General features: G+C 42.4%; 1 protein-coding gene across 1 annotated transcript; it reads left to right on the plus strand.

The window, feature by feature from the left end:
- Positions 1-66,248: 66,248 nt before the first annotated feature.
- LOC122395260 (glutamate receptor ionotropic, kainate 2) lies at positions 66,249-230,460 on the plus strand. The gene is made up of 19 exons (XM_043392708.1): positions 66,249-66,340; positions 78,840-79,116; positions 159,024-159,185; positions 166,748-166,999; positions 170,300-170,475; positions 174,832-174,885; positions 180,247-180,411; positions 183,250-183,402; positions 195,798-196,001; positions 196,773-196,976; positions 201,156-201,260; positions 201,930-202,187; positions 210,927-211,124; positions 212,341-212,566; positions 215,104-215,268; positions 220,968-221,068; positions 223,319-223,526; positions 229,323-229,614; positions 230,365-230,460. Exons 2-19 carry the CDS (start codon positions 79,044-79,046, stop codon positions 230,369-230,371), a joined length of 3,003 nt encoding a protein of 1,000 aa, XP_043248643.1. The 5' UTR covers positions 66,249-66,340; positions 78,840-79,043; the 3' UTR covers positions 230,372-230,460.
- Positions 230,461-241,235: the final 10,775 nt, after the last annotated feature.

Consider the following 241,235-nt stretch of genomic DNA (forward strand, 5'->3'; position numbering starts at 1 on the left):
CTAATGTCTCGTAATTAAGAACAGAGCCCGATTTTGTCTGTATAAACTACATTGTGTGCACAAAAAGATTAAACCCTAAACGCACATGCCCGTGACATACACAGGCACGCCTAACAGATGCAGATTGTGCATGCACGTGACAGCCATTCGCAACACCCGAATGCTAGCAGCCACCGGTTTTTTACATTAGACGTTGATTTACGCGTTTCATTTCTAGATGTTTTGTACCAGAATGTAACACAGCACATCTCGCTTTGATTTTGATAGAAAACGGGGTATATAAATTTTCATAATTTTGAATAGTTTTGAATTTTATTATGTTCACGTTATTATTATTACAGTGTTATTTTCAATACACTAGTACAGGTGTCTTTTGTTCTTGACAACATAAGTAATCACGTTTCATCACTTTTATCCTACTTGATCCTCCCCCAACATGCAAAGTCTGGAAACTACTCAGACTCTTGCGCCGTAAAGAGTTGAAAGAAGTAAGATCATGTAAGACGGGTCCAAGTCAGCATTTCTGACTCCAGAAATCCTATTTAACTTGTTGAGTTACAGTTCCCAACCTCGTTGCTTCCCTCGAATCGCAGGAACTTTTTCCGCCATCTTCTTGACGAACTAGCTTTCTAGAAAACGTAAGGCTCGCCGAACGTATAGGTATAGATCCATCATAGATCGTTACCAACAGTAGTGTTTATTGGCTATTAACAGGTTGGGTGGTATCGTGCAGATATATCTGAGATATATCTCCATGTATAATTAGGAAGTGTTTCAGTCGTGTTTAGAATTTATAGATGCGCATATTATCCTAGTTATTTTGCGTTGCTGGTAAGTTGGCAGTCGGTGCGGCACAAAAACGAGAGGTGTAAGTCACTCTGTAGTCTTCCATTAGTATAATAGATGCGAGCGTCCAAACCAGTACTTCCCAGCGTGGGAATTCCTCGCAGGAGGGCAATTGGAAAATTATATTGCCCTCATTGTTTTCTTCTATTCGAAGTACACATTTACATTGCACTTTTCAAAACTTAACTATTATGCAAGTAAGGTAGGGCACAATTCAAATAAAATTTTATTTCAACTTACATGCCTCACCCACACAGGGTTATCAATGGCCCCAGTTTCCTCGGTGTTCCGAGGGCCTATTACAAGGTCAAAACGTTAGTCTCATTTTAAATATATTTAACTCCATTAACCAACAAATTTATTCCACGAGCATAAAACATGTCCCATTAAAAGAGACTGTTGAAATTCGGAAAACGATCCCGCGCACGTTTTCTCAGTATGGCGCGGACAAGCGCGCGTAACTCATAACGACCCAGTTTTCCTGATTCTATTAACGCGAGTTCTTTTCCTCGCGTCGCGGCCGCGAACGGACTTTCATGCCGCGCGCATCGTATTACCACACGCGATGCAATTAAACGGCCGTTCGGCGTTTTCCGCCGAACGTTACGAAATCATCATAGCGTTCGACGGACCTCGTCCGCTAGCGCGCGCGTTCGATGGAAAAAGTAACGGTGCGCCTTTGGTTCGCAAAGTCCTCCATGCTCCCGCGATTCCGCGATGAACTTTGATATCGAAGGCGCGTTCGCGAACGCGGTGCACAACGGAGGCCCGCAGTGCCGTTCTCATGCATCGATCGCACCAATCGGAGCGTGTCCCTTTCTCTAAGCCGCGAGCGAACCTTAAGACGGGTCCACAGCGCCGACAACCCTTGCGCTCGAACCGATCCATCAGGGTCCACGGAACGGTTCTGACCTTGGCGACCTCATCGTCCGCCCGGAAACGGATCTCAGCACGAATGGCCGATAGTTACGTTTCGAACGACACGTTCTCAGGGTACACACGATCCCCTTTATCTTAATCAGTACACCATTTTTTAACAACGAAGATTTCTGTGTTGAATGCCCCGATTTGCTCAATCATGATGCACCAGACAGAATCCTCCGAGGCTTTTTAGTTTTAATTCTAAAAATGGGGGAGTTGTCCATAGACTGTCAGTAAGAAAGAGCCAATAACCCCTTCAGAGTATAGTCTTTATTAGGGTCGGTGCGCCCAGAGCGATATGGCGTTGTTTCTGTTTCCCTTCGATCGACCTTAACTCGCTCTCGAAGAACATTACGGAGTTACCCAGGCTTCGGAGGAAAGGAGATTCCTTGGTCTACGGAGGTTCGTCTCGACCTCCGACGGGAGAAACTCCCGATAAGACGACGACGCGCGGACAACGAGGCGCGTCGCCGACGACGATGCGCGTTCGCTCCAATTTTTATGTAACATCAGGATGTGAAACCGGAGAAATTTTAGTCGCGCGCCGGGGGATCCGTGGGAATAGTGCGCCCGTTGTGTGCCGCCATTGACGATAGCGGAGGTCTACCATGGCGTAGACGTCGTCGGACACGGTGCGATTGCGTTGATATTATTATTATCATTGTTATTATTATACGTCTTTATTTTACACACGGGTACCGTACACAAAATAAATACGGGTTCTACAGAGTGTTTCGTAACGCGTGGTACTTACTTCAGTGAGAGATGGAAGACGTAAGAACAACGAACAAAGATTGTACCTCGTTTGATCTTGGTTCCGAGTTTTAGCCATTTTTGCGGTACGTAATTATTAATCGCGAACTTGTCTAGTATTGTGAGGTTCTTGGAAGAAAAATCCTGGGTGGAATGCAACATAATACAGCAACGCCACCTTCGTGACACGATTACTAAGTCAGGCGTGCAAAGTCGCCACCGTAAGTCGAACCAACGGTCGATTGTATCGAGTAATACTCCCTTTCTCCTCATGGTACCCCGTAAATTATTTCTCTTTGGAAGCATAATGCTACAACTAATTCTACCAAATTCAGTGTTTTCCAATGTTCTTAAAATAGGGACTCCATTTGTTTAAAAGCAATATTTTGGCCTCGTACAGAACTTGATAAATTTGGTCTTACAGTGAACGCATTAACGTAAATAATTATGATAGGAAGACTAGAGAAGATTATGGAACTTCATCATGCAAGAATGCCTTTAAGAGCAAGATTAGCGCCGTAAATAATAGACATACAAATAATTTACGAGCACCGTATTAATGAAGGCTTTAAAGAGAAATGCTGTAAAGCGAAATATGTATGCACAGAAAGCCGATATTTATTCAAATATTGGTTGTTGTCTTACAGTACTTTAGTACAGTACTTAGAAGCATAGAATAATAAAATATTATATTTAAATATAATTTATTACCCGTGTTGCTGTGTGTGTATTTGGCAAAAGACTGAAGATGTTATGGAATATTTTAAAACGTAAGCGTGGGAAATCGCGGAAGTAACGCTCGGTAGGGAAATGTCAACGCAATCGTTCATGTATCTATGCCCTAAGGACCTAAATTCAGCACGCGTTGCGGGCAGCTAGTGGTACGTGCAACCTTATAGCCAACAAACCGATATCACGCAGAGAAATACCTATTTAGCGGTTTGTATCCAACAACGGTATCGCTTTACAGACCACGCGGAGTTGACTTAAGTAGATCACTATATTTGTTCTACCAACTATGCACACGCGTTACCGCTATGCTTCTTGCCCGAATTGCCCTATTCGTCGAGGCCCGAGGATCTCTGCTGTGAAATGCACGTACGGGCGCGTGATCTCGGACGTTTCGACGAGATCACCCCGCCCACGATCAATATTATGGGAACTAGCGATCGAAGTTTCAACAGCCGTGTGACCTATGATGGGGCAGTATCTCGCACGAGCGTCGAAACCTGGCTATGATTAATGACGGTCAGACGGGAAATAATCCAATTTTGATGAGAAATAATCCGATTTAGATGAAAACTTAGAACGATGAGTAAAATGTAAACAATTATAACGTTCGATATTAGTAGAAGCATTACATATAAAAGCACTTAAATAGGCTAAGATGTAACATGTAAGGGTAAACCACATCCGTAATTCGTACTAATTAATGAAGCTTTATCTGTTCTTTGCTCCCAAGACCAAGTTCGCCATTCTTCTTTCGAAACTTGGTAATTTCCTACCAATTGGCATCCGATTCGGTTAATGCTACCGATTCTATCGCGGAACATTTTTTTTTACAACGACGGTTGCAAACAGATTCGCGTTTATCATCCGCGACAAGGATCGCCAAAAGTGCATAATTGCCGTTACGTGAGCGTCGGGTCGCTTTCTATCGCTTTATCATCGCAAAATCGTGCGCCGTTCTTTCCCGCGGCACGCGCGTACTTTCGCCATTCCGAAAAACTCGGCGACGTGCACTTGGCCTGCGTTCCGTCGGGGCATCCTCGACCGGAAGTGGCGCGGGAAAAGAAGTTCGAACCGGAAGAACGACTGGAGTCACGGACGATCGTGGAACGGCATCCTTTCTATACTCGACGTTCCTCGATCGTAAGCTTTGAAAATCACTTTCTTGAATTCTCGTGGATATTCAACGTGTAGGGTAGCTGTCCGAGTAATTGGACAATTGAACAAATTTGTATCGGTATGATCCATTGTATTCGAGTATTTTGATTGCAGCGACGTCGCACGAATTAGGTTGTCAAGGCCAAACGTGGGCGTAGAAACCTTGGCAGGTCACTTCGTGTGGCGATTACTATAGCAAACACTAAAGTTAAGCTAATCATGTAGATCCTACTTTACATGTGTTTATTAGTTAGAACAGTTTCTATACAAAGGCGATTATTATATCGAATCGGGTTACATCGCGACCTTTAACAGCTAATTAAGATGCTAATTATGATACGCTCGCGCTAGAAGCTATATATTTCATAGGAGAATTTCCAGAAATCAGGTCACATATTTCCAAATTTTTCATATTCATCTTTCACTTTTGGCCCGTGTACTTTGTATAAAATTTCTTTAAATTTTATGAGAAGATATAATATTTCGTTATTAAAAATGTATGAGAAACAAAAGCACGTAGTAACGAAATACTTTTTTCAAGCTTAAGCAGTTGGGAATGATTTGGAAATAAAGTCTTCTGTTATGGGGGCTCGGTGGGAGGGTTAATCGCGCTGAAAGAAGGAAAATCGAGCACAAAGGACGGCAAGACGCGCGCCTCCGCTCGCGGCGTGTCGGTTCGCTTCGGCAACTAGACTCGAAAGTATCTTACGCAATAAGCGAAGCGGGATAGTGTGGGCTACCGTCGTTCAGCGCGAGGTTGTCCATCATTTCCGTGTTCTGCTGGCCGCTCGGTCGTGAGCGCATACTCGCCACGGTCTGTGTACACACCGACGATCGGTCAGCTACGTTGTATGCGTAGCTGGTTTCTCTGTGCCGCTTCAGTTCCATCGGGCATCGCGATCCTAGTTCAGATTTCGTCGAGTTTTTCGAACTGCCTTCCAACACCAATCTCGAGCGCAAGAACTCTCGTGCTACTGTTCAAAATTTTGAAAGTCAAGTATTTCTATTCTTCACGCTGCCTTTACCGTATTTCCATGGTAAAATACAGAATGAATCACAGACAAAATACTATACGGGACACCCAGCGAGCGAGAACCATAACTTCTGCGCTTTGCATTTGTATACCTCGTTCGGATGAGACGATTCCGGTTCGTTGCAATAATAATAGGCGTTTCTGTCTTTGGCAGAAGCGCGCGCCCCCATTAAGAACGCGAATTTCTCGTTCCATTGACGCAATTCATCGCGTTTCGGTGCGATTGTTCAAAAGGAGGATGTGAGAACGTCGTTAGCGTCGCGAGGAAATATTCTCCCCGAGCTTCGTTTCGCAGTCGGTTAATGGTACTTTATATAATAATTACTTTCTTATGCTAATTTCGTACTTTCTGCGTTTCGCGTGGAGCCGGTACGCCGAGCAGCGATCCACGTCAACGATATTTAAGCCCATCGGCAACGGGCTGCGCTTACGACAGCCCCGAGACGATGTAATCCTGGCGCAGAGGACGCTATGGAAGCGAAATATAATTTCCGTGTTCCTGTAACTGGCGCACGGTCACGCGTGTTCACGCATAATCACGTTAACCGCTGTCTCTTGCTTTTGTCCCGTGCTTCGCGGTAACGCTGTTGCTTTCCAGGCTTCAGTTTGTCGAGGGAGGAGGATTCTCTACGTGGCAATATTTCTAGTCACGATCGAAGAAACATGCCTACTTATCGTTAGACTCTCAACTGTTCAAACTCAATGTTAGATTACGTGTTTTTTTTTTTAATAATTTTTGCTGCTTGAGAAATGTAGCTTTGTTGCAAAAGTAACATCGCGAAGGACACTCGTTTCCTCCAATCGCTTAAATCTTATTCACAACGATAGTTACGGTATTTTATTATCTTTATAGATCTTGCAGGGTAATTGCAAACTTTCAAAATTACGCTTCTATTTCGTATTCACTAGTACAATTCCAATTATCCGGTATACTCGGGTCTGGGGCAATACTGGATAATTGGACTGTACCTACATATGAAGTTATAAAAACGAGGAATTAAGGAGTTAAGGAACAGCTTTTCGAACATTGTTAGAATTTCTACATATTCTGCACCAAAATACGCGTTGTTTGCATTTCGAAACTTTAAAATCCTTCAATCCATTCAGAAGTTATGATGTTTTAAAGATACGCGTAAAATTTTGGAGAGACAGTTCTGGCCTAAAATTATAATTTCGGTAATGAATTTTTTTCTCGAAAATGGTTAGGATTTCAGTGGTATGTTTATCCACCAAAAATACTTATAATCGACTCCCGCGACCGAAAATAATTTTTTCAGAACGATTTGAAATATTTTTTTCGCCCAAAAATTTCAAGACCTTACACCCCTAGCGTTCACTTATCTTTCTTTTGATTTCGTTTTTGACAATCAATCGAAAGTATCTTCGAAACGACGTGCTCATATAAATAAATTTAGGGAGTGGAAAAAGTTTTATCGGTCATCCATTATTCGGATAGAATTTCGCTCAACTTTCGTAGGTTGCTCGTTATCGCGTATTCGTACCTAAATGGACCGCGGGTAAAGTGTTCAGCGGTTAAAGAAGAGAAACGAGTAAAGCGAGCAAGTAACCCGAGCACCGAGGCGCACAATTTTCCTCTCGAATGTCGCTCGACCACGCTCGAACGCGAGTAGAGACCTCTGCGACGAATTTCTTTTTAATTAAATAAAAACGTCAGATGTTCGCTCGGTCAGGAGTAACGCGCGCGGCCCTCATTAGCTGCAACATTTCGTCGTTGCGCGGACCGTGTGCAGCAGTTCCTGCGGCGGAACTTACGAGAAGGAAAAACTGCAACGCCCATGGAATTTTCTGCAACGCGCCATTTTTCCCTTTCGTCTTTCTGCTGCAATATCGCCGTCCGCTTGCGAGAACGAGTCCGCTGGACTGTAGCCGGTGCCTTTCCTCGTGACTCTCCGCGCGTCTATGGTGCCACTGAACTAGAATTACCGTGTACACGCTCGCAACAGACCCGGGACCGCGCAATAATTAACGCGCCGATAACGACGATAAGGATACGAGCGGTTTCCGATTGTTAAATCGACTATGACCACGTTCACCGCGATCGCGACCCGATCGGCCATGAAAAACTCCGCTCGAGCCATTTCTAAAAGCGCGAAACAATTATTAAAAATTCAATGCTGCCCCGTGATTGTTCCAAGTAGAAGGAAATATCGAATCCCGTCGAAACAAACGACCGCCGACTTCTCTGAAATTGATTTCACTTTGGTCGATGGACATTTAGAAAGTGGAAAAATTAGTGGACGTCGTCGGGAGAGAATTTTGTCGAATCGATCGGGGACCAGCGTGCGTCTCTGGGAGAACATTTTCAAAGGAGGCCAGAGATTACCGATCGAGAGAAAATTGGCAGCCACGAACCCAATCGATCACCGCGAATCGCCGAGCGTGGAAAGAATCCGCGACCTCTTTCGATAGAGCGGCGAGAGCCTGGCATCGATTTCCCTGAGATTGGAATTGGAGTTAGGGTTGCACCAGTCAACGCGGTATGCGTATGCTAATTGATTGTGCAACGTTCTTCCGGTCTCCGAGCACCGTGCTGGAGGGTAGGTAACGACCGACCGTCTCTTTTCCTCTTTCCCCGTCCCTGTCTCTGTTTCGTTTACCTTTCTCATGCAGTGTCTTTCCTCCTTCGTTTCCCTTATCTTTCCTCCTTTCTTCGTCTGTCTCTCGTTTCCCCGTGAGGAGCAGGACACGCCTAGCTTACGCTTTATATGTGGCGATCGGTAATGGACCGCATGTCCAAGCGCGTAGAAAATGCTCCGGTTCGCGCTTTGGAAATACCCTCGATCACATTAATCCGGTCCCCGTGTACAAAAATGAACGAGTTTCCACGCGAGCTCGTTAAACATTAGTTTTCGTCGTGCGTACGTGTGACACTGATTGGGCCGATCGGGATAAGGCCCGATACGAGCGAAATGGAGCAATCGTCTGGCTATGAAACGCCTCAGAATCCGACTATCTGCTCGCTTCTAACGTTTTGCGATCGACCGCGTTTTAGACCACGAATTTTTAAATATTTAGGAATTCGTCGATCCTTCTTTTGATATTGCAAATACTTGTCGACAATATCAGGCACGTTTACGATAGTATTAATCGCGTGCGGTTTAAATACGATACGTCGAATCGATACGGTTTGTTTTGGAAAGTGATCTAGCCTCAAACTGGCTGTGATCGGTCTTCACGAGCTCGAGAGAGTGACATACGATGAGTACCACACAATGGATAATTATTCGCGTGTTAAATTACAGAAACGATGCTTTACTAGCGAGAAGGAATTGAAGCGCTACTACAATATTTTGCCCATCGAACTGGTATAATATTTGTACCTTTCGATCGAGAGAAAGTCTTACACGAGAATATCATTCCAGATACGTATTACATTAAATTATAGAAACCAAGGTACCACCGTAAAACATACGTGGCTTATTACCACAGCAATCCCACGTGCAACTCTGCATTACTATCGTGGGTGGTGATAGCAACGAAACCCAGTCGTACGGTTTACATTTTCAAACATAGTGAAATTAATTTTTGGTTTAAAATTTAAGATATTAATCCTAATTTTTCGCTGTCAGTTCTAGCGAATGCAAATAAATATTGCATGTCGGAGATTGAGCGAAACAAAGCGAATGGAATCGCATCTCCAGGAATTAAAGTCCGCGGATAAGTCGGAATCATCAAACGACGTCCGTCGATGGTGGAAATTACGGATTCCAGTGGCTCGTTTCGAAATCCGGCGGATCCCCGCAGTGGCTTTTGTACCAAGCGACGGTTGTTATACGGTTACAGGCTGATCGATAGATTTTACAACCCGGGGGAATCGGAGTATCTTCGCAGCGATATCTAAAATTCCAATCGGTCTCGCTAATCGATACCGAGAGACGCGAACATCCACCACGCCGCTGTATACAATGGATATTTAAAATTCTAATCGAACCGTTTGGCCGATCGCTGGACCGCGGGAGAAAATCTGAATCGTCCCGATTGGACGCGACGGATGGAGCAAGTGGTCCACGATGAAAAGGAGACCGTGCATCGGTCCAAGAAAGAGAGATCGGACTCGAGCGCGAGAGAGGACGCGTACAAACGAGTATTCATTGACGCAGTAACGATGGAAAGGTCGACGATCTTAGCGAGAGAATAATTGAAAACGAAATTGCGCGGTAATCTTTAACATTACGGGGTTAATCTAGATCACAGAACGAGTATCAAACGGTTAACCGAGGAGAAAGCAATTCTAGCGGATAGCAATTTTGATTATACAATTAAGGCTCGCGAAGCGAAACAAATTGAAGAGGAGCGAACGGGCTGACGCGGACCTGGCAATCACCAGCTACCGATCAACGTTACAACGCGAACAAAAGTTGATTGACAGAGTGTTCGGCGTTACTTTCAATTACCCCGGCGCTGGGTTCGGGCACGACGAATCGCGGAACGAAGCGCCGTTTGTCCCCCCGGGAATTTTTTCACGCGACATAACAAGGCGAAGTCGAAGAGCCATTATCGCGGCAAACCGTTCGTGAACGCGATACTTGGATGGAAACTCGACCAACCGGAGCCACTTCGCGAGTTGCGATATTTTTCGATGGCTCGTTTTTCCCCCTTTGATGATCGGTTCGAGTTCGCGGGTACAATGCGGCCGTCGAGCGTCTGAAAGCAATTGGCGATGCTTCGATCGAGTTGAAATACGGGGAACGAAAATCCCTCGCGATACAAAGGGAATCGGTCCATTAAATCGATCGCGGCGTTCTATCGCCAACCCTCTCGCCTCAGCGCTTGTCCCTTGACTGCCGAACCGACTGCATGGCGCTCGTTCGATTCCTCCGAACAGTTTCTTCCTCCAGTCTCGAGACACGACGAAGATATTCATGGATTCGAAAGGACGCGCGAATGCTACGTCCACTCGACCGAGGATCAAAAATCATGCATAGACTTTTAACAGGAATAATATTTTATTCAATGTTTGAATGTAACCGGCTTTCCAACGGTGGCAATAGAACTTTGAATTTAAATAAAAACTACGAAAGATAATTTGGTATTCACTGTTCTATTTTAATGTACATTCGATGACATTAAAATAAGTACGTTAAAACTATCCAATAAAAGCTGGAACACCGATCAATGGGAAAAATTATTTGGTCAGACGAAAGGGCGAATTTCTTTTATTATATCTGTTATGTTATAATTGACGATTAATCGACGGAACGTTGCGGGCAATTGTGTAAAAATGGAGAACAGAACTGTTGTATTTGCCCCGGAAAGATACCAGAAAATATCTCGCGTGTCCGTGCAGGGCTATATCGATAATATCCACGGCTAACCAGCGACGTTCATTTTCATTGCTAACCGATGTACTAAAAGAAAGAAAAAAGAAAACGTCGATTTCGCCGCAGGGAATCGGCTCGAAAGAAGGGGGTGGAGGTCACAATGAAATTTCATTAAACGGAACTCCGTAGTGAGCTCCGCGATAACAAGAAAGTGTGGTTATCCAGTTAACACGTTGACTGCTACGCTAAATTGGTCCGCGAGTCTCGCCAGGCCACGGTTGGAAGCTGCACGCGAATACGAATGCACAATCAGATTAATTAATTAAAGGGTCGACTGCACTCCGTCATACTACCGATAATTATTATTATCGCCCCTTCTCGATTGTACCTTCGATGCTAATATAGACCTTGTTTAAAGCGATAGAAATTCAGATAATAAATCTTTTTGTTTAATAGAAGGGTTTTTAAAATTCGGACGTCGGGAGTGGATGGCAGAAGGAGAGCCGCGTTTAAATTTCACCGACTGCCGGAAACGCAAGATCTGCGCGCGCGTGTTTTAATATCGTTCGTTACGCGACCGGCGGAGATCGGTTTCTAAAGAAGCTCGCTCCCACGGAATGACACGCTCGTCATTTCACTTTCCGCCTCGAATTGCCGTGCACGGAACCGTTCACCGTGCAGCGAGCAGGACAAATTGACGTCCACCGAATTACGTCCTGCGTTTTCCGTCCGCTAACTGACTCGAGCGGCAAACGTAATCGTACGAACGACCACGGGAAGCTAGAACTCCTCGAACGTCGGGAAGCACTCTTCCTTTCGCTCGCGGGCTTAGCTGCACTCAAGTTCGAACTGCAATAGAACAGATAACACTAACAAGAGTAATAATATTAGCTCGTTCCAAATATCCACGCGGAGTCTCCAGAGAACTCGGGCAAATTGATCCTAAGTTAAAGAAAAGGATCGATGGGTATCCCGTGAGCTTTTCAAAAGAATCATCTTTACGTTTTTACTCGAACCACTGAAAATTTGTATAACAATAGAAATCAAGGATGATGAAATTACCTAGAAACTCAAGTCTCTAATTCTCGTATCTAGATATCAGATTGCTGGACCTCTGACCTAATCGATTGAGTTATTCAACGGTTGGCAGATTTTTGTCGCGCTGAAAATTCATTTCCAAACAGCCGCTGTCTACATAATTAATACTTTGCACGAACCCGGTTCCCGAGAACGCAAAACTGGATTGCAGGAGGTCTATCGATGAGGTCGCCTGCAATCTGTTCTCCGAGTTTCGATCGATTGGCAAACAGGACCCACCCGACTGACCCTGTCCTAAGTTCGGTTGCAAAATCCGGAATTGCTGCGTACTAGTTGCAATACATATTTATGGTATACTTAAATTTATCACGGGAAGAATTTTACTCCGTGTATCTTATCGACTGAATACTGAATGAGATAATAACTTTCTAAACGGTGCTACGGATAAATTGTTCTGATAAGTATATTAGCAATCTAGGAAGAAATGGATTCGACGTTTACGAAGCTGAAATTTCTTTATAGATCTATTATAGTTTCACACCGCGCGGTATATAAAACAATTTCTTCTTTATTCGTAGGAACGGTCATATCAATAAAAACGATGTTGATAGACATATCGTTAACTGCATACACTACCTAATTTTATACACAATTAAAGCGTTTTATTATCAGAAGCTATAACTCTATGGTATGTGCAATTAATCAGGATTATTACGAAGAGCTTGGATCGTTAATTCTACAAGTATTATAGCAATTTTCTAATCGCTCATCCTCCATCTCAGATATTAACTTGAACGTTACGTCTGCAAAAGAGATTTCGAGACCGGAAACCCACGAGAAGAAATGTCGATTGCATTTATTGCAAATGTTAGACTAAATCGAATCGCTCGAGTCGTCCGAGCGGCCAACCTCTAGCTTCCCGAGTAATTTCCTGGGCAAAAACTATGCATCGAATCTTATTACAAAACCCCGCGAGTCGTTGGAATGCCCTGTTCGTGACGATCCGTGGTCCCTAACTAGTAACGACGTAACCCCTTCGACTAACGAGTGCCTCTTCGGTCGCGAGTTTCGTCGCCAGTCGTCTTCGAGGCACTTTGTCGGTACATTTCCATCCAATTTCGCGCGACCCATTTCCCTTCGGGGCAAGAAATCAGAACCAGAAGTTGCTCGATCGAAAAATGCAGCGACGGATAAAAAGCGCGGTAAGTGAAAATCTGCGCGCTACGGTCGCAAGGACGAGGAACAAGGCGGAAAAGTGTGACACACAGGCCACCGTAATCGCTCCCGTTCACCATATCGATATTTTTCTACGGTTCAGCGGCTATGGCCCGACACGCTACAATTCTTTCGCATGCCTAACCGTATATTAATGCATGCCAGCACTCGGTACTCGCGGCCAGGCGAGCGTGTCGCGTAAACGTTGAATAATAACTGCATTCCGGTCGACGTGGCCTACGTTGGAGCAACTACGTTGGCAAAGTGTGCATACCCGACTCCTGGTGCACCGACAGATCGGTGTATATATTAACGGGCGCAGAAACGACGGCTGTCTATTGCCAGTTAGAGTCGCGACGTCGATAGATCGTTCTCTGACCGCGTTCAGCGTCGATCGCTGTTCTTCAGAATTCTTGGCAGGACAATTTCAGTACACTTTCGGTACGCGCGATAAGGTCGCGATGTCGACAGATTTCTTGGCTCGAAATCCACGATTCGAGCTTCTTTTTTCTAGAGCTCTCGATCTTACGTTTATGGAACGGAAGTCGGTGGGCCCTTCCAACAAATATTTTTTTTTTATATTAATAATCAAATATCCTCCGTTCGTGTTGATTCTGCGAAACGTGACACAAACTCACGTCGAAGCGGCGACGAATGCTTTTCTTGGCAGAAAATTGCTTTCCCCTGGTTCTAATTGATGTGCTTGGCAACCAGATCCGGCACTCTCACTGCGTGCCTGGCCAATTCACAAAGCAGCAAGTAACGCAGAATTGTACATTTCTCGGAGACTCCGTGGTACAGTTTGCCGTAGAATGCCAATATTGATGCTTCTGCTGTTACGCGTTCAGACATATTGCTGACGGAACTGTTCGGTATGCCGGTTGCCTTGCAGGACTTGTAACAGGATGCACCTGTTCGACGACATTGCAGATGCAAGTAGTACAACCTTTCTTCCTCTTCCATCTCCACTTTTGCTTGTCGTAAACCTTTTCAAATACTTTCGTAGTATTCGAGGTCCTTTAATTCCATCGATCAGTTTGGAAAAAGAGGTCGCGTAAACTTAACGTGATTATATTATCATATAAAACTCACGCATATCGTCAAACACAACCTTCTTAATATTAAAAAAAATTATACCAAACTTTGAACATCTCTAAAAAATTCAGTCTACACTTTCTGCAAAAGTTCAAATACGTATTCCTTATAGTTTTCGTTAAAGAAATTGCAGTGATTGCGTTTCTAATGGGAAAGTCCCCTCAAAGTTTCGGACACCTGTAGCCGAACATCCTGTATACACATTTCTCGTTGAGCTGGTAACCAATTAAATTGTCAAAGGCAGCTTTAGCCGGCAGTGCAACGGAACACCGCGCTTTTACGTAAGCGCGCGAGTCGCGAAACAAAGTTACCTCTTTAACTGACGCCGGTGACGGAAACGCGAAGATTTGTGCGCGTGCCAACCGCTCGTTAATCGCCCGAACAATGCCTCTTCCCTGGGCTCTCGCTTTTCAACAAGATCTCTTAAGGTTCCGCGAGCGTATTCGCGATTTTCGCGTCGCGGGGCAGAAAGACGGAAAGAGAAACGGAACCAAGTTCCCGTGCATCATAATAATTCGTGCCTCTATGAAATCGAGACTTCCCCTCGTCTACGCATCCGCTGCTAAACGGCACTCGCCACTAAACGGTCGCGTTCTTACCTCGCCACAATTTCACTCGCGTTTTACTCGTTAATCGACCGAAAGACTGCAATTTTACACCTTTCAGATTTTTATTACGCTCGCGCGACGACAGACGTCGTGTTAAGGGGTTAGGACACGGTGAACTTCCGAAAAAATTGAATTTTGTTCTTTCAAATGATAGTTTGCTTCGTTCTTCGATATAATTTTGCGAGACAAGAGTTATGAAACGACAAGGGGCAAAGAATCAATTTGTGGTTACTCGATATTCGAGGTACTAGGACGATGACATCGACGTCGCGGAACTAACGTTTCCAATTATTAATAAATTGCGTTCGGTTAACGTTTCTCCTTCCATGCGCGACTTTGATGTCACGACGGGGTTTAAATGCGTTATCGCGTTAATGGGGCAAGCAATATTCAACGTTAATGGTATCGTAATATTCGCGACACTGTCAATCATGGGCTCCTGGGGTCGTTGGTTTCCGGGAGGCGCATAAAAGTCGAAGAGTCGATGTCGTTGGAACACGCGAAACCTGAATTCCACGGAACTCGTAATGGCGCCTGAAGCCTTAACGTCCAAACGATTACGAGCTATAAAACTCTCGGTAAAAACGTTGCTGTTCGGCTATATTTCAGTTGCCCTTCTGCAGTCATACCGATCGTGGAATTTGCTACCCCTCGATTAATTTCTTCCTATAAAAACACTTAAAAAAAAACAAGTATATTGCATTCGTATCTTTGTGCTACAAAAAAAAAAAATTGGAAGGAAAGATGGCTCTGAAAAGTTTGGGAAAAGGGCAAGGTTAGGTCCAGCTTTTAAAATCACCCTGTACTTTGAGCAAAACAATTTTCTTCAACCTGATTTTAAATAAATTTATATTTTAATTCATTTATTTCGTTTATCGGAGATTCGAACGTCGATCCGTGTCAGCGTGGCCCCGTTTGCCGTAGTTTTCATGAAAATATTTAAGACAAAAGGCGACGCGTAGCCCGCTAAGGGTTGCCGCAAACCTCCCGCGTCAATATTGACACCAAACGCGAGAAAATTCCGTTCCATTTGCCTGATCCACGACGAAGAGCGACAGGGAAGCGGATTTCCCATTCCGCGGAATTATTCGTTGTAAACGATACACGTGAAACGTAACACTCTGCAATCGGATCGATCGAATTATTCCAATAATTCACGCGATCGCGGCAGGTGTTTCGAAAAATACAAACGCGACGCACGACGAAATATTTACGATGCGATCAGCGTTCGTAGCTGCTGATTTGACAAACGTTAAAGCACGACGGTTGAGTGCTTGAATCGACGAATGGAAAATCTTTATCGATCTTGCTATGTCCAAAATAAAGCAAATTGCTTTCTCTAAAAGTTGTCGTTATTTTTAAGTCGTGAGACCATAAAATTGCTTAAATCGTCAAGGGTACGATTTATTATCGCATTTTAATATCATTATCAGCGAAGGAAGTTAAGATTAACAGAAACATTGAAAAAATAAATATGAATCCAGTTATAAATGCAAATTGACTTTAAATATATTACCAAGTTGACAAGATACTTCGCGATATCGCTTCTTTAAATAAAGAAAACTAGTTTCGCTGCCTTTGCGACGAAGTACATGTAGAAAACATGAATCAGTACGTAAACTTCACATTCTGGGTTCGTAAAACTTGTGGAAATTTATAGACAAATATTTCCAATATAAATTTGTATACAAATTAGTACTAAATAGGAAATATAAGATGACAGTTTTTTATATAATGATATTTTAATACAAATGTCTAGTCAAAAGATAGTAATCTCGACATTACTGACACCATACGTCGTGTTATAGATCTACGTTCACACACATCATTGTATCTGAAATTATTTTGCATTTTATGGACAATGAAAGTTCTTTTGGCGCGATACTTATCATCTTTGAATGAATAGTATAACCACACAGGCAATTCCTAATAATATACAATTATTTCATCACAGCTTAACACATTGTTCTTTCTAACCTCCAATCCGCCGACGATTTCTGCTACAGAACTATCACTGCATGATGTTTTTTTACCATGAAAACGGATGTCGTTATGTTTTTCATTCCGTTTCTCCTTTCCTGTCTATTTAAATGCAAACGTACAATTAATTAAAAAACATACCCACGTTACGTATCTTGCCAGACAGTTTGCATCACATGCACTTTTACTTATATTTTATTTCGTAAATTAATTTCTAATGTTTTGACTCTAACGCTTCGATAGTTCATAATTTTATTCGTTTTACAGTTTTTCTATTTTTAATAGTCTACAAGGCTGTAAAGAAGCTGTGCATAACATGTACAGATTATTAAAAATAAAAAGTAAGAATTTTCAAATATTGATTTCGAATCGCTAAAGCTTTCTGCAATATTGGTTTTATGTCAAAACTGTTGATTAACAAGTTGAAATTTCATTTTTCTGACAACTTGATCGACCATTTCCAATTCGCAAAAATTAATGAATGGTAGTAAACTTGGGGGAAACCGCTATTGAAATATTGTGAAATGTCATTGGAAATATTCGTATCAAATTGTTAGGTAATCTGTTAAGCAATTATCGTATACAGTGTATTCAATAACAGTGTTTCGAGAGGAATGGTCAGTTTCATAACGAAACATTTGACACAATTTTAATTTTTACATTCGAAACAATATTTAAATTACAAACTTTCGATGAAAAGAATTTCGATAAAATACCTACCCATGGGAAAACTGAAACCATACAAACAGTGCAGTGGAAATAAATTGGTCATATTTACTTACACTCTACTTCAATAATTTTTTGAAACAAACTACAATATAAAAAAAAAGTGAAATCAATTCACGGAACATTTTTCCCCGGTGGTAATTGGAGACTGGTGCTTCAAACTCGCAGCATAAAAATTGTTCACAGTGAAGGATCCCTAAAACTAATATTCCTAAAATTTTAAATTACGACTCTCTTGGAATGCTATGAAATACCAGACACATCGTTGAACATTTTCATTTTTCACGTTAGAATATAAAGAAATATCGGGGGGCATCGCGAAACGTGGAAAACTGTCGCGGCAGTGGACGCGTCGAGTCGTATAATTTTAGCTACTTTTGTCCGCGAGTTTCGATCGCGATTCGCTAGGAAAAATTCGCGTCGATCGCAGCCGCGATTTTCGCCCGAGACGTGGAAGCCGATTTCCCTTTCCACGGTGTCGGTGCAGTTTCTGCGCGGTTGCCGTGCACGTATCGACCAATCCCCTCGATAGTTCGATCGGTCGAAAGCAGCTCGCTCGCTCGCCGGGCACTTTTTGCTCGGACCGAAGGCATTGTGAGTCGTTGCTTGCGCAATGATAGCGCTCGCCGGCTCGCTCCCGATAAGTTCATGCTCTAGAATCCAGGCCGAAGGCGTTTACCGCGCTTATAACCAGCTGGTGTGTCTCCAGGAGTCACCGAGGCTCGCGTTATTCCGCCAGCTCCGGAAGCTTCGTCGGTGCTCCACCGGGACTCGTTAAACACATTACCGTTCGCTCGATTTATCCAGGATGATCGACAATGGCTCACGGAGATAGCTAAATGTTCCATTATCGCGATCGGAGGATATCGAGACCGATCAGATTTATGGGATTTTTAGGATACCCGAGAAAACAGATTGTAATTGGACGGCAAGTGTCTTGGTAATTGGAAAGGGAAAATTTCTACGGATCTGGTAATTGGGGATTAAGAAAATGTTATCGATGTAAGCTGATTTTGTGTTGAAAGTATTTTACGTGATAGACACTAAAGGGGAACAGGACTCTTTGATAGATTATCGTAGGAAGCTTATACTTAAAATGTTATGACATAAAATCAAAGTTTTAATCTCGTAGAAAATTTCACTATTTTCGTCTGACAGTACTAAGACCACTCTAGTCTTGAACACGATTACCATTAGTCACGAACTAAACAGGCATTCTTCCCAAGCAATGGTACGAAGAAAAATACTTTGTCTCGAGAATGAGAGAAAACGAAACAATTTAGGAAAATTGCAGTTTTACATTTTACACTCTAATTTAAGTTTAACTTTTCCTTCCCTTTTTGCTGCTTTGATTGAACAAAGTTATACTCCACTGTAATTGCTATCAAAGAGACCTAACAAAAACGAGGACAGAAATTCAACATGCTTAAAATTAAATAACTTCTGCATAACTTTGTCCGATCCATAGCTCAATAAAAGGACTTCCAATAAAATTCGACGAAGCAATTTCACGGAATTTTTCCATGATACTATTTTCACGGAGACATTTAATAACTCTACAGGTTTGATCGATTGTTTAGTCAAAGTTTGCTTAATTCATGGTCGTGCAAATAACTTCTTTTTTGATATTTCATTCTGCAGTCGTAAATACTCCAAATAATAAATTGTCCTCGTATAAAAAAATCTTATTGTCTTAAATTCTTTTAGAATTGGAATATATATTCTTTCGTTGTTTGAAACAAATTACCGAGGGTCGATAGCTTTAACAATATTGCTAGAATGAAACTTGGCTCGTAAATGCCTTGGGAGGACCGAATTTTATGGTTCCATTTCGGACGAAACTACTCAACGACTGTTCGTATCAGTCGTTGCTGTTATTCAGAACATTTTCATAATAGTCGACGTCATCGATGAAAGGGGAAGTTCGCGATGCCTGCAAGGAACAGCTTGTGCTCGCGTTTGAACGCGCCCTTTTACGAAAAGTATGCGTTCGACTTCTACCTAGGTGGTAACCGAATTGCGCTGCGAGCACAGCCGTGTCGACAAGTTTCAATCGGTTTCGGTCTCAAAGGACCTAACTTCGACGTCGTTCAATTGCCCATTGGGTTGCGTTAATTAATGCCCGCGATCGGCTTTCGTCGTTAATTGCTCGTAAAACTTTCCCCTCCTACGGATGGCATTCCACTTGTCAAAGTCAAACGTCGCTGCCACGCGTGTTCGACGTTGGTACACGTGTAGTCGTTGCTCAGCGACATGAGATACTCTGAATTGCACAGTCCCCGTACATAAAACGGCCATGTACGTACTGTAGTGCCGAACGAAACAATCAAAATTGTTCGATCACTTTCCAAATTAACCATGACGAAATTGGACCCTGTCAAATGAATTTTTGCGTGGGTATCAAGAGCTTCAAAGTTTCAACAATCCTCAACATTTTCAGTACTCGTGAAAATCTGATCGTTAACTTTAAATCGATTTAAAATATCTATCTAAATATATCTGTTGGGGTATTGGAAATATGTCACACAATTTCTAGTGGCACATGTTCTCCTGACTTGGTACCAAGGAACTCGGGTAAACATTTACAATGTCTCATGACTGTCAATCGCATTCTTCGACCTATAATTCAAAAGAAAGGAAGTCAGGAAACTCGACGCGAAAGTTCGAGGAACTGTTTTCCGAGCAACCAGTGTTCCCGATGCGTTTTAGCAGAAAGAGTTCAGCCTGTTTTCGATGGTACCACGATCGGTAGGGCGCTCTGCTTCGTTTTGCGTCGCGTTGCGTTATCACCGCGACAATTAATTAACGCGCATGGGTTTCGTGCAGACCTGCGTCAATTTCGCCGGGACGCGCACGGGTATCCGCGACTAGTCGTGGGATTCGGAGATTTGCAGCCGTAAATCCAACGGAATCAGTGAATTACGAGTAGAGTTGGTGCGTGCAAGGTGCAACGTATATCTCGCACGATCCTGGAAATTAACGTCGCTGGCTTTCTACGGGATTGTATCGAGACGCCGTGGATCTGTCTGTCGCTGGTCTCCCGCGACCACTTCCACAGTCTCGTGCCATCCTGTTGCTTGTTGATGATAATTAAACTCATCGTTCGTAGCGCGCCCGCGCGAGTCTCTCTCGCTGCCGTGGCGTTTGTCAGCTACGAACGAGACGCACAATTACCGTCTGCGATAGCAATATTTGTTTACCCCAAAATACTCGCAGTAATTAATGTCACGGCAGCGAAAGCTTCGAACCGCGCGCGACACTACATATTGGAACTCACTTTTCATACGTGTTATTTTTCACACAAACGCGATTTTCGTACCAACAGACGCAACGACGATAGAAACATATAATTTACGAGTGACGTTTGGGGGTCGTTTTAAAAATCACTGTACCGCATAGTAGCAAGATTCGTTGAGTGTGTCATCGTTTGGTCGCGGGGTGAAGAATGCATCGAGTTCGAAAGTTCGTTGCTTGTAGCGTCCACCTTGACCCAAAAATCGCGCATCGGACGCATTCCTGGTAGATCTGATTTCCACGGGAGGATCGCGTAGTAGCAATTAACATCGCGTCGTCTACGTAACCGTACACTCGTCCCGTTCGGTCTGACCGTAATCGATAACCCGCAAACGGCATTATTCGATCTTTACCGGCTGCGGTTTCCGATCCGGCGTCGCGTTCGCGCGCGGCGTTACATAAACGAGCGGGTAGACCGCGAGCATAGAATTTGAGAAGAAGGAAACGCTGTTTAAACCCCGGTCGCCCCGGTTTCTGACCAAAACCTCCGCAGGCATTAGCGTCCAATCAGCGTGGATGGTGAATCGCGCCGGAGACCGGTCTGCCGGCGATCTAGCAACCTCTTCTCGTTATAAAACGAGACCTCGACGCCTGTAACGAGCTCGATCGGTCGCCTGATCGCGTTTGCATTGCGCAAGACACCGGCAACCGACAGCCCGCACGTTGTTTCGATCATTTCGAACAAGAATGAAACTGTTCCAGAACGATCTAATCGCGTCCTACGCTGTCTCGTCGATGCTGGAAAATTTCTCGTTCGACGTTCCTTCGCCAACGCGTGATCCGTGAAACATAAACGAGTATTGTTCGATTCGTCCTGAAATTTCCACTGTTACTTTCGTAATAACCAAAATACTAATAATTGATAATATTGTAAACTTGAACAGTTTGCATTTACTTGTTCGAGCTTTGTTATAGAGACGGTAAAACTTTCACGTTCGATGACAAACGTTCGCTGCTGTGTTCATAACAATCTGCAGTGGCACGATTCGCATAACGTTGCATCGGCTTGACGCAGCGTTGCCTAACCGTATCACAATTAAAATCAGTATAAGGTATGCTGATAGTCTGTAGATCGCACTTAACGATCTATAACACGGAGGCTCGCGCAAACCGCGCTAAAATTTCATGTTTGCGATAAATTTAGATCAGATTAGGAGCTCTCGCACCTGCACGCGGCAGGTTCATCGGTTATTATAGTATCGCGGGTCATAGGTTGCCGAGCACCGCTGTATAGAGTTTCACGTGGTCTTTGAAACGGTCAATGAAGAAAATTAATATTATTTTTATCGATGTATCGGATAAGGACCACTTAGTTGTTCAAATAAGCCTAGTTCAATATTGTTCCAAGCGCGACGAAGACGAGAGCGTGGAGCTTACTTGCTTTGACTAAACAGTCTAATTCAAGCGAGAATTCATGCGTATTATTTCAATCCTAGGTACTCTACATTTCCGCGTGAGATTAATTGACTTCTCTATTAACCTCAGAAAGGCATCTGTGATTTTAACTGTTTACCATACTTGAGCAAAGTTAATTCTTTGCAGCATTTTAAGAAAAGAAGTATTTGCATAACCAGGGGCCCATGACTCTTTTCCTCGCGGAAAAGAGCTACATGTCGTTCCAGTTTTTAGAATTACCCCCTATAAAACGTTATTACGACGCAGTGGACGCGTTTTCAGCCGAGTATTCCTCTTTATCTTTCCTCCTGCTCCCTGCAGACACGCGTACGCTGAGCCCGGAGATAATGCAACGACGGTTTAATGCTGCGCCCCGTAGAAAAAGTTTTTCGCGTCTCGACGGCCGTGGATCAACGGCCGTATCACTCCACGTTACGGGGAATTGATTTACCCTCGCCGCGTATTCGCCGCGCGCATTGACAGTTTTACGCGGGCGCATAAAACGTGCTTACGCGCACCGAGCAATGGCGCCATTCAGCGGGAGCTGCTTTGCCCTGAAATTATCCGTCAAGTTGCCTTTGTGGACCGAGTCAAAGGCTTCTCCGGGATAGAAGTAGCGCGAAACGACGACTCGAAAGGGCGTCGAGACGAAAAATTCACACTACGAGCGACACTGACAAATTACCAGCGGCCTTTCGGAGTTTAGCGAAGCGAGGATAGATCTGGGCCTTGATGGGAACGAAATTTCAACAAGATACAGTCTCAGTTATCTGTATGTGCATCCATTGCAAAAATGTGAAACTTTTGTTCCGTTCTTGCGATAGAAGTTGAAATTTTGGAGACGAGACTATGTCTAATGTCACGTTTGGATGTAACGCGGGTAAATTATCTGCAAAGTTGTCGTTATGAACCATGTGAAAAGGTTCTCTGGGACCGAAGTAATGTGAAGTAGGGACTCAAAAGGGCGTTGAACTGAAAAATTCACACTCGGTGCGACGTTGATAAATTTGCAATGGCCTTTCAGAGTTTGGAAAACTGTGCCATTATCCACGTGTTATTTTAGTATTCCTTTCGATAGTCCTATGGTTGTTCAAAAACTGAATGTTTCGAAGTACAAATGTCCAATTTTACGAACGAGTATCCAATATTGTATGTTTGAAACGGGAAAGTTATTTTACCCGGGATTTAAAATGATCAATGTTGAAAAAATTTCCTTAACCTAACACTCCCTATTAGTTTCGGATTCAGAATGCCGAGCTAACGTTTCTCTTTGCACCGTGTAAGCGCGACTAATTGGAGATTGGTAAACTATTATTGGTGTAGGTTGACCTTTTGACTAGGACACGTTAGCTAATATGTATTGCAAAGGAATGAGACCCTGACGATTCATTGTAGGAAACAAAAACAACAAAGCCAATAATTAACGTCACTTACAAAATGCCATTGCAAGAACACAGAACTCTAGCACAGATATTTTTCTTCCTTGCATTAGAATATATGGGTGCAAGAAAATAATAACTCTAGTCTTTCTCCTCGTGCCTGGGTTACTGGGTCGTTCTAGGAGTTAACATTTGAAGAATGAAATCCGATACATTAGAAAATAGCTTTGAGAATAGTACCAGCAACTAATACTATTTGCAATTTTTTTCAAATTATTAAAAGAAAACAGTGGTTTAAAATAAATATTCTTCTTCCTTGTACTAGGATTTCTGGGATGTTCTTGGAGGCAACGCTCGAAGAACAGAGTCTGAAGTATTGGAAAACGGAAACTATTAACGAAGATTGATGAAGACAAGTTGTTGGGGATCGATAAATTTAAAATTGCTTCATATTTATACAGTAGAAACTTCACTATTCGTATCAGAATACGCTTACGTTTCTGTCATTGATCTCTTCATTTCGATATCGCGATTCTATGATCAGAAAAGTTCCTTAATTAACCGGTCGAGTCTGCTTATTCATTTGTATCTATGTAACTGTTACATAATTTTATTTATTGCATTCAAGCAAATTAGAAATTATGTTATACAACCAACAAGCTATGTAGTTTATTATGACCATTTAGATCTCTCATTATTTCATTCTCCGCTTGGCAACTCTTCTTTCGAAGTAAAAACTTGAAAAAAAAGAGAAAAATAAGAAATATTTTTATAAATATTTTAATTTTAATATGTTTGAATGTTAATGAGTATTAATGATACGCATCGAATAAAATTCTACGTTGTTCCAGTATTCTCGTTAAAAGATTGCGTAACTTTAAAAGACTGTGTTTAAACCACAGTTTCCAGGAACACCTTGTCTTTTCGTTCATCTAGTACAAAACTAAGAAATACTCGCTCGTCCCACGCTCCATTTCACTCGGTCCACCAAGTGCAAATGCTGTAGGTGTGGGCCTAGCATGCACACGACCTATATTCCTTTCCCGTATCTTCTGTTTCTCGTTACCATCGATCGCAATTTTAATTACTTCGACTATTTTTTTACTTCCTCCGGCGACTTTCACGGTGCTCTATTCTCATTATGCAATCGTACCTTCATTGCTCCAGAAATGGATTTTTACAAATCCTTATTTGTTGATAAACAATAGACTCTACTATTAATCGAGCATGTTTTTATTCAACTCATAACTTTTTATCATAATTTTATAGTCTCCTTTGATAGAAGTCAATAGTCATGTCTATTTAAGAGTAATACAAATTTCTTAATAAAATGTATATTGGTGCATACAATCAACCCCTATTTACTATACATTTTCTCCTTCTTATTAAAACAGAACTCCAATAGAAATATGAATATTAATGAAAGCTGATGTAAAATAGAAACCGTATTGTCCGGAGACATGAAAGCGAGTTCAAATTAATTTGAAAAATGCCTGAGAGAAAAGATATTCTACGATCGATAACCATCTCAAATTTTTCATTGTTCCACGGTTGGGTTCTCAAGAATTCTGCAATTTCGTCATATAGTTTTCGATTCTTCGAAGGTCACTGTTCATGACACACGGGGTGTAAGTCGAAGCGTCCGTTGAAAGTTACGTTCGTTCGAAAATTGTGGAAAGAAACGTCGATGTAATTGCGGAGAGAAAGTGAAGGAAAGCAAATACAATCGTAGTCCTTCGATCGCCAAGTAATATACGGGGTGTTTCTTAACTGGTGCGACCCACTTCACTGATCTCGAAATCGTTTCTATTCCAGTGAAATATTTACTCGCCGATGCGAGAAAGCAATGCTTTTCGTAATACCGCATAACTATAACGAAGTAGTAAATATCGACTTCAACGTTAATTAAATAAAATTATTAATTGTATTTATTAATTTTTTCCTAGTTTTATTCTTCTTTTAAAAAAGTTAACTATGCAGTAGAATGCCTTATTTTCTTAATCTTTTGTTACGAAAACATTCTCTTATTTCCTTAAACTGATCTTAGATTACGAAAAACAATTTCTTGCTTCCTTGTACTCCCAGATGCTGAAAATAAGATAGGCGTTTCTCGAAGATAATCGAGAGGTTTAAATTGCTTGTTGAAATCGTTGAATGGGGTTGAATAATTTTTAGCGATTTAAACGATCGAATAAATCGAGGGTATTGCTGGATTACGGACTGGAGGAATTCTACGTTTGAGATCGTAGATTGCTCGACGAGTTACGTTTAAGACTGTTCGACTAACGAGGAGAAGAATGACTGTACTGTTTTGCGTTTAACGTCCTGAAAATTCAGATAAAATTTACACAAAGTCCGTGTGGTTTCACACCCTGTAGATGCTTTCTACTTTCTACCGGGCTTCCATAACAATCCGCCGCTCGGAGGCCGCGATCTCGCGTGCGAATATGAATTTCTGCTCTTATCGGCGCGTTACGAGAGCCGCGGGACAGCGCATAGGTCGTGCGGCCGCCACTACGTAGAATGCATACATGTATAAAACGAGCTGGCAAACACGTTCGCTTTTGCATTACGCAAGAACCACGCCTATGTCGGAGCTGGTCGGTGCACCGACCGGCCGATCGCCGCTGCAGCCGCGATCCAGAGCGATCCAGCTGCCGATCGCTCGATCATTTCGTCCCGGCAATACGAGAATTGGCCTCAACGATTAACGAGGCCTGTTACAATCATCCGACGTACGCTACTCGGATACTCGCGCGCAAACCACGTTTTAATTTTCAATCTTCCTACTTCCTAATGGATCGGGCTTAAAAACAGCTATATGTTTCCCAAACCATTTACCCTATCATCAAATTTTCCTTTTAAAATTTCTGTATTCGGGATCAGATTTAAAGATAGTTTCTATTAAAAATACCTTGTCGAATAACCATATGCTTGTTGTTTCAATTAATAAATAGATACAGACTGTGTATTACACATCCAAGAATGTTCAAGTACTCCACTTTCCGCTTAATCGTTGAATTTACGAGCATTAATATGCACCAGTGTTATAAACATTGTACACGTATCGAACTATCTGTTTTAACAGCTTCAAATCGACGATAATCGTTCACCTTGATCACATCGAGAATCCAGCTGCGTGCTAAATTGAATTATGTTCGATTTCTCGATCCTGAAAAATGCATATCGAAACGAATTATACGCATCGAATTGCGAACGGTAATTCGGGTTTTATTATGGGGATAGATTGTCTCCATTACGAAATTATATACGTGCACTCTCTGAATATGTTACGCTGATAAATGCGCTGTTAATCGAGTGGCATAAATGGAGTAGTCATTTACGGGCCATTTTGAAATTCCCTGACGACGACCACAGTCGCAATTCGTTCTGATTCTTGTTATGTACAATATTAAAGAATACATTATAATTTAATTATACGCATTGCATTGCTAAAAAACGTAACACTTATACGCGATTATAGAACTTTTTCTACAATGTTAAAAATTATATTTATCGCGTGATGATATCCGTATCTCACAGGTTTAATGATCGAAACTATAATGACATTGATTGCTCTCAGAATTGAGAGATTGTGAAACATTTTAATAGCGGAATTATCCACGAATTGTCAATTTCAAGATCAAATTGAAGTGTAAACAGAATTAGTTCTGCCTCGTCAAATATTGCCCGCTGAAACAGCTCTTTGATATAGATCCCTGATAATAGATAACGTCGAGGCGTCTATCAAAGCCTCTGCTTTGGACATTTAACGATGGAACCATTCTAAGAGAATTCATCGCGGTTCTCGGTAGTCTTCATTAAATCGAAAATTAAACGTTATTGCAGTGAACATGATTAATTTGAAAATACGCAGGGTATATAGCGCCCACGTCAGAATTAACTAAATTTATTTTCTCGTTGGTGGTTTAGGATTAAAAAAGCAATGGCTTTAGGAGTACATATTTTATATTGGGATCACGAGTACGGCTTCGAAACTCTAGCTAAAAAATTCCGAGAGCATGGCCGTGTTTCCAATACTATTACTCGATGTGTTCTATATTTCAGGACCTCGGCGAAAACGTTATAAAAACGAGTAGAAATAACTTTTCCATGAGTTTCCAAAACGTGGGATTTATTAAATGTACAACTGCCGCGGAAAATAAATTGATACTATTAAGTTGTTACTGTTTAGAAAATAGTGATACTTGTCAAAAATAAACAAGAAGTCGAAAAATAACATTTTTAAAGTTGACGCTATAATAATAATTTTTCGAAAGTAGTCTAGTCGTGCTACTTTATAGACTTTTATGATCAATCCAGCCGAAAAAGTTCTTTGCTACCCCGGAAGTTTATCGTGCAGGATAAATGATCCTTCAAACACAAGTCTCTTTACAGATGGTTCTAAGTTTTATCGAAAACTGTTGGCACGTCTTGCACAACCATCGATAATTCGTAGACATTTTCGATGGGCCGGAAATCTGAAATCTCGACGTCCCAAAAGTTACGATTTTCCACGGAACACAACCCGCGAGGAGACTTTCCCTCGCAAGAAGAAGTTCTTCCGAGGGAAGCACATTTCCAGCACGATTACGTCACGCTGCTTATGCCATTTATCGCAACGGAAGTCACGCGTACGGAATTCGCGCGGCTGAAACGCGATCGGGGTCGCTGGATGTATACAAAAATAAAAGACGCCAGATTTCACTCGCGGCCGGGCAACTTCCTAGCTTTCCCCGCGAAATGTTTACACGCTCGCGAGACCGCGAGACGAGCTTCTGCGCGCGCGCATAACAAGTACCAGCGAGATTCGATCGCGATCGTCCGCGGAGAGATCCACAGGAAACGAAGAATTCCGTTCGCGTGCGTCGTGGCGCGCGTGGTCGCGATCCATAATTTTCCTAACGAATCGCAGCAAGCTCTTGCGTTTTTCAAAACAAGATAACAACAGAAGCGTAGATCTTGCTATTTATTCGTTAATGTTTAGTTATAATTTGTACAAAATTATTTAAAATCGTCTCTTTCCTAAAATTCATTCGGAAGATCGTTCGATAATGAAACGAAAATGTTGACGCGTAACCCACGGCAACGGGAAATGAATATTCAACATTGAAATGTACGGACTCGGAAAAAAAAACGAGGGAACTTTCTGTAGGAGTCGATAGCATTTGCATGCGTGCCCGCGCGTTATGTAAACGGTCAGACGTGTGGCGATCACGGGTGAAATCAAACTAAAATGCTAAAGTGGAAATCAAGGTTCGGTAACTTCGTTATTAGCTGGCTAATACAGTTCTAACCGACGTGTCTCGAAGTCATTCCACGCGTCATCGAACGAACTTACTCCCTGGAATGTCCGTTCTTCCAACTGGACGCTCCGAGCATCCTCGATGATCGATCGATGTTTCGCGAGACAGGATCGGACTTTGACAAGTTAATCGCACTGTAGCAGGCATAATGTTCGAACATCGTCGTCATCCGCGTATTGGTGGGGTGATAAGAAGTCGTAGAATGGGTTTTGGAAGGGATAGCGAGTGGCTGGAGGGGGAAATGTCGGAGTATAAAACAGTGAGTGTGAGAAAGCTGAAAGGTTACAGAATGAACCAGTCGGAGGAGGAGTTACTAGCTGGAGAGCATAAATATGCACGTTGATTAAAAGCCAATGGTGAATTATCGACTTTCCTTCTGGTACCTTTCTTCGGGAAAATAATTCTGTGCCATTTTATTTCATACATTCTATTTAGTCTTCGTCGTTGTGAGGTTATAAATATTTAGTGACCTTTGAAAATTGAAACGTAACGTTTATAAATACGTATGTCGAGTATGATAAACCAAGATCTTTACGTGAAATGGCGTGCAATCATCTCGCGCGAAGAAGCAGAACTTTTCGCGCGAAACCGACGATTTTTCAACTTTTACTTTCCGTATCGTGTTACGGTATTTTCATTTTCACGATCGAGCGTGAATATGCGCGTCGAAATTTATGGCAGCCTGCAACACGTCGAAACCAGAGACCGTCCTAGTTCAGTTTCGCTCGATGAATCCGCGCGCGACAGAAAAGTTAATCGGATTATAGAGCAATCATTGATTTTCTCCGTTCGTGCGGCGCATTATTAGCTTAATCGAGCGCGCGACTAATTATTCAGCCGTACTGTGGCCCTTAACGCGCATCCTCCCTTGGCACCGTGTAGTCCCGTTGAAATAAATTTTTTTTAAAATATTTCTTTTATCGCGAAAACATACTGAGTAAACAATAAAACACTTGAGACGGTTAAGCGTATCGTTTATTTGCAATAAAGTTCCACTTTCGAACCAAAAACACGAGAGACTCTCAACTATACGACTACGGTCACGTCGACTACGAGCGAAAAAAAGAAACAAGGAGCGAACGCAACCCGTAACTCGCTAATCGAAAGTCAATTTTCGATCTTCCGTGTGCAGAGAAAACGCGAACAAAGGAATCGTCGAAGCACGACCATCTCCGACGTTGCAAAACTCCACGGGAGACTCGAAATCGCGCAATTCCGATTTCGATACTCTGCTACGTTGTTCGTTCAGGAAGCATTACATCTGATTACGAGGCGGTCGATACATCTGAACGCATCCGGTCGTTTTTCCACGACAGAGTTTCGACATATCCACGAGCCGCCGAGCGATTTTCAGACTGTAAATCGCGAATTTCTTGCGTCGAGTGATACGTAACATAGGAACCGTGTTCACGTGCAATTGCATTAATGCCGCGACAATTCATTACGGCCGTGGAAATTTTCGTTTCACGGTCTTTTGTTGCCCAGCGTTCCGCGCGATCGTGCAAAAACCGACGGATGGCCGCGCGAAACAATGGCGGATTAATTGACGCGGTTAGATCAGACCAGGCGTCGACTTTCCTCGTGCGAACGCTCGATTTTTGCGATCCTCGCGCCCCGTTGACAATTCGATGTTTACGCGATAGTTCAAACACCATCAAACAGCGTTGAATCCACGCTATTTTTATTTTACCCATCGATTTTTACATCTGTCCAGCCATCGCGACTACATTTATTTAGCAACGCATTGATAAGCCCAAGATGTCCGTTTCTGCGGACCAGGCGTGATCTAACGAAGCAGATCTGCCTGGAGCATCTCTCGGGCGGAGAATTCCTAGGCATAATGAGCGGCTCGTTTCCTCGACCAAGCGAGTCCCGCGTATCTGCGGCCAGCGAAGAGCCAGGGACCTCTTTCTCGACGGCAGGCGACGAAGGAAGCGCGCGACAAAAAGTAGGAAGCGGCCAGAGTGGCGAGAGGACGAGACCCGGCGAGGACAGGAAGCCGCGGCCCGAAGAAAGCCACGAGTCCTCCCTCGGCAGCCTTGCCATTGAATTAGAATTTCCGAGTCGTTAATTTCAACTGGCTTCGGCGGCGGGCCGCAAGAAAGAGACAAAGAAACGAGCGTCGCGCGACCGAGTGGGAAGAATAAAAGGGGTGGGAGGCGTCTGGGAACGCGCGAGCGCGATTTGGCCGCGTTTTTTTTCAACGTCGTTCCTCCGCTCCGGATGATTTCTTCTTCGACCAGCCTCATCCACGCTCGATTAACTCCTCTCCAGTCGAGACCTTGCGCATTCAACGGTGCATGCGATCAGCAGTTGCGAAGTAATAGGGGCCACAGGCTCGAGACTGTTCGCAAGCACCAGGGTTCAACGAAACGTCGTACGATTTTCTAACTACCACCATACTGGACTAAACAGTAGTGTTCCGATATATGACCAACAATCGGGATCTCGCCTTGTCATGTGAACTTACATTTTTCTAATTCAAACAAGACCAAACAATTTGGTCTACATTCACATATGTACTTATTTACCAAGTGCACAGTTACAACTCGTCTTTTATTTATCGAATAAATAAATTCTTTTAATTGAAAATTCCCCACCACCACCAACAATATCCAGAAGAATTGTTTCACTCATTTAATCTCGTCTGATTTTTTACAGCGCATCCGCAACCTTTTGCCTCGGCCATTTGTACGCGAGGTAAAATTGAAACTACCCTTGTGCGAGTACAATCTGATGAAAAATGTAATTACGCCTGGAAGTAAATGTTTGAACTAATGGTGTTACATTTGAACGTTTGCTGTAACAAAGTAATTTTCTAACAAGATATATTAAATATCTCCTACAATATTGCGCTTTCAGCGGCAACACTTTATTAAACACATTCTCAGCCCGAGATATATTTGTCTTCCTATGTATAATTATTCGATTTAATTGATTCTTGTTGAAATAATGATCCAATGTCGTCTCCCGATTGTTGTTTTATTTATTTAACATAGGACATTTCTCACATTAATAATACCACCGAACATAGACCACTGGCTTACAAAATAGAACTGCCGTACGGCGTGCTCCCGTAACAAAAACCCATCGTCGATTTCAACCGTCCATTGTTTATCGATTATTTCGCGCGTCGTTCGCGCGGCATCTCACACGATGACGATACACACACAAGCTAAATTTACTCTCATTTCATCAATTCTAACTAGTCATAAGATACCTAGATCAATCAGAAACGTATAATACCGTATTTTTGTGAATGTTCTCGAACATGTACAGTAATCAACTGCTCGCAATTAGCTAGCATTCGAGTAGACGCCAGTGATCATCCACCGAGCGTCTCGTCCAAAAGTTTTCTCGCATATCCTACTAATCACTTTAAAATTGTGTTCCTCGTGCACCGTTTAAGTAATCGTATCAAAAGGTCACACTTCATTTAACTGTAAAACGAGACTCGTGACACACATCAGCGATACATTCAGCAGCCTTTTCGCGCGTAACTGTGCTGCTATTCTCGGCACCGCGAGAGGACAAAAATCGACTTTCCGCGGTCGATTAAACTTGCGAGGTCGCTCGAACAAAGAAAGGAATCCGGGAAATGAAAGGAATAGCTCAGTCAACAAAGTTCCAACGAAAAGAATAAATAGAAAAGTTCTGACATTCGTCGGAGATGTTTATTGAGGCGTGCTATCGATCTCATAAAGAGCTCTACAGAATCAGAAACGTTGCTATCTCAAAAACCAGGAAAACTTGATTGTTTTTTTACAAATATCTCGTGATTCAATCAATCCTATTTCAAACGTTTTCAAACTTCCTATTTTCTCTAAATCTTTCTTGCTTGGGCAATTAGCTTTGGATTACTTGTTTTCGGATGTTTATTATAAATTTAATAGTGTTTTCACAGCGCGTGATCTCGGATATTTCTCGATTTAATCAAAGAATTAGTCTATTTCCGGGTGCAGACGTGACGTAAGCCTAACGTTCGACTAATTGTGTAATGTCACGGTTATGTATTTTCACGAGTGAAAATCAGCGAAACGTAGCAGAGGCGGTTCGATGCAATGATTTATTCGGAATGCAGTTTTCTCGCGTTGGGCGTTAATAATTGTTGTTTCGCGCCGCGGCGGGAATATTTTATACGCGCAGGGTTCCCATCGTTAATTCGCCACGCGCAAGTAATTAAAGCTTCGTCGGGTCGCGTTCGACACGCGGGAAATAGAAGAACGACGCGAACGATTAATCGGATAAACTGAATATTTTGGTACAATAGACGCCCATTGTGCCGAGTACACGGATGAGCTATATTTTTAAGACACTTTGCATCCAGTCGGAAATTACGAGACCAACGAATCGGTGCCATTGTATTCATCTCTGTTGGCTCGTCGAAATTCATGAATCCTTGCTGAATATATTTTCTTGTACATTATATTCCAGTCGATCCGTGAAACACGATTGTTGTAAATTCAAAACGCGAATGTTTTCGACTTTAATAATTGCATGCGCTTTTCTATGGGCACTGCTTTATCGATATAATTATTAACCACGTTAGTTTTGCATTTCTGATAAGGTTGCTCTATATCGTGAGTATAATTTAGCTGCACAGGCTAACCTTGGCGATTCACCTACAAATGGATAATTGCACGTTACTTAAATCGACAAAAGAAACCGTGGCGAGCAAAGCATGGCTTATGTAATGCTGGTTATTAAATAGGAAATACCAGTTCCTGCGATAAATTCTAATAAATTCGTTACAAAAGAAATCGTTCGATTGGTATACCAATTTCCTTGTCAGAAAGAAAAATTACCGCAGATCCGCGGACCCCCACGCGATAGGACGATAATGCAGCGAGAAATCGGTTGCGTAACTTTTATCTGACCGCGTGCATGCAGCGCTATAATAAAGGGAAACAACGCTGCTCGCGGATTTCTAAGGCTGTTGCGTGACCACGACGCCGCGATTATCGCGATTACAAAGACGCGCGCCGACGCCCCGGATCGAGCGTAAATTAATTAACATCTGCTTACTACCGCTAAATAACGCGGTCTAATTTCAGCGCGGGGAACGTTCAGCGCTGAAAAGATCCCCGAACCGTGAAAGGTTGCAATTAAGAAACGGGATTACGCAATCGACTATAATTGTGTGGTTTGTAACCACCGTGGCGCTCTGTTATTTTCATTATACGAATTCCTGGCGACCCGACGCGTGGTCGGATTCAAGTAGGCCGTTCGGAGCTGTATTATTAACGGATTTGATCCTAGAAACAATCGCCATTGTTCAGAACCTGTGCTCGTACGAAAGTTTTCACTTATTTTAACGATTACTGGTACTAATTTCTCCTACACCTTTTAACCACTTGTAAAATGTTTAACTCGTTCAAGTAAAAGTGACAACTTCGGTAGTAGCCATTTATCGTTTCTGTTGAACATCGAGAACTTGACTTTGGATTCGTACAAAGTTTCGTCGATTGCAATTTATGTATTATTAAGATGTAAAAAGACACTAAATTGCTATATACGTTTGTGTACAAATTCTATTGTATTCAAACTGATGTGTAACCTAAAGTGATGGAAAATGATGGAGTTTCTGTTTTCTGGGAAAACTAGTCTCTATGAATGTAAAAGGGAGATGGATGAAACTTGGATTCCATCTCTCTCTTTGGGTCTCTAGTCGCAGCAACCTCCACGTGGTGGGACCTGGTAATCGGTGTTACCCGCGACGAAAGTATTCTAAATACTTTCCTCCCGGGCAAGGCCGAGCTAATGGCTGCGAATTTAGAATAGTTTTTTAATAGAATCTATATGTATATAGGTTTTGAATGCTTAAACAAAATTAGTAGATTATTTTTGAAATTTGGCGATTGATACGTCGGTATATTTCTTTCTCAGTAACATGAACTCGTTCCTGGTCTTACTAGCTATTGTCAGAGTGAATCGTTCGAAAATTATCCACAATCTCGTGTATCAAACGCTATGCATTCATCAATTATAAATTCTAAGGCTAACAACTTCGAAATGAAAGGGTTAATAGTGAAACTGGCTAAGCCATGCATCAATTTCGATTACGTTCGTACAACTTTTAAGAACCGGTTAAGAATTGCTTGAGAAATGCTGCTCTAAAGGGTTTCTTTTTCGTTGGCGTTTGATTCACTGAAACGATGATTGATTGCCTTTTCTCGACACTGTACAAACTTGGAGTAATCATTTTAACGATTATAACGGTAATTACTACTCTAAGAATGCAGTTTTTAAGAATGAAATATACACTTATAAGCCTATTACTGTTCGTAAACGCTTCGTTCTCGACTAATGGTTTCCGACTGACTGCCTTTGGTCGTTTCGGTATGGACGTGATTATGTTTACATGCTCCTTGCTCCGTAAAGGATCCGGTACCTTCACACAGACGCATCGAGACCTATTCCATTCTTAAAAAACTCGCTTTGTGCAGCCCTTGTGGTCCGACGGAGTTTTCTTAATAATTCGCGCGGCAGTCAAAGTGTAAACCAGTTTCTTTCTTTTGTGTGTCGAGTCACAATTCATGCAAATAGGTCGTCATAAATGGCAGTCGTAACAATAGAGTCATTCTGCTGGAAAATGGATGTTCTTCTATTTATCTTCGTCCAGTATGAAAACAGACTTAATTTCTTAAAAGCATTCTCGCTATTCTTGTCGGTGCAATTGAACTACCGAACCTGCGGTAATTCATTTTCTTCGCCGACCAAGATCAACCCAATTATTCATTCAGGTATTTAAAAGGCAATTGGATATTTTAAATGAATCTTTTCTTGGTCGTTGTGACCATCTGTATCGATTTCTCGCCCTACCTAGACACCGGACTTACTTTAATTAATTTTATTCTTCGTCCTATAATAAAATTCTGCATTAATTTCTTATACCAGATAGATCAATAATACATATACAGAGTTTCCCTTCGTGATATTTTTCTACCTTCGCTCAGGGTTAATTATTAAAATTCTATTTTACAGCCGAGCTAACGGTAAAACTTCTCGTTGCGCGAAAGTTGGCAGACCAAACTTGAAACGGGCATAGAAATTTGAAATATGCAGTTTACGAAAAAAAAGCGACAGCACTTTCTACGGGAAACGATAGATTTATGTAAAGCGTGAATTAATTTGTTTCTGCTATGCCATATGTGTATTGGGTTGCGATGTAAAACGTATTTCTTGCGGTCGGATCGCGGTGAAAAAAGTTTGAAAAATGCTGGCGTGCGGCAGGCGTTTTTACCGTTCGGCTGTCATCGCGTTAGAATCGCGCGTTTCGAGCCAGGGAATTTCTCTTTCGGTCGAGCGAGCCGCGGCACGAAGAAACTTGGAGAAACGAAGGAAAGTGCGAGGCAAATGAATCCGCGTTTGTACCGGGAAACGCGTTTACGGGCCGCGACAGCGTGGATTGGCTCCACGTGTCGCGAGCTACATTCTTGCATTTCGAGACGGCCGCGGAATAGTAATGTTGCAGGAAAATTCCCGGAATTCTGCGCGACGTATCGCGGAGAAGGAAACGCGTTCGAAGAATGGCTGAGCAACCGGCCGAATTAATTGGCGATAGTTCTCCTTAATGAGCGGCGAGTGTTGCGAAAAGGGAATTGAAAACGGATGCTGGTAAAACATTTGGAAATTAGAATGGTCATTTGTATTTTTATTTCTGAGATCTCAATAATTTGAATGGAATCGATACCGCGAAGAATTACGAACAATTATTAATTTCTAATCGCTAGATATTTCGAGACCAGTTCGAGACCATCATGTTCGTGAACCGATACGTAACTGTAGTAGTGAGTATGTCATCGAATTGGTGTCGAACATTGTGCGTTAATCTCTCGGAAGGTTCAGTAACGGGGAGTAAACCCAATCGGTCGTTCGTGCGTAGTTTGACTAAATCCTCTCGGTGCGCGTATTTCCGCGCCTGATTGTAAATTTGTCGCGATAGCGCAGCTCAACCACAAAGAACCTGTATTTACATTAAGCAGTCCGGGGAAGCTTATCAGCAGAAAGAAATTGTCGACTCCGCCGAGCGCATATTAATCGATTTCCACCCCCTCGGCGACTGTCGTCATTTATTCGAGCTGAAAAAACGGGATCACCGACTGCGATTCGCGTTTTAACGACAGTCTTGCAATTTCCCATTGTTTTTCACACTCGAAATGACTAGAGAGTTAAAAATCGACGCGTCTCGGGGGAATCGAGGTTCCGTTCGCCTCGAACGTCATCCGTTACGATCGTGATCGTAAAGAAAAAAATTACTTCTAATTATTTCTTATGACACAGAAAATAAACATGAATTTCGAAAAAATAATAATTCGGTATTTATGAAAGGCATTTGGTGATTGCGTTCCTGGAAGAAGAATGCGCGAGATAAATTCGCGGAATATTTTCGTCTCTCCAACTAACGAAACGCGAGCTTCCGCATTTTTCGATATCGTTGCAATTCGTGAAATATCGACGCGTTCGTCCGATAATTCCGCGAGTCGACGACACCCCGTGGTCCAAAGGGGAGAGACGCTATGGCCGCCATGTCGTTAAGGTTTTTGCGAACAAGTGAAAGGCGACGCGAGGCAAAATCATGCGATTACGCAATCAGTTTAGAGGAAATGAAATTTGGAGGATACTGTTTTTCATCGAACGATAGATTTCCACGGTACGCGAAACTGTGGACTGATCGTAGCCTTCGGTTTCTCAAGTAATTAAACGTTTATAACCGCGATAAATGAAAACTTTTTGAACACCATTGCGCAAGACATAATCTTTCACGAAATTGTGCAACCAAAATGGTTTATAAATTACTGGAGCTAAAAACAGAGACTGTGTTTTTACTATACTTGCAACCCTCTTCGAACTTTAATCAACGAATTGTCAGGATGATGGTTCAGTGATAGATTTTACACCCGTTAAATTAATTTCGGGATATACATACATGAATTATACATTTGGAGGAATTACAATATTCTGTACCACGCAATATTTCATCCCCGCTGTTTGGTACGTTCTGCCAAAGTATGACACCCCAATCGTTTCAAGTAATTTCATTTCCCTTTTAATAAATTACAGCATAAATCGATGAATTTTTAATTTTCTGTTGCTCAAGGTACAATCGAAAATTAAATTAAATTGAAGAATTTTATGGTTTTGCATAAATTTTTAGCTAGTCAGTATCTGCTCGGATAATCAAACGGAGTTAAACGTCCTCTTCGTTCCTTTCGTAAATTAATAGTATAAATCATTCCGAGTCCGATTACGGGAAACAGAATCGACACTACCGTTTTACCCATCGGAGGTGCTACGATCTTCCTCCTCCTCCATTCTGGATTGTTCAGGGCAATTAACGATAGAATACGGGAACGTGGCAACGACATTAGCGGGCTCGATTTTTGCGCCGTGGGACATTAAAGTTAAGGGCGAAGTTACGGTCAGGCGACAGAGTCGAAGTAATTGCCAGGGGTCTCTCCGTTGTAGTAGAAAAGTATATTCGACCCGTTGACGGACCGGAATTAGTTTCGAATATACTTTCGCTGACTTTACGGTTTCCTCGTAATCGACGAATAAACGGCGAAACGAACTCCGAGGAGCTCGCGGAAGTCCCCGTTAAAACCATGAAAAACCACTACCGGGTGCTGCTGAGGAAGAATCTTTCGTTGCACAACTTTTCGAAACCGAAAGTGTTCGCGTCGAAAGGGGAAACACCATTGCGTAACGATTATTGGAATTCCATTACGTCCGAATTTCCAGGCTCGATTCAGACATTCGCGATCATTTGTGCGCGCCGGCTCTGAATTTGTTATTATAATCCTCGCCTTGCGCGCCGAGTCGTGCGTACCGGGGAATTGAAATCCAATATTACGTAACGATTAATTCAATTCCGTTGCGATCCAAGGGGAAGGACCATTTTCGATATTTTTCCAAAAGCTGTACCATGACGTAAAAATATAGAGATTTCGACAAAAATGATATTTACTCGATACGACTGGAGACTGCAATTTTCGAGAATCGTTTTAAATTTAATAAATAACGTTATTGCGTCGAGCCAACGTCTATATTTGCGGATTCCTTTCGGAGCACTCGTTTCGCGGTTAAAATTGTTAGAAGTCGTCCGGAACCATAAGAATCGACGACAGCCTATTATGCAACGGTTATCAAACTTTTACGAACACGTTTTTTACGTGTTCGTTTTAGAAAGCGTGCCCGCCGGGACTGAATTCGCAATTCGAATCGTTGCGCTGCACTTGAACACGCGCTGGCATCCAGATTAATAACCCAAAGCGAAAGAATGCGCGCAGAACGGCTCGAGGGGCGTGCAAATTGCTCGTAAAATGGAAATCATCTACCGTCGTAACGATTGCGACAATTTTGCTATTCATTTTGTAAATTTACCCACGCGTGCAACATGCGAACGCGAGACGTTTTGCAATTACCGAGCGTGGGCGTTGCGCCGATTCGAAAGGTCGATAAGGATACGAGGAATATAGTTGCAAATTAGGGTAAGCGTAGTTGGATAAAAGCTATAGTTACGTAAACCCGATTTTGCGCTGCAAGATAGAGAATTCAATTCCCAGTAGTGTTGTTGAAATAGACTAGCTTAGAGTCGCGAGGTCTCTGAGCTTTTACTACGCTTCAGGCTGCACACGCCAGCGATTAGGTTCAAATCTCGAGCAGTATACACTGACGAGAATTCAAATTTTCTACTCTAGAAATTATTGCCACGTACATAATAGCGACTAACAGAAAAATAGTATTCCACAGGCAGCTCGTGCGTTTCGAAGCATTTAAAAGTCCAACGAGAATATTTTTCTAACCGAGAAACTAAAAGAAACGACAGAAGAGCTCTCGGTGTACGAATTGCATTACCGCACTCGTCCGGAGTGGTATTGATTCAATTAAGTGATATTGGTATGAAAAGTTTCTAAATTAAATACTCGATCTTCCCCAAATGAATCAGTTGCAAATTTTTTGTTCCCACGTCGAAAAGTTCATTTTCGATGGGAACGTTGCACGAATTTAAAATCCTTTCAGTTAAGATTCGTTCAATTAGAGTCGGTCCTGAAAGGAGGCTCTTTCGCAATTCAAACGAATGCCTGTAAAAGCTCTGCTCATGCGAGGGGTATTCGGTTAATTGACAAATAAAACTGAAGCAGAATTTACTTTCAAAAATTACTTCGCTCGAGAAGGTAAGAACTCATCTCTTGATTATCGATTCGTACCAAAAACCATATTAGCAAAATGTAAAAGAGAATTATTTGCAGTTAGAAGTATATACTCATTGCATCTCAATTGCATGTCGTAAATATTCTTTACAAAATATATACCTTCTATCATCGAACAACAGTTTAAAGTTCGCCTGTAAAGATTATTAAAGTGTCTAGTTTGAATATAAAGAAAATTTATTTTTTCACTTTTACATTTTCTTTAAGCATCGGATCCTAAGAACATTATGGTGAACGGTTTACGGCAGAATTAAAAAGTTACAATGTTATAGGACTTTAAAATGAGCCCCCGTTTTACTTACACTGTGCGCCAAACTCTAAAAGCGTCTTCTACGAAATGACATTTTTTTATATTCATTGACACGATATCAGGATCGATAAGTCACTCAAACTCTTTTTTAATTAAAATTTGCCTTTATATTACACGGACAGATATTTTGATTAACACAATTGTAAAGAAAAAAATATTATGCTGGTGTGGGAATTATTGGATCTCCCCTCTCCGAATGTTCACAGTTAATGCGATCCGCGCGTCTCTTCAATTTGCATAAGCGTCTGAAGTGATCCTCCGCGCCATTGTTGGGCGCCTCGTAAAAATGTATGATCAACAAATGCGGACGCGAGGAACGACGAAAAAAATCCCCAGCAGCGGGGGAGGGGTCGTAAATAGAGAAGTTCGTTATTTAAAGTTCGTTACTTGAAACTCGTTCGTCGACACGCTCGCAGAGGCGCGGAAAAAATGCATTAAATATGGATACGCTTCCAGGGTAGCTGACTAGTAAGTAAATCTGTTGCATGCCCGTTTCCGGGCGATGCTCGTGTATTCCGAGCGATTAAATGATTTATTAACCAAATACAAGAGCACACTTTTCTGAATACTATGCGCCAGCGGACCTGATTTACTTGTTAACGACCCCGTCGCTTGGAATCGCAAACGAGGATGTAAAGCACCTTACGAACGTGTTCTAAAATTATTTGACGAGGACCGTGCGCTGACGGTAAACGACTCGCGGTAACGATGTATTCCTTCGTGTACAACTTTAAGCGTTACCGAGGAATTTGCTTTAACGTGCCACTTAAATTAAGTAACTAACCACTTTACCGCTGAGGCTTTTTCACTAGACGGTATAAAACTGTAACAGTTCCTTATTTCGATTTGCGGACGTTTAGTGGCGGTTACGGAGGCACAAAAGTTTCTTATCCAAATTTTATTCTTCGTTATTTCAGTCGCTGCGACCACGGTTTTGCTCGTTCGATGATTATGGTGTTCGAATTTACCCGGGCATGACATTAACGATCATTTTATGGAACGAGTTACGTAGACGCGGGCACAAAAACAAGAAAAAAACATTATGGTAACGTCGTATCTAATTACCGAATAGTAGCATGTTCGTACGTTTTGAAAATTATTTTGAGTTTCTCGAGAAACGAGGAACGTCGAAGAGTAATTCAACCCCTGTGAATCGAAAGGCAAACTTGGAACGAAGGTTTGAAGGTTTCATCGAAGATCAGAAATCGTCAAAGCGATACGGAATATTCCGAGAACTGTCCAACTTCGTGGGACTGGAATTGTGAAGAGGATACTGAAATCGGAGGGATGTTTAGAGCCGCGTATGGGGGATCAACGACGAACCATTCGAGGATTTCCTTTCGACGTGTTACCGAAGATGACGAGATGGACGCGTTTGGTCATCCGTGAAATTTTCGCGCCGGACCACGGCGAGATCCAGCGACGCAAACTTGTTGGAACCGCTGGTTTGCCTGGTGTAACAACCCGAAGACGGGACCAAAGGAGGACCACCCTTTACCGACCGGCAAATTGGTCTCCTGTGCTTGTTAGGGCGGAATCGCGTGGCTGCTCGAGCAAAAAGGAGGTCGCGACGCGGTCGAAATTTTTAAGACGACCCATCAGCCGTGGTACCGCGAAGAATTTAGTTAATTTCGCTCTGGAAACATTATTACAACCGGATCGTCAAAGTAATACGACCTAAATGAAAAATGAGAGCAATGTTCGTGGATGTTTCTACATCGAGAGTCGCTGGAATTTTAAAAAAATTTGACATATTAAAGAAACTGTGAAACTGTGTGTCTTCGTTAAATATTAGTAAATATCGGTTTTCAGAGTGTGTGAAAGGTAACACTGATCGTTGGTAAGTGCAACAACTAACGAGGGTGCAGTCGATACCTTAACAGCGAGAGACGAACGCCATAATGCCCGGAAAATGGTGCTTAGTCAAAGTTTCATTCGTTCACAATTAACAGGATGCTTAATTGCCGGAAGTGTTGCATCCTCTGCCTCGAGAGTAACAAATTTACGCGTTGCTAGGAGTTTAAATATTCGCCTCTGGGAAACTGTTATGGGAATAGGGTCGAATAAAATAAATAACATGCAAATTGTGTTGAATCATTACTAGCTTGAATGCGAAGCAACAGATACCGCGGACATTCGTTTCCGTCGAAAATATTTCTGCACTGCATTAATATTATTCAGTAAAAATTTATGGGAATAAGGTAACATAGGTATTATAGTATAATTTTGTGATTTCTTTACATTTTGATAAAATACTTTACCGTGGGTCGCAAAGAACTGTCCACTGAATAATTTTTGTAAAAGCTCCTTGAGTGGTATTTCGATGCATTTTCTATTGCAACAGTTTCTGTCACCACTCGCATTCGAAGAAAAAGTATACTGACGCTAGTAAAAGTGGTGGAGGATTTCGAGATGCGAGTAGCCCCGTCGTTTGGACAGATTTGCCTTTAAAGGGAAAAAGAAAATGGGTCAAGCAGGCAAATAGTTCACAGAGGAATATTCGATGGAACTTTTACGTCCCCGCTGATAATACGATGCTTCCCATTTTCCCCGTTTTATTATCTCGATTTTCATTCGTTTTTCAGCGAGTTTATATTCGCTCAACGAGGTTGGAGTACGCGTACACCTGCGCACCGCCGTGTTTTTATTGTCGTTACGCAAACAGGTAGCACTACACTCGTAAACGCAAATAGATACATCTCCGATCATAAAGCAATACCGCGATCGTAATGTTTTCCGGTTGAGTTTTCGCGACGATAGCGTAAAGACTGGATATTAAAAAAGTCATCGACGATCGTGATTCGATATAAAATCGTTTATATCGTCGATTATTCTGACAAGCACACTCCAGAAATCTTATATCATTTGTTTAAGTATACAATACGTATATGTATCGTAGATCTTTGGATTCAACCCTTTCGCGATGAAATTAAATAGTGAAAAATGATTTCAATTCATCTAATAGTTTCATACTATTCTTTAACTATGTAATACGATTGCTTTCTAATAATACTGATTACTTCGTCGTAATACCGTGAAATATTAAGACACACTGTTCCATATTTACAATTCTAATGCATCTTTCTACGGTCGTGTAACAAAGACCGTCCCTCGAGCATTAACAAGCGTGGACTCCATTCTCCCACGTCGAATCGAACTCCATTCGTTAGTTTACTATTATGACATCCGGTCGAGCAACAAACGCGCGCAACTCTGAATTTAAAATTCCGAAGACTCGTTGCATGTTCCGTAACAGGAAAAGAGGACCGCGGTGGGAAAATATTAATTAACGAAACATCCGTTTTCGACCGTCGATCGCGGTGCTGGAATTAACATCGCGGTTGAAAAGGTTCGATTCAGGATCCCCTTGCACATATTGCTGGTAGTGGTAATAAAACCCGCGAGGAAAATGGCCGCGGAAACGCAAGAAGTTTTACGGCGTTTCAATATCCAACGACATTATGCGCCCTCGTATTATTCCGCGAACGTCCCCCGAGAGACTTTCTTCCTGGCTGGTCGGCAACGGGGGATTCACATTCCATCTCGAGGCTCATTTCAAGTCCTAATGGGATTCTGCTCGTCTCTAAGAAAATGTATATACGCGGCACTGTTCCCTAACGCGCCTCGAATCCGGAACCGCCGCAGCTTCCTCGAGGTTTCATTCAGAAACGTGGAAAATGAATGGGTTCGGTCGACTCGACCCTTTTTTCCCTTTTACTCGACCGCGGGGATCCTGAGAGAATTTGTTGGATGAAAACTGTCCCCGCAAATGAACCATATTCGCCACCCTCGGTATACGAATTCGAAATATTTTTCTGGTAATTCGCGAACTTGCTACGAAAATATATTACCCTGATTTGGCACTTTAAAGGAAGTTACGAAGTTATCGTTCAACGTCCGTATTAATGATAATTATTAAATGTAACGATCTCGTTTCATCCAACCGAGACGGTTCGTTGGTTTCTTTGTGAACTTGATCGCCGGAGAACCGCACCGTCCTTGCGTTCGTTTCTCGATGAGCCGTAACGAAGCGCCCTGTCCCTGCCAGATCGACAAGAACGGTTTCCTCCGATCGGCGACAAAAAGGAAACTATTCCGGGTGAGGCGAAAGTAAACTCTAGGCCGGCGATCGGTATCCGTAATCGGATTATCGCGAGTCTAAATTGATTTCCACATCGGCGTATAAAACAGTGGATTTTTTGCCGCGACAATAAGTTTCTATACGGTCGAATTACGCAACCCGAATGGACGTTACGCTAGATCCGTATCGTGAAAAACGCAGCCGGAATAATTATTACAGCGTCTGTGTTTTACTGTTTCCGTTATTGTATCTCAAAGTGATCGTTATATGAGGATAAAAACGTACCTCCTAAATAGAAGTAAAAGAATTTATTTCTTATCTGCATTTCGCTTTACGCGGTCCATAAAATTCACGGCCCACGTATTCTTGTAACCGGAATAAAGAATTGAATTAATTATGCAGGTTTTTTAACCAAGATAACGTGTAAATTTGATATCAAATTAAGTACAATGCATCTATGTTGTTATGCGAATAGACCCATTATGAATCTGAGGAGTAGTTGGTGAAAATGATTTTGATCAATGGCACTAATTCCAGGTTCGTTGTTAACAGTCTAATATCACGATGTCCAGAGGGCCTTTCAACTGTATTAGCTAGTTGGCTCAGTATTATTACTTTGTCATCGCAGAAACGGTGGCAGAGGCCTCGTAATTCAATTTGTTCGGCCCCGAAATTGCTTTTCTACGTCCCTCTATAATATACCGATTCGGCATGGACATCACCAACCCCTAACCTTTGTTCCCTGATCACTATGCTCGCGACCCTTCAGAACGCAAGGAACCGGCGTATCGAAGCCCGATATCCAATATAAGTATGGCCTCCGTTTTGATATCAACAAATGTCATGTTAGAGGAGTCTATCTAATTCTGCTTGGACCAATCGAGTTACTCGAAATCTCAAAATATTCAGCTACAACGACGTACTTTTCCTGTTACAGAAATCAAAAATAGTCTGTACATTCGTCAAAGATTGTCAGATCCACGAGACTTTGATAATAATTTTTTAATTTTGAACCAAGTAGCTAATACTATGGTGAATACCAGGGACAAGACCAAAGCTAGAATTATCGATAGTTCCCCCAACAACGGTTGAACAAATAAATTTCATCGAGTGTACGAAAGTTCGAGACGATAATCTCGTCATCCTCGTCTTGGAGTCCTTGGCCATACATCGTCGGTCCAGCGATCGATTCGAATCGTTCCATTTTCTCGCGTCGATTCCCGTCTACTCGCGGGTCAACGAGGTCGACGGTAGCGTCGAAAATAGTCAGAAGAGAGAAATCACCAAGCCCGTAACGCCAGAAATCCGCCACAATTCGAGGAAGCTTGCAAGAGGATAAGTCGAGCCAAGCTTCCTCAAAAGATGATTCCGAGATACGCTCGCCAAGAAGGAAGAATACAAGGGGGAGCTGAACGTCCGTGGAGTAAGACGAAGATGGCACAGAAATACAAAGGAAATCGCGAATCCCGTGGACGGGGCAGTCACAAAGGCGCGGCCGCTTAAATTGTTAAAATCCGGGAGGCAATCTAGCAAGTTAATCCGTGATGTTGGCCCAACGAATTTCCTTCTTCTTCCTCGAACCAATTACTTATCGTGCTTCTCTTTTAGCGGCGCTTCCTCCACCTAGAGCGGATAGAGTGGATTTCCAGGTGAGCCGTTCGAGCTCCTCGGGGAGAACCGATGTTTAACGTGTCGTCCTTGTTCCTCAGGAGCTACAAGGACGCCGCCGACGAGACGGTGCCACTCGAGACTACTTCCCAGGAGTTAGACGTTCTGCGCGACGTACACGCTATCGTCCGTAAGTCTGGCGCCGTTTGGTACTTATAATAATTCGAGCTAAGGTCATCGGGAGAAGATTCCCCCATCGAAACGTACGTAACCCATTTCTAACTATCCTGCATCTCTGCACCAGGAAACTCTTCGTTAGGACTCGCCTGAAACGTTCTACGAACAAATGTCCCACGTGCTATTAGCAACTAGACCAAATGGAACTGTTTCTCTTTACTTTTTATGGATTTTATTTTTCATAGGTACTGTTAGTACGCGAGAAGTTGGCAAACGAAAGGAATGCGGGTTTGATTGGTGCCTGGAACAACGAAAGTGGGGATGGGCGGAGCAAGGTTTGGCACTCCCACTAGCCAACTTCTCGCGAACGTACACTAGCGCTACCAAAACCAATCGCATTACGAAATATTGATAAGAATTTTGGCCGTGCACGATGCCAACTCTTTCGTGGAGGGTTAAAACAAGCACCGATGGTCAAGAAAGCTCGTATTCGGTTTCGTTATTTAAGCAACGGGTCGAATTCGACGAAAACAATTGCATAAATTGGTCGAATTTCCTTTTCGAACGCTGCTCAATGCGCGAAAAGACGTTGCGTCACGCTCGTTTCGGGAACTTGACGCGAATCAGCGTCGTTTCTATTCCGTGTCGCTAGCGTGGCCCTCCACGCGCGATAATTCGCGCGGAATTTTTACGACGCGATGCAATTTTCGCTCCGACTAGTTCGCTACTTATTTTTTTACCCCCCGTCCCCGTCCCGCGCGTTCCCGGTCGCCGACAGTTTAATGGATTTCCATCGCTCGTTAGTCCATGCTTGTTCTCATTTCGCGGGCGTGCTTACCAGGTAAGCTTCGGCCCACAAGTGCGTCGTAACGAGATGCGCCACGGGCTTCGAAAACCCCCGGCAATAAGCTACAGCTGCCTCCATGCCGTATCTGCCATCCGAATAATTCGCAATGTTATAATTCTCCAGACTGGCTCAGCGTCGCGCTTCTTTCGCGGTTTTCATTTTTCTCGAGCACCTCTCCGCCCGGCTAAATAACCCGCGCGCACCTGTGAAGGAGTTAAAAGGGGAACGAGAGGCGAGGGTGGGCCGCGGGTGGATGCACGAGCCGCCTGCATTCCCTCGGTTCTGCCATTTCGTCGACGCGTCTACCAGAACAAATGCGACTGTCGCGCGAATTCAAGAGGCGAGCGCCAACAATTTGCAGGGGTGAGTTGCCTTAGGCCAAGGGGGTCGGTGAATATTTGGCACTGGGAGACCGGTCGTCGCGACACGGACCAACCAAAATGCATACGTTGTGCAATATTAATTCCGTGAGAATGTTTTTATCGTTTAATCGTCGACGAGAAGTATTCTGTTTCGTCTAAACAAGGGATATTCGATGCCTGTTTTGATGTTTTCGTTGTTACGAATTGATGTTACAAAACATATCAAATTGTTTCCACTTTCGTAGCACGATCACCGAATGGCGAGCTAATATATCGTCCGGATTGTTGCGTGTTTGTTATGCTTTGTTGCCGGTCGCTTTAACCGTTTAATTGGTACTAATTCGTTTATCTCAATTTTACAAACGATAAACTTGTTAGAATGTCGATTTTCATGCCGGCGATCTACAGTAACATAAATAATTGGACACTCTGGGGGAATCTATCGATTCAAAAAACCCAATCGTTTGATAGAAATAAACGACACGTCTCGTTGCTTTTAATTTAATTTTCACGGAGATAGAATCCAGCTACGGTCTTCGAACGTTCGTACCATAGTCTTATGCATTCACAGTAATAGGTGTCCAAATAAGTAATTCCTGTAATGCAGTGTATCCGACGCGATATATTTTCAATTTCAAATATTACGTAGTTCTTGGAATTTCGTGGAAACTCCGTCTCTCCTCTGCGCGACAGCGTGTTCGCTGAGGCAAAATGGAGCAATTCACAGAATAATCGAGACACGAGAGTTTCTGTATCGAATGATAATCACGTGGCGCGTGCATGCGGTCGCTACGTGCGTCCTGTAGGCCACATTGTACGTTCATGTGTGTACGTGTGCACAGGAGTTGGCCAGCGCGCGTTTTGCGCCAAGTTCCCGTAATAAAACCGGACCTCGCGTTTACGCCTTTTCCCGTATTGCGACCGCCGCTCGATCCTTGTAAGAAACGCTGCTTGAAAATTATGAGGTTGAGCAATGAGTTCGCTCGAATTTCGATGGATCTCGAAAACAGCTCACGGAAGGGCTCAGAAAGATGGAGGGCCGAGAATAAATCGCGAAATAAATTGTTGAGACTCGGTTGTTCAAATTCTGATTTTTCATCGTCGATTACTGCCCGGTGGATGTGGATTGGTCGTAATGCTCGTGCAGATCGCTCGCCTAGCCCGTAGAGGTGCAACTGTGTTGCGTTTGTGGTGGTGTCATTACTCCCGTCATGCTCCACAGGAACACTTTCACTGCCTTTTAGTTTAAAGTACGTCTGACACTGTCGAAATCCTTCTCCAGCGACACGGAGAGATCAGCGTCTCGCGCGGAAACGTCCTTACTCCTTTTCCCCACGGTGGACCTTCCGGTTCGCGCGTTTTCGCCGCTGGGATCCTTCGAGTCGAGGAAACGGACGATCGCGAAGATGGACTTTGGTTTTCTGTCGCGCGAAACACCGGCTGGTCGCGAACGACGCAGAAACGCGATGGAAGGAAGGGAAAATTGCGCAGCGGCGATTCCGATTAAAATATGGAGGTCCTTGGCGGCTGCGATATTACATCACGAAGGAGCTTTGGAGCGACAGGAAGCACGGCGAAACGTCTGATGTTTAACGAGCGATCCCGTAACGAGGAATGCGAGACCGATCTTGGAAGTAGACGTCGGCTGATTAATTCCACGGTGGATTCTTCGCACAGCCGAGACAATTAATCAGCGACTGTGCAATGAGACGGTGGAATTCGCTGGGAAAAAATTTTAATGCTTTATGAAATCACTTGGCCGCTAATTGAAGCAAATCCGTGCACCTTTAACCCGACGAAGCCTGTAACCCGGACCAGATTCTTTGCTTCTGCCTCAACAGTTTCGTTCGCGAATTGTTTATTAGATGATGAATTAATTTTTACGAATATACAACGAGAAGCAAGACTGAGTATACAACGACTCAAGTTTGAACGATTACGAGCCAATTCTTTTTGATTTGAGATTTGAGACTATTTTATCGAATAAAAAATGTAGCCGTATACGGCTACCAGCTACAGTGGGAATGAAATGTTAAAGCGTTTCCAAACGAACCGTCCGCATGATATAATACGCTCCTGTGAAAACAATCATGATTCTGCAATTCTTTACGAGAGCGTACTCTTTGCTATCCCGTAAAGTTTATAGGTGTGTTTATAATCGAGGTTAAGAAGTTTCTCTCGGTTCACCGATCGCGTGGGAATAAATCAATTGCACGTATGAAGACGATTCTTTTATTCCAGCCAGGTGCTTCGACCATGAACGCAAATAATTAAATTACGAAAGACGAAGGGGAATGTGTGCAAACTATTGGACGTTTCGGTTGCGCAATTTCTAGCGTAAGATATAGTCCTATAGTTATAATGTAATATGAAATATCTCATTTTTTTGATTCCGTTAAATCGTCGAGGGTGAGTTTCACTCCATAGAACGTGTCAGTTTTTTGAGTGCAACGATACTTAACCTTTACATTCCACAAGTTTCGCGAACCACGAAAGTTTAATCGCGCCGTCCAAGCTTCAAGACTGATTAGATACGCCCACAAGCGTGCTCGCGTTGAGTTATGTAACGACAAAACGGATTGTTTCCGTAGTGTGACAAGAAACGGGTTTCTCTGGTAACCAAAGTGTAGATTTTGGGCTCGACGGGCTCCAACTTCCGCGAGCTAAACGAGGCTGAAAATGTCGGGATCGCGAACCACCGGGTGACCGTTGGACGATCGTTCGTGGCGGTGATTTCACCGTTGTCGTGGGCGATATCAGTTTAGAAAATTAACGGAAGGCGGTCGAACGTGGCCCGCGGGCGCTTTCGCTGAATCGTCGTAACTGTCTCTGCCTCTGGTAGGCTCACCTGCAAAATTCCCGTTTCAGCGGAACAATGGCTCGTCAAAGTGAAAATGGCGTCGCAGTTTCTCGCGCAACAAGAAACACGGTTTTCCATCCGACGAGACCCCCGGTACGAAGGTCGAATATTTTTCGAAAAATCCTTCGAGGGTGAAAATAGATTCATCCGGTAGGAGAAATTCTTCTAAATTCTGTTTCTCTCAGCCTCGTAAACGCTGGGAATGCCGAAGTTGTCCGGATCGGTGTACGATTTCATGGTTGGACGAAATCGTGGTTTGTCTTCCGTGAAACTTGATCTTGGACTTGCGTTGGTATCGCTCGCTGCATCGATTTCCATCCGGCGATATCTCATACAAATTAGTGCTAATTGGTCTCAGGAATGGGGAACTTTCACTTTCCTTTTACCGAACTGGGGCCAAAGAGACGACACGATCAAGGACGTTCGAACGCTACTCCGAAGCTCATACTTATTAGAAAACATTTAAAGGCTAATTTGATATTAGTAATTAATCGAATCACCAGCAGAAAATGGTCTAATCCCAATACAAATTTAAAATGCTTTAAAATTGACTCCATGTATCCTCTATATAAATCCAAGATGGCCACTCATTTGACTATCAGCCGGTCATCCGGAGGATTGAAGGATCTCCGTTCGAATTTCCTCGACTTTGAAATAATTCCTGTCCGAGATCCTCCATCGTGGAGCCAGTTTTTCCTCGATCACCTTGATTACGCTCTAAATACGTCGTCCGCGCGGTCCGTTGACTTCGTCTATCGGAGCAGCTTCGTCCACCGATCACGGAGTCTCTGTCGCGTCGTCGCGATTTCACGGCCCGTCGAAATTCAAGTTGACTTCCGCGAAACTCGACACCCGGTCCCGGAATATCGTTTTCCACCCACGAGTTTTCTAGTTTGCAGAACTGGCCTATTGTCGGGTAACCTTGCAACGGAGGCGTAGCCGTCGACACGCCCGAATGATTCCCACAACCGTCCGTCATTGCGGTGAGAACCGCAACGCGTACCGGTCGCGGCCGTATTTAAAAGCGGCACGAATTTATTTGCGTAATCGACCGCGTCCTGGGGTGTTCGCGTTTTATCGAACATTCAATGTAATCGATCGGCCGCGGTCGCAGCATTCCCCCGTTTCGCCTCGATCGTAGTCACGCCAAAGTATTACAGGGAAAATGCTGTATCCAGTTGACTCTTTCGTTACTAAATTCAGCCTAAAAAGCTATTAAAAAATGATGGCGCCTTCTTGCATTCGAACAGTTTTAATTTTGTTCCATTTTTAACTCTCTCAGAAACCCCGATATACCGTTTAAAAGTTCTCGTGGATGGTTTAAAAGTACGTGCAGAGCTTGTAAACTTACAACCGTTAGTAGTTCAAATTTACTTTGAATGGGCTTCCGTATTTATCCTAGACAAACCTTCTCTAAATCGCTAGATAGAACATTAGTCTAAAGTAGGTTATGGTACATTAAAGCACATATCCCCAATATTGACAGGTTCAATAATTTCGTGGGTTAATCGATAATGGTTGCGATGGGGATTCAAACAGTAGAACGTGGAGCTATGGTACTCCAACGTGCAAGATTGCTTAGCTTGCTAGAAAGGAATCCAAAGTTAGACCTGTTTACTGGACAATTGCTGCGCGAATTGAGCAGACCTCAGCATCGTAGGAATTATTTTATCGAACGTAGTAAGTCTGTATTTAACGCAAAGAACGAAATTAAACTGTTCCACCCTAATGATGCATCCATACATCCGTGTCTGTAAACTCCATTTACGAATGGCAAATTGAAATTTTAGACAGAGATTATAGTTAAATTTACGTACAATTTTAATTCGATGAAAATCAAAATAGAGTAAGGTTGCAGCGTGGTTAGCGGTTAGAACGGAAACAAATAACGTCGCGCAACATTTTATCTTCTATCCTCTCAGTCTCGGAAAGTACTCTAAGAACGCGGACCATTTTCATGATCACATAGACGGGACTTCACAGTTGGAGCGTGGAATACTTTAGCAAATTGCTAGAGGACATGAAATTGGGAACATTCTGCATGTGACAGCTTCTGTAGCACTTGACTAACATTGCTCGGCTCCTATTTGTTTTTAAACCATACTGGAATGTTTAGCGAATTATAAATGCAAAGGTTAGAAGTGCATGGTAGTTGTACTGTATTGTTCCTTCACGGTGGATGTAATTAAAGCACAAAAGTTTCGAATCGCCCAGTCACGGTCGCTTTCAAGTTTCCTTGCAAGGTGCATCGGGTTCGATGACAAGCAGAAAACACCTCTATAGAGATAAATTGTCTGAGTGGGAGCGTTGGAAGCAGTCAACAGAGCTGCAGACATTACCACGGTATCTAGGCGAAACCGTGATTCATAGAGTGAACGTTCTCGAAGCAGAATCGTCGGGCATCAGGATGAATTTTCGGCGTTATCTCGTTGCCATCCGTGTGGATGTTGCACTGTCATTTGTCGGGTTCGTGAATACGCGTTGGCTTGAATCGACCTCGTACATCATCCCCTTCAGACCTGATGTATATTACAATCTACATAGACTTTAAGATAATTCTTGAATACAAAATAATTTCTTTAAACACTAAATGAGATTTACACGTCTGTCGAAACATGAGGAAATTCAATCGATACTCGGAAATTTTGGGGCGAATTAAAGGTAAATTCAAAAATGTCAATACTCCTGTATAGAAGTTCGTTTTTAATACTTCAAAGAGTACACCAAAAATTCTAAAAATACGATTCTTTTGAATCCCTGCACGTGCGTAAATATCGCTATTGGAACTTCAAATATCATTCTCCTATGAATACGAATGCGAAAAAACATTCATACTCTTGAAACTTCAAATATCGTTCTCCTATGAATACGAATGCGAAAAAACAATTTCATCTGTTCACAAGTACCTCACAGCAGGCTATATGCTTACTAAAAATGTGTTCTTTCTCCTTTTGGAGATATTCGAAGATGAACAAACGTGCAAGCAAAATGACTGAAAAAAGACTGAATTTTATGAAGATTACTTAGAATCCTACGTCCTCTATGTTGTGTGCGTGTTTCTGTTTACAACGTTGTAACGAAAACGCAACAAGTAGACCGCGGAAAATCAATTTTCACCGCCATCTTGAGTTCAGCAACAGATTACAGAGTCTTAATACGGTTATTTTCCGCTGATCCCGGCAAATCCATGACAAACTCCGAGATTAACAAACTTTTCGAACGATTAAGCGGCCCGCAAATTGCTCGTAAACAATCTTTGAAAAGTTTCGCGGAAATTTGATGCCCGCGATCGCGCCGCGCGGCCTCGCGTCGATATCCGACGAAACTATTTCCTGTCGGGCGATATCTCTTTTTAAATTCTTCGAATCTTCGCGATGAAAAGTTTCGCAGGATAAACTTGGGGAACTCATCTGTATCGAATGCTTCCGTCTGGGGGCCCGTTTGTTCCACTTTCGATCGAAACCGCGAAAGAATCGCGAAGAACCGCCGCGAGCGTCGAGTCTCGATTTCTCAGTTCTTTCACTTTCGGATCGATCGACCGTCGCCCTTTGAGACGATATGAAAACGAGTTCTTGATGAAGCGCCACCTTCTCGGACGACTTCGTCGGGGACGGAGCTTTGAGAGAAGAATGAACTTGGTGGCCTAAGCGACGCTTAATTAATCACGTGGCGCCTTAATGACGAATTCACTAAGAAAGGCAGACGTCTCGGCCTTGAAATAAAGCCAAGAGAACGATAGACGTCGTTAGTCACTTCGTTACGATGCACCGGGGGTGGGGGTTGGCAACCCTTCGAGCGAAAAGCGTCAAAATTATTTAGAGAAATTGCAGAAACTTTGGAAACCACAAACATACAACAAACACGGGTCTTTTAGTGCTCACGTTATCAAGCAATCCATATCGAGAGGATTTTTGTTTCGTACCACCAAAGAAGTTGATTTTGTTTTTTATAGTCCTCGGAAATTATACAAATTGACAAAGTTATAGGAGTTCGATGCAGACTTGTTAGGACATAGACTAATGATCGAAAACTTTGAGATAGTTTTTCTCGAAACTGCATTTTTCAAGCTCACGGACGTGACGTCTACAAAATTAATAAAGCCCATCCGTTTACTTTCTGTCGCTTTAGAATGGCATCATTAATGACGAAACTAATTTTTAAATTTTTACTTTGAACCGTTCGAAATTCTGTTGCTCATTACGAAGTCACTGTCACGTTATACGCATTTACGTGCCCAACCTTTTTCAATAACGATGACTTATCAAGCGACAGAAGGAACAAGATTAACTTGTCGACACCTTGCTCCAACTTTGAAAATAACATAGATTCAAGCTTCCGTGTCAAACTTTAAGGTTTCATTTGATAGAACTCATAAACGAGATAGTAAGAGCGTTTTTTTAACGAATAAAATGGGTACAGACGGAAAGTAAGAACAATTAGTAGCGTAAAAGATGGAGACAATCAAGAGGAGAACACGCCGCAAGCCGTCCCATCAACTGACCTTGCACCCTCGGTCTCCGTTTCTTCAATGGCTCCGTGCTTCTCGTTTTTGCCAGCTTCAATTAACGACCTTCCTAATGACAGAATAAGAAGAGCGCGTGAACCTTTTCGCACGTATAAATTTAGTTCCCCGTAACCGCGTCGGGCCAGGTGCAACGAAATTTGAGGGTGGAAGTTGCTGAGAAAGAAGTTGCCGTTTTAAAGGGCGAAATATCGAATTTCGAGATCTAATATAAACCCGACAGCTGCGCCTTCACCCAAGATACCAGTGTGGTTCGCGATGCAATGGCCGGCGATCGTGTTGCGTGACTGCTTGAAAAGATATTCTCGAGAAGAATGTCTTCAAAATAATAATTTCTCGCGTATGCTAATTCTAGACGTGCCACGCGGATGCAGACTACGCGAAATATACTTGGGAACGCGAGAAAACGTAGAACGAAATATTTGTACTTATCGATCATTTTAATTGATTACTTGGAAGAGAGGAGGATAATAACTGGAGGATACTACGCGCCATTACTCGATCGTTTAAATGAAAAAAGGTTCTCTTTCGCCGGGGCAGTGCGCCAGCTCATTCATTCGTGATCTTAACGGCAGAATTGTTGGAATTATGCTACGAAATCGTTCCCCACCCTCCGTATTTCCTGGATTTGTCACCCTCGAGCCAGTATTTGTTTCCAGACATGAAAAAAATTGCCGCGAAAAATGTAGATCCTCGACAAAAGGAAAGAGAATCTGGATCAAAAGAACTGGGAACACCATGGTTACAAAATTTCGAATTTTCTTTAAAGGGATCGTCGAACAATTTATTTCCACGATTCGCCCCCATTTTATCGCACGCTACTCGCCAATTCTCACGTTGCATCGTAAACTGTGGAACGTAAAGTTTCCATATGTCGAACGATTTTACGGCCTGCATTACTGTCGAGGATATAAAATATAAAACTCTGCTGCCATTCGAACATATAATCCGCCATAAATCATACACCGGAAAGAAGCATTAGCTGACTTGGTTGGCGAGGGCGGCAAAGTTGAAACTCCAAACCGCTCGGCGATAAATAACACTCCGGTTTCCATTCATAATTAAGGTTCGCGCGGTGACAGATTTAAGACGGGAGCCACCCGTTTTTCCTTCGTCTTCTTATTTCATGATTTAATAAAGCATCCGATAGAAGAAGACTTCGAAGCAAGTTTCTAGGTAAGCTCCCTTTGAAACGTGTGTTTCAAGAGTCGGTGGAACATAGTTTTCTCTAATCCGGCACTATTTTACCCTTTTGGTCGTAAATCTTCCAAGGGAGGACGAGAGGGTTGGTACACTCCTGGACAAAAAGGTCATTAAGCTTTCAAGAATCCATTCAAAATTGTCTACGTTCAAGGAATGGTACATAAGCATTACCTTCTAATAATATAATATTTAATATCATAATTTATCATGGACTTTAATTTGTAATTATATAGTATATCGAGCTAATGTTTATGTTTCGTTCGTCCTGTTCTTCAATCCTTTCGAGACTATTGGGACACATGCTTCAGTCAAGTTTAATGAAATATTGCTCTTAAATATAATCACTTTTTTATATAATCTCATTTTTAAGGATATTTTTAAGTACAGTACCTATTGTATTTTCTTAAAAAAAAATTTGTCTCGAAGGGGTTGAGAACTGAACCACAGCACATACGAGCTATCTTTTTGCCAAGGAGTGTAAAATAGAGGTTACTTATTTCTTTGACTGGGTCCACGAGTACAGTGGTAGATACGATAAGGGAGGGTTCTGCGTGGAGCAGAAGGGTCGCAAGAATCGGGGATGAAGGTCGTTCCAGTGCCTGGTAGGGGGAGAAAGGAACGATTTGGCGTGGATCCAAGCCCACCGACAATCGATACGAGCACGCGAGCCTTTATGAACAACGAGCTTGAGCATCGGCGCGAATCAGCGAAGCTTCAATTCCGGTCCATCGAGTCTGAGGGTTAATTTATGCAGAGTGCGAGGGGGTGGAAACACGTGTTCTCAAGTGCAGCCTTTCTCAAAAAACATATAATTGCATAAAATTCATATTCGCTTTGAAAAATCTTCTCTTAATAATAATAATGATAATAATAATAATAATAATGAATCGTACGTTATCTGCTCTTATCACAGCCGACTTAATAAATTCTCCTAACGTTCGCGATTACTGTTTTCAGGCGGTGACATTAATCTAAATAATCGCGAGCGAAAGCGTAATGATTATCGATAACGGTGCATTATCGGGAAGATAATGCAATTCGTCACGCGATAAACTGTGAACCGTGGGGTAGGGGGGGTGCCCAGTGACTGTGTTTCACGAGGGATACTTTTATCGGGGACATAAAAACGATTTTACGAAATGAACAATTTGGAACCGCGAGCGTGACAAATAATGGTGGGCCGCGCTGCAGATAATGCTCGTATTTATGAATCCGTGATATTCGCTGGTACCAAACATTTTCTGCGAGAGTTCCTCCTTTTTTTATCGTACACGAGCCGCAAAAATCCGTGAATTGCTGCTCCAACGGTTTTTACGGGCCAAAATAATCTCGTCCGGGATATCAATTACGAGCAGCGAAAAATTTACAAGGTACAATTTATTTCTGTAGTTTTGAACAAGCCATTTGTTATTTAACGTTCCGTACGCCGTGTTCTGGAGCCGTTGTTGCATTTCGAAAAACTCAATGACCCGATATTAAAAACACGCGGGTCGGCAATGACTGTCCAATGAAAAATGCGAAGTGAGAGATTTTTTTCCTGTCGAGTACGGTCGGTGTTCCGAAACGATCAACCCCTATCGGTTCAACCAGCGTCAATCTCCGCCTCGCTTGACTCCGACGCGCTTGGAATCGACTCGCCATCGATATCGACGCCGGCAAAAAAATGGAACCAAAGAAACGAGAGCGTGTAATCGCGGAAGCATTCACGGTGAACAACGATAGACAGCTTCAGCGGCAAAAACAGCAACGAATCCTGGATATAGATTCCCCTGTCGGGCGTCACGGAAGAAAGGCAAAGCACTGTCGTCGAAACTGGAGCGGCTTGATTGCTGGGTGGGAGGGGACCGAGAAACAGGAAGCAATTCGCGACGATACGCAATGTTTTCTCTTTACTTTTTTTTTTTACTCGCGACCCGTCGACGATCCTCTTTCGTGAACGTTGCGGGAGAAAAAGCGTCGTCGCGCGAACATCCTTTCCGCGATTCGTGATTTACGCGTCTCGCGTTTCCTCAAGGAAGAAGCAATCTTCGTCACAGCGCGACGATATTGCCCGATTCGTGGGCGCGTGAAATAGAATCACCCGTTAAGGCGTCCCAACTCTGACACCATTCGCTCTAAACGAATCTTCCGCAATCGGTGCCCCTAACAATTTCGAATTTTGGCATGGACGATCATGTTTACGAATATTAAGACCAATATTCATGGGACACTATCTTTAAAAGAAAGAAGATTATGTCGAGACGCGTGACAATCCAGCAGCGCAGTTTCGAAACGACAGACAGTTTAAAACATCGTGTCACGATACAGTCGTATCGATTTCCCTTCCAGCGGATCGGGAAGTTTCGTTCTGATTTCTTTTTATCATTAGTCCGAAGTCCCGCGAGAGTTACAGAGGATTACAAGGACGAAGCATTCGACCAAGAGCAAATTGAGCGAGAGGTAGCTGAAACAAACGAATGAAATAATTATAGCTCAAAGGTTTAAATGTCTCATTGTCGTTGATCTGAAAATGCATTCCTGTGACTCGTGTAAATATTTACACCGAGCGTATCACAACTATTTACACTGTTTAATCGGATAGTAAACAATACGAACACGCGAAACGGATCGGGAGCTGATAGGATCGCGAAATAAATTTTCCGTCTAGGGTGCTCGGCGTTGTTTTCTGCGCGATCTGGATAAATGCGCGAAAACTCTTTGCCGTGCAAATATGGATCCCCGAACAATGTATTTACAGTATCGCTTGTTATTCAATCAATCGACGCTCGAACCTTCGCGATCAAATAACTGTTCGCGAGACCAGGAATTGCAAATAATAAAAATGTCGCTCCCTCACGTACAGCAAACACGGGGAATGGAATTATTCGCGGGTTATTGGAGTCTTCCTTCGTTTCGGACAAGGAAGGTTTAACGCCTGAGTGTAATTTATGCCCGTTCGGGAACACGCTGCTTTGTCCCCCGTGGAACAAGAGCAGCTACATGTTTGGTAGATGGGAATCATATAGCGCCATTGTCTTGCGGCGTTAATGAAGGGAACGCTTTGTTTTCGATACTTGTAACGCGAAGATATTGCACACGTTGCATACAAGGAACGCAGGATCGAATTATCTTTTATGGTCGGTGGAGTAAAGGATACGTGCGAATGTTGTATCTTATGTTTCCACTCATTGCTGCACAATCGCTATTCAAACGAAGCATAAACAATCTCGCTAATTAACACACGCCGAGAACGTATCAGGAAAGTGTATGAACATCGAATCTACCACGATCGGTCAAATGAGAAGAGAGAGAACAATCTTTGAACACTAACAACGCGTATTAAAACTTTAGACACGTGCAATTCCGAAACTACTAGTGTTTTATTAATAATTGAACAACTGTTAGAAACGGTAAAGCTTCCTCTTTGAAATGGCTTTTGGGTTTTGTCGATCCGACTTTTCGTTTTCGAGATATCGTAATTTATGTAAAAGGGTCATTTTTCAATTTTCACTGCCTCTCTGCGTCCGCCTTACGAAGGCCTATTAACGCGTCTTAAAAATAATAAAACTTTAGTCACGTGCAATTCCGAAACTACTAGTGTTTTAGTAATAATTGAACAACTGTTAGAAGCGGTAAAGCTTCCTCTTTGAAATGGTTTTTGGTTTTTGTCGATCCGATTTTCCGTTTTCGAGATATCGTAATTTATGTAAAGGGGTAATTTTTTTAATTCGACTATCTCTGTCTCCGTCTGACGCGTCGCGCCGGACCTCTCTTTCTCGCACGTGTCTCGTGACCGAGTTGGCCGACTGACCTAGTTTCTCCGAGTCACGTGCCGGTCAACGACCTTGACAAGGCCGTAGTAAAAATGTAAACAAACGCTTCGGACCCTTATATCTCCGAAACTAGCCACCGCATCGACTTGAAATTAAAATCGCTATATCTCCGGAACTAATAATGCTATCGACTTGTTCGAACGCTCGTTTTAAAGGGCATTTCATCCTCTATCCGATGACTATACCAACTACTATATTTTATGCTATCTTCCATGTTTATTTTGACATTTACTTTGACGCTACATACTCAACGAAGTTTCAGCAACTTCTATTGACTATACGACTGGTTTGCGATAAAACTGTATTATAAATTATTTACTTAATTGAAAAATAATTTGAACTTGTACACAGGATGTTTGCGTAATTATTAGCCAGCATTTTTTCGTAAATAATTGTTTTCTCCGGATTTAACTGCGCTATCGACTTGAAACAAAATTTGTATATTTTCTGTATGAAGTTAAAATACTAAGTGCACACATTTAGCTGTACTTGAGATGAATGTTTTCTACAAAAAAAAACAACATTGTGTAAAAAGCTATGAGAACGAAATATTATTTTTGATTTACTGATACTGAATCCCGGAAGAGCATCGAGAGCACGAGTGATGTATTGCATATTTTACAATATAAAATTTCACATCGTTAGTCAGCGTTTAAAATTATAGATTCTTGGGGAAAATATTCGTAATGGCGAAAAACGATAACGGACGATGTTTCTGATGAAATGCATTCGATAGAGGGACGAGTTGCACCGAATCGGTAACAATGATATGTACCAGGAGTAAAGTATCGGGTATGATGCGATACCTTATTTCCTCGCCTTCCGGCCATCACGCGAATTTGCCATTCCGTTAGCGGCGACGTCATGCAAACCAAGTTACATTATCCGCGGAAATGTGTCAGCAGTTTTCTTGGACCACGGCCAAGATGTTTGTCTTCGATGCAGGAGGAAGACGTCGCAAAATCGTGACGTTCGTGTAAAATCCATTGCATCTCATCTCAATAAAGCCTGAGGGGCGGGGAGAAAAAAAGATTGCGACGCGATGTAATTCGTTCGAAACATCGAAACCCCGGGGGCCACATCTCTTATCAAGGAAACCGTTCGTTAAACATTCGCGACCGCCATGACACTAAATCAATGATTAAACGCGTTGTACGCGAAGGAAGTTCCTTCCTTTCATCTGTAATTTCGGTTTTATTGGGAGACTCAACTCCGCGGGAAACAGCACGTGCTGCTAACAGACCATTTGTTAAATTAAACAACAGAAAGTAAAGCGAGTTTAAAGGGTCTATATTACGGGGAAATTCAATTCCTTGGTCGTCAACCCTAAGTACTTTCCTTTAGAATACATTTAACGTTATAAATTTTACTCTCGCGTTCGTGATCCTGAATAAAAAGATTGAAAATATTCTATCGTATAATCTATATTTTTGCTCGTTATTAATGGTTTCTAAAAAGTCAGGAACCAATGACACGGTTCCTGCAGGCGAATTCTTTAAACGGCGGAACCAGCAAAATTCATAGCAATCCAGACACACGTTAGGAAGTTCTTTTGTGCGTCCGCCCGATGGGAGAAGAAACGATATAAACTGGCCATCAGCTTTCCGTCGAGTCAGGGATTTCGATTCGATTGGAGCCTGCTGGGAAACAGCAGTACGCCTTCCGTCGTCCGTCAGAGGACAGTGGATCGTTGATCCTTGTTTCTTCGCCGAGCCACGAATTTCCTGCTACAGTGACAAATGCGCCGAGAAAGATTTGTCTCTGTCGCTATCTGTATAACAACCCGGGGAACGGGGAGCTGGGAAAATGCACCATTTTGCAATCTGTCATCGAATCAGAAAATTCCTGATACAAAAATGGGAACGCTTCGAAGCTAAACAAAGGCGCTGGTGTTAAAATAGGGAAAAAGCCATGAACAGACTGAAAAATTGCGCGACAAAGTCAAACCGGCGGATCATCCTGACGGGTGAAACATTTTAACAGCTTAGCGCTCTGAATTTTTTCGCCGTTGCGACGTGAGTCCTTTATAGCTGACACTGTTTGATGTATTAAATGTTGCACAAACTGACTGACAGCTGAATCGAATAAAAGGATTACTTTTAGGATGCGTACACTCTACGCCGCTGTTTATAAACAAAATGTTCTTCGATGGAATTTTTCTCTCGAATGAAAGATCAATTTTAAGCGAAATATTCTGTACTATTCTGTGCTATTTGCACGAGCATTCCATTGTCAGAGCGTTAACATACCCTTCCACAGGTTGTCGAGAGACATGTTTAATGCCCCCCCCCCCCAACAGTACCAAGGAAAGTCATTAATATTATAATCTGCCGCCAGAACGAAGAATTCCAGAGTCACCGAAGGAACAGTTCCACAAAGGATTTCACAGTTACAACGAGAAGCAACCCCCGAAGAGGTTGAATGGCTGTAAGGCGAACTCGAACCGACAAACCAGTCGGAGAAGCGGAGGATTCCAACAGCTCCAGTGATGGAACCCTCTTCAATTCGAGTACCATTTCCATCTTGTTTTCACCGGGAGTAGTCGGCAAAAAGGAGCCACGCTCAATTTAATTAATACTAGCCGCCATTGACGTTGCTCGATCGCGCGCAAAAGCCCGCAGGAGATTCTCCACGGAGTGGCTACGAATAAAAAGTTAACTCGGCCCACGGTGGATTCAGTCGCTTTTCGGCGCTGCCGGGAGGGAAACTTTATTCCCAGGAAAGTTACTCGTGAAAGTTCTTGGCAATAGCCGAGGAAAAATATTCTGGGACCGTCTCGACCGGTTCACACCTGACATATCAGAGCGTCCCAGAAAATCCGATCCACCAAAGGTATAATTTAATATAAATAAGAACTTCGAACAGAGAATCAGTATAATAGTTTTATTTTCCACGGTACATTTTGGATATATTAATTAGCAGAAATGTCGTGTAATTTGAACCTTTGAGGGCTACGTTACTAAAATTATTAAATCTTTTTCACTCCAAGGATTTCACCGAGTGATTGGTTGCCAACTTAACCGGTTGGAGCGATATGGGTTAAAGTTGAACAGATTCGTGCACCTTTATGAAAATGAAACGGGCGACGCTGGATGAAGGGAGAAAGAAGTAATCTCTTGGAGATTTTCATGGAGACTGATACCTTGGTCCGCGGTGTTACGTAACGGCGAAACGTTTGATAAATGCAAGTTTATTTCAATCCTCTTTGCGTAGGAAGTGGTCAGGGTCGACGTCCACTAACCCAGATAAAGCGACTTTGGCTCTATGTATGGTATCTTCGGTTCTCCAGGGGGTGTCGGAAGGAGGCGACGACTTGCACGCGTTCTCTCTGTCCTGCAGTATAGAAATCTTTTATCTCTATCTTTCTCCATCGCCCTCTCGGTTTCTTGCTCTGCTGGATGGACGCCCTACTCGTCTCTTTTGCCTGGCTTCATGGCTCGACTGCGATCGAACTCCACCGTCCCTGTATTATTCGTCGCTCTTTCATTAATTCCAGTCGTTTCTTGGACTGAAAAATGTTCTCGCACGGTAACCATGCCTTTCCGAATACAATGGGCGATCGTCGGCATGCTGGAGAACAAGTCTGGGAAATAGGGCAACAGAAAAATATTAGACTCGTGCGATTTCTAGAATTTTGTCTGTTAAGTTGCGATGAATCGTGGAAGACGTCTAAAATAAAAGAGGAGTAATACGATTTCCTTTACCCGCTTTTGAGCCAACTTTGTGAAAAGAAGGTGGAAAAGTGTTGGTAATGGATGCAAGGGAATCGTAATGTATACAACACAAATTATTCTCGACGGCTCCCTTCAAGAGGCAGCAATATATTTACAATGGAAATGAAAAGAATCTTGAGGAACTTTTTATTAAAACGGAATACATCGTACGATTGCCTGTCTATATTTCAGACAATAAATCTAAAGAACGAAGCAATAATTTAAGTGTGAATAGACACGTGTTTTCATTATAGTTTATTTCTTGAAATGAATTCTTTTCATTAGCCTCTATAAGACATTCTCAACGTAAGCAGTAGTTTAATTAGCATTTGAAAAAAATTTTCGCGTCGTGGAAATATCGTATCAGTGGCGCGGATTGAAGAAAGGATTTTCCCTAGGAAAGCGAAGAAACTTAATATCCTGGTATGTTAATACCGTGCTGCGTTGCTCTGACTAATAATGATTCCGACTCACCGTTCCTGCCTTTATAAATACTACTTTGTCCTCCTTTTGGAATTTTTCCATGGTAAACATGTTTACGTCTTCCATGAATTGTTGATAATTTCTTTAGCGCAGTGAGCAATAACAATTTTATACTCTGCTTTATTCTCTCCACGCTTGGAGTCGTATCGTGCTGTTCGCAACATTTTCCGTGAAGCACGGCTTGTAACGTCAATTATCGCAATTGTTAGTTTTTTAGTTCCGATACTTCCACGTACCAATTTAAACAAATATTTGCTACGCAGCTATTTGTTTTGATCGGTGCGCACCAAAAATCGGACGTTGTTTATTTTTAACTCTTTGCGGTTTGTTCTCTGCTGCCGGAATAGTATTCGTGGTTTTTAGATCGTATATTTTTCCGAGAATAAAACTTCGACGCAAAGTTATAGGAGTAAAATGGAATTATTAAAATTCTCTTGTACTGTGAAACCGATATTCAATCACACTGCACATTTTAATAGGCTCTCGTGTATATTGTACTATTCTCGATGTTTGGAAAATACACTTTCCTACTTCATCCAACGTTTCTGTAACGATGAATACCTGGCAACTCATGGCTCATACGTAATACCTGATATCTGACACATCTTACGTAACGTCTGTTCCTGATACTTAACACCTGACACCTAATTCCTCATAGCTCATATCTGATACGTGAAACCCGACACCTTACAAATAACATCCAACAACGGATGCTTGTCGCCTGACACCTAATACCTCATACCACGTATCTGATCCCTGAAACATGACACTAGACGCCTGATATCTGACACCTTGTACCTGATGTCGATTATCTCGTAACGAAATAAACACGGGTGGCGTAGAACGTCGATTAAGCACAAGGTTTGATAAAGAAAATCTACCGATTATCCAAAGAGACGATGTGAGCCCTGTTTTCTGCGGACATATACCTCCAATGGCGGTGATTTCTGTTGCTACAACCATTTTTATATTTTTATTGGGCATAAGGGTAGATTCTGAGGGTATTAGTTTGCATTTTTGAAAAGTAATTTCCTCTACTGTTTTCTATCGAATGTGGGAGCTGTAAAATTGAATCGTGGTCCCGAATGATCGCTTTCGAGCGTCATGGAGTCGGATTCTGGGCTGTCAAACGACATGGTATGGCGACAGGTTTAATTCGCGGCGTGGTCAGGGTCGACGGGGGGTCCAGTAACCCAGATAACGAGTCTGGTGGTTCGTTGGTGGCGTCTTCCCTAAAAAGGGAGCCGCGCTTCGTAGATCCCGTGCGTTGCGTGCGCGTTTCCGTCTCGCTTCTATCCCCACCACGTCGCGTGGTCTCTCCGTTGTCTCTCTTTCTTGCGCGGCCACCCCTTCGAAAGCCATCCAGCAACCCCCTCCAACCCCTCGGCACCGGTACGCGCACTCGTCCGGGGGTAGTAGATAGTCCTGGCGCAGCCAGTGCCCGCGCGTCTTTCGCGATCATCGGACCGCGCGTACGAAAAACGGGAAGGTGTTCTTCGTCGCGTGTCCGTCAGCCCTCGAGGACTCGTCGCGACCTTCGAGCAAATCGTTCCAACGGCGAACGTTGATCAACAACAACGATGCCTCGTTTACATTGAGGATTAACGCAGTGTGACAGAGTGTTGAAGTGTCTATAAGACGCCAGTATACGTTCCAAACACGCAATAGAGTTTCCTGCTCGTTGATACTCGTGGATCTTCGGAGCCTGGACCCTCTGCTCGTCGGAAAGTAGGATTATCAGGACAGTTAGTTATTCGTCGAACAGACGGGAGAGTGAATCGCGACCATGAGGACACTGTGAAGATCTCGGAGAGTGAACGGTTCCACGATCGAGGAGAAGTTCTCCACGTGTGATCCAGGGTCCCCGTGATCGCCGCGAGCGGCTGCTACGCTGGAACGTTAACGAAGTATCGGTGATCGTAGTCGAAAGTTTTCGATCGGGCACCGTAATGTACGGGATAACGAGAACTTGGCAGAGATAATGCGGTGTTATGGTTATCGGGATGCACATTCGCGGTGATCTTATCGGACGGGGACGATAACGAGAGTCGTTTCGAACAGGATTGACACGATTCGATGGGAACGACCGATCGATTATCCGTTGTTCCGCGAAGAGGAAGCATCTGCCTGTGATTCTTGAATCGCGATCATCTCCTTTCGGAACGATTATTGTTTTTCGAAGGAGCTACGAGGATTTCCAAGGTTTTCTGCGGAAGCATGCTACGCAGGACAAGCCTCGCGAGCGCGGTGATCGAGGTCGAATGAAACGTGAGTGTCTGGTGTTCTCGACAAGGTGGTTCTGGTGAAAAAGACGGACTCGTCGCCCCCAATAGAACTCGGTGCTGTCGTCGGAGCTGAATGTTGAACGGTGTTCACCGGATAGAGAGAAACGTGAGTAGATAGACGGAACGGGTTCAAGAGGATAACGAAAGAGCTCTTCGTGGCTCGGTTTTCAGACCAACTTTCAACCTGGTGTCGAGGATAGCGTCGACATCGAGTCGCTAATGCTATTTTTTGAGGTCGCGGCGTGTTTACGGTTTGTTATGTTCCTCGAGGGCTCGCGGGCCACTGGAAAATACCAGTTATCTTCGTCTAGAAACAGTCTAGCTTCTCTCGATTACGACCGTAGTATCGTTAGCCTATATGCAGCGACCGAAGGAATAATTTATAGCCTAGTTACCTCGAAATCGAGGACTCTTGTGCAACGTCCGCAGAGGCTACACACAGGATGCATGCATCAGGCCTGTAGGCAACGTATAAATTAGGGCAACGACCTAAATTTTGTAGTTGATATGTTCCTGTACCATCTGAGGAGCTCGATTTTTCATCTCTTCTCTTTGAACCTTGGACGATGAATTCCAGTTAGAAAATAGATAGGAAAAGAATCTACTAGCTTAGGTCAATTTTATATTAGAAACTCTTAACACCTTTAAATTTTGTTTCTTTATTTATTTCACAGAATGTCTGTGCAATCGTGGTACTACGTGGAATAAAAATTTTGTTCGCGAGGCTTCGTTTTTTAGATTAACGACATAGAAAATCTGTCACACGTGTACCAACCCTTTCGCTGTTTAGTCCATACGACGAACACTCCAGACGAACTGTGTTTACGTGGCGCTACACTCTGATGGAGTGTTTAACACAATCTATCGGTTCCTCACAGAAACGTACAATATTTTGTATTTTGTCATAATTTATTAAATATTTTTTTGATTCTCTTGTAAAAAGTTAGTTTTCTCTGATACATGATACGAAACGAACAGTCAAATCGTATTAAATAAATAAAGTCGTAGACAGTGTATTTATTAGAATAATTATTAGAAATTTATTATATGACAAAACTGGCTGTTTCAGGCAAATGAAACTAATTCTATAGTGTTTTATAAATAAACCTTGATCCCTGAACATTCTATTATTCATAGAGATGGGATTTCCGAATGCTCGAAACCTCGAATCTTTTCACGATTTTACGTAAACCCTCCACTTTGACCTCTTTTGAACCGCTACTTTGCATGCCACGGTGATTTCCCCGCGCGCAAAAGAAATTGGAGATTCCCCAGTGTCTACAAAGTAACAAACGCGTCTGATATGAGCTCTCAAGCGGGAACTTATGGTTTTAATACTTTAATACGACAACCATTCGCGAGCTCAGGAATCTGAGATAGACGTAACGAACAACGTCTTGGAACATATTCCTACGTGGTTGTTAGCCTCTCGTGCATCGGTTATTAAATTATAGTGATCGCGTCGCCTCTTCACATGTTACGTCCTTGAAAGTCCCTAATAGTTTTAGTTATTATATTAATTAATAAAATTATATAAAATCGGAATAATTAGACTCGACAATCGTCTAAATAGCAAACATTCGAAGCAAAGGATTTGTTAAATATTTCCACAGTGCCACACCATCGTCCCTTGTTGGAATTCCTTGGAGAATTAACATAATTCAGTTCAAATATTATTCGATCGAGAATAATCATTTAAAAATAGACTGTTATTGTTAGGTCTCGAGAGATATGGTCATTACTGAAATTAGTCGACGCGACCATAAATTCTAAACACCTGACCTGGTTCTACCAGTAGTTCGCTGGATCGACGGTGTTCTTTTATAGCTGATTCAGGTGTCCGGCAGTGATCTACGAGTAACGAGGTCTAAATCAATTACAACCGTCAATAGATACCGACGCGACGATTGGGTATTAGCGTTACTCGTGTGATGCAACCCGAAACACCAAGATACGCGTGAATCCCGTTTCCAATTGACCGACAATTAATAGTCATTGAAAGACACTCTGACAACATTTCGATTATTTTCCTACCTTAGGGTTTAACAAAACTTGTAAATATCATCGATAGACTTCAACGTTCGATTTTTTACTTTCCATTAGAATCATTTATTTTGGGGCTCGATCGTGGTTTATGTTACATTTTAACACGTTGCCTGCCAGACTAAACCCCTCAAATTGTCTACTAAAACGATACTCTTTTTTTGGACATTTGGAAACTAGCATATCCACAATTTGTCGTAAAACTTATTTTTACAGCCTCTTTAAAATTTAAGTATCCTATCAAGATTTATTTTCTTTAAGATCTAATCTTGAGAAATAATTTTTTCAGCTCATCAGTGTAAATTCATCCATAAAATTGTTCTGTGCTACCAACGAACTTATAATTCGTAATAAGTGTGGAATCGTAGAAATGTGAAAACAATTTGGAAAAAGAAAACCCCAACCGAAGGCAATAACGCGATTAAACGGGAGAATTCCGTTAGAAAGTTGTCCACGTGAACCGTATCGCGCGAAATACTTCATGGCGTCGAGCTACCCCAAAGCCGGTGTACAATTGGCATCCTAAATCGCGATTACAATTTACGGTTCCCCGTTGTTCTTCCATTTGCACCGTGGCAACGATTAATTCGCCGGCCACGTTTCGATTCTGCCCGCGAACCGCGCCAGGTTTTGCGTAGAGGATTAAATTGCTTCCGGGACGATCCGGTATCAAAGGCACGCTCGAAAGGCACAATTACTCGTCCAACTCCGCTCGATCGACTTTCGTCTAATTTAATTGAACGCGGGTATACTTGAACCGACGCGGCGGTTTCTATTTAACGCCCGTAAATCTCTCGAAACTTCGTTGCAAATCGCGTAATTCCGAACGTTTTCGCATATGTGGGAGAACCGAGTTCGGTAACAATCCGGAAGAAGCTGTGACTGAGCTCTTCTGCCCCCCTGGGACGGATATCTCGTTCGTGCAATTTGCGGGGGGACGAAAACCGCGAACCACCCGGCGACGATCGATTCGATTGATAGTCGTAGATGTTTCTACAGTGAAATTAAAACGAAGGTATTTTTTTCAAGTCGTCCTGAAGAAGAGAAACTAAGACTCCCTTGATTTTACTATTTAACCCATTGCACTCGAAGACTTTTCTTCGACTACTACTAATTCAAACACACTTTAGGTAGTAAACACAAATAGGTAGTAAATATCCAATGAAACATATTGTTTTTTTCTTTAAAACAAATAATGTGTCCCTCCAGAGAGGACAGCCGAGTGCAAAGGGTTAATATTTCGAGTAAATCGGGAGTTTCGTTTACTCGAAATATAATTCTGGGTCTAATTTTGTTAGGGTAGCTTGGGTCAGTCGTGCGTTACAGAATAGAATAGACGAAGGGTTTGTTTGATTAAAAACGGTGCGTGCGCAATGCTATGAAACGAAGGGTTAAATACAAGTCCTTGGTCCTTTCCAGCGCCTGGAACTATCGCGCGAAACCGCAGACGGAACCGCGGATGGAGGATTCCATTCCGCCTGATGCTTCGATTTCTATCAGGAACGGTCGCGTTTCAGCCACGCGATGGGGACGTGGTCGTACTAACGCGGTCGACTTGCTCCGCGAGCAAGCTCGTCGACGATTTCTCGGGCTTCCACACAAGCGAACCGGGTTTCGCTAGGGACGAGTCGCACCGAAGAATAACGGCGATTACTGTGCAACGATAACGACACCCGACCGACGTACCCAACTTCGCCGACGCTTTTAACGTTTCTCAGCCCTCCTCTTCGCTCGGCGTTTATTCTCAATTACGACGGATTAACCCCGAACACTGTCGTCGGCGATAATATTTTTCAAACCGCGTAAATTCTAAAATAACCACCCGTTTCCCAGCTAATTGCTCGACTAGGGTTTCAATTGCAAATGTTTGTTAAATTTAAGATTTTTACGATATTTCTCTTCCTGGGGTTTCCTTTATAATTACCTCTGATGGGATAATATTCGTGCGTTCGTTTGTTTTATTCGTGTAACATGTTACCTGAGTTCGTTGAAATAGATCAATATCTCCATATCCTAATTTGTAATGGTAATACGTTATAATTCAGTAATTAACCCACTGGCTACAGGGGTTCGATTAATTGAGCAAAATTGACTAATTGAAGAGAGCCCAATATACCGCGAATGAATTGTCGTGATTGATACGTTAGGTCATCATAGGCCACAAAAGCCACGCAATATTTATCAAACGTTACTTCCTAAATTTTCTAAATTGGTTGTATCAATAATCTGACACTGTCCTCTAACGAATCATACATAAAACACCAAGAGGAAATGTTTACAGAATTAGTCAGGTGGAATTAATTCAACCACCAACGTTTTCTATTATTCTTACGCGCAGAACAATTGCTGAAACGAGTACCACGCGTTACGAAACACACTGTATGTGCAGAAACGTGCAAAACGCGCAAAAATTTGAGTGTCTCAACTAGCTAGATGAAGGGCCATCCTCGATGATTAACGCTTCCTTCTATCCTCCTCTTGTTTCGTTCTCCCCTCGTGCATTCTTCGCCGTTGAATGAAGGCGGGGGGCGGCGAAGGGAGCCGCGAAAATATAATAGGACGAAGGACAAGTGAAAAATTATTTTTCTCAAATATTCGATCCTCGCTACGAGCTTTTCTTCGGAATCACCCTATCGTATAATGAAAGGGTTAATTAATGGCTTTGAAATATCGAGCTCGAGGAAAAGTCACCTTGGCGTACCATTTTTAACTCGGACGTGAATTATGATCCCGGCGTCATCTGTCCTCCATTCTTCCCACGCTTCGTCGAACCTGAAAAGGTTGACAATAATTGAAATTCCAGACTGGTCTGGAACGGGAAAAAGTGTTCGCGAGGTGTCAGTAGAGTCAAGAAGAGACGGTCGAGACGGGAATATAAAATCTTGGAAGAATTGGCCGCACTGACAAGCCCCGTACGTGCTGTTTCGCCAAATTCTTTACCTCGAAACGAAGTTCGTTCGTTGCTGCTAGCGTTTCAGTCTCTTCTCTAAAGAGCTTCTCGCTTTGACGCTTCGAGAAGTGGGTCATACTGAAAAATTTTATATACTGAATGTAGAAACCGAATCTTCCTATTTTTCAAACACGCTTAAACTCTGAAACTTTGTCTTTGATTTATCGATACTCTAGAAACGTAACTATTCTATATATAATTTTGTTGCAATCAAAGTCAAAATAAAAGTATTTTATCGAATAATTCAAAGTATGTAGTCAAGTGCTTATAGCTGGGACGAAATAATCGATCGCTCCGTGCATAAAGAATTCACGAAAATTTTTTCGGAAAGTCGTATCAATTCCTCGAATATTTGAGGCGGCTGAACTCTGGCGGAAATTTCAAAATTCCGTTCCGGTCCAATCGCGAGACGTAGTCGTTGCGCTATCGTGAAATAATGGTCCCTCGTTAAACGTTCGCCGATCGTTACTGATCATTATACCCGTCAGAGTAAATCCAAGCGACTCGAAAGGAAATAGTTGAAGGAAGAAAAGCGGGACGATCGAAAGGGTGGCGAAATGAACACAGAATCTGTCATTTCAAGAGACACTGAACTCTTTATTTCTTTCACCGTATAATATAAACTGAAGGGACGACAAAGACGATGTTGAGCCAAAAACAAGAAAATACCAGATCAATTTATTCGACGAGCAGAATTTTCGTTCAATGAAAATTCTGCTGGAATGAACAGCATTCGATCGAAGGATCCATCAATAATTATCTTGATACGATTACGGAATTTAAAACTTCTGAATTGCATAGCGAAATTGAACAAGAAAATAGAGTATACAATAATAATAAAATTAACGGAAGATCAGTGAAAGAGTAGAAAGTAAAATGAAAATAGAAGCAGATATAACGTAGTGAATGAACAATATAAAATCATCCTCTGAAGTCTGTTAGAGATTGGGTCTGAATCTGTTAGAGATTGAGGATCTAGGATAAGGGATCACTCGAATAGTCTACTATTGTCAACAGCAGGTGGTACCACCACAATATCAGTAGCTTTGTCCCTATCAGATCGAGCCATGCCATTTGACTTGAATGGGAAGTTTACCACTTTGCATTTGATCCCATTGACAGTCGACTACAAGTGGTTTGCAAACAGAATATACTCGGAAGCTCCTCTACGTCATCCAGAGACAGATTGAAGCACCGCGAAATCCTTACACGAGGGTACTTCTTCCAGCTGTAGTTCTAAATATCGAAAGAAGAATTATTTAGATTTCTATTTCAGCTGGTTGTGCCTCGAACGCAATTCTAATGTCGAAGGCCATGCGCTAAATAGATTATACAATAATAGTTAGAATTGTTTCATTACGCCATTTTGGGGGAAATAATTTTTACGTGAATTTTTATCATTCTTGAATTACAAATACCTGTACTTGCAGAGTGATGTTCGTTCGTAGAGGCTATTTTTCTATTTTTACGCTGGGGAGAGCCAGCTTTGAAGTCGAAACCTACGCGTAAATAAACTGGGATGTTGAATTTTGACCAGAGTGAACTCCACTAGATTCTTCGTCACTGTTTGCTCGGGGGTTGCTAAGCAAAGACCTTTAAACAAAATTAAAAACATTCCAAAATTGATTAATTTGGCTATTTAAAATTAAATAAAATTGAAAAACCTTCAGCTATTTGGAGAAGCGTTGTTTTAAAAAAATGAAGGGGTCGCGAACGTTAATATTAATCAGGTTTCTCGCATGTTTCTTGCATGTTACATGGCGAAGTTTTGAGGGCGTTGAACCCTGTCATGATTCAGCTGATTCTTAAGCTCTCGCCAGCCGATAACGCACGCTGCAATGGAATTAATTAAATGGCTAATTAAAGGGTCGTTCCTCGTGCATAAATTCAATCCTTTCCTCCAGGTTTTCTTACGGTTCGTTTCATTGTCTCGTTCGTGTCTTTCCCGCCTTTGTCGTTGTTTTCAATTTCAGGCGCCACGCGAGGCAGAAAAAGGATTAACTATTACGACGAAACGTTCGAGTTTGATGTCCGACTTTCGTTTACGACCCACGAGCCGCTTCGTAGATTTAATTCTGCTCGGCAGTAAAACCTCCCTCGAACCAGCCATTCTTCACAGTGTTGGCGAATTCACCCCTTCCTTCCCCCCTTTTATCCATCATCGCCCGAAAAAACGAATTCCATGCACGACGATGAACCATTATTACTTTCTCGAAGGGAAAACTTTCGCCCACGGATACTTCGCGGCAACTATTTTACGAATTACGATACACCCGAGAAATGCAATTTTTCTACGACTTCGCTCGTACAAATTAAAATTAATATTTCGTGGATATCTCACGCATAAATTCGTTCCTTCCTCCTCGCCTCTACGTTCTAGTCTACTTTGCGAGAATATACGATTTCACTTTTCTGGGAACCGTTTTACGCCACTGGTACAAATGCGGGTCGTTGAAACTCTTTTTCTTTGACAATGCCGGAGAAAGAATCGCAGAGACATAAAATTCCTTTAGTCGGGATTACTCTTCACGGGTCTGCTCTTTTACTTTGTGCACGGGTTTTGAAAGTTGTGGAACAAATTCTCTACTTTGTATTATATCCCCTTTACGCGGTGTTCTTTGGAGCGTATCCAGCGTTGTAAAAAGAGGACCGCGAGTATGAAAATGAAGTGTACCTCGGAGCACGTGAGGGTCTAAGAGGCGAAACGCAGGCGAAAATTCTGTCGAAACGTAGCCTCAATTACGGCCTCGAATGCGTCAGTTAAGCGTTAATTAGGAACCAGCAACAAATTAAGGAACAGGAACGATTGTACGCGTTCCATTCAGCCGTTCGCGAAAACCTTGCCGTTTCAGTGGGACCAATGCCAGCGTTATGTAACCGTGCGCGAACGCGTTTCCGTTTCGTCGAGATTCCGTGTATTCCAAATCGCGCGGAAAAGTATTCCGGGCGAGATGGAACGGCTCGAATGGCGACCCATATTCCCGCGGGTTCGAAGGAATTCAATCTCCGTTTACCCTGTTTACCCACGTTTCGTACGATTCGCTGTAATAATGCTCGAGATAGGGAAAATTTTACGAATTACGGTTCGACGATGCTCGCCGATAACGGTCGCGACGAATATTACGACGACAGCTGAAAGCCGTAAGAAAACGGAAACGGACCAGATTCCGACGAAATGGCGAAAAGGCAACGAGCAATCAATTCCTTGAATCACGTCGCCCATGAGCGGTGCGTGTTCTTCCGAATTCTGAGTTCGACGATCGCTGAAAGCTGTGGTCGGCCGAAACGCGCCATGAAAAATCGTTCGACCGAAATAAACGGGGGCTGATTAATTTCGGAGAGAACTACGAGCTTTGTTGTTTCGAACTTTTATTATTTTGGTAACGAGCACCGAAAAGATTCGTTTAAGGGGATGTCACAGTCTGATACTTTGGAACGTTCGATTTCATTTACTTAAATAAGGGTTGTTTCTTGCGAATGGAGTTGTTTTCGAAATTGGTTTCGCGGTGGTTAGATGAAAATTGGTGGGAAATTGGGGAACACGAGTCGTTGAAAGGAAACGTTCAATGGGTTGGTTTCGGAAAGGTGGGCGGAAGAAAAAGGAGGGCGATTCGGACAGCACGGACACGCCTATGTAATCAAGCTGGGCGCTTAAAGCCTGCCCGAAGAGAAACGGCAAACAAACACGGCTGGGGGCGAAGTTACCCCTCGTTAAATTGGGTTAGCTTAGATCCGTTTACGTTAACTCTAATAGCGGAAGCGTGAGTCGCATGTGGCAGCGACATCAGGCTTGAGAACCCCTTTTATGCCTGCACGTTCCTATCGATCAACTATGATCGAACGTATCTAACAGTTTCGAGACATGCATCTAACCTTTCGATCCGAAGATCGCGAATATGTTCTCGCAAATAATTTATTATAACAAATCCTTCATTTCCATTGAAGTTTCCGACCGATATTGTAGGCGCATTAATTTTCAATTTAAATTAAATTAATTTGGGAAATATACAAGAATAATAATCAGCTCGTTACGATGACAATGGACGCTACCGATAATATTTTGTTCGCGATTGTGTTTCAATCGATTCTGGTGGCCGAAAATTCTATAAAGGAGAATTATATTTAAACGGTGCAAGTTTGGTGGCACACCCTGTACAGTTACGACTTCTTTCTTACTTCCAGCATCGAACAAAGTGGGTCATACAAGGTATCGCGAACTGTTTTCACGAGAATAGCGAATTCTTTTTTCGTATTTGGGAGTTCGCTGCAGCCATTCGCGTAACAAATGCGATGCCCATTCTAGCGTCTTCGGATTGTTTTTAAGTGGAACGCCACGGACTGTATATTTACATTTTTGTTCTTTTACAACCAGTTAGCGAATGCTCGAATTGCTTCCGCGTGTTCGTGGCTTGTTAGAAGTTACAGGGATTACGGCGCTTTTATGTTCGATGTAAAACGCGTCTGACCATACACGATCCACTGTCACTGCGCTCTCTCGTTTCCAGTTTCAGCTCTCCCCTTGCTATTTCTTCTTATATTTATTACTCTACGTACATTATTTTAAAAATCTTTCTTTTTTATGTTCCATAGGGGCAAATTTAAAAAATAATTCATTCTCACCCTTTAATATTACAAATGACATTTGCGTCGCTTTCTCTTCTCTTTCGACGTTGTTTCTCGTCTCGAATAATATCAAATAATATTTTCGTTCGCAAACAGAGTATTCCACTGCGCAATAAATACGTATTATTATTGCAACAAGTTCGTGGAGAAATTTATACACGCGAAATTGAAGGTTCGTTTCCGATAATACGTATTTGCTTTCGAATGCTTGAAACGGTCAACACGTTCGTCCAGTTCTGAATCATGTTATTCTCCATCGACATCGTACAGCTCCCAGAGGTTGTGGAGAACTGCCCCTCAGGGGCAGGCACTGGCAACTTGACCGAAACGATAAGGGCACGGAACGTCGGTGGTTCTCTGAAAATAAAGAGGCGATTTTCTCGCGCCTTTGAGGAAACAAACTTGGGAGCGAACAAGGGTTATATGTTTTTCTTTCCCCTTGTTTAGTCTCGGGAATCACACCCTGGAGAATGAATGAAAAATTTATGCGAACCACCCCGAAAATAGGAAAGATTTGGCCTCCGTGAAATAGAAACAAAATTGTTGCTTTATACGAGTTATTTTTATCCGAAACTTAAAGTATGTTCTGATGAAAATTAATAATATCGAGTGTACAATTTCTTGTTAAAACTATTTTCATCTTTTTATTCATTAATCTGAAAAGCTCTGTTTCTAAAAGCATTTTTATATATGCATTAGGAATATATTATATTATACTCGTATATACAGAGATCGTAACGAATTAAACCCTCTTTAGCTACATTTAGTCGCAAATAGTGTGGGCCGTTTTTTTCCTCGGTAATGAGAAAATTAGAATCCAATATCTGTTATATTACGGCAATATTCATATACTGTAACACGTGTTACTGAAATACCGTATTTTTATTCGACTTGTCCTTAAATAAATTTTAATTGCAACGATACACGGTGCTTATTATGCTTGCAACATTGTAGATTCACCGAAGAGGACTAAAACAAATTAGCTAACGGCATTTCGTAGTTTCCCCGTTAAAGACTAAATTAATCAAATTGCATTATCTCGCGTTACGAATTAGACACGGTACGTAGAGTGTTAAAGACGCCTTCGAGCCAAGAGTTCGTTGCTAATTTCTTCGCCATTTGTATAATGACGTATCTGCAGAAACAACACCGTAATGGATGTTTAAACAAGAAATTCAGGATTGCGCACATTCTTACTACACCGTCGTTAGCACACAGAAACAACATTCACGTTCGTGCTCGCATAATTATCTCCCGACATCGCCTTGTGTAAACAAGCAACTGTCATTATTAACGTAATTAATTGTCGTTTCTCTAGTAGACTTGGTCGTTGTGTTACGAACACAGAAACCAAAAGCTTTTTGGAATTAAATCCATAAATTACGCTCCTCCCATTAACGTAATAACGACATTCCAACGCGTTTTCGTATTTTCTAATTGCAAAGAGTCAATGGACTATCGTATCGTGATGTAAGCGGCTACTTCGAACGCAATCACGGCGTTCGTCGAAGCATCGGGTTCCCGTTTCGTCACCTGGCCATTTTTCACAATAGCAATATCCTCGCGCGACCAAATTGAACGCGTAAACGCGTTATCGTATCACTTGTCCGCGTGTTAATGGAACCGGAGCCCTACAGAGACTTCTACATCGAGGCCGGATTCTAAACGCAGGCTGCGACCACGGCGGGACGTTTAAACGAATTAATTCACCTACGAAGCACGGCGAGCTCGTTATTTTACACGCTGACCCTTCCGAGAGCGTTTTATGGAAGCTACGTCCCTGGAACAAAAAATCTGTTCCAACTGGTGCGCTTCGCGCAGTTGCCTTCCGGAGAATCCAATCGAATATTTTAATTTCGTGTATTCTCTTCCCTTTTTTTTATCTTTCTCGTTGCGACCCATTATGTTCTGTCGAAGCGTATGTTCGATACGATTAAACGAGCTATCGAGATGTAAAGTAAATGAATTTTATTGCATTCGATCTGTTTTTCTCGTTTATTAACAGAGCACTTTATCTCGATAAAAAAGCAAACAGAAAATAATGGAGATTCGCGAGTGCTTATCTACTTAATAAATTAAAGTTCCCTGATACACAATATTGTCCGAGACACCCCTAATACATTCCCATCCCGAATCGGTTCGTGTTTCATCTCAGAGCGTTCCCGACGATCGCTTTCCATGCAGAGAAATTGGATGGAAGACTGTCTCGACATTTATGTACACGAGCCACACATAACTGGTGGGTTTCCATTAAACTGATGGCGTCCATTAGGTATCATAGGCAACTTTACGCACGCGCGGAAGATGGACGTGAAATCCGTTCGCGATTTCCGCGAAATTATAACCGATAGGCAATGATATCCACGTTCAACATCTATATACTCGACAAACCGAACGAAAATAATATTCCATGGCGGTTAGAGCAAGAGTAAAATATTTTCGTCTAATATAATATCACCGCGATGATAGGTTCCGGTAGTTTATTACAAAAATGTCCGAAACTAAAATTCATGACCCAGAAGTGTAAGATACAATTTATAAATTGCCAACCGCCACATTTTTCTTACATACATTTTACATTCTTTTGAATTCTATTTCGCTGACTGGATGAATGGACCGGATAGGCCCGCGGGCTAGACTTTGTGCACTGCTATGTTGCATAATGGCGGACCCGGTATGTGCACGGACGAACATGTTCGCCATTGACGCGAACGTATCAGCTAACGACCCAAAAGAAACCGTCCGACATTTTTTCAACGATCGACGTTTAATGGGAATGTTGGACGTCTGGGTCTGGGTATTTGCTTTTCACGAAACTCGACGCGCTGCCCTCGTTCCGAGGCATTTCGCGTTGCAACAATAAGGAAATTGGCGCTGTGAAATCACAATATCGATGATGAAAATTCAGTATTTATTTGTTTGCTACTTTTCTTTCTCGTCGTGGATGTTGCTTGAAGTTTATTAATATTCTTGTTTTGTTTTTTTTTAGATGCAGTCAGTGTCGGTTCTCTGAGGATTCTCGTAACGACGCGTCACGAGCTTACGAAGATGTGTTCAGTGTTAAAGTGTCCGTGAACGATCTAGTTCCGTGTATTTATGTATCCGTTGTTGACGAGCATCGTAGTTTGCCTCGCGACGAAGTGCGCAAGAAAGATGTCATAGTCAGGTGCAAGCACAAGTCACGTCGGACACAATGGCACTGTTGTTCGCCATCATAGTCATCTTGGTCACCACTGCCATGTCGCTGCCGCCGGTCATTAGAATCGGTGAGTACGATCGTCGAATCGCTCGCAATTTAAATAGAAAACGATGATATTAGGAAACGGGGATATTCTTGTCTAAATTCAAATTCCGGATAAAAAGCAAATCACTTTTTATCCATTAGTCGTGGATTAAGTTTAAAACCTTCCTGAATCTCGCCTCTTCAACTTGCTCGATACATTTCCTCTGTACATATTTTATATTTTAAATAGAATAAATAAGTAAAGAATAAGAATTTAAATAACGCGAATTAAATAGTGTGTTTTTGTCAGGAAACTAGTTACGTTTCACTTCTGTTATGACACACTCCTTTGTTATAGTCATTCCAGAATCGCTTTTATTTTTTATCTCTCTCTCTTATTAATAATAACTATTCTATTTATTAGATTTGCCAATATTTGTACAATATTTGCTGCGAGCAAACAGGTGAACCGGCGAGATTGCTTCTGGGTGAAATTCAGATTCGGTGATGGAAATTACTGGAAAATGTTATTCCGTGATTAGTCAAATCACATATCACAAATTCAGGAACTAATGATTAATAATATTCTGCGCGTCATTTGAGAGCAATTTTTATAGCTTCGTGTTACAATTTCCTATGAATTTCCGAAAAGGAAGTTACGTCAACGTAGCGTAAAATAATTCGAAAGAAAACTCGTTCTAAAGTAATTTACAATATACCCGGAAGGAACATTTAGAGTTAATAGGATAAAACTAGGAGCTTAAAGCAACAGTTTAAAAAACATCGACTCGACACTTGCTTATCTATTTATTTTAATTAACGAATATAAACTTTAATGGATTTTCAGGGGAGCACGGTTAATAATTTGTCGTGGATAGAAGGATTAGCTTGAAACGGTCAAAGATTAAAGTGAATACAGTTTTAAACGTGAAAATATAAATTGAATGAGGAATTTATTTATAGACAACCGAGTGAAAATGTTGCCAATTTATTGATATTGAATTTGGATATTCTCCATCGACGAACGTAAAATAATTTCGTCTTTTATGATATATGAAGCAGATATATCTCGTTAATCGTGAAATTGTGACATTTATGTGCTATACCAACGCGTTTACGAGAGGCAAGTATATTCGAAAGAGTAATTAAATTTATCGGCTTGCCAAGCTATTTTCACATAGATTTTTTTCGTTAGTCGACGTCAAGGGAAAAATATTCCAACGCGAATATTAATCGAACGTACCGAAGGTTTATCTTTGACAGACCTGTCAAAAGTAACCAAATTTTAATTACCTTCGCGGCTAATTAACGATCCGTGTAATATTTTTTCACCGTCGACTTTTCACAAGACTGCCAGCAAGCAGTTAACGCGCATCGTTTCGTCCCTGATAAATTCAATTTCATAGTCTGGCTAATTAACCACCGCGTAAGTTAATTTTCTGTCCCTGTCCGCGTTCTACCTACGTGTTGCTCTAATAACAATCCACCTCGTTGCCCACGGACCATTTAACCAACAAACTAATATTCAAGTAAGCCCTAAGGGCTCCATTGAATCTGAAATTCCGTGATAGTAACCACCGCAATTCGAAAATGCCAATCAGAAACTTAGTAATCAAGCCAATTTGATGCTTGCTTATAACACCGTTCGCTTCAGCAGCCAATTTTGCGTAATAAATTAGGCTTTCCTTTTCTCAGTTTCGATTATTTGAGAACTATCGAACGAAGGAAACAAATTAAAATAACATACGTTTATTTGAGCTCAGGAAGCGTTTGCATCCTGATTGAAAGTCATAGTCGAGCGTAGGAATGTGGAATATCTTCGGGTTTTATCGTTGATTCTTAGCTTCGCAAGCCGACTTTGTTTCCACCGAGTTCCCTTCGGGTTCCTCTAGGCGTTCGAACTTTCAACGAACAAACTTCTCGAGCGCATGGTAAAATTCACAATAAAAAAGAATGCTTACACAAGCATTGGTTCGAAAACTGAGAATCGTTTAAACGGTAAAACAGGCGAATAGTTAGCGATACTTGGAACAAGAAGAAAACTCTAGCCCTCGTGGCGTAAATGTTACGTAATCGAATAACAGTCGTACTTCATCGGAATCTCTTCAAGAATTTATTTAAAAAAATATACGGAATAAAGTTTCGAATTGTTCGACATCGCAGTCACCTTCGTTCGAGTCAACTTAGGCGTTGCAGTCTGATAGAAGGGGGACGTTAGTTCGAAAAATGTTTGAGAACGACGCCGTAAATCATCGGCAGCGGGGGTTGGTACGCGAACGGTGGCTTTAAAAGGAGTGGTCTCCACCACGAAATCCTGGCGAGACAGTTTAATAGCAAACGATTCGTCCCTCGAACCGAGCACTTCTTACCAGTTAAGCTAGCCGCACGATCGCCGTTCGGAGACCTGGTACACGATCGCGGACGTAATTCCTTCGAAACAGGACACTGAAAAATTGAGAGCTCCGTCCGTACTACGTGACCGCACTTGGAAGTCCGCGACGCGAAAGAGACGCCATGGAAGCCCGTGAAGTGGCTACCGGAGGATCGACTCTTCACCTGTTACCAGCCCCGGTGACTTTATCAGACCGCTTCTTTGCTATTCCGTTCGCAGTTTCCGACCCTGCGTCCGTAACCCTGCTCCCGGGAGCATCCTGGAAAGCACCTTTCGGCCACCCTGTGGTCCCCCGCGCGGAGGGACTTCCGTCATAATTCAGATAAATTCCAACGTGGCGAACCGCCGTGGAGGAAACTTGACAGCAATGGGAATCCTCCTCTCGACGAAGACGAACGACACGAGTTAGACCAAAGGAGGAATTCCTCCATCGTTGATCGAAACGGAGTGGATTCAGGTTTAAAAAGTTTTAAACCCCTATTATAATACGATATTACTGCTCGTCTTGGAATTTTCATGCTGCACACGAATTCTTGGAGCCACTCGGACGCAGTTCATTCGAAATCGATTCTAAACAGCCACACGTTCTATCCCGCGCAGACATAAACACTCGTTTACATTCAGCGCGTGGAAATCTAAACCTGTTGAGAGTGTCTATTTTCTCAAGCACGCATCACAGGTGCTTGATTTCGATAAATAATTTAAAGCGGTTTACAAGGAAATTCGGAACAATTAGAGATCGATGGAAGTTGTCGCTTGGTAGATTCTAGATCTACTCCGTAAACGATTCGACCTTTCTCAAAGGAGAGTACTGTGCAATCAAGGAGAAAGTAGATATTTCATTTTTAACTCCACTCTTAGAAAGAATCTCCAAGGAAATGCGACCCAGGACTGCGAAAGCATACGATTCAACCTTTGAAACAAGAAAGATTTCTAAACGACTTCCTTCCTTGGAGTTATAATAATCCAAAGTGTCCTCCTGCAACAAACTTTCACGGACTATAACGATCGACGGACAAAGGACTGCTGAGTATCAAGAGATTCAAAGTTTGGACGATGGTTGTAGGCAGCTCGAGTGTCCCGAATGTGTCTTAATCCTAATTCGAAAATTATGGCTCGTGATGTCTGATGCTCGACGAGAAGCTCTCGCGAACGAACCCTCTTAAATATAATTGGAATTTAGCCGACGGGGACGATATTCTGCTTGCAGTGGCGTCAAAGAGGATTGCAATATCCTGTCTGAGTCGCTTGATTACCGTAATCGCATCGATACTCGCGCGCGATCTTCCGGGGAGGGTGGTGGTTCCTTCCGGTGGATCTTCTGGAGGCGGTTCCTTCCGCGATCAATCTTTCGACGTATTGTCATTCCACCGCCCGCCACGGAAATCGTATTCCCCCCTTTTTCGGAGCGGATCTCGTCGAGATCCGCGAGGCGGTCCTCATCGCGATTCAGCGCGCGGAAATCGACTGATTCTGGCTTGATTCCCGCGATACCGAGTCGCTCGATTCATTGTTGGTTCGTGGAAGCTCGAGGAATCCTCGATGCGTCTATTCGTTGTTTGTGCCGAAAGCCTCTCGAGCAGAATGCTCCTTGTTGAGTGTCTACGCGTGGCGAGGTTGTACGAGACGCTGGAAAATTGAGTTATCCAGCGACCATGATACCGCGAGCTTGCAGAAGAACCGGTTTCGAGAAATTTCATTTTAGCGGGAAATTTCGTATTAAATTAGTTTAACGGTTTACGTTAGCGGCGAGTGAAGCAATTAACGTCGAGCGTCTTTAGGACTTGAAAGATTATGTGATAAAAGAAATTCCAGCATAGAGCTGGCGCATAGGGAGTCCCGCGTACGCGTAACCGTCGATTTATGTGGTAGATTGGTTCCGCAAAAGTACCGTTGTAAATCGCGAATAACACCGGTACACGAACTGGAGAAAACGATCCACGGATCGCTCGGTTAATGTGATTCGCGTATTTTTTCAAATAAATTGCATTCTCTGTTTCCACGTACAGATAGAGAACAGAGATTTGAGAATAATAAATGGAAAGTGGAAGGAGATTAAGTTGCGAAACCTGCGGAATAAATGGAAACTAGTCTTTCGAGAAGATTAATGGTGCCTTTGCATTGGTTTTGTTACTTTTAAACTGTGTTAAATTTACGTTGTACCGTGTTAGACGAAAATTTGTAGAATTTACCCGACCGTGGAACGCTTTATCCAAAATGATGAGGGGTTTCTGGAATTACTTGAAAATGACTTTTTTTTAGGAGTTAACTCGTAACTTTCGAAAAGCTTCGCTATGGAAACGCGAAAATAATTTCGTTTTCGTTTGAATTTATTTTTCGTTACATTTCCCAATATTCTGTTGCCTTTGCACAAATGAAAAGCGGGTATGATAACGGTTTAAATAATAGTTCACGCGTTGCTGTAGTAAGGATGGACGTCCATTTTTTTAATTATCTCGCGGTACGGTGTTATTTTTCTTCTCCTCGACTAGATACGGGGTATAATAATACGCGACGTCGAGTAAATGCGTCACCTCGAGGACCCTGTCACGTAACGAGACCGTAGAGCGAGCATTTCACCCCAAATGTTCCACGCGCAAGCACGTTCGTCAAATAAAAGTTTGCAAATTTCCGGGGCGCACACTCGCGGCTTTAATTACCCCAACGCCACTCGAATCTGTTCTCGCGAAATATATTACATTTGTAGGACACGTGGATCGCAAAGGTACATTGGACGTTTTCGAATATACGATTAATTACATTTTTCAAATATTATTCGGTTATCTGTTGGGCGTCAAATAATTTTTTAAATAAAATGGAATATTATTTGACGCAAATTATTATTCGGTATTTATGCAATTTTACTCGAACAAACGGCACTCGATTCTACATAAAAGATGAACGTTTAATTTATTAATAATATAACGAAGTATGATGTTTCTTATGTTCAATTTCTGATATCTACTGTTTTTTTTATTTTATTTTATGGCATATACTAACTGATATCACCTTTTACATTTCTGCTACTCGATAAACGAAATAGGGTTACCCTACGCAGGTGGATGTTTGAGCACATTGACCCTCGACATGGGTGCCCGTTTCTACCCTTCTTAGGCCCCAGTAAAACCCGGAGTCATTAAAACTCCAGTAATATTTTGTCAACTTATACTGGACATTGGGCTTGTTCCTAGAATTGGGCAAACCGCCGTATCCGTTAAATAGCATTTAACCCTAATCCTACAGGGATGCAACTTTGGTTTACATAACGAGTTTGAGTAACTTTAAAGTCTATTTCTAGTCTATGAAATACATAAAATGTCGTTTACAAATATAAATATGAACTACCCCTTGCAGATAGACTTTGTGGGATATTCTGTGTGACATTAGACACATTTGAAATCATAAGGTTCTAACAAAGTTATTAGCAAATCGCCACCAAATTGAAACGACCAAATCGAAGGAAAGTGTCCTCGCGAAAACCTTTCGATTCACGTGGTAACGACGTTGCTCCGCGAGGCTCGACCTCGATGGCGAAAGACGAGGTCACCCTTTCGAAGCTGCTGAAAAGACTTTCGAGGCGATCGGAAAATTATCGCGAGCCCTGCGGTTCTTCCAGTTGAATATTCCGCCGTCGACTTCCTTCTATAAATGAGCCTCAATGAACGCGGAGCGGAAGCGAGCCGCCATGGTGCTAACAGTATTAAAGGTTTGCAACCCAACGACCAGCTACCCGAGAATTATAATATGCTTAGAAGCTCTACGAAGGTGTGGTTGTTCAGCGTCATTCAAGAAGCTGATGTTCCAACAATCTTTACCCGCGTCTCTGCTGAAAGAGGACTCCGCGCTTCGTCGTAAAAGACATAGTTAAGAGATTGCGCCTAGCCGACAAGCCAAGGAATAAACTAGGATTTGTCAAATTTTTTTTTTTTATGGAACGTTTAATCGCGATCTAAAAATAGATATATTAATAAATCGTGATGATGGGAGTTTACAGAAAAATTTCTAGAACAAATTTAACTTCTGAATCGGGTAATTCTGGAAAATTGCTCGCAGATTAGGTATCTTTTGGTCCGACGACGCGGAGTTAGAAGTGTCCATTGTTTCAAAGAGTGCCTCAAGATTTAATCACGTTGCATGAATACGAATGCCCTTCCCACGTGGTTACTCGAACTTTTACGCGTTTTAAAATTACACGAGTTTCCGAATTATAGAGAAGCGTTCCTATAACCGGTGTTTCTAATTCTCGGAAATAGCGAGACCATTCGACGCGCAATCAATAAAGCATTTTTATCTGGGCGAGTACCCGCCCGGGACTTCCATTAAAGTCTCGCGAAAATTGCTTGGAACGAGTTTAGTTAGATTTTATCATTCGTTTAAGTAGTTTTCTCATAGATCTGGAACTTCGTTTGTCTTTCCGTCGTTGTTCCTCTCGATTTCTCTTCCGTCGTTTCTCGCGGGCCCTCGACGATCGCGTAATCCCCGACGATGATATCGAACTATAAATTCACGACCGTTTTGCTCGCGTTACTCGGAAATAATAGAAAAAAAGAAATAATTGAATCCGTGTTGCAGAATATTGGTAACTATTAAATCGAACGTCTCGAGTCTGACGATGCTTATATTCAATTTGCGATACGGGGATCTCTCGTCGACGAATGAATTATTTATTCATATTGCACTACGACGTATCGATCCGCTTTCTTCGAACCCTCTTCGAGTCTTAACATAGTTGCTACGTTGAGACTGTTCTAAGAAAGCGGATCGAAAAGTCGACGTATCGAACGAATAAATAATTCATTCGATGACAGAACTCCGTTTCACTGTTCGATAAAGGAATTTTACTCGATGTGCAATTTATATTGCTGAGCGTATTTGTTTACATAAAAGATCAAACTCGGTAAAAATATCGAGAATCTGAATTGCCACCCAGGGGCAATTTCTTCGTCGATCTGGCGTACGCGTAACTCCAAACACCGTGAAATTATTCATCCTGTTGGAAGTTAATTACTCGTTCATTACACGCCGAGACTTCGGTGGTATTCCGAAGTCAGATAAAATCAATTTGTTATACGCGTCCGACTGCGAAACGCGTTGCGTGTTCCTTGCCAAGCGATCGAAATTATTCGTAATAACACCTTTCACTGGCACTTCCAGCCAACATTCGAGCGTTCCGCCGGTGTGTCTTAACGATATCTTATTTTCTTGACAGTCGTTGAATACCACCGCTCGATCCGGCACGAGGGAAATAATAATAAATGTCACGGGAAAAGTTTCAGGCTCGGAAAACGATGGGTAGATTGCTTCTCGAGATATTTATCGCGTTTGGAAATACGGATTCTTTCTTCGAATGCGTTGGTTCGCGGATCTGCAATGTACGATACCTAACTTTACCCCTAACTGATGGCCTGCATTCTTGAAACTTGCACTGTGGGGCAAAATATATATAAATCACGAACAAAGGGAAATTTCCTATATAGAACCTGTTAGAATGAGAAAGACAAACACCGTGATACTCGCGAGCAATTAGAACTGGTCATGTTCGATTACATCGTTGTGATCGTCATCCATTGGATCATTACACGTCTATCGTATCGTTTCTGTGTACCGCATATTTTATTTGATAAATTTCTACTTTGCTCGTTAAGAGTGTCTGACCTCATCAATAGAAGCAAAAATTACTCTGTCCAACATAATTTCTTCGAGTCTCCTCAGACATCCCCTGAGGACAGGTGAACGCAAAGGGTTAATTTTCTCGGCTGTTCGATAAAATTTATCCCCCGCGTCGTTGTAAAGTTGAAATCGGAGAAGCACCGATCCGTGTAACTTTTTGTACACCGCGTTCCCGGGGTACCGACTGTGGTTAAATTTCGTCGAATGGTCGACTATCCACTTAGCCAGAGGCTCCCGATTCGCGGGAGCTAAACACCGGGATTAGTCGACCGGCATGAATAATTCACTTTTTAACCCAGAATCCGTTAATCGAACCGCGATGCTTTTCATGCAAATGCCGCCCCCGCAGCTCTCGAAAGTCTTGCCAGGCGGTCTGTCAAACTTCCCTCGGTTTCTTGGCCCGCGGTGCACGCGCATCGGGGACACATGCACCGGGGAGGCGTTGCACGTGCAACGCTCGCACACGTACACGCGATGTGTGCCGGCACTCAGACACTCGCGTCGGGTTCTCTAACGCCTCTGCGCAAAACGCTGAGTTGCAATATCGGAATTCCTAGTAGGTAAGTATCGACACGGGCCTTGATCCATATTGCGCACACAGCCGCGGCGTTCGCGTACGTGAGACGCTGCTCGCGCGAACAGGAGATCGTGTCGAGCCCGCTTTCGCGAACGATCGCCCGTATTTTTCGAGAGCTTTCGCGATTCGACGCGCGGGAAGATTCTTCGCGCCTCGAAGCTCGACTCCCGGAACTGTCAAAGTTGACGTGGTAGCGCGAAATCCTGGTACGTTTCGCGTGGATACTTTTTTTGTCGAGGCAAATGTCGCAATTAGCTGTAATAGAAAACGGGCGGTTGCGTTTCATTTTTTGTTCCTGCGCTGGGAACCGTCACCCGGGAATTCGAAACGAACCGTAGCTTGGAATCAGGAGGCACGGTTGAGTTTCGCGTCGAGATGTAATTTTTATATAAATTGGAGAGGCGTGTATAATGAATATCTTTGTTCATTGTTTTACGGAGAGTGATAAACTTCGAATCTAGAATGTGTAATTTCAATTCGAAATACTATTGAGACAAAGGATTATTGAGGTGCATAGCACGTCATTCCGGGGTAATTGATACATACGTAGCACACTGTATTCATACATTTCTGTATCACACATTATAGTTTCGGTAAAGAATTTTTTTCTCGAAAGTGAGTAGGATTTCGTGGGTATGTCTATTCACACAAAATGATTGTAAGTGACCCCTGGAACCAAAAATAATTTTTCCAGAATGATTTGAAACTTTTCAATTTTCAGGGTGACAGACAGTAGTGGTCAGACGTTATAGATTCAGTAATGATTTTTTTTCTCGAAAATGCGTAGGATTTCGGGGGTATGTCTACTCACCAAAAATGGTTACAATTGACCCCTGCAACCGAAAATAATTTTTGAAAAACGATTTGAAATTTTTTTTTCGGCACCTACTTTCTCAATTTTTCTTAAAAATTTGTTTTTAATTTTTAATAAACGCAATTCTGGATAACGTAGTAATACAATTTATTAATAAAAAAGTTAAAAAACGATCATATTTACGAAGAAATTTTTATAGTTTACGTTTGGTTATAACTCGTAGATCATTGTACGAAATACGAAATCCAAAAGTGATATTCTACTTACTTCAACAAACTACTTTCTCTCGAAGACTGAACCAGCTATTTCGTTCATTAAGCTGTATGAATCCCTTCTTCAGAGTCTGAGTCCAGTTCTATACAACTTTTGTGATAAGTTAAAAGTTTGGTACTTCTAGTTCGGAATAATTTCGAAAATATTTGAGTCCTTTAAATTCCATAATGGCAGAAAGTACAGTAAGGTCAGTAATATGAAGGTAATATCCTTTATTAAGGTCCTGAATATATTAGTGGAGACGGTACTGAATATTCAGAAACGATTCTCTATCCGGTAGAGCAGCTTTAATCAAAGTACGGTCAGCGCCCTGCTAGTTGACCGTGTGCATTTCTGAGTGAGTTGCAGCACCTAATTCGTGTCACCAAGTGTTCTCGCTTAATTTCCCTGAAAATGTACAGCAAGAATCAATAGATTAGGAAAACGATGGTCTAATACATATTTCGAATCGGCACAGAGTTAATAAGTCTACTGAAAATTTCTCTTAAGCATAACTTTTTTCGATGGAATAATAAATCGTCGTTCGATCCTTGCGTATCAACGACTAGGATAACAATAACAGCCAAACAACCCTGACATTCATCGGGAAAGGGTTAATATAACATCGAGAGTTGTGGGTCGAACTGGAGTCAGGTAGCAGCCATAAATTTTCTACTTTAGATGGTTTCGACAACTTCCCCAGCCACGACTTAGTATAGTGTTTCGGTCTCGATGCTGTTATAGTAACTCAGGGAAGACTGTAGTTACAATAAACAGCTAAAGACAGTTCTAAACTCCTATTTCATTTTCACGTTCAATTCATATTCGATGTTGACTCCACTATATTAATTTGCTCTGGCTCCCTACCGCGTTTACAGGAGTAGCTATATTTTTTTCCAACTATGCAGGCTCGTCGATCGAGCGGGCGCTGTATGAAAAGTTCCCAGTGAATTGCAATTTAATTTCCCCCGAATTCACGGTTTTTCTTTCTCCTTTTGTGCGCTCGTTTCTGCATGTTCGAGTGCCAAACAATTTTTTCGAATCCGCCCCTCGAAGTCCAGACATTTCTCCTTCGTAGAAACGCAACAAAAAACCATATTCGAGTCGCTACTTTGTCGAAAACAACGACGTTACGCTTTCGAGCGGGCCGGGAGGTCCTTGACGATATTGTCGAAGCGAATTCGCGTAAATTCTACGGCGATGTTCGAAAGGGGAAAAGCACGCTTTCGACGCTGGCAGACCAGTTTATCAACAGAGTTCGTGCAGCGCCTAGCGTGAAAGCCGCCGCGACGATTTATTCGCACGAAAAATATTCGGATACGTTGCCGGTGTATTTTGGCCGTTCAAATGATGCATGCTGTGCCGTGAATCGTATGGACGTTTCAGCGATTTATCGACGAGTCGGTCCTCCTATTTACGGACAAATTTGTTTGGTCAGAGTATGCGCGAGTATGATAACGATTATCGTGTTCATCGTCGTTAAAGGGTCCGACGAGCCCGACAGTGAAAAATTGTTCTTCGTTATACATTTTCTCAAATACAGTAATACGCTATTCTGTTCCCAATTTTCACAATATTCAGAAAACAGACATAATTTATTTGTCGAATATCGTGTGTTTTACGCTACCAAATACTCCAGAGATATCCTTTTTATCCTGGTGCGAGACGATGCTGCAAAATTGTCAAGGAAAATCCAGCAACGAATATTTCGTAGGGCAGTGCGTTAAGGGGCTTTCTTTTTATCCCTGCGTAGAACTCCGTGCTGCAAATTATACCGTGGCGTAGCATTTAGAGCTACGCAATTTTCATACTGTGGCAATTTCTTGCAGCTTCGCTAAAGCTTCTGATTGTATAGAATACATTAATTAATTTTCTCGAGTCTTCAGTAAAATTGCAGAAACTATTTTCTTAGCGAGGACAGCGATTACAATTTCGTTTAAAGCACGTTCGCTGAGAGGAAGAAAGAAATCCCTACAATTTCTTTGTGGTACATAAATGCAACGGATCGGGGAAGAAAAGAATAATACGTGTACACATCCTGTATGCTTTTCCATTCTTTGATATCGCTTTACGTTTTGCTGTACCATCCTTTCTTGTAAAATATGTGCCATCGTCGTTCGTACAAAACTGAAAAGCACTGATACATTTTCATTATAAAATACAAGCAAATAAATCACGTTAAAATTGGATTGCATCGGGAGCGAAGGGATCAAAGAAAAAAAACTATTTTTCAATCAGCCTGGAAACGCGTGGGGATCGACGACTGATTCCCGTTATCGTCACGATTCCCTCGATATCGCGTGTCCTTTCTCCGGAGCGTTTCGAAAAACTCGAGACTATTCCCCGCGAAGTTGTCTGCGAGATTCAGCCAGAAGTCGACGAAGAATTCTCATATCAATGAAAATACGGGAGGGGAGAATTTTTCGAATTGATCTCGTCGCCCGGTGCGTTCCGCGCCAGGAATTCCGAGACGCGCGTCGTTCTGCCGGCGAGGTTCGTTAAACGAGATAATAAAGAAAGGGATAATCAGCTTTTGTATTCCTGGAGGGGCACGAAATCGAATGACGGGGACGAGAGGAAATTACCAGACCGACAGAAGCGTCGAGATTATGTCACTTTATCCCGGTCAGAATGTACTTATGTAAAGAGTATGGTGTTGGCGACCTGTTGAGGAAGTTCCTTTAATTGCGCAAACACGAGCGAGAACGAGAATCGCCGGTGTTGTTTACGTTCTGTCGGGAATACTGTTCAAAGCGGAACGTTAATGAAATTTATTTAGACGAGGAGCACTGCGTTCCCTCTTTCATCGGTTGGATTTTAAATTAACAGAAGTGCGCTCGAAAATATAAGAGACCGGGACCAAGTGCAAATATTTGCCCGTGAAATGTGTAAAATAGAGAGGGCCCCGAGATACATTTACTCCGGTTACAAATGACGATAATTTATATTCTGGACGGGATCATCCACGCGTGTGTGAAATACATGCTTCCGTGGCCTCCTAACTGAGAGCCATGTTATATTTTCGTACGACCACCACGACGAACGCAGAAGCAGTTTATTCGGGGCACGAGACTGGCTGGCGCTCGTCGTCGAAATTCCAATGATATTAAAATTTGCAAAAATTAAGCGTTACTTTGTCGGCATAATTAATCTACGTTTCGACAACTGGGTCTGAGATTCAGAACTATACAGGACACAAAATGCAATAATACAGACCGGAATTAAAACTGGATTCAATTTCTGCGATGGCTATATTTTTATATCCTGTACATGTTTAAATTTCGATATAAATAACGAGGTAGACACGTGTGTTACAATAATTCGTTTCTTCTGAACTCTCCCACGCGCATATCGTATGAGAAATCCATAAGAATAAAAAACAAAATATGTTTAGTATCAACCACTTGAAATCTCTACAAAAACTCGATTGTTCGAACCAATAATAATAGAAATCAAATTGGCCCACGGTGTTTGGTTATCAACGCAATTATCAAGCACGGTTAAACAACGTCAGCAAACACAGCCAATTTATACGATAGAGCGTCAGCCAGCATAGTATTGCAATTTCTAAAATCTTTCATTTGCACGAATGTTCACTGCAAATGAAGATCATATCGACTTTTTCTTATAGAATAACAGTCTTTGTTGCTACCCCTAATCTGCTTCGAGTACGAAAGGAAATTTGGAAAACTGTCGACCGTTTTCTCACTCGATTCTAATTTCTTAACGTTTACAAATTCGCTACGATAGAGACGAGATACGTCTACTATATTTTCATAGAATATCACAATATTTGCCGTCACAGTTCAAACGAAGCAGTTTTAATGGAAAAGCCGTACTTCCTCGCGAGAGACTCGGCGAGGGTATGGGGGAGTAAAAAAACGAAGGATCCTCGAGTCGATAAATATTTGCCCGCGATATCGAGCAATATTTTCTCATATCCGAGGCGGTGAAATCGAGATCCTCGATTGGAGGATCGCGTACGCGCGCGTGTCTGCTCCTAGTTGATCGAACGACGAAGACCATTAGCGGGGAATGGCGAAAACGCCAGCGAGATAAAATGCCAGAGGTAAAAACGGAAGGACGGTTGGAATCCGAGCTAACATGCTTATCCAGATGCGGGCGAACATAATCCTTCCGCGAGACAGACGAGATTTTGCGGGGGAGAATCTCGCGAACGTAGCAATCCGACTGAGCGATATCTGCGTCAACGTTTGAAGTATATATCGCGGCTGACGTATTAATCGTTCTCTTTTACGGATCGACTAAGCAGTCGGTCGAGTAATTCGAAATATTATGGCAATTGGAGAATTAGCGAATGTGTTGCGGCGGGATTCACTGCTCCTCGAGATAGAGAAATCCTTGAATTACTCTTTCGCTGCTTCGCGAGGAAATAATCTGATAAAATGAATCGAAATAAAATTCTTCTTTACGAGTCACAAATTATCTTCATTTAACTTGGATTCATCGATTTATCGAAGAAAAAAATCTGTCGAAGTTGTGTAAGCGATCGTGGCCGAGAATGTTTTCTTTCTACATTAATTTCTTGGAATCGTAACCACGGTTTTAATTAACATTGGGCGGATTTAATGTTACGATGTTTGTTTTTAATTCGTACCGTAACCGCGATGTTAATCGTTTTGATTTATGGGTTGATTCATTGTTGAGCGAGGGGCCTGGGATATTACGGCAATTAAAAGCACGGTAATTGAAACTATGATGAAGGTTTCATCGTTCGCCAGGATTTATCGATGAAAATAAATACTTGTCTGATGTGTACGCTGAGAAAGTTATTCTGCTTGTCGGTTAATCAGCGCTGATATCGTCAACACGATAATGGGAACTTTTCTCCTTGATAACATTGAAAATTCTCATAATAACACGATTTTAATTAACACCGTGTTAGTTCAAGCTATATTGACATTTACCTTGTCTAATGATATTTTCTTGTTTTCTATAGTTTTAACAATATTACTTCAAAGGCTCGCATCCGATGTACGCGTTTCACCGGTTGCCGTTTCGAGCGCGGGAACGCAAAGGGATAAATCGTTGGAAATAAATCTCCAGCAAATGGAATGCTCCTTTAAAACGAGAAAAGCTGCTTGGTGCGACGGGAATGCCTTAATTGGGTTATTTTTCGAAATTAACTGCCCGGTTTACGCGAATCGCCGCCGTCCCGCGCATCCACGGGAACTTTCCCGTTACGCGGGCTAAGTTTATCTATTGTCCGTGTAATTGACGTACTTCGGGTGCAATTAGAGGCGACTATAGTTTGCATTACTCTACGTACGCGCGACTGGAGCGGAAGTCCCTGTAATGACCAAGTTGCGCTCCGTTTCTCAGCGAGAAGTGTCCTGATAGTGCTCCACCCTCTCTGGAAAACAGAGTTCCCCGGTAATTGTTTTTCTTTTAATTAATTTCCCAGCTGCTGGCTGTAAATACTCGCGATAATGACAATGGTCCATCGAATGATCGTTACCGGACCCAAACGGTAGCTTCGATTCAATTCAATTTACGATAATCACGATCATTCACCGCGAATCACATTATATTTTACCCGACACTCCTAGAGAGAGATGTTGTCCTCGATTCCTTGGAAATGCAATTCCTGCGGACGTTACTCGACTTGCGGATCGCGTAAATTGAAAAACTTCGCCGTGGTAAAAAGGCTTCGACCGAGAAACTTTGTTCGAGGATTTCTGGACAATGGAGAGATCTGAATCCAGAACTAGGAACGATCGAGTCACTTCGAAATTACGAACACGAGTTCAGCGGTAAGTCTATGTCTGTCGAAAATTTTGTGAGGATCATTATCTAACTAGGACGATATAATGGAGAAAAATTTTTACTTATGATTGTTATTACTCGTTACTCTTATTTTCAATCTCGCTAGTTGCCAAACGATTTCATAAATTTCTCGAGATTCTACGATACGAGCAAACGATTCAATAAATAAATCGATACTTTGCAACAGAATTCAATTGATCGATTGAATATCGCTGCTGGAAGAATGCAACGCTGCAATCGATCGTCTCGTTTCTGGATTAGAAGGACGGGCGATGAAACGTAGCGTTTCGTTGGAATAATGACGATAATACGCCCTGAAAGAACGGAGGCTGGGAAGTTCATCGAAGGGGCAGGGTTAGCAGGCTGATATTGTCGGGCGGGGTGTGGAACAACTAGTCATTTCGGCGATGAGATCAGCCTGTCGAACCCTGCGCCGTGTTTTATTTGTTCGATCGGTCGAGTCTCGAATGTCCTGCGCGGGAGTCCTTTTTTCGTGTTTCGCGCAGCCACGATCCTGCGTCCTCGAGGTAACGGGCGAAATAAAAGGAATCGTAGTCATTAGCGAACCATTAAAGCGTTCGAATGTTTTGTTCGACAAACGGAACGTTGCAACTTTTAATTTGAGATTCTCGAGGTTCGAGTTCTTTCACAAAGGGCTCTGAAAATTTGTTTACTTTAGACCGGAAAGGAAAGCGTCACAACAGTGTTTTCCAATCTCAACGCCTCGAAGATTCTTTTGAAAAGAAATTAATGCAATATAATTTCCCAAATGCCTACTTTTAATTTAAAATATTCGTCTCGACTCTTTTTATGTACATTTTTTGCAACCCCCAGTCGCTTGGTCTTTTCCTTCTCCGATTCGAAATTCTTCCGCATCGTCTACCGGTTCCAACTTTTCTCCGCTTCCCTGCGTTCGACGTTAAAAATCAACAAATATTCGCGCTCTTTTTACTATCCTCCGCGAGCCTCGGTTGGCATTCCACTCCGTCGACAAAGAATACCAAGGTACAGAATCGTCGCCTCTTTGATCGATCTCGCGATGCACTATCGCCGAATGCATTCAATCCGCGCGATTCCTCGGACATACGTACATCGATAAAAATCCTATCTCAGCGATCGCGATGCACTAACGGCGCCCCATTGTGCGCGTCGCGGGTTCCGCTCAAGGGCACAAAGGAACGATAGGACCACCCTATTCTCTTCCGCGGCTGGATCCCTCCAGTCAGAAATACCTTGACATTCCGAGCGATTAACTCCGGTTTCTCGCGCTCTCGAGGCGAGCTTTCCGCTTTTCCGCTTCTAACTCGGTGAACTAACGTTCTCGTGGAACTAACCTCGAGACGATACGCTGATGTTGTTCGCAAGAAGTTCGCCGGTTGAACATCGTCGGTCAGATGCGCCGTCGTCATTATGCCGGATTAGAAGCCAATCGCGTAGTTCGTGGCTGCCTGCTCGTCCGTGCAAGACCCCGACGCGATAAGCAGTTTGTATAACATTTTGGAAACGATTCTGCGCTCCGTGAATAGCTACAGACTTGGGTATCTCGAAGACTTCTGAATTTATCTATTGTTTCTTAATACCTTGATAGTTCTGAACATTAAAAAAGAACTTGACACTTGAAATATTGCTAGAATCAATTTAAAACGAGCAACAATTTTACAAAAAGGTGGATGCAGTTTCGTTTAACCCTTTGGCTTCGAAAAGCTCCTATACAGGCTCAATCGGTTGGCTGTGTACGCTGAACGCTTACAAGCGTTCAATGTGTGAAGTTTGACCGTAGTCAACGTGTTAAAGAGCGTTTCTGGACGGCTATAGAGAACAACAGGCAGGATCTCGTTTTGAACGTCACCGGTGTGAAATCCCCTTCTTATCGTGGCAGCGAATTAGTTCGATCGACGCGGAATAGAAGTTCGTTAACAAGCCGTTAATTCGTCGGCCTGCGGCTGACGTTTCGTTCACGGCCGCTGGCTGGAACGCTGATTAAAGATTAACCTCGCGACCCCGAATCGATTCGCTGCTCGAACGAATTATCGAATTCAAAGTACGGAGAGCCCGCATTGCGCCGCGAAAAGTCTGCAACGTCGAATTAACCGCGATCCATAATCGCCGTGAAACGAGCACGAAGATTGATTAAGTCAGTCGAGCTTATCATTTTCACGGAGAACTTTTCTCGAAGGAGACGCTGGGGGGGGAGGTCGAAGATTGTTTCCAACAGCGACGCGGAGTTGGGAGAAATCGAACGTCGCCGCTCGTTCTTCTTTCCCTCCCACCCACGGTCGCCCTGTTCTTTTTCCGGTTCGTTTTTTCGTCTCGAATTTCCTACATTTACTCTCCAATCTGAGAATCACCCGGGCATCGTAATCGATACGCCTCGTCGAAGTTGCATTCGATACTTTTTAATTGGAAACGCCGCGCGGTTGCAATTTACACCGCCGCTCAGAAGTTTCGAGCACCCCTCGATCATTCAAATTTTACGAATATTTTTACGTACGTAAGCAACCGCGCCAGTAAAAATATTATCCCTGCATATTAACCGAGCATCGATTAAATATAATTAAATAACTTTGGATGAATATTATATATTCGTGACAATATTGTTGCATTATTGGGAAATTTATTTACAATTGCAGCGATTACCTTCATCGATCATCCAAGTTTGTGTATTTTAGTAATGATCTATGCTCGAAAACTTTTGAACAGCAGTGTAAATTGCGAGAGTTTCAATACTCGAGGGGGGTGGACGTATCGAAAGCGGAAGAGGGCCACCCTCGTTACGGAGGACCACCATAAAATTAATTGCCACTTAATTAGCAGTATTCTAAGCGGTTTGGTAAAACGTGGCTCTGTGATTTATCGACTCGCCTCGATGGGACGGTATTTCAAACGCGGGTCTGAGTATTCGAAGGCAGTCTGAAAAAGAAAATTAAGGGAAGCTTTACGATAGATAAATTGAAAAATTAATCATCATGCAAATCGTGTTGCATTCTCTATAAATCATCGTAAGTTGCAACGCAAACGTCGAATGCATTTTTCGGGATCGTTTTAATACGCATCCATTAAATGTAAATATATTTATTGATGGTTTACGTAGAAACCATTGAATTCCCATTGCACGCCTGCTGTTAATTATTATGTACCAGCATCCCTTGACAGATATACATAAATCATCGACCAACTTTTGAATAATGCAAAAGTTAGATCGCCAACAGCGTACAAAGTAATTACAATTATTGTATCATTCCCCCGTGTTTGCGGAGCTGCAAACGGGAAACAAAATTAACGGTGAAATGGGTTATTTAAAACAGCCCCCGTTGAGAGTGACAGAAAGGAACCGATAGCGAAACGTTTGACGGTACTCGAATATGGAGGCTGACAATTATTACAAATATTCTTTGACACGTGTATAATGGAACGAAATTATTACGTACGATGGAAACGGTAGATATTCGAGAAAATTAACAAAATTTCTTGTCGAACGCGGCTCTCTTCCTTTTTAATTGCTGAAATGATAATTAAATACTTCCATTACGAAATGAAGCTCCTGTACCGACGACTAATTCGGTGAAGTAATTTTCGTAGCGTTTCAATTCGCCTTCGTAGAGTGTTAACCTCTTTCCTCGGAAGGTTCGGGCTCTAATTTTGCTCGAAATTTTCAGAAACGTTTCGAATATTACGTTTCGCGTCGACGAAGATAAAATTTCTCGGGAATTTTTAAAAAATTTATAGGGATAAAGTAAGCTTCCAGCTTCATAAATAGAAAAAGATACGCGAGTTCTTAAACTTGGAGCAACGGTACGAAGTCAAAGGAGACAAACAAAATTAAAAGTTACTAACAATTTGAAAATTACACGCTGCAACTAATGTTTCAAAGTTTCCTAGTCTCGTACTGTCGCTAAAGATAAGAGACTGGCGAACACGTGTTGTGTGTCAGGAAAAGTTTGAAAGCACAGCGCGAAGTCAAAAGTTTCCCAAACGCGAAGAAGGTTGAGGGAAATCTGAGGAGCAGCGTTCGTCATCATTTTCTAACGAGATCTTTAAAAATTTATACGAGCTCGTTACGAGGAGAGGTTGACTCGCCTGTTTGAAAATTTACAAACCTTTGACGAGGGAACGCACCGGTAATAGTTATTAAATTTTCTGGATTTCCATGTCACCTTCGTTCTTCCACGCTTCCAGCTTCCGTGAGTGTTGACTTCGAGTCGCGAAGCAATCCCAAAGCTTCGAGTTCTCGGCGATTTTGCCGTGAACGAGAAAACTACCGAGACCACCGTGAGACGATTGTCTTTCGTCTGCACACACGACGCAGTTACTTCTCGCGCAGTGGTTTCCCGCCCCCGTGTGCAAACGGTAAAGGGAAAGCGTGGCGCGGAATACTTTATGCGTTCCCAACGGTATTCACCGGTTGAAAGAATAATAAAGCGCTACATCGCGAGGGATAATAATATTTTATGTACCTTGAGCCGCGGAAACGGAAGGAACGTCAAGAAATCGCAAGGTAATGAAATTCTCGACGAAAAATTACACCGTCGCTGGCATTACAAATATTTTTATGCTACGAGGTATCAGCGGCTAGAGAATATTTTTCTTGTTCTCCGGATCTGCGGCTTTCCGATGTCAGACGCATGAAAGTTTCACTGAGCGACAATGGAATGCGTCTTTCGTGGGTGGCCCGTTGTATAGGATATTTCTTCCCTCTGTCGTGGAACTTTTCGTCCACAATTGGCGCTCCAGCTCCAAGTTTTTCACTTTGGGTTCTGGGTATTGTCAAAAGACGCGCGTTCCCCTTTCTTCGCGTAAAGTAATTACGTAGAACAGGAGAGACAGCTCGTCGAAAAGCGAAGGATATCCTTTCGATGAGACTCCTCCGGACAAAAAGTACGATGGACGAACATGTCTGGGGACGTCCATGCGGAGGATCGTAAGAGGATCGTGTCGATAGGGCGGAAAGAACAGTTCGACAGAAGTTTTCTTCCTTTCGACGGGATCGGAACTGCAATTTCATTCATTTTCCCGGCCTTGGCAATTTTCCGCTCCACGCGATCCCCGGTGCTTGTCTTCGATGTTGCACGATCGTTTGAAGCTTATAAATTTCATACTTGTATCAACTAGGAAGTAGATTTAAGTAGGCAGTTAAAGCAACAAGATATAGATAGAAGTATATACGAAGAAGAACGTCTCAGTTTAGAAGGCAAGACCACGAGGATAACTTTCGTCCCTAACTGGCGCACTGTAACAAGCTAGCTTTTTAAGACTTCTCATCGGGCGTGCAAACGACGCTTCGCGAGGGCCACAAGGTAAACGGTCGACGTTAACGAAGGCAACGAAGATCCACGGAGGCAAGTGCGCGATGAAAACTCTTCTAGCAGCTCGTGAGGGCGTCCGAGGACTTTCTAATTAGTCGGTAATCCCGTAAGCGGTTGTTTAAAAACGAGGCGTTTTTCGGTCTGACGTTTATCCAAGAAACAGTAATCGTTCCACTTAAATCCTATCGCTTTTTCAATGTCAGAAATGTAATTCAAATGTGGTGCTCACGAAGTTGTTTAAAATATTCTTCCGAAAATAGAGCAGTCTATATTTTCCATGGGAATATAAAGAGTATCCAAATAAAATTTCAGTAGAATTTGACGAAGATACAAGGAGCTATAGGGAAGTCACAAATACACAGATTTCTCGTTCTATACTAATAATTGTTCCTACAGTTTTGAACGTCTCCATTCGTTCAATGAGGATTGCAAATTAAGGAGAAATGAGTTACGTAAGGTTACGATTGCACGAATGGCGCGGTTTGCATTCGAGGGATTATTGTAAGCGGGTCTGGGAATACGCGCGAGGCGAGAGGCTCGCGGGAAAAAAATGCAACGAAGTTTATTCCGCGACGCTGAAGGGCCGGAGGAATCCAGTTTCGTGTTCAAGAGTCTGGCGATGGAGCGACGAGTCCTCGAAGGTCGAGAGAGTGGTCTGGAAAGAGGCTGAAGCGACTTTGGACACAATAAGAGGTCCTTCCGGAGCTGGCAGCGGAACGTCGCGCCCGTTGAAGATGCGGCGAGGGCCGCTTTGTCTCGCTGCCAAACACGTTTTCGCCGTTCGTTGACGACTCTTAATTCTTCGGGCGTACGACGCCACGGCGAACCCAATTTCTTCGCAGCGTTCTAATTACGCCGCCGCGGAGTCTGCGAGAGTGCGAATCCGTCGTCATTAATTATCCCTTCGAGTATCGCGTGCAACGATTAATATCTACCCAACGTCGAAGATAATTCCAAACTATTTCAATTTCTTTCGAGGCATGGTCGAATGCAATTTATAACGCTTTCTTCTTCGGTGATATCGATAAAATCCTACACGGAGTAGTCTCGTTTAGCAGCTATATATAACCGTGATTAACGAGTCACCGAGTGGGGAAAAAATAGCCACGATAAACGTGCAAATACGGAAATAGTTTTATTACCCAACGTTTCATACTCGATGAAGTATTACTTAACGTTTGTATAACCATCCGGAAGTAAACGCGGTATAAAATTTCAAGTTGCGTCATGTTATTACACGCGCGGGTAAAACGTGTACGATTGGCGAAGTGTTAACTGTAGGAGCTAACGTTGTGAAACGAATTATTGAGTGAGCACAATAACGCTTTCGAGTGACAAAGTTAGACTCGTCTGAGAGCAAACTAGGTCTTCTATTAACTTCGCCAATTCACTAGTGAGGTATCTAGTTCACTTAAAAACTGAGCAAGTCTGCAATTCGTTTCAAAGAAACTTGTATCTCGTAGCAGTGAGTCGCTCATATCGTATAATTTTTGGAGTTTGTTATTAAATTGCCACTGAAACAGAATACGATGAGAGAAGCGATCTAAATTCATCGCGAGAGGGGAATTAAGTTTCAATCTTACGTTCCACCTATCCCCGACACCTCGACGATCCAATCAGACCAGTTTTTACGACGACGACAAAAATAACCGAGAAGTTTCTCGGCTCGAAGCCGGAGATCGAGCAGGGAATATGGGACGATCGGTCTTTTGTGCGAAACGGAGGGGCTGCGAGTTCTTCTTTGGACGGATTACGGTCGGAAGAATCCACACCTCGGCAGCGAAATCGTCGATAGAGATAGCAGCGAGCAAACTCCACGGTTCTAAACCCTTGAACGTCGTATTTATAGTCGTGCTTGGATATCGCGCGAATCGGAGTCGTTTAGATAGGAACCTTGGGGGCTTTATTAAATTTACACCGGTCAGCGACGCTCGCGAAACGACGAGGAAACAGGGATTTGGATCGTAACAACCGTGAGATTATCGACAAAGTTTGGTGATCCACCTCTTCTCCTACGCGTTACAAACTTCGACAACCGTGTTCTGAAACTTGTTAGGGACGAAGGAAATCCGTCTTTGCGACCGTAAAACGTGTTCTCGCGGTGGCGATAATTTTCGAGCAAGCGCAGCGTGTTCGAAATTTCGCGGAGGATTCGTAATTTCATGTGATTCGTTCTCCGTGATTTTTGTCTGGTCGAATAGACTGTTTCTGTTGTAATGTCGAAGGGATCGGGGTCAAACGGCGCCGATATTACAAAAATGTCCGACGACTGGTTGTTTTACGCGTTCCAGTTAATGCGACGGCATTTTAAAACGAGAACTGCCAGAGTGGCCGGCGAAATTGCGCAATTGCACGCATTAAAGGATATTTACGTTACGACCGCAACACGTTCGCCGTGAATGGCAACAACGGCGAATTTATTACGGCAATAAACATACCATATTTTTGCGATCCGGCGAGGCGAACACGCTAATACGTTTCACGCACGCGTAATAATCGGAAGAGCAGATTGCGACGACGCCAAGTGGATTCACAATAGCCATTGAAACGGAAGAATGGGCGCCATCGGAAGGAGCAGCTTGCTTCTCGACTCGTTCTCGACGGTTTCGCCTCCGTTGTAATTCAGGACGCTCTCGGGAACAAGGATCGTAATTCCAATTGTGTTTCGCCATGATTTCGAGATGCATCGGATGCTGGTCAATCCTATTCAAAGAAATTTCTCCGCACAGCACGTGGTCCAAACGAAATCTTAAAAACCAATCGACGTGTCCACTTTGTACTCTTTTGTATTTTAAAAGGGGACTCTAGATTTGTATTCTTCTTTAATTTCAAACTGAATAACATTCACAGAAGCTTTTCACAGAATCGAAATAATGTAGGATGTTTCTCTATGATTGATGATTTTTCTACTGTGATTTTGCAACAAAAATCTCCCGGAAAGGGCAAGCATTCGGAAGTTTACGACGACTGGGTAACGAACGAACGTCATCGATATACACCTCTATCTCGCAGGTCGCGTTGGTGCAAACGGGGCTTCATAATTCACGGCTTATCTCCGGCGTTCGATGCACGCCCTTTTCACTCAGGCGATTCCGGGCGTTCCCTCGCCGACTCGTAAAATTGTTTCACCGTTCCCCGCGAGGGTGGCGGTGATTGCCCACGGGGAAGTTACATTCCGAACCGTTCTTCCCCGGGTTAACGTATCGACGAGCACCTCTGCGATGTAAACACGAGACGTGTTCCAGCGGCGTTCCGTGATCTGTCTGTACTCCCTCGAAACGAGCAGGTCGAAAGGTAATCTTTTAAACCGTGGACACGTAGAAGAACGTAACACGAAAAATCTCGTTACGCGTGCACGAGTTCCCAATAGACTTCGATACGTTTGTCGACGAAGCACGAAAGACCATCGATTATATTTATTTCAACTTTATATTCGGTTTCACTATGTTTTTATTGGGTATACGTTTTTTATACATCATTTTCTGTTTCCTTATCTCCATTCTTTTTTCTTTATTTTTGGGACTTTTTTTCTCAGTAAAACAACTTAGAACAAACATAAAACAATCAACACGAAACAACGCGTAGCTTTTTATTGAACATGCTCCGCCACAGGGCCCACATTACAATTAAAATAAAGCAACTATTATAAAAAACATATTATATGGTCTATTCTGTCTTATATCTATCTATACATTAAATTTTATATTTGTGAGTTGGATAATTATCGTGGAAAGTTTTACGCGAAACAGAATGGGGAGATGTTTTGGAGCAGGAGCGTGGACGATGTCCTGAAATATAGCTGAACTCCGCGAGAACGAAATTCCTAAATTATCCCCAGGGACCGATTTGCATCCCAAAAAAGACGAAGAAAGGGGAGAAACCGGGGACGGTATAATTCACGCTGGGAGCCAGGCGAAAACATTACGTATGAATGAAGTTAGGAATTTGCATAAGTTTCGCCCGCCTTTGCGTGCCGTTTTTCGGGTAGCGCCGGGCCGTTCCATCAGCCAGCGTAAAAAAAAAAAGAGGCAGATATTAACTCGTGCCTGCCTTTCGGATGACTCTGTTCAGCGAAGATGGCAGCCGGCTAATGGACTTCCGTAGTCCTCGTTTCAACGGGCTCCTCTGCCTCTCGTAAACTTTAACCGAGACTTCCTGTTTGCCAATTACGCGTGAATTTCATTTCTTCGCGCGACACTATTATTTTCGCCAAGGCTGTTCGTAATTTCGAAACAAATTTTTTTAATAGAGCGTAGTCGGTGCCACAGTCTACATATTTTATTTTTAAACTCGCTAAAGCGTTGCAATTTAACAGCTCGAACGCTCGAAAAATTGTCACGAGTTTCAACGGAACGAGTTCGGGCGTAATTATTTATCGACTGCGATTATCACGTGTGATTTCCGGCCGTAATAAAAATGGCGATCGGGGAACGTACCGTGGAGGCACCCTCATTTACACATTATTAATGCGTTTCGTTCGCGGCACGCACGTCCGGGCTCGTGCAATGCGTGGCACGCTGAAAATTCGAATAATTATTTACACGTGCAAACTGTTTGTCTCCGGGGCCGAACAAGGGAACGATAAATATTCCGTCATAATTTAAATCTCTCTAGATCGCAAATACCACCATAATTTCGCCGGTGTAGCATTACGCGGAAACGCGATAGTGTTCGAATATACGCGATTTTTAATACGCGAATTAATTAGATATAGGCGTTATTGAATTGGAAACACAATATTGCGCGATGAAAGGTAAATTCCAACGGATGGCAATGAATGTATTTTAATTTTTCATGTTAAATTTAATTGGTCCCGAACGAGGCGACCGATAATTACTCGCGACGTAAACTGCATATTTATATGGGACACGTTTCAATAACAATGTGCAACGAGTGTTGCGATTAAAAAATGACATTCTTTTGCACACCGCTATAAAATAAAGTGCGAAAACTATGCGTGGGCAAACAAGCCACTGTCCCAATTACCGTTTAATGCGGAACAATTTAAATCGCGATAGAAACGAACGAAACAACGAACAGTTCCGCGAATCCATTGCACAGCGAGGCGAGCTTTGGTAATCATTTAGATGGGAATTCAGTTATGCTATTGATTCTCGGTATCCGCGACACAAATCCATAACATCGCCACCGGCGAACGGAAATCAGGATTCGGTTAACAATGCAAATTACTTTTCGAGGACGTTCACCCTCCGTCGTGAGAAAATCGCGTCGTTCCCATAACAGCGCGCGCGCCACGGCGAAAAACGAAGGCACGGGCGGCCGCGCTGAATATTCCCAGCCGCGTTACAAAGGGGTGGTTCTCTAGCGCGCGGTCAAAGAAAGCTGGGATTCTTACATTTGGCAGAGTTCCACCACCGAGCGTCGGCGAGATGAAAGGGCCACAAAGGGGAAAAATGGCCTGTCTGGTTCCGTGCTCGAAACGCGAAGATCCTATGCAAGCTCTGAACGCGTCTAGTCCGTTTCCAACGGGATGGAATCCATCCCCGATGACGAGATTACAATTAATTATCGACCGAAGTTTAATCCTCCGGGGGGGTCCCTCGACCCCGAGATCGGGGTGATTATTCGGTTCGTTTGTCTGGAAACGGATTCGTTCGTTTGGGTTAGGAAATTGACGAGACGACGGCTTATCGGGACTTGGTACTGTAAATACTTCCGTTTGGGGGTGGAAAATTCGCAAAACGCGGTTAAAAGTTTCCGCGGGGAGGTCCTTTTCCGGTTACGTCCCGCCGGGGAACGTGTACCGGGGCGAATTGTGGAAGTTTCTTGGGCCATTTAGATTCAAAATGCAAACCAGGGGACCGTTAACTGTGCAGTAGCTTCTGTAATTTATTATTTAAGCTTGTTCTTTTGTCCCCCGAAATATCTCTGGGATATTTATGTATCATTAAAGAGTCGTTTAATTAAATATTAATTGAATACCGAGCGTGTAATGGAGATACTTTGAATTTGTATCGCGACGAATACAAAAACAAACGAATTCCGTTGCAAAGGACAATTACAAAGCGTAATGGTTGATTACGAGGAGCGCCAGCGGCCAAAGGAGCAACGAGATCGCGGGGGATAATTCTTGCTAATATCACACTCGACAAGAAATTAAATGCAAATCGGTGGGCACCAAAGGGGGAGCGCAGAGCGGTTAATTCGAGTCGCGGGATGGTGGAAACTGTAAAACTCGGCCCGCTCGATTTAATTAACAATTTAACGGCGCGCACGAACGCGGGGGGACAGGTATGAAAATGAATTTTCATAGAGCCGACTCCGACGCGCTCTTGTAGCTCGCAGAATTTACAATCGGTTTGATTAAACTTCATACTAATCCCTCTGGCCACCGCGCGCCGACTGAAGGAATTATTTGCCAACAATTCCCAAAGAGATCCTCGAGCTTTCAATTTAATCTCACTACCCGCTACCAGCCCACGAGCGGTGGGATCTCCGCAAACTGGCCGAATTAAATTATGTGCCGCACAATGGGGATCGATCGTAACGATGTTTACGCCGTAATATTGGCGTACTCGCAGACGAGCGCGCACCGATAAAATGGCTCTAGCCTGCGCCAGAGACATTTTTCACTCCGCGTTTCAACCCCTTTGCCCATCTTCGTCGTTCACCCCTCTCGCGTAAATACCCCACAGAGGCGCGAGTACTTAATTAACCGCGAATTCATTTAGAAAAGGTCGCTGGAATAATAGCGAGCGACATCTTGACGATTCTGAGACAACGTCCTGTACACTTGTCTTTTTCACGTGAACTCCGAGTAGACAAAGCTCCAAACTCGTCTATTTATTTAACACTTTGACTACCATCCATGTTGAAATGTTAAAGAAAACAAATTTGAATAGGCTTCATAAATATTGGTGAAGTTACGAAAGTAACTGTTTTGTGCTACAAGTTTTGTGTAGTTTAAGATTGCCTAAAATCAATGTTTTGGTCTGGTAAACAATTTCAGAATTTTAGACTGACAGTAAACGTGTTAAAAAGGTCTTATTTTATTATCTGAAGATTTCCTTCATTTAAGCAAACTGTGTCTCATTTGAATCGACTTTCCAATAAACTGAAACACAGTTTTCGGTGACACGGTTCGATGGAATAATTAGCCAGAATGGTCATCTCGAAAATATGCTCCAAACATTTCTCACTGCTGTCAGTGGACATTAAGCTCCTTACGGAGATCCGGTAATTATCGAGAATCGGGGTCGATCGATGATTGACCGTGAGGCTATCTACATTACGCGAAGGAGTCTTAGAGAACAGATAACGCAAATCGGATCACGGATATCCCCGCAGTATGAGCAACTGTACTGATCCATCGATCCAGCGGGAAATTATTGTTCATCGACAGCTTGGACTTTATCATTCGTGAATCCTCTTGAGCAATATCGCGTGAACAAAGTCTCCAAGACTATTTCGCGATGACGACGAACCGAGAATGGAGTACATCGTTTTCGATTAGAAATTTAGACTATTAAGGGCGAGAGAATTTAACACGTTTCGAAACTAGTCTCGAGAAAATTCTAGAATTTCGTTTGCCAACTTTTCCAAAGTGTTATTCGACAAACTCTGCAGCTAAATGCTCGCGTGCCAGCCAAACTTTAAATTAATTTTCGACGATTTGCATTTTCGTTACGTTACATTTATAAATTTTTCTTATTCTGAGTTGTGTTACTGATCGTTAAGGCAAGTGTATTCACTGAAGCTTACACCTGACATTTTGTCGTGTGCAACAAGAGCAGTAACTTGGTGGTATTCGGTAACGACACACCGTTTCGGAGTAAGTTCAAAGTTACTCCGCTCTGGGGCCAGCAGATAGCAGTTAATTGGGAATAGATCTGCCCGATTCCTTCTCCCCATTAATTAATGTTCCCCTCGACTGTGTCAGTGTTCCTCAGAATCAATATTAGCGATTTCGAGTCATATCGGTAATCTCCTAATCCTGGCTGAAAGCCAATCACCGAGTAAAGGGATCCGCGAGCAGGCTGGTGTCCCGGGAGAGCTCTTTCTGAAACGATGTTCCGTGTCCTTGGGAATATTCCCCGTTATCTCCTGCGCCACCTAAATCTACCCCGTTGTCTGCGTTGCTCCGTTCAATCAATCTTGATTAATCCTCGCGGCAATTCCGCCGGGTCATTAAAGCGTTCTGAAAGGCGGAAACGACGTTTAAGGATCGGCCGTTAAAGGGATTTTCGTTCGCCGTGGGACGTTAATGGGAACCGCGGGCGGGTGTGCCTGATATTTCATTTGCATACGACGGACGACCAGGGTATTACCTCGTTGCGGGAACCGGCGTTCGTCTCGGTTTATACGCGCGCTGAGAAGTTTGGGGATTCAAGTAGTCGCGGACAGCGATGGCCAGACGCGGTCCACGCGCCCTCCGTTCGCCCACAGTTTCCAACAGCTTCTTGACTGGGTGATACACGAACGTCATCCTGGCTATTCGAGACCAAATGGACTCATAAAATATCAGACGTGTGTATATCAGTTCCATTTACTGACGTTCTAATTACAATAGGGTCAGTTGAATATGGAATACTTTTATAAAAACTTAAATAGTATGAATTTATAGGAAATTTTATGCTCCTTTGCATAAAATATTTAAAATATAATAACGTTTTAGGAAGGGTTTACTTTTTTTATTGAGGTCCTCATTTTCCATATTAGGCTCATAGTGCTCGTAATGTGGAATACTATATGTGCCTAAAATGGAATAGCATACACTTTTAGAGAGGGAAAGTATGACATAAGAAAATATATAAATAATACAATTCATAATTCTTCATTTATAAAAAAAACATAATTTGTTATTTGTTGAATCCTCCAGAGGTTTCTTGTGCAGTTGACCCTACTATAAACATAGCAGTTTCAGAAAGAAACTTTATGCTAATAGTTTGGTTCACCACCCGATGCTTTACATTTTACCAAGAAATAGTACGAAACTCCCACACGCGCGAATAAACCGCCACAGTTCATACGAAGGTTAAGTGATATCTGTAATTGTATTAGAGAGTATCGCAATGCATAAACATTTCTTCCCACACGTTTTAACGGGCTCCCCAAGGCGGGAGTCGCAAATTATGAGATCGCGCCCGAGGAATAACAAAAAGTCACTTGGAGGTAAGAGAGAAGTTCCTTTGTGGGACAGAATTTTTTTCCGCAGGTGGATTATGCAAATAACAGGCCAGGGAACGCGACCGCGGGCGAATCTACGTCGCCGTTGTAATTCACCCCGTAATTAAAACGCATAACCTTATCCGGCTACGTGTAACGCGACACGGCCGGTACGAAATTACGAGTTCCCCGCAGGGTGTACGAGAATTAGCCGCGCGTAACGCGCAAACATCGCGATGTCATCCGTCAGAACCGCGTGGTCAGCCTCGCGCGAACTTCTGTCGTGGTCGTAAGGCGACCTCTGACCTGTTAACGCGTCCTAACGCGTAGCTTCGGTCGATCGGCGTCGACAAACTCTCAAAGCAACGGCGGTCAACCGGTGACCGTAGTTCTCGACTTTTTTTTTTAAATTTATAATTTCAACAAATTATGTTTTGAGCGCGCAATGTCTGCGCAAATACGAGTTGTTTCGGATCCGTGTCTCGAAAGTTGAGCGGAAATTCGGCGAACCAGATAAATGGAGGATTCGCCGAGCCGCGTCATTATCTCGTCGGCTCGCAGCCTAAGTACTTATTAATTGCACAACGGGAGTTGCTCGTTTCGCGCGGTACAAACACCGGTTATCACTTGGTCGGAGTTCCGCATGAACGAACGGTAGCGATAATGCAACGCGATACGCGGAATAAACGCGCGAGGAGACGAAAACTAGAACCGCCGGCTCGGCGCGTAAATCACGATACTCGTTAGCCCGATTTGAGCCGATTATCCGTTCGCCGCGAGAGATTTAACGCCCCCCCGGTATTGTAATCCGCACCCGGTGTAGTCGAGAGAGATCAAGACGTAAGCGATGAACTCCGACTAGCGTTAGGTTTATGGATACACAGCCGTAAATTTCGTCGGCCGTGTTCCCTAAGACGCGAGTCAAAGACAGACACTCGGAGGGTATTAAACGATTTCGTCGGACCGGATTACGATTCTGTTCGCGAGTCCTCGCCTGATCCCCTTCGAAAGGAGCAAAATTTACGTTGATTATTCTCTCGTTTTGCTTGAAGTTCGTGCTTTAATCCTTTGCACTCGTACGCCACCATATAGTCACCATCCTACATTTGATTATTATACACATATTAACATTTAATAAATATAATAAATTACACATTAACCCTTATTAAAATGTTTTCTTCTAGTTTCTGCTTAAGTGTGTAATAAAATAAATAAAAGATAAAAGATTTTTTCTCTTTTGTCCTGGCCAATTGGTTTCGTTTCCAAGGCATTTGTCTATGAAAAAATCATCAAAGAAAAATAAAAAAATACAATTGTAATACAAGATTGTGTGTTTCGAGGGGAATATTGGAACTATATTTCATACGTTCATAAACATTGGTAATAAGAAATACACTGGAGTCTCATATTTTACATAGTATAACATTATTTTAGCCTTTAGTATTCCTGTGAGTCCTATGTGTTCCCTCCAATTTAGAATTTTACACACATATTATATAGATTTTCACTGTTCCAGAGGGGGCAAATATTTTTCTAATTTTTTCTACTAAACGTACAAGTTAAATTGTAATATGTTCCCATAAAAATGTTTTCGTGAATTAATTGATAGTCTCCTCAAATATAGATACGAGTGCAAAGGATTAAACCTCACCGTGGATATAGCACGCCATTGTGGCGCAAGCCACACGCGTTATATCAGCAGAAGGGGTTAGAGGAAATAAAGGGGCAAATAAACTGAAACTCTGCTACTTCTAGAACAAAGTTACTGCTTACAAGGAACACTAATTGTATAGGGAATTCAGTTCTAGTTAATTTTATCAGCTTTCGCGTTGCTTATGAATTTTCCTTTCCTAGTAAGAATTTAATAACAGTTTAGAGATTGTTCGATGATTAATTACTGACCTGTTTTGCACTTGTACGCGAAATTAAAAGTAAAATATAAATTAATTCGAGTACTATCTGCATCCAGGAGGCAGAATAAATTGATTTTTCCAAGGTAATTAAGCTATATACCGTGCGTACCGTTTCGTTCTCGATCCTAGCCGACATTTCCCGTCCGGAATCAACTCCCGTATCGATACCACTTCCCTGTTTTCCAGTGACAAATAAATCTCGAGAAGTAGTTGCGCTAGGAACGGTAACAGAAACTCGATTAAGACTTGTACAATGTATCTTACCCAGGATTTCTACTTCCACGTCACTTTGCTTCTCCTCCGAGTAGACCCTTTTCACCCGGAACTAATTTTCTCGTTAACACAATTCTCTCATTGTTCGCGAAGTGGGAAATAAATTTCGAGCGCAGCTTTAATAGAAATTCGCCGGGACCTGAAATTCCCCGGGTTGAATTATCATTCGATTAAATCACTTCGTTCAATTGGATTTTCGCGTTTAAATTCGCGCGTTCGCAAACTCCAGTTTACGATAGCAACTTTGCGCACTTTTTGGGTGAGCGAAGATCGTTCGGTAAATTTCGACTCAGAGTTTGCGTCATCCGTAGCATTAGAATGTTTTATACGATTGTGTGAGAGGAGTTTTTAATAAAAACAGTAATAGATCATAAAGAACGTTCTTTGCTAACATTGAAATTTCATCGCGTTGACGTTGAATCGAATTGAACGCGCTGAAAAGGCGTATTTGAGATTTCAAATTTCTCTGCCGCATCCCTCGGATTCTTAACGTCACGGATCTCTGCTAGATGATACACAACCGCCGCCACAGGTGTGCAAACTGCAAAGCATCGAGTAAATAGTGGCTGGGTTGTTGGACCAGTTCCAGTTTCCCTGCGAGGTACACTCGTTGTATTTATTATTTAAACGCCACGGGGAGTGCACTCTAAGCTTCGTTACATCCCAGTGATAAGCCAGAGAAGCAGAGGACTCTCAGTGATTCAGAGATACGGATTTTTACAGAATATAGACCTACGAGGAAATGCAGAATCTTCGTTGCTCGAAATATCGATAAATTCAACGTTAATCAATCTCCGATTAATCCGTTTGCTTTCAAAGCTTGTATTTACTTCGATTAAATCGAGGTCTATTTATCAGCTGCTCGTTCTCGCCTGGTTGCGTGCAAAAAGAATCGAATGGTTAGCAAATGGATATTTGTAATCGAGGATCGCTCCTTCGCGCCGCTGGACGAAGCGTATTAGTTCCGTAGCAGCACGTGCGCAATAAGAGTGCAATCGAATTATCGACAGGCTCGTTCGGTCGTGTGGTTATCGAAAAACGCGAAGCAGTCCGGTTCACGGAAGCAATAGGTCGCGTTGCAGAAGCGTCAGCTGGCTCGAACCTATTGATTCGACCGCGATCGCCGCGCATTAACCGTGAAATATAGTCGTGCCACGATAAGCGCGCATTTAGACCATTATCCGGGATATAATTTTCATAAATAATGATACGCTGCACCGTGGCCGTAACACGCGATTACATCGATGACCAATGGAACGCGTATGCGACCTGTACGCGTTTCGTCGATCGACAGATGTACGATTCGAGAGAAGATCCCCATTAGGAATCGTTTTACAATTATTATTACGTAAAACGAATATTTTTTATTTCGTGTGTTTTTGTTTTTTTGGACGAGATCCAAAATATGTCCCTTTCTTGTTTTGTAGCGTGATTTATTGCAACAGCAAGGTCTTGATATGGAATTTGTCTTGGGGTTCCATCTGATGGGAGCAGCGTTGCTTCTTTGGTTGCAATGTCAGCTTTTTCGGTGCCCTCGATTTCCTGATCGCCTCCCCCCCAGCTGTTGTTTGCTAGAGCTTTTATAATATTCATTTTTCTTTGTCCAATTGTTGTCAAAGCGTCGCGATAAATATTTCAACCAACGCATCGCGACTATTTACGTTTTCGACGCGGTGTTCTCTATTAACGAGGATCGAACGCTGCGATCCCGCCGTATTCCGCGAACGCGCGGCGAACCAAAAAGCGGAATGCGTGGCGGCGCGACGGGAGAAGCGGAAACGCCGGTGATTTTTCCAGCCTAACGAGCAAGAGCGAGAAAAACGACGCGCGGCCGCGGAAACAACGTATGTCCGCGGAACGCGACAAGAAATATCGGCGGAAAACACGTGGCCGCTGGCCACGGCAATACATCACCGGCCAGACAACAATAATTACAGCACGGTAAGAACGAGCCGGGGTTTGCGTTCACCTACTCGCCAACTTGAGCCTCCGCAGACACGGATTCCGGTGGCACCCGGAGTCCAAGGGAATTGTCGACTAATGGAGAACTAACTTCCACGGACGCGGGCTGGTTAAATAAACGATAACTAGACCACTTACCCGCGGCGCGTTGCGGCCAATTTGGTTGTTGACTCGGACGGGGGGGGGGGAATTCGACTCGCGAAACCGGAGAGATTTGTTTCATTACGCCTTGTTAAAGCGCGGGTGTGTCGAGAATTCGCGTGGAAACGAAGCCTGCGTTGAGCATTCGGACTGCGTGATAATTATTTTACGGTGGCTCTTATTTTCCGACTTTTGATTACTTTTTAACGCACTCCTCAGATTGTGACAGTGAAGAAAAGATCCGTGCAAAATTTCAATGAGATTAGACGAGAACACGTGCCCCATTTAAATTAGAGTGTTGACATTTTTACATTGTTTGCTCTTTATCGAAATTAAATCCTCCATTTCTGCGTTTATTATATTTTCAATATTTTATCAGCACTTCGGGTTTCCATTTTCTTGATTCACTTTGAAATACGTAAAGTACACTTCGAATTCTCCGCTATTACTGACTTGTGAGACCGCTTGGACCTTAGTACTGAACTCGAACCAGGTAGCGGTAGGGAAAGCAATCCCAGCAATCCCTTAAGCAATCCCAGAAGGGTTTTGTAAATTCTCAGATTGAATCATTGATTTGATATAACGCTATCCCAAACATTTGCAACCCAAGAGCAATTCCAAGTGTTTAATTTAGGAAGAAGTTACCTTAACGCTAGCAAAAGCTAGTACACGGAATAAAAAGTGATCTTTTAGCCTTCTGGATACGAGAAGTATGCTTATGCTGTAAAAGAAATTCACCATTTTCCTTCTCCCCTTTTAATTCGAGCGTACGCGCGTCGAGAGAGCAGAACGAAGCTCGAAGTAGCGTTCGTACGTAGTTTCGCCGAATTTCGCGGCGAAACGAGCATCTGGTTGGCTTCGCCATTACCAGGCCCGCTAGATTAGATGTTGGTGCACGTCGTGTCGCATCAACGGGCAAAACAACGGGTAATTACGCGTCTGAGGGAACAAGAGTGCGTGTTCGCGTCGACAGGAAGATGAGCGTTCCGTTGCGACAGCCACGGCGATTCGAATTCGCGCATCGTGGCGTCCAGAAATCCCGATCGGACATGACTGAGAGAACGTAGTCGGCCGAGCAAGTCGAGGAAACCGCCGCGGCGAGCTTGGCTAATCGATTATGCTCGTTCTCTTATTATATACTTTCACCGTTATGTCAGCGAGGCACGAAATAAACGTGGAAACGAGGAAAGCGCGTGGCCTGGCATTAATACGTAATACGAGAACTATTACTGGGTCCGTTCTTACGCGAAACGTTAGGCGCGCTGTCCTTTGGAAAATGGGCGGGCCACCGAATGTCACGCGTTCCTGAGCAGAATGAAATGCGTTGTTTAATTGCGTGCGCGGTCGCGGATCGTCGATCCTCCGAAAATTTAATGCGCCGCCTTACGGACTCGCGTGAACAATTCAGTTCCCCGCGACTGGGAACGCGCCTTTTGATTTACGGTTATGAATTTTCATTTCGGTGCTCTTCCTTCCTCGTCGACGACCGACAGAAACCATAAATTTACGAACGCCGTATAATACCGAGATTGTGTACGTCAATACGAGATTTCTATGAATTTATTGTCGCTTTCGAGGCGAAGAAACTTTCTTTTAAAGGAAAATTCGTAATCGCGGTTTCTAAAAAATAGTTACGTTACTGGAATAAGATAAGCATTGTTATCGTATTTAAGGATGCTTTCATAATTTCCACAACTGCAGATGACGGTCATATCGCGACGAAAATATCCAAGGTGTAAAAGCGTCCAAGAGATTGCAACGAAGGATATCCCTAGATCGCCAGAGGCCCACGCGTACGACACCGTTCCAGTTTCTCCACGATTTTTTTTATTTTCGGCCAGCCTTCGCCCGCTTCTTTTTTTTTTTATTTTTCGTCCACCTTATCTCGACGTCGACGTCGAAGGCTTGTTCAAGGTCGTAATAGGTTGCAAGAGAAAAAGTAACCTTGACTCTAAGAACACAGCCCCGCGAGCATCTACCCCGAGGGAGATATCTTTAATTTAGAACCTTTTTACGGGCGCAGACGCGGTTCCGCGTTGTATCTCGCAAAAAAACTCACCGCGGCGGGCGTTATCGCGGCGAGGGTCGAACGAAGATAGCGCTGAAGAAGCCTGAGGAGGCCTCGAAATCGCTTCCACTTCGCCAGCCAGAAGGAATCTATTTCCATCCTATGATACCCTCCTCGGGTGATCTCATTTTCTCCGCTCTCATTTCCAAAAGATACCTTTGCCCGCGACCAGAACCGAAAGATCAGTGGCCCTCGAAACCGACAAAGGGAGCACCACGGACAAAAAGACCTTCTGACGTTTCGATGCAGAGGGTGCACGCGAGATTCAGTTTCCACGGTGGATACACCAGGATCGAATAAAACTTCCCACGGAAAGGGAGACAATTTCCCGACGAGCGTTTTGAAGGACTCGTTTTACAGGCGATGGTATTCTTTAAATTCAAAACAGTATCGACGTCTTAGAAGCTCTTGTAAAAAATTCTAGGAATATAACCACACCTTCAACGTCTACAATTTAGTTTTCAATTTTCGTATATTTTTCTAAGAGAATTGGAATTTTTCCAATATTGTCTTTTCTAGCAACTCTGTTGTCCTTACGAAACGTACGGTTCTGTTTATTCCACGAATACAAGGAGCTTGTCAATATTTTCTCTGGGACGCACAAACACTTACCCCGTGACAATAGCTAGTTAGAGTACAACGAACAACCTTCGTTAGTGTCTGCCAAGAACCGTTTTCTAGCTTTTCACGAAGTTCAGAGAGAGAGATCGTAAAATTAAATATTTTAACTTCGTCTCTGATTTAGCGTGTATTTCGTCAAATCGCGTAATTCGTAAGTTGTTTGAGAAACGTTTGACCGGGAATTGTTGCTAAGAGTAATTCGCACGCCAGTGAACAAGCGGGGACGCACAAAGGAAGATAGTTGCGTTTCAGAGCGGTAGAACTTGCCTCCATTTATTAGTCCCTCGTGTTTCCGGTCCTCAGAGGAGCGACTCAGCTCGACGAAGCTTTGTTGTCCGAGGCGTGAATCGTGCCCGGAGACGTTACACCTCCGTGTAATCAAGTCAATCGAATCTCCGCGGATACAACCGGTTTCTATAATTAGTTCAACCTACCGTGAGCCCTCCCGTTTGCTGGCAAATCGACGAACGCACCGCGCTTGGCACATTTGGTAAACAGTGCTTTGAGTATTCGGTCGGCGTAATGGTACAATCTGCTCACGTGATCAGCGAAGAATCTCACCTGTTCCGGAATTGGATTTCGTCCAGTTTATCAGCTGGAGATATCTGGCACAGGCATTGTTGCAGAACCGATTTTATTACTATGGAAATTTAATCAGAAACAGAAACCGTATAATTATCTTTCTATTCAAGTCGATTAAGATAATAGATAAGACGAAGCCTCTTTTTCACTGTTTAAAGAAAGAAAATAATGGTTCTTGCAGGGATCGTTAATTGTAAACTTTATGGGGTTTCCAGTAAACTCAAGGAATCGATAATGGCGACATCGAAGTGGCGAAATCGATAAGACGAGTCTCGCGGGATATCGAGGACCCTATGGCGAGTTGTGTCAGAGACGTTTATGAAGTCTCGAGTGCTTGGCTCCTTCGAGAAGAAATATCCCTAGTCGTTTTGTTCCAATAACTGAATTCAGAAATATCGAAACGGTGCTTTCGTTAACCATAAAGGTAAACCATCCGGGGTTGAAACGAGCACTCTGACAGCTGATATTGGAGAGCGTGATATTTGTCTGGAAATATATTTAACGAGGCGTTAAACTGCAGAAGTATATTTTGCAAGAAGCAATAAGAGAAACGTGCTTCAATAAAATATTATCGACATTGTGAGTCTACAAATTACTAAATAATAATATCACGTGGATCAAACACGTAGTCCAACCGTAGTATAGACCGAGAGTCAACATACTTCTTGTAAAGTCAATCTACGAGGTGCTCGGAATGACTGAACGAATGAAAATAGACTGACGGCTGAAGTCGACGGGGTGGCCGTGTGTGTACATTTGGTGGCTGTCGTCTAAAGTCGACACTTGTACCGAGGAGGCTAAAGACTTTCGACTTTTTATAGCTTTTGCTCGCGTCAAGGTAATTCCTTCCATAAGTTGTTAGTCTAGAATTCGTTAGATATTAAATTAAACACTTGGAATCGCTCTTAGGTTCAAAACGTTCGTTATAGCGTTATATTAAATCAATAATTCAATTTGAAAATTCAGAAAATCCATCTGGGATTGTCACTCTCACCACCTATTAACTCCTGCTTGGTTTCTTTCAAGAACGACCAAGTGTTTCACTCTGAAATTTGTACACAATCGATTAACCATGAAGGTAAACCATTCGGGGTTGAAACGAGTACTCTGACATTACAAAAATTAATTTTTTTGATCCGTTATTTGAGTCTGCCCTTAAAAATTCTATCGCATTCAATCAGTCGAGGATCGACGAGGAAAAAATGCTAGAAAGGGCAACAGCTATCGAACAACGATTTCAAAGTGGCGTATGAACAAATTATAAGCTAGCAATTAATTAAAAGAAAAGGTTCGTATCGATGAAGGCGAGGATTCGAGGCCATCGCTGGTTCCGTCGAGCTTTGTCGAACTTTCATCGACTCTGCGCGCCCCACAAATTTCCATCCGCCGGAATTTTTTCAGGAATTATCGCGCGGGTCGACAATGCCGTGAAAACTGCAAGAATACGGTCGAATATTAAGCACGGTGTCAAGTATGTTTAATCCGACCCGTCTCTTGACTCCGTTTCCGATGGCGGCGCGTGAAAAGGACCCGTTTCGACCTAGCTTCGCACGAGTCCCTTTCATCATCGTATTGCGCAACGTTCTTTTTATCCGGCCTCTGTTCGTCGCTAGCAGCCCTTTGTGGGCGACGTCTGCCTGCGCGTCGAAACAAAGGCCGTGCTCGTAGCGCGCCGTGGTTTCTTCGTCTTGTGTAAATACGCGAACGGCTGGAACGAACGAAATTACGAGGGCCGATGGAAGGTCGAGGGGCAATTACCAGAGACACGCTGTTTCGGGTGCTTTCTTGCCATGCACGGTTAATTAATCCGATAATCGACGGGACTCGTAACGAGATTCGTGTTCCGCGAGGTCGAGGTCCCTGAATTGCACTTTCGAGGCCGTTCCTCGTAGACGGAAAACGAAATTCTGCGCCGAACAGCGTACTTAAACCGCGCTATTGTCAGGTCTCGAAGACAGGTGTGGCTTTATCCCGGGCCCCCGCGACGCCATTATCCCGTTAACTTGATTTTAAACGTCGGATACGTTACCGAATTGCACGCGATCCTCCGCTTCCTCTCTTTGGTCGCGTTAGCATTAGCAGAATTTCGACGTTAGGACCTTGCAAGCGCGCTAATAACAGTTAGCAGAATAGCCCCGATCCCCGGAAGTGGTAATCGTCGTTGGAGTACTTTTCCGTAGTCCCATATGCCGTCTTCAAATTCCCGCAAATATCTACGATAACATTCTGTCGGCGAAACGTTGCCCCGAGATAACGATGACGGACTGCGCCGTCTTAAACGCCCTTTCCAGAGACTACGAATTCGCGGAACTGCAATTTTCATTAACAGAGACATCCTGGGATACTCTTACAGACGCTATCTTGGGAATTATTTTATCGCTTCCTACGGATAGCAACGTTTGGAGACGTCGAGAATAGAACGAAGTAATCGTTTTTTCGAGTAATAGTAGGGTCAGTTGCTCTAATATGGAATACTTTTTTTTATACACATGTCTTATGCTCTTTTGACTGGTAACAGTCAAATTTAAAATATAATAACACTTTAGAAAATGTTTACTTTTTTCACTGAGGTCCTCATTTTCCATATTACGCTCACAGTGCTCGTAATATGGAATAACATGATGTATCGAATTTAGTAGAAGTGGATCATTTTTGGAAGGCTTGACACGTTCTACAAAATGTTCAAACCAATTAGTAAAGATATCCATCTGAGTCCAACCAGAAGTATGTGCTTCGAATATGGTTCCATGAGGAGGATTTCATATTCCATATTAAGGCAACTGACCCTATAAATGAGTCAGATACATTTAATTTTGATTTTCTAAGAGAAACGAGGACTGAATACAGGACAGTAATTTTATTTGTCGTCGTAAATAGCGAAGAACAATTTGAATCGCAATTTTTCAGCGTCGCCTGTCCTAGAAAGGGATTTCATTCGTCCCGCGTGAACTTTGAAAGAGATAGCGGGAACGTTCCCGGAGGAATCTTCCCATCGAATGACTGCATAGCTTGTACACGGAAGGTGTAAACTAATTTCGAACTTGTTTTGCGTCCCGTCTGCGAGACGAGCTCGGTCATCCCGGGAATCCGGGGGCGTTGATTAATTCCTAAAGGCAGCGAACGGATCAATGAATCCCGTGACGCGAAAATAAGAGATCGACGGGACGGGTCCCGGCCGGTGGGATTCTTCAGGAACTCTTTAGCCATTCGCCGCGAATTCGAATCGTCGGATTTGCAGTCGCCGGATGGGGAGAAAGCCCCGTGCAGCCTGGAAAATCCGTTCGAGGAAATACGTCTTCGCACTCTTCGCGGATCGAGCCTGATCTTGTTAATCCGAGTCTACGGCATGCTTTTAAGTCTTCCAGTTCTGACGGCTTAAAATTGATTCCACGGATCCTTCGGGACGAGGGAAACCCGACTGTTCCAGTCGAATCGCAGAGGCGTTAAGGTTGAATCTGCTCGGGAGTTTAAAAATGTCGAAAGCAATCGTTTAGAATAATCGTTGTGCAGTTCCTTTTGAAATATTTCTCGCTGAAACGTACTTGGCAACGAGTTCGATTATTCCACTTTCGGATTGAAAACTTGGTTTGTTCGAATCTTGTGATTTCAATACTGGCGGTGGAGTTCGTATCGAGACTCGATTCGAAATAAACGTTTCGAGAACAAATGCAGCATTGACAGTAGCTATATTCAACGTAGCACGAACTTCCGCCCTTTTATGCTTCTTGCAACGAAGTAATTGGCACATAACTGAACAACAGTATCGATGCCCATCTTCGTTGCATTATAAAAGGAATTCATTGGCTTTCATTGGCAATCCTCGATATTAAAATATAAATAATCCATAAATATCAATAGTACTTCGATATCAGGTCTGAATTACACTGTATCTGCTAATAATCGAATCTAATATTAAAACACACTATGTTTCACCCAGTCAATTTTATTTTCATAATAAATATTTCCCTCTAAATCGATCTTACAGCATGACCGAATCGTTATTATTGCGTAGCTATCTCCGTCTTAAATGACCCCGTTGCGTCTGACCAGGCACGTACATGATCTACTTCCCCTCAAGTAGAACATAGCACGTCCGCCACGGAAAGCATTGATCAACGTCACTGACAGAAATCCATTAACGGTTGACTGAACTCTCGACTGTAACCAGTGACAACAGCTTCTTCGACGAGCGGTTAAAAACTTCTAAACACCATTCTTCGACTACCCTAGCCAGGCTGCAATAAGTCGTGCACGACGTGACCGCGAACGAATCGGCAGGGAAGTTCCTAGACCGTGAAAGATCGAAGGCCACGTCGTCGACGGGGAAATGGAGCGGTTTTCCCCCGAACGCGCTGCCAACGATCTTGTCGCATTTCCAGCAGACAATTTCGTTCGATCGACCTCGTTCGACGAGTGACTTTTCTCGCGATTCTTCTCGTCGACTTGTTCCCCGTGTATTAGATATCCGTGATCGAATTCCCTCGTTCGAGCTCTGCGGTAAATTTGCACGCGGCCGATCGATTGGTTCCCGATTATGGCAGCAGATTACAAAGTGGTTGCCTTTAACCATTCCTCGAATTATTATATTTTCAAAAGATTTTTTACACGTTTTTTATGGGCTATTGTTCCTGTAAAAAACATTTCATTTCGCATTTTTGACTTATCTTTTCGAGTTAGGTTGCACGCGAATCCAATACCGATTTTTCGTTTTTTATAGTTTGATTCTTTTGACTGCTCTTTCATTTTTCATATTTGCAGTGCTCTGTTAGGGTTTGAATGAGCAAACCAATGCACCATAACAAAACTCAATTTGTTTGTAACGCATGAGAAGACCGTAAAAGCTATTCGTGATCGAGCGGCAGTCGCGTAACTGGTCGGTCGGCGCGTTTTCGGGAACGGCGCTTTTGGTACATCGCGGCGAACAAAAAGAGTATTTGTTTTCGTCGAAACGACAATAGAGACAAATGTTTTCTCAGGAAGATCGATTCGAACAATAACTTCCGCGAAGTTCCCTTAGAAATATTCTTTCCCTTGCCGCGTCGAATCTCTCGAATAAAGAGTTCAAAGTTTTATCGTGGTTGCTGCCGCGCAAAACGAAACAAAAATGTGGAAAGAAAGGTGCCTTGAACTTTTGCAGTTTGCTCGGAAGTGTACTCGCGGGTAGTCGGTTTCAAATATTGCAATACGAATTTTTCTCACGATAGCTGTTAATGCTGCTAACCGCGGTCGAAGTTCTCACAAACTGAACCTCATAATCGTTAAAAAATACAAGTTTCTTATCGAACGTGCCGAGGATAACACGAGCCCTGGAAGATTTTACGTCGTACATTCGTAATAAAGGGAATCGACTGGAAGTGTCGATATTTCTTCTCGCGTTTAAAAAGTGTTTGAGAGATTTTTACGGGAGAGGAGCCGAGGGAACAGGTTCAGTTTCATACAGGAACCATGCTCGTAAGTCATTTCGAGGCGATAACCGTCGTGTTCCATGGGGCGTGGTTACACACAGTGTGCGGTAGCGGTTGGTACAGAGCCAGCATCACGCAGAACGCGAAAATAAAGGGACAACGAAGGTAGCCGGACAAGAGGAAGGGGTGGAAAGGGGACAAAGCCAGGGATTGGAGAAATAGATGGGCAGAATTGTTTCTGTCCGCTCGAAAAAGGAGAGACCGCTCTTTCCAGTGGTCGAGCCACCCTCTAATAGCTCTATTGATATCTTCGATGCTTTCTTCCGGTCGATTGAGTCTCCTTTGGAATTGATGACAACAACTAGCTGCACCTTCCAGACTTTACATTATGGGACAGTAATCTGCTCACCTCACTGCAGAGATTCACGGTAAATTTTCGTTATGAATCATCTTGAATTATGGCCATGACTCGCCAGTATCTCAAACTGTCTTCGCTCGTACAAGTTTAAGAGATCTTGCTTGAATTTTAAAATCTAAGTTCTATTGTATTTCCAGACATCTTTCTACCCTTTGTACAAATCGCTGACTATAGAAATCGGAATATAAAACTGTTTGCAAAGTGATTGTAAGACGTTCGCTGCAGTATGTTACGGTTATGGATATCGAGCTTGAAACCGTTTGGACTATTTTTCATTCGACGCGCGTGGCCCGGCTGCTTAGAGACGAATCTGGCCTTGGGAATACAAAATGATCCACGATGTACGGGGTATTCAAGGCAGATGGAATTACGTGTTCAGAGGAAACGTATTCACTCCGTGGAAGAGCTTCCACGGCGACCGCGGGCAAATCGGACTTAAGAGCTTCCCGACGTGAAACTTCTGCAGTATTCAAAACGTTTCACGGTTTATGTGTCAAAGTGCACGATAAACTCGAGAGTCGCGAGCTGGTAATGTCCCCTCGCGCGGAGGAATGTACTATAAAGCATGAAAGAACGGCGCTTCTTTGTCGTCGAAACTGCAAAACGTCGACAATTCTAACGCCCTTCAAAAACGGCAAACAATAAACTTTGTACGGGATTTTCATCGTGACGGGCTCAAAAAATCCGATAGAAAATATTATAAATTGCTGAAACGCTTCTTCTTTAACAGAAAATCTGGAAAAATCGAAATCAAAATCGAAACATTTGACTCGTGAGAAATTGATTTCACTGGAAGAAAATTGTAAACAGTAAGAAGTTTAGTTTAATAATACAGAAATATTATGTTTCCAACGTGAAGTATTCCGTTTACCTTCAAGCTTCGTTTCTGTCTCGATTATACTGTAATACTAAAATTCATTGTTTCTTTCCTCCTGGTTTGTAATCACAAGGAAATCTTTTGAAATATCGTAAGTAAAAACATGTGTAATTAAACGATATCGGTAAGCAAATATCGAATTTGATTGCGAGTAAATTTGTTGATCCTAACCTGAGTAAGCAAAGATATCGAGAACCTGAGAAATTTAAACGTTCAGTCGATGCAAATTGAGTTGCCAGAGTATCAAAGTAAAACACGGACGGAAGTGCAGAAATCCATGTAAACACAGATCATCTTCAGTAACTTTGAGGATCATATGCATCTCTGCGTCTCAGAATCAACAACGTGAAATTAGAAACTAATAATGTAATATTTGAAAATACAAGCACGTCGTCTCGTTCAAAGTTCTCGCGTAACAGCGTATCGATCGCGAGCATGTGCATCCACTGAACAGACACTTTTACGTGTAATCGAACGTGACAAAATTAATCACCTGTTCTTGACCTAGAAACGTACACGTCTGGAGACGTGCTCCTCCACGATCGAATATTTAACGCCCAATTAATCAATTGCCTAAAATCAATCGATTGGTCCGCGATCGATACACGAGTGGATTTTGAGTCGTCGCCGTAGGCCAGGTAAACCACGAAGAGGCCCCACTAATTATTCATCGCGTGCAAGTGTCGCGATTACGATTGTCAGGATTGCGAGTGCATTAATCAGCGTCACCGATGAACCGCGCGTTGAACTATGTAATTACACCAGGAGTACAAACCCTGGAGCTTGAGGCGTACGGGGTCCTGTCCGTGTTGCATTAACCGTTGTTTAGCGAGCGTGGTTAGTTTGTTATTGTGCTCCTGGGACAACAGACGCGGGTTAGAGACGTTTGGCGTCTCTGGTCCTCGAAAGGGACGCAGATCACGTAGCTAATTGGCTGGACGGTCGAACCGGCGCACCGTCTGTGACGCTACGAACGCTCAGCTCTGAATTTCACCTTAGCCAAAATTGCGTCGTTCCGTTAATTAAATTGCGTAATCAGTCGACCATGCCCAATGCAAGATATCGTTCCTGCATTACGCGTAGGAGATCGCTTTTCGGACACCTGTAGGCGACCCTTCTTCAGAAGAGTCGAACGATGAAAAGAGTAAAGGATGAATGTGTGAGTTTCGATAAACAAGAAGTTCGCTAACTTTGTTTTATAATCGAGAAGGAGTCTTGAGAAACGATCTGCTGTAAAGTTTCTTCGTTTGTGTAAAAGGATCATTGGAAAGTGTGTTATCGAAGCTTTATAAGTTTTACATTTAAACGATCGATCGAGCAAAATTTTGTCAGTGTATCGCAAGGGGGATGGCGAATCGTAATCTTTGAGGGACAGAAGAGATATTTCTGGGGAAATAATTGCAGCGGATTCTGCGAGAAAGTTTCCCGCGAGGGCGAGAAAAGGAACCCAGACCGGGCTGAACTCGATGAAATTAATCCGATTGACTGAATGCGTCTCCCTCGCCTCTTGGCTCGACAAATTTAAGCGTCGATTGATTTTTATTCGAGAGATTGGAAATCTTGAAAGACGGCAGTTTCAATACATTTTTTCATCGGAATTAATTGAGCTACGAATAGCGAAACGTTCTGAAACTAATAGCGTAGCGGACGAATAAAATTTTGATCGATCCGATAGCTTGTTTCATCGACTTTCTATAATGTCCGCGAAAGGATTACAAGAATCGAAGAAAAATGGATTCCCATATAATATCCTTCGCCGACAGAAACGCGGGATGACTGATCCATTGAGCGCGCTAGTTTCGAAAAAGGTTTGAAATCTCGACTGATCTCTGAAATTCTGAGAAGCACGGCAGAGAATGGAAAATTCATGAAGCATCGGATTGGGAATTCGAGTTGATGGACGCATCGTTATCCTGTGTGCTTTCGCTAACTGCGTCCGGAGGATTAATGTTCGTTCCAAAGAACGCTTCTAATTCCAGCGAATAATAATAACAATAAATCAACAAAAAATGTTATCAAACTTCGTCAAAAAATAATTTTTCAAACGTATACGATTTTAATTAAATTTATTCGTACAAAGAAAAGCCAAAAGTATAGATTTATTTTACAAATACCTCGTGAATGTAAAAGTGTGTTGATTTTAATATACAGGGTGTTCGACCACCCCTAGGAAAAGAATATCAATTTCTCGATTGTGACTTCGTTAAAAAGTAATTAAAAAATTTCAAATCATTCTGAGAAAATTATTTTCGGTTGCGGGGGTCAATTATAATAATTTTTGGTCATCACACATACCCCCGAAATCTTACACACTTTTGAGAAAAAAATTTCTTACCGAAAATCTAATTAGGTGCCTAAATTTTTCGACGAAATTAAAAAATTTCAAATCATCCTAGAAAAATTATTTTTAGTTGCGGGGGTCAATTACAATCATTTTTTGTGAATAGACATACCCCCGAAATTCTACGCTCTTTCGAGAAAAAATTCCTTACCGAAAATACAATGTCTGACCAATGTTTGACCAATTCCCCTGAAATTTTTCGCCGAAAAAAAATAATTTCAAATCGTTCTGGAAAAATTATTTTCGGCTGCGGAGATCAGTTTCAAACATTTATGGTGAATAGACATACCCACGAAATTCTACGCACTTTCGAGAAAAAAATTCGAGTAGGTGCCTAAATTTTTCGACGAAAAAAAAAATTTCAAATCGTCCTGGAAAAATTATTTTCGGTTGCGGGGGTGAATTACAATCATTTTTGTTGAATAGACATACTCCCGAATTCCTGCGCATTTTCGAGAAAAAAATTCAATACGAACGGAACTTTAAACGTTAATAACTTTTTAACGAAGCCTCCATCAACAAATTGGTATTCTTGATTTTCGTCTTATTTTGGCCCCTAGAATCTCCTACTAAAATTTTTCCTAGGTTGAGTCGAACATCCTGTATAAGACTCGATGACCAGTGAGTAGCCTCATAATTGTTTAAACTTGACATCAGGAACTTGTAACGAGTCAGACTCGTAATTGTATGGTAAAGGGCTAATTTTACGGTGATTCTTCTGTCCCGTCGAAAGACATGCGGAAACGGTGGTTCTAGAACGTTTTGAAATTGAAATCTTCCGGATAAAAATTTCACAAAGTGCCCGACAAAGCGTTGCAATAAGCGTTCGACGAGCCCCAGAAATCCCCGGAAACGCTTCCCGCGGCTTGTTGTCGCGTCGCGAAAACCGAGAAGCAAAGCTGGTAAAGTTTGGCTGGGTTTCATCCGAGTCCTGGAAGGTCTGCGGCTGTGTTCGAAGTTCGGTTACGGATGGGAAACGGTTCTTAAATAACTGATGCGACTCCGGAAGGGCCCAAGACGCGTCAGATGTCACGCTCCCGTGCATTTTACGCGCGCTGGCTAACCCTGCGGCCTCCGAGCCAGCCACCACTCAGCCGTCGACGAGATCGACCGAGCAACTTTCGGCTTCGAAACTCGTTGTACCGTCTTCTTTCTTTTCTCGAGAGCGCGCCTACCGCCGCAGCCCTCCTCGTTGCATGCATTATTCATCGCGGATCATGACTGATACCGGCGACGTGGCATTTTTATCGCGGTTTTGCTTGCGGCTCACGGCTCGACGATCTCCGATTTCCAGGCGGTCAGCCTCCTTCGAATCGACGGTCCGTCCGTGTTGGCACGCTCTCCCGGCCTTTCTAGGATGATAAACGCACGGGGGAAAGAGATAGGGAAAGTTAATGGACTCGGCTACGAACATGGAAATTTTCCTTAGAAACGAGAAACATGAGTATACGGGGTGGTACATGCAACTGTTTCGGGTTATAACTCCGTTATTTACGAAAAAATGCCAAGGAGAAAAGTAAATGGCTCGAAGAACTATCTATAGGATCTTAGATTATTTTCAAATTCAACAGTATACATGTGCAATTAAGAATTTCATCCTTTCTTTAAATGGAAATCCTGTGATTCACCTGTCTATTCTATGACAAACAAATTATTAATTTTTTAGATATTTTCGAGAAATATCTTTATTGAAGACTGATTTGTACGAGTAAGCATTTCATCATGCAGTAGCTATTTGCATATCGTAACCTCATCGAGTATACTTCTTTTTAAACGATCGAATAAGAGTGTTTAGGTAGTAAAAATTTCGTTTTCTTCGATATGCATAATTAAAGAGTTACGATATATAGGAAATTGACCAACCACCGTAAAAATGATTTAAATTGACAAGGATCGAGTTCGACGGGACGTTAGTTGAATACATACGCACTCCGGTGGCCGGATAAGCCAACTTGGTTTCCGTTTTCAGCGACTACGTGGCGCGAGGCAATCTCGACGTCGCGGAAATCGACATCGCGAAATCGAACGGTTCTGAAACTTGATCCGGCGGCTCTTCTATTTTCCGTGGGGCAGACTTTCGGCGGAGTTGCTTCGTTCGCGAACGAATCTCAATAAACCAGCCGACGGAACAAGGAAGTTCTCTGAATTGAATCCGACTGGATTATCACGCCGAAAGTCTCGAACCAACCTCCGAATGTATTGCTAACGGGTCATTCCGCGTGAAAACGATCGCTTCTCCCCTCGATATCGGAGATTTTGTTCAAACTGAACCATGTTTCACCCCACACGATCACAGGAGGCATTCGAGTCACGATTTTGATATTTTGGAAATTATTTAAGAGGCACAAATCCTCCATAAACCCTACGTCTGGTTTCTTCAGCCATTACAGCTGCTCAGACGGATTTTATTAATCTTGAAACGCTTAAACACGGTGCCCCAGTAATCATAAAATGAATAAAAGATGAGGAATAAAATTTGAATTAAGTTTGAAAATTTATCAAACACGAATTTCCAGGTGTGCAATAATGTATTCGTTTAATTTTTCTGTGATAATTGTTTTTCGTTTCAACATTTATTATAGAATTACGACTCGCAGGAAACGAGGTCTCTTTTGTGTTCGCGCGATACCAGAATGTAATTTTGCAGCTGTCCAACATAGTCGAATAATTCGATATAGTACACAGCTTTTTCTCCCCCGTGAAAAAGCGCAAAATAAACTTGCGCTGCGTCTTCTCGTCTCTCGACGCCCTTCGTTCTCGAAATCTTTATTTTTCTCGCGTATCTCTCAGTCTCCCATCGCTTTCGTTTCGCTTTATCTCACTTTAGACTAAGGCTCCTCTCCGGGCTTTTCTTCGCCCGCTTCATTGAATCCATGCGAATGAATACTTCCTATCTCCCCCTAAAGAAACTCTTCCTTTCTTTCGCGGTTCTTCGTTCGGTCGGATTTTCGAAGATTGGATGTTCAGGGTGCAAAGTCAGTGGTGTGGCTCGCCATTATTTCAAGGATGTTGACATCGAGAAGATTGGAACGGAGTTTCCATGAGCAATAATATGATCCTACGCCAGTACATCCATTAATTTATGTTCTATATAGCAAATTCACACGTAGATAACAACAAATATTTTCTTGGAATTTTATTCAAAGAATTCTTATGATCGTCTCGTCTCGATAATCGTAAACAAAATTAATGGCAGTCGAACCAAAAACTTAGCCATTTCTCAACTCATATTCCCGCACAGTAAAACCTGAGTCGCCCTAAGGAGTAGCTAATATGTCAGTTCTGCCATTTCAACTTTTCTTAGTATGTTTTTTTCATTTCTACGACTAGACGACCCTTCGTTATTCCCCCAACGAAGCAAATTCTCTGTCTACCCCCGGCGAGGAAGCACCATGGCGCCGTGTATTAAAAGTTTCAGGATTTTTTCGAGACAATGCATTATTTTCATACGAATCTTCATGTTCTTAAAGCAGTGGATTTAATTCTTTCATTAAGCGACGCGAGGGACACTTCGTTTACGACAGAAACGTACAAAGTACCAACTAATGCGTTAATCCACCCTTGTCTTCTTTCCTTAAATTCTCAACCTCTGTCTCTACAAATTTCTGCGACGAGAATGGAAAATCTACTTTAGACGATGCCTCGAATAAAAAATTATATTATACGTTTCATGTTTTTTCCTTATAACAAGTGTTGCTAGAATATTTGTTTTTAACACGTCGATTGACAGATTGATCACTGAAATGAAACTTTGTCTTCAGACAATTGGAAACTAGACACACAATTTGTCACTGATTTTTACAGCCTCGTTAAAATTCAAGAGTCCTGTCTAAATTTATTTTTTCTAACATCTAATCTTGAAGATTAATTTTGTCGACTCCTCATATGAATGACGTAACAGTCGACACTTTAAAGAAGAATTCCAAGAAGTGTTTGTATACACAGTCTCTGTCGAAAAATGTTGATCCAAAGAAGCGTGTCTGTTATTTGAAAATAAATTACTAAATACGTGCAATTTATTGAACGCGTCGAGACAGCCAGACTCTTTAAGTCGCATTGAATTCTCTCAATCTGGTTTCGAAGGGCGGAAGAAGCGTCGCCCGACAGGTCAGCTCGCACGCTATTTGGACGGATGCAAACAGGGTGGAATCGGAGGTCCTTGTAAATTTGCGGCCTCGCGAGAGCCAGGAGGACTTTGCTCGTAAATCGAAATGCCGGGCAAGGCGGAATGCGGACGCGTTGGGAGCAGGATACGTTCGGATAGGTCACGTTTCTGGAAACCCTTCGATTATGCGGCGTCCCGAGCCGACTGCGGGACTGATTTCGTCCTGTCTGTTGCCGTTGCTTCTTCCATAAATCAGATCCTTTTTGCCGCGACAACCCCGACGCGGGCAGGCCATTTATCTTCGCGGAGCTTGCAAGCCTTGTATAGTCCTCGATCCCTCATAATCACTTAGCGTTTCAAAGTAAGTCCTTCGTAGGCTGGTTCTTTCTCGGACACAACGCCCCGTCGTGCTTGTCATCCATTTTATCAACGATAATCCTTGGGGCTTGTCTCGCGGGAATTTACAAAGGGACGAACCTAATTGACACGTCCGTTTTTTTCGCACGACGGTTCATAAACTATCAAAATCGAAACTGATTCCAAATTTTTGTTAACGTGATATACGTTTAAAAATTTACTCTTAGCTTGAGCAAGCATAGCTTTCTTGCTTTATCGTTGTGTGGAAGCTCGTTAAAAAATGAGTGTCGTGCTTGGAGGCCTCTTAATCTCTTCCTCGCTTGCGCAGACAGTCGTTGCGGAGAATAAAAGAACAGGCTTGTTTCGCGTACGATTTTCGTGACACCAATGCACCATAGTGTCGCGTCGTCGTCGGTGTACAGCTTTAATTAACGCTCGGTGGTCGTTGATACGAAATTTTGTGCACGGCCCATTGTCGTTCGAGTGGCGCAGACTTCGGCTAATTGGAGTAATCGTTTCCTCCCGCGCATAACTCTGACATCGGTCGTTGTCGTCGTTTCGTCGCGGAGAAAAATGTATTGACGGACTCTATCGGTCCCGATGCTCGGGCTGAATGATCGGTGCTAGTAATTCGGCTCGTCAGTGGGTAAGCAAACGATACTTACAGGGAATATATTAGGCAAGTTGTAATTGCTTTTGTTAACGAAGAAGCGGGAGGCGTGCGAAGTTACTGTTCGGGGAGGATTAAGTTTTAATTGTTATCTTCCTCGTCCGCGAGTCGTGAAGTATCGACTGTACAAGCTGCGAACACCCCAGGCGTAGAAATATCGACGAAAGTTCTTCGACAATGCCGTAACACGCTTTAACGCGTTATCTGCAACGATGAACGGACAACCTTAGTTTACGCTCAGTTTGCGAACTGTAGCGGATATGTTCCAATTAATATTCGCGAGCGCTATTTTCAACATTATTAGATCGCCCCATAAGTTCGTGTCGAGTTCTATAATACACGGGGAAACATTGTTTTATTAAACTTTTTATATCATCATTTATTAACCAGTTTCTTAATATTTTGTAAAGTTTAAATTTAACATAATATCTAAAACGTAAACATTTTCTGCATCAAACGTGAAATAAAAATTAGAATTATGGAATAAAGTTATTTTAAGATTAAATAAAATTTAACTGTTAAAATTTAATAATTGAAGTTCAAAATAAACATGGAAGACAGAAAAAATTATAATAGTTTTTATAGTCATCGGATAGAGGATGAAATGCCCTTTAAAATGAGCGTTTGTACGAGTCGATAGCTTTATTAGTTTAGGAGATATAGCGATTTTAGTTTCGAGTCGATGCGGTGGCTAGTTACGGAGATATAAGGGTCCGAAGCGTTTGTTTACATTCTTACTACGGCCTTGTCAAGGTCGTTGACCGGCACGTGACTCGGAGAAACTAGGTCACTCGGTCGCGAGTCACGTGCGAGAAAGAGAGGTCCAGCGCGACGCGTCAGACGGAGACAGAGATAGTCGAATTAAAAAAATTACCCCTTTACATAAATTAGGATATCTCGAAAACGGAAAGTCCGATCGACAAAAACCAAAAGCCATTTCAAAGAGGAAGCTTTACCGCTTTTAACAGTGGCTCAATTATTAATATAACCCTAGTACTTTCGGAACTGCACGTGTCTAAAGTTTTAGTATTTTTAATACGCGTTAATAGGCCTTTGTAAGGCGGACGCAGAGAGGCAGTGAAAATTGAAAAATTACCCCTTTACATAAATTACGATATCTCGAAAACGGAAATTCCGATCGATAAAAACTAAAAGCCATTTCAAAGAGGAAGCTTTACCGCTTCTAACTGTGGCTCAATTATGCAGGAAGCATTAATAATTTCAGAACTGTGCGCATGTAAAATTTATGTACTTTTGATACGCCGTTGCTAGACTGTTTATTAAAATGTTATTCTAAATAGTAAATTCTTTGGATAATTTAATTTGTAACAATTCTATTAAATGTTTTTTTTTTGTAAATAATAGTTCTTTTTCTATTTCTGGACGACTGTAGAATGACCGAAGTAGAATGTTCCGTATTAGGTCCGACAACAATATCACGAACTAATTGTATTCTTATAAAATGGAGGACTAAACTAAAGTCGAGCGACATTTATGGGACGATCTAGTATTCCAAATTGTTAGTTTCTTTGCTGTACAATTTTTCTAACACCGTGACGGACCTTCGCGAATCGAAACGTCGAAGCACTACGAGATAAAAAACCGATGATCGTCGGTAGAGTGTTTCAGAGTTCCCAACAAATCTGTCGAAAAATCCAGGTGGCTCAAAGTGACATAAATAAAGTTGGAGCATCGTCCGACCAAGGGTCGCGCATTTTCCATTGCGAGAACTACTCCTGGTGGATCATGATGGCAACAACCGTCCACCAGCGGTTCCCAGGCTATGAATTATTCCGCGCATACGTGGCGTTTGCTTCATAAACCGTTGCTTCCCGTCTGGAGCGGTGATTTCGATCCGAGTACGATCGTATTTGATTCTCGTGATCGTCGAATTTCCACGGGAAACGATTCCGTATCCCGTCCACGAATTTCATCCGTTTGCATTACCCTTGCAACCGATGGGCCAAGATTGTGGAAACGAGGATTTTTTCAAGCAGAAATAGTAAATCCTTCCGCCTTTTAAAATGAAAATTTAACCACTAACGAAAGAATCGTTTCAACAAATTCTGATCATTACATTTACATAATCGTTTCATTATGAAAACACTTTCGAATCATCAGCATACAGCAAAAGCCACTCTACAGAAACTTAAGCGCGATGTGTTTAATGAACAGACTGAAAAGAAAAAGAAGTAGGTGAGATCATTGACACACTCTATCTACTCGAGTTTAACATCGGAAAATTACTTTATTTCTGGATGTAAATTCTCGTCGATTCGAAATACACCGTATCGAGGGAGAAGAAACGAAGCTGTTTAGCAGGTTATTAGCAGAATTGCTCTCAGTGGCTGGCTTTCTTTGCGAAGCTCTCGATACTTTCGCGATCTCGTAGTGCCTCGTTCTGCAACCGTTCCCTTCGACGTTTAAGTAAACCACCCGACCGTTTGCAAAACCACGAGTAGCCTCTCGACAGCTTTCGTTTCTTTATTTTCGCTTTCCCGTTCGTAGGAGGCCGCGGGAGGCAATTCGAAAAAAACGTCGAATGGCACTGGTCGCGGAGACGTCGAGCGACCGTTTCGCTGCCCGGTCAATAAAATCCAATACTTGCCGTGTAGGATCGTCAATTTAGAGGGCTTCGATTGGCAATCGTAAAGGGTCGAACGACCGGGAATTACGGCGTTCTGCTTCGACGGACTGCGGGAGAAAAATACAAGCGGTTCATAACGCACTGGAAAATCCCGACGATTCGTAATTTTTTTTTCAGCGCCATTGTTCAGACGATTATCCCGAAAAATTCGTGTCCTTCAGAGTTCTGGTCGATAAAGTTTACGTATGCATATACGCCAGAAGATTTGCTCTTACGAATATTTAAAAATTCTATGAAAAGCACGATGAGCACCGTTATTAACTTTTCTGGTAATGATCACTGATTCATGGGTACACTGTCTAAATTTTTCAAGCGTTCCAAACTTCGTTTTAATCCTCGTTCGAGCAAAGTTTACTTCACTCTGTTGAACACCCCTTCGGAAGCTCTTTCTTTGACATGTTTATGTATGACAAATTTTATTCCTTTCGACTCCGGAAAATTGTCTACGGACTCCTAAATTCACAGTGCAAAATGGGACACCCCGTATACCGCTTTATATAGGTAGACGTCGACTTAACTAATCGTGCCAGCGAGGGGCTTCCCAGGCTTCGCTCGCGTCTGATCCTACGTGGCTCGCACCGCGCTGGAAGATGCACGCCATTCCATGTGACCACGACGTATTTATTAACACTCGCCGACAGGCTCGTCTCGGTGATCTTCGATTCGAAATCGTTTCTCCAGATAATCGATCCCATCGTTGCGGTTCTCAATTTTTAGTCATCAATTAACTCTTGGTAATATTGAAAAAATACTCGTAACATATACAATTGATCATTATTACATCTTTGCATATTCCTGTATATTTTGGCATATTATTGATACATATTTAACATATTTCATTTACATACTTTGATATATTTTATTTACATAAACATCCACAGTCTATTAGTAACTAAATAAATGATTGCTTCGAATCGATTCGCAACGCACTAATCTTGTATAATCCGGTCGATTCTAGTTATTTCGTTTCAAAAGAGATCCCAGAAACAACTTCTTTACAAGAATCGAATATCTCCTCGTGTCTTGCGGCAGAGAAATCGCCTCCGGTGTTCCCAATGGCCGGACAGACGAAACTGTAATTTCCTGTTCGGAACGAGTGTGTCCGCGCCACGACGCTCGACGGCCAACGTTTCGAGTTTTCTTTCTCCGGACGATCGCTTCCCTCGAAAATACAGACTGTACCAGAAGACTCGTGAAAATTACAAATTTCTCCGCTGGTCTCGCTAAACTCGAACGGGGTTTATCTTCCGGGCGCTTTGACGGCAGAGTAAACGGTACAAGCAGTAAGATAATTGGACTGGAAAGGACAATGCCAGAAAATCGCCACTTCGTTGACTCAACACAATTGCTAGATAATTGTAAAATAATAGTTATTTCGAAAATCAAACCCACGCACGAAGACTGGGCTCTTCAAGATTTTTATAAATCATAAACACAAACTTTGTAAATATTTTTGGTAAATTTGTGAAATAGGTACATTTAAAAATTCTTTGAGAATTCTGTCCCCCCCCCAAAATAGAGATTATACACGGTCGATTGCTTTTTGGAAAATTATTCGTCTATCTCGTCGCTAATGGGGAACAGTCGATACAAAAGGAAGCGCTTGCAATTCGAGGGAGAAGTTTCGCGAATAAGCCGGCGTTCATCGGCGATTTTATCGGTGGCATTAAGGCAACCGGAACGCGGCGAAACGTGCTTCATAATTTCATCGTGCGTGCAATATTTTTGCGGCTGCCTGGTCGCCATTCGCGCCGAACGAAATTATACAATGACAACAACAGAGTCCATGGTCGCGTCGGGCCCGAATTACAGCGCATAATCGAATGATAAATTGGTACGCGCTCCTGCCTTTAAATTTCTACCTCCCGCATACGTTTCAGTCTATAACTGGATTATTTCTCGTCGCGCGGCGGCGCCACCCGCGCGCCAACCACGCGCCCCGAATGGAATTAGTTTTTCCATCGACGTTCAAATTATTTTCACCAACAACAATAAAGAACTGCTTCCTATTGACCGCTCGAAATCAGGCCGCGCGTTATTCCCCAAAACTCGCGAAACGGAATTCGAATAATTGCTCCGGCGAATTCGGCTTTCAGCGGGAAATTTAGAAATACCGACAGTAATAATGTTTCACCGAAATTGCGTTCGATTCAATAGCAATTATTTTCATTTTATTTATCGCGGTTGGGGGAAAAACACAGCTCTCGGTTATCTCGCGCGAATTGAACGTGTTTGCAGACTCGAAAGGTATTATACACTGTATTGCAGCGATAGTTACTCGTTAAATTAAAAAAATATTGATACGGAAATAGAACGTGATATACGGGGTTAGTCATTTATAACTCTTTCACATTAATTTTTCTTTCATTTTGATAGTTGATTTTTCAAATGTTCAAAACGTTGTCCATTACAATCGATTAAGCAATGCAAGTGATACATGTGTGTTTCTGCAGTTATAGAACCCCATGCACCTTAATAATTTTTTGTTCTGACTTTCGAATGGCATGATTAAATGTTGCAGATTATAGTTAATAAATTCAGGTTCTTCATATTTTGATGAAAAAGGAAACCAGCAAAAAATTGTTAAACAACTTTTGTTCGAAACATTTTTGTATAGATGTAGTTTACAAGAAAAATTAAGCTTCAAGAGTTAAATGACTGACCCTGTATAACATCCGCCCTTTTATTATATTCATAGTCCATTGTCTTGATTTGCTAACGATTAAACACCAAAGGTCATGAATTTTAGATTCTATCGTTGTAGAGTTGATCGAGTAAAATGAAATTCAGTATAGAGAAATGATCTATCATGAGTAGGTATATGTATATGTATGTGCTTTAACGATTCTGACTCGTGATGAAGATCCAAGCCTCAATATTACGAGCCAGGCTCGCGGACAGCAAAACACGATCGTCATTGAGTTTTAGTTCCTGTCGAGTCACAAGAGTCGCTCACGATTCTTATAACCTCTGTTACAAAACAGTTTAGCATCAGTCTCGTCTGTTTACCGCGCGACGACGCGTACCGTTTGGGCCCGGATTTCGTCGAGCTAAATAGCACGGAAAGTGGTCAATAACTCGAGAAATTTTTAGAACCGTGTAGTGTACGGAACTAATAACATTGGAAATGTAGAAGGAACAAAATCATCGGTGAAATATAGTTTTCTTCCACGGTCGTTTCAATCAAGGGATCATTCGTGGAACACGTCGTCGACGGTTCGAAAGATCAAGAAGCCAGCGATCCTAGGAGAACTTGGATCTCCGGTCAGACACGCCGGTCACGTAGCCAACGTTACCGAGGTCTTCCTAACCGGAAAGTTCTGCTCCCGAGTGGCTGCTCGCCATATTTCAGAACGTAATTCCGCCAACGAAGAACGCCGAGGACTGGACGGAGAGGCGTCGTAGGGCGTCGAGAGAATGATAAAAAGGAAAAAAATAGAGTGTCGGTCGACGGGAACCAGCGTTTCCGCGATTATGCTGAGCCTCGAATCTCCCGTTGGCTCGTATTTCTCGTCCCTTAAAGCCGTCGCTTAGTCGCGAACGAGCGTCGTAACGCACGGGACGAGCGGTAGCGTTCCAGCTTCGTCGGCTGTCGTCCTCCCGCGACGTTCACGATATGCTACGCCCTAACTTATTCCGGCTGGAACCTCCTACGATCGCGCATCAAGCGTTAAAGAGGAGCTGAGGCAGCTTCACGACCAAATAAGATTATATTAAACGTCTCCGAGGCGGAACTGAATCTCTCGGGCCAGACACGTCGCGCCCATTGCGACCTTCCAATTTGTATTCCGCCGGAAAAATGATTATATTGGGTCCGGAAGTTAGAGTGGCCTTACGTCCTCCACATTCGACCTTCTCCAGGGACCATATTCTCTTCACGAGGCGGAGAAGTTACGCGACTCGTGTGAAAAATATGACGGTGGAAATAAAATAGAAAAAATAGCCGACCAGTCACTCGAGCGGCTAATGGAGGGTCGGAGGGCGCGATGTAATCCATCGAGTGCTGGTTCGTCGAACGAAAACCGTCCCCGGAGCTTTCACGATCGTTTTGCGATAGGAATTTCTTAACACCGGTCGGTCTGTACTTGTTGACTTTGCAAGTTCGCGGCGACGGTGATTTGGACGCGGCTGTGCCCGATGAAATCGACGCGACGAAATTGCGCCCGAACGATTTTTGGAGACAATTTTCACGGCTCGTATCGCGACTACCGGATGCCAACGCGTGCTAATATTTATCTTGGATGGTCGCATGGCTGGAAATTGCTAATTTCGAGCGAGGACGGTACGTTTGTGTTCGAACGCGTCGCCTCCCATTTTCCAGCGCAGCTTAAAGGACGACCAAATCGACGCTCGATCAAAAGGTATGACAGAGATCCCTGGACAAATTGAATTCCTAGGATAATAGAATAATATTTATATTCATTATACAATATTTCAATTGTGCACATGTTTCACTTGTTTGTATAACTTTCATAAAAACTTAAATATTATCAATTTATAGATATGCTCTTTTGACTGGTAACAGTCTTTAAAATATAATAACAATATTCTTTTACTAACACGTGTTGCTTTGGAATTCGGGTATATGCACGCTACTTGCAACGAATGATAATTGTAATCAATTGCATTCATCGCAACAGCAATATTGCAATAATTGTTTTAGTATTGCAGTGTTCCAAATGAGAAACGTATTCCAAATTAATTTACGTCTATTCGTCCCTCTTCCCCCTTAATAGTTTTGGTCTATACTGTGCAATCATTTAGATAAAAAAAGAACAATTTTTAAAAAATATCATAAAATGCGTGTGTTAGAGTTTTAAACCGCCCACATAAATATATCGAGCCGTTCCATAAATTCGTACCGAAATTTGTAGTAGGATTTACACCAATATTTCAAAGGTACCATTGAATTTTATGAAATACCGTAATCCCTTTTTCGCTCAATAATTCTCACCTATTTTTTCGAGCCATTATACCGCCACTATAAAGCTTCTTTGATTTTCCGCTAAAACGTTATTCAATACTGTGTTTTTAGCACGTTGATATTTTTAAATTTGTCACCTATAATATTAAAAAGTAAGATGCAATTTGACCGAGTATCTGCTTATTAAATCGCACGAGAATTGTTGTTAGAATTAGTTCGATCGTTTCGATAACCAGATACACGTGTTCCGTTCCGTTTTCCCCCGCGTCATTCAAATTGCAGCCAACGCAAACTTTCCGTTGCGCGAATTACTTTCTGAAGCCTGCAACCGAGCCACGCCTCGCTATTCCGCTCCCCGTTCGCCAGGACCATTTGCAAGCAATCGTAACACGTGCCTCTGAAGCCGTGCCGTTATTGAATCTTTAAATTACAGCCATGAAAGAAAGCACCGTGGTTAGAACGCCCCCCGTGATGCATCAGTAACGAGTGCGAGGAAACTCGAAGTCGTATTTATATGGATGCTGGCTCGTATTGAGAATCAGAGCGAGATAGGTGCTACTTTAACGCGAACGCTCGTCGACGGTAATGGCTAGCCTGGTAAACTGACGTGGCACATAATTACGCATAATTAACGAAGTATCCATTAACGGGCTTTAATTGGATTATCCTTGCGGGGCGTTGATTGGCCTCACGACGAATCATTCTTGGAAATGTGACAGACGGGGCCAGGTAAATCTTCCGACCGAAACTCGAGAATTGTACAATATAATACCTGTTAGTAACATTTTGATGAAATACGAGCAGCAGTTGCACGTTGCAACGTCAATTAACCATTCGGTTGTTGCGCGTTAAATTAACAAAGCCATCGATGAAACACAGATTTATTTCATGATAATGGAAATGCACTAATTTTACGATGGTCAAAGCGTATCTGCTGGAGAATATTTTGATTAATGAATATTTTCAACAAAATTTAATCTCGAAGGCCAGTCACGCTCCGGACGTAATTTGGTGGGCGAAACAAGATATTTATTCGCGCAAAAAGTGTCACAGATCTTAAACGTCCCAAAGTCAAGCAACCACAGACGTTTACAGAAAACGGGAACAACGCCAAAGCCGGATAGAGTCAAGACTTTGTACGAGTTTGTGTCGTTCGAAATGCATTTAAAATCGCTGTACACGAGAGAAATCGTGTCCACAAAAGTTGAGAGTCGCCATCACCTTCGACGAAAGTCTCACCTGCGGAAACTGAAGCATCGCGTATTGCTTCTTGTTCGTGTTCTGTATTTCGTTTTTCATCAAGCTCGAGCTCGAGCCTCTTCGGGGGCTGCCTACGTTTCCGGTATTGAAAGCTACGCGCAATAAGCGTCGGCCTTTTGCCAGAGCCGAGGCAATCACCCAATTAGCAACGTCTCGTTCCCCTCCGATTATCCTTGTTTCACGAGGGCTCGTGGAACAACGGAGTTCTCGGAAGACTATGAGAAAAGTGGTCCGTGAAGATAAAAGTAGCTCTATCGCCCGGGGATATTCATGTTATTCATGTTCGTTGACGAACTCCGGTTTCATTGGATCTCTTGGGGATACCCGTTGCTCGAAATCTCATCTTATATCGTTCGCGAGCAAAATTATTGTACCACTGACACTCTCAATATCGACTGTTTTCGAACAGAATAATTTTTTAAGACTAACAAAAATTAATTTTATTCGTGTTCCGTAGAGGTTAGAAAAGCTAGACGAAAGCATTATTCTTCTGCTTGATTAAAAACTAGATCGATGAAGGTAGTATGTTTTGAAGAGTCTTGATTACAGACGCGATGCATTCGCGTAAGATAGATCGCGTTTCATTCTGCAGTTTATGATTCCCCAAAGATGCTTTATAATAATCTAATTAAAATTTCATAAGTTTGCTTTTAGTCTTCATTACCTGTTCCATGCATATGCATATTACGGCCATGTATTTCGACTGGTTACACACGCCTTGCTTTAGTTAACTTTTAGGTAAGTTTCGCCTTTGTACCGATAATATTCTTTGTCAGTCGAGCCTCAGTGATTCGATGGTTTAGTATCAAGACTGTTCTCAGGCCATGAAACTTCCTTCGCTCGAATTTATAGCTTGTAACAACGTTTCTTTTCTTTTCAAAATTATCCTTGTGTTTTAAATTTTCTATTGCCAGTATCTTACGTGCAGATTTTTGCTCGTTGACCCACTTTTGTACAGTACTTCACCCCCTTGTTTCTCCACGGCGAGGGAGACAGGTTTCGTTTCTGTTATTTGCATTTAAGTTCTGTAGAGGATTTACAGTAATAATTGAACCGTAAAAAATGTATAGAGCGGGTAAAAAGTAAGTTTACGCTTCAGGGGAAAAACTGCACTGTACGACGATAAACCTGTACAATTTATCTCCGCTAGAAGCACCGTTGTAAACCCTGTTTCTAGGCTGACGTTCCACATACTCCGTACTTTACATGTATTTCAATTACGAAATCATTCGAAAGTGTGTACATCTGGCGACCACCATTCCGGTCCTTCGTTAGACACGATTCTGCTGTTATTGGAGCGTATTGTCGTACACTCCTGGAGTTTACTGCCCCGAACACGCTTGACAATCCTTGTACAAATACCAGCACGGTACCCTACATATCCGGTTTATCAATACTCTTCCTACGTCCTTCGTTCCTCTCTCCCGTTAACATGATTCCAGCAACCATTTCGCGAACTCTGCCAACGGTATCATGGCCCAGCCTCTGGACATAAGACTCTTTTACGTCGCGATAAATTACACCGAGAGGCCGACGAAGTCCAGCGCAGGGGCGGGATATAAACTACCCCTCCCTGCCTGTCGCGAGTTAACGAAGAAGGAGAACTGGGGAGCTTCTCTTTTTCGCGGGCAGAACGCCAGAAGACTTAAATCGAGGCACGGGACACGTCCAATGAAGCGGACCTAGTAAACAATACCAACGAAAAAGACCTGCTCTAGAATCGTTCCTGCACCTATTTTTATATTTCTTTTCTATTGTTTTCACGAGTGGAGCGGTAGCATCGCGATTTAATATTTATGTTTAGGAACGAAACGTCGAAAGCAATATTCCAGTGTTGAAAGTAATTCCCTGTTTAATTGTATAGAATCTAAAATTCATGACCATTGATATATAATCGTTGGCAAATCAAGACGATGGACTATGTATATTGTTAATGGGCGGATGTTATATAGGGCGAGTGATTTAACTCTTTTGTTTTAATTTTTCTTATAAACTACATGTTGTATAAAAAAATGTTGGTATAAAGAGGAGGAAAATATGAGGGACACTTTGAGTTTTTTAGTTGTATTATGGGACGTTTAATCATGCCGTTCGAAAGTTTTTTGAATATAGAATGAATATTTTTATATAACGTGTAGTTTGCAAGAGAAATGGCTCACCCTGTGGTATCCACAGTTTTCAGTACCAAAGTTCACGCATGGAAATAAAATAAATTGCACGGTAACGTCAACGTGTTTTTTGTACCATTTTCGACCAAATAAATTTATTCACCGTCCAATGGACTAGAATATTTAGGATCGTCCAGTATCGACGTCTGTCTTTTAGTTTCGCGGGATTCTTTATCGCAGACCGTTGATCCCGTCCGTTTCGTTCCCTTTTCCGCCGATCGTTCGCCGAGGAAACTTTCGACCCCTGTCGAAGCGCAGTTTGGCCCGCGCGAATTCCGTGATGGGACTACAGAGATTCCACTCCGGGGGGCGAAAGTTGCACGGAATCTTCCCCGAAATCGAGGTGTTAAGAATAATGGTACCCGGCCGAGCCCCCCCGGTGGTTTTTCTTGTTTTAATACCGCGCAGGTTCGCGCCGTCGAAACTGTCGAAGGTAAAACTTCTACGCCGTTAGGGAAGACTATAAAGAAAGAGGGAAATGGCAAGGGCTTCTTTAAAAGCGCGAGACTTGCAGTCGCGCTCGAGTTTAGTTCCGGGAAATGGATTACGAGGGTGTTTTCGAAAGTTGTTGCACTGTCGGTACCCGTTGTAACGTTTCTCGGTGGATTTAGTGCGACGGTGCTCGGCCAGATTGGCCGAGGCATTCGCTCGGAACGAACGGCGTATGAGTTGATAAAATCCATCAATCTGTTCCTCGTACGTCATGGTACAGATCGACGAGCAACGTAAACGATTCTGTCGCGCCGGAGATTCGACTTTCCATTCTTGGAATAATTGGTATCAATTTTTGGTACGACGAAACGAACCTGGTCCATGGTTAGTCGCTTTCGATATGCTCGTTCTCTTGGAAAACGTAGAAAAGTTTATTTAACACCTTGTTGTACAGTTAGAAGTCTGATGTCAAAACTAGCACTTATAGAAATTACTGTAGTAATTAGACTTCCCCTTTCTGCTGATATAAATGAACCAATCTTGAATGATTTTTCGAATGAATGGTTGGCGAACTTGCACGATAGTTGGACCTGTTTCATCACAATTGAATATTCTGTTCCTCTCATTAAATTATTAAAAAGTATCAGAAGCATTTGTTTAACAAATCGAAATAATATTGCTCCAGGTACCGAGTATATCTTTCCCGCCTTCAGAAATCCAATTTTTTGTATCTATCATCATACTTACCTTATTATGTATGATATTAGATCAAAGATCACCTTGCAAGAACTCAGACTTCGATATATTTCTTCAATATTCATTACGAATTCGTGTTAGAATTCGAGCATATGCACGCTGGTTGCAACAAATGACAATTGTAATCGATTACATTCATCGCCACTAGCAATATTGCGATAATTGATTAATATTGTGGTGTTCCAAATTGAGAACGTATTCCATATCAGGGCAACCGACTCTATTATAACAAATAGGAATATCGAACGATCGATGTACTGCGCGCCCCTGTTAAATATGAAACAACGGTGGAAGCGTCTTTCTGCCGAACGAGAGGGAGCCAATGAGCTTTAGGGCGGGTGTTCCCCAGGGGTATGGAAACCGAGACGCGGAGGAAGCGGAAATTCGAGTTTGGCAGCGTCGTGGATGCGGAAGGTGCAGTAAAAAGGGGCTAGAGGTATGAATTCCAAAGTGCTACGACGAGCCTCGATAAAGAGTGGTTTTCGCGCGTACTCGCGCCTCCCGCGCCCCTTTTCGCGCGATTTGATCTTATTTCCCGGCTGTACCCAGCCACTTTGAAGACCGAGGGGCACGTTTTCGCCTCGTCCTGTTTCGTTCGTAGATTTAACGGGCGCACCCGCGGGTACCTCTTTGTTCCCGATCCGCGGAAGCTCGACGAAAGTCGAGTTCCCGCGAGATAATATGGCTGTCGATATCGCGCCCGGGCCTCGAATGTTTTTCGCCGCGCGCTGGCGCGGGAATGGATTTTAAAAATTGACAGACATCGTCCACGATGGAAAATACCAAATGGGACAGCGGTTTCGATGAACCCTTTCATTTCTGCCAAAAAATTATTGATGGCCGCGCGGAACAATCCAGCGGCGTTTCGAACGACGGGACGCGACGATTGTTGCAACAATCACTTTTATATTCCATCGAATATTAGGCGATGGTAAAATAGAATTCGTTAACTCTCCATCGACAGGCTTTTTCGTGTAACGTTTTAGAGAATAGCCCTCTTCAATTATTGTCTAAACAATAGCGTAAGTTTTACGTCAATGTTACGAATAGCGAGTGTGTTAGTTTGCTGAAATTCTACTAATAAAAATTGGCTCGCGCGTAAACTCTGACGCGAAAATAGCCTGGTGCGGTAAATACTCGGACGAATGCTAATGAACCGGCCAAAATGGTACAGATAAAACCGAAACAACGCATAAAGGGGGGAATGAAAAAGGTACGCAATGAACGATAAACTGACGTTCTAAGAGCGACGTTATGGACAAAATAACATCCAACGGAATGGTCTTTGTGACAATGTCCATTCTGGAACGTAGATATCCGCCGAGCGAATCGCCGCGCATAAACCCACCCACGTAATTGCTTTTCGGAGCACCCGCGGGGAAACCGTTAAGGAAGCTCCGAGCTTTGTCGATGCTGCACACGGTCGATCGGAGAGAGCCCCTTTTTCTACGAATTAGGTCGTGTTTTCGATGGAAAAATTCTTTCGAAATATAATACACGTTCTAATCAATTTCTGAAAGCTCCCAGTCGAAGGTAACGAGTACACACGAGATATACGAGTATACAGACGAGATATACAGCCACGAACAGTAGAGATGTATGATTTATGTTCTGCATGTGGTCCACAATCTGTCCTCGGAGAATATTAACTGAACATTTTCTAATTATATAAAAACTAGAAAAAGTCTAAATTAAACTATAATCAAGGAATAATTACTCCCTGGAAACCAATTACGCACTCATTACGTCCATTCTGCTATTACCAGCAGCCATTACGCAATTAAATCCAGCATTTCTTTGACGTTTTTCATTCGAGCCCATTGTGAAGTTTCCATGTAACTAAATTATAATAAATTCTAATAACGAAAAGAACCGAATCTTTATGTCCATCGACAAAAACAAAATCTAAGAATATAATAAATCCTCGAGGGGGGTCAGTGCTTCAAGAAACTCTAAATTAAGCTGTAATCAAGGAATAATTATCCCCCAGGAACCAATTACGCACCCGTGGCTTGTTCCCAGCCATTAGCAGCAGCCATTACGCAATTAAATTGGTCGGATACGAATGCACCAGCAATTCACCGCGTCGTACACGAAGGTCGAGCCGCGTCGAAGAAAGATACTCGTTTCAAAACGAGCACGTTCTCGGAACAGCGTTACGTCTATGTCTCTAGGTTGGAAGAACGTACGATGATAAATACACCCTGTTAGCCACTGGTACGTATCGACTCGAAGGAACAATTCCGTATGCGCGCGGCCCTCGATCGTCCGCCGCCAGGAAACTGCCAACCACCGCAATAACGGCGCAGCAGTTACGCGAAAAGCCGGTCAGCGGGATCGAGATTTATTCGCGAAATTGAGAATTCGGTTCAACGCGAACGCCCACGCGGTCAGGGGTGCATATTTCATCCAACTTTCGCGACGCGCCCCGCTCGTCTCGCCGACGTCAATCGTTCGTTGTTTTTTTTATCGTCGACGTTCCTACATCTGTCTCGCTAGTGACGGATACCCCGACGATACCCGAGCCAATTTTTTCGCGACGTTTCCACGAATTTTTCGTCCCCCAGACATTCAAAACGACGGTCCTGGTCGTGCTTTTCCGAAAATAAAATTTACTTGATATTTCACAAATGAGTCAATAAACATTTGTGTTTGCGATTCATTGTAGGAAGAAAAAGAAGATTCTAGAGGTCACATAAGACGAAAATCAAGAATATCAATTTGTTGATTGAGGCTTCGTTAAAAAGTTATTAAAATATTTCAAATTATTCATGGAAAAATTATTTTGGATTGCAGGGGTTGATTATAATCATTTTTGTCCAATACACATATCCTTGAAATCCTACGCACTTTCGAGAAAAAAATTCTTTACCGAAAATATACTGTGTGACACGAAATATTTCTATAACTTTTTAACGAAGCCTCAATCAACAAATTAGTATCCTTGATTTTCGTCTTATTTTGGCCTCTAGAATCTCCCATTAAAATTTTTTCCAAATTTGAAACACACCAAGCATACAATATTTTTACACATATTAATATCATATAAGAATCACGTCTGTCTTTCACACCCACTCGTTTCGTACTTTCTATTGTCTCGCCATTCCTTCTCGAACAAATCACTTTCAACCCTTTTGCACATAAATTAACATTGAATAAAACTACAGCGCGTCAGATCTATTCAATACAGATCTCCTACAATATCAAAATAAACATTCACAATTTCTCGAATGTACGACGCAAGAGAATGACAACCATCATGGATCAATCCTAATTTTTGTTTGCTTCAATTATTCCTGAGAGGATTAAACGAAGTTCGTTATACACCGGATTACCTCGTTACCAGTACCTAACCATAATGAGAAGAATGATTTAGTTTCGCGTTGAGCTTAATGGACGCGCCGATCCCGGTCTCTGTCGGTTTCCCTTTAGTTTTTATGAATCGACGAGCTAATTCCGCGATACTAATGAATGGCTTGAATTACAGACGAACGTACTCCCGCGTTTCTACGAGGACATTGTTGAAACTCCCGTGATTTATGCCATTGAATTATTTCGCCATGCATTAATCCACCACGCCCAATTCCGAACTTCAAACTAATTCTTTTTCACGGACAGGGGAACACATCGACGAACTTTTTCCGCAATCGCGGTGGCTCGCTTCCCTGGAAAAACGTGGATCGTCAGCGGCTTTATATTAATCGAAAGAGCTCCCTGTTTTCCCGTTATTTTACCCCCCACCTACCCGGTACAAATTAATCTGACCGCTGCTGGCGCGTTTCCCCCCATTTATTCTGTATGGCGAACGTTAGATCGCCGCAAGATGACTACGATGTTTACGCAAATATTAAAAATTCCCAGAAAAGATAGCTTCTGTGCTCAAAATATTTACAAAATTTGTGATACAAGGTTTGGAGACTTTACAATTAACATTAGAACTACCGTCAATTACAGTGTGTTTATTTGTACCAAAGAAATTGAAACGATAGATACGCGAAGAATTCTCTTATAGAAAATTACGATAAATTTTCAAAAATTCAGTCGAGTAAATTTTTTACAAGTTTTATTAGAAATTACGAATGGGTCATTTTGACTGGTTTGTGGTAGTTCCAGTGTTAAGTATTAAAGGAACTGTTTTAAATCATCCTAGAGATTTTATTGCAAGATTTTTCGACTATAGACCATCATCCACGTATTATTGCTCTCTAAGGATTGACGATAGGATTACTATACTTAAATTAATAGGAATCAACTGGAATTCCTCGAGAGTTCTCCGAAGATTATAGATATGCAATATTAGGTATTACTTTTGTCTCATTCCGCGAATATAACATTTTCCAAAAATGGTCGATTTGAATGATCAAGAACGAACGACAAAGTCCAAAGAAAGTTTCACGAGCGAAATTTCGGCCGCGTGTCGTAAGAACTAGAAAGCCTCGATCGAGGATAAAGGCGGAGTCGCGAATTAGGGACAATGACAAGTCGAAGTCGTAATTAGCAAAGTTGCTGGTTAAGGAGCGGCTCCGGGGAAAGAGGAAGCTGTCTCCTCGAGCGTCTCCTTTTGTCTGTTGACTATCGAGGCTTGACTGGAACTGAAAAAGCCACGGCAATTCACTGGCGTCGGAACGGACGGGGAATAAGATTCGAGGACCCTTTGAATGGGAACGAAAATATTTTACTTTCAGCACTTTCTTGGCCCCCGATTTAACTTTGGTTATTTTTATTGGGAAAGTTGGGGGAGTGTGTCCTTTCGCTCGAGCATTTTGCAAGTTGTTCGCGATGTATTTCTTGCATTAAAACGGGGAGGGGGGCTGAATAGATTGGCCCTTGGAAGTTAAGCAATCCTTCAACCGATAATTAATAGCGTATTTTATGGGAGTAAAGACTCTGGAGTAATCTTCTTAGCTCGAGAGATCGAACGAGTTTCTATTTTAATCTTTGAATAATAAAAATCAGCGTAGAAAATTATTCATCGAATCAGAGATGTATCGAAGACTATTAGTCACGGATAGAAAGATTTTACGGTCCAGCGATCCAGTACCGTTGATTGCGTTTCGTCGAAATTGGACCGGGACGAAATTGGGCAAGATTGAAATTGACAAATTCGCGCGTCGCTAAAATGTTCGGTCACACTGGTCGAGTTTGTCGAAGGTATATTTGCTTCAATTTGTCAAAAGCGAAGGTCTCGCCGGACTTAATACGGGACTGTTCCCGCTGGTTTAGCTCGTTCGTGTTCGATAAACTCGGAATTCGCAGCAAACTCGAACAATCGTAAGAATGCGAATTTCTGTATGCAACGCACTGTTCAAAGTCCATCGACCGCCCCGTCCCGTTCAATTTCGTAGATCAAAGGTTCTCTATCGCTACGTTAAGTCTTTGCGTCACGCTGGGGTCTACGGACACATAGATCGGTGTCCTAGTTCATCGTAAAAGAAAGTGATGGGTTCTGAGAGTGCTTTACTTTCAAGAATCTTTCTCAAGATGAACTCTTTGAGTGCACTGTGAAAGTGTCTTTGATCTTCTCTGTCGCCCCACCGTAACGAAAGAATCCCCTACGCGTTCGGACTTCGGGCCCATACATCTTATTTAACTTATTTCCATCAGTCGAATTTCAGAAATTAACTGAGATGTAAATATTACTTTGAAAATGTTTCTTTTATATTTCTGTGTGAGATTAAATTTTACACAACTGGGTTTGTGAGACAAGGACTAAGGTTACTATATTATGGTAGTTATATCATGTAGGTTTCACACTTTTTGAAATTTTGTGTGCTCAAATAGTGAAAACGTAATCAGAAGGTCTTAGAACCTGTTTCTTCGTAAAAAGTAAATTTCTCTTTCTGAAATAAAAATCCAGAGAGCGGTTTTAATATTGCGGAGACTCGACGAGAAAGAACGTAGTTGGCGGCGCGATTTGCATGACAAGAGTCTGAAGAATCCGACTTCCGCTCGTAACGAAGGTGCAACCGAAAGAAACAAGCGAACGATTCGACGCAACGAGTAATGACACGAATAATGTTCCCGGGGGAAAAAGTTTCGGTGCGTTTCGCGGTCGGTGGTGATCAACAGCGAGAAAGTTCGACCGTAGAAACCGGAAAAGGTGAAAAGGAAACGAACCGGACCACGGGACAATGATAAGTCGAACTCGTAATTAAGGGAGTCGTCGAAGTTGTGTGCAAAGGATGTTGGCTCTTCTCGGGGGACGGGACCCCGCGTCGCGACGCTCCGTAATCAACGGGGACGCGTTCGTTCGCTGCCAGCCGCGAACTCGTGTACTTTGGAAAATTTTGAAACTCGCTGATGAGTCAACGAGTCGTCGAAAGCAAACAGTCTCCGTCGGACTTGGGTCCGCGCGAACTTGTACACCGAACGGGCAATTAAATAGTCGAATCTCGTAATTTACCGCGTTGCTTGTTAAAATCTCATTGTCTCGCGCGACTTGTTCGCGAAAAAACGCGTTATGGATACGCCGCGGAAAGAAACGGCGCAATTTACCAACGTTTCTGTACGGCATAATTCCGCGACGCGTTATCGCGATTTTATTAAAAAACGTCGCCGCCACTAACGAGTTACTAAGTAGTCGTGCACCGTGATTCTTGCCTCGCGGATGAACTAAGTGGCGAGCGAGGGACGAGGGTGCAGCGATAAGAAGTTCCTCCGCGAAACCTGAAAACTTGTTATTATGGTTCCACGGCGAGTCGCGTGAGCACGGTTCTCTCGCTCGTTACGATTATCGCGTCGGTGTACCTGGATTTTAAGCTAATTATTCCCTCTTACGATGCTTTATCAACCGTTCCGCCGCGATATCGTTCCCACGGTTTCTCATTCGCGAAGCTTCGACAATTTCTTTGCGTTTAGGGTGTCTTCTACTATGAACCGCCAAAATACTTTATTCCTTTTTTTTTGTGCATTTTCTTGAAGAATATAGTTTTAGAAATATGTGTGCAAAAGCATATTATCGAACTCTTAGAATTAACGAAGGTATACGTATTGCTATCTTTTCTGAATTGGCTTCCATGACTTCTCAAGATCTACTCGACCGATTTCGTTCAAATTTGACATGTAGCTTCAGTACACAGTGTAGCTTGTACAGTATTGTCTCTCTGTAGCCGCGCGTTTTCGGATTCTCTATAGACGCGAAGCTATCCCCACTACTTCGTTTGTAATCACCGCGCCGCGACATCGGGTATCGGATATCAAAGAGAAAGCCGAAGAAAAGTCGACGAGCCCCATCCCCCTTGAACGCTCGAGCGTGAAATCAAAGAAAGCCGAATAGACTACTCGTCTCTCAAGTTGCGTGCGCCCGGTCCCGACACGCGCGGCTATAGAGAGACAATACTGTACTACGAAATCGAATTCTGTTCTTTTTTTTAACCTGCTGAAGTTAGAAACAAGAAAAGAATCGATATTTTGACTTCAATCAATTTCTTTCTGTTCCCTTAGTATTGGCTATAGAATCCTTTTCATATTTTTTTACTCAGACAAACAGAACGGCTGGAATCATGAAAGTTGTTAGACCACTTGTACTACCACTAATTTTGACTATTTCTCGTTGTAAAAATTTGTGAATATTACTGAAAGAGTACTAAATATAACCTAATACCGATGCAAGCGGTTGCATATATAGTTTCTTTATAAAAAAAATACCAAAAAGAACACATTTTACGGTAGAGGGCCCCCTCAATTTCGGTTTGAAAATGGACACGGGCGGATTCGTTCCGATAGTCGTTCGAGGCGATCGATTTCCTCCTTCTTGACCGAGTTACGCGCGAGTGGCACTCCGTCCTCGTAGCGTATAATCAGTCGGTACGACGCGTTAAGCGTTGAAAATCGAGTTCGATGCGTCGATGGAAGTAATTCATTTACGAGCCCCGGCGTCCACGCTTGAGTTATCGCGATCGCGGCCCCCGACGCCCAAGGGAAATACGTACGCGTACGGGACCGATAATGCTAATATAAACGCAGGCGCCCAGACAATTTCGCGGACTGATCAGCCGCGCGTTGTTGTCCGATGGATTAATAACTCATTACATCATGACGACGAGTGCGACGCTTGCGAGCGTATTGCGTGTGCGGAGCTCGCCAGGCGACGCGATTGATGCGCTTGAACGAGGTGATCAGCAGGGGACGGTAATTCAATATAGTACTTGATCACTGATTCATAGCAATCTTTGTCGTATTCACGGCTGCTAATCATTTTTCGAACGCCTTTTCTAACACGAAGCGGTCCGGATTCGTACGAGTAACTAATTTACCTTTGGAAAAACCTCGAGGCCTCTGTTGGAGAGGAAATTCATTGAAAAACGTTGAAAAATGTGCAGCCAAGAGTTCTCTGGTATCTCCAATTATTTATTTATTCACGGGATTAAATAATCATTAGTTAAGAAAATGATACAAGTATAGAAGATAGTCACATAACAAAGATAAAATTGAATATTGACTGTGAATAATTTCAAGGATATGTCAAGTAAAGAACGTTTAAATGATAGAATTGATCGATCAAATCATCCGATAGAAGCCATAAAGTGGTGTTTTATGTGAAATAACATGTGGTGGTATTCAATGAGATTGGTTGTGGTTGATTATAATATTTTTGCAAAGAAATGACAGTATATAGGAAATTATATTTTCAAAAACCTTTTGCATGGCATTTCAAATGAATTACTAAATGTTACAAAGTATTGACGTTCCATTCGTGGTTCATTAAGAATCGCTGGAAGCGAAACAATTCCGGTTCGCTTTCTCTGAACGAGCGTCCGCCAAGACGGGCTCAAAGGAGCACTCGTTCCATCCAGCCATCGAAACACGCGTCTGCCATTCGTCCTGTATTTTCTCGCGCGAGACTCGCGGGAAACAACGAGATGGCGGAGATTCAATAACTTCGGCGTACGCGTCCGATATTTCGCGTTGATAAAAGCAATTTTGTAGCCTTCGTATAAAAATGATATTGTAGTCTACGACGACGGGCGAGGCTTTGTACGAAGACGCGAAGCGAGTCGCAGTTTCTTTTGTTCTCGTGGCCGCCATGTTGCCGGTGCCCGTTGTTTGCAGCGAGCCGTTCATATAAATCCTCGTGCTCTTTCGCGGGGCCAACGAACGGATCCACGAATAAGGCCTTTCGCGCGCGGAAATCCTCTTGCGGCGCTAATGGCGGGGTCACGATCGCAAGAAGGCTGCCAGACACCGACTAAGAGCGTCCCTTTTCACCCTCGAGACGCGACATTCTTCGTCTACGTCCCGACGAATTTAATACAAGTTCAATGACCTGAGAAAATGGACGCTTCCGCGTTCGTCTCTCGATTTTTATTCGAGACGATTGTAAAGATCGTCGTGAGATCTACGTTTAAGAAACGTGCCCGAAGACTGGTTGTTTAGAAACAAGTCACAGATTTCGAGCACTATTCGCGACAATTACATCAATATACAGCGTGTTCCGTAGCATGTGAATTCTACTCAAGAAAACAATAACAAAAGTTTATATGAACATGTATCCTATTTTTCATTGTATCTATTTACCTTCACAGTAGGTGTTCAATATTACCTATTTGCATCTAAACATAAACTTGGGAACCTTTTGTCAAACTCTGAACTCTGTTTGTGTAAGGCAATATTTATAATAAGTCCATACTCAAGGAACATGTCTACCACTTATTGACGAGACAAACTTCCCATTTTCATACACGACATATTTTAATAATCAGACACCTAGTACTCTAATGCTTACGTGCTCACAAATTCAATGTTAGATACTGGAGTCCATAAACAGTTGAATAGAATTAGTTCAACTACTCTCATCTTTAGATTATTCCAACACAGAACTTGCTATAGCTTCAAGTAAGACACATGTTCATATGAACTTTTGTTATTGTTTTCTTGTATAGAATCCATCGCTGAAGTGCATCGAACATAATAATTGATTAAGAGTATGTATACTGTTTGAATCTATCCTTTTTGTGATCCAGTGATGTGTTTATTTACGGCACAAACGTTCTGGTACAATCTAGTTGGAACTTAATTTATGCATTGCGACTCGTGTACGATTGGTTAACCACGGATGAAATCTATGTTCTTCCCTCGCCACGTAATAGCCATATGTGGAGTGTACTGGGACGAAGGGTGGACGGTTGAAAAACATCATAATGAGGCTGATTTAATGAAGCTTTCACAATGAACGCGATAGAATTAATATGGAACGAATTAACAAGCTCATCGATTTTCAGGAGAACAGTGAGAATAACAAAATTACTCTATATCCTCTCGTGTAATTAGTCTGCTTATTATTTAATTCCTATTTATACTCTATCATTTAAATGCTCTTCACTTGGCGTCTTCTTGTAATTATTCATGGTCAGTCTCGTACTTCATAACATTCAATTTTATCTTTGTTATGTAACTGTCTTCTATACTTGTATCTCTTTCTTTACTCAATGGTTATTTAATCCCGTGAATAAATAAATAAATAAATAAATATCGCGAAGTGCTTATGACACCCCCACGTTTCTTGGAACTGAAAAACAAATTCTTTCGCGCTCGTCTTTCTTTTGAAAGAAAGGACTCCCCGATCCTTATCGAGGACGATGCAAAATGTCTCCTTGTCTCGCGATGCCATCGAGAAATCATGGTTCAAAGTGGCTCGGAAGGGCCGTGGCTCGAGAAAAATTTAAATAATACGAGAAATAAGAAGCTTTATTATAGCGAGAGCTTCTTGCCCGCCCTCTCGGTTTTCCTTCTGCTTCGACGGAGCGCATTCAACTGGCGCTCGCTGGAAAAGGAACACTCCAACGACGGTATTAATGGAATATTCAAAGATCGGCCGACGCTGCTCATATATTTTACACGAAGGCGAACGAGTAACAGGGAAAGGATTATCTTCCTGTTTTAAAGTCCGGATACTAAACGATTGTTTACAACAGAGAAGCTTTTTAACTCAAATTCTGGGAGAAAGACTGGTTGGATAATTATGGAACCTCTCGATCCTACTTAAACCCTAACATGCTTCCACGCTGGGCCCATAAAAGTGTTCCTCCCCCGCCAAGAGAGTTTTCTTTATTTCTTCTGATCTTCGAGTGCCCCGATTCGAGCCAAAGCACGATACTCGACATCGTTTCGCCGACAGAAAGCGAATCGCTCTCCCCCACGCGGATCTTTCTTCAAATTTCTTTATTTACAAGCTGCTTTCGTGAAATTCGACAAACGAAATGCGTCCCTCGATCCTTTTCAACCTTTCGTTAAAGGCATTTTCCATTTAGCTCTTCTGAAAGTTATTTAATAAATTCCAAGGGGAACGACACGGGTCACGCGGTACTATGAAGAGCGTGCCTGACGTCGGTCCAGCGAATTTAATCGAGTTACCAGCGATCGCATTAGGCGGTCGCGTAGGTCTCTATCCCAGCTTCCGGGTCTCGATTCACGATCGCGTTTCGCCGGAAGTGGTGGCGTGGGTAAAGTCACGCGATTGGCGGTAGTCCCTCGATCGACGCCGCGCAGACAAGGCGTGGGTGTCTGCGAAGTTTGCCGGTCCGGATGACCGAGTACCGTCAATGAAAGATAATGGCGCGAGCTCGCGTTGTCCTTTCCAACTCAATGAAACATTAATCTGTCGTTAACAATGACAAGACGTACTTCCAAGATCGCTTAACGCTCTAGGAATTATATTTAAATACAAATTCTCATTCATAATTAAAGTAGAATAAAAAAAATGTGAGTCGCGTGATATTATAATATACAGGGTGTTCGGCCACCCTTGGGAAAATTTTAATGAGAGATTCTAGACGTCAAAATAAGACGAAAATCAATTAATAACAAAATTATTAATAAAATTTTTTCCACCTACACGAATTTTTTTCTCGAAAGTGAGTAGGATTTCGAGGGTATGTCTATTCACCAAAAATGATTATAATGGGCCCCCGAAACTGAAAATATTTTTTTTAATATGATTTGAAATTTTTTAATTTCGCCGAAAAATATGCCCATCTTCCTGAATTTTTTTCTCGAAACTGGATAGGATTTCATTGATATGTCTATCCACCAAAAATGATTACAACGAACCCCTGAAACTGAAAATAATTTTTTTAGAATGATTTGAAATCTTTTAATTTCGCCGAAGAATATGCCCACATTCCTGAATTTTTGTCTCGAAAGTGGATAGGATTTCAGGGGTATGTCTATTCACCAAAAATGATTATAACGGACCCCCGAAACTGAAAATAATTTTTTTAGAATGATTTGAAATTTTTTAATTTCGCCGAAAAATATGTCCACCTTCCTGAATTTTTTTCTCGAAACTGAATAGGAATTCAGGGGTATGTCTATCCACAAAAAATAATTGTAATTAACCCCTGTAACCGAAAAAAAATTTTTCAGAACGATACAAGATTTTTTTTGTTGGGCAAAAAATTTTCCGGTAAGTATGGAACTTTAAGCGTTAACTTTTTAACGAAGCCTCAATCGACAAATTGGTATTCTTGATTTTCATGTTATTTTGGCCTCTATGAATCTTCCATTCATATTTTTCCTAGAAATGGCCGGACACCCTGTATAACACTGGTTTAATTTTTACACGAATTTAAAGACTAGATCATGGTGCGTTTGATACTTTCCAAGTGTACAGAGCCAGAGCAAAGCGCAGCACACCTCGCTAATCCTATATAAACAGGAACTGAAGTTCTCAACGCGAGGTAACTCATGTTTGAATCATGAAATTGCGACCGTTGCATATCTAAACACACCCATGAAATACTTGATGGTATATTGTTGCGATGTAAGATGCATTAACGTGCATAAACGTGACCTCTTTTGTATGCACCCTCGTCAGCGACCGATACTTCGTATCTGCCTCCATTGTCTGCTGTAAATATAAATAGATATGCTCGGGAGCGTGCAATAGCCTGAAATAACATCAATTCAGCGTAACAGTTTAGTCTAGAAAATGATGGCAAACATGGCAAGAAGGCAGCCTATTAAACGAGACAAATCGTGCATGTAAAACGGTACAAAAATACACTTCTACGATTACTGAACTCTAACGATTGTTAATAAAAATATTTAAATCACTCATTTATTTTTATATACATAAAAATTCGCGTTTCCTTCGAACTAAGCCACCGTGTGTCGTTAAATAAAACTTGATGATTAAATCTCACTAACCGCACGTATGATAGTTATTTCTACTCCTATCTGGCGAAGACGCATCGCCCAGAAGAAGCCATTAATTATTCACACCCGTTTCAGGCCGGTGTCGAGAGGCAGAACGAGAGCAAAAAGCACCGTCTCGCTCGCGATTAATTAAAAGCTGCTGGCTGTAAAACTTCTCGCAAGGCGAAAGTGCCACTCTCGACGAATTTCCCAAAACGGAATTGGCACTTAGTATTACTCTGCTTCTCATAACGACTCGCGATTCTCCGAAAGTGCAATCTCATCAATTAAACGGCCGGTCGATGCGCGGAATTCCGAGACAAGAATTAGAAACAACGTCGACGGGTACAGGATGATCGATATTTTCGAGATCTTGCGAGAGGTTTTGCTGGACGAACGGTTCGCAACGGGGTCGAGCGAATCAAATAACAAACTGTTTTGTTCCCCGGGGAATTTGCTCGACCGCGATCGCTACGACTTTATTCCACTCTCAGTAGAAGTCGCCACGATGTTGATCCATTCTCCAATATGTCGCGAATATTTGGCAACTCCTCCAACGATCTACCGAACTCAAACACAAACGTTTATCGAATACGAGCCCAGATAAAATAAAATAAAATAAAATAAACTTGTGCTCCGGTTCGTTTGGGAAGATCGCTATAAAGCATCAATGAGAAACATGGGAACTTCTCCAGCAGACATTTTATTTACGGAAACTTATTTCTCCCACTGTGGAGACGATGCGAACGAGCAATAATAATATTTTTCTCGTTCTCGGAGCGTGACATTCAATTTCAATGAAACTTCTCGTGCTTCCTAGGAAACGTTTCACCTTTGAAGCGATTTGTAAAGCACGCGAGCGGGTCCCTTTAAGTAACGCGCGTCTTCAGAAGCTTGCTCCACACCGGAGCAAGTGAAACGGGGCTATATTAGTCAGACGCCGAATATCTGACCCGGTGATGAATATCAGAGACAAAACATTACTCGAGTAAACGACAAAAGCTTCTTTTTGGACTCTCGTTGGAAACGAGTGTTCACGTGTTGGTAACTACAAACATGAAATATGAAAAATATGGATTCTCTGAAATCTTTATCAAGTTGTTAGAATCTCCATATAACCAATACCAGGTCGACCCTCTCACCCCACGTTTCTGCACCCCTAATGCGACTTTGAGCTACAGCTACTGTAGAATAACTTGAAAATGTGTAAAAGTACGAAAAATTGTTATTCTCTACGTAGCATATTTAAAACACAATTCTCGCCTTAGATTTCGAGATCAAAGTTCAGGATCATTTGTAAGGTACTAATCCGGGGGAAACGCGTAGTAATTTGACGAAAAGCCAGCGGATTAATCGCTTCTACGGCGATAATTAGACGGGAGAGGGTGTACCCTGGTTCGAAGATCGTTTGGAAACAATTAATTCAGGTTAGCCAATTATCGTCGGGGTCGTTTTGTAAGAGTGATGGAGATTGATTCGACCTTCCCGAATGAAGTTCCCAGCCATGACGCGGATAAATTCGAACAATTTCGGCTGACAATTTTATCGTGTAAATTAATAATCCGTCGAGTTCGCGCGTAGCGTAAAATGTCTGTCGCGAGGCATCATTAGTCAACGAGAAGAGACGAAAGGATAGAGACGAATCGAACGTAGCTTCGATCGAGTTTACGGCAAGGGGGACGATGATATTTCGCGAGGAGCGACGAGCCAACGTGGAAAAAGATTAAAGCGTCCCGGGATCGAGATTGGCTGCCCTAAGATAGATTGCTCTTAATAAACTCGCTAACACGTCGTACGCAGCGAATTAAACGAGAAAAGAACGTAAGAAGAGAACGAAACTTGGTTGGTTCGGATGGGAGCACGCAGCGGTCAGGTGTAACGAATCCCGGGCGAAATAAAATTAACCATCGAGGCGGGGAAAGTTGAAAGTGTGAGGGCCCAGGCTTGATGTGTAAAATTATGAGCGAAGGAGGAAAGTTTCGTCGGGTGTTCATTTTTCTTTCCCCGGCTTCATCCTTGTCGACGTAAGTTTTAAAGGAATTCTCTCCTATTTTCTTCGCCGTGTTTCAAGATTAACAATTTCCTTTAGTTTAATGAGAAGAGATAATAAAGGTAAACTTGGCGATTACTCCTCGGGTTTTCGAAACTCCGCGTGAGACAGACTTTTAAAAGAGCTTCAGTTTTAGAATGGATACGCTTTCCCTCATCGAATTTACGAACTCCGGTTGTTTGCCGTCAAGAAATTTCAAGTTGAGCTGATATATCTTTCGAACGGTATGGAAAATTCCATTTACGAAGAAATCGTTGAATTAACCTCGATCCGATTCTTTACAAACTAAACATCGTTCAGCCTCGACTTGCTTTTCTCGAAATCTTTGTACGTTGATTATCGTTGATCCCCTTGAAATTTTCACTTCGTGTTTCAATTAACTATAGTCGCCGCGAGGCTCCGGGGGGGTTGCATTGAACAGATCACTCGAGATCGCTTTCATTCACGCTCGCTCGACGACGTTTTTCCGGTTATGCTCCAACGAGGCAGCCAGCTCGTAAGAGGAAACTCGATTATAAGCGTTTCACCGATGGAGAACATCGCCGACGGTCTGTAATTACACTCGCGGAAGTTGTCAGCTGTCTAATTAATATAATACGATGTAATTAAAAGCGGTAGGTCGAGGCTGCGGTCGGGAAAACTTTCGACATCTGCACCTGTCGCGTATCAACGTCAAGCTATATTATTTTCAAAGAAGGAAACTCGTGTAATACGATAAACGTTCCATGAATGTTCTTGTCGCAGCTTCGTAAGACGAACACGATACTGATACCGAAGACACTTGTATCCCGATAGCGTTGATAACGCTTCTAACGTCTAAGATCCTTGGGTTATGTTACTAGACTAGTTTTTAACCACGTTCGCGATGTATATCGAAGTTTAAATTATATTTTAGAGCCTGTTTTTCGATTTTTCGTATTTCCAGGTGCAATCTTCACGGAGGATCAGAAAGATAGTCCATCGGAGCTGGCGTTCAAATATGCCATTTACAAAATTAATAAGGATAGAACTCTTCTGGCGAACACCACGTTGGTATACGATATCCAATACGTGCCTAAGGACGATTCGTTCAGGACGTCGAAGAAAGGTGAGTAGCATTTTATTAATAATACCTCGATAAACGAACAAACATGCATGAAAGAACTCAGTTCTATCGCTATATTGCGTTAATCCTATTCCCTTCCTGAGTTACAAATAACATCAACAACCTAGAGTTCCATTGTAGATTGATTTATAATTAAGATTTTGTATTATGCAAAGATGCTCCATTCAATGCACATTTTAATTTACGATGAAAGACGTTCTTTTAATATATTTCCCTTTTGTCGATCGTTGTTCTTAAGATTCGTGCCGTTTTCTAAGATTCTTTTTATAACTTTGCACATTAATAATATTAAAAAGAATGAAAGCTACGTCTCGCAAAAATAAATTAATTTAAATTCGATGGAAGATTCCTCCGTCGTGTTTCACGACGGAACTTCACGATCCCTGAAACAGGTTGACCCACATCGTTGCCGAAACCGTGCCAAAAACCACCGAAAAAAAGAAAGTTGCAACGCGCCTTCGCTGCACGAGTTCTTCCTGTATTACATCTTCTTCCGCCAAGAACACTCTCTTTTCTTTCTCGAGATAACCCATATACAGGGTAACCGGTTTCCCTTTGGTTCGTCCTCTCTTGCACGGGGAGCGAAACGTATTTAACGCCTCGAAACATCTGGAGCGAAAGTCTCGACACGAAAACATCACGGGCGCCGATAAGGCACGAGTTCTCTATCTCATAAAAAATCCAAGAGCCCTCGAACTTCGGCTCCTACCGTTGGTATCGAGTCCCAAATAATGTCCGTTTATTTTGGAAACGATTTTCCTCGTTCCATATAAATAAAATCACGCGTGAAACTCATTATCGAACCTTCGCAACACGGTTACGATTCTGATTATAATGACGTCGCGATTAAATATTATAATCTTAAGTGCTCCGGGCGCGGCTCTCGTGATAGAGTTCCCAAAATGAGTTATGGGAGGCCTCCAGGCACTGCATAAATTAGGAAAATGCTCTGAACTTTGTCTTCGGCGAACTTCTGTCTCCACCTATGCGAGTGATTTCCCAGACAGCGTTCGAAGAATAATTCGAAGTGAAAATAAAACTGTTTCAGCAATTCTGAGAACAGAAATATACACTGTGACAGTCCAGGTGTGAAGGATGAGAATGGTCGTGATGCACGCGCAGAGAAATTTAAGATTTATCGAACATCTGTCGAGGAGTGGATGATATATGGCATCAGTCAGTCATTTGACACGCTACGAACGAATTACAGCACATTCCCTTTAAACGCGAGCGATCCTTTCCAGGGGATCGTTCTTACGCTCTTGCACTCATTGAGGAAGGAAAATGGATCTTTCACGGAGGAGAATCAACGTCGGAATTAAATCGTCGCGTTAACGCGGACGTCTGCGAACGGAGCGTCGATGAAAATACGAATGGAAGGTTTTTACTCGGTCCCGTCCAAAGAGAAATTATCTTCACGGGGATCCTCGGCACGACTTAGATTCGGTACTTAACGCTTCGTCGAGATTTTTTTCCCCCCGCCCCCGGTATGCAACGTTATTGCCGTGACTCCGGGCGGGACTGCGTTTCCAGCCACTCCGAATTTTATGGAATATTTATGACAAAAATAGAAAGTAATATTTCCCGGCGCGGTGTAAAATATTCCTCCATTTTCCGGGCGTCGTCGGCGTATTTCTGACGAGTAACGATTACTCGAGCAAGGAAACGGACAATTTCAATTAAATTTTAATTTAATAATTTGAGCCTCTCTGTTTCGACGTTTCTTTCCTCGCTTGGACCTCTATTTTCGTTCCTTAGTGTTTAGAAACGAAACGTTGACGTTGGTTCGCTAAAGTTTAGAATTGTTTTCGACGAACGAACTCGTTTCCAGTATAGCGAATTTCTCGCGGAAGATTCAAGTTTGCGCGGAATGGAATGCGGCGACTCGATACGTGTATTCGAAGGCGGAGATGAAACTGCGAGCATAAGCTGAAATTTATGCAGCACCACGGTTCGAGTGCCGGAGTCGGTCGCTGCAAAACCGTAACGATGTTTCTTGCTCGATTGTAGATGGCCGACGAGCGTAAATTGCGAACCGTAAATCCGTCCGGTCGTCGATAAATTTGCAACAAAGTTCTATCTCCTACGAATATCTATTTCGTCGTAAACGTGGCCGAAATTATTGAGCCTCGAAGACACTTCATTTCCCCCCTGTCGCGCGGTTTTCATAGCTGCGTATTTCTCGACCAATGGTACCGTTATTTCTGGAACAACGACACCGTCTATCTGAACAAACCGAACTGTTCACGCGTTTGGCGTCGCGTTACAATCGTAGCGTTTCGAACGGTACTCGAGTTTAATGCATTACCCTATTATATCGTCGAAAATGTACTTTCAATGTGCACCGTTCTAACACAATTCCGTAATTAGTATTTGTCGTAAATTTTCAAGTGGGAACATACCACGGGGGATGAATTTCTTTATTTACCGACTTCTCAAAAAGTGGTTGTGCTGTGAATTCTGATAGTGTCGTCTTAAGAATGTACGTAGTCTCAAGTACTCCCAAGGTAGTTGTTAAGAATGATACAGAAACAGTTTAGTAAATAGAATAGACCGAAAGTAAAGATAACGTAGCTGACAAAATTGCGAGTTCCAGTAAACTCAACCCGGGAAGAAAAGTCCGTATCAAGACCATGCTTTCGCGACGTTATCGCGAAAAACACTGGGAAAGAACTTTTTGCTTGAGTTGATCCACAGAAACAGGAAAACTCTTGCCTCTGAACACTCAGTAATTATCAAGAATTCGATCGTCCCGTATAGGAACGTTCGAGTTGCTATATTATTGCGGAGCAACGATCGTATTAATTACGAGAGAAGGCAACCGAGATAAGATCCGTGTAGAAAGGCAGAGCTACTCGTTCTGAGAGCTGCTCAGAAGGCTGTCTCTCGGTGCCACAGAGAAGTTAGAAGCGCAGCCAAACTATACGTCAGCGTCTGACGCTAGCATACGTCTTTACTAACAGTACACGAAGACAACCACCATCGAGTTGTTGGCTTTCCGATCCTCTCCGCCCGTCTCCGGCAAACTAACTCGTCCCTCCGCAGGAATTTTCCGCCTCTGGAATCTAGAAGTCTGCAATCAGCACTTCCCTCATCCTCGCCAACATCTCCGTCAATCGCAAACATTCAACATACCGGCGCACAACATGCAAGAAGAAACCTTAGAGACTCGAACGGAGCCTGCGGAACATTGGAACAGGAGAATCGAATACAGACCGATGCAAAACTTGCATCGCGAAATGTACATTACACCGACAAAGTAATACTTAAATATTATCTATTCAGAATTTCAGAATTTTTTGAATTTAATAAGGCTCGTTAAATTATTCTTCTGGAAATTCTAAATAAATTCCTATACCAACGCAACATTGATCGATAACAGGACTAAATTAGGAAATTGCCCCAATAATAAGACCTTTTCTTCGATTTAATTCGATCCAAAGTAAATGATGCAGTTCCTTTGGAATCGTCCTGTAGAGAATCGATGCAGCTCCTGCATTGCATCGCATACTTTGCAAGATACGTTGGTACGTAACGATCCTTCGAATCGAGCTTATTAACAGCATGGTACTGGAAATTACAGCTGCTCGAGCAATAGGATCTCGTTATACCGTGGTCCATGAGACAGAAAGTATCTCTGAATGGCCGGAAACACAAACTCAAGAGCTTTAATCGATGTCACGTTAATCCTAGAATCGAGCGTTGCACGATGGTTTTGTTGGTTAATATTGACGGAATCAATAGACTCGGCCATAAATTGCATCGCAAACTGCGTGTCCCTGGGCAGAGAACGGATGCACCGAGCCATCGTTCGAACGGTCGTTACGAGAACCGCGTACGATGACATCCAGAAATGGCTTCGTCGCTAATTTCCGTAGGGGGTCGCATAACGGCATTCCAGGCGCCATTTGTATACGGAACAGAGACCTAAGGATTGCGTAACAATGCTGAGTTAACGGCCGCGAAGCGCGAAATTCACTCGGGAAACCGTATAGCCTCCCGTTGCTAACCATTCGCGAAACGAAATGAAAAATATTGAACAATATCGTTCGCGCAAATATCAAGACCACGTTTAACGTTCAAACCCGTGAACATCGGTATTCAAACATTATTTCAGAGTCGTCGAGTTACGATTTTTAACGAACAAAAATAATAATTGATTTCGATATTTCTATAGTGAACGAAACTGGATAGAGAATATCCATTTTGGCATTTTCTACCATATTGCAAAACCTCTCGCATCGTCGATCGCGAGGAAACTTCGCCGGCAATAAACGAAAATATTCATTATATTGTTCCGCGCGAAAGCATCGAAGCTGCCTCCGAAGTTGCTCAATGAAATTTGAGAAATGGTTTCACTTCCTCGTTTCTGTGTGTCTTTGCTTTTGCTCCTTGTGGCGGTTCGAGCGTACTTGGAGCTACTTGAATTGGAGTTGGTAAGAGTCCGTAAATATTAACAAAAGTAACAGGGACTGACTTATTATTAAGTAACTGTGTTTGGGAGAGCACGTTCGGTCGTCGACGATGATACTTTTAATAAATATTTAAAGATTACAGGGAATGAGGAGACTTTTCCTTTGACGTAGAATTGGGCCGAGTAAGATATTTAGCTTTCGTTTTAAAACAGCCGTATTTATTGAATCTCGTTCTTCCAGTCTGCTTGATATACTTTTTTATATGAACCTTTTGCTAGTTGTTATACAGTGACTAAAATCGTCGAATAAATAGGCTTGCTCGAAGCAAATATATTCTGTATCGATTAAATAATTTGATTTTATGTTCCCTGTAAAGTACCGTTATTGTATAATATTATAGAAAAGCAATATTTGATGTTCCTGCGTTTATCAATAAACCACATGGAAATAACAAATATGCATCAGTTTACTCTGAATTCGTGTACATTCGAGTAAACCAAACATACACAATAAAAACAAATTCCTGTACCCGACTGTGCTTTATCAGTCGATGGAGTTTAGAACAATGATTGTAATTTCTGTTATTTGGCCATTTTTATTACAGCAAATAAAAATGTTTACGCGAGACGTGGTTTTCGAACGAATTTGTGTGTTAATAAAATTTTCATCGGTTCGCTGTTGCGTCGTGCACGGCACATCGAAATGACGATCAGGATTCGACGTTTAACGGTGAATAAATCTGAACAAACGCGGCATAAATTTGTTCCGTAAACCACGTTGTTCCGGTGACGTGAGCCGCAGGAACATCGAAAGCTCGCTGTTCCATGGGAATTATATTTTCCACAATTTTCTCCTCGCTCGATTTCACAGGCACATTAACGTCACTTCGTCTGTATTTAATGTAACCGCGAAAAAACGACAAAAGAAATTCGAAATGTAATAATATATTCAATAGTACGTTTGACAGATAAGATTATGAAATAGGAAAAGAAATTTCATTATGATACAAGAATACAATTTTTGCGCGTAATTTTGTTTTAAATTTCTCGAGATAACTATCGCATTACTTGGAAAAGTATTGAATTTTTTATTCTACAAACAATATTTAATTTCAACGTTATAAGTGTACGTATTCTCGTTGAAGCACCAACGTTGTTTCTTTAACTTCTTTTCACAGAATGAAAACCACCGGTTGCGTGACATAGAATATTTTTATGGGAGACGTACAATTTATGAGAACGTGGTACTTTACGCTATTAATTATAAAATTCCTATTAAGCTTAATGCCATTGCGAAACTTTTGCACAGTGCGCGAACAACTTCAAAAGATTTCACATAGAACAACGTCGTGCATAACTTATTACACACAGTGCCCTAAGTGGTGACTAAGGGTGTTTTTACAAAAGTACAAAAATCTCGTATTCTCAATGGATCTATTATCATCCTTTGGAGAGGTCTGTCTAAAGCGAAATGTAAATTTATGAAAACTGAGAAAAGAAAAGAACTAGTCCCAGATACAAATTGTTACTAATAGAATATTCTTAATCTTCTGTAGAACGTTGAAATTAATTATTTTCCTGGCACGGGTTGCTCTTTTCCCAAAACTGTTTTCACATCCAAAGACCACAGAAAAATAAAATAAAAAGTAAAATTTTGTTCGTTCATCTTTAATCTACATTCCTGTGTTTTGTGCAAGGTTTTGTGTTCCTTCGGTATTATGTTTCTACATTCTGAAGAAACGTTACACCGAAAGGGAAAATGTTTTTTAAAAATGCAATACATATCAAGTTTCTTCGTAATTAAGACAGAATTCTAGTTTGTTGGATGATAAATTATTCTCCAGACACGTACTAACGAAATAATAAATAACAAGAAACAGTAGAATTAGAATTCAACGATTAAACTAAATTGTCGAAACAAAGAAGAATATGAATTTAATAAATCCTCGATTATTCGAAGCACAATTCTTTTTTTAAAAAAAGCAGTCTACCGAATGCAAGAACGATGAGTCAGGATCGTCGTTGTTCTCAGAGCGTAAAAAAGTCTCCTGAATAATTCAAAACGCGCGCGGACAAAGTAGAGGATACTTAGACACCCTGAAATCCCAGTGCCGAAATCGAACTCATCCATTCTCGTTCCCGGTGGGCTTCTACACGCGTGTCAGGAATCGTTACCGAAAGGGAGAACCGTGTCTGAGGTCGAAGGCGTGCAGCTGAAAGGATAATGGATCAGTAAGTCGAACGTATCAATTTCCCGTCTATTTTTCCAACGTCGACCTGACCTCGAACTTGAAAATTGCCGATAGGGACTAAAACGTTCCGCATCGATCTCTAGCTCGTCGTGTGCGACGAGAGCCGCGAGAAAACAGTGCAAAGAGGACGTGGAAGGCACGAAATTTCCCGTGAAAATTTCTGTCGGGGGGTTTAGGTTGATACGAGACACGCGAGCGCGTCTCATCTTGAAATATGAAATCGCCGCGTCGGAGCCAGTCATCCGCGTATCTCCGTCCTCGCACTGTAGAGCTGCTTCTTTTTGAGCGTTTCTACCCCCTTTCCTGTCTGTGGTTTCCGAATTCCTCGTTCCACGTGATCTGCGAAAGTAATACTTCAAAATAGAACAGGCTTCATAGTATTATGAAAATTGGAGGAAATTGGTTCTTTCGTGTTTGGTGTTCGTCCTTTTTATATATCTTACGATTATATTAGAGATTGATGATTTTTATATGAGGATGTTTTTAGTAATACAGTGATTCAAGAAACAAATTTTTCAAAAGTTATCACTTTACGTGATGCAAAATAATCAAAAACATAGTTAAATATAGGGTCAGTTGCCCCACATGTTTGACTTGCTTGTAGAACTTTTATAAAAATTAAAATATCATGAATTTATAGGAAATTTTTTGCTCTTTTAACTTAACGATTAACGATAGTGAAATGTATTGCGAGCATTATATTACGATTCTTTAATATTGCGTTGTTCCAAATTAAGAACGTATTCAATATTAGGGCAACTGACCCTATTTATAATCGTATCTGGAATTTCTTGAAGTATCAATTTCTTGAAATTCATGAATATTGAATTTGTCATGCACGAGTTTACGACTGATCGAATCGGTGCTTCGTTTTGCAGCTTGCAAACAGCTATCGAGATCGGTCCAGGGGATCTTCGGGCCATCGGATCCTCTATTGGGCGCCCACATACAGAGCATATGCGAGGCTTTGGACGTCCCGCATCTGGAAGCGAGAGTCGACTTCGAGCCAACGTTCAAAGAGTTTAGCATAAACCTCTATCCCTCGCAAGACCACTTGAACAAGGCTTTCAAGGATCTTATGTCCTTTCTAAACTGGACCAGAGTCGCGATCATCTACGAGGAGGACTACGGTGAGCGGAGAAAATATATTTACCATTTTTAATTCATACACTCAGAAGTAACACCTATATAAACAATCAATTATCTTGCCACTGAGAATAACAATCAGATTAAATGAGAATCTCGTATGAAACAACGCTAAACGTATTCGAGTGACCCGCGTGTATTTGTGAGCTCGAGTACTCCGGGGGAAACAGATCTTGGTTAGTTCTGAGTTAGGAGTTCCGAATGTCAAAACTTTACACGTTAGACAGCCAACGTGGAGCATTACAGCGTTGGTTAATGGATTTGCTACATAATTCACTTTGCGCATTACCGGAAGCGTACTCATAAAACCGTAGATTGATACATGTTCGGTGATATTTCATCGTCCTCCCGTTCTTAGTTGGAACAAACGTTCGACGAAACAAAGCGACGAAAACGAACGACGGTGATTATTTTCGTTCGTAGTTTTCGCGTGTGCTCGTAAGGGGTTCGCGCGCCAGGGTGAAAAATTCGCCAGGTCGACCGAGCGATAAACCTTCCAGGCGCGGTCAGATTTGCAACTATACGAGCGTCGCTCTCCAAGTAATCACGGAACACCGCACTCGGATGGTGTAACGTGTCATACCCGTACTTTTTTTTTTTATTTTTCACGGTGTACTCTCCGCGTCGGTTCGGCTCAGTGATGCGTCCCTATGCAAATAGAACGTCGAAATCAGCAGGCGGAAGTGGATGCCGCCACGGCGCGAAATGTCGGCCTGTCATTCGCACGCAGACGTAACTGAGCTGTTCCGCGTACGGTCGCGAAGGATTCGACACCGAAGTCGCTGATTTTTTTTATTTTTCAAAAAACCGCCCAGTTCACCCGTGTCACCGAGAACTCGACGTTGAATTACAGCGTCGCTGCGCCGACAGTTTTGCAGACGTTAAACGTCGAAATCAAGATACCAGCGACGCGATGTGAATTTGAATCGAAATAGATTTTTCTTTTTTCTTTTATTTTGTGTAAAATCTACGTTGTGAGTAATTGCAATTGGTCCAGCGTTACGAAACGGTTGATCGTCTGGAAAGAGATCGATCCTTCGTTGAATTTATTTTCCCTGATTAGACGTCGCGATCGCGACGGATATACGACGCCACGCGTTTTTTGCAGCGACGAAAAGAATCCCCCTTTTTTACGTCGCTTTAATGTCCACGCCAGTCATAAATTCCAAGCCATCGCGGAACAGGGACGTTTCGAAAATTCTTTCGCGACGGAGCACGTCATCGAGCATTTCCGTCGTTCCGTCCCAAGAAAACATTCGTCGGAAATACGCGACCATTTCTCGTCTCGGAATCTGATAAAGCTCCCGAACATCCTGATCGCCCGTAATATGGATCAACTTTTTCCCCAAGTTGTTACAACTTCGAACCATCCACTCTAACCCCGTAAAAAAGAAAATCAAATTTAAATTGCAGAACTGTAAAATTATTTCGAGTTCTGGAAAGGTAACATTACCATTGTAGAAATATAAAATCGTGAACGGAATTTTGTTCGAAATTTCATTAAGATCGCAATTTTTTAATAATAAATTAAATTTAAAACAAAGTGAAATGTTGTCTAGAAAATACGAGATTCTGATAATTCGTGGAGCATCAGAGCCGACATTTTGACCCAGCTTTCGGAGTTCTGTCTAATTTTTCTTGTCGCCCGAAGCAACGGGAACGAATACGACTACAAAACATAACTCTTTCGCGCTGGAAGGATGCGTACCAGACCCGCATTAATGTTTCACTGGGACGTCACGTCGTTTCAACGTTTGTTACTCGGAACGACGCGACGTTTGGGGGTACAAACTCGCGTATGTATGTAAATCAGGCGAGTGAACACACCCCGTGCACACGATGCCTCGCGCTGCCGTCCCTGCCAATTATTCTTCGACGTTAATTACCCGCTCAGGGCTATTCTCGGCCTTTAAACAGGCTGACCTCGGTCTTTGACGCGAACGAAACTCCGTCGTGAATTAAACTTCGCTCCGCCGCAATAAAGGGCCATCCTCGCTTCGACGGGCTGAAATATCTTCAAACAAATCTACAAAATAATACGTAGATTTTTGAAGTTTCAGCAATTTTGCCAGATTCTACTTGCACTTTAAACAGTAAGAAAAGTCGAAGCGTAGCAAACGTATTCCGCAATCTGATATTAAAATCTCGAACTTTTTCACTTTTTAAAATTTGCATGGTCTCTGAAACATTTATTCCGGCTGTATATATTATTTGTGGAGCAGAAATATATTTGTGCTTTCTGTTTCATCGAATTAAATATTTCGTAACGACGGAACAAAAGTTTAATCATTTATTGAAACACGTCGCGTGTAAATCACTGGTTGGTTTTATTAGTTTATTACTTTTATTAGTATTACATTTATTCCAGCGATATATATTATTTGTGGATCAGAAAAATATTTGTGCTTTTCGTTTCATCGAATTAAATATTTCGTAACGACGGAACAAAAGTTTAATCATTTATTGAAACACGTCGCGTGTAAATCATTGGTTGGTTTTATGAGTCGGCTATTATTCGAATGAAATGTTGCCCCTCTGGACGCGAATGTATCTTTTACGGATTCTTTCTGAATCTTACGTACTTTTTGTAGCGTGCAAGACCGTCATAAATCTCCAACCTCAAGAACCATCCCTTACGCCGGATGGTAGCTCCGCGAGGCAGACTTTCCCCTCGAAGTATTGGTATCACTATTCCTCCGTCCCCGTTACCAGCTTACCCCTGTTGTTCTAAATATATGTGTACTGCAGCGCTAAACCGGCTTGATATACGTGCACGTTCGCGGAAGTATGGGGCGCGATAATTGGAAACCTCTAAGAAGCGGTCTGTTATCTTTCAATTTCACGGTTTTAACGGAAATAGCTTGTCCGAATTATTCCGCGGGAACCATTTGTTCCGCGATTCTATCGCTCTCTCGATGCTCCTTTTCATATTATCAGCAGCTTTCTTCATCGACGCGCCAATAAATTACCCATCTTTCCGAAGCTACTCGCGAAATTGCACGCTGCTCGTCCGAGTTTCGCTGAAACATTTCCATCGACGCCGAGATAAATAGAGAATTCAATATTTTCTTAGCTCCGTAGAGCAAATAGAAAGCTTCGAGGAGGGTTCTGCGAACTGTAACTATTTTACGAGACCGCTCAAATATTTCACGTTTTATCTGATCCGACGTCTCGATATACATAAATAGTCTTGGCAACCTGGTCTGGCTAACACGAGAATGAACTTAACGAGAAATCTTCTAAATGGAAAGTCGAGTATATTTCCTCCGTTCCTCTGTTTCCAGGATTGTTCAAGCTACAGGACCTCGTGAAATCGCCGCCATCCGCGAGAACGGAGATGTACATTCGCCAGGCAGGTCCTGGATCCTACAGACAGGTCCTCCGAGAAGTCAGACACAAAGAGATCTACAAGCTGATCGTCGACACGGATCCTGCGCACATGCAACAATTTTTTCGAGCCGTAAGTTGTTAATGGAAACTAGAATCCTTTTTCGCGGCGGTGGTTACGAATTTGCATACTTTAATTGGAGAACGATATCCTGAGGATTGCGGGATCTACCGGCGGAATTAATTCTCGAATATACTAACGTCTACGTTTGAAAATTTCCTGCGTGTTTTCAACGTTAAGAACGTTCCGAGATAGCAGCGTTTCGCGAACAATTAACCAAGAATATCTCGACAAAGTATTCTCAAATCGGAGTATTCGTTAAAATCGCAGCAAATTACAGGGGAGTATTTCTGGCTGGGAGAGCGTGTCAAAAGAGAATGAAAAATTCGATGGCGAATCAAAGTCTAAAATAAACGCCATCGTTTCGTAATTTCCGCGCGGACGGGAATACAAATTAACATCGATTTTCTACCGTCACAGACAGAAGCACTGAAATTTTCCTCTTCCTCGATCCTCTTGTTCCAATATTTCCAGCTGAAAACAGTCCGAAACAGACCCCGTTGCAATTAACCCTCGGAAGGCAAATAGTTTGCCAGCGATACGATGGTCGAACGAGTCATTTTGACCCACGAGAAAAATTTCATTCCATTCGTGCAATATTTATTATTTTTACGTACAAAAATAATATGTCGAAATCAACCTATTTTATTTGCCAAAAACGATGACAAAACGACTACGAAAACCCGTCGACGAGCATTCATCGACCCGGTTGTTCTTTACGCGAAATCAGCTTTGTTTGCTGACGGTAAATCTCCACTTTGGAGTCTCGTCGTACAAGCGAGAATAATTTGCAGTCTCGAATTCTTGAGCCGGATAGTTCCTTTATCGTAGCTCGGGGCCGACCCGCGTCTGTAACGTCAGCTAAAATATTATACCGTTACGCCCTGCAACAAGGAGCTCGGCGGAGATCTCCAGGAACAAGGAGCTCGCTGGAGATCTCTCGCATCGTAGGAACCCATAGAAGCTTACGTCCTTATTCGTGGGACCGGAAAAAGAGGACGCTATCGATCGACGCCGCAAGTAAAATATGTATAGCATGGGGATAGACACAGTACCGAAGACCCATAATACTTGCTAGCTCGGTATTTAATCTCCAAAGTCTTCGATACCGGAGGGACCGATTGACAAACGTCGATTTACCTTATAAATATAAAAAAAAAATTAGTGCTCCAAGGGAGTTCCTTGACAAGTATAAGCAGTTTAGAGTTATAAATAGAAGTCTGAAGATATTAATGAAACAGAGACTGCGAGGGGTTGTTGTCCAGAAAGTGAAAGAATCAACTTGGCTAAAGGAAAACAACCCCATAGAATCCCCGATTGTGCTCTAATCTGCCAGGCGAGGCAACAGGAAATGGGAGAATTCTCGATACTGGCAGGAAGTTCCCCAAGTCGAGTCGTTCGCTTCCTGGACGAAGAAGAAACAAATTTCATTCCCCTGGAAGAAAGCACCAACGAAGGTGAAACAAATTACGATTATGCGTTACTCACATTCTTCTTACGAGGAAAAGTCACGGTGCATCTCGTTCATTTTTTCCGGAAATAAATCCTTAAAACGCGAAACGCTGAACCGAGGAATTGGACGACGCGCGGCGTTTCCAAAGGGCAATTCGTTGCTCGTGAATTTTATTTACCGTGTTTTGTTCAGCGCGCATCCGTCAGTCGGTTGTTCCGTCGCCCTTTTTCTTCGCCCCGCGTAAGTTGAATTTTAACTTTGAACGCGCGGTTGCATCGCGATAGCGTTGTCGTTCCGTTTGAAGCTTTTTCCCCGGAGCGTTATTCGGTCGTTTCGCAGTCGATGGAATTTTTGCGCGGGGTCGAGACCCGCGACATTCGCGGGGGGATTTTCAATTTTTAAGCAAATACATTAATGCAAGTCAACGCGAGAGAATTCTCCCTTTTCTCCGTGGTGCCGTTTACTTACTGTAAAAGGCCGGTATTCCCGCGCAAGCTCGGTGTACAGACTTGTACGAGGCACTCGTTGAAGACTCATAAGCGTATTGTTCCGTCCAATCGTGGAGAGTTCCTTCTCCCGGCGGCACTGTTCGAGATTTAATTCGCGCAATTCTTTCGCGGCTACTATTGTACTTTTGTTAAATACACTGGAATCTAAAAACGGTTCTCCAGTTCCCATTCTGTCCGTTTCGGGGCTCGAATAATAGAGATCCCTCACAAAGGGGAATAAAATGACGGACAAGTCCTAAATGCAAACACGAGTTTAACGTTTCGGTTCCAGCTTTGGATTCGTTCTCAAAAACGCTGTAATTTGTAACAAAATGTTCGAATAGGAATTGTGTGAATTTTCTCCACTCGGTTCTACGAATACTCCGAATTAACTCTGTTTAAAAAGCTCACTTTGACCGGCACCGTAGTAATTAGAATTTTTGAAAGAGAAATACTATTCGTTCACCATCAGATGAGCCAACGTTTCTTTGATCAGAGACAGGAGCAGAATTACAGATAAGCAAAGAAAACATTGAAATGAAATTTACACATCGAACAGCACACACGTGGTCGGCGCGCATTCGTAAAATATTAAACGAACAAACACTGCAAACGGAAACACGACTGTCTATTTTTATTCAAGTACAAATCAATATCCCCCAAACCGAAATTGTCGACGATGGAATACGATTCGCCACGTGTTTCAGCGTCGCGTTCGTTCGTTCCAAAAGCGAATACGACTGTTCCAACTGGAATTCGATCTATCGGTTACTATAACGCGAAATCGTTTCAATCCGTTCGAGAGAAAGCTATCGAAATTCTTTTGTAGAACCGAAAACACGAGAAACTCTTAATACGAAAATCGTATTAACTTATCAATATTAATGCTTAACTTGTGTAGCGTTATTTTTTAAGAAAGCTTGATTTATTTTTCTTCGCTATTAAAAAAAGGGTCGAAAGTAATATACCACGTCAAGCGTTCGTTCGTTAATCCGCATTCAAGGAGACGGTGTTTTCCCGTCGTTTTCGAGCCTCTTATTCACGATTCCGCGCATGTTCGACGCGCAGAAAAATTTGCATAATCCGACGAACCATCGCAACGAGAATTGCACGCTGACATGAACCGGTGTTCGTCGACGCGTCCATCGGTCCGATGTTTCTCCGGTTTCATTGACACTGGTCGAAAATGCTCTTCGTTTATTCGCGCGAATGGAGAAAATTCACGAATCCATGATTGGTATTTACGACATCTGTGCAAAGGTATAAAATTACAATAACTTTAACATTAACATTAATTATCTCGAAACGCAGATGATACTCTTTTAATCTCCAAACGATTAGTAACTTTTTTATCGATGAAATGAAAACACGTTTTTGTATAATGCTCCTTAACTCATGCGTGCCAAATCCCTTCTGTCCACTCTTGTTTTTCACTCCACTAAATCCTCTGGTTTCTTCTTGTTATTTCCCCTCCGAACATACGCATAAAATCAGCATTCTGAGTTATTCTTAAATTTATATCAAACCCACAACTTTCACGAACTTTTCTAAAAAGAGAGCCTAGTTTGAAAAAACAAACCGCATTTCGGTTTGCATCACGCTGGTCGCGATCGATAGCTGGAGAATTAACGCCAAAGCGATTCAATTTTCACGGTATTTTTTGACATCAATTTCACGACAGACTTGTCAGCGAATTTATTCCCGCGGAGAAAAATGTAATTTTCATCGTACAAACACACTCCGTCGATGGAATATTAAACCGAAGGATTATTCCTTTAAACGAACTTTCTTGCAGCAACGCCAGCATCTACGTAGAAATCCAAAGGATAGAGATCGAGTTCGATACGAACGGTTGAATAAAACGATCCTGGACCGTTTCATATCCGGTTTTGAATCGCGGTGCCCTTTCGTCGAGGGGCGAAACGAAATTTTTTTTACTTTTAATTGCAACTCCGCCGCTCTTTATTACGGGAAGTCGATGGGTAGACGAAGACGTTTCGGGTCGAATTCAGAGCCTTTTGCCCTCTTACCCCCTGGCGAGAAGCAATCTTGGTTCAGAACGTGGTCGACGGGAACCCCGTTATTTGCATGCAGCATCTCCCGGGGATTTCTGCGGATATCCCTTCTTTGCTCGGGTAATCAAAAAACGCCCTGACTTTCGTGCAATCCCGCCCTTCCACGATCCATCTCTTTGTGCGTTCCGACTCTCTGTCCTCCTCGTTCTCCGCACATTGACTCTGCCTCTCTCCAGGATACTCGTCCGGGTTCCCGAAGTTCGCGTCGATACGAAAATCGAAAGCGTTTGTGGAAATTTTTCCGCTCTCGGTGGATAAATCGTAGATTAAAATCGGGGATCCTGTAATATAAATTATGCGTCGGAAACGAGGTTAGTTGCACGGCTAACTAATCCCTTTTCCTCTGTTGCAGATACTCCAGCTGCAGATGAACGATTACAGATACCACTACATGTTCACCACGTTCGTAAGTATACGTCCAGCCACGAACGACTCTCTTCCCTGTCGCGGGTCCGCTGGCACAGACGGCAGCGATGTAAATTAGCACTCATGGGACTGGCCGGTCTAATGAACCTCGCTTTAATACGGTCCGTGAAAGTTGGCTACTCGTATCAGCCTATCGCGCTTTGACTGCGTCTGCCTTTTGACTCTGTTGCAATTTTCAATTTCTGCTCTCGATGCTCGGAGCTCCCGGTCTGATAAATGGAACGTTCGCTCGCAAATCCGGCGGTGGAGTCATCCGTTGCAGCACAGACGCGTAAATAATCGTCGCAGACCTCGAAGCTCGCGCGATTACACGGAATTTATCGTGATAACATTTTTTTTACAAGAACGATAAGTGACAATACCAGTGACGAAACGCCTACTCTGTCGTTGCTCTTTTGGCCACGGATTCACGCTCCGTTGAATGCTTTTTACGATCGTACAAATGTAATTTGACCACGGAAATTAATTCATATTGGAAGTGCTTTGTTCCATTCACATGTGTAAAACAGTAGATTAAAGAAAAGGTTGAACCGCCTCGCGTAAATGGAATATAATGTTCAAGAAATATTACGCACAAAGCTGTTAAACAACAATACCTTTACAAACTGCTTTACTAACTCTGAAACAGCTTCGGAGTCCTATTGTCTGTGTACCCTTTGAATCAAAATATATATAGAATGGTTAGATTAAAGTAGAAACTCTCGTCGTATCGTCAGACCACGAAACAGTGCAGCGACAACGATTTCGCGAAATAGAATAATTCCAACAAATTTCCAACGCGGCATCAGGCGAAACTTTCCGACGAACAGTCCCGTCGATGATAATTTCGCGTCGCTGCAGCTATATCGCGTGCAGCGTTCGTGAACCCGGAGATTTTGGAAACATAATTAACGCAGCAAATCGCGCGATCGCGTTTCTTGGGTCCAGGGCCGGCATACCAATTAACTTGAAAATCATTTGTTCAGCAAGTTGCGTCTTGGATGAACTTTCGCGTTAAATGTTGTAGAAACAAACTAATTCGCAAGAAATCAAATTTCCATTTCGAACAATGAGGGTTAGGAAGCGACGAACGCATTGCCAATCAGCGATAATAAAATAATAATCGATCGACGCATTAGCTTCAATAGTAAACGCATTAATGGGGAATTAATTAATTGTGTGCGTTGGGTTGCAATTCTTTCATGCAGCTAACTTGCTAGTCCAATTGCACGTTCTATAATTAAATTACCATGAAACCAGCGTGATATAATATTAAAGGCACTGCAGATAATTACGATACTGAAACGCTCGCGCAATCGTAATTATTATGGGGTAAATATTGACGGGAATAAACCGCGGTCAAATATCATCGTACTTCATTGTTAGCTTCTCACGAAGTACTCGAATCGTCAATTTCACAGGACGAATAGGGAAAATGAAGGTTTTTCAATTGTAGAAAATAGGAAAATTACTGAAATTGAAAAGTCTCAGCTCGTATAGCTTTTTAAAATTGTAAAGATTGGCAAGAGAATTTAGAATGGCACTCTGGGGAAACCAATTCAACGATCAGGTTTGTCAGAAATGTAAAAATTGCAAAAGATCGAAGATGAAACGCCCAACGAAGCAGTACAAAGGAAAACGTTTATAATTTTTACAACGAGCGAATTGTAATGTTAAATGGAAACGAGTTCTATTTGCCGATGAAAAGGATTTCAATTTGAACGGCTCAGATGACATTACTTGCTACCACCGCGATTTATGGAAAGAAGGAATGGTAAAACCTCGACAAATAGTGGTGACCTTATGATTGAACCCTGAATTGGTTAGAATGGCGAAACGGGTACATTCGAGAGAAGCTGAGTTTACTAAAACCGGTTATTCGAGCAAAAATTATTAAAGCGTATTTTACAACGGAGAACATAGTCGTTTCGTAAATATTATTAATAAAATTTATTGAAACGTTCTCTTCGGTGACCCACGTTCTTAATGCGAAGAAAAATCTGCTGTTCTATCGCCCTCGAAGAGAGACGAAAGTAAGAAATATACAGGAAAAAATGGAACTGCAATTTTCGTCACGTTCGCGGGAGCCCCGGTGGCCGATTTCGGCGCATGTTGCATAAACATAACCGCGCGACACGGAATAAATCACTTCCAGCGGGACGCGGCGCCACTTCCTGCCGCGACAGGTTCGCTCGGTGATATCGCAATTCGAGAGGGAAGTAACACGCTCGGGACCGGAAAAGGGACCCCCGAAAAGAGTGGAGCGATATAAAAGGGGTGCAGAGGAGGGGGCAGTTCCTTCGAAACGGAAGCTAGCTTTATCTGCCGCGGCGACTTAGCCACGTAGCCGACGACCCCGTTGAAATCCACATTATTTACTTTAACGATCCCAGCCGGGCGATGCATCAACCTGCAATTATTATAAATCATATCTGACTCGACGACTTCGTCTCGAAGAGGCTTGGCTGCCCGGGGTCGAGGGGGAACGGACTACGTCGGCCAGACGGTAATTGCGCCGGCGGCAATAACGCGATCGTTTTTCTTCAATTTAGAAAATCTTCTTTGCTCCCCAAGGCAAATAAAACGGGCTGAGAGAATTAAATTCTCAAACTCTTAAATTCGTCCATCGAACGCTGGGTCTATCTGGACCCATGCAAACTGTTTACTTCAGAATTCTTAAATGAGACACCCAAATCATCAAAAAATTGCCAAACAGAATTCCGTTGCATTGGAGTACCCATATTCATTCTTTCATTTTTTACCTGATACTTTCCTCTGAGTATTCAATAGTTCGATGAGTTCGTACTCAGGTTTGTTTCCTGTTTATTAAGCTCGTTTATAAGAAAGCATCGACAAACACAAAGTACAGTGTCAGCCAAATGTGCATAAAATATCGCAGGGTTGTTAACCCCTTACGCTTGCATGTAACCGGGGGCCACGCGAAACATATGCGCTCATTTATATCAGCACTCATTAGTAGGGAGCCATTTGTCGTCGAATTTCTTTCTTCTGTACCATTCGTCATTCGTACTCGCACCTAGATACAGTGAATATTAGTTTCTTCTTTAATACACGTCTGTTTTATTATATAATATAGTGACAGATTGAAAGGATGAAAATCATATAATGGATTCCTGACATTCCATCGAAAAATCTCACCGAATCTGATATAATGCATCAATTTTAACGAATAATGTTCAAAAAGAGTCCGTAATTATTGTTATAATAACAGAATGACTGATGCAAGCTGAAAATAATTCAGTGGATAACGAAGGATTAATTTTTGAACGTTGTATCGATCAGTTCCTGCAATAATTCTCATAATTTAGTATTCTGTATTTTATACCTATCGTCCGACACACGCAGCCATTGCTTATACTTTGCATAATTTTAATATGTGTTTAGCTGAAATCCTCCTATTGATGTATTTTCAAATTTTTCGTTCATCAATATTTTCCTTTCATCCCTACTGTTCTGATATTGGATCTACATTATATTACTTTCATTACTTTTACATAAATTAAAATCTCATCAGTATTAAAATTCAAAATTAATTTACCGTTAGTATAAAACGAAAATATTGAATTCGAAAGCGTGTTTGTTCCCAAATATATTATTGTCATTGCAAGTGCAAACAAAAATATTCTATTAAAAATGAACCTTTTACGTTGTAAAAATAAACAATCCCATAACGCTACGGTAAATGTGTATGAATAAACTTCCGTGAATAACTGTATTTCATTTTTTAATAGAATCATTTTTTTCTCAAAATTTTTATCGTAATCCTGCGTCGCATTTTCGCCCAATTTCAGAAACTGTAATACAGGATTTAATTAGCGAATATTTCGCATGAATTTACTGCGAATTCGCGTGGAAGGATCGACGAAGCTATGTAATGCCCCATTTGTGACGAAATAAAATAAATTGAGGATAGCAATTTTAGTAACGTTTTATTGACGTAGAAATATTATACGTTCCGAAACGTTAAGTCATTAATACGCGATATATCGTGCGATTCGTAACGTTACAACGAACAGAGTGGTACATTTTGCCTGAAATTGAAACGGAGTCCTGGCTGAGCGCGATTTCCATTCATTTAATATTTAAACTCGCTAAATATTAGTCGTCTAAAGCGTTCTCAAAGGATCGCCCGTGTAGAAATCTAACAGCGACACCAATTCTAGAACCACGGAATACTGAACGAACTGAAAACAATAATAACGTAACTAGTATTTTGTTCCTTTGCACGTTCGCACAGAAAAGTACAATTCGCGTTAATTAATTAGCCACTCACAGTAGTAACGTGATTATCAATTCAACATTTTCGAATGGATGCGATCCCATTTAGTATTTAAACAATAGTGCATTAAAACTTAAACCTATAAACACATAATAATTAATGTACCATCAGATGCGTTCATTATAATTGATACGACCTAAATATCGAGTTAAAAATTATAGTCTCTAATTCTACAATACTATAAATAAATAAGGATATAGGAAATAGATGGAGAAATTTTTCGGCGAAATTAAAAAATTTCAAAGCATTCTAAAAAAATTATTTTTAGTTGCAGGGGTGAATTAGAATCATTTTTGGTCAATAGACATACCCCCGAAATTCTACCCACTTTCGAGAAAAAAATTCGAGTAGGTGCTGAAAATTTTGGCGAAATTAAAAAATTTGAGATCATCCTAAAAAAATTATTTTTAGTTGCAGGGGTGAATTACAATCATTTTTGGTCGATAGACATACCCTCGAAATTCTACGCTCTTTCGAGAAAAAATTCCTTACCGAAAATACGTCTGACCAATGTTTGACCAATTCCCCTGAAATTTTTCGCCGAAAAAAAATAATTTCAAATCGTTCTGGAAAAATTATTTTCGGCTGCGGATATCAGTTTCAAACATTTTTGGTGAATAGGCATACCCTCGAAATTTTACGCACTTTCGAGAAAAAAATTCGTGTATGTGACGAAATTTTTCAGCGAAAAAAAAATTTCAAATCGCTCTAAAAAAATTATTTTCGGTTGCAGGAGTCAATTACAATCATTTTTGGTGAATACGCATACCTCCGAAATCTTGTGCACTATTGAGAAAAAAATTCTTTATCACAAATATAATGTGTGGCCAGAGATCTGTGATTATATTCCTCGTTTTTATCACTTGGTATATAGATATAATCCAATTATCTGGCATATTTGATTTTCCGGCTTTGCACCAGTCCCGAGTATTCCGGATAATTGAAAGTTTACCGTAAATCGATATTCCTAAAAAGTAATTCGTCTCGTCAACTTAGAGTTTATCAATACTTTAAAATATTCCATTTCTGTATGCATTCTGAATGGAAAAATTCTGCTTTCAGGACATCGAAACGTTCGATCTCGAGGACTTTAAGTACAACAGCGTGAACATGACTGCGTTCCGTCTGGTGGACCTCGAGGAACCAAAGGTTGCCGAAGTTCTTCGGCAGATGGAACGCTTCCAGCCGATTGGCCACGCAATCCTCAACAAAACCGGAGTTATCCAGGTTGGTGGAAAGTTCAAGTGACTCTTAGGTATGCCCAGACCGGAAGTCGTGGTTATCGGGCAACGGGGAACGTACGGAAACTCGGTTTGCTCGTTGGAACAGAAAACGGTTTTCGGTGTTTCCGTGAACGGATCGCTAGGAGTTTGGAGAGGCGAAAAGAACCTATACTGGACGTTCTTCTTGGCACCGTTTACTCAAATCGTGCAGGATTTTAAAATACCGTGGGTCGTCCAAATTTCCAGCTCATATTCGCAAGCTTCCATGCTACGCTTTGTATAATACAAAACGAGGCGCCTGGGAAAATCGAAATTTCCAACGACGAGAAATAACTGTGAAAAGCATAGATGTATTAATTATGACTGAAATTATGTCTGAACATTCCACGCATTTATTAGAAGTTTGCATTCGCGTTCATATTTTTGAGAGAAATATTCAATTATCTTTTGTTGAGCAACGTATAAATTCGGTCGTATGAACGGATTAAATGCCATCGCGTGTTCCGTTAAGCTACGAATTCGTCATTCGATATTTTTAATACTTAGATAATTACTTCCAATTCGTACAGAATTTTGCAAACAGCAAATTAATGCTACTGCGACATTAATCATAATAAATGAAATTGCAAACTTGATAACAATAGCAAGTAATTTTAATAATAAAGGACAAACGGGATCTAAAGGATATACTTTCATATTATTCAGTCCATTTATTCTGTTTTGTACTTCAGAAATCAATAACTGCGCGAAATTATATTTTGTTGCAAACATCGTACGTGGGGTTGGACAGAAAACAGACAGTTTTCAATTTCAAAATATGAAACACGCGTTGTCTATTTGAACGCGACCGTAGAATATGCTTTGTTAGTTTCTGTCGTGTTAGTCGATTGTTTAGGCATGAACGATTTTATCGCTGCGCGACATCTAATTAGGGCTTGGCGTTAAACGTCTAGTTCGAACAATACTTCACATTTGCATCGACGAAGTCGACAGAAACGTTGCAATTAATCTTAACACGTTTGTGTCGCACTCGTGAGGTTCGCTACACAGAAGATTCTATCAAGCGCTTAATTCGTTTTAAAACAGAAATCGTCTTTCAGTTTCCGTTGTATCGGATCGATATACCATCAATGTCAAATAATACATTTCTCAAAGCAATCGAAACGACCGCGATTCTGTGCAGTCCACGACGGAAGACCAATATAAAAAGAATCTTTCAGCGGAAATAACCGTGTTTGAAATGAAATTTGAGCACTCTGGATATTTATTGCAATTCATTGGCTAAGAAGTCCCCTATACCATTCATATTTTCGAAATATTTAATTCCCCTTTCATATCATACAGATCCAATCGGATGGATTGAAAGCAAGCACATGTTTTCTGAAGGTACGAATTCATCAAGCAGTACTTTGAATATCTACCCAGTTGCATTCAAGTAAAATAAATCCTCCAGCCAATGTAAATGAATGTTTTTAAAATCAATCTTATTGAAGAAATAAATATGCACTCTTTGACTACTTTCCAACTGGATCTGAATAAACAACCAGGAAACTGTTTGTCGGGTACATAGTCCATTGCAACATTAATTAAGAGTTTAAATTTCATTTTCTGAAGATTAAATTTAACATTCTAAATGTATACGAACCTTTCAAACCGTTATTGCATTATCCTCCCTTAAACGACCTACCCCGTATTCATCGCGACGAGACTTTCTCGTTCGAGAATAATAGAAAAGTTGGATCGAAGAGACGACAGAGGTGTCCACGGCGGGCGACTATCCGATGCACTGTCAGCATTTCAGTAATTAAGTGAGTTCTGGTCGTGGCGCGAGCTGCAACGTAATTAAGACAGCTCGATCGAGCGTGCTCGAACCACGGCCCACTTTCTTCCCGAGAGCCTCGCGACGAATCGTTTTCCACTGACAGTCGTGAACGGACTACTTCCGAGTTTTTGGCTTCGTCTCCACGCGACACGTGTACTTATTATTCGCAGTTTTATCAAGCATTTAACTCCGGAACGAAGACGCTAATTCGCGGTAACGAGATTACGGAAACCGTGGAACTATTAATGAGATTCAAAAACGATTCGAGATTCATTCAAAAATTCATTTCCAAAGATAAAGGAGAATCCCACTTTAGAAGTTCGCTTCCCCGCCGTTTCAGGCATTCATCGTTTAATAAATCATGCGTTTATACGCCTCGACTTTGACGATTAAACGTGCTCGAGCAGAATCTTCTCGCAATCAATGGAAATATTTACGACAGTTTTACTTCTCGCTCAATTTTACCGAGTTCTGAACAATATTTCAAATGTACTCTCGTTAAGCGTAAAATTTAAGTTAATTGGTAACGTAAGTAATGTAGGATAATACATTTTTTAGCATTCGTTTTAGTAGATCTAATTTAAAATGGAATTCAGTAATTTTTTCCTGCAGCGTTATTTGAAAATTATATTAATTTAATTATTGAGCTAGATACCAAAAATAAACTTTGAAATAACTAGTGTTTCGATAGAGTTACAAAATAAAAATTTCATCGCTGAGACTAGTAGTAAGAGAATCTTGGGAGGAATTGTAAGTAGTATTGGCGCGGACATAGCCAGCCCAGGTGAAGTCTGCGTCTGACTAGACGCGCTTCGTACTACTTGATTTACGAAAAATTCCATACATAACGTTACGGAGTTAATAAATATTACTTGATAAACATTTACTATATCGAATATATATTCTGATTAACAGAACTACCTCGATATTGATTATTTTTCTCTGGGTAAAAGCAATATTTGCCTTGCGTCGCGAGTCATTTCGAACAGCTTTTCACGCGAAGGGAACCGTATGTTTCAGGCAGAACCAGCTTTGGTGTACGACAGTGTTCAGGTTTTCGCGCACGGTTTGGCAGCGTTGGATCGCAGTCACGATTTGAGGCCCGCCAATTTGTCCTGCGAGAGGGAGGAACCCTGGGACGATGGACTCTCGCTCTACAACTACATTAACTCCGTACGTACGTTCTGTAATTTTTCACATACAACTCGCTCGTAAAGAATATCCAATTCTATCTACCGTACGAACGGGAGGGAATCAAGAGAATTAAAAACAACGCAAGGTGGATAGAATAGACGCGAAAGCACGCCGGGAACTTTCGAAAGTAATTTCTTCGGGGAAAGATGATTCGTCCGGTAGAGTTCCGTTGCGAGCTCGCGCAAATTAAGTGGCCAGCAATGTTTCCGCGAGACTTCGTTCAGTTTGATATACGTACTTTGGCGAAAGATGAACGACGAATTGGAAACTTTCGTGGCCCGTAGTTTCCGGCGGCTAATTAAAAGAAAACATCGCTGACGCGATACTTGTCGAAATTATTTACCTTTCGGCGAACTTTCGCTCGTTCATCTATCAATGGCGATCGTTCTTATTCGATGGCCGGCGTTTTCAATCTTGTTTCAATTAACAAACTCAATCGACGAATCGAAAATTATTTCAACGAGTTCGACGATGAAACGTATTTTGATTTTATTTTTCATTTTCGTCCCCGTCAAAGCTGAACGCGGGAAATTAACGATTGGGCGATACTGTTGGGATATCAGGGATGGTTGCAGGCGTGTGGTCGAATTCAATGATTCTATACTATATTATTTAATATTACGATAAACTATTTGACACAAAGTACATAAAAGATATAAGAGACTTCTCTCGACCATCGAAGTCGAACCTTTTCGGCCTAAACACTTCCATAATCGACATATACATATACACTAATATACATTCCTTACAATACAGATAGTTTGCGATTACACATTCGATTCGTATTTGTATAGATTGTTTTACAAAACCGGTTGCCATAAAGAAATAATAATTATTGATACAGATTTCTTTAAACGAATCATACGCCCCGCTTATGCTGGTGTATCCAAATCAGAGTATTAAAGTAATTTAACCGAATCTAATCTAACGCGAAAGTTTCTCTAATGATGGACAATTTGGGAAACATTCGACGCGCCTCGTTCTTTGGCTCGCAGTGCACGTTCCGTTGGAAATTCATTAAACCAGAATGCCGTTCTCCTTTCCGTGTAATCAATGCTCGAACGCATCACAGATTCCACTCGGAACTTTCATTCGTTGTTCGGTACGAGAACAATTCGTTTGCCGCGGAATATAATAATTTTTTCCCCGGCTGGTAACGCGACCATACGTCGGCGACCGATGCTATTGGCAGTGCGTGCTATTTCACGATCGGGGTCGACTGTCAAAGGGCAGGAACCGAATGGAGTGCGCCGCATAAATTCCACCAATGGTCCGGCGCTTTACAATGTTCGGTGCTTTACGAGGCGAGGCTCCTTTAACGAGTAGCCGACCAGGCGACAAAGCACGCCATGGAACGGTGCCCTCGTACCTCCCGGTTCCATCGCGATTCCAGAACCGATTCTTTCGAATACGCTTAAATTCTGCAGTTCTCATTCTCCTCTATCCTCGCGTCGACCGACTTAACGCGTTCACTGCCAGTCTAAAATCCTAAAATTGTTCACGGGACCAAAACTTTCATTTTAGGCAATTGTAAACTACGCAACTTAAAAGTTGTCGTAGTAGTTGCTTTCGTAACCTCATTAAAATTTATTTTCTTTAACATTTCAACTTGAGAATTCATTATTACAGTTCTACTGTTAAAAGTTCTGTCACCCATATATGGGTAACGTGGCAGTTAAAGTGTTAAGGGGGGAGTCTCATGTGAATGATAGAAAATTGAACCATTTTTCTTAATTTTTTTTGAGGAAATGTTACATTCGACGTTATGATTCTTTTTTGCAGTTTACTTAGCTATCCTTTGGGAATACAAGATAATTTTTTTATTAATTTTTATTAACTTTTAATGTTGTTATCACGTCCGCGGTAAACATGTGTTTAAACACTGGCTCTCAAGGTTGACTAAATCAAAAAAATCAAAAAGATTCTTATTCGGTAGATTCACAATTATAACCCGTACCAAAATAATTAATTTATGTTGCAAATTGACAAAATGGTGAAAGCTTAAAGTAAAAATTGTAAAATTTCGTCGTTTCGAAAGTAAAAAAAAAAAATTGATATTTTTGAGGTCTCAAATGAGACTCCCCCTTAAGCAGATTTGACAAAAGGATCCCCGAAAATTACCCTTGTCCATTGAAACGTACGGAGCGTCCACAGTGAGTAAACATTATATTAACACTAAGCAATTGTTATTTCATCGAGTTAGCTAGAAAGATTTCTCGACTCAAACGCAATCAGGCTTGAAAGTCGATGGTCCTCGATTTTAAGATATCAAAAAATAATTTGTCAGAAGTTTAAAATGAAACGCACAGTATTTTCTGGGACAGTTTAATATTTATGTTCGGTGGACGTTGGAAATAGTTTGCGTTCGTGGCGCACTGACACGTAGGAGAGAAATGTCTCGAACACCGACAATAAACTCCCGAAGTTATTTCGAGAATTCGAAAAAAGAATTCCATTATGCAACAGTTGAACGAGAGCGGCCAAAAAGTAACCGAAAGTTTCGAGGCAGCGCACGCGGAATATGTATAGCCGTACGAATCGAACAGCTTCTTCTGGAAATGATTCACCGTTCTTCTTGCGTGCCTCGAAACCGGACGGTTCTTTAACAATTCCAATCTCCTTAATTGCATTCTGCCGCATAAACAGGAAACGATTCGAACGGAGAAAAAAAACGAACGGGTCTCGAAGATGTTTTCGAACTACGCGCCGCCTCCTTGGTGGAAGTTCGACTTGCTCTATCGAGCGAAAAAATGCATGATTCTATGTGGGAATGAAGCTATAGCGAGCGCAGAATTTTGTAGAATTGTCACTTGAGTTTTTAATCTCGGTTGCTAAACATAACTTGTGTATTATTTTAAGGTAACGTTTGTGTGCCATTTGTCGAGTGTGGTGAATTCTGAATCGATTTCTGAGAACCTAGCGATAGCACAAGCGTGTTTTCTTTTCCTCCAGGAGTGTATTTCCTCGCACTTATAGGATAGACCGAAGTTCTGGCCGTATCCGCCTCTTGTTTACTAGTTTCAGAGCAGATGCGATATTTGTTTTCCAGGCGAACAAAACGCGCCCCTCGACGGGGATTAGATCAATACTAGCGTCGCGGCATGTTTCACAGCGCGATAAAACAAATCCGTTGAACGCAAATAGTCCGACGGGTCACTTCATATAACCAAACTTGCGAGGACGTCGTTGAAACTTGAGGGAAAAGGAGACAAAGCAACGAATCGATACGAGGGAATATTTTTCCGTGATTTCAATTCGTTCTTCAAAGAGATGTGCAATGTATTTATATTTGTAAAGAATTTTATTCGCACGCAATTTATTTATCTGTCCTCGAAGAATGATTCTTGGTGTCCTACGCGACCCTCGGACGAAGAATTTGATCGAAGCAGCGATAAAACATTCGCCAGGCATTAAAATCACTTGGACACGCGGAAATATCGAATATTCGCATTCGATTTCCATTTTATGTCGCGATGATCCACGGTTCTGGATCCTCCAAGACCCAATTCATGAATCTAAAACAAAGGATCTCTCGGGGCCACGTTTGGCGAAATTATTCATTACTTTTTGTTTATTTCGATATATGGCTTCAAAGTTTGATTCCCATTTTTGCATGCATACTGACAGGGATACCACGCTACGTGTTATGCACCAATTTTATCGAAACTTCATAAATAGATACTCAATAGTTTACGAAACCTATTCTCTAACAAATATATTTTTATATATGGACAATAGAAAGTGGGTCACTGTTTAATTATCATGCTAGAAAAGTGGGACTGGACGAGTTTCTATAACAGTGAAATAGAATTTTTCCATTTAGAACATTAATCAATTTGGATAAAGAAACTCATCAATATTGTGCTGCGAAAAAAACAGTAGCGAAATTGAGATTTAATTGCATCGTTAAAAGCAAGGAAAATATTGAAATTACCAGTAATGTCATTTATTTAATTAGAGTGTGCGTTCAATAACATATTAATTTCATAGGAATCATAACAATATCTTCAATTATTCACCAGAACACTCAGGTCACGTCTGAAAATTAATATTGAAAAAGTTACGATTCGTTATATCCACTTATCTAGGTCGAAATGTTTCAAATTTTAGCATCATCTTTGGGGACAGAAATACATACGTCATCTGCCAAATGACAGCGTATAATTTCAATCTTTTCTGCAACATACAATGCACCCTTCGAGAAATTCAGTTAAGATATATTTTATTTAGACGAGACATCATATACTTTCGATTAAAATTACAAATTTCATTCTTTTTCACGTTTATTTAAAACAGTTGGGACATACTATATTAAATAACACAATTCAAGATACTCAGACAATGTAAGCTTCGAAGGGGTGTAACTATCCTAAAGAGTAAACGTTTGACAGGGTGGAGGAATCGAAGTAACTTTCTAAGGAAAGATTGTGATGGTAAATACGGGGAATCGTATCAGAAATCATAACTCAGAGTTAACGCTGGGTCGACTAGTTAAATATTCCGAATTAAACGCGTTTGAATTTTCGCGTAGCGATCGAGCCTCGAATGTTGCCTCTCCACTTATCAGGATAATTGCCGCTTCACCGTGTTTCTCTTCCATTTAACCGAGTCCCGATTTTATCGCTGCCTACATATCAAATATTTTATCGCGTGTGCTCCGTGTCAGCGCAACGTATTTCATCACTTTTACTCGACGAACGGCCTGATACCACGTTCGCGCGAGATTTAATCGAAACGCCGCCAGTTTTATTTACAAGTTTCGAAAACCGATCTGTTTTCCAGGATCACGATTCCGCCGAACAAACAGGAGAGGAGGATACGTTCCGTCATCGAATAACGCCATCCGCGTTTTCGAACACGTCATTCGGAACAATGTGAAGTAAGTCTCGAACAGTTACGAGTTTCTGATAGGGTGTTCGGTGAAATTAATTTCCGGATGATGATTTATTTACATTCATCAATCTAATGGTAACTGAAGGTTTCATACCAAACCCTTCTTGTACCACTTGATTAAAATTAATTACTCGACTACGTGTCATTTCATTATTGTTTAATTCACGTGAACGTGTGAAATTTAATTTACGAATATTTCGAAATATTTAAAAGCGTATGATATTTAAAAATCGTATGTACAGAGTGTTTCGATAACTCCGTTACGAAGCGATGAATTTTCCAATGGCACGATGTAAAAACTCGATCGATGCTAATATCCAGGGTTAACAATTTCCAAGAAAATAACTTCTGTAATCTCGTTGCCATCTTGTATATTCCATTTCCGCGCTCGGAATCATGTTTCCAAGTATGATAGTTTCCAATATCATGATCGAATAATCGCGAGACAGGGAATCGACTTTCTTATACCCGTGTCCCGGTTTTCGTAATACGGGGCGCGCGTATGTGCACATAATACATTGGAAGTCGCTATAGACGCAACAGGAAATAGACGTTTAATGCAAATACCGTGTAATTCCGAAAGCAAGGGAACGCGGTTTCTCCGGGCGTAGCGAGAAAAAAGGACGGGCCGGGAGCCCGAGGGCTACAAGGGAAGAAAATCGTGTATATCCAGGCGACTGCCTCCAGTATTCCACCTGGAAGCAGCCAGATTGGTAGGCGTCCAGCGATAAGCCGCAAACGTGCACGGAGAACGGCAGAAGGGAAGCAGCGTTGACACATGAATAATTGAACAGCGTATTTAGCAAATAGCCAAGGAGAATGGACCATTCCTGTCCTCCCTGTCTCCTGTCCATCTTCTTTTACGGATTCACGCTCTCTCCGCCTCACGACCATCCTGCACACACACCTTCTCTCGCAAAAATATCCGTACCTTTTAAGAGTACCGCGACACTGGCATTTGTTGGAGGAAATGTTTTATTTTCTACGTTCCTCCTATTTATTCTTCGCACTCGTACGACACTCACTTCGTCTTCGCGCACGAAGTTTTTACGCGAACCAAAATAAGGAAAAATAAATACAATACAAAATCGTGAAACGGGGTCTTTTAATTTATTCTAGCTCGAACATAGAAGAAAACTCCACTGTTTTAGCTTTTCTTCTACCGAACTACACGTCTTGACTCTTAATCAAATCCTTCTTCTTCGATCGTTCTTTTTCCCCATTCTGTTCTACGTGTCTTTGCTCGGTCCATTTCCTGTTTCCTGTAGGAATCATCCTTTTTCCTATACACCACCCTCGCCTCGTTGGATTCCCGTCTTCCCGTCCATGGCCGCGAACAACACGTTCTCGAGCTTGTAAGGCGCCTCGACTCACGTTCCGTTCGTGGACAAAGCACGTAGAGAACTCTATTAACTGAATATTACAAGCAAAGTAAAACTTCCTGGATCTCGCGAGTAGTTCAGGACGTAGGGCGTTCGAAAATTTCCGGGTTTTGATTTAGCTACTGCTTAGAATTCGCGTAGTCGATCTAAATTGCTGAATACGTGGCTGTGCTATGCTTGAACTTTCCTTGTCTGAAACTGTTGCAAGAAATTCAACCTTCCACGTAATAGATTTCTTTCTTTATAAGCAGAAGAAGCTGTATCCGTGAAAGTATTATAAAATGTATCGTGTTGTTTCACAGATGTTTTTAAGTACAATTTTGTATGCGTGAATACGGATGGATGGCACTTGCGATAAAGTAACGGCTGCTCGTATGGCGTCGGCGCGATTATCGATTAATGAAGTACAACGCACATATTCGGTGTAAATTAAACAGTTACCTCGGAAAACGAACAGGAAATTTAGTGTGCGGACGCGCGAAAATAACTGCTGCCACGTGCACGATAATCTGTGCATTTTCGGATTGCCATAGAGGCCGCGGGCCCATTGTTATGGATAGTCGATAAATAATGGAGTTAACAACACGCGGTTATTCAATGTCGTAAAGTCGCGACCGTCAATTAATCGAGTCAACAGGGCGATCGCGTTGGCAAATAGTCCTGCGCGTCGATTGGAAATTGCAACGTCGAGCATAGGGGAACAATAATTTCCATATTCCGTCGTTGGGTACGAAAGACGATGGTCGTAAAAGTGCAATTGTTTATGGTAACGTCTCTGGAAAATTGCAGGAAAAAGTGGATGAATTTCCTTTTCTAGGATGGCGTTATTAAATAAACTTCTGTTTGAATGATTTTTATGTTTATTGAAATTTAACCGTGGCTAAGATAGATTCGAAATCGAGTCAATGTGACAGCCTTGCAACCGGAAGCAACGTCCAAAATAATAAAATGGCTTGAATGCATCGCTTGGGGAGGAGCGTACGCGTCATGAAAACTTAGAAGACGGTACAATGTCGGTTTCCTGCGAATTATTCCAGCGTCTTTCCCATCTCTAGCCCTGCCATTATAAAGTTTCTCTTTTTCGACGGTGGATGGAAAAGAAAATTGAACGCGAGCTTCGTGGAAAGTTCGCCCGCGCTGGCGGAATAATCGAAGACGCTCCAGGTCGCGGTGGGGGGGCACGAGAATTTTGTAAAATGCGTGCAATGGAAAACTTTTGATCCGCGTGCGTCGTAAACAACAGCAGCAACGCAACACCCACAACAACGACGTTGTCTGCCTCGTATAATACATAAATGATTCAAGTATCTGCTTCGATGTCAAATGAACATGATTTCATCTTCGGGGTCGTGAATTCACTGTTAGCTACAGTTTAAACAGTTATGCTACAATGTTCCCGCAGTGTTTCAAGAAATTTAATTAACGAAGGCGAAGAGATAACTTTAATTTCAACTTCCCGAGCTCGGGTTGCACTACACTGGCAACATGGAAATTCATAACAAACACAGAAGTCTTCTAAAATTCATAGAAGTCTGACAATTACAACATTTAATTATAACGAACGCAAAAATATTTCTGAAATTGCCCAGAGTGTTAATTACGCAAGATAAACAGCACACCACAAAATAGAAGGAAATTGTACAAAGCAATTACAACGAATACGTTCCACGTTTGAGAGAGTTAATTTCGTGCGTATGGAATGCACGGTTCTTTCATAAACAATTTTAGAATTTATATGTACGGGCGTAAAAGTTCTGTAAATTCTTGAGCTTTCTTTTATACTTCTCCCATTGTTTGGAGGAACATTTCTACATTCTAAAACGCAAGCTCGAGTGACATCCAGGCGTTAGGGATCGCGCGTCTTGATGGAAATGACAAGTGTTCGAGACAGAACGGCAGACATCTAATGGATATGCGAGATCCAGTATCGGTTGCGAGCGAAGTACGCGTCGAAATGGATTTTAGAAACGTTAAGTGAAGATTTTTGCCAAGGGACACCTGGAGAAATGCACAGATGCGTGGTCGATACAGATGCGTCAGAGTTTGGAAATTCAAATCTATTTTTAGAATATCAAAAATTCTTATTTTTCTGGGGATTAATATTTCTTTAATTCCTATTTTAACGTTTACTGTTATTACTGTGCACTGTATAAGCTGTGTACTGTTGGAAATGTTGGCATAAGTTATTAAGAAACAAAGCATTCAGTCACAGTCTGAACATTTAGATCTATAGAATATTATTATTTTTGGAATATCAAAAATTCTTATTTTTCTGGGGATTAATATTTCTTTACTTCCTATTTTAACGTTTACTGTGCACTGTATAAGCTGTGTACTGTTGGGAGCAATAAGTTATTACGAAACAAAGCATCCTCGCAAACAAAGGATTTGCGTAGCGATTTCACGCGCGAACGCATTAGGGAAAGACTATGCATATCCCTTTCAACGTGAATCGTAGACGATGGTAGGAACGCTAACTGGTGTCAGCCGCAAAGTAAGAGATAACAGAACGTAATCCACCGCATTGCGTTACTCGTACGAGCCGCACGCACCGATTCCGCCTCATGCAAATCGCGAGAACGAGATGCTCGCGGGTTTCCCTCCGCGATTCGACGTTAACTGCAACTCGACACGGAGTCGACGAAATCCAGTTACTTTTCTTAGATTATAGAACGCAGCCTGAAGTAACATTGAACCGCCCCCCGACGTGCAGAAACTTACCGTATGACGGAACGCGGTTAGGTCGGATACTGAAATTAGATCTGTCGGGGGATTCAATTCAGAACTCTCTATCGATTTGCACGAGCTGAATACCGACAATTACTTAAATCAGTTTATACCGTATACAAGACCAAGTGCCACTCAGAGATATTTCTGAAACTTCACTCTCCGGGTAAACTTTCTATTCGAACTCTACATTAACAATTGTGGATTTTCCAATTATAGAACACGGTTCGGAATGGATTCGAAGAATATGCTTGAAATTTTTATTAAATTGTTCGGGAGGATAAAGGAAAGGTTTGTTTCCTACCGCGAAGTAGATTTAACCGTGTATGGTCAGACATCCCAGTCTTCTTTGAAATGAACAGATATTGATCTACCTTTCGATTTTTAGAGAATATACAACCGTGTTATATATTAATATTTTAATCTTTGTCGTAAGAGCAGTTACCAAGTTTCGATGAAAATAAAGCAAAGAGTATATAAAATATCCGAGTAATGAAAACTATCGACGATAAGATTAATATTTGAACTCTATTAGGGACGAGTGACGCAACACGTCGGAATCGTTGGACCGGAACAAAGCTGGGGGAATTTTTAAAAAAGGTACTCGTTCATAAATGCGCGACGAAATTGAATCAGCCAAGCGTTGAAATCACATTCCACGAGCGACGATTACTCGGCTGCGACGCTCCGCAAATACTCGCGCCATCCCACTGTCGACTCACTCGATCTTCCCTTAAGCAAACACGAGGGCATAGCCATCCGGGCACGCGATTCTTCTGAAAAGTTTGCACGGGAAATATAAGTTCGCGAGTTCTTGACTCGTTCGCGCTCGCCCCGCTCTGTACACAGTCGTTAGGCGCGGACAGCGGAACGGACATTCGCGGTGTACCAAGCATGCTGTGTTAGTGAACGTTTGTAAATGGATTTATGTGGGCTACGTTGAGAACATAATTCACTCCGCCAGTCCGTGGCCTCGTGTATACGGGATCGGGGACACGCTTCTCCACGTACCGGGTGCCCTGAAACCGGTGTCGTTTTAATCTTCGATACTCTGATCCGGGACGCTCGAAATGATCCTGGATTGAAGTTCGTCGAGCGTGGATCGCACCACCTGTTTTGGGATATCTTAAGTATCTCTGTTGGTACGAAGAAATTTAAGTGAACCTAGGTAACGCGTACCCACGTAGCATTTGCACGGAAGAGGAATTCAAACTTGTGACGCTACATTGAAAAATAAATTCTCATTCTCCGAGAAACGTCAAAACTCGACATTCATATTTACAGGCTTGTTAATACGAAGAATGAGAATTCATTGCTCGACAGTTCGCAGAATGAAAATTCGACGGAAATTCGTTTCAGTCGACGTCTCTTATTTTCAAAAAAAGATGTTCTGAGAAACGTACGATCAAGCGGTAGACGAGCGGAACGCACGATAGATTTCCACGCTCGCGTTTCGAGAACACGAACCGGAAAATATAGATCCGCAGTTTACACGACCGTGGCCGTAAATACGAAATGAATTAACGGGCAAATCTCTTCGACTGTACAAGGCTGGACCACGCGAGCGCCGAAAATACGATGCCCGTTGTACCGTTCGATTCCAGCCGCCACACACTGGTACAGATCTCCCGAAAGGTGGTCGAAATTTGTTCGATCGATGTATTGTGCAACATACAGGCTATTTTTCATATTCTGCAAATGGGGGAAGAAAGCTACTGAAGTCTCTGGTTCCAGCTTTCCACTCTCCCTCAATATATAAAACAGTTTGCTAGATAATATTAAATACACGTACCCAAAAAAAATTTTCAGAAAAATACGCTGAAAATTGAGACTTAAGTAACAAACTACACTGAATAAAGAACGAATTACGAGCAAATTTTAATTTTACCAGAAATTTAAAAAATCTTTGTTTAATTACTCTAATAAAATTGACTCCGTAATTTTAGAGTATTGAAACAATAAAACTTTGAAAATGGAGCTTAGAAGAACTTTATGTTCTACATAACGGTGTCCTATTTTTCTTAGATAATGTGTTTTCGTCGTCAGTAATTTCCAAGTTACTTTGAGGAATTTCGTAATTACATATTTTAGTCAAATTTCGGAGATTTTATCCCACCGCGCGCCCCGTGGCATTCGTTCGTAACGATTTGACGTACGTACCTGGCATACCTCCGGGGATTTTCAGCGTGTTCGCGATGATGACTCGCCAGCTGCCAGGAAATGGTCCGTCCTCGACGGTGTGCCCGATCTCGATCGGCGTCGATTTAATTTCTATTGTCTCCCGGTCTCGTCCACTCGCGGGATTTCGAAATCGTTGGTCCCCGCGACGCGGGAAGGCCAAAAGAAATTGGGTTACCAGCGCTGGCCGGTGGAAAAATCATGTTGGTTCGATAAAAAAGCGGGAAATATAACGAGCCAAAATTTGGCCGGACAGGGGTAGCCGTTCTGTGGAAAAACCGCCTCGTAAATTGGAAAGATTATGGAACGCGGAAGCTAATTAATGTGAAAAATGTCTCTGTCCGATTCCTCGCGGAATTTTAGCCGCGAATCGTGATTGGTTGCTTGGAAATTAAATTTTTTACGTTACGATAGATCGTGTTTAACTACTAATTTAACAGAACTCTGTATCACTCTAAAGCTTCTTTCTCTATTTAGATACATATCGAAAATGATATGATTAGAAAGATGTTGGCTAATTCGATATGTTGTAAAAGTTCGTTCACGTTTCAAATGGAGTTTATCATGGGAAATACTGGCATAGAACTCGGGAAAGTTTATATAAAATTGGGTTGGTATTGTGTGAGTTTTAATTAACGTTCACCATTGTCTACTCTTTGTACTTGTTGGATCCAGCGTGTAATAATCAGACCACAGTAGAAAATGTAAACCTCGAAATATTCGAAATAGTTATTATTAAACTTTCCAAAGCTTTCGAAATATTATTAAGCTAACTAACGTTGCGTTGCTCTTCCTCGAAACCTCTCAGGCTCGACGAATTATTTAACATTAGGTTATCGCGTTTATTTCATCGCATAAATTCAAAATTAATTAATTTCCTAGACCTCTCGTGATAAAAATAGATTACTTGATGGACGTTGGTCACACGTACAAACGTGTCAATAACACAGTATAAATACACGTTGAAAATATTAATTAATTTTGAACCGATGATTATTTGATCCGACTTTAACAATGTTGTTTGTGGTATGTAACAGAGGAAAGAGAATTGATTGTTGCATTTTAACAAAATATTTCGAGCACGTTGTTATTTATATTCCAAGAGCAACCGAGGGAAGTGTAACATTTTGAGATCGTGGGGTTGCAAAGCCAGGTCGACCTCGAATTTAGGGTTACGAACATTTCTGTTCGCAGGCAGGCTTACACGGACTAACCGGACATATAGAATTCAACGAAGGGAAACGGAATAACTTCAAGCTGGATCTGCTGAAGCTGAAGAAAGAGGAGCTGGTGAAGGTAGGCGAGTGGAAGCCCGGGACAGGCGTGAACGTCACCGACGTGGGGGCCTTTTACGAGACCACAGCGACCAATATTACTCTGGTCGTTATGACGATAGAGGTAATTAGCATAATACTGGCGCAACCGTAAGCCAAATTAAGCTCGAGATAAAGCTCCGAAAAGGTCAGAGGAAAGTTGGAAATAATGGACGGAACCTCGAGCGTACGATAAATGTTTTCCTGAAGTCTTTATTTGCCTCGAAATTCGGCGGTTTGTTAAAGCACTAGGCATTGTACGTATTAAATTTTATTCAGCCAATTTACATACACGAAAAGCTTGTTGCCGTACACGAGTCCGAGGTCACTGGACGATTCGCTAATGAATTATTTTAACCTCTTCGTTCCCCGAATTTCTCTCTAAAACGTATTCTTTGTGTGCTTAAAGATACTCAAAATTCACTAATAACAATCGAATTATAAAATCGTAATTTACCCGGGAATTTTAATCGACGCAAATTAAACGGGAGCAGAGAAAATTGTTTGCTCCTAACGATCAATCGTTCGAAGCTTTCAATTAGCCCTCGATTACGATTTCTCCGGTTCGATTTAGAGGGCTTCCGGAAAGAAACTAATTTCACTGGATTCTTTGTCAAAGGCGATCGACTTCGAGATAGGGCTGACACTTAATTTTCCAAGATGAAAGGCATCGAACGAAAAAGGAGAAAGCGTTCAACTTGAAATCTTCTCGGTCATTGGCATCGGTGCGTTCGATGTTTTACTGCCAGTCGTATCGCCAAGATTGTTCTTTAACGTGGAATTAGATTTTTTCCGTCCCCTCTCCTTCCGACCTTTGCGTTCGGATGACCTGTCAAAGAGACTTTATCTTTCGCAGGAGAAACCGTACGTGATGGTAAAGGAAGACAAAAATCTGACGGGGAATGCTAGGTACGAGGGATTCTGCATCGATTTGCTCAAGTGGATCGCCGGTCAGGTGGGCTTCCAATACGCCATAAGGCTGGTGCCCGATCGCATGTACGGCGTTTACGACCCCGAGACCAAGGAGTGGAACGGAATCGTACGGGAACTCATGGAGAAGGTAAGGACCTTCGCTCTTAGAAGTTAAGAATCATGCGATTCGCCAGGCGGAAAGCTTCCATCCGCTGTTCCTTTGCTCTCGAAGGCTGTCTCAACGTCGATAATTGCGCAACAGAGCGAACGTAATCTCCCTACTATCGAATTTTTCACGTAGAAACCCCTAAATTTATTCCATTTCGCCACAAAATAATTCCCATCGAAGTCAACGTCGATATAGTCGTAGAGAAACAATAAAATCACATACACCTGAGAGTCCTACCTTGGGGGGTCCAAGAAGTCAATCTTTTAAGGGCCTTCAAACACGAGAATAAAGAGGATCGATTTTTCGAAGTAATTTTTTACTGAAATTTGCTGCAAAGTGTTAACCGTGTAACCAATTACCCGCTATCTCTCACGGTGGGTTACGTAATGAAATACAAATAAGATGGAGGACACGATGGATCACCGATCGCAAACACGGCGTATCTTCTAGGAACAGCGGTTTGAATTACTGGCAGCGTGCGCAAAAAGTTACACGTCTTTTCTTTTCTTTTTTTGAGAAAAAATAACAAACGCGAGAGGAGGCGACGTCTGAGGGAGGGGGGAGGAACAATTTTATATGCAAAACGGGCCGGGCCGACGTTGTCGCAATAAATCCATCTAGGGTGGAATTTCATTATGCATACTGCGACGAGTATCTAATTTTACGTTTTCTAACGGGTAACAACGTACCCGATATTCTGATTCATAGACAGTCATGCAGCTGTTGCCACGTGACATCTGAATTGTAAAAAGACGCGCGGTTATTAAATCGGAATCCGACGTACGAGACTCTCCGAACGACGTCACCGGGTAATTTATGAACCTCGATCGTTCGACGGACGGGATATTAGCATCGCGCTGCTAATAGTATTCATTTCCCTTCCATAAATTAGAATTATTTGTATGAATCCTCCGGCCGTTCGCGACTCACGGTTTTCACGATCGCGCATTGGCAGAGCTGGCGCGATAACGGTTAAAGGACGGATGCGAGAGTCTGATTTATGGTAAAAGCATTCATTTCCTCTCCATGATTCGGAATTATTGGCGCAACTTCGTTCGATGGACTTGTCCAACGTGGTGTACAGAGAACGGTGTCCGAAAAAGTGGTTTTATGCTCGAAAGACCCGAGAAATAAGACTCGAATTCAGGAATTTATATACTCTATCGATTAATTTAAAATTCGTTACGTTTCTTTATTAAAGTGTCTCATGCATAGTTCTGTTGTTTCTTTTTTTAATAGCAATAATGAAAGATATCGTTATAATTCTGCTAGTACGGGTAGAAGCAATGTTTTTTACAACCTTTTAAACTTTTACGACGAAAAAGAAACAAAGTTTCCAGTAAAATTACTTTACAAGAGAATTTTAAAGTTAGTCGCGGAGTTTTAATCGAGAATTTTACAGAGAATATTTAAGAATATAAACAATAAAGCGAACATAATCGTAAATCGTGAAATCCTCTTTAAGCACGAGCCATATTACTTAATAACCAAAATACTTTGCTTTCCTATAATAACCAAGAGCTTGTAAAGTGCACGGGATTATATAATAAAATCGTACACGCATACTAATATACGTATCTAGATATATTGAAATAACGTGTCTAAGTAAACCATGGAAGAATACGGTGGACAATTTTTGGATCGATTTTGTCAAAATTGCGGGACTAAACGTTCTCGTAACGATAATAATTGGTCGCGGAACGTTGACTGGAACACCGTATGAACGAATGACACGGATAACCGAACGCGCGGAACGCGAAGGTAGGAGTAATTAAAACAGAGGGGTGCAGTTAACGCGGGAAGAGCGAAGTCGACAAAGAAATTGATGGAAGTATTATCATCCGCTGGCCAGTGTGGAAAATCCTAGGGAAATGGAGCGAGCGAGTTACGAACGTAATAATGAACGCGAAATAAATCAACAGCGTCGCGTCCGACCGACTTTTTATCGTCTCATTAAATGCCTTCGTCACTCTGTCCTTTGGTTTATCTCATTCCGCGACACAGAGCACGCTTATATTAAGTAAAACTTTGTAAATAGGTAACGCGAACGTATATTCCGTTTTTCAAATGTCCGTCGAGCTTTGTTACTCCAGAAACACGATGTTTTTAAGTGATATAACCACCGACATAGTCAGACATTCAGCGATCTGTGCACGATATCGAAATAATACGCAAATGTTCGCTTGCTTTAATACAATTGCACATGGAATAAATGTCAAAAGAATATTTATGCATTATATTTGTATGATTGCAGTAATCAGGAAAAATATTAACTTTGTAGAGAAGAAGCTTCTGAGACCATTTTACGAAAGATTAAATAATTATCTGAAAGATATTAATAGAAATTTTCTTGAAATACTAGTGATTTTTAATGATTAATCAAACTATTTGGAAACGTTCCCGACCTTTTCTAGACAGAGAATTCTATGCTGAGATCACTAGTTTGCAAATTATTAAATGCCAATGTATCTTTAACGTATCACACTGTTTAAACAAGCTATCTGACAGTATTTACAAGGGCTCCCGACCTGCTATCCGTTGATTTTAACGTGCCTCTGTTGGTGACATAGTACATATCCCCATTGACACGTGTAGAACGTTTGACGTAGATACACGATATATTGCAAATAGCGTCTCTATTTCGTTGCAATCACTTTCCCGTTTCACTGAATATTTTGTCTTTCAAACTGGTTTCCATGTGTAACTCTAACAGCGAGTATCAGCGTTTACAACAAGCTTCGACCCAGATTTCATTACCCGGCCAGCTGTGACTATCCAGTAAAATTTACCGATACCGAATTTTATTGGATGGTGTTATGAATAAATAGTAACATTTTTCTGTACACATAGTATCGAACAACGACATTTGGATCTACCGTCGAATAGAATTGCCTCTATTTGCAAAAAAAAACACTACACGTTTGGGCCTTTTAATACATTTCTACGCTTGAGTTCCTTTGCATTCTTGTTTCCTCAATTTCTGCTTCTATCAGTAATATTTATAAATCATCAAGTATTTTTATTCGTACTAAAAACCTGTATTCATCCCACGAAACTGGAATCCTGTCCTTGTCAATGTATCTAATTTGGATTAACGCTTTTCGAAGTAGTACATATCGATAATATGTCAGACGCAGGCCACTAGACAGATCTGTGGTAAGTAGTATGGGTCGAAATTGGTCAGACATGATGGAAATCGTTTCCGTACGTATATATACAGGGTACAATTGGTTATAATTTTTTATAATTATCAGTGATAAGTTGACAAATGTCGTGGTCGGAGTGCAGAAATGGTTTTAGCTCAACAAACTCAAATTCCTCTGATTACCAGATCTGTGGCAAGTAGTATTGCTCGAAATTAGTCGGACGTCATGGGAATCGCTTCCGTACGTGTACGCAGAGGATATTATTAACTATATTTGACTGTAGTTACAAATTACAAGTTGAAAAATCTCGTCGTGGTTTTACCCCAACAAAGTCAAATTTCTCTGATAGTTTTTATATCCCCACGTTCATCGTTGAAGTAGCTATTACGAAACATCCCGAATATTAATAATTGCCTCGGGAAACGAGAGAAGATCGGAATACAAAGGATGTCTCCAGGCGGTTCTCGCGTTTCGCACGACTAAGCGCAACCCCGACACAGATAACTCCTGAATTTCGAAGATCGGCGGTTTATAAATGATGCAAAGCAATCTGCCCCCCGTGAAAGGGTGTTCCGCCTTAACCCAGAAACCAACGAAACCGTAAGCGGATCGTCCCGAAGGGTGAGACGTCATTGCCGGTGACCTGCCATGCTCGCGGTCCGCTTATAAAAAATGCATTTTCTATTTTGCAAGGCAAACATCTCTCCTAAGTCTCGAACACTCGGACGAGGACGATGATTTCTCGCGGGCCAACGAAAACGCCGTTTCCTACCCTCCCATTCTCTCGTCGTTTCGTCGGGCGAGAATCTCCCAGTCGAAGAAAATATATTTTCGCGCCGGTGAAATAAATCTTTTGTTTCGATGAAAATGTAAAACAGGCCGGATAACGGCCCGTGCTCGACGAGTTCGATGCCTCTTGCATAGAATTTCCCGAGCCACTGTGCCGCCCCGAGGCACGAGAACGCTGTCGGTCCATTTTTAACCGAAAATCTCTTCTTTTTCTCCTTCGCAGAGGGCGGACCTGGCTGTTGCGTCCATGACGATAAATTACGCTCGGGAGAGCGTGATAGACTTCACCAAACCCTTCATGAACCTCGGTATTGGAATTCTATTTAAGGTGAGTCGCTGGCGTCTGTCGCGATCTTCTTCCGTTTACCATTCATTTAGGTTTAGTCCGAAACACCGATTCGTTGTTCCACGAACGTCGGAAAACGTAGCGATCGCCACACAAACACAGGGTGCATTTTTTTTTATCGAGAATCTCGTTCCCGGTACAAACGATTCCAAAAAAGCTCGAAATAAAATACGCGATTCCTAGATCGAAATCACGCGTGGAAAAATACAAGTTCCCAACGTAACGTTTCATCGGTATCTTTTTCGATTACAAATCTGCTTGTTAAATGCTAAAACGTGGAGTGACAGATGCTCGTAAAGTTCGAGAACGTTTTGTCAGCTCCAGATAGTGTCCAGAATTTTTTTGAAGGGGAAATACTGTAAAAATCGACTCGAAAGGGTGTTATCGATGTTCGACCGCGACAAGCTTTACTTGCCTCAAAGCGATCGGTCAATGGAGGTCGTACGTTATTGCAGCTGGTTCCCAAACAGCCCAGGGTTTAGCAAGCGACAACGTGATACTAAGAACACGGCGGTGGAATCAGGTAGATGGAACGGGGTTCTCGATAGAACCGATCTAGCAGCGTAGAACGTTCCCGCGGAGGTCCCGTCGCACGGCGGGGGAGCGGTACGGGATCCGTTTTAATTAAAATCGTAGCGTAACGTAATTTAGGTGCCATCCAGCCAGCCAACGCGGTTGTTCTCCTTCATGAACCCGCTGGCCGTCGAGATCTGGCTGTACGTGCTGGCCGCGTACATGCTCGTAAGCTTCACCCTGTTCGTTATGGCCCGATTCAGCCCGTACGAGTGGAACAATCCTCATCCGTGTCTGGCGGAGAGCGACGTCGTCGAAAACCAGTTTAGCGTCAGCAACAGTTTCTGGTTTATCACGGGGACGTTCCTCAGACAGGGCAGCGGGCTCAACCCCAAGGTACACTCAACGAGGTGCACCGCCATTGCACTACTCCTGTCGCGAGTAGCGTCTCTACTATGCCTGGATCGCGCCACTGCTCGAAAATTTTGTTGATTTCGTGTGAAAACGCTTCTAGCATCTAGTAGACGTCCAATCGTTCAAGACACCCAGCGATTTGGCAGCTGGGTGTCATTTGGGGTCTGAAATACAGTAAGGAGCTAAACTAAACACACGTATGACATTAAAAATCATTTTTGTATTCAATATTTGCTAGTAGATGTTCAATCGTTGAAGACACCCAGCAGTCAGACAGCTGGGTTAGGTCTGGGGTCTGAAATACAGTGAGGAGCGAAACTAAACACACGTACGACATTAAAAATAATTTTTGTACTCAATATTTGCATGTAAAATACAAAAGAAGGAAAATACTTAGTTTTAATCTTTTGGCTTTTAAAAACAAATTCAATAAGTTTTGCAGTAAATATATTTATATAAAAATACATTTTGGGCCCAAGGGAGGTGATTAGGATCGATGTTATGGGGTTAGACTACCTTGATTGAAAAAATTTTTGGGAAATTATTTCTTAATGACGAATAGCATTTTAAAGTGTACCATGAGGCCAGCTTTCGTAACGTACTCAAAAAGTCCAAAATTAATTCGTTTAATTTTCCTAATGGGATTCCCCCTCGAAGAATTTTCCTACGAAATCTACAAAATTTCCGAACTCCAATCACCGGGGAGACAACGGGATTTCCCGTTGCTTTTAACAACCCCGGTTCCTTTCGTGGTACTATCCGTTCCTCCGTGAATCTTTCGACTCGAGAAACGCAAAAAAAAAAAATAACAGGAACCCCGGGAGAAGGAAAATCAGAAGCTGTCACGTTTGGAGGCACCGATTGTCGTCGCCGTCGTTCCACGGGTAGGAACCATTCGAAACTGTCCACGCGAGGCATCAGCGCGCTCCAGATTCGCCCACGCTCGTAACCTGAAATCGCGAGTCGCGCTCCAGTTTCGGGCGGAACCCCGAGCAAGGGGCGGAATATAAAAAAAAAAAGGAAAAAAATGAGAAAACGAAAGGATAAAGGAACTCGTATAACGGTTGAACTCGCGGCGTGTTCTAGCTGCCTATTGTGCAGCGTCTGACGGGCCGAAGAATAGCGCGGAGCCGTGATTTCAGCGAAATAAAGGATCGTCTTGCGTGGCATTCAGGGTCTGGCAGAACAGCCGGCGCGAAACTGCCGGCTCCCTGGATCATTTCGCGCGTGAAAATGCTGAATAAACAATACAAAGAAGGGAGGTGAATCGTTTAACGACGAGAAAATCGGCTCGCCGGCGAACCGTTGCGGGGGTAGTCGACGGGGAGGACGGATTCGGGGGTCAGTAATACCCGGAATACGTGTAACTGCTTCAGGTTTCCGGTCGAATGCCGTCGAGGCTGTTCTCGTTCATGAATCCGCTCGCCGTGGAGATCTGGTTATCCATGCTGGGCGCTTACGTGATGGTCTCCTTGGCGATTTGGATAGTGGCAAGGTTTTCCCCTTACGAGTGGGTGGAACCTAGAGCATGCCCGAGCTGCAAATGCCCTCTGCAGGTAGGCTCCCGTCGAGTGGTGCACGTGGACCGTGTAATTGGATCTAAGGAACGCTGGAAAAATTGGAAGCAAACGTTGGCTAGTCGCAACACTTTTCGAAACGAACAGAATATTAATACCGGGCCATTCCGACGGTAAAACTTTCAGATTTTACCACTGAAAATATTTTTACTTGTAATAATATCAACGTACTGGATTTTCCACACAGCAGTGTGTTCTACGAGTAAAGACTAAAGTGTTATACAAAAGTTCATAAATGCTTCGTTAAGAAGTTATGAGAAAAATATGAAACGCTCTTGAATATACCAAGGTCCGTCTTTGTTGAGACTCTTTAGCATCAACATACTATTGAGTTTATTGTTGACTTCAGTTGTTTGCGAACCCCTTGAAATTTTGTCGAACCTCTTCACACGCGGTAGTGATTTTTGCAATTAATTCATCTCTTGTACGTGTTTCTGTATTGGACACAGCGTTATCGTATCTTTCACGGTTCATATTTTTGTTACAACTCCTTAACAAAGCATTTATGGATTTTTTGTCTTAGTTTTACTTGTAGAACACACTGCTTACTCTGTATATGGAAGAACAGACACGCGTGAGAAAATATATTCTATCGCGTTGTATTCCGAATCAATTTTTGTTTATTTTTCTATTTCCTAGCTTTGTTCTAGCGGTAAGCAACCAATCTATCCGAGGTCTAACTAGTAATGATTTATCAATAATTGGTTAGTAAACATAACGAGACTATCCACATCAACACACTATATTGTGTTTGTGTTAAGCATACACTATGCGATATGAACTAATATCCCTGTAACAGGGTATCGGGATTCTCTCTGGAGTCCCTTCTATGTTGAACAATTATGTTACGATACGGTAACGATAAACGACCGTAGGTAAAGTTTTGCAATGCCGGATTTATTTCCAAATATTACATTATAGCGATCAAAACAGTAGGGAACCGAGGTTTCTACGCGTGTATAGAATTTTCAAAAGAAACACGACTACCTTTTAATGAATAGAGAGTATTTCAAGCGTATACCGTGCGCGAAGGTAACATTCCATTGTAGAAAATGTTTTATGAATCCGAATGAAAGGATTTTCGTATCCATGTTCATTAGGACTTCACCTATTTCCATGAATGGCGGACTTCATTCTTTGTGGCTACGAAGATTGGTTACAGATTTTCTGAAAAGTTACGTGAAAAGGGAATCCGCAGAGAGACGCGAATATACGTAGAAATGATCAATGGACGTGACACTTTTAAAATCGAGTCGTACAGAACGCATTGAATCCCGAAAATAGCCCGTGTAATTGTCCTTGATATTTTGCACCACTGGGCGGGGGTCACGTTGTCATCAGGGTGGTCACGTGAGCGCCTTGGACCCCGACAGCGACGACATTCCCCTGCTGAGAACCGTCAACGAATTCACCCTGGCCAACAGCTTCTGGTTTATGGTCGGCACACTCATGCAACAGGGCAGCGACCTCAACCCCAAGGTAAACGTGTCACCACAGAGTCGGCGTACAGGAGAGATTCGCTTTAAACGCGTAATCGCGCGAAAGTGAACACGAGGATGCTTGTTGGAATTCAGCGAATTCAGCTCCGCATTATAATATAATATATTCACTGAAATGAAAATCAACGCGCTACCTCGATTCCTAGCCTTTGATCACGACGGTTGAAAAGGCAGATTATTAAAACGCCATTTATTAATGAAAGAAACAAGTCGAACTCGAAGATTAATAATACGAACGATAAAAAAAAAACACGGTTTTTCTTTACAGCGAAGTTCGAGGGAAGACGTTCGGGTTAAAAATCATTTGTAAACGTGGAATTGTACACCATGGGTGAATAATGACGCTTGGTAAAACGAACTGCATGATTTAACGTCGTGGTGAACGACGTGGCAAGGTTGGAGAGATAAAAAAGTAGGACGGTAACGATATCACCAGGTCTATAAAATAACTTGTACCTCGTAACGACATCATCCGCCGCGAGGATGGTCGTTTAAACGTGCTTGCGAAATTTAGTTGTCGTTGCCGGGGCCTTTGCATATGAAAACCCACACGCGCGTACAGGTAACTGCGTGCTTAAAACGTGGTCGTACGAGCTACGAAAAACCTGCTACGCTTTATTCGCCAAACAATTACGCAGACAATAGCTTCTCTGAGCATTTTTGCTCCCCGGTTGCGTTTTACTCCTCTTGCTTTCGCGTGGCTCTTTCCTTCCGTCCTCGCAAGGAACCTTTTTTCTGTTTTTCAATCACCACGAGAGTGGGCGGTCGGTCCCGACGCATTTCGACGGAACTGCTTCCTCTTTTTAACGTGCCAGAACGGTCGACGTGAAGTCCAAAATTTCCATTTTAACCGTATCGATCGTATCGTGCTTGAACTATTCAGATTTAAGTAGGTTTCGGGTGGCTCGTTCAAAAATTCAGAAAATGCATGAAATTTTTATTTGGTAGCTTCTACAGTGTTTTCAATATGGATTCCAAACTGCTCACTTTGAAACAGAATGTTTATATCATTTAACGTAAAAATATCGTTCATTTGCGTAAATAAGAAGTCCTGTCATCTATGGGTTACATGTTTCATGCATCTGCAGCGATGGGACAATATTTTTGCGTCGTGCATGGCAAATGTGTTTTCCCAAGAGGAAACGCAATCGATTCTCGTTACGAAAATATTTGAAAACTTACCAAAAACGAATCTCTTTGCGCGACATCAATAATTTTCGACTTATTAAAACTTTGGCCGCAGAAACGATAATAAAATCTGTGTCAGACCTTAAAATAACAAATGCAAAATCTGTGGAACTTCGTCGAAAATAGAATGAAACCTGTGTTCGCGCTAGAAAAATAATGTGAATTTTATAGTTAGACAGAAAACAAGTTTGACATGTGGAACGCTCGGCGTACAGCGCGGATGGAAATTCTGAAAAATCAGTTTTCCAGGGCCGAGCGGTGCGTTTCCTATTACCCGGGAAGAGCAACAGATTCTGAGACCGAAAGCTCATTCGTTTCCTATTGCAGCTCCTTTTACCACCTAGCAATACTTCTTAATGTACACAAGGTGGCAGAGGATTACGGTAAAATCGAAAAAGGCTAATCCTTGATGTAAAAATAAATTGGAAATTCGTTGGAGACACGTCTGGTGTATCGACTGGCTTAATTTCAAATACTGAATCCATTAAGTTATTCAATACGTATAATACATTGAAAAAAGAAAGTTACAAGAGGAATTGTGGATATTGGAAGCCCTGCATTCGTTTTATATTCTATTTTCCGCGCGCAACAGACCACGAAAATAGGCAATTTTATTTTCCAAGACATTTCAAGACATTTCAAGGTAGAGCCAATCGCTCAGACACGAGGTACAAATTACGCGGGCAAAACGATATCCAACAAGCTGCCTCGTTTCACGAACGAAAATCGAACCACAGAAAGCACTTGAAGCACCATATGAATACATGTTGACATTGCGAAAATACAGACGATAAGATGAAACAACACTCGTATTCATTTAGCGAAGGATGTTCATCGGTTGACGTTACATAGAAATACTTGAACTCAAATATTGGAGATTCGATCGACCTGCGAGTAAAATTTCACCGATTATTATTTGCTCGCGTAAGCAGTCTTTCTCGTACCACAATCTCGTTGAAATCGTTAGATGTTATTTATTGGAGACGTATTTTTAGTCGGAGATCAAATGCGATCGAAAACTATGAAAGTATCATATTTTTGTTTGTCGAGAAGCTATCCATCCTTCTGGTTAGAAACAAATCGAATATTTCTCTGCGTCGCACATTTTATTTTTATCGTGATCTCCACCGTTTAGTTGCACCGATGAACACCGGAAGAATTATTAGAAAAACGTAGAAAATCGACGCATCGAGAGAACGCATGTCACCCCTGCATGCACATAGCAGCCAAGCACCTTATTTTTTGTTGATCGCCTAAACATTTTTCCGCGTTTCGTAGTAATTTTACTTTCGTCGCGACCATTTTAATTAAGTGTACACCGTGACACTCTGTAAACCACATCTTAAACACTTTTTCCAGTAAAATTCGATCGACAGATATCCGTCTCGGTCAGGAACGCGTCGCAAGAACCGCACCGTTTTTTTTTCCACGATTAGAATTTCCTTCGCGGGCGTGTATCGTTGGAAAAAGAAGCTTAGCGTCCAATCGGAACGCGAGGAAACGAGCGGGAGGTACTCGAGCCTCGCGTGAGTAAAGAACGTCCAATTTCTAGCACATCCGGGCGAGGTGCCACGCGCGAAGAGAAAAAGGATCGGTCGATTAGTTTGCCACTTTCCTCCTCCCGAGCCATTCGCTTCAAACGACTGCAGCAATTCGACAATCCCAACAACCGTAATTTCCTTAGACAGTCGTGAAACCCATGATTAGGGGGTTAACTGATGATGATAGGGCGAAAGAAGAATCAGAATGGTAATATTCGAAATATTTCGAGTCTCACAGCACTCGTGTCAATTTCAATTTAAAAAAAGACATCGTTGATCCTTTGCACTCCTATGCCAAGTGTGACTCGACATTAGTTTTTATCTCAGGAGCTCCTTTGTCCCACTCGACATTTTTTCAAGTCCAAACCAAAGAGATATCATACGCTTGAAAATTACAAAATAAAACAGATATTTAATTGAATTCGTTTGTTCCTCTATTCGTTCAAATTGCCCTATTCCTTTGATTAACATAAATTTCAAATAAAACACTTAAAAGCGTTGGGAACAAAATTGAGATATAATTCGGAGTGCAAAGGATTATACTGTTTCTAGAATAATTGTCTGACCTGTAAATGGAATATTCGTCGACAGAGACGGTCGAATCGTACTATACATGCGAACGTTACGAGCTACGAATAGTTTAACGATTATTGTCGATTAAAATCAAAGAAAAGAGTTAGCAGAGAGACATGGTAACGCCTGTACGACATATGGTGCTAGCCGGCTCTGGTGGCATGTATGTACATGCGGGGTTGTCGTTGCGACTCTGCGAACAGCCGCGAGTAATCCGGTCTCGTAGCAGAGACTGTGCGGATCCCGGAGAGCAAAGTGCTCGCGGGAATCCCAGAAATTCGCATTAAAAGCTCGGACGAACGGATACGCGTGCCATTAGGATCCTTCCAGCGCGAGATAATACGCGAATACTCTGGCCCGGGACTTCGCAGCTTCGTCAATTTCGCGCGAAACGAAGTTCCGTCGGGAAAGAGACGACGAGCTAACGAAGTGCCTCGCGTTCGAAGGATATTCGCGGCGACACCGCTGGCGACATGAATAAATATCAGCCGCTAGGAGGCGGGCAATTCCTTTCCCCGACGAGATGACACCGTAACGCAATCGACGAGGAGGATCGATAGGACAAGCAATAGATTTTTTTCTCCTCGAAACAACCGCTGAAATTACGAGACACAGTGATCCCACCAGTCGCTGAGAAAGGTACTCCGACAATACGTTCCACATCCATTCTCGTGGCTTTATGTTAAAATAGATGGGACCTGTAACGTTCCAGAGACAGGAGGACACGTGGGAATTGGAATAATTCGGCGAAGAGTATCGTTATGATTTTAAGAATGTTTGACGGAGATTTAAAGGCAATCAGAAAATCAGTACACTTAAAAGGAAAGTGCAATTGCACTTTGCGAGTGCACCGGTGCTCTTGGGAAATAGCCGTATCTCGCGATAATAGAGGTCATTAGACCGTACAAGATTTTCCTCCACGACGTTCACATATCTTCGCTTAGAAGGGGACTATAATACCAGTATCGCCGTGTATATTCACAGACCCGCGTTTTTTAGCGTCTCAGTCCTGTCTGCTTTAACAAAGATTCACGAGAATAGATATACCTGTCATAAAATTGTCAGAATACTTTCTGAGATTGGTCGGATACACAGAATCCTAAATCTTGAAAATGGTAACGAAATTCTAAAGTTCCACAAATTATTATTTGTACCTCGTCTTTTACAAGGGTGGTTCGAACATATTGTCATGCAAAGCAGTTAGCAAGATTAATGGTTCGAATCGCCCACGCGTTCCATTCGCAGCGTGTCATTAATTCCAAATAATTAATGTTTTTACGTTTGACACTTTGGGTCTTAGAAGACAGTGGAGTGTAATTCTAGATCTCTCGCCAGAGTCCGTGATAATTGCAACCCAACTTGGAGCATCGTCTTTGCGCCAGGAACTTGACGGAGAGCAGACGCGAAGGAATATCTCAGAAATGTCTCGCTAAGTCGTTTCCTCGATCGACTCGGTGCCGCTAATGGCTCGAAATATGCCATTAGCGATCTCGCGGTGCATAAATGAGACCGCATATTGCATTCTTCGGTCGCAGCACGGAATGTAGCTTCGAGGGGAGCCCCCCTCCGTCGGGGGTCTTAAATCGTCTTTGCTTCGATGCCCCAGAGACGCGGTTTCGATTGATCGCCGATGCTCTTTATGGGTTTCCGGCTCGTAGACGCGAAATTGAAACGACGTTTAAGAGAAAAGCGATTGTCTTACGAACGACTCGCGAGCGTCGATGGGACTGCATACTTTCCATCGCGTCATCTTCCAATAATCATTTAGGAATTTACGTACTCTCTTTTAATTCCTCGCTCCGTTGTTATCTCGAAAGTTTAATGTACAAGGAAATACCTGGATAGAAAAATTTATAATCTGTATCAAAATTCATTTTTGAAAAAGGAAACGAAAACACAGAAATATTAATCACTTCTATAAATTACCCCCGTATTGCGGTACAAAGGCATCGTCGCTGATGACAATTAGTAAATTACGTTCATTTACGTGCAATTTACATATCGAATCTAATGAAAATTTGTTATTATATTCACTGACTGTGATAATAATTTACTAATTGTTGCGTACTCAAATAATGAAACTTGATGTTGTATCTTATTTTCTGGAATTTTAAGAGTCTGCTCATAAATCATATTCAATTTTGCTTTCGCCTTCGGGGACTTCGATTCATTCTTCCTCAGTTATTTCGATTCTTTGTCGTTTCAAAGTGGAACGTAACGATGATGTCGAAGGGTTGCAATTTTCAAAGACTCAAAGGGAGCTCGTAGAATCGACAGAAAGGAATTGCCCGCGTACGCAGCAGCTTTCTCGTAACTAAGAAAAGTATCGATCGTCGTTATCAGGCAACTAGCACGAGAATAGTGGGCGGGATCTGGTGGTTCTTCACGCTAATCATCATCTCTTCTTACACGGCGAACCTGGCCGCGTTCTTAACAGTGGAGAGAATGATAACGCCGATCGAGAACGCAGCCGACCTCGCGGAGCAAACCGAAATCTCGTACGGCACTTTAGACGGCGGGAGCACGATGACATTTTTCAGAGTAAGTATTGGAAGATTGATGGTGAACTACTACCCCCGAATGGGAAACCCTAATAGCGGGAAGAGCGATAAGAAATTGACACTAACGGATCGATGGGATAGTTTAGAAATAGCTTGATACTTTGTAAAGTACGTTTATCCACGTATGCTAATATGAAAGACACGTGAAAACAGAGACAAATACAATATTGTAACTAAAATATATTATTCGAATTTGATATTTATACAATTACTCTGTTTCTAGTCAACCATTCCAATTCGAGTATCAAAAATTAACATTTTTTATTCCATTGTGTTCCAGCCTTTGTCGCCACTCGATCGAAATTGTGCAATTCAGGTTAACGCGTTTCCTTTGAATCAATTTCAACTCTGCGTACTTCATTTCCAGTAACTTTGATAACTCCGAACGGAACAGAAATCGCTTCGTAATTGGTGGAATTTTCGCGCCATAGTACCATAACCGGATTTGTTAGCAATTATTGGTCGTGTGATCAAATATGCACATCGAGGTGCAAAGTGGGGTCGTGCATAACTAAACTTTAATATTTAAACGCCGTAAAAGCTGATCAAATTATTCCTGAAACTCATCAGCCAGTTCTTTTCAGCAAACTTTCTATGCAATTCTGTATAAAATGTTGTTGTTGGGAGATGGTAACTGTAAATTAAAAATATACTCTGTTTCAAATTAGGTACACTTGTCGTTTGCATACCGAGTACTCGCGATTTCCATGAATATTTCGCGCGTGTCTTGCCAACGTTCGAGCGAAGGGGACTCTAACGTGCCCGTAACTCATACCGTGATATTAAAACCATAAACTCGCCGGTTTTAATCGCTCGCGTAACTTATTCGACTGATTATTCCGCGAAACGTGCGCGGCAATTTTCGCGCCGCCGTTATAAAATCCGCGTACACTGAGCGCTGTTAAATTTCCGAGAGCCCTTAAACACCCGCACTTAACGTTATTAAATTCGAAACGCCGTTTCGACGTGTGTTGCTATTGCATTACGTTAATATCGCGTTATTGAAGCCGACCGTTTCTCTCGTGTATCCCGTTTTTAGGTCAGCGCGCGAAACTGTCGTACGAACATCAAACCGGACTCGTCGTTATTTTCGAAAGCTCTCCGCTCTCGACTTCTTGTTTCTCAAGAATACTTTCACGCCGCGGTTTCTATGGAACGTCGATAATTTCGCTGTGTGTTCTTTGTCGAAACAACAGGATTCGAAGATCGGGATATATCAGAAGATGTGGAGGTTCATGGAATCGAAGTCCAAGACTGTGTTCGTGCAGAGCTACGAGGAGGGTGTGAAGAAGGTGTTGGAGAGCAACTACGCTTTCTTGATGGAATCCACTATGCTCGATTATGCGGTACAACGAGATTGCAATCTTACGCAAATCGGTGGCCTGTTGGACAGCAAGGGCTACGGGATTGCCACCCCCAAAGGTAATATCGGAAAACAATCGAATTCCGTTCGAGCGTTTCGCCTTCGCGGTTAAAGCTGTTCAATGTCCCTGAGAATGATCGTCCCCGTCTAGGAAAGTATGTAGCAAACAAATGTGATTGGTCAGGATTGGTTTTTTTTTATTAGGACCTTGAATAAGTTCTCGCTGTTTCTTTTAAAAAATAAAAGCTTTATTTAAATTATAAGGAACAAAAACATTTCATTGAAAGTATTGCCCATCACTAGCGACCACTTTCTCCCATCTTTCTGGCAGTATATGAATTCCGCGTCGGAAAAACGACATGTCTTTTGAGGCTATCCAAGAATCGATCCATTTTTTAGCTTCTTCATAAGAATGAAAGCTCTGGTCAGCTAGGCCATGTGCCATCGAACGGAATAGGTGAAAATCAGAAGGGGCTAGGTCAGGTGAATACGGCGGGTGGGGTAGAACTTCCCATTGAAGCGTTTCCAGGTAGGTTTTCACTGGTTTTGCAACATGAGGCCGAGCGTTGTCATGTAGCAAAATCACTTTGTCGTGTATCTGCTCGTATAGCGGCCGTTTTTCTTTTAAGGCTCGACTTAAACGCATCAATTGAAGTCGATAGCGATCCCCCGTGATAGTCTCATTCGGTTTGAGCAGCTCATAATAAATTACACCCTGCTGATCCCACCAAATACAGAGAAGAAGCTTCGAACCATGGATATTTGGTTTTGCAGACGATGTTGATGCATGGCCGGGATTACCCCACGATTTTCTACGCTTTGGATTATCGTAGTGTATCCACTTTTCATCGCCAGTCACGATGCGGTGCAAAAAACCTTTTCTTTTCTGACGTTGAAGCAGTAATTCACACGTGAGAAAAAGCCGTTCGACATCTCTCGGCTTCAATTCATACGGTACCCAATGTCCTTGCTTCTGGATCATTCCTAAAACTTTTAAACGTTTTGAAACAGTTGACTCATCTACTTGTAATGTTTTTCCAAGTGCTGCTAGCGTCTGACATCGGTCTTGATCGAGTAATTCCTCCAACTTTTCGTCTTCAAATTATTTCGGTGCGCCGGAACGTTCTTTATCCTCAAGTTCAAAATCATTATTTTTGAAGCGTCGAAACCAGTCTCTGCATGTCGTATCCGACAAAGCATTGTCACCATAAGTCTCAACAAGAATTCTATGTGCTTCAGCTGCAGATTTCTTTTGAATAAAATAGTGCAATAAAATTCCCCGCAAATACACTTTATTTGGCACAAAAGTAGACATTTTCAGAACTAAAAAAAATTACTTTGTTTACACTAAAGTGAACTACCATACACTGAAATTTAATGTTAGATACACTACTGCCTTGCATGTGTGTTACCATTCGAAATTCCACGAACGGGGTACTGCTACTGCCATCTTTGAAGAAACAGCGAGAACTTATTCAAGGTCCTAATAGCAGAACAAATAACTTGTTTACTGCTTATTAATTCATTTTAACCAATATCGCGAGGAGAAGGTAGTTTCAATTCTTCTTTTATCGTCTCAGAATTTTCCCAAAGTTCGCATAATCAAACACTGAGCTTGTTCGTTTTCAATTCTCCCGAAACGCGATCGCTTATACCAGGATTCTTTAACGGAGCGAGAAATTGCTCGCCATAAAAATCTCTATGGTCGTCGCTTCTTTCCCCCTCTGCAAAAAGCTACAATCGTAAAGCGAAACGTAGAACGGTAAACACCATTCGCTTTCCATTTTCCGGGCATTCCGCAAACGTGATTAACCCGCGATGGGCGTAAAGTAAATTCGACAACGCGAGCGTTGAACATTGTTGCATGTTGCAAGGCCGCGATAAAAGCTCCCGTTCTCGTCGTAGAACGTTATCAACGCGGACGACTGCAAAAACCAACGTTCAAACATCGATCGTGGTGAATTTTCCTCGAGTGTTGTTTGCAGCTACAATATCGCTGCGTTGAACGCAGTTTGTAGAAAACATCGTAAAGTCGCGGGATTCGCAGCCGGCGCGTCGGTGTCGCGCGACTCGCTCGCCTCGAGGACGAAAAGAAATGTAAATAGCCGCGATGTTTTTCAACAGAAATTCGGGGAACCTCGACTCCGCGCCGGAGGACGAGGTTACGCCTTAATTAACTGCTTGAAAAGCACGGACGAACCGAACCTGGCTCGGTGTTTTGAATCCGCGCGACTCGGTTTTTCGCCGGTGAAACGCTGAAACGTTACGCGCAAAGTCAACGGTAGCTGGAGCCCAACAATTTTTCTTAATTGGATCAGCGTATTCGCGTTTTAATTCGCCTTTCCCGCCGCCCGTACCAGCACTTAATAACGAATCGCAGGAGAAGTGGCGCAATTACGTTTTGGGCGCGGTTCGAAGGCTCCCAAAAGATATCCTGAGCGAGTTGCCCGAAGAAACGAGCCTGATCTTTGAGACCGTCGACTCTGCCCCTAATTCCTTTGATATCTAGCTCGTTGCGGTTCCTTCTCGCGTTTCAAACTGAAAAATATTATTTTTCGAAGACACTTGAAACTTAACCGAGTCGTTTCATACGCAGGTTCACCGTGGAGGGATAAAATATCCCTGGCGATTCTGGAGCTGCAGGAGAAGGGCGTGATACAGATTCTGTACGATAAGTGGTGGAAGAACACGGGCGACGTGTGCAACAGGGACGAGAAGAGCAAGGAAAGCAAAGCGAACGCCCTCGGAGTCGAAAATATCGGTGAGCTTGCGAAATTAAATTTTTTCACGCGACGAAAGATGGTGGGGGGGAAGGAGGAAAACGCCGTGGAAATTTACTGCCAGGGAAAAGGGGGCAGCGGGAACATTATCTGACGTCGCTCAGAACCGGCGCTCGTAGAGTTGAATTTTTTATTCGAAGTTATCAGCGGTTTTGCTCGGCAGGAAGTAGAGGTCGACCGCCACGATTTTATTCTATTTTGCTGTGAAAATATTTTTAACGATACCTCGTGACGCGCGGCGAGAAGCAATTAATTAAGTAAACGATGCAACACGAAATGTTTCGCAATTTCTTCCCGAGTACTAACGTTAATTAATCGGTGAATAATTACGCGGAACGGTCTCTGACGTGTCAGTGAGCGACGTTGATCAAATACATGATACGAAGATCATTTTATGCAACGTGAAATTTGATTGCAATTTTCCTTTAAATTATCGATATCAGTTTCTCGTACAAACAACAACATGGATAATGTAAAACACGGGAGCTGCATTTAAACCTAATTTAAAATGATTTTGTTTCGATGAATTTTGCGGCCGGTTGAATAACATTGATAGATCGTCGGTTACCTTGTATTAAACGAGAAACATAATTGGGAAGTAGCAACGATGCAGTAAATTGACCAGGCATGCATCAGGAAAGTGTGATGTTTGAATTCTATTGAATATTTATCGACTGGATTATGGAACGATAATCCAGAACCATGTTATTGACGCATGCAGTGAAATGCGCGCGGCTAACGTGTATCGCATATGAAACTACTGAAATTACTGGGATTGTCGAATATTCCTATACACCAAGTAGTGGCTAATTTAATTTACGATCGTTCGACAATCGCGTTAGGTTATGCGATGAACCATGAATGGATTTCAGTAGTCGGTAGAATCACGTGATAACTTCGAAAGTGGATTCCTTCAACACTCTCAGACCAGACGGCGACTAGACTGTCATGATTTATTTAATTATTTTCGACGGGATCCCAGTGTGCTTTTTGTATCGAGTTTCTGTAAACGTGGCAATGGAGGGCCTGAAAATTCAGCTCGTTACAGCGACGCTTCGCGCAATAAGTGTTGTCGATGAGAGACTGGGAGGGGCATAGTGAAAGAGAAACGAGCAGAGCTTTCAAGCACAGTAGAAATCTCGCGGAAAGTTCGCCCGGGAATTTTTCTTGGGAGTCTACTGGAACCCCTTCCGGATTTTATGGAAGTCACAAGTTCTTCGTTTCTGTCTTTCCCCTCCCGTACCACGGTGAATCTTCCACTTTCTTTTTTCCGGGGCGAGAATCCCCGCAATTCTTTCTCCCTTTTTCTCTCGCCCCTTCTCGAAGGCTGGCCTGTAACTTAGGTAAGTGCCCACTTTGCCGGTAGCGCGAACGTACTCGGCGAGACAGGAAGAAGGACGGACGGCCCTCGGATGTCTTGTGAGATTTCGGTACGAGCTGGCTAATCGCCTTTCCACGGGACGCGAAGATTACACAGGACTCGGACAAAAAAAAAAATGCTTCCAAAAGAAACTGAAACAGAAGTAATAGAGCTCTTTCTGCGCGCTTTTTTTAAACGCTGAAACCAAATTTGTCGGCCGTTCTCGCCCACAGCGTCGTAATCTATCTAGAAAAAATATTTTGGTATCGATTCTTTCCAAGTCGTGTTTAATATTACAAAATTACAAAGTGCAGCGTATCATAACATAATTTTTCAATATTCACTTCTATTCTTATTGTTTGTCTTCTGAGAAAAATATGTAGTCTGTCCAGTTTGATTTATATTTTTTTGTAAAAATCCGGGCAAAAATTTGAAATTTCTGTTTTGAAATAGTCTAACAACACGTATCAAAAATAGTTAAACTTTAGACGCGTGCAGTTCCGAAACTATTACTGTTTTATTAATTATTGAGGCATCGTTAGAAGCAGCAAAGCCTCCCCTTTGAAATGGCTTTTGGTTTTTGGCGATCCGACTTTCCGTTTTGGAGATATCATCGTGTAAAGAGAAGCGTAATTTTTATAATTCCACTATGTCTCGCTGTCCGCTTTAACACAAGACTATTAACGCGTATTAAAAATACATAAACTTTAAATGCGTGCAGTTCCGAAACTACTATTGTTTTATTAATAATTGAACCACTATTAGAAGCGGCAAGGCCTCTCCTTTGAAATAGCTTTTGGTTTTTGTCGATCCGACTTTCCGTTCTCGAGATATCGTAATTTATGTAAATAGGTAATTTTAAAAGAATTCTCTTATGGGACTTCCCGTGTTAACGTAGACTATCAACGCGTATTGAAATTACTAAAACTTTAATTGCTTGCAGTTCCGAAACTACTAGTGTTTTTGCCATTATTGAACCATTGTTGGCGGCGGCAAAGCTTCCTCTTTAAAATGGCATTTGGTTTTTGTCGATCCGACTTTCCGTTTTCGAGATATCGTAAGTTATGTAAAAGGTAATTTTTTCAATTCGACTATCTCTGTCTTCGTCTAGCGGAGTCGGGCCTCCTTGTCGCACGTGCGTCGTGCTGACCTACCCTACGAACGTGACTGTCGTGACCTAGTTTCGGGCGTAGTATTTCCAAGAATTTACTACGCGCGAGATCAATGAACTCGCGCGAGCGCAACAAACGTAAACAAACGATTCGGACCCTTATATCTCCGGAACTAGCCACCGCATCGACTCGAAACTAAAATCGCTATATCTCCGGAACTAATTACGCTATCGACTCGTACAAACGCTCATTTTAAAGGGCATTTTATCCTCTATCCAACGAACGTAATTGCTTTTATAATTTATTTTGTATTCTATGTTTATTTTGAGATTTACTTTTACGTTATATACCTAAGAAATTTCAGCACTTATAATAAACTTCAAAACCCAATTTTCTATACATATAATGCAAAAATGGTAGGAACGCAAGCTGCAAGGCGTTCATAAGTGTTCGAAATATTGAACAATTTTCAATATTGAAATCTTCGAAACGACCAATCGATCAAAGAATTTTGCCCCGTTGTGAAACCGGAACCTTTCTCGAACGCGCTGTCCTAACATCAAAGCGAGTCGAGACTGGCTAGATTTATCGCTAGATTGCCTGCAACGTTTCTTGAAGAAATATTTACTCCCCTTTATGGAACGGAAAATTCTTCAAGGACTGTAATATTAAAATATTTATAATATCAAATAAATTTCTCAAACCATTTTCACACCCCAAGGCGATAACGATAACATAACGTCGACGATTATTGTTGCTTTCACGAAAATCCAATTTCGGATAGACTCGACGACAGGTGAGACTTTGCGCGGAGTTCGTCAGGTGAATGACACGGTGTCGAATTAATCGGGGCGTCGTATCACTTGGGCTCTTCCGTTATACAACGAGAACGCTAGTCCCCTTCAGAGACTCCCGCGGAAGTTGTCCTTCAGGCCGAAACTCGGGGATATCCTAGCACGGTGAGCGAACTCTAAACTTATCGCTGTGAAACACGAATCGTCTCATAGGCACGCCACGATTCCACGCTTGCAACGACGACGTGCTTTCTCGTCCTGTCGCGGAATTAGCTTAGCTACTAGCGCGAGGAAATAGGCCGGAGCCCGTGCGAGAAACTTTGCTCTTTCCAGCGTGCTGTCTTGGACGTTGCTTAAATCACGACAGACTGTGGGACCAGATCCTCGAGACGCGGCCAAAACGCATAATAATGACACTGGCAAACAAAACTAATGCAAACACACTGGTTTGTTTAATAACTTGGAAAATTAAGGCGAGGAGAAAATCATCCGAATTCCAGAATTGGATAAATTAAAAGCAACGGGTATCGCTCGTGTTTGGATGAGTTATTTCCCATGGCAATAACTTACGATTCCATACGTGCTTCCGAACAAACCAGAGCTACGAGGGGAGATAACAAATTCGCGGAATAAACAAAAAAAGGTTTCGTAAATTTAATTCGAAACAGATAACAATGTAATTAACAAACTAAAATATGAATTCTCGTTTTGAGGGCTCTGTTATTTCGTAACAATATCAATTTCGTACGAAAGGAATTCATCGATCGGTATCAACTTCCGCGCGAAGTCCAGCTGAAATTGTTGGAAACATTTATTCGCGCTGGGCTTCTTTCTGAGGGGCGATACGAGTCGAGCAGGGCTTCCGCGGAACGAAACGAAAAAATCAGAGATTCGAGTCGGGGGTAAACACGGGGCTGGCTCGATTCAAGAGTATGCAGACGCGGCGGAAAGCGGCATATGCAGCAATTCGAAAAAGTTTACGAAGGCACGCGGAACCTCGTGGCCACATACGAAGCCGAACTTCGCGGATCTCGTTTCGCGAGCACCGGAATGAGAACTCGGTTTCAACTCGGGAGAGGAATCTGCCGTTGCCATGCGAGTATCGCGAAATTTCAGCGAGGATGGCTCGCGAGACACGCGCGTCGATATTTATTCTGACAAGATACAAGAATAAAAATAACTGTACGTAAAATAAAAATAATAACTTGACATGGGAGATAGGAATGTTCGACGGTCCAAGTATTTTGAAATAGTCTACGAAGCTATTTTATAATGTTTGCTTCAATTTTCGAGTATGTTTATTCGTGTGTATATATGTTTGAAGTCATTATTCGGTTGAGAGGCAAATTCTCCTCAAATGTTTGTGTGGAACCAGATACTCTTGCGAAACATAGACGTATTTGCATCCCTTATTCCACCATCGTTGAAACAGTTCCATCAAGTTGAAATAACCAGTGATTCGAAGGCATCAGCAACTTAGTTTCCAAAATTCCTCGATACTTTCAATGGCGTTTGTTCGCAGCGAACAAAGCAACCGCTATTGAATCGATTCTAAAAGACAGATGCAAGGGTGAAAAGCGTGAACGAGCTACATGTATTCTTAACGTTCGATAGCATCAACATAAATACGGGAGCAAGTGTACCTGACGATTTAATGAAGCGCTGGCGAACTCATTCAAGCCCAGTGGGATGTATTGAACATTCGCTGATGCGAGTCTTTCAATACCGAAAGCAGGGGTGGACGATATTCAGGGTGACCCGTATAAATGCAAACTATTTTTTCCAAAAACTAACGCACACGTTCAAAATAATAATTATTTGCTAGAGCGTGTCTCCATCCGTTCGCGTCTGGGCGCCCAATTATTTTCACCAGAGCCCGTTCGAGCCAAACTCAAAATTCCCAGCGTCGCCAGTCCTCGATAAATAATCGAAAAACTTCGCCGCCGCAGCCTCCCTTCGTTTAATTGTGCGGTCATAGTGGCGGGAACCTTTCATCGAGAGCAACTTCCAGCGTCTCGAGCTCCAACGCGTCCTCCTGACCCGCGATATAGAAGTTTCTCGCCTCGACGTCCGTCAATCTCTTTCAACGCGAGGACGAAGACGGATAGAGGGAAATACGAAAAGATGGAGACGGGGTTAACAATGACCCGGCTCGGCGTGGGGGTAAATAGACGACAGAGGCGTATGGACGGTCGAAGCTAGACAGATGGCTAGATAAATGGACAAATAGACGGACCTGGGTGAATGGAGGAGGCGGGAAAAGGGGTTGGACGGTGATGTATAGGTGGAAGGATAGAAGGGAACGGTCCTTGGTGGCAGTTACATTAACTCCGTCGCGCTAGGCCCGACATCAGAAAAGAAACGGAGATACCCGTCGGCGATAAAATAATGAGCTTCCGGTTTTCTCGTTCCAGGTGGTGTCTTTGTCGTGCTGCTCTGCGGCCTGGCGTTAGCGATCCTCGTCGCGATCCTCGAGTTCTGCTGGAACTCCAAGAAGAACGTCCAGTCGGACAGGGTAAGCGTGCGAGGCACCGAGATTATTCCGTACAATTTCGTGCTTCGCGTGTACGTGCTGCATGAGTGTACCTTCTCTCCGTAGCGTGCAAGGCCGTTTCTCTGCGAGCACTGTGTTTCCGTTTCTTCTGCTCCTTCGTACCTAGCTGGAACGGTCTGCGCTCGAGGTGTCAGTTGCATGCCGTGCCCGGACACCCTCGAATCTCGTTTCTTGTAGTTAGATCGCCAAATTTTTTACAGTAATTTACGTTTCGTTTATCGTGGCTGAACCGTTGCCGGTGAAGTTGATCGATACCGAACGCGTTTGATTTGTTTTAATGGTTCGCGACACGACGACTCTCGCGAAGAGATATACTTGAGAACTTGCTTGGAAAATGCAAACCAAGGTAGACTTGTTATACTGTTATCTTATAAAATATTTATAAGTAATTAATGTTTTTGGAGAGTCAGTGTATTATGGATTCCCCTTCATTCGCAAACGAAGAGAAAACGCAGAATAAACGTTTCGGTTTCTGCTATCCTATTTCCCTGGTATGGTTATGCACCTACTCGTCTATCCGGATTTCATTTGAAATGAGATGTTTGAGGCTTTCGCGGTTCGTTCACAGTCGATGCCGTTTGAAACTTCCGGCATATAAGCCGTGTAATTTTGAACATGCTTTGAAAGAGTTTACAAACAGTTGTGGCTTATTCCCGGAATCCTCAAACGGTAGCAATAAATCTCGTTACATTAACTTAATATGTACGTTTAATTCTTTCTGTCCTCTTTCACTTATGTAAAATTTATGTCCGTTTCGTGCAGCTTTCCGAAATTATATCTTTTAGCAAACTCGTATTTTATGTACGAGAAATATTAACTTCAATCCCGGTCGCGGGAACCTCAAATCCCAAACTCACCAAAACTGTTAATATCGTCAAAGGTGCTCTGTAATCATTTTCCGAGGAGTTTCCTCATTTCGACCGTAAATAACAGAAATATTTAGGCGTTCGAATCCCCCTATCCTGTGCACACACGCTCGCGAAAGTATTCGAAATGTACACTTAATATTGGTTAATAGCAACATGCTAACTTTGACGTAATACTTTCGTCTATAGACTGCCATATTCCAACAATCTCGTGTTTCAATCCTTTCGATATAATCATCATGTTTCTTAATTTTTTTCCACCTCATCGTTAAAAAGTTATTAACGTTTAAAGTCTTTTTTTAAAAAATTTTTTCCTCGAAAGTGCGTAGAATTTCGGGGGTGTGTCTATTCACTAAAAATGATTGTAATTGACCCCCACAACCGAAAATAATTTTTTCAGAATGATTCGGAACTTGTCAATTTTCAGGGAAACAGATAGATATGGTCAGACATTACATTTTCAGTAATGAATTTTTTTCTCGAAAATGCATAGGATTTCGGGGGTATGTCTATTCATCAAAAATGATTACAATTAACCCCCGCAATCGAAAACAATTTTGTCAGAATGATTTGGAACTTTTCAATTTTCAGGGAAACAGATAGATATGGTCAGACATTACATTTTCAGTAATGAATTTTTTTCTCGAAAATACATAGGATTTTGGGGGTATGTCGATTCATAAAAAATGATTACAATTAACCCCCGCAATCGAAAATAATTTTTTCAGAATGATTTGGAACTTTTCAATTTTCAGGGAAACAGACAGATATGGTCAGACATTACATTTTCAGCAATGAATTTTTTTCTCGAAAATGCGTAGGATTTCGGGGGTATGTCTGTTCATAAAAAATGATTGCAATTCACCCCTGCAACTAAAAATAATTTTTTTAGAACGGTTAGAAATTTTTTAATTTAATGTTTTAATAACTTTTTAACGAAGCTTCAATCAAGAAATTGATATTCTTGATTTTCGTCTTATTTTGGCCTCTAGAATCACTCTGAGAACCATCTAGAACACTTTGCATATACAACAATTTCAAAATATTTTCAATACTGTACGGTTTGTGTTAATTTAATTAATAATATGTCCTTGTTCGAATACTTTCGTGGGTCTTTCGTGTACGTAGACCGCCCTAATATCGCGAGAACCACGTCCATCGTAGAGAAACGTCGCGAAAAGAAATGGCCTTGCGCGCGAGAGTAACCGCATGGTAATCAGCTCGTGGTGCGATCGTTTTGTGTATCATTTGTTGGTATTGTTGTGCCTGCCTGTGCATCGACGGGACAAACCGAAAATATAAACGACGCACGTGGAAACCTTCGATCGACTTCGCGGTCCGGCAGTCCCTGTGCGCCGAGATGGCCTCGGAATTGCGGTTCGCCGTGCGGTGCGGCTCGCGGCAGAGGCCAGCCGCGAAGGCGCGCAATTCCGACGCCGCGGTGCCGTGCGGCCGTTGCAGTCCGCGAGCCAGCAGGAGGAGAACGCGATATTGCTCGACGGGCCACGAGGAGACCACCTACATACCGAGCATCGAGATACCGCGGTTAAATGGTGTAAGTCCTGTCCCTCACGATGGGCTCGCGACCACCTTCGATGGCTTCTTTCAGGATCCAAATGAACGAAACATTAAAAACAGAAATTTTCTAGGTCCAATAAACATTCAAGTCCCTGCTACAGTTTACGATCTAACAATTCCGGTAACATACATTGTCGTCATAGTTTGGAAGACTATGAGGGTGTCAAAAGCAAGGGTGAACGTCATCTTTCCTGGAACGCGTACTATGTACTTTGATATTCGACTCCGGGTAGCCCTTGGGAATTCTGTTGGGAAACTGAAACTTGTAACCCTTTTGGACTATCGATATTACCTGCAGGGCGGACCCACTTTTGATAGACGCATAATTTAGCTATGGATTTTATCCAGAAAGAGCTAGTAATAATCGTGAAAGGGAGATACACTGTTGCGGGAGCAATGATAGAAGCACGGTTAACACTCGTATATGAGAACATGTGCAATCGGGAAACGTAAACGTCAGGATGACACCGGAGATTCGCGGTAAGAGTAAAGCAAACAGTGAGAAACAAACAGTCAAACAGCGGAGTCGAGCGCTACGTATTATACGAGCAAACACTTCATGTACAGTTCATTATTATACTTAACCCTTGGGTTACAATCGGCGACTGTAGTCCGTTATTAGTCGATCCATTGACTGCGCGATGTGTGTGCTCGACGCGTTAATTACTCTCACGAAATAAAGTCAAACTCTGATATGAGGGCTTTCAAACACAAAAACCGATTTAACCCCTTTCGTACATTCGTATAAGGAATAGCCACGAAAAAGAATAGATTTGTTTTACGAATACCTCGTGAACCTAAAAATGTGTTGACTTTAATACATAAGAATTGATGACGAGTGAGTTATAATAGTGAAACTTGACAGCAAGAACTTGTGACGTGGAAAGGGTTAAACTGTTCTCCAACCCCCTATTTTCAAATCCTCTTCAGAAACATATAAATAAAAATTACGTGTCTACCGAATCGCCAATGTTGCTCCGTTAGAGCTCTGATTTTGTTTCACGGATTAATTATTCGAATGACTGAGATTCGAGAATACGAATAATCGAAACGGAAAATGTAGAACGCGTTGAGAAGATCCTCGTATGAGAAGCCATCGTTGGTCGCGGAGTTGTGCCGATTTCACGGTAATTGAATTCCCGGGGTGATATTCCAACCAATTCGCGAAGGGTATCCCAGACGCGTGCGTTCGAACGATCTGCTCCGAAATTGATACACAATCGCCGAGAATAATTTTTGGCCTAGCGAGACGGGCGATATCCGATTACCGTGACCCAGGCACAGCCTCCACGAAGCCCAACGACAATGTACGCAATTTCTTCATCAGCTTCGATGCGCGGGAACCGAGGGGGAGAAAATACGAGCCACGGCCGAGTAACGAGAAAGGGAGTATTGCAAATGGGAAGTGCCTGCGTGAAAATTGTCACTTTATTGTCTTTCCTTCGTAATTTGTGTCTCAGTTCATACGTCTCTCTGATATGTCTTAACTAGATTGGACGCTGTTCTGCGTTAAGTTGATCAAACTTTTTGTTCGTCTGTACAAAGTAACGAATATACAGAGCGATATCCCGGAAACGGGTTACCTCCGTTTTCTTTGCTATTTCGAATAACGGAGAACGTTGCCCGCGGAAGTTTCGTGACTCAGTTTCATCGTGGGTGACAATTTAGGGATAATTTAATTTACTGTGGGAAAATTTGATGGAATAATGAATTTCCAGAACGGAGATATTCTAATCTGATCTGTGTTCGGTTTAAACGAAGTTATCATATTTCGAATGCATTTCGGGAACAGGTCGAATCGGATTAAATTATCTCAGGATAAGATAATTCTGCTCGCGTGTGCCATAAATATCTAATTTTAGTTCAACGATTGAATAAATTATATACTCTATATATATATTCAATATTGATAATAAATTCATTCGCCATCGTTCTCGTTCGCTGAGCAGGATCCGGCCATAATTTCGAGAAACCTATCAGCACCATCTGTATAATATCAGAACAATAATTTATAAACTTACGCAAATTCGAAGTTAATTTTCGAGTTTACCTCCGCGTTTCCACCCATGAAGAAACAGTCAACATCGTTTCGTATGCCCCACAAAACCATGAAACTTTCGTAAACGGTGATTCGTTCTATTAATTAAACTAGCAATGATATCGGCGCGGTCTGTTTCCAGCGTGTCACTCTGTATATATTCTGCATTTTGGCACGGTCCAGTATATTGCTACTAGTCGACTCAACCGCTGTGTGTGTGTGTGTTTAACCACGATTGGCGCAGAGTTCAGTTACACACGCTTACATTCGCAGTACACCACACCTCAGTATAAGTATACACACGTTGTACATGCGCGTTATATATTTGATTGCATGCTTCGAACTGCTGTCGGACGATCGCAATACAAGTTCCACGACGACGTCACTTCAAATTCGTCGTTCTGACGCCTCTGGCGGCGCCCAATGCTCGCTCGAATCGATCGGTCCAGGAAGAATCTGAAGAGCAGAGAATTAACAAAAAGTCCTGAGAAACATAGGTCTGGACATGTTTGACAGGAAAAGTTTATTTCCAGAGCAAATTTATACTAATTGACAATTTTACGACATCGTCTCGTAAGATTAAAAACTATTAATTAACCAAATATCAACGTAGCCAAGAATTTTCAATTTCAACGTAACCAAAATCGTATTTTGCTGATGGATGAATCGACTGTTCCGTGAACGTTATTTAACTACGTTCGAACAGTATGTCGGAGACGCTAAGTTTGACAGGTCAACGTTTATTAAAGGTCTTCCGGAACTACTAACGACAGAACTTCGAGCCATACCGGTAAAACTATACTCCGTTTCCGTGCGACAGCCAACCGAAAACGACTTTGTTCTTCGACCGGATTCCGTTTGCATAAAAATCCTCCGTATAGTTTTTGGCATCGAATAACTCGTAAAATTTGATCCCATCGAGTTCCGTGGGCGGCTACTTGTCGTTAGATCGCGGCAAATATCGGATCCGCCGGTTACATCGCGAGAGAATAGAGTGTTCGTTAAACAAGATTGAAAAGGGAACGTGGTCGACCCGAAACGATCCGGCGACGTCGAAACTCGTGTGAATGGTGCTCCTGATCGTGGCGGAAGTGATTTTTCCAGGCTGCGTCACATTCTCGGACCTGGTTATACTATGTACAGGACCACCGGATCCCGGAATATCCCGGCAGTATGGTCAGAACAGTGAAAAGAAACGTTTCGATAGAATCGATTTGGGAATTTTCATATTCGATCACAATACAATAAAAATCTCCATTATTCGTATTAATAGGTAGTTTTGGATAATTTATTTGAATAAAAAACAAACGTAGAAATACTTTAAGGGAATGTCTTCTTTAGTTCGTTTCTTGTCATGTATTTAATTGCCTGTAATTGTATTTTTTTATCACTTGTAACATTTCAAAAGATTCTTGATGTAGTAGTTTTTATATCCCGTAATAAGTAAACGTAAGAAAATATTTACGTTTATATGTTGCAACATTATTTACCACAGAGCGTCGAAATGGCGGAGTCGTTATAACAAACATCAATCTTGCGGCGACCACGATAAATCATCATAATTTTTCACGGAGTCAGCAATTAATCTTGTCGTGAATTTTTGGTATTCGTTTTCTCGTAATAATGTCGCGGCATATTTAAGTAGATCCCATCGGCATTACTAATGATACCAAGCCGCGAAAGATTTTCAAAGCATTTCACGGACAAGAAATTCCATGATATTTAATTAAGTCAGAAATTAATTAAACTCTGGTTCAATACGTGGACGTATAATTTTCAAGAAACCCAACCAGGCGGGTGTGAAATTATATGTTTGATACGCGGTACGAGTAATCCCATTAGCAAAACTACAAGAACAGAAGTATCGTATGGTTTAATTAAAAATTTCGCTGTTGGTTTAGATTCCTTTTCGAAAACGTTTCGTATGCAGCGGTTTATTCTCGTCTCCGCTGAAATAAAGGCAAGAATCTCGTGGATTTCGTCGCCAGAGGAGGCGCGCGGAAAATACGGCAAAAACCAACTTTGGACAAAATCCTGCGGGACCAACGGGATATCGCGGCCTTCTCCCCTCGTCCCTCCATGTCATCTTGTTCGGGAACGAAGCGTATGACACTCGCTTCAGCCGTGTCCCCGCGCTGGTTAAAGTTTAATTGCAGTTCGGCCTGTGCTTGGATTAGCGACTCAATCGAATTTCATCTACAAGTTCTGCCCCCTCCAAAACTACGCCAGAATCGGATTCCCTGGTCTTCCAGTCTCCTTCGTCGTGGACAAGAAAGGGGGTGGAAACGGGAGACGAGTATCTCAGTCACGGCAAACCCTCTTGAATTCCAATCGTTTCCCTTTCGATGCTTTGATCGGTGTTTCGAAACGTTGCTTCTCAATGACGGACAATGGACACGGAATATGTACAGTGGTATTCCAAGCTTCCCTGGTACGTGTAAACGATATTTATTCCCGTTCGAGTCGAAAGCCGGAAACAGTTTCGATCGTATAAGATTTTCTTTCGTACAACAGCGAACCACAATCTCAAATTGGTTGCGTATCGTTGTACAGATCCAATAACATCGAGAGATCCAAAACCGTTTAGTAAAAAAATTCGATGGGTTTACACGCAGCTTGGTTCCGTTCGGTGCCTTTTGTGGCCAACGAATCGAAGCATTTCGAAAACGTTCGGAAAAATCGAGCGAACTCAATCCCATCGGAACGGTGTCGACCGCAAACCTCTCGCGTTGCTGGTCATCTCGATGCGTTCCAAACTTCGTATCTCTTTTTCCCCTCCCTTCCCCGGAAAATGATCCATCGAATTCGCGGCGCCTGGAAAGCCCCCTTTCGATTCCGTTCAATATTTTATCGAAATTCAATTTCCCCTCGGCGCGTGCACGTACATTTTCATCGCAAATAAGTTTCTTTTCGTCAAGTGGCGCAGCTGTGGCCATTCTATATTTGTACTCTCTCATCGTGGACGAAAAATATAACGAAACTTGCCACGTTTAATCGTTTCGAGCACGGAGGCGGAACGAGAACCGATGAATATGGTATAAGTGCGAAACAGCGTTAATGAAACTTCCTAAAACGTTCAGGAGCAGTTCCAAACATTCGAGCTTTTAGTTTCCCCGAGTCTTTTTTTTTATGTTTTTACTGCCGACGACAGGAAACTTTTTAACGGGTGTTTGTTAGCAAGAATGAAATACGAGGAACAGTTCTTCTATTCCTCTATATATTATGCTTCTCTTTTTCTTTTTGCGAGATCGCAAATCATCGCCAACGCTTTTACGACCTCTCTGGGCCCACGGACCACAGGTTAAGAACCGCTGTTGCAAAGAACGGGATTACATATAATTTAAATGTTCAAGAGAGAATTTAAACCCGTTTGTCCAAGTGGAATAAGAACTCTGGGTGCGAATAATGGAGAGTCTACCGTGCTTGATTTCCCAAATCCCAGGAGAAAACCCTTCGCGTAGCGGGGAAGGAAACACGGGGATGACGTATTCGAACAGTTTTTCGAAATTCCTTCGACCGAGCGATTCGAGTGTAAAGCAGTCGATTCGATTCGCAGAGCCATGTGATCCGGCAATAACTCCTTTACGAGCGTTTTAAAAAGTTCCGACTACTTTTAACGATCCCGAGCGGAACTTTTAATAACTCTCCCGCCCGCGGCCACGTCGCTGCACGACGGTGGTTGTTCACAGATAACTACCCCGATATAGCTAACACCTGCGCCCGCTTCTCTCAGCAGGAGGGTGGTGCGTTGTCGATGACGGAGATGAAGAAATCATTGAGCTTCGATCAAGTGGCGGCGGCCCGTGGCGGGAACACCTAGCACAGGCCTCATCCTCATCTTCATCCTCAGCAGCCGCAGCAACAGCAACAACAGCAACCGCCACCGTGCAAAGCCACGCCCACGCACACGCGTCACACACACTGCCACTCACATTCACACAGTCACAATCACAGTCATACGCACAAGCACCAACCACCCCCACCGAGACAGAGACGGGGTTCTTCAAGCATCGTCTTGGGTCAAGGTCAGTGAATCACAACTTCTTTTCACATTTTCATTATCACCAACATATATCATCTATGACTGCTACTGGAAAATAGTTTAGGCGACCCTTGAATAAAATTCTCGCAATTTCAACTATCAAGAAATAAAAGAAGGAATTAAATTCTTTTCTTCTCGAAGCCATAAAATAGATTATCTACTTAGCTCTTCTTCGACAGACTGTGTATACATTAATATGTTTTTATTAGAGGAATTGTACTTTTTCATACTTCAGTTACTTCTTTCGTAACATTCGTTCAGGTACACTTCCCTCATTTTTCTTCGATCGTTCGTTTTAGTTCAAATATCTTGGCAAGTCACGTTTTACGTCTTCGCCTTTCCATTTCAAGCGTTCTCCTTTACACGTTGAAAGGTCTTATTTTTGTATCGAATTAATCATTTTTATTTAACCACTCGAAGAATATCTTATTAACCCCTTGTCGTACAATGACGAGTCTGACTCGTTACAAGTACTTGATGTCATGTTTTACAATTAGAAGGGTACCTACTCTTCATCAAGTCTTATGTATTAAAATCAACACACTTTTAGGTTCACGAGGTATTCTTTTTCGTGGCCATGTACGAATTTAAACAAAATTAAATAGCGTACGTTTGAAAAATTATTTGGAATTAAATCGTACGTCAAGGGGTTAATATCTGAGAAGATGACCAAAAATGGACTGCGTATATTTGATTGTTATTTGATCGAAACGAAAATTCGTTTGATGCGCAGGAGGTGACCACCCTGAGAGTATTCTCTGGAGATTCGACTGCGACCTGGCGGGTGAGCCAGACGTGGTGATATCGCCGCCGCCGCCGCCACCCCCGCCCTCGGCGGCCGTATCGAGGACCACGACCCTTTGACCAATACTCGAGGAGGTGCCGACAGGTGTGCCCGTCCAGAAGGAGCTGCCCACCCAAGCCTCCGTGGTCGTGAACGTGGTCGACCAGAAGGAGACCTGCTTATAGCATATGTAGTCGTCGGGGCGCACGAGTCGACCGCTACGCGGTCAGACCGACGCCGTCGGCGACGTCGGATCGTCGATCGAAACGTCTACGTGACAGCATCGATCGAGTCGCGATCTATTCGGCGACAGCTGTGGACTAGCCCCGCGCTGAGCCTCGCGCCAGGACCGGTCCCGTTGGGCTCGAGGAATCGAGCAGAGGGCCGAGCCGTCATCGAACGGGAACGACCATCCAGGGAAATCGCGAGACGAGCAACGAGAACGTTGTACGCGAAAGTCGACAAACGTTTCGTTCGCGAACGAAAGCCGATCACGTTGGGATCGAGCGTCGGTGTTCGTGGAAACCGACGTTTGCCGCGGATGCTCGTCGAATGGCGAAATAGGATCGATTGCACGGCGAATGGTATCACTGTGACAACGACAGAGCTTCATCTGGTCAGCGAGGCGACGAAAGTGGCACGGATCGACCAGCGGGGGATCGCGTATCAGCGTTTCTCCGAAGCTGGGACTTTCCAAGCGCGCGAAATCGAGCGGAACGTTCGTTTGAATTGTCACGACTAGTGTTGTTTGAAATGGGTTTTGGCTATCGGGCTCGCGCTACGGTGGAAGCCATAAACACGAGTGCCCTTTGGAATCGAAACTCAAGCTTTACACCCAAGACTCGGGGCTTAAAATTCAACCTAGGGGTTTCGGAGACCCGATTTACACGTCGCCAGATAACAGAATTGGGCGTTGCCCAACAATTCCATATAATTTTGTGTTTCCATATAGTCTTGCGTTTCTTTAGTATTGAATTCTTCATATATTTTCAAATAGTATTTGTTATCCGAATAAAAGTGTTCCCAATTCTGTTAGACAGTTTCCGATCCTCAGATTCTCAGAGATCAAACTACGGTTCAAAAAAAGCTTTCCCACCTGGCTTGAATCTCGATATTAAAATGCAAGCTGTGATGACTGAGCTTCCAAGATCGAACCCTGAAGTTTCAGTATATCGTAGAATTGATATGCATCACTAGTTTCGACAGTCCATCGCGACAATCCGCGCCCGAGAGGGTTACGGGCTAAACATATCGAAATGGTTTCGACGGTTAGGGGACTGTTGGGAAACGGTCGTCGAAGACAATAACTCCATCTATATTCACGAAGATTGTCCCCCCCATGAACCGAACACCGATGTTCTCGTTTCCCTGTATTTCGATCGAGATGGACGCCGAAGGAGCAGCTTTAAGCGACGATTAGCCAAAGTTCAATTAAACGTATGATCGTCGACGAGATTAGAAGGAAAGGGAGATGTAGATCGATCGACGCGAAGCGTGTGATTAGAATCGGACCAAACTCATAGTGATCACTGCCAAGAGCTAGCCTAACATAGTAAAACGGTCTAATACGGTGTCGGTATGGATAATGTACGTTCAGCGTGAATTTACGGCCTAAAATGATCGTGTACATCTCGCGATCGATCACTTTCCGGTATTTGGGGATGGCGACGAATGTTCTCGAGCCAGAAATTAACATCGTTCCACAGAACAGACACGCAGGAGCCTCTGAACCAGCGAATAACTTGTTTCAATTTTAATTTATCCTTGCAGAATGCTAGATTTCAGTTTGACTTCGATTTAGCTAATTTCGTGAGACTTCGCGTTATTGTTACTATGAATTACAGTACACCCTTCCATCGTCTTACAAAAGTAAATTAAAATTGAAATGGGATAACAGTATTAGAAGATCACGAAAAGTCCTGTCTTCCCCCAGCTGGAAAAGGGATCTCAATCACAACGAAACGGATCGAGAAATAGAAGGGAGATCAATTTTGGCAGAGACATTTGCAATCTTGAACGTACAGAGAACAGGTGAAGCGTCTGGGCGCAGAAAGATCGACCGTTTTCGAGTTTGAAATCGAGACTTCAGCAGCCTCCGGGGCCTCTTCGAGCGGTTCGACTCGACCTTTCATTGGACAAAGTACAAAATTTCGAGAACGACCGGCCGACAGTCGCGATCTAGCGGCCCGATCTCCGCTTCCGGGTCGTTTCTCGCTGTCTGTCGCGGCGGAAGACACAGGTCCCGTCTAGGACCACGATTTTTCAGACGTTTTATACGACGGACGAAGAGACGCGAACGGAAGAAATTGCGTCGCGTCTCGACGTGCCAGGCGGAAGTTATACGCGATAAGAAGACGAACCTGACGAGAGATACACGCTCGCGCGGATCGGAGGAAAGCGGATGTTCCGCGACGGATCCGAGGAACGCGTCGTTCCGTATCGTAGACACGCGATTGACCGAACTGTTCGACGATCGGTGTACTCGTGACATGACACGGTTCACCGTGAGATCCAGCGACGTACGCGTAACTAGTTTACACATAAATGCCACATAGACAAGTGCGTAGCCGCGCGAGAGACTCAGTCATATTTTGACACGATCGACGGTTTATTAATATTAACGATACGTTGTACAGCGAGTGTTTTTCACGAATTTCGAAGAGCCGGCGAAACGACCATGTATGCATAATATACATAAATACCATGTACACGCAAAGATGCGACTGTGTTCTTTGGGCCACGGGCGTAACGATTTCTCGTACGATTAAGTGTACTATTGTGGTCGTTATGATTGTTTGGACAATAATTGTAGAGTGCGTGTGGGGAGGTTTTACGACCTGATGTACGGTGTGGTCGTGTTGAATGTTATAGAGGCGCTGCTGTATCGTTGCAATTCGACGTACGAATTGATACAGAGCATGGAGGTTCGTCACAGCTTTCGCGGATAAATCCACGCGTCCGGGCAAACGAACTTCATTTAACATTCAACTTTATTGGTATCGTTAGAGCACAGTGAAAAATAATTGTCACATATCAAGAAATCCTATTTTCAAAAGTAGAAATAGAATATAAAAAGATCAACACCCTTTCGATCAGGAATTTGATTTTGAATTTCTCTTGTAATCCTCCTTCGCGTGATATCCGGTGGCCCGGGAGGATCGATTTATCCTCGAAAACCGTGCGAACTGATTCCCGTGCCGCCTGTGCTCCAAATTTCGTTACGCTCGTGGTCCTTTTTAAAGGGATCGCGTCGTTCGACGGATTTATTAACGCGTTATTAACGAATCTGGGAGAGGAGAGCGAGGATGCGGGTGATCCTGTGCGTGATTGAGCGTGCATGTCGAGAGAGAGAGAGAGAGAGAGAGACGAACGAATCGTGCCAAAGAAAGGTAAAAAGAGAAAAAACGAGTAATCTGTGTCGCCGTCAGGACTGACAAGCAGTCACGACGCTTTTGAAGTTCGACGCGCTCATCCGCCATCAGCGGCCGCGCCTCGTTCGATAGCGACCGAGAAACGCGTTTCGCGTCGGTGAAACGTTTGTGTGGGTGTGTGCGAGCTATATGCCCGGCGTGCAATGAGATTGCGAATCCCGACGAAACGGGGCTACCGAGATGTTTACCGTGAACCGTAAGCGAAACGAGATATTTAAATTTTTCGCTGGCCGGCGACGATGAGAAATTCCGCGTGGGAATGGCCTGTTCGATTGCCCGAAAAACAACGGATCGAGAAAAATTTGACAGAGTAGCTGACCGGGTAATCGATACCTTGGGTAATTGCTCCGACGCGGGTGATCGATAATCCCGGCCGTGACAAATGAATTCTTCATTCGGCCGGATTAATCGTCGATCTGCCCCGCGTCCGGACATCGAGACGCGTCGGTTTGCGTTATCGAGCCGCGATTCATTTTTTCCGCGTGTATGTCTCTCGTGTATCGGTACCCCATCTTACCGGGAGCGTATGAATTGCGAGCTTGGAGGCACTGGTACCGTTTTCATAGCCGGGAATCGACGGGGGATGCGTTCGAGATAAGCGGATACCGACGATATCGGTACGCGTCTGGTCAACGGCGTTCAAAAGTTCATGACTACTTGTCGCGTCAACACTGGTGTGCCACTATTCAATAAATAAATTTTATTTACTTAATCGATCTAGACATTTCTACACTTGGCGTAGCAGTCGGAAACACGTTGACTTCCTTTTGCGATCGGAGGCCCGAGAATTTCAAAGGCGACGAGCCCCCTTTTAAAATCGTCGAAGAGTCACAATTCGCGCGCGTACGGTTCGCCTTACCATTCTCCGATCTCCGATCGAGCGATTGTGATACGCAGTGAATCGTCGACATAAACATATCTCTCCGAAATAACAGACAATTAAATGTTGTTACACGCATGTTTTATTGAATACCTCTCAGTCACTCTTTCTCTACTCCGCGCGTAAACCGCGATCTTTCCTCGAGTTCAATGGTCTCACCCCTTTCACAGCTATTCCAGGGAAAGAATAAATACGTCGTAGGATGTCCTACAACGGGTAGCGGAAAAATACACCCGAAATGTAGAATAATGTTTTGGTGCACGGGTGGTCGCTCCGAGGAAATCGATTTTGACAACACGCGGGGTACATGCGCAATTGACTGATAAATCTCACCGAATTGGTCTCTCTATAAGTACGAGCTTGACGTTTTTGTATAAAGGGAAATTCGGACCGCGAAATGTTTTTACCATCCAGTCGACGCGCGGACTGCAATTGCAATAAAAATTGATAACTGGTTCACTTTTTTTCGCTCGAGTGTTCTCAAATAATACGGGAACGTTTTCGAATCTCAGTCGTACCACTCGTTAAGGAATACCCTGTAGATAGATTTGGACAGGATGCTACAGCGAGGTGACGAGGCACTGACGCTATTCTGGACAGGATGACAAGTCAATGCAAGGTTTCATCAATCACGTCGTCGATTCGTCGATACATATTCACAGCTGTCTTCCTTCGCCTTCGACGGCACGGTTTCGTTTACCATACGCGTTACATCATTTGTGCAAATGCCCCTCTCTGGCCAAACCTATTAATGCTGGACCAACATCATTCTCTAATCGAACAACGGATCGATTTCAACTTCCTTCGGTCGCGAACCTGTAACTAGTGGAAATTGACGGCAGAATTCGCGAGGGAAACGTCGATAATACGGTTGGAAATCACATTCCTTCGAATGTTAATTTGAAACATACTCGACGAACGTGGACGCGGGAAATTGGAAATTTCTGCATCCAAATGTGTTTGACGTTAATGGTATTGATAACGCGATGCACGAGGGAATGAACAGCAAAATTCTCCAATAATATCTACGATCGAAAAACTGTAAGAAATATGTTTCGTATTTACTCTGCGATCGTAAACATAGCTGGTCGAACGGACCCAATGCGGGAACAAGCCATTTTGTAAATCGTGTTGGCGTTCGTTCATCGCGGAGTTAGATTAAAGTGGTCATCGATCGAACCGAAAGGGCAAAACTCTTTTTCCGTTCGTCGAATACGGTCAGCAATTACGCGAAGCGATCGGAAATACATCGAGGGTGAACGATCTGCTTCCGGTTACGCCGGTAAAATGGCACTCCTGACGGTAAGTACGCGGCGATGATTTTTTTCAGGATATTACAGTACGCGAAATGGGGACAGAAATTGGATCGCGACGGTGCTGCATTTCTACTTATAGCGTCGCGGCAATTTCCTTTCCTCGGGACCAAAGCGAATTAAATTGTCAACGGAGGTAGTGACTTCCATACTGAAGGAGATAAAATCGTTTAGGATGTAACTGCGTCTTTGATTCGCCTGGCGGAACGAAATAAATGAGGCATTAATGCATCTTGCATTTAGAATCAGAAAATTTCGAACAGCCTCCAAGATCGAAAATTTTGTAATAAATAACGATTGGCTTTCTTGAGATTTTCGACCGAAGTACTTCCTTCAAACATTTATTTCATTTCGTCCAGTGATTTTCACAGTGAAAATTGCATTCATTTGACCGAGTCGCGTCAAAGGGAGCCTGTTAAAATCTCTGCTGGATCCGTAATTCCCGTAGTAGCGAAACGCGAGAAGATGAAAGGGTTAGAGGAAATGGGGGAAGCCAGCCAAGCACGGAATAAGAATCGCCCGCGGTTATGGAAGCTCTACCACCTTCCGATCGAGACGTACTCGTTAATTTCTACGGTATCCCCGACGATCGAATGAATTCTTTCTCTCGTTCGATCGTTGGTGAAAATTTCTGGAATGTTCATTCGCGAACGAGAAGCCCTGTAAATTATTTCCCCGACAAAGGCGCGTCAAGGAAAATTGATTTAATTGTGCGTTACGTTCGTGTCGATTTACGCAACTGGATCAGTTATTTCAAGGGTAATATATGGTTTCAAAGACTAAACTTTATTAATATTATTTTACTACGTAGAAGAAATTAGACAAACGTCGCACTAGTTGCGTCTGCTGTGCAAGCATGATGAAATTACGTCGTGAGTTATGAGCGGAATCACTCTGGATTCTTTTGCTTTTAAAAGACCTATTTCCTTTGACTCGCCTTTAGCTCGTTCCGAGGCGACGCGACGAGGCAAATTGGATGCTTCGCTAATGCCTGGATACTTCAAAGCAGGTGTCACAGTCCTCCCGTGTCTCGCCACGGTTTCGACGCTCAGTCGGCTCGTTAGTGAATTACAAGGAGATACGCGTGATTTAGCCTTGCGAATCGAGACGATTCGTCCCGCCTCGAGCGATACAATCGAATCGTAATCAAAGAGGAATCGACGTTGAAAATTAAACTCGGAAAACGGAATGCGCCAACTATCCACCGAATACGTTCGAACGAAATCGAATTCTTGAATTAAAAAAAAGCTATTTATTAACCTAGTATTAGATTTAAAAATAAAACAAAAACCATGTATTGTTCGGTTTGTGGATTACTAGCTTCGACCGTAATGGCGTTTATTTTATTTGCTTACGCAGTATGGATCGGGGGAGATTTTGTTAGAACAGACATAAATTTCACGCAGCTAAACGATCCCTTCGCAATAATTCACCGCTACAATACTCGACGGTTTAATATATCCCGGCGTGTGATGGACGCACGAAGGATAACAAGGGAAGAAGAGAAATGAGAAATAGAAGGATACTGGAGAACCGTGAAAATTGAACGATCCACCCGTCGACTTCGAACCTCCCTCCAGACCTTCGTGTCCATCATTTTTTACAATTAGACCAACACCCGATGATTTATCGTCGAACGTCCGAGTGTGTTCGTCTATTGGTACTATCCTGAGTCGAGTGTGCTAGGATCTCGCGCAGGATCTTCCTGACGGCCGTCCAATCTTCTTAAGTAGGTCAGGATCGTGTCATGTTATGACTAGATCCACCTTCTATTTTCCCATTTACCGGATCTACGAAGAACGAACGCGATCCTCGGTCCATGATCCTCTCAAAAAATTTTTCCCCAAGCCATTTAATCAGAGCAATTAGATAAAAGATCCACGCTGAGTACATTGTACCAATTGCAAACAAGTGGAGGTACAGGATTTTGAAATTCATTTTTACAAATATAGTTGTTATTATTTCAGAATATAGAGTACAGTTGATCCGTATATTTTTCATTTAGTTTTCCAAACATAAATGAATAGTATTTCCGCGAACCTGTTGGAATGCAAAATGGAGAAGATTTTTCTGGAAATCCCCAAGGGCGACATGCACTCCAGATTTGCGTGTTGATTGACGAACGGCGGCGTTTCGTTGCTCGCGTCGCGTCGAACGGCGTCCCATTGACATTTCCACTGGCACCGTTCGAGAGATAAATTCCAAAAAATCGTGACCCGGCCCTAGATTGATAGGACCGTCGATAAAAATGACAGAAATCGGAAGGGTCTCCGCCCCAGAAATAGATGAAAATGAGTAGCTGGAGTCTATCACGACAAATAGTAAAAAATTTGAGGGCTCCGATTAGTGTTAATTTAAACACACAGACGGTGTCGTTTAAAAAAATTGTTAGAACATGTTCCGTTTGCATCGCAGAAATGGACTGAGTCCCACGAACTCTAGACATCTATTTTAGATTTAAAAATTATTAGCCAAATTAATCACGATTAAGTACCGTGCCAGGTTTTCCGCCTAAACTGTGCCACGAGCCCAAAGAAGTTAAGTACCTTTTTCTAAAGTTCGTCGGGAGCTTAAAAAGATAAAGAATCGCTGTATTAAGGAGCCCTAATGGTTTCTGATGGGACATTATTCACTTAAATTATAATCAATATTTCTTGGTAATTGTATACCATTCGTCATTGCGATTTTTTACAATGCATTAAATTCTTTCAGCGACACTTTAATCACGTTCGGTCGATTGAATTCTCTCGATCGAATTATTGCCCTGCTACGATAGCCCCATCTTCGCTGAGTCGCTTCGATTCGCGAACATTGTTACCGCTTCGTCCAAGTTCCCCCAAGGTGAAGTGCAAATACTGCTCCGTCGGAGTGCCAACGAACTCGAAAGAGCGCGATAATGGACCCGAGACCGTAGAATAGTCGTTTCCAAGGTACCACTGTGTTCCCAAATCATCATTCTTCCCGCAGCCACGGTTAGATCCACTTAGTCGCTCTTATCTCTTCCCGTCGCGTTTCCGCTAAAAATGTAAAAAAAAACCGTTCGTGTTTCTTTAGAACCGCGTCGCCTAGCGTAGGTCAAGTAAATCGAGCGTAACGTATCGCTCGACGTTTTTACGCCGTTATCTGACTAACATTTAACCCAGAGGGCTATCTTCCTTCCTTTTTTTTTTGGACGGCAGCAGGAAGGAAAGTACCCGTAAAGAAGCCCCAATCGTACAAAATGAGCGGGACGCTTGGTTGGAGGACGAATGAGCCTCTCATATCTCCACCGCTTACTCGAATCGCCATGCTTCGAAACGCACTTCGATAAAATACAACTGATATTCTTTATTTTTGAGAAATTCGATCGTCGAAGATTTTCTCAAAATATCTAGTCGGTTCGTGAAATAAGTCTCGACAAGTAACGAGGGAGGATCCATTTCGGTCGACAAGTACACGGAAAGGTTCTTAAGCGGCTGAATATTCCATTATCCACACGTAGCACGCGAAATATATCGATCGTTGTATCCTAGTCGTAGCATCGCGACAGGGACCATCGATATTTCTTTGAATTCAAGATTCACAGTTGGAAGCTACTAATGAGACATCAGTGTCACGAACAGCCGACGCTCCTTTAAAAGTTTCTATAGCATACATCGTTACAGGCTGGCCTTTTCTTTCGTATAGATCTGGGTCGTCTCGGGACACGATCGAGATTTGCAATTAAGGGGGATTTTTTACTTTATCGGATTAAAAAAGTTTGTTGGGCCAAGTAATCTCTGTTGTCGTGTGTGTGAATATTTGTTCCGTAATAAATTGGAAAAATGTCGAGGATATCCCTGGGCAGAGAAAACTAATATAGTAATTGACGTGTCAACAATAGCCTTAAAATTTGATTTAAAATTTGTCTGGTCGTGTTTTACACTAAAACGTGAGTTTAAAACGTGTGTCTTATCAAAGTCTATTTACAAGGGTTTATAATTTCTCCACGGAGAATCAAATATAAACTTCATCACGATGATGGAATTTAGTGGACGTCTTAGAGTCAAACGTGTGCACTTAAGTGCACGGCCAACAAGGTGAACATAAATCAACCTACCTTCGAGGTACGGAATGGGTGGTATCTTGGGGTTAATTACAACCCTGTTAACATCGAGCTGTGTTTACAGCCGTATATTTATGATGTCACTCTCAGTCGCCAAACATTAATGGAACAAAGATTAGTAGCACGAATCCGTGTACCAACAACGCATTGTATCCGATAATGATAAAATAAATTCCATTATCTGTTACTGGAAAGCAAAGTCTCCTGGTCAAGATTACCATGCAACGATAAATTCTTTCAATCGTCTTTGCTTTCTCCTTATGGACATTCGTGGGCCAATTTGACTGCCATACCGACCTGAAAATTCGGAGGCGATTTTAGCGGCCTCTTCTCACCGATAGCGGTCAGTTGAGAAACTCACTGAATTAGTGTGATAGGCAGCAGCTAGCGCGTGAAATGCATATCAGTTGAAAAGTACGAATTATTCGTGATTCCTTGACTAGTTAAAGTTGTAAATAATTTGCTGAAAATCAGTCTATCCGCGGTTTTTACCCGAGGCATCCCTCGGGTTCGTAATACAAGCTTCGTGAGATGTCGGAGCTTCCCCCACCCCGCCGCCTAATTCGCGAGCGTTACCGAGCACATCAAGCGGCCATCATTCATCCTTCGACGTCAAGACGTATCGGCGTTCCGCGACCGAGGTGCGTATTTCTAACCTGTTGATCGTTCCACTATTACTACTCGCGTTTTAAATACGATCTCTTGCAATACGGTATCGATTTAATCATTACTTAATTATAATAATCGTTTGTGTACTTTAATGCATCGTTATTTCGTTTCTGTTACAGTCTCTTATTGGAATTCGAATAAGACTTGTTGAAACCTGTCAAGACGTGCCGGCGTTCCACGACCAACGAAGTATGTATTTCTAACCTTTTGCTATTTCCTCATTATAATCGATCATTGTTTAATTATGATTTAATTTGTATTTTATTTCTGTTGCAGTCTCTGATTGAAATTCGACACCATGGAATGTTTTATTGGCGCGTAAAGGACGCCATAACAGATGGCAGACGTGTCGACATATTTTGGAGGGAATGTTGGTAATGTTTAAACAAGTATATCAAAAATGAACATCCATATTAACATTTATATGAATATTTTTATCGCTT

Source organism: Colletes gigas, unplaced genomic scaffold (genome assembly GCF_013123115.1).
Source record: "Colletes gigas isolate AHSC1104 unplaced genomic scaffold, ASM1312311v1 Colletes_gigas_Sc00001, whole genome shotgun sequence".
Lineage (NCBI taxonomy): Eukaryota > Metazoa > Arthropoda > Insecta > Hymenoptera > Colletidae > Colletes > Colletes gigas.

Excerpts from the sequence above, each read along its gene's own strand:
- LOC122395260 (XM_043392708.1), top strand. The coding sequence starts at position 79,044 with ATGGCACTGTTGTTCGCCATCATAGTCATCTTGGTCACCACTGCCATG. Across the intron at positions 167,000-170,299 it reads CATCTACGAGGAGGACTACG|GATTGTTCAAGCTACAGGAC; the intron begins GTGAGCGGAGAA and ends CTCTGTTTCCAG. Across the intron at positions 211,125-212,340 it reads GCACGATGACATTTTTCAGA|GATTCGAAGATCGGGATATA; the intron begins GTAAGTATTGGA and ends TCGAAACAACAG.